This window comes from Toxotes jaculatrix, chromosome 13, assembly GCF_017976425.1.
Source record: "Toxotes jaculatrix isolate fToxJac2 chromosome 13, fToxJac2.pri, whole genome shotgun sequence".
Taxonomy (NCBI): Eukaryota; Metazoa; Chordata; class Actinopteri; family Toxotidae; genus Toxotes; species Toxotes jaculatrix.
Genome location: NC_054406.1, coordinates 18,720,878 through 18,978,522, shown reverse-complemented (window position 1 = coordinate 18,978,522; position 257,645 = coordinate 18,720,878). Strand labels below are relative to the sequence as shown.

Here is a 257,645-nt window from a genome sequence, read left to right as displayed (position 1 = left end):
TATTTATTTCTTTTCTTTCCCCCCCTCCCCCCCGCCAACTTCTCGGGGATTCCCTGTCGGTGCTGTGTGATTGGCTGTGAGAGCCATTAATCTGGCTAAGGTAGAAATAAACTGATCCCCTTTCTCTTTCTCCTCCTCCTCCTCGTCTTCCCCCTGCACCTCTGTGAGGCACATATAACACTGTGTGCAGATTAGACCCTGCTAACTGACAGTAATAACCCTGACAGCCTGAGTCAAAACAGCTGAATTGACTCCTACAGGTGTGATGAATAGAGATCTGTTTTACCTGGAAATGGAGCTATTTTGATATCCAGGCTTACATGGCACAAACTCTGCCACAGATTTTTTTTTAAAAATGCAGGGAAATGTCTGATACACTGAAATGCTGCTATTTACGAAATTTATAAAAAATATATTGTTAAGATGTTGTTTCACGGCTGTGAAAGCTAAATAGAGTGTTTCATTAGGCGTAACTGGGCTGGCTTATCAAGACCCAAAACCTTTGTGTTACTGACTGGAATGTGTCCTTCGCACAGGGTTTCAGAAACTGTCATGTGTAAAAAGATGGCGTTGAATGCTTGGCTGCTTTCTTACCCCAAATTCACAAATGGTGTGAGACTTTAGCAGCGTTAAAAACGCTCCTGAGCCATCCTTTCCGTTTAATATACACTGACTCTGATTTCTGTTATAAACATCACTGTCTTTGGAACTAACTTTGCTGTCAGCAGTACAGCTCCTGAATAAAGGCAGAAAGACAAGCTGTCTTTTTCAGGGTAAACAATGTCAGAATTTCAATGAATAAAAATAGTTTGAGTATGCAGGACCAAAACAACATTTTTGCGGAATTTAGTGATTCATTTATTTCATTTCCCCTGCCCTCTGTAGCTTTAAGGCGCAGGTATACTTCATCAGAACTGCTTGTCAGATGGTTGAAGAGCTTTAGAAAAACCCCCTTGCCCGCACCTTTCCAAGGTCAGCACCGTGGAGGCTGCACCTGACAATTTAGGCAACTTCCTGAAACCGCACGTGACGTCCTAAATTTGCAAGTCATGTGCACGTCTCTCTGAATCAATGTGGAATGTTATATGTATTAAGGTGGAATCATTTCTGTCCATGAGAGAGGTCAGTAACGCTCCATAAAGGCTTATAATATGTGGCTGATGTGGACTGCCCTTTAGCCTCCATAGTTTCCCTACTCTTCAATATAAATCAATCCAAATTTTAGACCATTTTATTAGTTCTTGTGTGTCTGTCTTTTTTTTTTTTTTTTTTTTTTTTTTAAACAAAATTAAACACTAATGCATTTGAGAGGTTTGGCTTGTTTTTTGTTTTTTTTAATAGGAAAATGGCTTTGGAGAAAAAAGATTTTATATAATTAAAAGTGGGTTGTGAAGAAAGAATCATATTAGTTTTGCTTCTAAAAATATGAGTATTGTATCTGCACTGATATCAAAAAAATTCAAATGATATCCAGGCCTGATTAGGGGTTTTTGAGGTCATCAGCAAGCTCATTATTTCAGATATGCAGGTTTAATTTGACAGAAAATAGGTGATTATTTTTGTAAGGACCTGCAGTGATTTGTATAGACACATTTGTTTTCATCTGCCTCGAAACATGTTTGAATACAGATCCAACAGCAGCTGAGGGGTAAGCACCATTTAGCTACTTTAGTTGCATTCGCGCAGAGCCAGCCAGACATCACCTCATCCAGAGTACAGATGGGTCTGTTTGAGCCAGGTGCTAAAAACCCAGCGTCTGTTAGGCTGCCGTTGAGGTGGGAATAAAGGAGTACAGGAGGCTCAGCGCCTGCTGGAAGGCGCAGGTAGGAAAGCAACAGTCAGCTTGAGAAAAGGGCTGTGGATCAGAGGTGGAGGAGGAGGGGAAAAAAAAGAAAAGAAAAGAAAAGAAACACAGGCAGCAATAGTGGAACTAGCTGAGCAGGTCGAGCTTGTTCCTGGTTTGTTTTCACCCTGGCTGCTGGATAGACATGCACAGTTTAACTGCTGAGTATTTACCACACTGTCAGTTCCCCAGAACTGTTGTCGTCCTCTCTGAAATCTCTTTGCATGTTTAAAGTTTAGGTATGTATTGTATGCTAATCTAGAGCAACTAACAATGAACGCAACACAATAAGTACTACAACTGGGAAGTGCACGTTTTTTTTGGTCTTTAGCTCTGTGACCTAATAATGTACAAGCCATTTCTAGGAAAGGAAATTAACTAAGGAGCAGGAGAGGAAGAAGGACGCTTTTTGCGCTGTTCTTTGTCAAATGCGTCACATTATTGACCTACCCTATAATGAATAACCACCTTAAAGGGGCACTCCGCCGATTTTACACATGTACTACTTGTTGTGAGAAGTACAGCCCAGCCTGTAGAAACAGTTGTATAATGTCCTCTGTGGCTCTGCATGGAACTTTCCAAAGTCTGAAAAAAATAAATCAACCTGATGATGTCCTCAAGGTTATCTCAGCTTCAGTTTGACACTTACATTTATTTTTTTTAAACTAAAGGTCTGTGTTACAGGTTTAAGGTCTGAAAGAAGTAGGCCTTTAGGAGGCACAGAAGGTGTATGAGGACAAATCATGTCTTATTGGAGTTTGTGTGTTTTGAAGATTTTTTTTTTTTTTTTAATCGGCCTCTCACAAGTCACATATCTTTATGGAAGTGCAGTACTAGATTGCTGGAGTGCTCCTTTAATGACCAAACTAGCTATTCACACTCCATGCTGCTCAGGTTTTTCAGTCTGATAATCTCAAGTCACAGTTGAGTGAAGAAACATTCTTCAAGGGAGCTTCATGTTAGCAGCACTGATGCCATTCTGTTCAGGCTAGAAATTGTTGTAGTGAGTCCAATGCCCATATCTTGGACAAAGAATTATGATAGTCTTTTGGCGTCAAAGTGGGCACAGCCACAACGGCCCACCTCCTCCACTGTGGCTCCAGAAGAAGTGAAGCAGGCGAGAGTCTTTGCTGTCACCGTCAGGCTTTCATGCTCCCTGGAAGTGACACTTCCTCTTCATGTCAACCCAAGGGAATGGGAATAACTACCAGACCACCACCAACCTCCTACCCTCCCTCCCATCATGCCCCTTCTCGCTCTCGCTCTCTCTCTCTCTCTTTTTTTTTTTTTTTTTTTTTTTTTAAATCTCCTTGTCCTCTCCCAGGTCTTTTGTACACCCTTTCTCCACTGTGGAGCTAATCCCACTCAGGACCGCCCACTGGTTGTGGTGCTCCTCTTTTCTGTTGTGTCTGAATGTGCTCCAGACTTGAGAGGAAGGTCACATGTTGGTCACACACTCGCGCTTGAGTTTGTTTTTCTGTCCTCCATCCTCCTATTCCTCTCGTTCCTCTTGCCGTCCCGAATAAGAGGCTTCATCTTGAGTGGTTTTGTCTTGGAAGAAGAGCCAAGGATTTAAGCTGTGTACTTTATATGTATCAGGGTTGTATATTTTCCTATTAACAATGGTGTAATGCAGTTGACACAGCATTTGTATTTATTCCTTCTGTAATTTCACAATCGCTCACAAGGCCTCTGGCAGGAGTATTTTTAATGTTGAAGGGTATATGTTCTAGCTTTTCTGTCATCTGTCTTTTGATTTGTTGGTGGTTTTACTTTGACGATCATCAACTGGAGGTCCTTAGTTTGGTACCAGTATTCCCACCTTGTAGTTTTTCACTAGATCACTGCCTGTTAGGACCCCACCCTTGCAAGAATTCAGTCTTACCCAGTGCATTTGCAAAGCTCAGAGACCACCCACTTCACAACAACAGAACCCCCCCTCCTTAATGACCTTTAATATTATGTGCCAAGCCTCCTGATCTAGAACCGAGGGATCTTCCAGTCTTGATCAACTCTGAGCCCCCCCCCCTCCTCCTGCAACCCCCGTTCCCTGCTCAGCCCAGCCCAGCTCTGCTCTCCTGCGGCAGCTAAGCTTGTTTTTGCGACATAGCTCTGGAGCAATCAGCCTGACAAGGCCGGCCCCTTTTTTTCCTCTCCTACCCAGCCCAACCCCCCTCCCTGCCTTTTTCAATATTACACTCTGTTTTTTGCTGCATTTTTCTCTTTCTGTTTTTATGGAGATATATAAATATATTTTACTCTCTCTGCCTCTCTCTCGTTCCTCTTTCTGTCTAAATTCTCGTTTTCTCTTTCCCTCGCCTGCGCCCTCCTCCTCTTCCCTTCCTCGTTCTCTCTCTTCTCTCAGTAAATCAGCTTTCATAAGGCTGTGCAGCGCAGCCTTGTTTTGCGAAGCTCTGACGCTGACAGTATTCAGAGTCCGGGGCCAGTTTCCTGTTGCTATTCTGGGGCCCTTGCTTCCTGTGTAGGCATGTCTTATTCAGATTCCAGGGTGCCTCTCACTCGATCTCACCCCCTCCCTCCTCCCAGCTTGTCTGTTTCTCTCCCCTGCTCCCTCTCTATCTCACCCCTTTCTTTCCTCTATGTGATTTTTAATTAATGTACTTGAGAAAATTCAATCTGCTGACAAAGTGTGTTGTTTTGCATTTGCTTCAGTGAATTGTTTCTCAGCCTGCAAAAAAAAAAAAAAAAAATCCCAAGCCCTGTTTTGCTCTTGTGAGCTCACACACACACACAGACACACACACACAGAAAGAACACTCTCCCTCTCCCTTTTGCTCTCCGCTCACTCACACACTCTCACACTCTCCCATGCCCCTCCCCTCTGCCTCCATTTCTGCTGGGCTGAGCTAGTTTTGCAGCACAAAGACTGTGGCTGACTGCAGCACTGTCTGTCCTCTGCTTTCTCCTGCTCTCGCTGGAACAAGCTGCTGAGCCTGGATGGATGAAACTGACCTCACAATGAAATTAACTCTCACTCCATGAAATAACCTCTATATTATGTTTTTCCCCCCCTCTCCCCAGTTAATTCACTGGTGCTATCAGTTGCTTTGGTAGCGCCCTCTAGACACGCTATGTGTGTGACAGTAGGAGGGGAGGGGCGTTGCTGCTCTGGAAAGCAGGCAGACTGGCTGTAGGGGTCTGGAGCCTCCCCACCCAACCAGCCCCTCCAGCCCCCTTGGCCCGCCGTATCCCAGCACCCCTCATCTCAGGCTGGGCAGCTGCCTGCCTCACTTGGGCATCTGTGCGCTGCCCTGGGACACCCTGCAACTATTGTGATCTCTACAAAAGGCCCCCCACGCACACACCATCTCCCCATTATTCACAGCAATCAGACCCCCCCCCCCCCCCCACCACCACAACCACCACCACCCCCTACCCTCCTCCCACCTCCCTGCATCTACTCTGTGTTAGCTACACACAGGCTGCTGCAGTGTTTGTGTGCCTTGCACACCCCCTTTTTTGTTACCCCCACAGAGAAGCTCAATTAGGCAAATGTGGAGCGTTTAAATAAGAACTCCCCACTTATTGATTAAGATTCATAGTTGGCCTTTATTTTCTTTTTGACTGCAAGGCTGTAACACACAGGAACGTTAAAGCTGAACAGTATTGATCAGTGTCAAATGAATTGTGTTTTTTTATTCCTTGGCAGTACGAGACTCTTTTTCTAAATTTTCACCCTTTCATCTTGTACTTTTCAGTCCATGTTGTTATCGGTGGCACGTGGCTGCTGGTGATAAAGTAGCAGTGTAATGGTGATCTCTGGGGAGCCGAAGCTAGCTCGTCTGTGGAGGTAGTAGACATTGTGTCTGTGGCACTGATAGTCCAGACAAGATATCTAATCCCAGCAGGGTGCTCCCAGGCTCCTGAGCATTGAGTCACCCTACTGGTGCTGTCGCATCCACCTCAGTCGTTTGCCCACATTTTGGAGAAATGATAGAACTGTGACGTGTTAATTTCAAACACTGGCCATCTGCTGAGTAGCTCATATCTATACTATGATGTGGACTAACTATAGCTTGCATGGTGCACCTTTAGGGCGTCCTAACTGTGCATGGAGAGTTTCTCGTCAGCCTGTGCTGTATTTGAAACCCTGTAATGGCTGCTGCTGCTGTATGAGGCAGGGGCCTGCCTTGCTTCTCCTCCTTTCTCCAGTTCTTCCCTCATAGTGGGATGGGAGTGCCCCCTTATGGTTGAGCTCAGCCCTGCAAACCTCGAGCTGGGGCTGGAACTGCCTCTCTCCAAGCCTTAGATGGACATCCCAGAAGCCCCCTGTAGCTCGGCACGGCCCCTGGATGTAGGTGGGACCCATGGGCAGGTGGCTGAGGTGTGAACAACACCCACCTGTCAGTCTTCATATTCACCATCTGTACGTTTCCTGCTGTAACCCCACGGTAATGCAGCATGGAGTCAGTACAGGTGCTTTCATAGAACACACGGGCTTAATTTTATTTTGTCTGAGCGCCTACAATCTATCCGTCATCTGTCTGTGACAGATAGAAGCGCTCAGATCGCGGCGTGGAGATAATGTGCTTCTGGGCTCAGTTAAGTCAAGTCAGCATGTTCACAGACTGAGCTGAGAGAAAGAGAAGAGAAACCTCTCTATAAAACGTGCAGAGAAAATTTCACTTGATCTTATGCTTTAAAGGGAAGAGATGACTTTTCCCATGACCCCATTCGGATATCAAAAGCCCACTTTTGCCCTGAATGAGTGGTAGACACGCCGCGCTGAAGTGTTCTCGCCGACAAGCTCGTCAACTTATAAACATAAACATTAGGGACTCAGCAAAGACAGCAATGAAGTTCAAGGTTTTACTGCCTTGTGTTTGTCCACTCCACATGTATATGTGTGTGCGTGTCTCCCTGGCCTCCTCGGCGCGAAAGGCCCGGAGGCCGAGTGTGTAATTAAAGCGGTGGCGGTGGTGGAGCAGGAGCGGGGGGTGGGGGGCGGCACAGCTTTGGGGCGTCTGCGTTTCCTGTAACAATGACGGGCTTCTTCTTTTGTAGTAGCTGACTGCACTGTGACCCTGCCAGGCACGCAGGGAGGCCGCAGAGAGAGGGAGAGAGAGACAGAGAGACAGACCGAGGGATGGCAGCAACAGGGGGGAGGGACTGTGTCGACTCTAATGTGTCAACCACGTGGATCACAGTAACCATGGCAGCCCTTGAGATGCAGCCAGTGTTTTTTTTCCCCTCCCCTCCTATTTCTGCAACCCCCCCCCCCCCCCCCCCCCCCCCCCTCTTACTCTCTCTTCCTCAGATATCACCTCACCACAGAGAATGTGTGAGCATGCAAGTCTGGAGTGAGTGAGCTTTTTTCTTTTTCTTTTTCTGTTCTGTTTTTTTTCCGGTATATTGTGTTCTGTTTCATCATCTGGAGGCCTGAGAACAAGGAACCCTGGCAGCCAGGCGGCTGGTGAAACCCTGAGGTCTGAGAACGCCAGAGAAGAGTGGGTCAGGCAGAGTGTGTGACTGAGGGATGAACTCTGGCCCCCTCCCCTCCTCTCCCTCCTTACCACCACCACCACCAGATCTAGTTACACTACTGGCCAGGGTCACACATTCCAGATACGTTTCATTATCTCAGGGCCGCTACGCAACCTCTTTCCTCCCACTTTCTGTTTCTCATAACCTACAAAAAAAAAAAAAAGGAAAATCGGCTGGCATGGCAGACTAATGGCTCTGGTCGGGCTTGATTGATTCAGTGAAGTAATCTGCAAATGGAATACATTAGGACGGCAGAGAGGAGAGCAGAGCAGATGACTCAGAAACAGCACAGGCACACTCAGAAGAGCAGTGGAGAATATGGGAATTGTGGAAAGAGTAAAGACTGTCTGCCATTTTCCACATTTGCGAACAATAATTGGATCAGAGGACATGTGATTGAATTGTTTTAGTATTTTTTAAAATAAATTTTCACCGTATAAATCTGTCCTTCTGCCTCTCTTCAACCCTCAAACATGATGAAGACTGTTCTGCAGTGCTCAGCTCTGAAGTTCCATGTTAGGCAGTGCTGGGAAAAACACAAAATGGCTGCCATAGAGAGAAGCTTCCACAGAAAGAGCTGCAGCTCTCTCCTTCACTCCACAACACAGCTTTTTCCACTCCCTTCATGTGTGTGTCGGGGGGTGGGAAGCATCTTGTGCATTTTTGTGTACACTCATGTTATCAACTGTTACATTTGTCATAAATAATACTGTCGTAACCTTCTTCCTCCGGCTCATAATCCCCCACACTCCCAAGTTAGCCACTCCACCGTCCCTCAACTCTTCTCCAAGCCTGATCCATGTCCTCTTCATCATTTGCCTTCTCATAATGAGCAGGTTGAATAGCAGAGCTTCAGCAGCATCAGTATCACCAGCCGCCCCCCTCCTCCTCTCCTCTCCTCTCCTCCTCCTCCTCCCCCTCCTTCCTCTGCTCTCGCTGTCCGGCTTGTGCAGTCAGCAGAACAGGCTGGTGCTGTGCAGTATTGAGCTGGGAAAAATCAATGACTGCAGAGTGGGAGTAGGTAGGAGCTTGTGTGTGTGTGTGTGTGTGTGTGTGTTTGTGTGTTTGTGTGTGTGTTTGTGTGTTTGTGTGCGTGTGTACACAATGCTTCTGCCTATCCAGGCTGAGGGATGAGAGCTGTCAGTTGTTAGATATTTACAGAATGTTAAAGAGCTCGCCCTCCATGCTGCATATGTGCCTGTATAGCAGGTGAACATGTGAATATTTAGTTTTATCACTTTACTTTTTTTTTTTTTGAGCATTAGGGGCTGTAAACCGTTTGATGTAGTGATAAGGAATATATTTCTTACTGTTGGTTTAAGGATGAACTGTTGAACTGTGTGGTGGAGCTGCAGAAGTAGAAACAACACAGTAGAAATAATATAAATTCTACTTTCAATCATTCAACAAATATCCGCTAAACACATGATCCCTTTTTCTGCTTGCATGATGCACTGAGCGTTGCCTGAAAGTGAAATGGTTGTTGCACCACTACAGGTCACAGAATCTGACCGGTCGCACAATGCACTGCAACATCAGCAGCAGGCCGAGGCCAAGTGCTCGTCTCACGACGTCAGAGTTCCTACTTTAGCATGATGGATAGTAGATAAATGAGTCTGTAATATATAATCTGATTATTTAGTGTCTGGTGGTGAAATTGAATTCATAGAGCCATCCGTTCGAGTTTTTCTCAGAGAAGTTGGTTGTTCTTGGCACTTGTCAGTTGACCTCAGTAACGTACTGATATAGACTGTAGCTGGTAATAGTGAGTGGAGTCTCATTGCTTCTCTGATTTGCTCATTTCTTGTAGATTTTTACTTAACTCATCCTCATTCTGCATAAAGGCCCCTGAGGGCCCCCTGGAGTACCCCAAATCCCACTTTTAAAAGGCATTTTTGTTTGTTTGGTTTTTTTTTTATCAGGATGCATTCTCCTTTTTTATGATTTTTTTTTGGGCTCCTGTTTCTGTCTCATGACTGAAGCGTGTATGTCCTGTGCAGCCGTCCACAGTGACCCCTTGCTGAGATGTGACTTTTGGGCGTAGCTCCAGGAATTGACCCCTGACCTTTTTGCTCTGTGGTCTGGGTCAAAGAGGGGTTGCTGTAGGAGGGTGTTCATTGTGGCCTGGGACACCACTTTGTGTGCTGTGACTCCAAAGCTTTGGGGCAGCTGCCGAGATGGTCATCATAGCAGCGGGCCCAGGGCCTTCAGACCGAGCCCTCTGTCAGATGACCGGTCTTGTGATGTCTGAGTGGAGGTGGGGTGGTGCTGGTTGGGAAGAGGGGGAGATGTAGGTCAGCTGACAATGCTGGCTGCTGGAAAAAGGATCCCGCCATGGTTGTTTAAGCAAGGAATGTCATGCTGTTTGATCTCTGCTCTCCACTCCAGAGCGTTAAGATCTCACCTCTCTGTCTCGTTCACGCAGCATGGCTTTGCCTCGTTCTGACCTGTTTTTATATTTGTGAGCATTAATCAGCCAATGAAACATGTTAAAGTGTGACACTGGTATACAAAAGCCCTCCTGCTGGGTTTTGCATGGTTTCATAGCTGCCACATCTCCTGTGTCAGTCAGACACAAGACCTGGGTTTGTGCAGTCACTGAAGTGAGAGAAAGAGGAAGAGATGTAGGGAGGGCAGAGGGAAACAGGGTGGGGGTGTGTGTGTGTGTTTTGGGGGGGGGATTCTGAATCAGCGTTCTCCTCCTGTCACTCCCTCTGGGGTTCCTCCATCAGGTCACGTCCCAAAAATAGCAACGGGCGCTGTTTCAAGTGCAAAACCGCCAGCTTCGGGGCTGCAGCCAGCCTGCGAGTGTGAGATTTCTATGGGAATAGTTGGCCACCTTCCAATGAGTGCTTTTTTTTTTCCCTCCTCCTCCCTCCCTCCCATTTTTTTTCCCTCCTCCGATGTGACTGGCAGATGAGCTTGCATTTCTGAGCAAGCACATGGGCTCCACGTGAGTGGCCAGTGTGTAAACATTCACCTTCCCACAAACATAATCATCGCCGGCTGCCTTCCTACCTTCCTGCCTGCCTGGCTGTCTTTGTGTCACAGCCAGCGAGCCTCAATAACAACACCACATGGCACCAGAGCCTGTGCCCAGCACCAATTATTTCAACTGCCTCCCAGGATGACTCGCTTCAAATATTTTTTTTTTTTCTCCCTCCCCTCTTTCTCTTTGCAAGCCACACAAACAGAGTTCTCCTTGCCAAGATGGATCATTATCAGCATTATGGGAGTGATGTGGAGTATTTTTAAAAAGGTGGAAGAAGAAGTCATTGTGCCTGAATATGTGCTTGCACTATAATAGGGTGGCAGGCTTGTATATGAGAGAATAACAGACACACCCCGGCGAAGGCAAAGATTGCTGTAACGCATCAGTGACCATTTGGATTTCCACTCAATTGATTTGACTTCACTTGACTTTGATATGATTCTGAAATAAAATGCTCTCACCCTCCTCTTACAAGTATGTGCAGGAAAAAGCCTGAATATGATACTTATTTCTCCTGAATGTGATTCACATTTCTCCAAATGCAGCGGCTGTCTTCTCCAGCTTTTCACATTTTAGAGCCTGAGCCAAACTGGGCTTTATTTACATCCCCGCTTACACACACCGACACACTGACGCACACAGGGAGACTGATTTGCCTTTGATATCGTGTATCGGTTTTTCCAATTATTTTCCCACTCTCCATCATAGTTGCAGCTTCTCCAAAGGGTTGCAGTGGATTAGTTGGTTTGATTGATGGTTTTTTTGTCTTATAAACGTTGATTCTTATAAACCTGTTCCCATCACATTGTCAAACTGTATTACAAACTCTTGAAATGGTGAGTTAGTGTTGCCATAAGTTGATTTGAAGTGTGAATGAATTCCGTGTTAAAATAACACATAAGCCATAAAAAAAGAGAAGTTGTACATCATGCCGTATTTCATGGTTTAACCAAAGAAGAAAAAGAAATGGACTTTTAATATTCAGAGCTCAAACCTCAGTTTTTATGTTTTTATAGTTATCAGAATGTTTGAATATCCAATCTGTTGTTCAGTGAACTTTTTCAGATACATAGAAAATCAAACAATGCCCCTGACATTTTCTTTTTTTTTGAAACGGATGCATCACTATTTAGAAGCAGAGTCCACAGATGGACACCCAAAATGAGTCAAAAAAATTTGATTAACTTCATTTCCCTTACAAAAAAAACCCCCCAATCTTTAACCCATCTTGCTCTCCTTATTCCAGGATCTGTCGGGCTCCATCGACGACCTACCCACCGGTACAGAGGGGGCCCTGAGTCCGGGCGTCAGCACATCGGGGGTCTCAAGCAGTCAGGGCGAGCAAAGCAACCCTGCCCAGTCGCCCTTCTCTCCGCACACCTCGCCCCACTTGCCAGGCATACGCGGGCCCTCGCCATCACCTGTGGGCTCCCCCGCCAGCGTCACCCCCTCCCGCACCGGCCCTCTGTCCCCTGCTGCTGTGCCAGGTAAAGCACTAAGTAAAATAGTAAGAACACAGTTCTGTTGTTGGTCTTCCTTCTGCTCACGTAATGACACATCTAAACCACTTTTTCTTCTGCCAAATCTAATATTATACTTTTACATTTTTATGTGTTATGTTCACTCACAAAAAAACAGTTGAGAATTTTGCTTCATAGTTGTTTATTTATTTAAGGCCTTAAATCTCTGGAAGGCAATATAACCTACATGAGGGAACAACACTCTTATATATTCATGCAAACACAAAATGTATTTTTTTTTGCTGTAATTAGACAAGTTAAAACTGTAACCCTCATGAACATACACAAGAACTAAGAGCAATGGGTCTGGAAACACCCTGTAGCGTTACTCGGGTGTGCCAAATGACAGGACGCAAACCTGCTGACAAAGAACAAATGCTAAATATTTACAGGACAATAACCAAAAGCCACTAATATTATGCAGTATGAAATAACTGAAGGCAGTCATTTTGACTCACCTGCCAAAGGCTGCCGGAGCGTTAAAAAAATATATACTTCCTAAAAATACCTAACCCGGCCACAATAATTTAAATACATTTTTCATAGAAGTGTCACCTTCAGTATATGGAGTCGGATGCTGCGTGAAACATCCAGTAAACAAAACAAGAGACAGATTTAGAGTTTTAATTCAGAAACTGCTCACTCACGAATACAGTGGATCATATTTGTAATTCATGAAGCGGCTTGCCAGATGGGAACATTAAGTTTCTCCTTACATGATGCTTGTAAACCATCCAGATGGCAGAGAAACAGAAGTTACAATGGCACCAACCACTCATGGAGACTGACTGTGGAGAGCATTGTAACTGTGACACTGTCATAGTGTTGATTCGCTTTAGTTTGTTGTCATCTCATGGTCAGCAATTCAAAGTTTAAGACCTTGGCAATGAGATTTCCAACGTTCCCTTAGTAAATTCAAAGTATTTTCATGTTCCTGAGTCCCTGTGTTGTTGCTGTCCTGCAGGTAACCAGATGCCTCCCCGGCCACCCAGCGTCCAGTCAGACAGCATCATGCACTCTTCCATGAACCAGTCAGCCATGGGCCAGGACAGGGGTGAGTGTGGAGACATGCCTCAAGAGGTTCAAATACTCAAATCGGGGAAAAAAAAACCTTTCTAGAGGAACCTCTCATCTGCTCAGTGGCAAATAGTATAAGAATGTGAGCCACATCCTCAGCAGCTTATAGGTGTGATCGTTTGAGTTTGTTCGCGTTCCCCCCCTCCTGCAAACACTCCCGCCGGCTAAATCTTCAAATAAGAATGTGCTTGTAGTCTGCTTACCAGGTCAAATGAGGGTAACAGCAGACAGACACACTGTACTGCTGTGTGTGTGTGTGTGTGTGTGTGTGTGTGTGAGGAAGTAAAGAGCTAGGTTCTTCACACAGTGTGAATCATGTGTTTATATAACAGTACATTTAAGCAGAAGCTGAGTTTTTCTTTTTTTTTTTTTTTTTTACATGAGGTCTGTTACAAATGATGAAGTATCTAATGATGTTCCCTCTCAATCCTCTCCAGTGTACATGCGTAACCCTCAGATGCCTCCATACGGGTCCCCTGGACAACCTGGCTCCGCCTTATCTCCACGCCAGTCTTCAGGAGGCCAGATACATGGTGGGATGGGACCCTATCCTCAGAACAACTCCATGGGAAACTACGGGCCTCAGGGGGGCCAGTATGGCCCACAAGGTGAGAGGCCTGAGGGCAGAAGTGTGGGAGGTGTTGCTTTAAAAGGCTCTCACTGGTTTACAAAGTGTTAGAGGAGCAGGGAGAGTACAGTGTTGAGTGGTGCACTCTACTTGGTCATATCATGCAGAGTTTTGCCCTTTTTTTTTTTCTCCAAATCCTAAAAATATTATGAATGAGTTTACAGTTGTCATCCTGCGACCATCACAGTTTCATACATAGCCCAGATTTTAAAAAAAGGCTTTGAAGTTTCCTCTCACTTCATATATTTATGAAATTATATCACTCCACTTTGAAGTCTCAGCTGGTTTCTGTGGGCTTTGAAAAAGTTCTGCTATGAGTCATGGCAACGAACAGCGAGGGCCAGATAAAGCCTGCTTCATCAGGCTGCTTGTCAGAACAGGCAGCAGCACAGAGGTAAATTTAGAGCTGGACTGCTGAAAGTCTTTATCTCATCAGTGAGAAATGAACCAAAGTTCCTTCACAGATTTCTCTGTTTCAGTTTAAAAAACACAACAGGATGCCGTGAGACAATGTCAACCTGAAATCTAAATTTTCTGTCCATCTGTGACCCTTCCAGGTTACCCCAGGCAACCCGGCTACACAGGGATGCCCAACGCCAACTACCCCAGCGGCCCCGGTATGGGTGGCTCCATGAACCCCATGCCTGGTCAGGGCAGCGGGGCTCCTTACGGAAGCATGCCACCTGGTAGACTAGGCCCGGGCCAGATGGGTGCTCGGCCCTACGGTCCTGGGATGGGCTCTAACATGGGCGGCATGCCTCCTCAGGTGGGGTCGGGGATGTGTCCCCCTCCTGGCATGAACCGGAAGGACGGCGGCCCCACCATGCACCATGGACCCACTAACTCCATACACAACAGGTGGGTGTTTTGCAGCTACTGGCTGCAAAAGGAGCACTTGACTGTCAAGGGTCAGTAAGACTCATTGTATTAAGACTCTTGAGCCTGGAAAGTTTTTTTTTTTTCATCTTTTAGCTGTGTGTGTGTGTGTGTGTGTGTGTGTGTGTGTGTTTTTGCATGCATTTGCTGCTTGTGTGACCATGAAAGATGATTGGTTCTTCCCACGTGCAAGCCGGTGTGCTGTGTGTTTTGGTGCCTGAGTGTGCTGCAGAGTAGATGGCAGCAGACCAAACTTATCTATGAGAGAAAAAAGAAAAAAACATGGAGAGAATGAGAGCAGGAGATGGTCTCTGAGATCACTGAATCACATCCTTCCCCAGCGAGTACGCCAGCTCAGCCTACGGAGACACACCCATGTGGCAGTTGCTAGAATCATATGAAGGAAATTGACGTTTCTTATAGAATAAGTTGAACCCAGTGAACATAAGACAGGGATAAAGCATGTTACAGCATGCTGCATGTTGCTACAGCATCAGAGATCAAGGCATGAAAAGCATGACACTCGTAAATCTTTATTTCTTTGTGTTAATGATTCAGTTTTATCTGATAGTTATGTCTCAGTTTTCTCAGTGTTTCATCTAAACAATCGTTCTCCTCTCTAGGCCACCTGGCTACCCTAACATGTCCCAGGGCATGATGGGAACAGGCTCTCCATATGGCCCTGGCATGAACAGCATGCACGGTATGATGAACCAGGGAGGGCCAGGGCCAGGGCCATACCCAATGGGAGCAAACATGGCCAACAACACCCCTGGTGAGTAAAAGCTACACTGAAACCTTGATCAGGTGGTCATAGCACTTCTGTTGGCTTAGATCTTTTGACCATAAAATAGTTTTATAGACAAAACTCTTATTTTTATGCACTCTTCTTATTACCTCTGAACACCTAGGAATGGCTCCCAGTTCAGAGTTTGGCATGGACAAAATGAACCCTGCCCAGAAGATGAACAACAAAGTGGACGGGACTCCCAAACCTGAATCCAAAAAGGTAAAAGTTCTGAGTCCACATGATGAAATTCTTGTTTCTCATGAGATCTGCTTTTTCCCATCTCATGATTTCTTTCCATCATCTGTTCTGCAGAAGTCGAGCTCTTCCACCATCACCAATGAGAAGATTACTCGTCTGTACGAGCTTGGCCCGGAGCCAGAGAGGAAGATGTGGGTGGACCGATACTTGGCCTTTGCTGAGGAGAAGGCCATGGGCATGAACAACCTGCCCGCTGTGGGCCGCAAGCCTCTCGATCTCTTCAGACTCTATGTGTCCGTCAAAGAGATTGGCGGCCTCACCCAGGTATGCCAGGATTCCACCTAAATTTGATGTGAATATTACAGATCTCACAACAGGCAGCTTTGTAATTCTTATGAGGCTATTTTTTGTGCAGCTTTCTAAGCCTCCTCCTTCCTCTGTCGCCCACCAGGTGAACAAGAACAAGAAGTGGAGGGAGCTGGCCACCAACCTGAACGTAGGCACGTCGAGCAGCGCAGCCAGTTCGCTCAAGAAACAGTACATCCAGTGTTTGTACGCCTTCGAGTGCAAGATCGAGCGAGGCGAGGACCCGCCCCCAGACTTCTTCAACACGGACACCAAAAAGAACCAGCCGAAGATCCAGCCTCCCAGCCCAGGTGAGCGTCTCCATCCTCCTGCGCTTCACCTCCATTTGTTTCATCCTTTAAATAAATTGCACTCATTTTGAATGAATGAAAGCTTATTTCATTTTTCCCTTTCTCCCTTGGGTGCTGCATGGTGTCCATGCAGTTCATCACATTCTCCTTGTTCTGTTTGCCCCCTATCATCTGTCTATAAACTAGCTTATTTTATGGTATTCTATTAATTGCAGTGTTAACAGCCGATCATAGACCATCGTTTGTCATCTCGTGTATGGGGCTGCCATCCTCCATAAATCACTGCTGTTTTGGCGTGCATCGGAGGAGTTGTAAATGACGGCAGTGTGGCAGTATGTCAGAGAAGCGCACTGCATCCTCTGGACACTTCCACCAACACATGTCTTGGGGGAACACTCCCTGGCATTTGCACAGGACGTGATGAAAGACTTGTCCTTTCAGACCCTCCCACCACCACCACGTTGGTTTTTGTGCGAGCAGCGACACAACCAGCATGTCGAATCTTTCAATGAACTCTGGATTTTGAGTATAAGTCAGTGTGTAAACTGGCAGTCAGTCATACCAGAGGTTGTTGGGGCGGGGGTCTCGGGACCATGCTGTCGCCTGGAAGCTGTTTGTATTGGAAGGACTTCTGTGATAGCTGCCAGGAGCAACCGCACCAGGATCGACCACGTGCTGCTTCAGTCTGGCCGAGACCCAGGCTGTCAGACACAGGGCACTGAGTCAGCGCCGGGGTGTTGTTACAGGAGACATCAGGGTGCTTGTCAGCTGGCATCAGCCCTCTAGTTAGTACGAAGGAAGAGCTGGGGTGGGGGTGCAGGGGGGTTGCGAGCGGCAGCATAGGGCGGGAGGTGATTTGGCGATAGCGATGCCCCGTCAGTGGCGTGTCCTCGCTGCCTAGTGCCTGGCCCAGGGCTACAGAGGCAAGGCAACACTCCCTGGAGATTAGTACTGAGCCAGAAATGATGAATGGGGGGAAGAGGCTTGTGTGTGTGTGTGTGTGTGTAAAAGTCACACAATTCCCTCTCTCACTCTGACTCTGTTTCTACCATGCTATGTTTTTTTTCCCATCCTCACGAGACCTCCCCCTCCCCCCCCTTCATCTTTAGTAGAGGGAAATCCTTGCCCAGAGGGAGGAGGGGGGAGAGGAAGAGGAGGGTGAGGCAGTTAATGTGTGTGTACGTGTGAGAGCTACACAGGCGAGGGGGTGATGTGAGAAAATGTGAATAAATGTGACCTGCCAATGACCCCAGTGTTGTGTGTGTATGTGTGTGTGTGTGGCAGTTTAATGAATGGGAACCTGTGAGTCATCAGACTGGCGTGCTAATAGTGAGAAGTCCTGAGCTGAAGTTAAGGATGAGCGCTACTATGTCTATCACACACACACACAACACAAACAAACTATCACTCACTCTCATGCACACACACACAACTTTGCCGTCTCCTGTCTCTACAGGCCAGGCAGTAATCTGTCAGAGTCAGGGTTTAGATCATTGTTTCCTGGTGACTCCGAGAGCCCAGCAGTGGTTGAGAGAGGGGGTGATGGGAAGTGGGGGTGAAGGGGGTTGGCATGCTGTGATGAGCTGGAGGATTCAACATTTTTCGCTGGCTGTGCACTCAAAAGCCAGTCAGCTCGACACAAACTGTGTTTCTCTGTGCAGCACTCAGGAATTTCTTAATGGGATTTAGGATTGCCAAAAGCAGCATGTGTTCCTGAAAGCCCCCAGCAGTTCTTAGCCTATCCACAAGACTATCCCTCCTGACTATCAACTATCAACTCTCGCCTTTATTCCTGGAGTGAGGAGAGGAGGGGAAGGGGAGGGGGCGTTCTGTGAATTCTTTGCGATCTTTGAATTTTACAAACCGGAGGACTTGATAGTTGTTGCCGAGTACTCATTGTGTATATCCTTGTCTTGCAGCTGGATCTGGATCCCTGCAAGGACCCCAAACTCCACAGTCCACCAGTAGTTCAATGGCAGAGGGGGGAGACCTGAAGCCCCCCACCCCAGCATCCACCCCACACACACAAATGCCTCCAATGCCTGGTGTCAGGTATGAATCAGAGGCCGCAATGTTGATGTTAACAAAATCACATGACCAATGAATTTGTGAATAAGTGAGAAAAAGGAATATAATAATGAAAGTAAAATGGTTGGATAAATATTGTGTAGATTATTTATTTGGGGTTTGGTAAAACACTCAGGAATGAAACTGATAAAATATAAAGAACAATAATCTGAATGTCTATGACAGTAGATTTGTTATTGTACATGGACCCCATGATTTTGAGTGTCTTGGAATGTAAGGAGGGAAAAAAATGTTTGGTAATGTTTGGAAAATAAAAAAGGATCTATATGAACCAAATAATTCAACATCAACATTTTACTAACAAGCTTCCTCACCTCCTGTAGGAGTAGCGTGAATCTGCAGGACCCTTTTGCCGATGGCGGAGACCCAGCATTTTCCAGAAGGAACGCCATGACTCCCAACTCTCAAGGCTACCAACCTGGGATGGGTGGCCCAGAGATGATGGGTCGGATGGGTCCCTACGAGACCAACAAGGACCCCTTCGGCGGCATGAGGAAAGGTGAGCGCCAGCCAAACCAGCAAAGCAGATGATGTAGGAGTTCTGTTAGAGCTGAAACCAACAGGATTCTGGGCTTCTCTTTTTTTAAAGCTGGAGAGCAGTTCATGCCACCAGGCCCCAACAGTGGGATGGGAGAACAGTTTAATAGAGGCCCACCAGGCCCCATGGGCAACATGCAGATGGGCCAGAGACAACAGTACCCATACGGATACGACCGAAGGTAAACATACTACATTATTCTCCAAATGGTCAGCATGATTTTAGAATCATATTCATCTGTAAAGCATACATAAACGGGTTACAAAGTCCTTGATGAGCCTGCAATCAGGTCTGTACTATTCCAGTGTCTTTTTTTTATGTCAAGTTAAATCAGCTGATGAGTTTGTTTGTTGGGTTTACAGACAGGAGCCAGGCATGGGCCCTGATGGCAGTATGGGACCAGGAGCTCCTCAGCCCAACATGATGCCTTCTGGAGCCGACACAGGGATGTACTCACCCAGCCGCCCTCCACCACAGCAACGGTCAGTAGCATTCTGTACGAAGACTGGTCTGTATTAGGAGACAGATTGTTCTTTTGAGGCATTTACCAGTGTGATCATGTTAAAAGACAGCAGGATTATCAGCATTTGACTTTTATAAAAAAAACTGTCTGTTCACTCACCGAGAAGAAGAAAAATGGTGTGAACTTTTTTTGTTACTGTTCTCAGGCATGAGTCCTATTCCAATCAGTACCCTGGTCAAGGAGCTCCACCTGGTGGCCCATACCCAAATCAGCAGCCAGGAATGTATCCACAGCAGCAACCGGTGAGAACATTTTGTTCAGTGTTTGCGAAACTCGTATTTCAACTTGATTCCTTCTTGTTTTTTTTTTAGTTATTTCCCTTTTTATGATATTTTTGCTCAATATGGTACAAAGGGTAGACATTCCGATCTGTGCTGGCATTCTGTTGAACAGATTCATATTTTTTTCTTAAAAATCATTGTGTAGAGATACTCAGTTGTTAAGTATAATGCTGAATGTTGTCTGCTGACAGAACTACAAGCGTCCTGTTGACGGAGGGTATGGTCCTCCCGCCAAGCGCCATGAGGGAGAAATGTACAATGTCCCCTACAGTGGTCAGCAGCAGCCGGGACCACAGTCCACAGGGCCCCAGGGTCAACAGGACATGTATAACCAGTATAATGCATATCCTGGAGGGGACCGCAGACCACCAGGCCCACAGAACCAGTTCCCCTTCCCCTTTGGTCGGGACCGAGGACCGTCATCTGCAGGCCCCAACTCCCAGTCTCCAATGCCTCCCCAGATGATGGCAAGCCCCATGCCCTCAGGTCCTGATGGCCCCCAAGGCCCATTGTGGCAGGGCCGCACGGAGATGGGCTACCCTAACTATTCCAACCGACAGGGACCTCCTGTACCAGGCCAGGGCCCTGGCTACCATGGCATGAACCGCTCAGAGGAGATGATGCCGTCAGACCAACGCATGAACCACGAGGGCCAGTGGCCTGGCCATGTCAACCAGCGACAGCCACCATTTGGCCCTGGTGGCTCTGGACCTCCCATGACCAGACCCCTGCCATCCACATACCAGACTTCCCAGAACCACATTCCTCAGGTGTCGAGCCCAGCGCCCATGCCCCGGCCCATGGAAAGCAGGACATCACCCAGCAAGTCCCCCTACATGCATCCGGGCATTAAGGTGCAGAAAGCTGGACCTCCGGTACCTGCCTCCCACATTGGCCAGGCCCCTGTGCAGCAACCCATGATCAGGCGAGATGTGGCCTTCCCTCCAGGCTCTGTTGAGGCCTCCCAACCCCACCTTAAGCCCCGCAGGCGACTCACCATGAAAGACATTGGTACAGAACTTTTATTTCGTGTCTCACTCAGTATTTTGAATAAATATGCATTTGCACTAAACCAAGTACAAACAGTAAATACTGACAAATATTACCACATGCTTGTGGACTGGAAAACATAGTCTTACTGTAACCATAAAATGTTACTGACTCAAAAACTGCTTTTGAGAACAGTTTGACAGGTAAACCAGAGTCTAAAGTTTCTTTAAATGATTGCCCACAGCTTTAATTGCTACTAAAGGTATGTCAGATGATCGTCTGCCTAACCTGAGTTTCCCATTTGATAACTCTTGCTGTTCTTGGGGGAAGTTGTCGGTGACCGATCCTGATCACGTTGGCTCACATGCATTTTGTTTCTGTCTGTTCACAGGCACTCCTGAGGCTTGGAGAGTGATGATGTCTCTAAAGTCAGGCTTACTAGCGGAAAGCACCTGGGCCTTAGACACCATCAACATTCTGCTGTATGATGACAACAGCATTTCTACTTTTAACTTATGCCAGGTAAGTTACACAAAGCCACACCTGTTAAATCTGCTTTAACATAAAAAATGACTTTGCTCGTCATGCTGTCTGTGAGTTCGGATTGTTTTGGTGACTGTCCTCTTTGGTTTCTCAGCTGCCTGGATTCCTGGAGCTGGTGGTAGAGTACTTCAGACGCTGCCTCATTGAGATCTTTGGCATCTTAAAGGAGTACGAAGTAGGGGACCCTGGCCAGCGCACCCTCATAGACCCCAACGCTGCAGAGGACTCTGATGATGAAATTCCAATGCCCGAGGCAGAGGACATGGACACGGACGAAGAGGACGAGGAAGATGAGGAGGTAGAGGAATCAAAGGCTAGTCCCGACACCTCATCACCTGTCCAGGTGAAACAGGAGGAGGAGAGCTCCCAGAAAGACAAGTCTTCAGAAGATGAGGAAGAGGAGAAGGATAGGGAGTCTTCTATCAAGGAACCCAGTACCTCTACCTCAGGGTCCTCCCTGGACCCCAACCTCCACTCGGAAAGGCCCAGGCAGGCTAGCAAGTTCGATAAACTTCCCATCAAGGTGGTGCGGAAGAAGAATCCCTTCCTGGTGAATCACTCATCCAAGCTTGGGCAGCGGCAGAGCTTTGACAGCGGCTTGATACACTGGAGCATTGGTGGGGGTGACACTACCGAACACATCCAGACCCACTTTGAGAGTCGGATGGATCTGCTCAAGCACCGGAAACACACACCAACAGCCACTGAGAGCCGCAAGAAGGTCCAGGTGCTTGACGTGGCAGCAGAAAACCCTGAGAAATCAAAGTCCAATGGGGAGGATAAGCCTCGGCAGCAGCCGTCCCAGTCTTCTGAACCTCAGAAGTCTCCAGTGGAGAAGACCTCTCCTCCTCTTCCCATCGGCGCACCAGTCACTGCCACCATTGATGATGTACTATCTGCCCGCCCAGGGTCGGTCACAGAGGAAGTAGTTCGTGGAGGTGCAGAGGAGCAGAAGGAAAATGGCAAGTATCTGTTCAGCATCAATCCTGACCTCCAGAGCCGCCGCAACGTCAAGATCCTGGAGGACGAGCCACACAGCAAGGATGAAACGCCGCTCAGCACCGTCTCTGACTGGCAGGACTCGCTAGCTCGGCGCTGTATTTGCATTTCCAACATAGTACGCAGCCTCTCCTTCATCCCAGGTAACGACCTGGAGATGTCGAAACACTCAGGCCTCCTGCTGCTGCTGGGCCGCCTGGTGCTGCTCCACCACAGGCACCCCGAACGCAAACAAGCGCCGGTCACCTATGAGAAGGAGGAGGAGGAAGATGAAGGTGTGAGCTGCGAGAGAGACGAGTGGTGGTGGGACTGCCTCGAAGTGTTAAGGGAGAACTGCTTGGTCACTCTGGCAAACATCTCAGGCCAGCTGGACCTTTCCATCTACCCAGAGAGTATATGCCTACCGCTGCTGGATGGCCTGCTCCACTGGGCTGTCTGCCCCTCAGCAGAGGCTCTGGACCCCTTCCCCACGCTTGGACCCCATGGCTCACTTTCCCCCCAGAGACTGGTTCTTGAGACCCTCAGCAAGCTCAGCATCCAGGACAACAACGTCGACCTCATTCTAGCAACGCCACCATTCAGCCGTTTGGAGAAGCTCTACGGCTCGTTGGTGCGCCTGGTCGGTGAGCGCAAGGTGGCCGTCTGCCGGGAGATGGCAGTCGTCCTGTTGGCTAACCTAGCACAGGGCGACAGCCTAGCGGCGCGGGCTATTGCTGTGCAGAAAAGCAGCGTGGGTAACCTGCTAGGCTTTCTGGAGGACAGCCTAGCTGCCACACAGTACCAGCAGAGCCAGAGCTCCCTGCTACAAATGCAGGGCGCACCCCAGTTCGAGCCCACCAGTGTGGACATGATGCGGCGGGCGGCTCGGGCCCTGCATGCCCTGGCTAAGGTAGAGGAAAACCACTCGGAGTTCACTTTGTACGAGTCGCGGCTACTGGACATCTCAGTGTCCCCACTTATGAACTCTCTGGTGTCCCAAGTGATCTGTGACGTACTTTTTCTGATTGGCCAGTCATGACAGCCGTGGGGCGGTTTCAGCTCTGCGTCTTTCCGTTCCCCTCACCCCCTCGTTTTTTTTTTTTGTTTGTTTTTTTTGTGTGCGTGTGTGTGAATGTGTGTACGTCTGTGGTGTGTGAGTGAAGAGAGCAAAACTGACTGTCCTTTTTTTTTTTTTTTTTTTAATTTATGCAAACCCACCTCGGATTCCACTGTCTTTCTACCCCTGCTTCTCACTAAAGGAAGGAATATCATGAAGTAGCTGTGGATTTTAAACGTCTGAAATGGAAAGATACTGGCAAAGAAGAGCAGATTGGGACCCAGGTATAGGACAGAGTGCGCTGCCCTGCGGATCGGACTTGTTTTTTTTTTTTTTTTAATGAAAAGAAAAATCTCCAGAAAAAAGAAAAAAAACTGTAACCAAAGTTGCTGTCTCGTTTACAGTGAGTTTGGGGGATACATGTGCTCGTTTTCTCCCTCTGGGGGTCGGCAGGGAGAAGAGGGCACAGACTAAACAATATTATGGTTCATGTTTGGAGGCTACATAGACTTCACGGACTGTGGTGTGGTATAATTGCTGTAATTTTGGATGCTATATACTCAGCCCCACAGGAACCACATTATTGGCTGTGAACAGACATCTGTCATGGGAGGCCTGTGCAGTAGATTGTAGGACTTTTTCTGTACTGTACACCTTAAAAACTGTAAACATACTGTAATAATACTGTTTCACACTGAGATACGCTGGCTTGGCAGCAAACTGTAGTTTTTAAAAACAGTTTTAGTTAATGTCGAGAGAGAAAACGGCTTTCCCCCCAAAGTATGGTGAACCTACAACACCCCGACCTCTTCTCTTTGTCCCTTGATTGTATGACTTGACCCTTATATTAAAAAGTCACCTCTTTAGGACTGGTCCTCAACTTTAGATGCAGTCCAAGCTGCAGTGTATATATGATGTTGTACATTACACTTCTCTCTCTCTCTTTCTCAACTTCTGTTGCTCTTCACCATTTTTAATCTTTGACGATTACAACTTTCCCTGCATCAAGTACGCCATGCGATTACTTGACACCCACCCTCTCCGTTACTTCAGCGCCTCACCCTGCTCGTATCGCGCTCCAGGGGGTGTTTAGCTGCTGTCCAACGCCACCCCCAACAAACACACGACTTAAAGTTTCAGTTTGTCTCCAGTCTGGGTGTAGAGAATATAACGAAAATCATGTCCGCGGTTCCATTTGAGCTCCTTCATAAATGACAAACTAGACCTTGATGAAGAAACCATTTGAATTTTGTTTATTTTGTTTTTTTTTTTTTTGTTTTTTTTTTCCAGTGATGCGGATTCTGCATATTTGTATTTCAGATGATGTAGCTAAAAACTTGATGTAAATTCCTCTTTTTTCCTTTTTTTGGCTTAATGAATATCATTTATTCAGTATGAAATCTTTATACTATATGTTCCACGTGTTAAGAATAAATGTACATTAAATCTTCGTAAGACGTTTGCTGTGGATTTATTTATTATTCCCCTCGTACGTGGTTGAGGCAGCAGTAAATAAGGTCCTGAATTTTTCATTTGGCTTGCACTGCACTTGCACAGAGACGATTTGATACGTATGAAGCGGCGCGCGGTGTGTTTTGCTGACGAGTCTGATATTTACACATGGATGCAGAGACGCTCAGACCCAGCTCTCTGCAGTACGCTGCTTATCAAATGCACAGCCATGTTTTCCATCCCTGCACCGACTGACTTCTCACCCCGACGCTGTCCTTGTCCCTGGCTCACACGTGCTGATATTTACATATATATTTACATTAGTGGGGAAACATGCAGAGGCCAGGTCTGCGTGATACATGCGGACAAGTTAGGTTTTTTTTTTTTTTTCTGTCCTAGATTATCATCTCAGATCAAATCAAAAACATGCTCATGGAGAGCAATGTTTAATCTGTAAAGCAAAAAAAAAAAAATTACAAGAAGAAACAAATAATCCTTCCCCCAGTAGACAGCATAAAAAAAAGTTTTTAAATATTTATTTCTATTGTTGTCCTCAATGGAGAGATAAATAGCATCCATAAAAAAAACAGCATGAGCTAAATGCGACAGCAACTAATTTTTCAAAGACTCCTGCCACCTCTTGATGTGGTTTTACTTAGTTAAGCTTTATTTAATCAGGAAGTCTCACGGAGATCAAGATCTCTTTTGCGAGAGAGACATGAAAACAGAGTAATCCAAAGTAAAGTCCTCGCTTCCTCTTCACAACATTGACTCTAGGAGGTTCTGACTCGGTGAAGTGCATTAAGGCACATGGATCCTGTGGATGGATCAGACTTCATCTGTGTTCACTGTCAGCCTGTTTATCAACTGTAAGTAAGTTTGAGATGTGCGTTTATTTAGCAGCCTTCACACAGGAAGTTTTTTTGCTATTGCTACATCACCAGCATCAGCATTTACACCTTTTTACTTACAAAGAGCTTCAGCCACTGTAAAGCTTACCAGGTGAGACATTAGGAAACGTCCTCTGGGCAGAGCCACAGAAAGAGTTTAGGTCCAAACCCTCAGAAGGCAGCTCCACTGTAAGTTTTCATAAACTGAACACATAATGGTGTATAATAATTATTATGAACCAAACACTGGCTTTAACTCGTCTCAGTTCACATCTGTCAGTGTTTTCACTGTCTATGCCACTGCGCCCTCTAGAGGTCAGTAGGTGGTAGTGGCCCAGTGACTGAACTGCCGTAACTGTATGTGAATACATGTTTATAGTGCAACAGCTCAGTAGTGACTAATGAGTGAAGCAGCTGAGTGCTGTTAGGTGCAGTTCTTCTCCTTCATTTGATGCATTGTCAGAAACAAAAGTGTAAAATTTAGATTACACCAGTAACAAAACTGTGTTTGTGTTTGCTAAACAGCAGGTGCATGAAGACAATACCATGATGGAAAAACTCCTCGGTCAAGATAGCAAAAAAAGAAAAAGAAAAAAGGATTTTTCAGCACATAAGAAATCGTAAGTTGCAGTTTTTAACAAGGCCACAGTGCTGCTCGTTATTTCTAAGTATTTGTGGGTGCAAACATCCAAATACTTGGACTTTTTTTTTCTAATCTACATTTTGAAATTTCAGCAGAAATGGCAGTGAGTCTTGTGGTCTTTTCTTTTTCTACAGATACATTTTTCATACTTGTGTCCCGCTCATTCTTTGAATCTGAGACATTTTAACTGTCTTCCTGTGTATTTTCCTCTACAGGTCCAAGACGGCAGAGACACAGTCAGATACTGTGAGATGCATGAGAGGAGGACATGCCTCAGAGGAAACCGTCAATTTGGTTGAAAAGTGAAAGGTTCTGTTTCCTTGTTTTCCTTTGCATCTTTTCTTTCACTTATCATACAGTGAGCACTGGTTTTGGTCAGATGGTGACCCAGGCTGTGATGCTTATGTCTCTGAGCCTGCAGAGGTAGAGTTCATTGTCTCTGGTGAAATCATCACATCGTCTCCAGTAACCAGAGGAAACCCTGCAAGATGGAGTCACGTCAGTGAGCCCATGGCTTTGTCTGCGGTAACCACCGAGCAGTTTCAGAGGTGACAGGATCAGATACAGCCTGTCAATCAAACGAGTTCCCTCAGAGCCTGAAACAGATTTGGTCCTAAACCACAGCTTCTGTGAAATGACCCAGGCTTTTTCTGTGTCTGAGATTATGGATGAAAAACATTGGAAGTGAGACGTCTACTTCCTGACAAGTCAGTAAAGAAGGGTAGTGGGTCTGGTGTAGTCCCAGATGTCTACAGCAGCGTCTGTGGACATAGATTTATAAACGTTGAACCTTGGAAGAACTTTGCAAGTGTCTTTTACGTGGAAAGCAGTTTGGAGAAATCTTCTGGAGGGATTTCAAGATTGTACCTGCCAATCAAGCTCCTGCCTCCTTTTCCAGAGGAATTGCTTTTTGGGGCAGTACACAGTGACCTGAAGACAGGCTTCCTTCAGGTTTACGAGCTGCCAAGCTGTCCTCAGACGGGCTTCAGATGATTTTTTTTTTCCTCTGTTGGTGCTGATGACCTTCCAGAAGTGCTGAGCAGCAATGAATGCAGGGAGAGGGTCACTGCTGCTACTCTGCCAGACATCTTGGATGAAATATCTCACAAAGTACTTCTGCAAAAACCCATGTTTGTCATCGACTGCTAGAGGGAGATCACACAGCCACAGATGCATCTCAACTCTGGGGGACAATGACTTCAAACCAGCACCAAAGAAAGTGGTGGAGATATGAAACTTTCCTACAGGGATGATGTGTCAGAGAAATGAATTAAGAAAAGCCTCGAATATTTTTAAAGCATTTTCATGGATGATTTTGAGGAAACTGAACTCTACCAGGGTTTTGTCCAGGAAGTCACTTGTAAAATGTCCATTATCTCCGAGGGTTTGAAAACTTGTTGTTGTTTGCTGTATGCAGTGTATCAGTTAATCTGATATGAGTGAAACTGACTGAGTTCAGTCGGCTCAGCTCAACACATAATGACTTCTTAACATTTATGTAACATTATCTAAAACACTTAAATTATTATTATTATTATTGATTTCATGACTTTTATTGCACATTATTGTTAAGTTTGCCCAAATAAATGTACTTAGGTCTTAAAAACCCGTGGCAATGGAACAAATAATCTTTTTTATTTTTTTTTCGCTCACACATACACAAACATAACCCTTTCCAAGCTTAACATTAAAAATGTGACAGTTTTTATAATTAGTGGTTGGGTTTCAGGCTCTAATTGAGCAATATTTAGTAGAAAACACACAGTTTGTAACAATGTGCTAACGTGTGTCTTTTACAGCTTAATAATGTTTTAAGAGGAAGCTGTTCCACTTGCTCAGCACGTGGTGAAAGACCATCCAGCCCATCTGCAGCTGCGTCCAGAAATCATTAGTGGAATCTTCCTGCCACATCTGTCCTCTTCTCCTGGATCGCGTTGAGTGGAGCGTCTGAGCTACAGGTAACATTAAACCCACCTCAGTCGTCCTTTCATTGCCAAACAAAACAAAAAAATCAGATTCTGTGCATTAAATTTCACGCATTGCAGCACCTGAAGCCTGCTGAGGCCTAAAGACATCTGTCATGGATTTTTGGAAGAGCCATGACAAACAATCCCGGCCAACCAGCAGTAAACACACACTGCCAAAGATCTGCCGCGTCTCTAAAGCGATTCTCAAGCCGTTATAATCACATCAACAAAGCAGCTAACAAATCTAAGAAAGACCCTCCCTCCCTCCATCCCTCCATCCCTCCATCCTTCCATCTCCTCCCATGTGGAAGTGCCTCCAGCATACTGAGGTAGTGGCAGCACTGATGGCAGAGAATGATGTGTAAACATTTCACTGGATCATTGTTAATCTGTGTGCTTGAATATTGATTAAGTCTCAGTTATTAGTGATGGCCAAGGTTTACCTTAATGTGCTGTAACATCAGAGGACAGTGGATTTAAAGCAGCAAACCAAATGCACCATAAAGAATCTACTATTAGATCAAAGTGGGGGTGTTTTCAGAGGGTTTTCTGTGTGTGTGCGTGCGTGTGCTCAGCACAGCAGCTAATTTTCTTCATTATTTACACACATTCAGTCTTTAATCTGTATAGATCATCTTCTTTATCATCAGGCTCCTCCTCACTCTACTCTGAAGGTATGACGCCCTCATCTGGTCAGAGCAGCAAAGTACAGAACATTATCATACTACCTGACTGTAGGTGTCGCAGACTCTCTACAGTCGGTGGTGTGGCTGATTGTTACCTATAGAAAAAAAAAACAGACTCTGGAAGCAGTCTGACCAAAATGTCCGACTCTTCTGGTTATTGTTATGAGGCTGTGTCATCTGAGGAAGACGATGATAAAGATGACAGGGATGGTGGTGATGTAGCTGATGATGAGGATGGGGATGAGTTTGATGATGATGGCTTCAGACCTCCTCGCTCTGAAGACCTACCACCACCACTACCACAACTTTGGCCTGGCTGGGAATAAAGTCCAGTTTGTACCATAGGTTTTTCCAGCCACTGAACGTCAGGGCCCCGCTGGAACCTGGTCGGCAGCATCTGCCACAAATTCCTCCTTCTATTTCTGGCCCTAGCTCCTTCATGAAGAGGAGCAGGAAGGAGAGTGATGAGGAGCAGGATCCTGTTAAGTGGCCAAATTTGTCTGTCAAAAATTTTTAAAAAAGTGAGGAAACCCTTAGAGAGAAGGAAAGCTTTGAAGAGGCGACTCCCCCAACCTCTGGCCTCAGCTCCTCTACACAGAGTGTGGAGTTTAAAAAACGTTTAAAAACAGACAGAGTCATAGAGAGAGAGAGAGAGCAGGGACTCGGGGGGTAGAGGTCGTCCACCAATCACAGGCCTGGTGGTTCGAGTGTGCAGAGTTATCACTGTACAGCAGGTGATGCAAGAGCAGTCAGAGGCAGCACTGTCTGGGACGAGTTGAACTCATCCTTCATAGGCTGCAGCAGAAGATGAAACTCAGTATGTTTAGTGTTGTGTTAGTAGCTGGTAAAACTGCAAAGTTTGGTGTTAGTGAATTCCCAAAGATCTAACAAGAAGTCATCTCTCTACCACCACTACCTTCTCTGCTGTGGCTCACTGGTGTGTTTTTAATAGTTTTCGAAAACAACGGTCTATGCACCATGACAATTACAGGCACCCCTGTTGTGCAGTAGTCAGCCTCTTTTCAATTTCCTTTTTATTGTGTGACATTTGCATGCAGATTTGGCTGAGATTTACTGGACTCCATTCTTCCCTCTATCTGCACAAAGCAGAGTATTTCCATTCCCCATGTTTAACATTTGGCAAGTTGTTATTTTCATCAAATGCTGCTCCTCTTTTCCCAAAACACACCTTTGGTGATTGCGTCCAAAGAGCTCAGTTTCAACTTCTTCCACAGCACTTGTTTCCAAAATGACTCTGGCTTATCCAGATGGTCTCCTCTCGACTTCTGCAGTTCACCTTAACTGCAATTTTTAATGATATTTTGGACAGTGGACGTTCCAGTCTGGAAGTGTTTTGATATGTTTTTATATTCTCCCCTGCTTCATAGGAATCAATCAGCTTGATTTCAGATCCTCAGTCAGTCGCTTAGAAGAGCCCATGGTTGTTGAGTGTTAACCCAAGTTTTGAAGAGTCAGAGAATTTACCAGCTGTGGAAACGTCATCAGCTCACTCTTACTAACGTGAAGTTCAGAGTGTTTTACAAGTAGTAAATCTTCAGGCACCCTACTATAATTGCTGTTACAATTTTCTTCTATTTTTTAAGTTCATGAAAAGTAACTGTGCAACGTTTGCTCGTTTTTAATGTCTGTTTGCTGCAGGGGTTTATTTGCCCAGGGGTGCCCGAACTGTACTTTGGTAGAACCGAAACGTTTCTACAGGAAAATCAGGCCCTCCACGCTTGATAAATCATGAGTAGAGACTTTGAAGTGACATTCAATGGCTTATGATAAATTCGGCATGCTGATAATACATCTACTGTAGAGATTCTCTTAACTTTATCATCGCTTACATTGGTAGTTGCCGCCCTCTGTGGCGCATTTGTGTGAGACACTGCTGAGGCAGTATTTCCAACTCCTCAGTAAGGAAGGTTGGCTGTCCTAAATGTTGCTACATGACGCCATCGCCTAATTTGCATAACTGGCCGTTTGCATATAATGTGGGAGAGACAAAAAGTATGTTAAAAAAAACACCGTTTATGACTGCAAATTAACCTTCTTCTGCTGATTCTTGATTTGTTTTTTGTTTTTTTTGTTTGTTTTTTTAATTTTGGTATTGAAATAGGCCGTCACTTCTCACACTAACTTCATGACTTTAATGCTTTGTCTAGACTCACATTACATAAATCAATTTTGTCCTGTATTGTTAAATGTAAGAATATCAAATTTAATCAAAAGACTGTTTTGTGGGGTGGAATCACTTGCTCTACGCCCAACTAACCCTTTCTTTGTTTTGTTTTTGTTTATTTTTCTTAAGAAAACTTATGGTTGGTTTTCTAAGGTGTGGAGCCGAGGCTCTACCTCCTTAAGCCTTGCCTCCAGTGCTATGAAAATTCTACATTTATTACACATACCATTGTGGCTAAAGGAGGCAGAGGAGTAACTAAACATCATACACACCGAGCAGCAAAGAGGAGAGGCTGCGGGAGAGAGAGAAGCCATTGCTAACAGCTAAGCTAATGGACCAGAAATAGAGCGATACATAATACGTTACCGCCACGTAGACCCAAGATGCTAATGCAATTTCATTAGGCCTCTTTCTGAGCACTGTCCGTGTAGAATATCACTTCTTGTATTTTAGATACTTTCAAAGAAAAACACTCACTAAAAATGTCTTTCTTTGTCCCTGTCTAATTTTCAATGTTAGCAATATCTAGCCATGACACTGATTTGTGTGTTTAACTGTGTGTGCATATATACACTAAACCCAAAAATATGCAGGTTAGACTCAGAAGAGTTCAGTTTCACTTTTCATTGTATACAGACAGCACATGTACATTTCTTTGGAGAGAGAAATTAGAATCAAAATGGAAACAAAACAAGGGTAGGGGGGTTAGGGAAGGGGGGTTAGGGTAAGAGGGATAGGGTTGGGGGGTTAGGGTAAGGAGGATAGGTTAGGGGGGTTAGGGAAGGGGGTTAGGGTAAGGTGAATAGGGAAGGGGGGGTTAGGATAAGGGGAATAGGGAAGGGGGGGTTAGGGTAAGGGGAGGGGGGTTTGGGAAGGGGGAGTTAGGGTAAGGGGGATAGGGTAGGGAGGTTAGGGTAAGGGGAATAGGGTAGGGGGTTAGGGTAAGGGGAATAGGGAAGGGGGGTTAGGGATGGGGGGTTAGTGTAAGGGGAATAGGGTAGGGGGGTTAGGGATGGGGGTTAGTGTAAGGGGAATAGGGTAGGGGGTTAGGGAAGGGGGGGTTAGGGTAAGGTGAATAGGGAAGGGGGGGTTAGGATAAGGGGAATAGGGAAGGGGGGTTAGGGTAAGGGTCTGTGGGTTAGGGAAGGAGATGTTAGGGTAAGGGGGATAGGGTAGGGGGTTAGGGGGTTAGGGTACGGGGGTTAGGGTAAGGGGAATAGGGAAGGGGGGTTAGGGAAGGGGAGGTTAGGGTAAGGGGAATAGGGTAGGGGGTTAGGGAAGGGGGGGTTAGGGTAAGGTGAATAGGGAAGGGGGGGTTAGGATAAGGGGAATAGGGAAGGGGGGGTTAGGGTAAAGGGAAGGGGGTTTGAGATGGGGGGTTAGGGTAAAGGGGATAGGGTAGGGAGGTTAGGGTAAGGGGAATAGGGATGGGGGGTTGGGGTAAGGGGAATAGGGTAGGGGGTTAGGGTAAGGGGGATAGGGTAAGGGGTTAGGGTAAGGGGAATAGGGAAGGGGGGGTTAGGATAAGGGGAATAGGGAAGGGGGGTTAGGGTAAGGGTCTGGGGGTTAGGGAAGGAGATGTTAGGGTAAGGGGGATAGGGTAGGGGGTTAGGGGGTTAGGGTACGGGGGTTAGGGTAAGGGGAATAGGGAAGGGGGGTTAGGGAAGGGGAGGTTAGGGTAAGGGGAATAGGGTAGGGGGTTAGGGAAGGGGGGTTAGGGTAAGGTGAATAGGGAAGGGGGGGTTAGGATAAGGGGAATAGGGAAGGGGGGGTTAGGGTAAAGGGAAGGGGGTTTGAGATGGGGGGTTAGGGTAAAGGGGATAGGGTAGGGAGGTTAGGGTAAGTACCCTAACCCGGGGGTTAGGGTAAGGGGAATAGGGAAGGGGGGTTAGGGAAGGGGAGGTTAGGGTAAGGGGAATAGGGTAAGGGGAATAGGGTAGGGGGTTAGGGAAGGGGGGTTAGGGTAAGGTGAATAGGGAAGGGGGGGTTAGGATAAGGGGAATAGGGAAGGGGGGGTTAGGGTAAAGGGAAGGGGGTTTGAGATGGGGGGTTAGGGTAAAGGGGATAGGGTAGGGAGGTTAGGGTAAGGGGAATAGGGTAGGGGGAATAGGGATGGGGGGTTGGGGTAAGGGGAATAGGGTAGGGGGTTAGGGTAAGGGGGATAGGGTAAGGGGTTAGGGTAAGGGGAATAGGTTAGGGGGTTAGGGTCGGGAGGTTAGGGTAAGGGGAATAGGAAGGGGGGTTAGGGAAGGAGGGGTTAGGGTTAGGGTGATAGGGTAGGGGGGTTAGGGTAAGGGGAATAGGGTAGGGTGGGTTAGGGGGTTAGGGTAGGGGGGTTGGGAGGAGGTGGCTAGGAGCGGGTGTAGACCCTGCTCTTTTTACCCAACATTTCCCCCCAAGAGCAAGCACTTGGCAACGGCGGCAAGGAAAAACTCCCTTTCAAAGGAAGAAACCTTGAACAGAACCTGGCTCATGGTGGGCGGCCGTCTGTCTCGACCGGTTGGGTGTAATATATTCTAATTTCTCTCTTTACATTTTTTCCACACACACAACATAGCAGCTACTGTACACGTGGACTCTTGTCCTTTCTGCTTCTGAACTCATCTCCATCACCGTCTGACCAGTCATCGGATTTTCTTTTTCTATGCTGCATGTGTTCATCATCAGCAGCTTTTCTTTCCGGTCCTGGCTGAGGCTGACGTTTGGTCCAGGTCCAGCCCGAAGTTCGTGAACAGTAACTGTGGTTTTCAACATGACTGCTCCTCTGGTCTTGCTGAACATGGTGTGTGTGGCTTGTAGCATCGCTGCTGCTGTGAGCTGATGTACTTGCATTACATTTTCTGTCCTCCTTCCTCTCTTGAGCTGAGTCTTCACCTTCATCAGCCCTCTTCCTCTTAGCCCTTGGTGTGACACAGATCTGGTTCTGGCTCCTGCAGCTTGATGTGGATGGACCTGCAGGGCTTTGCTTGAACCTCTTTGTGTGTTCATCTGGTCTTTGAAGTGGGCGATACGTAGCCTCTTCATGTCTCTCATCTTCACCATCGGCCCTCTTCCTCTTAGCGCTTGGTGAGACACAGATCTGGTTCTGGCTCCTGCAGCTTGATGTGGATGGACCTGCAGGGCTTTGCTTGAACCTCTTTGTGTATTCATCTAGTCTTTGAAGTGGGCGATACGTAGCCTCTTCATGTCTCTCATCTTCACCATCGGCCCTCTTCCTCTTAGTGCTTGGTGAGACACAGATCTGGTTCTGGCTCCTGCAGCTTGATGTGGATGGACCTGCAGGGCTTTGCTTGAACCTCTTTGTGTATTCATCTGGTCTTTGAAGTGGGAGATACGTAGCCTCTTCATGTCTCTCATCTTCACCATCGGCCCTCTTCCTCTTAGTGCTTGGTGAGACACAGAACTGGTTCTGGCTCCTGCAGCTTGATGTGGATGGACCTGCAGGGCTTTGCTTGAACCTCTTTGTGTGTCCATCTGGTCTTTCATACGGGCGATACGTAGCCTCTTCACGTCTTGCATCTTCACCATCAGCCCTCTTACTCTTAGCGCTTGGTGAGACACAGATCTGGTTCTGGCTCCTGCAGCTTGATGTGGATGGACCTGCAGGGCTTTGCTTGAACCTCTTTGTGTGTTCATCTGGTCTTTGATGCGGGCAATACGTAGCCTCTTCACGTCTCTCATCTTCACCATCGGCCCTCCTCCTCTTAGTGCTTGGTGAGACACAGTTCTGGTTCTGGCTCCTGCAGCTTGATGTGGATGGACCTGCAGGGCTTCGCCGGAACCTCTTTCTATCATCACCTGATCTTTTATAGCTGTCATGCATACCCGGCTGGCTCGTTAAAGCAGTGCCAGCCTGGCTGCTGCTGCTGCTGCAGTGGGCTGGAGCTGCATGGCTTATATAATTTGACAAACAGGTGGTTTAATGATAAATGGTCACAGCCTCTAAATTCCTAAAATCTCATGTCTAAACTGACGTATGTAGATGAGCCTACCTATCAACAACTTTAGACTTCTCGGGAGGAGTCTGCTGCAGAGTTACTTTTTGACAGACTTTCATCCTGTCAAAGCACTCCCTGACACTGCAAGACAATGAATCATTTCAACATTAAATATGTATATATATGTTATATGTACATATTTAATCAAATCATAGTATTGACTTACTTTTTGCTGAGATGGTACATGCTAGCAAGGTGGCTCATGCTGATGAATTGATGCTGCAGCACCTGACGGGGTGTAACACGCTTGGCAGCATCCAGCACAAGCATTCCTTTGAGCATGTCCACAAACATGGCCACATCGTTCTTCTGTGCAGCGTTATCAACTGAATTTTGGCCAGTGATACGCCGCATCTAAAACACGAAGAAACAACAACAAAGGTCAGGAGCATCTTCAGTTACCTCCAGGAGTGAATGAAAACCTTTATCTATGCTTCAGTTCATGTTTAAAATCTTGAATCTTATCTTATCTTATCTTATCTTATCTTATCTTATCTTATCTTACATGCAACAAGCTATCCAGAGAGTTGAACTTAAACCTCCTGGTGTCCACTGGCTGAATCCCTGTCTCTTTGTGGATCTGTTCTGGTGACTAAACAGACAGTGCACGTGTTTGCAATGATATTCTGACCATATCAAACTTGTAAAAGCAGAAATGCAGAACCTAATAGTTTATGGTGTGGCAGAAATGTCAGAAAGAAAGTTAATAAATGGGATAATGCATTTGAATTACAGACATAAAGAATTAACCAGACAGAAATTTTCCATTAGGTAAGTGTCATCACAGCAGTGAGGAAGAGGAAGGTACCTTGAGTTTCCAGAGACTGGTGGTGGAGTCGTTGTCTCTTTGGAAGAAAAGATGTGTGTTGCGTCCAGCGTTAAGCATGTGGTCGGGGGGCTGACCCTGGGTCCCCACTATGAATCTCATCTGAAAATACAACATAGCTTAAAGTCACACCAGGAGTCTAAATCTTAAGATGGTAATTATTTCAATAAAACATCAAACCAGATTCTTCAGAGTAAAGTAGTACTTACCATGTCATATTGAGAATAGCCAGGGTAGAGCAGAGTGCCGAGGTACATGAAGGCAGCCATGCAGCCCAGAGACCACATATCTATGGCCTCTGTGTAGGGACATCCCAAAATAACTTCTGGAGAGCTGAGAGAGGACAAAAAACCATCATCACATCAGCCATGAAAATAATTTGCAATATTCTGACAGGCATCCTATGACTGTGACTACTACTACTGCAACTGTAGAAACTGGACCTATCCTGCTCCTCAATCTTTTTTAAAGCCCCTGTGATTATTTATTACTATTTATTACTATTTATTATCCATAGTACCTCTGCAATAACATATAAATATATAATCCCTGTAATTCCAGTTTACATTTACCCTATCTGCACTTTATCCACCCGTTTTTTGTTTGTTTTTTAGATATGTTGTGTATATTGTGTTTTTCTCTTTTTTTGGTCTTGTTTTGAAGTGTCTTGTTTTTCATGCTGCTCAATGTGCCCTAAATTGTCCTCCGGAGACAAATACAGTTCTTTGAATCTGATTTGTGTGAATGAAAGAGATAAGATCAATCATGGTTGAAGTTACTCACCGGAACGGACGGGTCTGAATATAGGAGCCCACCCTGGCATGTGACACTTTACGGGCCAGGCCGAAGTCAATGACTTTGACTTTGAAGGGCTCCTCCAGCTGGTTGACCAACATCACGTTTTCTAACTTGAGGTCTGCATGAATTATTCCAACAGTCCTCAAGTGATCCAGTGCGTTGGTAACCTGAATTGTCATTAAAGTCATTTGTTTAATAATAATGTCAACAACATTCCACCAGTATTTAACTGTTCATTAATGTAGAGAGGAAAACAGTGGGACATACCTGCTGGATAATAGGCCTGATCTCACGAAGAGAAAGAGGGCGGAACATCTTTTCCTTCATGTAATCAAACAGGCTTTTGTCCAAGTGTTCGAACTCCAGGCAAGTGTGTCCCCTGTCTTTAAAGACTTGGCACCATTGAACAAGGTTGCACTTGTCTGAGTCGAGCACTTTGAGCGCCGTCAGGGCAGCAACCTGGGGATATATGACAGACCACAGACAGATCTTATGTTAGCTTCACAGACATAAACCTAGACAAGTCAATCCGTGTTTGTAGATATATCTCCAACTACAGTCATTCCAGCTGATGGAATGAAAAAAGTAAAAAGCATTATCACAAAAATAGTACAACTCAAACTTTCATAAGCACGCCCAGTTTCTTTTCCTACCTCTATCTTTGCTGCCATGGCATGAGAATCTTCATTCTTCATTATTTTGATGGCCACGGTCTTCATGTCGCACATCCTTTTGCATTTGGCAACTTTTCCAAAAGTTCCTTCACCCAAGAAAGACTCCACCAGGTACTGGGAGTTGGTGGAGGTGAGATAGTCTCCTGCAGCTACCTGGTTGTCTTGGTTAGGTGGAGTGCTACTTGCTGAAGCCATCGTAAGAGGGATAGATGATGCTGGGAGTTCAAATTTGAGAGGAAAGAAACAGAAGATGGATGTGGACACAATATTTAGTCACAGTGTAACACAATAACATCTCTATCACAAAGTCACTGGCTTCAACAACCAGCATGAAAATTGTGGGACTCTTTGTTCAATCAAATTCAGAAGGTACACACACAGTAAATGAAAAAAAAATATTGAAAAGTGTTGCAATGTTGTGCTTCTGTGAAGAGAAATATGTTTGTTGTAAGAACAGAGATCAGTCAGCAAACAGGTGATACTCACCAAGTGTAGCAGATGATGGGAGCTGGGAGTTTCTCCTCAAAACTGTTCGGTTGCGAAAACAGTAAATGGTAACTTCACAAGACGCCTGTTGTAGTTTCAAAACTGGAAGTCCAAACGTTGTGAAAATGTGCTTCGATGCGTCTTCACTCTCTGAAGGTTGTCGTCACACTGGTCCTCACAGTCTCTGTCCCTCAAAGTTCTACACTCTGCTCTGTGACATCATTCGGAACTTTGGCTTTACTCTCTCTACTCACACGGAACACACAGACTTTAATGTGCAATGATGTTTAATTTCATGTTTTGATTTAAACAGTGACACGAATGTGTGTAAAGCACTTACAGCTCATGTTTATCAGGTTATTTATCAATACACAAGACAATAAATATTTCTAATGTATTTCAAGGTCTCCAAGTTTCCACAATTATTCATTTACAGGCTTCCAGTTTAACATGATTATGGTTCCTTAACCTGAAATTTAATCATAACTGTACTGAGAACAGTTAAAATGTCAGGCTCAAAATGAGAAACAAAGTTAGAGACACCCCATTAAAAAAAGAGGACATGTTGTGGATACTATAGTAAAGTGAAATAGCAGATCAAAGTAAATATAGGGGCGTGCTGCTTCCTTAGCCTGTCTGCCTGCTGTTTGGTGCTGGGCAGGTAGCATCAAGTGTATCAGAACGATTTGTATTTTTTGCTAAAAATAGCTGCTAGTTGTTTTTGAAAGAGGCGAGACTTAACTAAAGATGGCAACTGTTTAATTAATATTATAAAAGTTGCTAATGAGTTAACTTTGACATGCAATGTGCAATAAAGTTGGAGGAAATATACTGTTTCTGGCCACCTGATGAATATAAGTCCAATCTTTTCTCTCATTTAGCTGTTTTGGGGAAATGTTTATGGGAAATATCTGACTGTGTAGCTGCTCAAAGCTTTAACTGTGTGAGTCTTCAGTTTAGTGCTGATCAGGTAGTGTACAGTGGAGCCTTTTAGAGATTTTTCACTGAAAACAGCTGCACTGTGTGGCTGAAAATGAAGCTTTGAAAGCAGTGAGGGTGAACCAAAGCAGTAAAGTTGTTTCCCATCATCTCTTGTTACTCCTGATGGTTTTCAAGAAAAACTGAAAGTTTGAAACAGGACTAACGTGTCAGATGTTTTTTGGGGGTAACTTAAACTAAAGACTTTTTTTAAACCTCATGGAATGAGCTTTCTGTTTGTGCGACTGTTCAGGTTTGTCACAACAACTTTCACTGTAGCTGGTCTGACGCTAATGACCCTGGTAATTAATGCAAAAGTGCTAATGAATCTATTTGATAATCACACATGGGAAAAGTGCTTGTTTCAAGTTGACAGAGAATTGGGAGATTGTAGCTTGGTATTTCTTTGGCAATGTGTAAGCGTCACAGAAGGTTTTTTCCCCTAATAGCAAAAGGGAAAGACTGTGTCCAGTAGAAGACAGCATTTGAAGGGCAACTGTTAACAGACAAGCTCAGCTCTCTTCATTTAAGAGACTAATTTGAATAATATATGTTTCTGACCATTTTGTAAAGGCCATGTATTGATTGTGGGTGACTGAGGTTCATGGTGAAATTCCTCTCACTTCCTTAAATAATGTATATTGACGGAGTAAAGTATAAGTATTTTGGATCAGATTATATACCACATGGGATTATGTTTTGTTTGTTTCCTTGCTAATAATAAAATTATAAAATTAGAGTATAATGTCGTATTCACCACTCTAATCTTATTTATCTGACTGAATTCTTACAGACCAGGTTTCTGAAATACCCCCTTACATAAATGTTTTAAAATAAATGTTATCTTTTGACGTTTCTCCCAGGCCTGGTTTGAGGCTTCATCACACCTTTACTGCTGCTTCTTTGCACTGATAGGAGCCAGATTAGGTATTTGACTGAAATAGCTCAGCTGGATCCTTCACCCTGGACTACGGTTCAGTGGGCTTCATGTGGATAGAAAGAGCATGGGATTAAAAAAAAGGAACGACCCTGAAATGAATGGAGGATCTGTTCTTCCACCTGAGCTCTTTCCAGTCACAGAATATGGAAAAAATATGAAGTACAAGTTCCAATTATATAAATGAAATACTATAAAGATACAGAAAGTAACATTCTGGCTTACATATGAAATCCTGTTTATTCTTTCAACATGATTTATTTAATAAACTTAAGATTAAATGACTTTACAAGACTCAGGTATGGAAATCAAGAACATTATCAAGAGTAGTGCATGTCTTATTATTCAGGGATAAATAATCATTGAATCAGCATTCAAAGATGATTGATCTCACTTCTTCTGTTGTTCACACAGGTGCAGATGGCTGTAGCAGATAAACTCCTGCAATGTTTATTGTCCCTTTGATTTCATAATTCACTCCCTTGTATCCCTTGTAGAGGTGGACAGAGGAGCTGAGTGTCTTCCTGCTGGTGTGACACCGTTAGGCCCCGACAGCTCCTCCCTGTGGTTACACCTGCCAACTTTATCTTGGAGCAGCATTGAGCTAAGTTTATTTCCCATAACAAATGAAGCTTTTCCATTGTGTAACATGTTTAATGTGTTCTGTGAATCAGGAGATGTCTGTTTTCTGGTGTTTGTGTTTTGAAAACTGTAGGCTTTGGGTAACATTTGCCAAGTGACCTGTGGGTTTCAGGTAAGTATTTCAAGCATAAGCTGTTGTAAAGACCTAATCTTTGTGTTTACAGAGGCTTGCACAGCAGGGCAGGGTTTGAAGACCGCCTGGTTCAGATAGACCTTTTTTGTATTACATCTCTCTCACACACTAGGTGGCAGCAATTCTACATTCATGGTGCATCCAACCATTTTACCAGCTCCACTTGAATCAAGACACAAGCCAAGATTTAAATTAATTTATTTATTTCAAAACACTAATTCAGTCCAGGATTATTCAGCCCACTGCACCTATAAGAAAAACAAACATTAGAAACCAGACTTGAATGTATAGAACAGTGAGAAATAATCAAATACTCACCTGCTAATATCCCTGATGCAGCTTGATCCTTGTCCATTTGCTTTTCTGATGAACACCCTGACCCTGTGACTGGTGAGATGCAGCCTGCCGTGGGGGAGACGTGTAAGCCTCCTGTGGCTTCTGGACACCAACCTCCTTCTGGTCCACAGGCTCTTTCAGCCGTCTGATAGCATAGCCGCCGAAGCTTTGAGGGATGTTGTGGATTCTGGATGGGGCAAAGCGCTGAGGAGAGGTTCCCACTCCGCTGCTGCTCCTGCTGCTGCTGCTCCTGGAGGTAGGGAGGTTACGTGCTCCCTGGGCTGGATTTCTGCTGTCCCAGGGTGCTTGGACAGAGCTCGCGCTGCTGGGGGCCTGCTCAGCGGAGGTGTGTTTGTTGTTAAACCTCTGGCTTGTGGCCATTTTTAGACTACGTGGCTCAAAACTAACAGGAGCATTTTGTTTGTAGGGTGCTGGAAGAGACTGGGTATGAGTCGCATGTCTTGAGGCCATGTGGGAAGTGGGTCTGTAGCTTCCTTCGGCAGATCCTCCAGTCACAGGAAACAGCTTGCTCCGGTAAACTTTTCCAGCCTCAGTCTTGGGGGGGTCATTTCTAGTTCTGTCATTTTGAGTAAATGAGACAAGGGAAGGTTTAGATGCTGCAGTGCCACGATGGGAAGACACTCGTCTTGCTGGGACACTGACAGAGGTTTGCATTTGTGCTTGACTTTCACCTGCACTGAACAGGCTGGAAGATTTCTTAGACTGAGAGAAGCCTCTTTGTCCATAGTAGGCTCGTGGCTTGGCAGCAGCACTGGGATGTTTCTGCGCTGCAGCCTGGTGGGAGGCTGATGAGAAAGAGTCTCTCTCCGTAGAAGGCCTCTGAACAGATGCAGGAGTGCCGGACAGATACTGGCCAGTACTCTGTGTACCCTGCTGAACTGGCCAAGTTCTCCTCTTGCCGATATCAGAAACGTCATTCTGGTTTTGACTGTGCCTACTCACAGAACTTCCACTGGCAATAGAAGTAGAAAGGCCTAAGAACTGCTTTTTTGGCACCTTTTGAACATTCACCTCTTCCGTGTTTTTCACTCTCCAGTTAGGTTTTGACACTGAGCTGCTCTGCACCAACCTGACTGAAGAGTAGCCGCTCTGAGCTGGCTGTGAAACACCATGCGTGTAGCTGCTACTGGAAAGTCCCTGGTTATAACCACTGCTAACTGCAGTCCGTGGATTGAGGCTACTTCTCCAGTCTGAACCTAGAGAAATGGAGGCCTGTCTGAATTGATTCTGGGAATCGCTGCCACCAAGTCTTCTCAAGCCACCGTCCTGTTGCGAGAAGCCAACATATCTGTTGCCGTTTTGTCTCTGGGAGCTCTGAGCTGTAAGAGAAATAAGAGCTCAAACCCACAGCCGGTAAATCAGCGTTAAATGGTAATGACACAACTTGTGTTCTGCTCACCTTGTGTAGCCCATAAACAGCGTACATGCTCTGCTTGAACTAAACAAATCAGCAAAATCCTGCTCAGAAAGCAAGAGATGGAGGTCAGAAAAAAATGGGACAACAGCAGCTCAACACACACAGAAAACTTACCCCAAATGAACTCCACAAGCCATCTCCGTGTGCCAAAGCAACAGTAGCCTGAACTGCTCTGAAGCTACTTGCTGTGCATGTGTGTGCAGTAGAGACATAGCATTTTATTGCAGCCTGTTTCAAATCACTGCTTAATGAACTGATTGCCTACAGGTGCTCGCTGCTGTGGTGTCAGACTGTCTTTGGGCCTGTGCCTGCTTCATTTGCTGAGGCCTCTCCTGTCCGCATCAAGGATGATGGCCTTGTTAACATTATTAATGATGCCTCCTGTACCTCCCGATGCTGAACAGGACCCAGGCGGCACACTGCAGTAATGATGCAGTCAGCTCTAACCGTGACAAACAACTCATCACGATCAGCACGCTTCCGCCTTCTGTTTGCAGGGTATAAACCGCGCACCGTTAGCATGAGTGTGAAATCATCAGCTTCCTGTGCCCGTCTGACTGATCTATGACCATGTGGGACGCTCCACATGAAAATGACCCTTTACACTGTGAGTGTAGGTGACACACACACACTGAGGCAGGATACAGGACACACTCCCTGGTAGTCTGGCAGGTGTGAATCTTCGTGCCAGACTGTGCTTGGTCAGTTGTGTTCATCGATGACAATCCCCCTGCTGTCAGAGGAAGCATGATGCAAGTGTACGACAGCTGAATCTGTCTCCCTGTCCTACTTTCTCAGGTGTACGCCTTCATCAGATACACTTCTTAAACCCAGATTTAGTAAAACTGACAAACTTATTCTTCTTCTTTTTTTTTTAAGCGTGCAAGTGTTTGACATTCACACGGGCATCCCGTGTGAGCCAGAGCGGCGATAGCAGATTTCCCCCCTCTACACTGTAGGAAAGAGTGACACCTCGCATGCGATGACCAGATGAGTGTGGTGGCTTAGATCAAAGACACAATTTCCTGTCAAAGGAAATAGCGCAGAGGAATTTCTTTTTTTTCTTTTTCAGGAACAGTTTCCTCCATTCTGAATTCTTTCCATTACGCCTATCAACATTTATATGAGCAAGAAAGCAAGTGAAAGTCCTCCGCTGAAATCAACAAAAAGACACAAACCATGGAAGAGTGAAGTAAATAAAACTGTAAATGAGATCAGGCAACAGACCGCTGACCTGTGGACAAGTGGAAGACACACTGATTTGACAAACCTGTGTTTGTGTGTAAAAGTTCCTGCATGCTGAAAGAGATGTGTGTCTGTGTGTGTGCAGGACCTCAAATGAGGTGTGATGGCAGAGGAAGCAAACACATCATCATCATCTAATTTCTGTGCAGAGCTTTGAGGGACGCGGAGACATTTGTGAGAAGGGTGAGTAACAGCTGGCTGAGACCACACCATGTCCAGTCTGTTGTTTTCAGCTCACAGCCCATTTGTTCAAAGAGAAGATGTAAACCTAATAATAATATAAAAATTGGTCATTTGTTTTTGATTTCGATTTAAAGTTTGAATAATTTTCTAGAGCAGCTGGGAGCTGTCATTTTTAGCTAACGTTACTCTACTGTGCTTTTGTTGGGGACTATTTTCAGTTGCGGATCAATACAGGCCAGTGTATGTGAGACGGACTCAAACTACAGCATGTGTCATGGAAATGAAGGAACATGTCACCCAGAGCAAGGGTGGAGTTTGATGATGTGTTTTTATAAATCAATTTTTTTTTGGACTGTGGCACTGGTAAAGATATATTAGGCTTTGGCTTGCAGATAGGATCAGTTCATGGTTGGTTTTGTCTTTTCATGAAATTTGTTGACATATAGTCATTTGATTTATTGTTAATATAAAAACACTGATTACAACAGCTTTAAAGGATAATTCTGGTTTATTTCAACATAGCATAAGTGTCCCATAAATATGGCCATTGTGGTTAACTGTCACCTCTGATTTAGGAAAACAAGGACTCAGGGGGCCACATTCCAGCTGACCTAACCACCCTGTGTATTCATCTGTGCACGCTTGTTTGTTTACATGTGTGAGGCTGACTTTGACTGCAGATATACTGTCTTAAAGGAAACTCAGAAAGCTAAATGCAATGGCCGACTACCCTGTGGACCATCATGAGGGCAAGTCACTCTGATTTCTTATGGTTTTTATCTGAGCTGGAGTAAACAGACGAGGAGCTAAAAGGAAAACAAGACACAAAGGATGGATGCAGAGACAGAGAGGCAACAGGACTGTCCCAAACCCAATGAGCCTCAGTAAACTGGTGGTGTTCCTGTGGTCACTCTGCTCCACAGAGTGGGGACCTGCAGACTCCAGACCTGGTGTAACACCTAGCTCTCCATTTAGTAAGAAAAGTGATCACAACACATAAGACGATCTGTGAAGGGTAACAATATGGGTGTTACCCAGCCATAAACCCCAGCATCTGGTTGTGTTCCTTGACCCACAGCGAGCTGAAATTACAAATGTATCTGAGAGATAAAGTTACAGATGTGTTGCATAATTAGCCCCAGGTGAAAATATCCAAAAATAAAAACAGTGTGACATCTGTCACAACACATTCATTAGATCAACCAGCAGGTTGCTTTGGATGTAGATCAAGTTAGAATAATGGCCACTACTTCCTGTGTTTACTATTAGTCTGACTCAGAGACAAGTGTCAAATCTTTGTTTTAAATGAAACAACTTATTTACAAAAGACACAAACAAAAAGTCTAATTGTCAAAACTGGTGCTATATGATCTTGTTAGGAGGGACCTACATTATATCTGATACTACAAAGAATTCTTTTTTTTTTTTGTCATGCAGCGCTGTGTCATAAAGTCCTTGTCCAATGTGAGCAGCATCGTCTCCTCAAAGTCCTTAATGCAGCAAGATGATGTAAAGCCAGAGGGAGACAGTCAGCAGATGGTGTCTCCTCTCCGGAAGAATCTACCCTTTGGCCTCCGGACCGTTCTTCTCCTCCTGACCAATCAGGTGCCTCAGATCCCTGTTGGGTGCGCTGGGCCCCCTCCCGCTCCGGCATCTGGTCCTGCATTTGAAATAATGAAGGTAATAATAATGAGCTTAAGTCTCCTCCCATCAGGAAGGCAAGAGGTCAAACTACCTATGGAGAGTTCACACTCAACACATTCCACGAGCTGCTCAAGGATTCATCATCATCATCATCAGAGAGGCTGCACTCTCTCTGCTGCTGTGTACTGCTCGCACTGTGGAGTCTGGAGTTGAAGTTACAGGACAATTCCAGTTTATTGCAACTTTGCAATAAAGTGTAATGAATTGATAATACTGTTTACACCCACAAGTAAGTGCTGAGACCTGGGAGATTTGTATCATCATTACAGCAATTTATCCACATTATCTAAACTATTTTATCTGGAGGTAAAACTAAGTGCGAGTGCAGCTTAATGTAGGTAGTAATCCCTCACTGAATGGGAAAACTGTTACCACAATTGCAGTAGGTCAAAGTTAAACCAGGAAGTTTGTCTGTGAAGTGTTAAAAACACCACAAACATCTCTTCCAAATACTCTCTTCCAATAGTCTGGTGATGTATTTAAAAACCTAATCAACTTTTTTTTTCTTTCTCCTTTTGACTCATTTTTGCGATGTTACCATTCCCAAACCTCAATAATTAACTTAGTTTTGTTATTGCTGACAGAAGTGACGGCCAGTTTATGTAGCTAACTATTCCCTGTTTACAGATCCTGTGGACACAGAGCAACATAAGTATGTATGTTTAGCCATGTTACCAGATATTACTTACTATCCTTTTAGCTATGTTTTGTTCTCCACCATCTCCTGAGAAAAATAGCTGCTACACTACATTCAAAAGCTGGTCTCTAGCTAGCTGTCTGGCATTTGGTGCTTTACAAGTAGTGTAACATCAGTTTATTTATCTTTTTTGCTAAAACCTTTGTCTTTGTCTTGTTAAATAGATTTAGTACTTAGTACTTACTTCACAGTCTCCTACTGCACTGATGCTTTAAAGTTGTCCCTCACTTGTTAGTTGCTTTGGATAAAAGCATCTGCCAAATGAGTAAATGTAAAAACAGATGCCTGCTGTGACCTGATGCAATGTTGATGAGAGCACTGAGACTGGACCAAAACAGCAAATGTGTGGACCAGAAAACCAAAACAATAAGCTGAAAGGTGATGAAATGTTATGTAAAATTGAGAACTGCAGAGTTGGGTGTGGCTTCTTCCCTATTAGAAACTAGAACATTACACACACTCATTTGACTCATTGCTCATCTAAAAGTATTAATAAGCTTTAATGTTCTTCTAAAGTTCCTTTTACCGTAACTACACAAAAGACTGGAAGAACACCAAAGCCAACAATTAATTAAATCGTATATAAAGCATTGTGGGTCTACTGACGGAGGATTTCATCCCAAGTGTCTTCAAATGTCTGATTCCAGCTGGACTATTATATTTGTCTCTGCTCATTTCCAGCCCGGCTCACTGATGCATGAAGCTGATGATGAAGTGGTGCAGGAGTTGTGAGGATCCTGTCCTTTCTTTAAAACGGGTCAAGGCCATTTATAATGAACCAGCAGCACAGGCCTTCCTTTCCTCTGCGAGGGCCAGAGGAGAAACCCTTTAATGAATCATAGGGGGTTATTCCTCTGGTATGACTAATCAATCGAAGGGCTTGATCGCGTTTGTTCGCCACTGGAACAATTCATCTTTATACCATGTTGTTCTCCCTTGAGAATCTTTGCAAGAATATAAATCAGAGAAGAAATGTGTTGACTTTTCTTTGAATCTCAGCTTCAGCTGTGGGGGCTCATTCGGAGCTTGAGAGAACGAGTCGGGATGGGACACAGAGGGAAATATGTCTCTCTAACTGAAAACTCCCAAACCTCATCCTCCTATAAACAACCACAGCAACAACAAAACAAAACTTCTCACAAGCCACATGGATCGAGAGACTGATTCGCGGCCAGCTGGAGGACAGCACAGCCCACAACAAGGCTTCAGGACTCTCTCTGCTCAGAGCATAGAGGCCCAGAGGAGGGGAAGTTGCTGGGGTGGGGAGGGGGGGGCATAGGGCCTGGCAGAGCCGTGCTGTTGCTCCGTTTACAGTTGTAGTCAATTCAGAGATCAATGGAAACGAAGTCATGAAGGCTTCAGAGGGAAGTTGCTTTGTTGCAGTGGAGTGTTTTACATGAGCCTGCCTTTCATACGAGACAGGACTTTGTTGAGAGCATTTGTTTCTCATTTTCTGCGGGTCCTGGGGATCCATTGCGGTTATGCACCAAGGGGTTTTTGTTTAAATTTCAAGAGCATAAAGTATTCCATTATGACATGTGGACACATACATGTTGTACAAACTCTGTGGTGAGCATACCCAAGTGGGACTAATGGATTATACAATTAAATGCAAATTAAATCCATTTGTAATGAGTTTTGCTGAAGTTTAACTGAAATTTGAATTCTCCCTGCTTTTTCTGTGAAGAAGTGTGAACGGCAGATAGCGACACAGCTATTGTGCAAAATTTTTCCATTTTTCAAAAGAGGAAGCAATCATTTTTGGACATGGAAACAACCCTTTTGGTGGGAGTTTCCCATGGCAGCAATGGACTGGTATTACAGACATCTGCTGCTAAATTTCTGTCAACTTCTGTGGTGTGCTAAAGAGGCGGAAATTGCAAAGCACTTTGGTGATTTGAGTCATTTTTGTTCGGGTCAGTTTAAAGATATGTAGTCACTGTTCACCATTATGAATATTAGTGCAAAGATAACTTGATGACCGTCTTCAGTTATAAACTCATTTAACAGGTCAAACTGTGACATTTCTGTGGATTTTGTTGTCTGAGCTCCACAGTTAAACTCTACTGATTCATTCAGTGTATTCAGTTTAATTTTTTTATTCATGTTGTTGCAGTCTCTCATGAATCATGAGCATCTCCTGCACACTGTTGTGTTAACTACCGTTAGCCATCTCTTTTTTATTGTGACCAGACTGGCAAAACTCCTACCTAACCACTCCTAACCACCAGTGGTCCTTGTCCAACCTAAGTACGCCAAATACTGAATTAGACTGAATCCACAATCTGAATACAGTTCAAGTATTAAGATTCATGCATGTGTGTTTGCACACACTGTATGTTACATGTGTGTTTATGTGTGTTGTTAGCTCCAGCCCTTATGAGAGTGATAAATGGGAGGCCCATTGGCTTTAATGGGTAGTTGGGCCAGCTGTACCAACTCCTCCTTACTTGCATCATTTGGCAAACACAGTTAGTCACATTGATCAAGTGAACAGCAGAACAATGGGTAACACCCCACTGGAACCACTTCTGAGCTTTAGTTGTCACCTTCACTGACCAGACTGGTTGGACATGATGGATCGGTGGCACGAAGGAAGCTGGGTGAACAAATTCATTGATCTTACAAATAAGTTCATTGTTAAAAGAAGGAGAGAGACAACTGAACTAGACTTTGTTTCACTGCTCTGTGCTTGGATTGGTTGTGAAAGTGTTTAAAAGTGTATAAGGTGACTCTGTAGTATTTACTGATGGTAAATGTAAATTATGACATGTGTCCTTGGCTGAGAGAGAAAGAGGAAGAGAGAGACAGCTGCATTTGTCACACTGTGCCAGTGAAGGGGGGGGGTTGTAGATGCCACTTTGTCTCTGTCGTCATGCTGCTGACTGTTGTGGTCTCTTTTTAACATGTTCAATTCCTCACAGATGTGGTGTTCACTTTTAAGGCATATTCCCTATCATGGCCATTAAACCCATGTAATGGCGCCAAGATGTTCCCAGAGACAGGAGGCGTATAAAATAAAGAGGAACGTACTCTAGAGGAACATATTAAAACTGAAAAAAAACACACAAAAAAAAAACCTTGAAATATGTATTTTGCAAAAACCAGATGCTGCACAGAATTCAGCAACATAGAGCTGTTAAAGTTTTTAAAACTGCTTCCTCAAAAGAAACCTCAGTGGTGTAACAAATAACTTGTGGGAATACAAGACAGGGCGAGCAGAGTTGAAATAAAGATGTGATCTTTTAATCAGATATGTGCAACACACAGTTTGAAAGAACATAGTAATTGGAGCAATTTTTTTCTGTTCTTAACAAGCCTCTCTTTTGCACGGTTAGTAATGGAGAACGTCTGGATGTATTTGTAGGGGTCCTCTCTTTTCATTGCATTCCTGCTGAGACGGTATTGCACAGCCTATAGCAAACAGACCATATATTTTTCAAACAGACAGGCTCATAAAAAGACAAAAAAAAAAAAAGGCACAGCTCCTAATCCACACTTTAATGAGGGAAAACGGAAGTAATGACATGCAGGGAGTAATCTTTCTTCTTTCTGCTCCGCCAATTGACACCAATAACCCGTGGCTGGCTTAATGCCCTGGTTGTGACACTTTGTGTAATAGCAAATGAAAACTTCTCCTGGGACTTTCTCCCACAGGCAAATATTAAGAATGATGACACTTTAACAATAGCTGGATCAGAGCACTCAACTTTGTCATCATGAGTGAATCCTATTATGCGGCGGCATAATGGCCGTCTGTGAAAACAGAAAGTGAATGGGTATCACAAGGCATCTTTTCGCGCTGGAAAACAAAGCTTATTTGAGGCGTCTCGCCATGCGAGCTGCCCTTTGTGTCAGCGTACGAGCCTCAATTGTTTTCTCCTCGGCGAGTAAATGCCCGGCTTAATGTGGTACTGCCGCTCGCAGAAATGATACCTTGAGTTTAGTCCAAACCGTTATGATTACATTCATTTCAACTGTTTTCACGACACACGAGATTATATTTGTTCTAAACGAGCATACAGAGATCATGACTTTCTTAACTTTCAGTTTGTCATTCCACATGCAGTAAAAGGGCTCCATGTCGCAAACATTTCTGGATCGCTATCAGACGAGCTTGAAGAACGACTTGATGGGATGAAGATGCTACTTTGGCTCTGAACAATGGGAGGCTGTTTCAGTTATCCCCAGGGCTCCTCTCCCCCCCCCCCCCCCCCCCTCCCCATTCCAAATACCTAGATAGCTAACAATTTGGGCTATAAACACTTTGAGGAGTGGCAGCTAGCCATCCCCTCCCCTGTCTGTGTTTGTCTCACTTTGTAGCATCAAAAGGCCACAGAGAATTGCTTTTGTCATGTAGCCATGTAGAAAAACAGGCACGACAAATATGACATTTGAGAAGAGAGAAGCATCCTGTTTTGTTTAGGATTCATTTCACTCTAAGGTTATATTTTAAACATGCGTGTAAAGCGTAAGGCTTAGGATCTGACTAAGAAATTCTTTTTTGGCATATATATCTGCATTTCAGATCGTTATTTTAAGCAGCTGGTCTTAGAAAGCAACTTCCACTAAACAGTTCCCGATTGTAAAGGCATACAAGGCAGAGAAAAAAGCAAAACATTAAGAACATATTCCTGTTTCTTTTCTCGTGGAGCACGACTTAACTGGTCAGAGCAAACTGCAGAATGAAACAATGTGGCTGGTGTTTGAGAATCATCTGTGTCTTATCATTGGAAAAAATCCCCTAAACAGAAAAACGTGGAGAGCCAGACTTTTCCTTCAAAGAGCCTCCAGAGTGGCTGTTGTCTTTAAGGAGGGAGGGAGATTGCTTTCAGCAGCCTTAGCCTGCGACTGGTTCTCATCATTTTGACAATAAAACTCAAGGAGTTAAAACAAAGCAACGTTTCATGAAAAAAATGAGGGGGCTAGGAGATTTCCGCTGGTCTGTGCTGAATTGCCCCCCCCCCCCCCCCCCAATCTTTTCCAATCCAACAGCCAAAGAAAAGCAGAGTGGTGATTTTTTAAGGAGAGCTTTAGAAAATCTTTTGGAGGCTTAATTCCTCTCTGGCACCCTGGGGCTGAAGGACGAAGGGACCAAAGGGCTTGAAATGGTTCAAAGATGAATGAGTGATTGTGCTTTAAATTCGCAGAGGTTTGTTTTTGTAGTGCCAGGATTTTATTGCAGGGTTTTGTTGCTTTTTTTTTTTTTTTTTTTTTTTACGAGCTAAACGCGAAGACGAGGTCTGACCCAGAATACTGAATGAAAGTGTGCCGTGTAGAAAGTGGGTTCAGCTCAGATCACTAAACTGATCAGTAAACAACACCGAGCTGACTTTAGGCACTTACTGTTGCTTTTGAGTGAACATAGAGAGCAGGCATGGATATGAGAAACGTCTACCAATGACACGTTTGTGTCTGTTAGAACAAAGAAATCTAAGATATTCTGCATTAAAGATGAGTATTAGTTGTGCAGTGAGGAAAGATGGGCAGTGCATGCTTTAATCAACAAGGCTGAAAGATTATTAACAGTATTGTATTTATATATTTACAGGCAAATCTGTACAATTTTTACATGTTTCTACTGATAAATGCATTAGAAAAGAGTCATAAGAAAATGCACCAGGGGTGATTGTCCTCTCACACATCAGCGCTGGAGGAAACCTGTGATAACCTGGGGTCAGAATCGATCTCGAAGCGGTAGTGGTAGCCTTCCCACACTTCCCTGCAGGCGTCCCGCATGTCATAGATCCGCTTCTTGATGCCCTTGCGGTTGAGATAAAGTACAAATAGGAAGATGAGGCCTATGAAGCCCAGGACGACGCCCAAGAAGACATAAGAGGTCTGCAAAGCAAGGTCTGCCCCTGCATCCCTCTGGTGGCACCCTAGAGTCAACGTGCCCACGGCAAGCATGGATGTGTTTCTCATGTTGGCTGGGAAGGAGCACACGAGGCCGTCAGCATTTCTAATGCGTCCCTGTGATCTGTTGAGCCACAAAGCAAAAGGTTCAATTCCACATGTGCATGTGTACGGGTTTTCCCCCAGAAGAAGAGTAGCTCTGGGCAGGGAGTCCAGCTCTAGCAGGCCCTCCTCAGGAAATGTCTTGAGGGCGTTGAGCGTGAGGTCTAGCTCCTCCAGGTGCTCCAAACCAGAGAAGCTGGAGTTGTGGATGGCCACCAGGGAGTTGTTGGAAAGCTGCAGACGTCGCAGGCTGGTCAGGTGGGAGAAGATACGCGAGGGTAAATAGATGAGGCCGTTGTCAGACAGGTCCAGTCCCTGCAGGGTCCCCAGGGAGCTCCAGCGGAAAGACGTGGCCAGGTCCATCACTGACGAGTGGTTGTAGAGGGCTCGGCTCAGGTTAAGCTCCCGCAGGGACTGGTTCAGGACAGTGAAGGCCTCAGGGTGAATGACAGCCAGCTGGTTGTTACTCAGATCCAGCGAGCGAAGGCTGCGGAGTCCGGAGAACGTGTGGGATTCCACCTTGGAAATTCTGGATTTGAGGACATCCAAGAGATGTCAGTTACACTTTAAAGACCAAGAAAGTGGGGGGAAAAAACCCAGACCCTTCCAGACTGCTACAACTACTTAAAATACCACTATGGATCACTTTAGCCCGCAAAGGGACAGTGAGGATCAACCAAGGACTGAAAAATAATGCCTTGTCATTGAGACAAACTATTAAGACAATGTCCTAAAGCAATCTTTTTCCTCAGGATATGTTTCCTTTGCGTTACCATAATGACAAAAAAGACACAGGAGTGTCCAGGAGAGTCTTACCTGTTATTACTCAGAGACAGGTTGGTCACATTATCCAGTCCTCTGAAGGACTCCGGACCAATGCGACTGATCTGATTCCCAGTTATGAACAGATTCCGGGTGTATCCGGGGATTCCAGTCGGGACACTCCGCAGGTCTTTGGAGACGCACTTGACGGTGTGAGCCGCCTCGGAGCACTCGCAGCGCGGAGGACACGACGCGTGAACGGAGAAGAGGAGCGCGCAAAATACAATGCAGTGCGCCAGATCCAGCATGTTGGAAAGTACAGAGCGCGATCCGAAAGAGCAGCTGCAAACTATAACGAGAACGAAACACACAGAGGAAGGGGGAGGAAAAAAAAAAACAGGAGAAATGAAACGATCAGCTCCTCCAAGACATCATTATCAGCTGCTGTCCCGGCTGGGAATGCGCTTCAGCTTTGCATCTCTGCAGAAAGTGTGGCCGGGAGGCAGGGTCTGATTTCCATGAGAACAGAAGCTGGGGTCGTGCTGATCAGAGGGGGGTGCTTGATCCTTTGCCGTGGCAAAGCGGGGCGTCGCTACTTCTCCAACAATGAAGTTAAAAGGACCATCGACGAGTGCGATGATCCGCGGGGAGGGGCTTCTCTCCAGCCCGCACCCCCGTCCGGATCCACGAGATCCTCCTCTCAGCTTCGAGTAGAGACTGTAGGAGACTGTAGAGGCATGAAGGACGCACGAGGAGGAGAAAGTGATTAGGTTTTCAGCTCTTATTCTCCTCAGTATATTTCAGAGTTGTCTCACACATCCCTCAAACATACATAGACCTTCACCTGAGCCTAAATTCAGATCCAGGAAATCTGGATTTTATTATTACATAACAAATTAAAATAAAAACTAGATGAATGTTGCAACAAGTCTATGTTTTCTATAATGAAAGTGACAAAAATATATAACTGGATAGTTTACCTCCCATTTCTTTATGAGTAATGTCTAATCAGACATAAGTCACATATTATTGTTTTATTACTAAAACTCTGATTTCTAGAGGTTTCTATGTTAATTGTAATTGAATGCATTGACTGTCTGTTTCACTGCTAGTGTTTGGTGAGTCTGATGTCCCGGGTCATTCCCACCTACCCAGGTGGTATGGTAAAGATGGGGGGAGGGGTGCTGAGGGGCCCGACTGCAGAGCCTTTGATCCCCCCCTCTTTTTTTTTTTTTCCTGAATACCGTGATGCTCTTCAGGAGAATGGCCACTGAGTGAGTCTTTAAACCACTCCAGCAGTAGAGTATCAAAGCTGTGACGGCTTTCCTTCCTTAATGTTTATTCTGACAGCTTCTAATGATTATTACAGGAATCACTTCTGAGCGTATTTATAGAAACTTGCAGAGGAGGAGGGGACTCTGCCTTTCATGGCTCAGAGAGCCTTGAAACCCTAACATCATCCCTCCTGCTGACAGAGTTGATGAAACACAGTTGTCATAATTCAATGATGGAAAGCCAAGTTTAAAAAAAAAGAGAAAGAGAAAGAGAAAGAGAAAGAAAGAAAGAACGAACACCCACAAATTTCTACAATAATAGACGTCTTTATTGGTATTATAGCTGTAAGTCATAAACACATTCAGAGTTCACACAGTCACTTGCAGGAGTCTTAAAATTCCCATTGGGCTATATGATCTGCAGCATAAAAGATATTTTAGGGATTAGAGAAACAAAGGAGGCTTTTGGAAATTGCAGACTGGTATAAGTATATATGGATAGTGGCACTAATAATAGCATCCCAACTGTCTTTTGTCAACGGTCTGAATCGCTGGGACCACAGGTCTCCACATTCCTGGACCTGGCTCTTGGATACAACAAGGCACCGAAGCAGGCGACATCTAAAAACCATTCAAATGATCTCCACTGAATATCGCATTCTTGCACATGCGCTCCAATAAAGGGCCGGTTGGCTATTTATCTGCACAGTTTCTATCCCTCTTCCTAAAATATACGTTTATATTTATACGCCCGAAGCAGTAAAATGACAACGTTGTGAGTTTCATCAGCTGATCTCAAAGGTCTATTCATACATTACCTTTCATAGCTCAAAATGTAATGAATGAGCTGTTTCACTAAAGAACAAGTGACATATTCAGGGACACGGTTTGGCTCCCATTTTCTGACATTTAGCTCAATTACAGAGAAGCAAAGAGATTTTTCACTGTTCTCTGTTTCTACAGGTATGTTCCACAGATGTAAAACATGACTGTAGTTTAGGCATAATGATATTTCCAGACTTCTTTCTTTCTTTTTTTAAACACATGCTACTTTTAGTAACATCACTCTGAACGTAAAGCTACCAGTCACCTCAAGTCCCAAATTTTAACTTTCCAGCAATTTAAAATATGAATATCGGAGGCCTCAGGGCATCAAGTCATATTTACAATAAAAGGTAGTTACTTCTTAACACTAGTTACCAGTGACTCAGCTTTAAAAAGAGCTAAAACAGCAGTGAGATGTCACAGTAAAATGGTTTAAAATACTCCCCAAACAATCTGTTTTTATTCAGACAGATTTCCACTTTTCAAACCGAGGCCAGATTCCCCATTTCTCTCTTTGTTTCCTTGTTTTAATGCTCAGAGAAAATGACTCTCATCTACACCATCTGGAGCTACATACGGCGCGGGCTATTGCATCGAATCAACGTTAACTTAAGCAGGCCTGTTACGGTCTAATTTATTATTTATTCTTGCTAAGGTTTACCAGCAATCACATAAAAATTTGAAAGAGATTAAGAGAAAGATGTGGAGTGATAAATATAGAAATCAATCACGAGGCAGTTGGCTGCAATGAAATGCAGCGGATTATTAATCAGGAAGCCACAGTATGAGTCGAACATGAACTTCTTTCTCTGACACTCGTTTTCTTGCATGCATGCAATACACACATGCTGGCATGCAATCACATGCTCTCTCCAGTCGTATGCATGACTAAGACACACACACACACACACACACACACACTTTTACTTCTCTCTTTGTGATTGACAAAACCTGAACCCTAAATCTTAACCCTCAAACAGCCCTTTGAAGGTGTGTCAGCAAGTGAGGACCAGTCAAAATGTCCAGAAGGACTGTAACTTTAACCGGTCCTCACAAAGATAGAAGTACAGGTACACACACACACACAGGCACGACTCTGCTTCACTGCAGAGATGATATGCAGAAGTAAAGAGAATAGAAATGACACTGAATTATTCAAAGGATAAATCTGTGTGAGTGAGCAATCGAGTTTGCAAAGTATACAAAGAGCACCTGGTGTACAGTATAATGTGTGTTCAAATATTTACAGGCAACATGGGTGAAATACACACATGAGGCCAAAGAATATCTGCTTTCAACAGAAGCTCGGTGAGAAGAGTGTAGAAAACTGGCACCGTGTTAGCCCTGCCCGGAAAACACAACTGATTTTAACTTAGGAGCTCACACTGAAATGACATCTACTTTGGATTATTGCAGGATGGTTTGGCCGGTGTATGTCAAAGCTTTGTGAAACACCACTGACATTTCACAATGACCTTCGAATCTGATCTGCAGAGGTGGAAAACAGCAGGAGCGACGCTGGTCAGGAGCTGGTGGGGGAGTGTGGGGATATTCAGCAGGGGTTGGTGAGCGTGAAAAACCTGAGGATCCTGGCTACCTGCTGCTTCTGGCAGCACCGCGGACAAAGAGAGGGCTCAACATTTTTTTCTGTTTGATTGCAAACAATGAGGGGATTTGAATCTACTCACGAAAGCCATGGCAACCGATTTCGAGTGCCAACCATCATGTGGAATTAACGTTTTTTTTTTTTTTGTTGTTTAAACGCATCAAAAACAACTGGGAAATTATATATAAGAGATCAGAGAGAGAGAGAGAGAGAGAGAGAGAGGTCATTTTTAGGCACTGGCACTTGCTTCTTCTCATAAAGTCAAAATTAGAGATGAAAAACAAACCAAAAAAAAAAAAAAAAAAAAAAACAGCTCTCAGGCTGAACAAAACGATTACACCAGGTTTTATAACTCTGACATCAGCGGGCTTTTGGAGTCATCGAAGAGCTGTTCCACTCAGGAACGAGCTACATGTCCAAGGACACAGTTTGAGTTGGTCTCCCATTCTTCTACATTTGGCACAAGTATAGAAAACCAAAAAAGGAGCTCTAATATTCTGTTGGTGTCTCTCGGTATTTTCCACAGCCACATTCACTGAGGTTGCTACAATCGCTGCACTGATGATCTGTAGATAAAGGCATGAAAACGTTTCCCGTAAACCTGTGGAAGTAGTACCATGAGGTGATGGATGCGATGCATGTACAACACGTCTCTGAGAAAATATTTCTTTTTAGAAGATGCAGACTTTGTGATGTCCTTCGGAGTTAGTCTGAATAGAAGTAAGAAAATGCACAAAAATACAAACTGCTCTGGCATGTGTAAGTTGCAGTAACTGTAGAAGAGCTACATTAGATCAAGCATGAAATGCAGTAAATTCCCTAGAAAGGCATCTAATTGATTTAACATGTTTGTGCTCCCTGGTAGGATATAAAAATGGCATTCTGGAAGCACTGAATCATGGGATTACACTCCCAATCCATTACAATGTAAGATCATCCAAATCTGAAAGCAAGGCATGGATGTGTTTCCCTCAGAGGATTCGACAATCTAACATACCACTATTCAACTATAAATACAGCTACATATCTTCTCCACTTTGCAGGCGGCGATGGCTTAAACCTGCTGTTAAACGTGTGTTTGTGTGGTCCTGGTAGTTGTGGTGGTGGTGGTGGTGGCGGTGGTGGTGGGGTGTTCAGTCCCTTCTCTCAAAATAACTGAATATAAATGAATTTCGGTCCCTGGGGCCTTCCAGCTTCACCACTGGAGTAATGCCAGTGAACAGGCTGCCTGCTTTCCACAAACCACAGACGTGTTGGATGCTCCTGTTCAACATCATTCTCCTGGAGGTGAGTAGTCTTTATGTCCTCAGTTACTTTCATCTCGACGCCGTGTGATGCTGCCCTGTCCCCGCTCCACCCCCCCACCCCCCTCCCCCGTGTTGTTTAAAAGGTCAGCCCCACATCCGACCTGCAGGGGTTCCACTGTGTCCTTTAACCCGCCGCCCAGGTCACCGGAGGTTGAGGGCCAGGGCCACTGTAAGGATGATGCCCATCAGCATCAGGAAAGGCAGCCAGGTCTTCAGAAAGCCTGCACAGCTGGATCAGTGAAGGAACAGCGACAGAGAGACGAAAACAGACAGAGGAGCACCAAGGTGAGGAAACATGAGAACCAGTACGGAGGTGGTAACACTGGTAAAAGCAGGAACAGAAGGCTAATCTGATTTTTGTATAACTCTTCCTAGGGGATGGGAATCGGCGACGGAACTCCAACAAAAGAAAGAGTCACAGAGGAAATGAAGAAAGATGACGACAGGTAGATAAAATCACTCACTTTCAACCTTCTTTCACTTCAAACTCACACTAACTCATTTTCGGTGAAAACCTGTGCAGGTCTACTTTTTTACACGCACAAATTTCATGAGGAATCATTAACGGAATCGATAAAGAATCAGACGGATAATCTTATCAGCTCCCATCCCTAACTCCTCCACCACCGTCCTGATAGTGTACAACTCACTGATAACTGTGAGCTTAATGTAATCACATTACAGTCCCATTCGTCCCCCTGCTCAGAGGCTGGTGTGAATACTACAGTGAAAGCAAACAGTCTTAAAGCAAGATTTTTCCACCACAAACTAAATCATGTTTCCTAACTATGCATGTTTGATTCGTTACTTAGTTTCACTTCCGTCTGAATTCTTACTAAACCCGTTTGTGCGTCTGATTTCATAACTGCTGTTTACAGAGCCATTTAACAGCATCTGGATGTGTGATGCTGCTTTTTATCCTGTACAATCAGCTCCATGCGTTTTCAACAATCGAGGCTCTGGGATGTTTAGTCCATTCCTTTGACTGTAAAGGGCCTTTCTGGAGGAACGTCCTATATACTCTCTTAATACTCCTCAGGAATCAGGGCTCTCTCTCTCTTATTCTCATGTCCTGAGACACAGCAGGTTCAAGACCTATCAGTGAAATCGTGCCCAAACCCCTGGGATCCCCAGCGAGAAACCTCATTCACAGGCTTCAGCCCCATTTCTTTAATCTTCACACTGAGGAGAGCAGCTGTAGAGTATAGGACTGGAACTAAATCAGCTTTAAGGCAGACAACAGTCAGACATTTTTGGACTGAAGGTGACAATGATTGCAAAATTAGAAATCCATCTTGTGCTTGATTCTTTCCCTGTATGTCAGTCTAACTCCAGCAGATCGGACATGCTGCCCCTTCTTACCTGACATGTTTTCCATGGATCAGAGCCAGAAGGCAGAGGTTGACCATGTTCCATGAGGTACTGTTTTCATATCGCATCAGATTCAGAGCCATGGCAACATGTGAGTGACAGTTGTCACAGCACAGGTTGTGCTTTAGGAGAAAACAAGAGCTCAAATTATTACTGGTCTATTCTGATTTATAAAGTAAACAAAGGACAAGTCCACAAAACTACTTATTACCATCCTGTGCTTATACTCCTCCGAAGCATCATGCACCGCTGTGTCCCAGGCATTGGAGCCACTGGCATAGACTTTGCTGACGTCAAGCATCCAGTATCTGCAGTCAAAGAGAAAAATAAACCGTATAAACTCTTGTATAGTGCAGATGTAAGAAAACAGGCCTGGTTCTTCATATTTCTCTGTAGCAATATGTTGACTGAAAAATCAGTGTAACCGTGCAACCACAGCACCCCAAAGATGCTGAAAGATAACTTACTTTGTTGGTCTTCCAAAAGCCATGTTGTCTTCCTGCAGAGAGAACAAATGTTTATGGCTGTCTGTCACATCAAAGCAGTTCAAACGGTGTACTTTTTATCTGCACAAATATATATACAGATACAAGCATTAGGTCCACATTTGTGCTCTGTTAAAAAACGCAGCCCCATCACTCATGTGAATGGGCTCAGTGCTGTTTATCTTGTGATCGCCATGACGAAGGATAAAACGACTGCCGCCATGATAACTTCCCAGAGTTGGAAAGTACTTCCTCACAGTCCGCTGTGCAGTGTTTCGCTGTCTGTGTAGCTTTCAGTCTCATCGCTCTGTTACTCAGGCTGGACTGTCTGGATCAGATTTCAATGCATCTCCACCTAAAGACAGTGTACTGACGCTGTTTGCTGTGAAACGGAGCTACCACTGGAATCCATTGTTAGTGACTCTGACTGCCGTCCCCTACAAAGAAGCAAGTTACAAACTTTTCAGAGTCTGTCTTCAAGCTTAAGTGGTGAGTGTCTCATACTGAAAACACGACACTAAGTTCATACTCACTGTTTTACTTCACATCCATTGTACCAGTGGAGCCACTGTACTGGGCTTAATTTCACAAGCAGGCAAAGACATCTTCTTATAATCAGCCTATGTAAACCATACCATCATTACTCACTGAGACAAAGTAAGGTCCAGCAAAGTCCCGGATGACTCCAGTGGACGTGCAGATTCCCATGTGACCAATGAATGGAAACAGCCATCTGAATATAAATAAATAAACAAACAAACACACAGCTGACATTACAATGTAAAACAAGCATTTCTGACAAACCACAGAAAGATAAACACACCTGAAAAGTTGTGGTTTTACAGTGTCTTCCACACAAACACACACACACGTTAGGAACCACTGTTATAAGCTAATTTCACAGAAAAATAAAAGCATGATTTTGGCACTTATGTTAAAACTGTTCTAAAACACATGAATAACCTGATATAAACGGTATAACTGACATATCATTTTGGTATTACTATAGTATTACTATGGTAGCTCTGTAACATGGTAATAATGGGTTCTTTCAGGCTGACTTTGAGCCTACAATGCTTAGCCTATAACTTTGAAGTGTGTAAAGCCATTTCTCGTTTATTTGGTGCGATCTGCATAGTTATTTATGCATCTATGACAAATTAAATAACATTTTAAACACTCCCAGTCCATATTCGTGACGCTCTTATTCACAGCAGGGATATTTTAATATAACATGAGGAAATCAGCAACAGGATGTTATTGTACGTCTGCTAGCTAGCTAAGCTAGTAAAGCTGTCACTTCGTCCCGTGCCCCGGGGTTGTGGTCTAAAGCCGACTTGTAACCTGGCGGCGATAACTCACGACAACACGGGGATAGGTGTCCAGACAATACAGTAAGGATAGCGACTGGTCTCTGGGTTAATTTTCTCAGATGCTAAGTGGTAATTCTTCATGGTGTCTTTTTCAACAACATCCGCCATCATCAGCTGTGGAAAATGAACTTCATTTGTCCCACTCACAGCTGCGTCAAGTCAGCCGAACTCACGGAAGATGCGTGATGTTAGCTTCAAAATAAGTCACGTTAATGTATTCTTTTTGTTCAGTGATTAAATAAAAAAAAGACGCCACGCATGCACATTATCAACAGTGTTAATATTCGGAGTTTTATGTACATCGGAGTAAAATCATGACAAAAATTACGTTAGGGAGTTTTGTGTGAATGTCAATGAAAAATGTAATAATTGAATGTAGCTTTTACTTTGAAAGGTACAACGGGAAGATTTCTCTCTGATTCAATCTAACTTGACGCTATTGTGTCGCTTGGCAGCGGCAGCAGCTTCCGGGATTTCTGCGAGCCAAATATGGATCAATTGCGCAATTTTTTCATAGATTAACATGAACTGTTTGAAAATGAAGAGACCTTTGGTGCAAATTTACACTCAAGGCTTCTAATTATAGCCTCTGTACTATAGAGACTATAAGATGCTGTACTATGTACTACAGCACTACATGAAGGGGGAAAAAATCCAGTAACAAACTGAATTTATGAATTTATAAGTGTTATAATTGAGTGTCAGATATGGTGGGCTTCTACATAACAGCAGGCTAATTCAGCACATCAGAGAAATCTCTGGGTGGCTTTTGTTACAAGTTAAGACAACATTAATAACCAATAAATAAAATGTGGACAACAATCCTTTATACAGATTTTTTATTGCAAATTAAATATCTATTGGTTTTGGGCTGATGTTGGACAAAATAAGACAATGGAAGTGCCACTTTGACCTTTAGGGATGCCCATGTATCACTATGTTCTAGCATTTTATAAATCAAAATTGACTAATCAAGAAAATAATTAGTAAAGAAAATACTCATTAGTTGCAGCCCTAGTCTGAATATTTCTGACCTCACAAGTGACAGGGGTCAACAGCTAGAGTATGTGACTCTTAAGACGATGAGAGAAAAGTCTTTTGTTACACAAAGTATGTTTTAAGTATAATTTGAGTAAAAAACGTCACATTTTGACTGAACTGTTCACAACTCATGTCCTCACCATAGACTGTACAGGTCCTCACCAAGGCTGTGGTGAGGAGTCACAAGTAGAGATTGATTCACTAAAAAAGTTATGAGCCAAACAGGTTGGGAACCACTGGTATAGGCAACAGTTTAACAGGACAATAGTGCAGCCCTTCACTGCCTCTGCCCCCACTACAGGAGAGAAAACAATCCAATAGATGAAGGAATGATGATGTGATTCATATTGTAGCAACAACCATAAAATAATAATAACTCAGCAAAAACAAAAATGATTATTAGTAAGTGATTTTACTATTGTAAATGTCTATTAAGTAACTTTCAAACAGCCAGATTCATTTAGTCCAAATCTTGAATAGCTCATCAAAAATAAAAAGCAAGTTTTGAGTTTGAACTGTATTTCACATCTCTGTTGTTATTGTCCAGATTCAATCCTATCACAAGTGCTTTAATGGCACTTCTATGCAGTTTATTACAAAAAGCCTGTGTTTGTTTTCATGCCAGCACAGAGAGAGCTCTCCAGCACGGTGGAGGTGGAAAGCTGCAGCTATCGAAAGACTTATCTGTGGCAATGGTGGAAATGGAAACAAAGACGAGCCCAAGGGATCTGCTGGGACCCTGTGTACTCCATACTGGGTCCCATTAGATGTGACAGGTGATATATTGTGCGAAGGGCAAAAACAAACTACTCAGCAAAAGCAGGCAGACATTGATAAACGAAGGCACGCTGGGCTCATCATCGGGGAGCCGAGGGAATTCTCCGGCAAAATGCCACCTCGATATCTGGCTGAGCCATCCAACCCAATTAGGCCAGGAGATGTGCTGCTTTAGGGACTGTAACTTGGTGACATGTTATCCTTTTCAGTCAAAGGTTTGAAAAGTAAAATGTCAAATGTCTGCTGGTTTCCACTTCCAGCTCCCTAGACTGAGATTACCCAGCTAAGAAATGGAATGAGGGTCTAATTTTACACTTTTAGAAACACATTTGAAAACGTGAATTTATCAGAAAGGTTGTGTAAAAGAGTAAAGAAGTTGAAAAGTTGTTTTTTTTTTTAATTTCCCTCCTGGTTAAATAAGGCCCTGATTAAAGAGAGAAAAATCACTCCCTAAGCATTTTTAAACTACACACCACTTTCCCAGCATGTCACTTAAAAAAGCTCCCAAGGGTGAAGTGCTTTTCATTAAAGGCAAATGAAACCTTGTGAAATGTCACTTACATGAAAAAACACACACCAGTGCACCTCCCATAATGAATCAGTCCATTGATTCAGTGTAATTTGTTGAATTGTGATATTGATCTGCTGTTCTGTTCTGTACAGTACACCGAGCTTCATATCTGGCATCACTGAGGACAAGAGGGAGGTCACTGCAGCTTAACCCACAGTTTATGTTGCGCATGGCCAGAGTCCTAAGTGGACAAAGTTGGAAATTGCCCACGAGGCCCTAAACCCAAAGGCCCTGGGGTCAGTGTGTGCATCATTTCATTAACTGAAAACGTGTTAAAGAATCTGCACCACTACAGCAAAGGCACGTTTACCTTTAGCAAGTTTGCCCCTAATTATTTCAGTTCATATTCTGCTTATATGGTGAATAAATGAATGTACATTTCAATCAAATGATCGCAAAGTAATTTATACATATCAAACCTGTATTATTACAGAGCAGGAAACCAACAGGCTTGGTTTCTGTGGCTCTGAGCCCTCAAACTCTCTATAAATCTATAAATAGCAAAAAAAAAAGTCTTCAGAGTGAATGAACTGTGAAATGTGTTCACAAAACATCCACCTGTCGATTTTATAAACTGCTTCTCCTGTTCATGAAGCGTGAACAATCAAATGACATTGTTGTTTTCTGAATGAAGAGCTGCCTGCAGTGACCCGCACGGTCACAAAAATGAAACACTGCCACTCTGTGGATATATTGGAGAGTTACTTGGCATTTTACATGAGCCTGCTGCTAATGATCAGTCTTTAAGTGGAGTACAAACAAGCAAGAGTGAGAAACAGGTTGAGCAAGTCAAAGGAGTCTAGAGGAGACCTGTTAGGTGAGGGGAAAACAAAACACCTGTACTGTCCTGATCCAACCAGAGGTGTGACTGGATTACTGTGTCAGGGGCTCCAGAGCAAACTGACCCCTCCTCCTCCTCCTCCTCCTCCTTCCCCCTGTGAATTCTGTGTGAACCCTGTCACCTCCAAGTTCCCATTAAGTACAGTGCAGACAGCAGAATATACACTGCAGTTTCATTTTACACCCAGAGTCAAAAGCAGCACTCCTGTGCTAGAATGATAATAGCTGCCACTAGTTTTCTGCAAGTCCGCTGGTTTGTATAATTTACTTATTTCACAACTTTCTTTTCTCCTCACTTATTTGAAGCTGTTTTTATTTTTTTGTCTCAATCCGTTTTCTAGTTACTAGTTCTGTTGGTGTTTATAGTTTCTGGTACCTTCTTTCTGCTCATTATGTCTACAATGTTCTGGTTTTTTACATCTATGCATCTGTTCTTGTACGTCTGGAAATTGGTTTACACACAAGTACAACTGAAAAACAGTAACAAAGGGCAGAGAGTGATGTGTCCACATCTCATCCCAAAGAAGAAAGGAAATAAATCAAAAGACAGCAAAAGACTGAATGACAACGATGGCAATAAAAAAAAATAATAAACAGGCCTGCAGTAGGAAATGAAGTGGCAGAGCAAGTGAGTGTTGCTAGCAACAGGAAACGTGTTTTTGTTAAGAGCGATAAGGGGGCAGAGATAGAGAGAATGACGGAGTGAAAACTTCAAGCTCAGGAGACCAGCGTGTGTTTATCAGAGGCCACATGTCTTTAATTAAAACGGTGAAGAGAAGTTACAGAGAATTACTTAGACTTAGATATTTGTATTCCAGACCTAACCTGACTCTAATCTTAATAACAGAAATATCTGACTTATTTAAATGACCACTGAGGCTTTTCAAATGAGTCTCATCTATTCATTCAGATGCAACAGTAGCTTTAATTTGTCCAGTGTGTCAGTGACTTACCAGTTTAACATTATGCCGTTGCATCAGCACCTTACATATTTTAAAATGGGTCCAGTTTTTCAGATGTGGTGTAAAATTAACCTTGTGAGGTTCCTTTGTTAAAATCCCACCTGTAAAGTAAAACTGCTGGAGCCAAATTTAGTCAGTGTCATTGTAAGTGGACCACAGTTTCTGGTGTCTAGTACACTGTGAACTAATTTCCTCCAGGACAGTAGAGAGCTGTTGATTGTTAATGCAAACACTTTGTAAGTGGCAGGGAAAACAGCTAGAACTGCTTGATGCTCTGATGCTATTTCAGTGAAATGTGCCGTCAGAGAGGAAAGCTATGTTTGTATCTGTGGTGGTTGCTTGTCCCACCCCACTTCCTGTCATCCTGCATACACACACTCAGAAACGTGCAAACAGCTGAGACCATCATTCTGTCTCTTTTATACAAACTACTTCTGTACTGGTGAGCACATTCTTTGACATAAATCACCCCCGACACCTAAACTTAACCAATCCTCAGCCTTAAGTTAACCAATATAATTCTTACCTTGACCCTAAAACCACATCTCAACCACTAAACAGCCCTTTGGAGGAGTGAGGACAGGCCAAAATGTCCACTTTCTATAAATGTCCAAAAGGGTCTGTAAAATTGTCCCTCACAAAGATAGAAGTAGACACAGACGTAAAGTTCATCATTAAATGATCTAACTCCTGTGGTCATGTTTTCCTGATAACAGATTCAATAAAATACTGTATAATGTTATTTTTTCCAGACCTCAGTATTGTAAATGTCTGACCCTGTACAGTTGGAGACTGTTACCGTAAAACTGAGTCTCAGGAAAAGACGTGAGCAGACTGGACAGTTTACTTTCAGCAAAGCTCAAACCCCAGGGCCAATTCTGACTAGTGGTTCAGACTAAATGATTATGTAACAGGAAGCTCTGCTGTCTTGGATCCAAACAACAAAGGAGATCTTTTGCTGAAAACTGGATTTGATTAAAAAAAAAAAAGATGCTGGGATGCAGAAAGCTTTGGCAGTGTGCTGGGGCCATTTTTAGTTTTCTACACAGGCTGAATTTGATTCAGAACAATTTCCTGAAGTATCACAAAACACTGCAAACTAGACACGCAACGACACACAGCTCCTTTAAAACAAAAGCAATATGTATATATCTATGTATGTACAGTACATTAATCACCCTGTCAACTGTGCAACATACCTTAACACAATTGTTTGACATTTTGGGAAATGCTTCTTTGCTTTCTTGCCTGGAGCTGAGATGAGAAGACTGATAACACCCTCATACTTGTATGATGAATAAGAAGCGACAGCGAGGACACAGTCATCTTAGCTGAGAAGAAAGACTGGAATATTATTGTGTTACAAACTCGGGTCCCTGAAATATCCCATAGCCTATTTATCCTTCAACTGGAAACCAATATGTTTTCAGTGCAGTCGAGACAGAATTATCCACATATGAGATTTTGTTTTAGTTTAACACCAAATTCACTTGTTCACTTAGTTATTCTGTCCACATTTTACCTGAAACCTCATTTTTATGTATTTTAGGTGAGAATAGAAAAATCCTAAAATATTTTCATAGAAGCCTTTAACTAATCCCAACATGTCTTCTGGGTTCATACTTCGACACACCTGAATGAATATGTTCAAATCTGATAAACTGTGTTTAAGTCATGTGATCATACTCTGTTGCTGCCTGTATGATATGTATATCTGTATATGTGTATACTGTATAGTCTGTACAGCCTGTCACCGACAAAGAATGTTCCAGCACTTCACACCCACGCAGGATAAAATGTATATTTACATAAGAGTTGAACACACCAGAAAACCACTGACTTCACTACCTAAGACTGGCCACTCCTCTCTGGTGCACACTGATCTGTCGAGATTATGGCAGCTCACTTTTTTTTTTTTTTTTTTCAAACCTTCTTCCTTCGGATCCACCCTGTGTTTCAACTTACAAGAGCACAACAGGTTTTTTTTTCCGGTGTCCGTTTTCAAAGTAAAACACAGCATAAGAAGCAAAATGTACTTCAGACCTCAATGTTCTTTTTATGCAGAATGATCCATTTCAGAGTAATGTATACAACTGGATTATAGGCCTGTAATTATTGATGGATCAGTGTGTAAGCATCACTTTAATGTGGCAGCTTTACCCAAATGCTGGGTCAGATCTATAATAATACAAAATAACTTGTATTTGAGACTATTAACGTAATTTTGCAAAGTAACGAGTTAATAAAACTGTAGTGGGGTTAAAAGTACAAAAGTTTCCTCTGAAGAAGTGTGAAGTAGCGTAAACATACTTCAGGTTCAATTCTGTGCTTCAGAACTGAACCTAAAGTACAGTACTTGAGTAAATGTATTCAGATACTTCCCACTACAGTCTGCGCGCCTGCAAATGCAAAGTTTGTGTGTAGACTTGCGATCTACAATGTTTAATTGTTTGTTTGTTTGTTTATGTAGGAATATGTGTTTATTTATTTTTTTTATTTTCACAAATTGAATTTTGGTCGGTAAATTTTACCAGTTCCAGTCTGCATGTTATATCCTCATTCTCCATTTTTGTCTATCAGTTTCACTGAGGTTAACTGTACGCCATCACATTGCCATAATACAACATATGTTGCAGATATTTAAAACTTTTAACTTGTGTTATATATTCTCGTTTTCTTCCTCGTTTTCTATTTTCCATTCTTACAGTCAAAGAACGACGCATTTATTTTTACAGCAAAACCACCCCACTTCCGGCGTCAGTTAAAGGCGTTAACTTGACTGAACTGTGTTACTTCAGAACAACGATTGAATCTGTTAAATGCTCTCTCGGCGGGCGGCGGAGGAGGAAGAGACCGTTTGAGCTGCGGACACTGAAGGAAACAGGAGGAAACAGACAGTCACTCCGAGGTGAGGCAGCGCTAAGGTGTCGGTTTATGCTCAGAGGTCCAGTAAACACTCTGCGGAGGTGATGGGAACTGGGTTGAAGAAGTTGCGCCTTGGTTTCAGGCTGCGGCAGAACTTTTCTGAACTAACTCGGGTGTAGTCCCAGACCTTCAGAGCAGCCAGGTGATCCCAGCTGATCCTGGACACTGATGGCTGGAGGCGCAGGAAAACAAAGAGTTTGGAAATTAGATTGGAAATGTTCAACTAAAAAAAAAAACAAACAAAAAAAAAAACAAACCTTCCATCGCTCTGTCATACTGCTGCAGCTGTAAAGATCCAGAGGTTTGTTCAGTTTCACTGTTTGATCATCACATATTTTCAGCCTCCATCTCAGCTCAGTATGATTAAAGTCTGCAATATACGAGCTTCAGTTTCAACCTGCAGTAACAAACAGTTACCAAGCTCACATTAACTAAAGAAAAATAAAATCTCACACTTACTAACTGCAGAGCTTCACAGAGAGTAAATATAAAATGCATACAAATACATTGACATAGCTGCTATTGCACTGTGGTGGTGCACTGTGGTCATACCCACAGCCAGCCACAGCATTAGGCCTGCTGCATGCTTCAAGCAGCTGGGGGGGGGGGGGGGCGCTGAGCTTACCTCAGGGTTCCTTTTTGGTGATTGGCTCATGGGTCGATGGGACCCAGACTCAACCACTTCCTTTTTTTTCCCTGCCACATTACAAAAACACACCAAAAATCAGGTAACCAACATATATTGAAGGGCTTACAGCTGCTTTTTTAAAAAAAGAAAAAGCTTTCCTGTGTGCTTTCTGTCGGTGTGTCAACAGTGGCCACTGTAGTGTTAGCCAGCGATGACAACTGCCACACAAAGGAGAGTGGGGGTATGAGGGGTGATTGATACGTTTGCGATCAAAGGTAGAAGGAGTCAGTTTTTAGAAACCGTAGCACATTTGTTTTTCACCGTAGTTCCCTCCTGCATTTACACACAGTCCAGTAGTCTAGGAGCATACTGAAGAATTTAGAAACATTTCCAAATACATGCAGGAGGAGACACTTATTCTGATGATCCACATCACAGTATTTTGTTATTTTCATTGATAGTGATAATTTTAGAAAGAGATATTTTAAACTGACTTAAAATTGTTGAGAGTGCTGCTCAATAAAAACACAGAGTTTTTGTAGATGTAAACTGGTAAAACCTTTTCTGCAGGAACCCTCCAGCGTGCCTTAGTCACCCACTGACAGTTATGGCGACCATAGTGATGGAGAGAATCGGGCGAGTGTTCATCAGCCTGCAGCAGATCAGGCAGGTCCCCCGGATGCTGACGGAGGCTGCCCCCTCCATGCCCGGCACCGTACGAGACACCGAGGTTCCCTGCTACTTCAGGGAGCGCTATGTCTGCACCGGCTACCGACCACTCGACCAAAACTGGCGCTACTACCTCCTGTCCTTGTTCCAGCGCCACAACGAGACCATCAACGTCTGGACTCATCTGCTGGCGTTTTTGGTTTTCCTGGTCAAATTGCGTCAGCTCGCTGAGACTGTGGACTTTGTCAGTGATCCTCATTCGTGGCCTCTGCTGATCCTCATCTTGTCCTCTTTGACTTACACGGCGTTCAGCGTAGCAGCTCACCTACTGGGTGGCAAGTCTGAGCTGTGCCACTATACCTTCTTCTTCCTGGATTACATTGGGGTGGCACAGTATCAGTACGGCAGTGCTGTCGTTCACTTTTACTACGCCGTGGATGAGAGCTTACACACACACGTGCATGGGATCTTCATGCCCGCTGCTACTGTCCTCAGCTGTCTGTCATGCCTGGGGTGCTGCTATGGGAAATACTGCAACCACAGCCTGCCGAGCTGGGTGCGCAAGGTGTGCCAGGTGGTGCCCTCGGCCCTTGCCTATCTCTGGGACAGCAGCCCCGTTGCTAAAAGACTCTTGTCCTGGTCCACAGCCGGCAATGACCCAGCCATTGTCTATCACTTTGGCCAGGTGGCGTTCTTTCTCAGCTGTGCCTTCTTCTTCACCTACCCCCTGCTGGAGCGCTTCTTCCCTGGACGGTGTGATTTTGTGGGACAGAGTCATCAGATTTTCCACGTTTTTCTGTCTCTCTGCACCCTGTGTCAGATTCATGCGTCCCACCTCGACTACCTGGGCCGCAGGGAGCTGTACTCGCGTCTGCACGGGAGTGGTGAGGTTGCTCTTTTCGTGGGACTGTATGTGGTCACTTTGGTTGCATGTGTGCTAATTGGTGCCTTTATGCTGAGGAAAGTCAAACGAGTGCTTGACTTCAAAACCAAGTCCAAATAACTGATGGGATGTTGAAGGAACGATGCGCGAAAGCATTTATGTGCCTTTCCTTCCAGACTCAACTGCTTTGATAGAAAGGGAACTCATTATATTTGCTGCAGGTTTGTAAATGTAAATGTAAACGTCTGCTGAAATCTGAACACTTCATAACAGTAAGCAGCAGGTCACAGGAGGGATTTGTAATGATATTTGGAGGTAGTATTTTGATACTCGTCTGTATTAGAATGTTTGGAATAATTCACAGGATTAGCATTTTTCATGTATTAGCAAAGGCTGGTGCTGGTTACTTTTTAAAAAAGTAAACATAATTTCCAAGGACTAACAAAATGTGGATACGACTACTACTAACTGTCTACATTATCTGGCCTTTCATAAGCAGTGGAGTAACTTCAAACTGTGATTGAATTACAGTTAATATTACAGTTACTTGAGCACTGCTTTTGATTGGTCCTCACGTTTGAATTTGCACTGCCTCTCGTCTGCCAGTCAGTTACCGGTCTGCCAGTTACCCTAAGCAGCCTGTCGGCCATGCCGTCGGCCATGCCTGCGACCAGCCGACCACACCGCAGCGGGAGAGCCGTGAGTTTTATCAGTGTTGGTTACCTTTGTGAGGTTTACACTGCCTGGCTTCAATTTATCGTTTCAGATTTAGTGCCCAGTTTAGAACATTAGATAGAAACAAATTGAATGTAATTACAATAAGTAAATAAAATTCAGCTAATTAAAATAGGTACATTACTACATGTAAATTTGTTAAATTATGAATTTGTTGGGATTTTATTTTTTATTATCCTACATCACTGTGATGACATATGAAGTAACATCTGGGAATATTTCTTTGCAAATATCTTGAAACTGACCGACTCTATGAGTTGTTATTTGTATTTTGGGCGCGTTTCCCCAAAATACGAATTTTATTTTATTAAAAAAATTACTTATTGAAAAGAGTCAAAGGTGATAGACTAATCGCAACCTGTAGAAGAGTGGCATCATTTCTCCTGCACAAAAATCTAAATCATAATTGAAGTACAGATAGTAACAGGAGAAATTTTCCATATTTACAGTGTAATAACAGCATTATAACAAGCAGGAGCCTTTGTCGTTGTGCCTTAAGAGCCCATTGTTTACACACATTATGTCAACTTTAGCATAAAGTTGGTGCTGATTGAGTATTGTTAAAAATGTGCTGTGATGTTCTCAACCCCCTAAATGCCGTCATATATTGGCACAGTGTGTAAAATCTGCAGAAGCTGAAGCTTTAGGATTGAAGCTGCCATCATGTGATGAGATGTTTTTCATTGCCCGTCTGAGATTTAAACTTTTTTTTTTTCGTTATTGTTGTGCTAATACAAGTTTGATTCCATAGCACTTTCAGATATAATTTAAGGTACTGTCTGTAGACTGTGTTCAAGAAAGCTGAATGTTTTATGAGCGATTTAATATATAACGAAAGCCTTAACTTTCTGGATATATCTTATTTTAGACATGCAGTAGATATATGTGGACTGTTTGTGGTTATGCACTGTATATTAGTAGCTGTCAGCAATCACTGTATTTTGTCCTGTTGTAAATCTTGTTTGTGGCTTTCCGAGTCGTTAGGAAAAAGTGCCTATGGGTGCTACGTGAGTGTACTGCTTAGAGATGAAGGTACCGTGATGCTGTTTGTCTTTGGGAGATAATAGTGACCAAAATGTAAAAAAAACGGTGGGATAGAGTTAAATAAACGTTTCTTGGAGGCAGATCTAATCGAAACGTTTCTGTTAAACTACAGTTTCTGTCATAACTTTCTGAAGAGTTTCATGTGTGCAGCACTGACTAATGATGTGACAACACCTCCTGACGTCTTGCCAGTCACCGTGTCCAATCCCCTCATTACTCCGACATACTGCACTGTGCAGGGTAACAGCACGCTTGTTACCTTCATTGTTATCTTTAAAATATAACCAGCTTGTAGCCTACCTCCAGGCCAGTGGGAAATAGTGTAGTTTACCAAACTGTATTTTTACTGACAGCAACAGTCGTAAGTAAAAGTTAAACCTCACTTACATGTATATTGTCTGGTCTAATATTAATCTCTGCCTCTGAATAATGTCTGATTAACTGAAACTCCATTTGGGAATTGATTTCTACTTGATTGTGCCTCTTTTTGTGCAGTTGCAGGTTTCCCTCTCTTGATGCTCCTTTATTCTCTTGACATTGTGTTAAATCTGCAGGATTTTGTCAGTTTTTGTTTTTACTGTCAAGTGAAATTAATGTCAACCAGTGCCCTCCTGATCTTCGATGTCTCTCCCTCTGTGCTGTCAGCAAAGCACCAGCAGCAGCAGCTCCTGTTTCCTTGGACGTCATGTTGTCGCCCGGACTAAAGACCAAGCGCTACAGATTGACATGAAATGGTATGGCTTGCAGTGGTTAATAGCACAAAAACATATGGTGTTACTGCAACCACTATAATTTCTGCATTTAAAAAAAAAGCTTTCATATCGTGATAAAATCTGTAATATTGTTTTTGGAGGATGTATGTGTTATGCAAATGCATAAAAAAAGAAGGGTTGAATGATGGAAGCATAACATGACAAGCTTTTGATGCTAAACATAGCATGCCTAACATGATGCCTGTTTCTCAATGGATGTGCCTCAGTGGTTAATTGGTCTCCATGGCAACCTGTTAAACAGTGTTCCTACTAGCAGGGCCTCAGCTGTTATTTACATACTGTAAGGACACTCTCAACGCCGTGATGCTGTGCATGTGTGTTGGTAATTTGTAAGCTCAGATGAGACACGAGCACAGAGGGAATCTGCCTTATTGTACTGGGACAGTGTATAGAAACCTGGGCCCGTACAGGTTTATATTTAAGGAAAGCATGGATGAGTAAATGAGGTGACCCGCCACCTTGAAAATGTCCCTCCCTATCTGTATCAACAAGTCATTAAACAGAAACGAGTGAAAGAACGAAATGACGTGGGAGCAGCTGTTAAATCAGAGACTGTAGGAAACAGATGTTCCATTTCATGTTCCATTTGATCCCTCCAGTAAACAAACAAATGACGTGTGGGCTACTGGCCCGGCTGACTACCCATTCGTTTGTTTGTCTGCATTTCTGAAAACAGGTCTGCTGGATGTTCTGGTACATGTCCTGTGGTCCTTTCACAGTTCTAGCTCAGATTTTGTAGCCTGAATTGACAGAGCTGCTTCGGACGTGTGCCCTTTGTAGAGCCCCTGAACTGCAGATGAAGCTCTGAGTTAGGCTGCATGATGAAAGCAGCAGCCCCAGGACCCAAGAAGCAAAGTCCCTCTCAACCTTAAAGTGTTAGTGTGGTGTGGGCTCAGCCCCTCTCCCTCGTCCATCAGGTAGATGTCTGAGCCTTGGGTGAGAATGGGGTTGAAACTCTGTTTCAAGTCTGTAAACATGCATTTAGTCCTTTGCGATGATCTGTCTCCAGAACTGCTGTGTCAGGAATGTGAGCCTGCAAGTGTGTGAGGTTAAGGATGCCTCTGGGACCCCACGGAGGTGGGGGAGAGGGTCTATATTCTGGGGCTTAGAGAGGTGCTGGTCTTCTCAATACATCTCTTATTGTGCTTACTTTTTAGACATTTTCTTTCTTTCTTTTGTGTTAGTGCCAAATTAATCACTGCCTCCTTCCCTGTCCTTTAAATAAAGACATTTTAGACATTAACACACTCCACCATCAAAGCAACAGCAGTTCCTGTCTGTGCATCTGCGTTTGTCGTTTGTTGTACATTTCTGCTGCCCCCAAGTGTTGATGAAGGTGCATTTATTTCAGGTAAGAACATTAACAGGCAGGCCTGGTTTATTTTCTCGTGTTGTGGTTTTCTGCTTCCTGCAGTACAAACGCCAGAGATGATATTGTTCACCTCACTTGCGAATGTCAGATATATTGACCCTCCCGGCTGGCTCTGCGGCGTGGCTCCAGTCTTACTGTGTACTGGTGCATGCTGGTCCTGGCTGCACGGCTCAGTTACTCACTTGAAACCCTGAATCAGCTGAATTATGGCACTGTTGGACTCTCTCCCACATTCCTCCTGTCTGACTCACAATAGAAGAGGCCAGCCTGGTTCCCTTCTGATAAGCTCCAAATTAAATTTCATCGTTGCTCATTAGACTTAACGGGCCTCAAAATACATTTTAACAAGCCACAGCCCACAGCTGATTTGTCACTCTCTGGAGTATGATGTACTCCAGAACAAAAATGTCAAAGATGCTTATGATTTAAAGAATCTAGATCATTTCAAGTGAATTACTTGTGGCTTGGGGGTCTAATGGTCAGACTAGTGACCCCCACAACCCCAGACTGAATCCCCCTTGGCAGCCATGTGTCACATCAAAGTTTCCTTGAGCAACACTACCTCCTCCTACCTTCTTATTTGTTGTCTTTCATTTGTTGTATGTGTGTATGTTTTTCACAGCGAAGGGTCCTTTTGAAGGAGCGGTGGTAACATGTTTTTGCTTTATTTAAAGGAGTATGTAGTAAGAGGATTCATTTTTTAAAGTGTGCCATTAACAAAACTAAAGTTCTTATCCATGCCAGTGGCTTGGCTCTAGGATTGGTAATACCAAACTGCTGCTATGTCGGTCCATATTGGTACAGACTGAAATATGTAATGATAAATTTTGTCCCCCTGACTCTTCCTTTGGCAGCACCAGGGGGGTTGACATTTTAGTTATGGAACTTGGAATATGGTACTTAGAGAATGAATCCCAATGACTTTCATGATCCCTAATCCTGTGAAACATCTCAGCATGAAGGATGAACTGGCACAAATTGGTGTTCTTGGATGGATTGAGATAAAATCTGGCACACACTTTCATGTTCCCCTCAGGATGAATTGTAATAACTTTATTGTTTTCAGAATTATTCTGTTTTGTCTGTAGAATTTCAGGTGTGTTGCGTTGAAGAATGCTCCTTCACTGCTGTGGTCACACGCACACTACACAGCTCCCTGTGTGTGGTGCTGCTGAGTGATGTTGGTATGTTGGTGCAGACCTGGAGCACTAAATCTTAGAGGAGGAATGAGGGCTTCCTCTGTGCAGCTGGATCCATTCTCCAGAGGTGTTTGCCTGCAGACAGCATGCTCAGGGTGGAGTCTCAGGGTTACAACAGTAGTCATCGCTTTTTGTCACAATAAGCCGTGAACAGTTATTAACTTGAAATGATTAGAATAAATCCTGAATTAACCACTTCAGTCGAGGAAATGTGACATGCTGAGATGTTATAGTCTGCTCATGTAATGCCCACATGCATTTGTACACATACAAGCAATGCATCAATTGAGATGCAGTTAACTATAAGCAACCCAAACACTGCTTCTTTTGTGGGGACCGGTGTGGATCTGTGAATATATGTGTGAAAAATGAATGAAGCTGAACAGAGAAAATGAGGTAGAAGGGGAAGGGAAAAGGGGGCTCGGGTTTCAGGAGGAGAAAATGTAGAGAAAGGAAGGAAAAGCATGAAAGGAAGGAAGAAAGGATGAGGGGCAAGAGACATGAAAAAGCAAGTGAAAGGGAAAGAAAGTTGTAGCCCTGATTACTATGAATAATAGTATGAAAAAAAATATATGAAAAATCTTAGCATTTCATCCAGGGTTACGTAGAAGTGGATAAATAAATGTCACATTTAAACATGAATAAATCCCTGCACTGCCTCTTTAAACTGCACAGCACATAGTGGTCCTGAGTATGGAGACAGAGTACAGTCAAGTTGTACAGAGAAGAACAGATCATTTCCTGTTGTTTCCAGTATTAAACATTCATTAGCATGTCACAGGAGGATGTCCACAGGTAAAGCTGATTATCAGATGTAACTAATGATCATTTTTATTATGCAATAACCTGCCCAGTATTTTCTCAGTCAGTCATTTGATCTTGAAAATTGTGAAAAATGTCAGTCACTGTTTCCAGAGTGATGTCTTGTAGTTGCATATTTTGTAAATCTTCGTTAAAACCCAAAGATATTTCTGTCACATAAGACAAGAAACATCAACTGTTTCAGCTTTAGATCTCTGTACTGCTTTATTTTTCTGCCAGAGATGTTTTGAACATAAAAAACTCACCCAGTTTGATGTGTTCAAAGCAAGGGTGGTCTATAAAACGGGCAAAGTGGGCAACTGCCCTTGGTTCTCAGACACCTGGGAGTCCCCAAAAGCCCCATTTTCACCGTGTGGTAATTTATTTGTGGTAGTTTGATTAATTGTAGCCTAACTTTGTTTGGGAATATGGGGATATGCAGTAATAAAGCACAATGTAGACAGACGAGGGTGCTCACACAGTGGACGTTCCTAAGATAAATAGTTTTTTATTAAACGACCACACAGCAAATTCCATGATGGGGAACAAAATCCACTGTCAAATTAATATGAAGCTTTGGCAGGTCAAGTTATTTATATCTAGTGGATATGGTCAAAAGGTTTTTTTTTTTTTGGAAAGTCTCTCTTTGTGTTGCTATGCCTCCACTGTGGCTCAGAAAGAGAACACTATCAGGGAAACAAAAAGAGGAAGTTTTGCATTTAAAAAGACAGAAACTTTGGACAATTTGCACTTTATTTAACTGATTCAGACATCGGCTTTGGCCAAAGATGCAAAATGCACCTTTTGACAGAGCAAAGACTGTGGACTCAATCCTTCTGTGCCTGACCTGTATGGACTGGAGGAATGATTACAATGACCAACAAAACTTACTTACATACACCAAAAATTCGTCCAATATACGTACTGTGCAGGCATGTGACTGTAAAATATTTTTGGTCAAGGGCCCTCAAAGAGTTAAATCACCCACACAGCAACTTTTTGCACACAAGCAGACACTTTTAACAACAGCTGTGCTTGGTGATTATTAATTTCCTCTGGGTTTTCAAAAAAGCCTGCTCTGCTCATCATAATATACGATCATTTATGTAACACGGACATTATTAGTCACATCCGACTTAATGGGAATACGGTGAGTGTCTTTTATTTTGAAAGCATCGTCGCCAAACTTCCTTCCCCTTTTAAACAGTAACTTCAGCTTGACACGAGCTAGAGAGACAGCTACTCGCGAGCAGATACACAAAGGGAGCGGAAGAACCTGCGGCAATGGGAATCAAACTGTACTACACCACCGTTACTGCCTCACGGACGGTGAGTCGAACGGCTGTAATCTAATAAGTTTAATTCCCTGTGTGGGTTTTCAGCTCCGGTGGCTGCAGCTAGCAGCGCTCAGCCCAACAGACACACCTAGCGCCCTATCAGTAATAGCTTCCTCCTGACTAACAGTGCAGTGGGCCTATGCAACTCAGTGCCCACTTATTTCATTATCGTAGCGTCAGCATTACCAGGTTGTAGGCTGTTAAGGATGATTAAAGTTATCATTGAGAAATTTAGCGGAACATGTAGGACGTGCAAAGGAGAGTGAGGGTGCATTATTCCACCTCGTTCCTTTATCTTGGAAGAGGGAAGGTGTTTTTTTTTTAATCGAGCATGTCAGGCTAGCTGTTTTTGCTGCTATTTTTCCTCAAAATCTGGACGGTGTTACTTATTCTAAACAGTGCCACTGTCACAGTGTCATTCTGGTTCCTGAGGCTGGCCGGAATAGCTGGCCTTATCGACCTTGTGTCTGTTTCCTGTACGGAAAACTGCACGCCAAACTTCATGTAAAAATATGGCAGTTTAAGGCCTTCCTGCATATGGTATATGAAGTGTAATGTAAAGGCCTTTCTTTTTTTTTTTTTTTTTACAAACATGGTGTTTGTAGAAAGGTTCATCAGTTGCACATACATCACATACACCGAACAGCCCTGTTTTAAAAAAGAAATTGAAAGTGACACACCTTCCACTCAATCCACCAGCAGTTACTGTAGGTCGGTGGGAAGACACTGTTCAAACCAGCAATAATTTCTATAATGTTTCTGAAAGACAAACTGCCTGGTATATTGTCTGTAAGCAGGATTGACCAGCAGCAGAACTTTGGAAAAGTCAGACATTTATATTCTTTAATGTATGTGCTACTTTTGTAAGCAACATACTTTGATAATGTTTGATTTTGTAATGGAGTGTTGCTCTCATTTCCCACACAATACATTATTCGGATGCATTTAGTAGAACAGGTTGACATCAGGACTGCGTGAAGACATCAGCACACTGACGTTGTACAGCACAATACGCCTGGTTGAAATAATTTTTGCAGGACTTTATTAAAACGTCGTATGTCGATGCGCTGGACCAAACATCTGGTATCTATTAGGAGAGAGGAATTCATGTGGTGGGAAAGTTTTGTGACTGCATTAGTTTTTAACCCTCTCATGCGCAGCAGCACGGCCGTCCTTCCTGTTCCTCAGTGAAAGTGTGCACAAGAAACGCATGTGCATGTAAAAATGAATCTTACTTAAATATAAATACATTTTTTATACACTTTTATTATGGGTTTAGTTTTTAAGATTTCTTTTCTCTTTATGCTCTTAACACTGCTTTCTTAATCCATCTAATTCTTCTGCAGTGGTATTACTACACACAGTGTTTCTAGAAGATCCTCCTCTCTAAACCACGTAATGTGCTCAGACCTACATATATAACCTGGAAGTCCCTTTTAAAAATATTCTGTTTGGCTTTAGTTGCTTTAGTTGCTTAGTTGCATGAAGCCTCACGTGATTAAACTGATGAGTCGGTTTCATGAAACGGGCAAAACTAATTCCCCTTTTCAGTTTAAGGACGTGAAACTGGCCTTTCAATGGTGTGTGTGTGTGTGTGGCCAGTTAAATGCCAGCTTTGTGTGTTTCCAGCTTGTGTTGTGCTTAGGTGTGGTCACATTTATGAACATCCCCCTCCCAACTTCCTCAGTTGCCCAGAAAGATAGTAGAGTGTTCACCAGGTCTATTAATCATCACCCACGAGCCAGAAAAAGCCAGATAGAGCTTTTTAAAGGGGCAGCCTCAAGAGGTTCTTAAATCATAGTTTATTTTTTCTGTCTCAGCACTGTGCTGTGAAAAATGCCCCTGCCCTTGAGGAGAAATGACAGTCCCTCAGTTTGTTGGTGGCCTTCGTCTGCTTAACAGCCTGATGGCCATCAGCCGTTTGCTCCGCTTAGTAAAGAAATGTAGTCAATAAAAGAAGGATTTGAAGTTGTTGTGGCAAATGTCTTTATATGCAGATAATATGGTCCTAGTGGTTATGTTGGGATTAAATAAATTTCAAATGGCCGCTTTTTTTTTTTCCCTCTCAGGTGAAGTCTCAACAGGCAGAAGTGATACGAGTCCTCGAAAGTAAAAGCATTCAGTACGAGCTCATCGACATTTCTGTGGGCGGGGAGCTTCGTGATGAAATGAGAAGCAAAGCAGGGGACCCAACAGCTGTCCCTCCCCAGCTTTTCAATGAAGACCACTACTGTGGGGTGAGGAAAGCACACATACACACACACACACAAGCACTCAACTCGAATCAGATCCGAAATATTTAAGCATCTATGGCTAACATACTTCTATGAGATTTTTCTTTTTTAACTCTCAAATATCAAATTGAATCCAGTTTCTTACCATTAACCTATGTTTTCAGTGTCACACTGTACAGGCCTGAAAGGAAAGGAATAAGCATCAGAGTGTTCATAGAAACACGTCAAACACATAAATTTACTTCTCTTATGTCACTTTGTATGCTTGGTATGTTCCAAACACTCATATTTTCAGTGATATATCATTAAATAAACAGAGCCCATTTGCTGCTATGTTCCCCCGGCTCCTCTAATGTTAGTCCCTACCATTTTTCTTGCTGTTATCATAGTAGATGAGGACTTTACGGCTTTTCTGGGAAGCTGTAAGAATTTTATCTCAGGTCTAAGTTATAACTAACCTGTATTGTGTAACCCATTTTTGTAGCATGACGTCAACACTGCGTTCAAACTAAGCTACTGTATGTGTGACCTAACACATAGCTGGTGCATCAGGAGTCCAGTCCTTTACGTATCTCATCAGTGATTATTCAGACCCAGTGTTCATATTTCACCCATGTGTAATAATTAAAATCCTGATCATCAGTCATTGTGCTCTAATGGCAGTCGAGATTGTAAGTTGAATTTAAAGTGACGTTACAGCCGCCCTGTGAGGACTGCTTTGTTTACTGATTGACACTGTTCCTCTCCACAGAACTACGAGATGTTTTCTGAAGCGGTGGAAGCTGATACAGTGGAACAGTTTCTGAAACTGGCGTGAGGAGGGTGAGGTGTAGTTCTCCATCTTAACCCCCCCCCCAGCCACCTGCCCACCCACCCACCCACCCTGTGCCCTAATGGAGGTCCTTTATCCAGTCTCTCTGCACCACTGGCAGTGTACACCCACTTTCAATGCCATAATGAAGAATGCCAAATATCTTGTATTCAGCTAATCAGAAGACACACATTCCCCCTACTGCACCATTAGACTCTAAATCAGTCTTAATCTGTTCTATTATCATGTGTTTGTTTCCTGTTCTTTCCTATGATTCCTTTCAGACCCTCTTCCTGTCTGACAGACCAGTGTTACTAAGCGCTCCTAGTCCTCTAGGAATCAATGGGGTGTCTAAATGTGCTGTAATTAGGTCGACTAATCTTGGCCGCGGCCACATGATCGCTGGAGATTAAACTAATCCACTGGATGACAACATTCAACCCCAGAATCTTCCTGATCCTCTGCAGACCAAACACACACCATCACTCAGTCTTAAGTACTTTGTCATCTTTTTCTGTAGCCTTCAAGTTCCCATGTTGTACATGACGGCACAATATTTGTACTTCATATGGATGCAAACGTGCACGGAAGTAGCAAGGACTGTGATGTCCTTAAACCCAACCAATCATGAATTATAGCAGCTAAAAGTTGCCTCTTTGGCTTGGACAGTTTTTTTTATTTTGGGATGTTGTTTTTGGTCCATTGGTTACCTTATGCATTATGTAATGAGAGGTTTGGTTCAGAAATGGGAGTCCGTTGTAGCCCCCACTGAGGTCCTTGGCTGATCTGACCTGTTTTTGGACAGATATTAAAAATAAAAGTTACTTTTATGAAGCATGAAACCACCAGTTGTGTGTCTGTGACACATTAAAGGTGCCCTGTGGAGTTTTTTTTCCCCTAAAACATCGACGTTTACATTTAGCGTTTCTCGTCGTATTGTGTTGTCTAAAAAATGTGTTGTGCATTTCCTTCCTGACATTTACATTTCCTGACACGACTGATGGTTAAAATATTTTAAAACTTGCATTGTTTACATCTGTGTTTGCTAGCTTGCAGGCTTTTCTCCCTGTCTGTCTTTCTAAACTTCTTGTTAGCACGTTACTGCCACCAGGTGTTGATCTGAGTAGTGTGAAACTGGTGGCAGGAGTGTGTATGTCCTGTTTGCATGATACACACACAAAACAGGGACCCACCTACTCTTAGAGGTCAAAAACTCCACAGGGTGCCTTTAAGATAGGTTGTAGATGGATGTGGCTGTTTTTAGTGGCCTTAGGGGGGAATTAACATACTACAAATGAAACCTACACATTGCTGGGAGTTGTACGTATTAAAATTTTACTAACTAGGCTTACCAAAAAGAATTCAGTATCTTTCCAAAAAAATTGTGTTAATGATGGAGAAATGGTTAGATCTTCATATGAGGAATTCAAATTTACAGGACTTTACAGGGAGTGGGGTGGAGGGAGGGAGTTGGACTCATGACCTCAGTATTTCTACGATCACAGTTTATTCCCTGTTTGTATTAATAAACATTGGATTTGGGGACCAAACACTCTCCTTAGATATGTTATAATGGTCTCCAGTGAGCCAAACTTACTCAAAAGTTGGATTACTCTTAGAAAAAAGAAAAAAGCCTGTGATCAAATGTTTCAGTAGCTAGCTGCTTATTTTAAGCATCCAGCTGAGCAGGATGAACAAGCTTCATAACATCACATTTGGTGCCAATATAAATCTGTAAAGCGCTTTTGGAGGTGGTTACTCACTGTAGGCTTAGCACTTACCTGACATCTTCTATGTTTTCCATAATTTTTACTGTATAACTTGAAAGCTCTGTTTGATCAGTGGGTGCTCTGTCATGTTGACTGACGGAGCAAAAAGACGCCAAACATTTAGAAGGGAGCCTTTCATCGGGAGCGTAAATGATTGGACTGAAAAGACGTGAATGTTCTCGCTTTCAACCACGTAGCTTTTCCTTCCTCTGTTGATTTTTATGTTACAGTTTCACTGATTGTACTGGGCATGAAGATGCAGTAATGTGACTATGCACTGAAACCCTGCCTCATTCTGAACAGACACGAAGGTCAAAGCAGCTGCTGTGTTTAGATTGACCTGACTCAGTCTTACTGGCCTTAGGGAACACTCACCACATGGGAAAAATGAAGGCTTCACGTATTTGTGCTTTTTATGTATTTGCATTCATTACCTTGATTAATCTCATTTGAAATATTATGTTCATGTATTTTTTTTTTAATTGAGAACAACATGGTTTCCATCTTTACTCTTAACATCTGTCAAACCACCATGCTTTCATAATTGTGTTGTTACGGTTTGGTATCCCCAGTAATGACAGCCTTCACACACAATGTTTGTGCAGTGTTTTGTAAGTCGATGGTTGTAGGTGTTTGCCTGTTTATTGGTGTGTATTCACTATGAACCATGTTTTAGACATTCCATGTCTCTCTCTGAGCTCCTGCTTTGCTTTTGGACCAATTCCCCTTGGCCAAAAAAAAGAAGAAATTAGGGAATAAAATGCTGTTGTCTTCCAAGAAGATTGTGAAAAGTGATTTAAGGGTTAAAAAAAAAAAAATAAAATGGAGTTGAATCTACCTGCCTGGGTATTTTTTAAATTCATATGTAGAACCTAACTAAAACTTTAAATGAGTCATTTTCTACACAGAGTCCCGATTTGAATGAGGAATTTTACACAATAGTGTGGCGACGTCTGTTCACCCACAGGGGGGTCATTTCTAATTTGCAAGTCAGTGGAATATTACGATGATATATGACCAGGTCTGTAGCATCAGTACATTTGTAGCAGTGAACTACATAGGACATTATCAAGTTATTTAATATGACTAGTAGTGATGGTAATGATGAAGACCATTAAAATATTACTATGAAAAACAAACAATTACATTCAAATACACAACTTACAGTACAGTTACTCTCGGTTTTTCTCAGTTGCAGTACCTCATTTCTCCTTTAAGTGGAGCAGTTGTAGCATGTTGAACCTACCTTTGCAGCATAAGAAGGAAACGACGAAGAAGAGAGGCGACGAGCTGACGAGAGGAAGTAAGAAATGATCTAATTTCAAAATATAAGCCTAAAGAAAAGTTGCACATTGTCGTCTATACTTAGGTAGTGGAAAAAAAAACTTATCTGAGCAAATATGCTGCTGTTTTAGAGTATTGTTTTCGTAGTATATTAATCCGTCTAATCCTCTGTCCTCTAGAATGACCACAATTGAATGGAATTACATGTTGGTATCTTCCTTTCAGCTTCGTGTGCCTATTTCACAGGGCTAATTTGCCAAAATCAAAATTTTAACCTATATTTGCAATGTTTTTGTTGTGAACATTGCTGTTTTGATGCATTCATTTCATATAAAAGGAAAGTTTGTTTCCGAAATAAGGCTTGTGGATGTGGCCAGAAGGAAAAATGCGATGCTGCCATTTAATTTATTTTGTGACGATTTTATTTTGAAAATGGCCACAGGAAGTCTTAGTGTTGATTCAGTGTCTCTAAAGGCTGGTCCAAAGAAGGAAGCTGAGAAATTTGACAGGACACTGCTAAGGTAACGTGGTTTGACATTACATATTAAATACTTTGGTGTGTAAGACAGTTAATTTGACGAGTCTGAGGTGTGCTTTAGAAACCTGTTTATTGCGGTCAGCGTTGTTACTGTGTGACTGTTAATAGCAGTAAACTCACAGGTTAGTTAGCTGACCTGCGTTAGCTAACACACATGTTTTGAGACAGTATATAGCTTAAAATTATCCATTTCCCTTAATATAAAAGAAACTTAATACATGGTAATGAATCGGGGGCCTCCTTTTTTTCTGCACACATGGGTTTCATCACATCTGACCTCTGTAATAATCTGTCAAGTCAACACTTTTAGCTGCCACTGTTTGGTGTTTCTGTTTAGCAAAGACAGCAGCGTGTGCTGCTTTGCTTTCTGGCAAAGGTAACTTTACACTGTGTGAAAATAAAACCGCTTTGGACTGTCCAGGACACAGTTTTGAGTTGTGTGCCTCCACCCCAAGACAATGGAACTGCTGAATTTTGTCTCTGGTGCTCACAGCATTGAAAATTTGCATTTATAGAACAGAAGCGTCTCCTTCTAGGAACAATATCCTGGTTATTATTTGTCATTTCTGCTGTTGTAGTTGCAGCTATTTTCTACTGAAGACATCTAAAAAGTTGCAGATGCACGGAGGTTAGTGCATCGCAACTGATGAAACAAAAAGTTGATCGTTTTTGTTAAATGTTTGTTTTTCTGTCCTGTGAAGCCACATGTGAAGATGAGCGTCCCAGACTACATGCAATGCGCCGAGGACCACCAGACAGTGCTTGTGGTGGTCCAGCCAGTCGGCATAGTCCCCGAGGACCAGTTCTTCAAGATCTACAAACGCATTGCCAGCGTGAGCCAGGTGAGCATCAGAGATTCGCAGCGCCTCCTCTACATCCGCTACCGCCACCACTACCTGCCTGAGAACAACGAATGGGGTGACTTCCAGACGCACCGCAAGGTGGTGGGCCTCATCGCCATCACCACCTGCGGCTCAGCTAAGGAGTGGCCTCAGACCGCCGAGCGCTTCCACGGCCAGAAGGAAGTGTACAGCTCCACGCTGTATGATTCGCGGTTGCTAGTGTTTGGGCTACAGGGAGAGATTGCAGAGCAGCAGCGCACAGATGTGGCCTTCTACCCGAGCTTTGAAGACTGCTCTGATGTGGAGAAGAGAGTGGAAGACTTTGTGGAGTCCATATTTATTGTTCTGGAGTCCAAGCGGCTCGACCGGGCCACAGACAAGTCTGGGGACAAGATCCCTCTGCTGTGTGTGCCCTTTGAGAAGAAGGACTTTGTGGGTTTGGACACAGATAGCAGGTGAGTTGTTCTCTTCTCTGCAACACCCTTTTAAAAGCACTTTAGCATGTAGAGTCTGGTCCAGGAGTGCTTGAATGTTCATTGCACTTAGTAAATGTGATATACTGCGTTATTTGCAAGTTTTTAAAATGTGTTTGTTACGTGTTACATGTCGGCCTCGCCAGCTCAAAAATTCTCCTCTCAAAAATCTGTCTTTTGATTTTTGCTGCACTCATTTTCGTTTGTTTACCTTGGTTTATTTGTCTTTCTTCTTTTTTTTTTTCTTTCATACTGTCCTGTGAGTTTATTGTTGGGTGTGAAAAGGTGAGATGTTAGATTCATAAGTTTAGTTAACCCATACCAACCCCATCAGCTTTAGCTCTGCCCTGAAAGAAACAGCCGTACCTCTGTGCTGTGTTGCGTTTGCTCATGGTTCCAAGCCAAACTCATCGCTCCTCCTGAAGGTTTCAGCTTATACACAAAGTGATTTGAAAAAGCTTGATTGGAGGTAAAGGCCGAAATATCCCCATAGCTGTTAAAATACAGTGGAAATAGACACAGACAGCAAAAAAAACTAGGACACAGCAGTAACACTAGCTACTAAAATAGAAAGGACAATATTACATATCAGTTAATCTTGGCTCAGCACAACCCAGATTGTTTTAGCGGTGTAGATGAGGCCTGATTTGCAGAACTACATTACAGTGCACAGGTTGCTCACAGATGTTCTGGGCAATGTGTGTTTTGACACTTTTACACACACACACAAAAAAGTTACCACTTTTTTCAGTCTTGTCTTGTAATTTCCATTCATACACTACTTGTATGGTGAAGGCAGAGGGGAGTTAAAGGACCATACCAGTGTTTTTCTGTGCTTTTTCTCATTTACAACAAATTGCGTAAACTCTCAGTTATTAGTCTTTGTACCCTCCAGACAGCCACTGGTCCCAGTATCTATCTGGGTGTCTGTTGAGCTTCATGTATCTGTCTCTCTGTCTCTCTGTTTGCCTGGTTAATCATCCATTTATCATTTGTTTTCAGTTACTCTACCTCTGTAATGGAGCTGACAGCACACATTGTTTTGTATTTGTAGTCTGTCCCTTTCGTGGGACAGATGGACGCCTCAGTATTTGAAACTTACGAGCTTGCAGCTGATCAGCTGCCTTTTTAAAGTAAGAAGGGGCCAAGTTCACATTACTGTTTACGTGGTGGCAATGATTCCTTCTTCTTTTGTCCGATTTTCTTAACCCAAACATTAATTAAAATGTCAAATATGGTGAACTGTGTACTTGCCCATAGACAGATTTTACATCTGTGTGTGTTCTGCTGACCTGCTGTGCGTTGACAAACAGGCTCTTGGGGTTATGCTAGCAATTGATTAGACTTAATTGATAGTGTACTAATTGAATGCTGTTTTTTGCCCTATAATTAGAACCAAATTACATGGCTCTTTGCAGGAAACTTATAGGGAATTGAAGCTCTGAACTACATACAACTTATAGACAAAATAATGGATTCTTCGTTTCTGTTATTTCATTTTTGAACCATAAGCCTCTGAAAATGCTTAACCTTATTGTTAAACACTGTATTTGTGATGAAAAAGTCATATATTTATACACTGAAACACTCAAAAACACTGGTGTGGTCTTTTAAAGGAGGAGCTGATAGTTTGGACTCATTGAACTCTGTTTGGCACAGTACATGCTGCTGAGGTTTTTTTCCCCTGCTTCAGGAGAGTTGTTTTGGGAAGGTGCAGTGTGGGATTTTATTTTTCTGACTGACTGTAGAAGCCGGAGTGACACGGGGATCTCACATCTTTATTCACGACACTGTGTCATTCATACATTGTGTTATATCTGGGCACAGCACTGCACCTACTCATAAAAACCTGAATCTGATAATGACACCCGTGTTCAAAGATCCAGTTAAATTCCTCTGATTAATTTTTCACGACTCCCTTAAGAGCAGCCTTTTCATTTTAGTTTTATTCTACCAGAACTATTTTATTGATGTAAAATGTAGCCGACTGAGCATTAATATGAATTTTTAATCTGTCAGATGTTTGATATAGATTTACCTAGAATAGATATTTATATAGATTTTATGTCCCTGCCCCTAGATCATATAGCTGGTAGAAAATTTTATCCATTGCTCAGTTGTAGTCTGTGATCACCAACTGTAATTTTCCTCCCATAACCTTCCCAGTCTTTTGGAACGTTCACATCTTGCACTTTGGGATCATATTTTTCCTAAAAGCAGTTAAAGTTCCCTGTATCCCGGTGAAGCTGCTCCTTCCTGAGTCCTTGTTTTGTTGGACTAAAGCAATGGTGTCCAAACTGTTCCACAAAGGACCATGTGGCTGCACGGTTGGTTTTGTTTCAACCAATGAAGAGCACACAGTTTGACGAATCAACTGTCTGAAGACTGAGATCAGTTGATTAAATGAGTCAAGTCTGGTGTGCTGCTGCTTGGTTGGAACAAAAACCTGCAGCCACACGAGCCTTTGTGGAACAGTTTGGACACGTCTGGACTAAAGGGTCGTGGATCAGCTCATACTCTGTCCTTGTTTTGTCGCTCTCCTTTGCTTGTGCTTTCCAACCTCATACATCCCCTCTGTACTTGACTGATAAGATTCATTTGAGTCTCCTCTCCTGGCACCCTGCTGACATTAGAAATGATAACAGCTAGAAATTCAGAGCTGTTTTTATGAGAAGGAAATCTCCACTATATGAAAAAAGAGACATATAGTGAGCAAAAATCAATTTAACAGCCAAAATCAGGTTTGTCATTCAAGAACTCGAGCTGCTTTATTCAACCTGCTGTGGTCTGAACAAGTTTTTCTCTCTTCTCCTGCTGCTTTTTCTCAGGCATTACAAGAAGCGTTGCCAGGGACGGATGAGGAAGCACGTCGGGGACTTGTGTCTCCAGGCAGGCATGCTGCAGGACGCCCTGGTCCACTATCACATGGCTGTGGAACTGCTCAGAGGGGTTAATGACTTCCTGTGGCTGGGTGGTAAGTCTGAAGGATGGCGTCTTGGTACTACAAGGCCAGGATCTGTTTATCTGTTGTTGTTGACCTTTAATATTGTAATATGTTTTTTTGGGCCACGTGGGTGCTTTGTATCAGCACTGGGTTACTGAGACCGGTGCCAGTATTGAGTTCATTCTTTTAACATAAACACAACACAAAATGATCCTTACACTTGTTCAAAGATGTCTGCTGAGCAGGAGGAAGTGCTGTTGAAGCATGAACTTTTTCTTAGTCGTTATCTGACTTAAACGCTCATACCGATGTTTCTGTGATAAAATAATGATGGTCGAAAAATACCAGTCATGCTGTGTCAGCTGTTGTTTCTTGATTTATCAGTTTCCTGGGATTGAGTCTGCACTTTCCATGTTGTAGTCAGTTTTTTTTGTTTGCTCTTACTGACTGTACTGACATGTAGTGAGTGCAACAGCAGAAAGTGTTTCAATTCTTTAGATCACAGAAAGTTGCAGCAAACATTCGACAGTGTAAACATCAGGATCGTAGCCGGACCTTCACAGGCTCTTGTAAGAGTAAGAGCTAGAAAAAAAAAAACAGGATATGAAAGAACTAAGAAGAGACAGAAAGTATGTCTTTTATTATTGCTGTGTTTCTGTGTGCAGCTGCGTTGGAGGGTTTGTGCTCGGCGTCTGTTATATTCCACTACCCTGGAGGCACAGCAGGGAAGACGGTCGGACGCAAGCCAAGCATCTCCCAGCCAGCAGATGCAGGGAAACGCCACAGACCAGGTGAGCACATCACTGTGTACGCGGAGTGACAGAAAGGTGCGGCTGGGAGGTGCGGCTGGGAGAACAGCTGAACGGCTGCTGTCTGAATGAGTTGTGACGGAGTCAGAGTGTCACTGCTGACCGTCAGCTCCAACATCGCTAAACCTGGCTCAGCTAAGCTGCTTCCTTTGTGTGCTGAGTGCAAGACGTCAGCTTCCTAAACTGCGGACACTCCTCTTGTTTATCCTGAGGACTGCTAATTTAATTAAAATTAACTGTGTTTAATCTGTCTACTCTGTTATTAACATGCTTTTAACATGGTCTTATATTAACACTGCCTTGTGTGTATCAACTCAATCAGAAGAGCATCATCCTACGCCTGTTTTAATATTAATAACGGTGATGGCTGGATGATATCTGAGGCCTGACTGATTCAGGGGTGCAGCTAATGAGATTTTTTTAATCAGTTATACATTTTAGAATCAGTTTTTTAAGGCTATGAAAAAAGCAAAAAGCAAATGATTCAATTTTAGAAACGTAAACCACCATACATTTGGTGTTTTACTTTATAAATGACTTAAATGATAAATATATGTCAGTAATGTCAAAATTCTCATTGAGTCATTTTACATTTAATTTAGTAATAAATTATTTGAATTAATAAATTAATGACTAACAAATATTGAGTAATTTTTTTCTAAAGTAATTAATTTGTTAATGACTTTAATTTGGCTTTTGGGAAAAAAAATCCTCTCATCTAACAGTTTAAATAACAAATGTACATTTTAAAATATTTTCTTTCTTTCTTTTTTTTTTATCGAAATTTTTTTCAGTATTTTCCAACTGTTTCAGTTTGTTTAGCTGAACTAAATTGCATGCCAAAAAGCGTATCATTGCTCAGTGTATCTGACTAATGTCAATGTTGAGCAGCAGCTATTGCGCAGACTAACACTGCTAACACTGCGCCTTGCGTCATGGAGTGAATCTGCATTCTTTTTCTCTGTCTGTAGGGGCTCAGGAGGTTCTCATTGACCCAGGTATGGTATGTCTAACCAACATAGCTCCTGTAGACAACAGCCTGCCTGTTAGCTTGTGGTCGCATTAGCCCTGTGTTTGATGCCATTTTCCATCCCGCGTCATCAGAATCTTTATTTCTATGGTTTAATCTGAGTCTTTTTTTCCCCCCCTCCTCTGACAGGTAATGTTCCTCTGTGTTGATTTATAATCACCCTTTTTTTTTCCTTATGTACCTGCCACGTTTTTGTTGATCACATGACCGCACAGTTTAAAGCCAAGCCTTTTTAATGGCCTCTCTCAGTTGCTTCCACTCTTTATTTTTTTAAGCTGCCGTTATTCTAACAGATCTTATCTTACTTTTGATTATCACACAAAAATCACTTCAGAAATAGTTTGAATAAGTTTCTAGAAGATTTAGTTTCCCTGTACAGGTACCAGCAGGGGGCAGTCCATTACAATGGTACATACTGATTTCCCGCTTGATGAATGCTCACTGTTGCTTGGCCTCTCACTATCATAGCTTAGAGAAAAAATGAATCACATACTGTGTTTATATTCCTCTGTTACTTCATTGTCTGAAAAACTGTGCATTATTTAGCTCTGAGCAAGTGTTGCTTGATGTGTTGACTTCTTGTCTTGTTGTATGTAAAATTAAGCCAAGGAACAGTAGAATACAGTAGAATACAGCACCTCAGGATTCACACGTTAGTCATAGCGACAGCATCACAGTGTTGCTGGGCACAGCCCCGTTGCTAGGCGACGCACCCTCAATTGGAATCCGTCCCAAGCAGTCTAACTCTGCCTGGGACACAGCTGTAAATATCGTTTTGATCACATCTTGAGGCTCCAAAAGCCTCCGAATACTCATGATATCAGTTATTACAGGTGTAAAGGGGGAGTGGGGCAAGTTTTTATAAACTCATTTACATTTAGTTTTTAAATGGTACGAACAGGAAGCATCACAGCTAGGCATAAACAGACATTCTACATAGTTTAATTCAGCGTTAGCTGTTGTTTCTGCTCAGATATTGTCCTGTTTTCTATGTTTATCTTATTTAATATGTGTGTCAGTATGCATGTGGCAGTGGTTGCCAGGGAGATGTCTTTGCAGTATTAAAGGTTCCCCTTCTTCCTGTTGTCACTCCTGTCACTTCCTTTCCTTTTTATGGTGGAACAGACTGATGGATGGTCGTCCCAGTGTCTGTCCTAAACTAATCATGTTCCCTCCTCTTTTGAGTGTAGGTGCCCTCACAGCCAACGGCATTAGTGCAGACACCAGCACGGAGATTGGACGAGCAAAGAACTGCCTGAGTCCCGAGGACATTATCGAGAAATACAAAGAGGCCATCTCCTACTACGGAAAGGTACTGACCACAAACTGCAGAAGCACCAAACCAATATTTGAACCAATATTTATTATTAGATCAAAGATACTGATATGTAATATCCTGTGTGATGTCATTAAACTGGGTGAGTTTAACATTAAATCTGATTCTCCAGGTTTTAAATGCAAAAGGAATTTCTTGAAACAGTGTTCAGCACATGAAACAATGAAACTCATGAAAATTTACATTATAAAAAGAATCAAAATTTCTTTTTAAATAAGGGTTTTCGTGTTTATTGATAACCAGAGTACTGATCAACTCTACAATAATAAACCGCAGCATATTCATCTGATTCAACACTAACAGCTAATGGATTTTTGAATCAAAGGCCAGTATTGATCAGTACATTAGTCAAATCTCAGTCTTGTTCTCTTTTAATATTTGAAGGAGTGTTTTTAATAATGCTTTTAATAAATTAGCTAAATCTATTGTAAGTAAAATTATATAGTATATTTCAAAGGCCAGACATCACAAAGTGTCAGCTTGGGTGTTTCAAAAATTCAAAGAACTAAAATGAAACAGCTATTTTTAATTGGTTAATCTGTCCTTTTTATTCCACATACTCAGGTCCTGGTCCCATCAATATAATTATAGAATTAGGAATTATTGTTTTATGTGGCTGGGAAAATGATTTAATAACAAATAATTCATGTCATCCCTCCTGAGTTTATGTCATACTCTTATACTTTGGTCGGTATGAATATGAAACGGGTATTAAATTACATTCTGTGTGCTAATAACAAGGTGTTATAAATTTAATTTGCTAACCTCTCCAGAATAGCTGATAATAAAAAATTACTGAACCTTTTTTAAAAATTAATGTTTATATTCATGGATCGTTTTTAAAGATTTCCATCTTCAGTAGACTGGTTTTGGCCTTTTGAGGGATCTGTAACAAAAATATAGAATATTACCAGCCTTATCCTTAAACTCCAGAAAAAAGTTCTGCAGTTTAGCAGCCACAACCTCAAAGGGACATATTCTCCTTCAGTTTTCAGACCAGAGTAAAAAGCAAAGAGCTCTTGATTAGCAGACATCAGCGATGTACTGGTGATGTAGGGCTGCAGTAGCTCTCTCTCTCTCTCTCTCTCTCTCTCTCTCTCTCTCTCTCTCTCTCTCTCTATCTATCAGTCTGCCACTTGCAGACAGAAATGTAGCTACATGTCCGTCTTGTAATATTTATCCCTCTCACCAGGGGGCAGTATTTGATTTGGTTTGTTGCAGTTTGAAGTCAGTGATAACACTCTGTTTGAGCTGTAGCAGACCAGTACATGCTGACAGCAGCTGTTTATTATTGAACACTACACGGGGTTGGAGGGGGGAGGTGGGGGGGGGGGGGTTTGCAAACAAGCATGAGAGAATGTGTAATCTCTGGAAATGAAGCCATATCGGTCAGTGATGATAACCTGGTGAAAAGCAGACAAATCAGCCAGCATTATGTCTGTTCATAGCATAATATGTTCCTAGTGTGACAGCACTCTTTTTTAACTACTGTGCTTGTACAAAGTCACAGAGAATAGCATTAAAGTATCCCTATTGCTTAGGGAAAGCTGAATAGGCTCATTATGCTTGCAGACTATTCAGAAGCAATCCTGTGCTTTATCTTCATTATTATAATTGCCTTTTTGCACTGACCTCCCTCAGCCCTTTTACCTGTAACTCGTTCATTCAGAATTAAATTACATCTCAACACATAGCCATTCAGATATTAATTGAATTTTAATAAGGAGACAATGAGAGTGAAAGTGGAAGGAAGTTGAGAGACAGCAAGATTTAAAAAAAAAAAAAAAAAAAAAAAAAAAAAAGATGCACACACTCTCACACGACGTGAAGCCTCAGCAGAAGCGATTCAGGTTTTCAGCTGTAGCACAAACCGAGTAGTGGCCAGGAATCCCTGAAAAAACCAGCGATGGGGATCCGAGTTATCGCACTCATCTGTCGTCCCAAAGTGTGCAGTGACTGATGAGGGTGGTCATATGTTAATGAAAAAACACTCCCTCTTTATTATAAGGTGGCTTGTAGAAGTCACAGCAACCACCATTAACTGTTCATTTCATCCCCCCCCTTTGTCTCTCCTCGTTTTCTGCCCACAGTATAAGAATGCAGGTGTGATCGAGCTGGAGGCCTGTGTGAAGGCAGTCAGGGTGCTTGCCATTCAGAAGAGGGCCAGGGAGGCCTCTGAGTTCCTGCAGAATGCTGTCTACATCAACCTGGGACAGGTATGCTGTCTGACTGGGAAATCAAGGCTTTTCCAGCTACACGGGGTGATTCATACATCGACAGGTAGTATGCTGTGCAGTTAAATCAGGGTGGCTGCAGGATACCTTATTATTAGCAGAAAGGGGACACTAAAACACAACTTACCTGGTTTCTTATTTAGCACAAGAGTTTTGCCCTGAAATGCTTAAAGCTTTGTTTCTTTATATGACAACTTTATATATTTAGTACAATCATTTGTGTATGAAATTTTTATCACGTGAAGAAGTTTAATTATCTATTTTAAAATTCTTGTAGTTACATTTACTGCTTCTCCCTCATCGAAAAATCCAGAATCTATTAATATGCAAACATTTTTTTATTTCAAAAATGTAACTGCTGGGCACAAGATGTCTCCTGCTTCACTGAAAAATCCATTCTCATTGATGTGCACTGAGGCTTTCTAGTTTCCACAGCACGCTTGTGAACCAGGATTAGTGTCCAAACTCGAGATATCACAAAATCACCTCGTACAAACACATCTTAAACTCAGAGGACAGAGACACTTTCCTGCTTCGGCAGCTGACTGTGAAAACAGACCTCTAATGTCAAGCACTGCTCAAGAGTCATTGTGCACAGTGACCATCAAACATCCATGTCACGTAACAATTAGAAAAATACACTTTTTAGTGGAGGGGGACTTTAATATTGTCTCCCTGACTACAGCTATCAGAGGAGGAGAAGATCCAGCGTTACAGTATCCTGTCTGAGCTCTACGAACTGATTGGCTTCCATCGCAAGTCTGCGTTTTTCAAGCGCGTTGCAGCTATGCAGTGTGTGGCTCCCACCATCCCTGAGCCCGGCTGGAGGGCCTGCTACAAGTTGCTACTGGAGACATTGCCCGGATACAGCCTGTCACTTGATCCCAAGGATTTCAACAAAGGTACGCTTGTCCACTAGCAGGTAGAAGGTTTTATTTCTTTCTTTTTTTTTTTTTTTTTTTTTTTGGATTATGTGAAAATCTAGAGAAATAAAAAATCCATTTCAAAGTTCACACTTTCACATGGGAATGTTTGGGTTTTGTATGATGTTCAAAAGTGAACATGAGCATAAAACATTTACATAATGTGTGTTACTCATATAGTGAGTTTTTGTTGAATCCAAAGCTTCTGGTTTGGCTGTACTATGAGTTACTTCTCTATGTTTCAGTGACCAAGGATTTTGGTGAAACTGTGGAATTGCTGTCCTTTGTATGATGTAAATCAATACCATAATCAGATTTTAGAGGAGAGGTTCTTCTGTTAGCTGAACGTACAGCAACAAACATCTTGTACAGTTGATAGAGGCAATAAAGAAGAAGAACAGAGTCAGTCTGAAGTGAAAACTTACTGAGGGGTTGCTCTCACCCTCATAGTTGGATTTATTTATCTATTTATTTATTACATTAAGGGTCGCAAGTCAAGTAGTGCGGATTTTCTGTAAGTGAAAAGAAGTAAATTTACTGAATTTCTCTTTTTCAAACACTGAAAGCAGTGAGTGGCAGCAGTGTAAACACATATTTAACAGATAAACCAGATGAATAGCGTCGCTTCATTCCACCTCAAGCATTGCTGTCTTTTCAAGAGGGCTCCTTCAGGGTGTTCTGCATTCAAGCCTCCACTCGAAAGGAGGCACAGCTGAGACCTGACCCGTGCTTTTGTAGACTCTTTGGTAAGGGCCACGTGATAAGCCTCTCGGTTCTACAGACTCTTGACCCTCGCTCATTGCAGCCGCTCAATGGCAAGCATCAGCGGGCACAAAAGACGGCGCTCACAGTGAACAGGAAAGCTCAGGGACACGCATATTTTCTCTCATGAACGTTATTCAGGGGACACCGTGAGACCATTTTTCCTGGCCGTGGTGTTAATCTTTAGCCTTGTGTCCGAGGTGATATTTGAGGTATATCACACCAATACCACTTACATGCATCTCAGTGTCTGCTTGAGATTTTAAATTCATAACAGAATGCCTGTGTTACAAACTGGGGGTGTGGAGTTTGAAAGGTATGTGTGTTAATCAGGCAGGGAAGGTCTTATGAAAGACACTATCAAGTTGTATTATGGGTAGTGAAACATCCAGGCTTTTTGGGAAGTGATGCATAGTCGGGACTAAGTAAGGATTCTGTATCTCAGCTTCTGCTGCTACAGTTATGACTGTTATTTTTTTTTTTTTAAGTTTTCTGAGTTTCTCATAAGCCCTCCAACTTTATGTTAGTGCAATACTAAATTGTTGGATTGCCCCTTTTAGCATTATATTTTATTCTAAGTACCCAAAAAGAGCTCAGTCTTTAAGCTTGAATAACAGACTTTCAGAGTCTTTATTAGGGTAGAGTAAGGCTAATATATGAATCATCATTTAGTTGTTAAACATTACAGAAATATGTAAATATGAGTTCCATGAATAACACATGTGCCCTCTGGTCCAGAAATCCTTCACGTTGTACATTATGCGTCTGTAAGTTCCCACTTCGTTATTATAACACAGAGGGAAAATGGGTGTGAGACACAGTTGGAACTGGAAACGTTCCCTGTGACTCATATAAAACCTATGAATAAATACAGAGTTGATCATTTTGTGACTAAATGATTGAGGTAAGATATCAGTATTTTCCAGTGCTCTTATCCTGTTAATAGATTTTTGCCAGTTCTTAAAGTCCTTGGTCATAAACACTGGGGTACACTTTACCTCATCTATTCTTATTGGATATAAAGATATTATACAATTAGACACACGAGTGGATGAATATGGAGACCTTTCCATGGAACTTGTAATCTTGAACAACAGACTTAGAGCTATAGATAGAAAAGAGCAGTGCTTTTGAGTGCAGCTTTCCCAGCTGAGGCCCAGGTATCCGCTCCCTAGTCCCTACACGGCTGATCGGAAAGCAGGGAATGATGGCTGTAAGTCTGGTTGGAAGGGATCAGGTGAGTTTATCAAGCAATAAGCTGGAGATGCAAGTTCAAGCGAGAAAGACAATGGGGATCATCGGTGCATTCCAATAAGGCTGCTTTGCCCCGAGATACAGTGAAACAAATGGCTTTTTAAGTGGCTCACAGGCCCTTTTTCACTCCTCTCCTCTCTCACTAGAAATGGGGATGCACTCGTTTTCTGTCTTCTTTCTTCCCCTTACATAGACCCCCGTTCTCACACCATCACAGAAAGCTGGGGGGTTACAGTGTTTAATCTCTGGGAGAATAATGGCAGTGTGTTACAATCATCACCCAGCACAGCAGAAAATTCCCCCAGCTTCATCAGAGGCGGTCCGAAGGTACAGTGCCTTTTTGAGTCAGGTTTTGTGTGACAGTGCGGCTGTTAGGCCGCGGCACCACACTCATTATCTTGGTGGTGTGTTAATTGGATTGCCAGACACCTCCAGTTCAGGTCTGAAAATACCACAAATGAAGTCATTTTTCGTGTTCGAGTGAGAGCGACATCCTCAGAAAATCCAAAGTGTCCTTTGGATTACTGTCCTCCAGATAAGCGCTGGTTTTGGCAGACAGGTGGAAGTCAGCTATTTTTAGACTGCTTAGTGGGTGCAGTTTCACGACAGAAAAAAAAAAAAAAGCTTATGAAGGAATTGCATTTACAGTTTGTTCAGATGGCAGAGGAAGTCAGGGTGAATAATCACCGTGGTAGAAAAATGCTGATAGCTGAAAAGCATCGCGGGCATGATTTGACGTTATTGGAAGTGGTATTTAAGCTGAGGAAACATCCGAGTGTTTACCAAATATCATCCCTCCCTCTGGCCCCGAAGGCCGCCCCAGCACATCTTTCCTCTGGTTTTCTTTCCCACTCAGTGAGTCAACAGTCGACAGCTGGGAGTGGAGCAAGGGATCTGGTAGGGGGGCTGAGGGTCTTATGTAACAGTTGGTGTCAGGCTAGAATGCTATTAAGATGTCTTGTGGAGCTCTGCAGAGCAAACAACACTGGCTAAGTTAGCACCACGCCGGAGCACATGTGTTAGTCTGCAGTGGGGATACTTCAGTTTTAAGAGATGGCTCCAGTGAAAACACTCGAGTTTGATCTAATTACATGTGGCCTTTTGTGTGTGAAGCGTTTCCGGCATGCCAAACACAGACTGATGAAGGTTTGTCACACACTTGTTGCACACTTGTTATATTTGAGAGTAATCAGAGTGTAGGTGTACTCATGGAAGGTTTGTGTTGAATTTAGAGCTTCAGAGCTAAAATAAATATTACAGTATGAGCAGCAGGGTTTTCCTAATATCACACTATGCAAATGTAGTCACCATCCCAAACTGTTTTTTTTAATAATTAATTTATTATTAAATTAATTTTTTATTTAATTTTAATTAAATATTATTATATTTATTTATTATAGCAGAAAAGATTGTTCATGTGTAGAACAGGCCCTTCTGTAATTTCATGAAATGTTATTTGCTCAGAATCATCAATTCAAATAGCACAGTTACAGGAGACTTCATGCATAGTTACATTTGAAGTTATTCAGTTTAGGTGTTGAAACAATGACAGAATCTGAAAACAGTCATTTCAACTCAGGGTCCATTTACTGACCTTCTCCTGAGCTTTTAACTGCTTCTGCCCCATGTATATGACCATGTATATTTAAGCCGAGTGAACTCCATCTGCTAGTGAAGACCATGAGATGCAGTTGAAAACTCCTGGTCACAGCTGTTTAATCTCTCATCCTGAAAATGTTTAATATGTGGACACGATGTCTTGACTTTATCAGAGTGTGGTTCTACAGATTCTGTTGATGCCTCTGCACTAATTTTGCTTCGATAGCTGTGTAACATTAGATGTCAGCAATGAGCTTCGTCAGTGCTGTGAGTGTGAGCCTCTCTGTCGTCTCTCCCCCAGGTACTCACAGAGGCTGGGCTGCTGTACAGATGCGCCTCCTGCATGAACTGGTGTACGCCTCGCGTCGCATGGGCAACCCTGGTCTGTCTGTACGCCACCTGTCCTTCCTGCTGCAGACCATGCTGGACTTCCTGTCTGATCAAGGTCAGCAACACAAAGACACAAACACTCAGAAGGAAGCTTGAAAAGAAGCCATGTTACACTTAGATTTTTTATTATAGAATTTAAACCCTGTAAGGTGCCTCCAGCTTCATGCCCAGACGTAAAAAAAAAAAAAATAAATAAAAAATCCAGAAACAGCCACCCTGTGCTTTGGTGATTGGGGCATTATACCTTGTGCTTAATAGTATGTGATGCACAACAAAGCCAGCTTTTTCTTGGCGTTAGTGCAATACTGTGGTCTGACCAGAAATCCCGTGCAGCCAGGAGATAGGCTTTTTAACTAAAGCAGTGTGAGCCAGACGGTCCACTGGCCGCACAATAGAGGCCAGTGTAATCCTTGGTTGGCTGCAGAGCATGAGAATGGAGGAGGGGAGGGTGAGGAAGGAGAAGAGGTACAGAAGAACAACACGAAGCTAGCCTACTGTATAAAATATTAAACCTCAGCAAAGGGACTTCTGCAGCTGTTCAGGGTGCTGCTAGCACACAAGCCCTCTTAGGAACAGTCCTGCTGGAATAATATTACTATTTACTGACCTTACAGACATCAAGTGATGGAAAAGCAGTACTGAATGAAGCCATTACTACTGCAACTGCTGAGTATTTTCTCACTGGAGAAACTGATCTTTGTAAGCTGACTTATTGAGCAGTGCTTTTGCTACAATAAAAATAAAACAGCACTTTGTATTTACTTTGTGTAAAGTTTTTGGGCTCAGAGCTCTGCCTGCTGCAGTTTGGGTGCCTCCTTTGATTGCCTTTACTCGTGTCTGCAGTGTGATATTAAAAATGTCAGAGAGGTTATTGTGCGTTGCTCTGGTGGAATAAGTCCCCTTTGATGTGTGTTTGAGTTCGGTTTGTGTATATGTCAAGCAGAGAATAGAGTTGGGCAGGAAAGAAGTTTTATGGCTCGGCTACAGATGATGACAGCCTCTGTTCTAAGCGGGATTCCTGTGCAAATGTGGGAAGTCTGGAGAGGATATTTTATACACTTTTCTGTTCAGTTTGACTTTGGATAGAATCATTTTAAATCAGCGTTCACCTTTAATCCAACCTCTGACTCAGATACAGTTCCAGTCGAGAGCTGGTTCCAAATTGTCTGAACTGTTGGAATCAAATGCCTGTGTCAGGATGTTTTTCTGACTCATTGCAAAACAACAACTTCAAACTCCTGCGTCTTCACGCTGCACCATCCGCCACCACAAGTAAATTGCACTCAGCCTGTGGGAAGCGCTATAATGTCTGTAAAATGGTAATTTCAGGTAAGGATGGAAACACTAGGAATATGTTGAAACATTCAGACAGGTGACAAATTAAAAGGAAAATCAGCATCAACACCATTCTTTCTAAAGATATTCCTCCATATGGAGTTCTTATGATGGTGGTGGAGAGTGCTGCCTGACACATCGGCCCAAAATCTCCCACAGGTTTTCAGCTGGGGTTGAGATCTGGTGACGGTGAAGGCTTGAGCACATGATTCACATCATTTCCATACACATCAAACCATTCAGTGACCCCTCGTGTCCTATGGATGAGACACAGGCCTCATTTTTCTGTCTGAATCTCTGCACAGCAGGGGCGTAAATTTCAGCAGTGTCATGTATTTGACACACAGCTACACACAAGTGTCACTACATGCAGAACATTGATCAGGAATTGTTAAGATAATTGCACTGGCATTGGTATCAATAAAATCTCATCCCTAGTGACACGTGGTCAAGTTATAGAAAGGGAAAACACACAGAAGTGTTAGTGGAACATAACAGTATTTGGAATCACAGTGTAACTACGAGACTTTATCAGACTGTCGCTGGTTCTAATAACACGTAGTTAAAGAGGAAACAGATACAAGAATTAAACTCAGCAGGTTGCTCAGGGAGAAATCGTGGCTCGATTCTTCACAGCTAATCTGTCGTAGTGTAGAATGACTGATATCAGCGACAGATGGAGGATTTCTTACATCCAGTCTACCCACTTATTTTGTTTTGCGTAGCTGACACGGTGGAGAAATGCTTCACAAAGGGTCACGTGTGGTCAGGAAGGGTGGTAAGGGTTTCGCTGGTATGTTTTGTTTCTGCCCTTGTGCTTATTGCGTTCGCTGGCAGGAGGCTGTCAGCTAAGACTGGAGATTAACAACAAATCAACTTATTCATATGGCTGTTTTTGTCTGATTTTGAGTTCGCTATCATAGAAAACATGGAAAACATTTGCTGTTGTTGTTTTTTAAGTATTAAAAAAGGATTAATCAAATATCCACATTGTTATCAATTAATTACCTGTCAATCATCTATTTGATTAATGAACTAATTATTTCATCTTTTGGGTGCTGGTTGGTTTCTGGGTGTACAGTGGGGGCCAGTAGGGGCCCAGCAACAAATTTTTTACCCCCTGAGGTTGTTAATCCAACTTACTTTTTCTCTGATAATGAATATGTGTCTTTGATCACTCCGGTAATACCGAGGGTGGTATTCAGAGCATATGCCTGTAATTGTGTGCAGGAGTTTTTTTTTAATTTGTTGGAGCTGCTATAAGACACAGTTTAATTGAAAGGGAACTAAAAATAGACCGAGATGATTAGAAGAGCTCTAGATATTCTCCCTCTGATAACATCACGTATTAGTGTTGGTTGCTTAAGTCTTGCTCATTTCTTTGCAAATATTGATTACACTGTCTGCGGCTGCAGTGAGAAAACACATTTTCTTTAAGCTGGATGCCATTCTTTGCTGTTTTAATGGCACCACATCCCTCACAGGGGCTGCATCTCTGAGTTGGTTTGGGTCTTCTCAGCAGCCTCTCTGAGGTCGGTTGTACGTTTTCAAGTCTTTGCTGCTATCATTAGAAACGTAACGTGAATGTTTTATGAAAGCCTTCACCTTTTTTAGCAGCATTAGAATTTAAGATAACTCCCAACGGCTCTTCGTATGGCTCATGACCAGAGGTGACCAGGGAGGGCTAATTATACCTGATTCTACACAGCACTGTCTCAGAGAATGGCATCAGCGTGGGACATTTGATCAAACCAAAAACATTAAGGTGGATATTATATTTTTTTAACAAAATAGACTCATCAGCCTTTAATAAATATCCTCAGACATACACTGCTTGTAGAAAATTTTTCATTGATTTTGTGAAATGTTTAGACAATTAGAAGTGCAGGTTAAATGGAAATAAATAAAAATCAGACCAAAAACAAAATCAAGTGACACTTAACTAAGATCTGTTTAAAACTGGATGACTACAACAGATGGTATGTAATCATATTTATACAAATACTACTCTGAAACCTGAATATTGTTTTTTTTTTGCAGTGTTGGAAAAACATGTTAGATGCATGTTTAAAATATTCAGCACAATATTAAAAAAAAAACCTTTAGTGGTAATTCATCATCATTGTTATGCATTTGTTGCTGTGTATCTCCCACACATTTTTTTCAGCCTACTCTTTGTACTACCACCACATAACTCCCAATCCATATGTTCAGAGTGATTGTTTTCTTTAACGTGTAAGCGTTCATACCTGATGTTGCATTAAAAACAAAGATGTTATCCCACATGCTTTTTACAATAGGGTGTTTGTTGTTGTTGTCTCTCAAGAGGTGTAGGTTATTGTACACTGCAATTTTCCCCACTGATTTGCAGCCTCAGTGCAATTTACAGCAAAGGCCCCCCCGGCTCTGAGTCATGGCTTCACATGCCTCCGTAATGTCGGGCACAGTGTTGCATTTAAAGTCACAAGCTTCTCTAGGATTATTGACAACATTGTGGAGCATGTGTACTGTCCTCCTGTCCCCGCTCGACAAGTTTAAATTTAAACATGCACTGACCTTGATGTGCTTTACTTGACCTGTTTTACTCATCTGGCTGCCGGATTAACAACAGCGTGGTATAATGGTGTTGTGACTGTTGGGTGTCTCATGTGATTGGTGTCGCTGCTGTTTGCCGTGTTTCTAAACTCTGTAAAACCACCACTTCGTGATCTTCAGAGGACGTGATGTTTTCATTGTATCATTTCAGTTACCAGTGAGATTGTTGCATCATTTGACAAAAACTGGCTCATTTCACTTTTCCAGCTAGTAAATTGATATTGTTGTCTAGGGGTTGCAGACCTGCAATTGTAATGCCAAGGGCAGAGGATGGCTCTTTTTTTAAAAGATGAATTCACATCCTAGAGATATGAAAGCCTAATCACTGTGTTTTCTCAGAGTAACAATAGACATTGATGTACAGTGGCTCCAGAAAGTATTCAGCTCTCATTTTTTTACACACTTTTTTTTGTGCTGTGGATTTAATTGGAAATTGGTTTCAAATTTAGAATAGAGTAGAAGCCCCTTTTACAGCTTGGAGTCTTCTTGGGTGAGTCTCTACAAGCTTTGCACACCTGGATTTGGGCTGGTTTATCCCATTGTTCCTAACAGATCCTCTCAGGCTCAGTCAGATTGGATGGGGAGCGCCTGTGAACTGCCATCTTCAGGTCTCTCCACAGAAGGTCTTGGGGATTTAAGCCTGAGCTTTGTCTGGACCACTCAAGGACGGTCAGAGACTTGCCCCAAAACAACTCCAGCATTTTCTTGGCTCTTTGTTTCAGGACCTCTCTGTGTTTGGCTGCATGAACAGTGCCTGTTTTTTTTAGTGAGGCATAGTGTTTGGAGTTCTACTGAAGGAGTTCAATTTTTGTCTCATCAGAGTAGAGGATCTTTTTCCTCGTGTTTTCAGAGTCCTTGAAATGCAGTTTGGCAAACTTCAATCAGGCTGTCATATTCTTTATACACAAAGAGGCCTCTATCCACTCTGCCACAAAACCCTGATTGATGGAGTGCTGCTGAGATGGTCTTCCTTCCTGCAGGTTCTCCCATCTCTGCAGAGGACTTCTGAAGCTCTGTTAGAGTGACCTTTGGGTTCTTGGTCAGTATGGTATGATCAGTAAGTTTACCTCTTACTGCTGAATAAACTACTGAGTGTCTCTTATGTAGGGAGTAGTGTATGAGTGAACAAGGGAGTGCTTTTGGACATAGCCTAAAACTCCAGATATCTTGGCATCTGCTGCTTTAATCTCCTGAGTCCCCCAGTTTTAGGACCAAATTTCTAAAATACCTCTAAAAGAAATTGCCTCACTGTCATTGTTGCCATAATCAGATCAATCTTTTTTTTTTTCCACAGTAAATAGTGTAAACTTACAGCACATATATCATTGCAGTAGTTGACCCAATGCCACATCCTTGGTCAGGAAAAGGAAAAGGTCTACATGTTGCAGCAGTGCATGCATCCGTTTTTATAAACTCACAATAATAGAGCTATTGCTTATTGCTTTTATTTGGTGAATTTCATACCAGAAAGATTAATGCTACCATTTCAGTTGCTCAGTTTCTAGTCTACATGGACATTTTTTTTTTCCCAACTGTTGTGTTTATTGTTTTGATGATTTATGTTCCACATCAGGTTTTTTTTGCTGCTGGCTTCTTGCTGGAAATATCATCCAGAAAAATCTAAATTATTCATAAAACTGTTGACATATTTGCTTGTGGTCTGTCAGTACTTTTCATTTCACAATATAATTATATACATAAACAAATATGAGATAATAGATTTATTAATGAGTAAATCCCCCTTTGAAAATGTTTCCACTGTGCGTTGACATTAGAGGTGCTTGAAGCTCTTATCATGTCAATAAAATAGTGTCTAAGAATGATAAGTCTTAAAGTACAATGTAGATAGAAATATCATGGTGGGTCCTTTCCTGTACTGCTGAGTGTTCTTACTTCAGCAAAAAAAAATTATAGAGGTGTCACTTTAGGACTGTTTCAAAGTTTGCGGCCATGAACTTAAAAAAAAAAAGTTTTCCAAAAAATTGAAAACCTATAGTTTACATCAGTTATTCTTTCTTTAATTGTTACCAGCCACTATTTAGTCTGACATCAGCTTCTTCCATGAAAAATAAAATGGCCAATTACTATGCCAGATTTATCGTTCTGTTTGATGTACTTGCCGTCTATCATACTGATTAAAGGAACATGTCATTTGCAGCAAGTCAACCAATCTTCAACCATCTACTCTCCACTTCCATTTCATTGTCACTGTGTACCAAGCTGTCAGTCCACGTCTCAGGGGTCCTGGGCTCCATTCACACAGAGACACATGGCATTCTTGGTTTTTGTTATTGGTTCGTGGTTTTCTTTATTTTTAGTATTTCTATGCACTCAAAATGGTTACTGATGCTTTATTACACCTGATCCACAAATAGGAGAAATATATTATTAGCTCCCTTACATTTGTTCTGTGAGTTCAGCCACAAATTATTCCTGTACATGCCTCTTATGTTTTACCCTAGAACTGCTGTTTTAGTGTCTGTCTTCGTCATCCGTGATGTGAAAGCATCACATTTCCACACGGTCGGAGAAAGTAGACTTGTAGTAGTCTTGATCATAGCACAGTTATGAAATCCTATCACACAGTGGAGCGTCCCTCCTGCCGGGCTGCTGACAGCGCTGTCAGCTGAACATCATAGCAGAAGGCAGTTGCTGTGCTCTGCCTTGTTCCATCTGGTGTTACGTTGCCCTCCGTTTTCCCTAAATGGACTTACATAGCGCTTTTCTAGTCTCGCCGACCACTCAGAGCACTTTACACTACATGCCACATTGACCCATTCACACGCTGATGGCACGGACAATTTGGGGTTCAGTATCTTTCCCAAGCACACTTCATCACTGGAGACGCTGGGATCAAACCACCGACCTTATCGACTAATGGACAGCTCCCCCTCAGCCCTCTCTGCTTCCATCCCAGTTTGCTTTGTTGTAATGTTAAGACAAAACTCGGTGTGTAAAGTCCACTTGAAGTCTTCGCGACTGATGCATTGACTCAGTGACTCTTAGGGGACAGCCCTACTAATTCCTCACTTTGAGGAAACAGCAGTTAGAAGACATATCGAGGAAGAAGGAAGGCAAGGAGGGGAGGACAGCAGAACTTTTTGTTCATCACAGAGTGCCTGAAAGACTGTGGTTATGGCACATCGTGTACCTCCCCTCACACCGGCCCACCTCATATTATATTCCTTTTCATGGAGCTAAAGCTTACAAAACAATTTCAAAACAAGCTCAATTGACACCTGCTGCTTTACGAATTATGTTAGATCTATCCTGACAAATTGGGAGGCATTAATATGTCTAAGTACAAAAGATGCTGTCAGAGTACCTGAGCCCTCTCATTACTGTCACGCTAATTTGTATGGTGTGAGCGCTATTTCACTGTTTATTCAGAAATGAATGTTCGGTCACGTCAGGCTCTTGAAAGTGCAGCCTTAATGAAGCGGCTGCCGGGAAAGGAGAACTACAAACAAATCTGTTAGACGGAGGCAGATTTAACAGGTGCAGATTCAAAAAGTGCCTCGCTCCTACTCTTCAGTTATACAACAAGGTGATGTAAGCTCAGCTCTCAGAGAGGAGGACTCAGAGCAAACTTTTACCCATGCTGCCTTTCATCCCGCCTTCAGTTGTTATTCTTCCTCCTGACGAATGACACTTGGAGATGAGATCCTTTGGACAGCTATGTGAATTGTAAGAGCTGCACCTTTTCTCCTCCCTTTTCATTAAGTGTAAAAATGTGTCTTTGCTTATCTGGAGAGTGTGTTCCAGCTGTCAGGCCTATAATGTGCTTTGTTGTGTTTGTCTGGGCAGGAAGCTGGGCAAAAAGCAGGGGAGAAACAAGTCCACAAAGTAGTTTTTCCTTCCAGTTAAACCCATGGGCTTGATTATCTGAGGGCCCTGACACACCGATCTGACCTCGTGGAAACTTCATCGACAAAGGAACGGCTTAACAAACGCTGTGCTTTTGGTGAAAAGTGTAATTGTAACAGCTTAGCACTGACATGCATATAAGTCAAACGCGAGGGGAAATATCTGGTCAGTGGTCAGGATTTATAACCCTCAAATCACTGCCAAAAAAAAACAAACAAAACAAGCTGCTGTACCATCTTTCATACTGAAGTGAATCTATTCAAATGGTGGTTGTTGTGCTCAGTATAATACTGTTTTTGTTTGGCTGTTTGCTGTCCCAACTCTGCAGCTGCTTTCAGCTCTGCGGAGCATTTTCACCCGTTTCACCTGTTAAATACTGATCATTGTTTAGTTTGAGAGGAGATGCTGTATCGTCAGGTTACATCGATACTGTGATCTTTGTTTAGCAGACATCTAGAGGACGATTTCGATGGACTGGGCATAATTTGTATCAGGTGTTGCCGCTCAGTGTCTCAGTCTGAGTAGATTGTGGATGAATTTATTTCACAAATCAGTTTCTCCCAAGATCAGGTAACATCAGGTAACATTACTGACAGAGGCACACAACAGGTCAAGCGGCTAAATCATCTTCTGAAATGGACGCTGCATTTAAAACATGTTTGTTTAACCAGCTTTCACATTAGAGTGTAATACATTTTGTCGTAGATACTGTTGTGGGGGACGATGTAAAAATTTAATGTGAGGTAGTTATTATATTCTTAGCAAAATACTTTGTGGGCACCAAATCAACATTCAAACAGAAATGAGTTTTTTCTTTGAGCACACAACCGTTGCTCAGCTTTCTGTCCTGGATTGGCCCCTGAACACAAGAAAAAAAAAAAAAAAAAATTGGAACAAATATGTCATCAATCACGAAAACTGTGAGCCAGGAGGACAACTGAGCTATCACTCCATTCATCTCATGCCATTTTATTCCCTTCTATGCTTCTTCCTCCTCCCTCTGGTTCCTTCCTCCGTCCATCTCTATCTCACTTTATTCCCTCCCTTTCCCATTTGTCCTCCTCCCATACCATCACTCTAACATTTCCTCTGTCATTTCCTTCCCTTACTGTCTTCCCTCTGACCTGCCAGTGGTGCATTTCTAGCTCCCAGTATGTTTGTACACACATTAACATATTTATATGGACAGTTTAGTTGGACAGTTTTTACTGTCGCTAGAGGACATAAAATCTTTAGACTCATACTTTTGGCTGTTAGGACAAGCATCTCAGTAAATACCTGATCATCTTTTGGATCATGTGATAAGAATGTAGTCTGTTTTCCAGTATTTTTAGAGAACAGCTTACAGAACAGTTTTTAGATGAATGTGCAATATAGTGGAGAAATTCACCTCCTAATATACTCCTATGAAGGGTTATAGATCTGTGTGAGATCTATGTAGGTAAATGTCCTTCTCCTCTTTATGGACACACTTGAAACTTGCACAGCCAAAGCAAATTCTACAGCTGGATGAGCAGTAATGTTCCCACAAATGGTATTGATGGTACAATAAAACTTACAGTTTCACTTGAAGGCAGGGGCTCATATTGCTGAGTGAGAGACACCTTACAGGTCATTAATGTCTGGTTAATTTATGTCGCACACGGAGATGGAACCTCGATGGCAGAGATCGCTCTCTAATGATCTGGGTGTGGGGAACTTTAAAGGGAGGGGTGTTATGTCATAATTGTTACTGTCTAATCTGTGGATAATTGTATCTATAGGTTTCTTTATGACCATGAGCTCAATGAATTTCCTACTGTTATATGCTTCTTCATTTATAGAGAAGAAAGAAGTGACCCAGAGTCTGGAGAACTACACCTCCAAGTGTCCGGGAGGAATGGAGGTCATCACCCTGCCCGATGGCCTGAAGCTTTCTCCGGTGCCCTTTACGAAGCTTCCCATTGTCCGGTAGGAGAGGAGCGTGACTGAATGTTACTCTCTCTGTGTCTCATCACACGTTGGCTTGATTTTTTTTAATTTTTTTTTAACTTGGTGAAATATCAGCCAAATTAGAAATCGGGAGTAATTGTACCATTGATACATCAGCACGTGGCGGTTACTAATCCATTACTGCTGAACGACTGCGTGAAGGATGAGAAATCTTTAAATATATAATTGGTAATTTTAATGTGAATTGCTTTGAAATTAGGCTTTCCATTTATCTTTTGGGGTTAATTTAAAAACCATTTCTCATACTGGGTACATTTGGTTTTGTTCTCTTTTAAGATTGTTGGAAATCATGATACGATTGTTTGAAGAATTTATATGAAATAGAATTTCATATTCTCAACAAATTCCATTTAAAGGCCAAAACCAGAAACGGTAGTTTGTCTCTCAGTACTATCCAAATTCCTAAGCCTGCCTTTGGCACTCAGACACCAAATCTTAAAAAGTGGGTTATAATTATACACTTTTATTAAAAATATATATATTCATAAAACAGCTCAGCACTGAAGTTTTTAGAAAACTGTATTTAAACTGGAGTAAATAGCACATGTAGAGTACTATTTTTAGCGATAGATTTGTTGCTTTATTGAGTATTTACAGCAGCAGAACTGTGTATGTGTGATCTATTCAAAAGAGTGTGTTCATGGTCAGTGTGTTCATTAGCATAGCATCATTATTTCTGAGCCAGCGCTGTGATTGGCTGGCGGCAGTGCTTACCTGAAGAGAAACAATGGCTGCTGAGAAAGGAGACAAAACAAACCAGATTCAGAAATATAGCCAATGCCAAATCCTTAATTGTTTCCAGTCTGACGTCACATCAATGAGCAGCTGTGATTGGCTTGTTCAGACTTGGTGCCATTTAATAAAACATGACTGGTCTGCCTCAAGGCAAGACAAATAAGACCCCACAGGACTAACTCCATGCTGGAGTCAGTAGTAGGCTGCTGTGGAAGCAGGAGTGCTGGAGAACTGGAAACAAACCAAGAGAAACAATACACTGCCAATGAAGTAGCTAAAAAAAAAAAATAGTTATAACTTTCTCTCAGTCTCATCTTGTCTTTGACCTTCTGATCATAGAAGTCATCAGCCCCTGACCATAAAATAAAAATCCTTTTATTAGAATGTGTAATGTTTGACATATTAATGAGTCTTTATCTGCGAGATTACACTGACACTGTCCTGTGTCTGAGAATGGATTAATAGGCTGAAAGAAAGTGTGGAGTACACACTTTGTTCAAGTGTCTCTATGTCTGATTTTATTGGTTTGCTGACCTTGTAACCTTTAACAAGAAGTGGAATTATGAATCTCTGGCAGGGCTCTGTAATAATCATCAGTTAAACGTGCACCAGCGCTTTTCGTAAAATGCCTGTGAGCTGATCATTTTTGGGGTGAGCTGGTCTTTCACTGCTTGTAGAAAAGGACAGTAGCTCATTTCATTGTTGTGCCTGCTCCTGTGATGCCCAAACTAGATCAGTGAAGCTCCTCAATCTGCCTGTGAGTCTGCGCCCCCACAAAGTGAAAGGCCTGCTGGGACAGAACATGTCCACTGCCAGTCCCTTCATCTACTCGCCAATCATCATGCACAACAGAGGAGAGGAGCGCTGTAAGAAGATAGGTAAGTCCATTCCGATTTCTGCTGTGTCCAGTGACCATGCATCATTTTGTTCGTCACAGCCTGCTCATACACTGCACATACATGTACAAGCACACAGCTATTGCCATTTAAGATGAAGGACTATCATGACAGGAAGTTGATTTATTTATTTATTGCATTCCCATTCAATTCCCATTGTTATTCTTCAGCAATTTCTTTAAAATAGTTAATAAAATAAAATAAAATAGTTAATATTAATCTTGTAAACAATATTTGTTAGTTAGTCCTGAAATCTCTTTTGTTGACTGAAGTGGTAGATTCAAAAGCCACAGCTTATCTCCAGTTGTTTTCACTTTTTTAATAATCACTGTGAAACTACCATTTTGACCTTCTCTTTCCTGGTAAGTCTGGATGCACTGGAACACATCATCCGTGATGCGACCTGTGACCTTACTATGAAAAATTTGCCGGAAGTGTTGAGTTTGAGAGGAAATTTCCACTTGCGTCCAAGAAAATAGTAAATGAAGCTGCTGTCTCTGTTGAGTATGACATGAATCGAGTGTTGTGTAGGGACAGACCGTGCTGGGTACTACTTAGGACTTGTAGGCTGTAAATTGAGTACAGGTTTTGATATGAAAAATGTAGTGCTTGGTGGCAGTTTTCACCCAGAATTCCTGTCTTGGAAAAGTTGCTGATAGAATTGAAACCATGGTGGAGCTGAATATCTGCCTTGATATTTTTGTTGCTGTTCTGATTAAATATAATCAGTCAATATGTGCAAAATCATTCAAATTACAGGTGGGTGACATTGAATCGACTACAAGTGATTTTTAATAATTTGCCTGTGTCAGTCTGTTATTAAGTGTACCTTACAGTCCCTCTGGCTTCTCTTTTCTTTGATCAGGATTTAGATGTTGAAAGTCAGATTGTTATTCTTCAGCAATTTCTTTAAACTTACTCAACATAGAAGCACAAGAGTCTCTCAGATAATGTGCTAGTGCCATAGATGTATGTTATGGTCACCAGTTTGAATTGTTTCAGCTCTGTTTCTGAGAGTCTGGGTCAGTGTTGCTGTGGAGAAGAATCCTATCAGAAGCATAAATCAAAGTTGCAGCACATTTTAAAATGCTTTATTGTTGTAATTGTGGACAAAACACGGGCCTGCAAGTGTCCAGTTCATCCAAAATGGGCTCAGAATCTCAAAGTAAAAATATGCAAGTTAAAGATTGTGTTATTGGTTTTCTCAGCACCATAATCTTCCATCTGCTGTTGGTGGTGCATGTGTTTTTTATGTGACAATTTTAACCTCTGCGATTCCACATGTCTCACCAAAATGCACCTTGGGAGTTGGTTCAGTTGTCATGTTTTTATGTGCACAAGTTTGTATATCTATTGTACTGTACATATTCAGTTTGGAAGATGTAGTGACCATCCAGTTGCTCCAGCTGGAGTAAATGAATGGACTTTTATTTCCATAACCAACGGCTCCAGAAAGATCTTTTCCAACTTCACAACTCTGTGTACTTATCATATTTATTTCAGTTGTTCTTTACATTAGCTCTGGTCCAAAACAGTTCATAATATCCCTCTCTCTTTTTCCTTTAATGATTATGCATGCTGTAGTTTATCTGTAGTTTCTCAGGACACAGATTTATCCACTGAGTGTGATTCCTTTGTCAACAGACAAATAAGTCAGTGGCATAAAAAGCAAAAGGTGAATTCTTTAATTGGGAGAGTGCTGCACTCAAGTGTAATATTATTCATTATTTTTATTCAGCTGCATTCCTGCCATGCTGTCCTTGTAAACAAAGCCTATCATCTTAACTGGTCCAGGGTTGAATTAATGACCGTCTCTCATGAATGCCCTAACCGCCTAAGCAACATACAGCATATTCATCACTTGGTATGTAAGCAGCAGCAACAGGCTCAAGGCTATGCTGGAAACAACAGTGCTGTCCTGACTGGTCTGATCTGCTGCATGGAAAAGAAAACACAGCTTGTTTGCGTCGTGTCTGGAGTAAATCCATTTTATTTTTATGCAATCCCAGACGCAGAGTCATCAAACAGAGTCCAATATAACACTGTATTTGAGCAGCAGTGAGACAGTGAGTGTGGCTGCTCCGATGCTTGTGTCTGTGTGTGTGTGTGTGTGTCTTCAGGTTGTAGACATCAACAGCAACATGTTGCCAGTGCTGAGTCAGGGACATCAAGCAGGGCCCTCTTCATCTCTTAGCTCTTTGAAACCCTTTGAGGTCCATCCCTGGGCCTTTGAAGCAGAAGTTTACATCCTTTGTGTCAGAGTAAATTTTTATCCAAGTATTACCTGTGAAACAAACGCCCAGTCTAGGTCATACACCAATTAATGCAGAGGTACATTAGTACAAGTTGTACAAAGACATGACAACTGATACTGTTAGTTGGTTTTGAGACTAACACTGATGTCACTCGTAAAATAGTCACTCAGGTTTAAAGTGTAATAATGTGCCATTTTCACTGCAGTTTTCTTTTTTGTCATTTGTCAAAAGTTTTTATTCTTCTTTCACTGGTTGTTGTCTGTCTTGTTGGTTTTTTTTAACTAGTAGCATGAGGAGAAATACTTGGTTTGAGTGTCTTCAATAGCCAAAGTACATACATTGTGCAAAAGAACACAATTTTAAATGTAACTTTATCATAAGAAGAATTTAATCTGAGTCAGGATATACAGAAAAAACATTTAATATTAATCTCGTAAACAATATTTGTTAGTTAGTCCTGAAATCTCTGTTGTTGACTGAAGTGGTAGATTCAAAAGCCACAGCTTATCTCCAGTTGTTTTCACTTTTTTAATAATCACTGTCACCATTTTGACCTTCTCTTTCCTGGTAAGTCTGGATGCACTGGAACACATCATCCGTGATGCGACCTGTGACCTTACTATGAAAAATTTGCCGGAAGTGTTGAGTTTGAGAGGAAATTTCCACTTGCGTCCAAGAAAATAGTAAATGAAGCTGCTGTCTCTGTTGAGTATGACATGAATCGAGTGTTGTGTAGGGACAGACCGTGCTGGGTACTACTTAGGACTTGTAGGCTGTAAATTGAGTACAGGTTTTGATATGAAAAATGTAGTGCTTGGTGGCAGTTTTCACCCAGAATTCCTGTCTTGGAAAAGTTGCTGATAGAATTGAAACCATGGTGGAGCTGAATATCTGCCTTGATATTTTTGTTGCTGTTCTGATTAAATATAATCAGTCAATATGTGCAAAATCATTCATATTACAGGTGGGTGACATTGAATCGACTACAAGTGATTTTTAATAAATTGCCAGTGTCAGTCTGTTATTAAGTGTACCTTACAGTCCCTCTGGCTTCTCTTTTCTTTGATCAGGATTTAGATGTTGAAAGTCAGATATTCCTCTGGCACACTAGGGTGTTGCGAGGTCTTGGAGATTAATTCAAACACGCCTTTCTCACTTAGTCTCTCTGCCTCTGGAGAGTTAGCTGCCAGAACTTACGATTCTTTCTTAACCCGTTCGAGGCATCTCCCAGCAGGCATCTCAACAGCAGAAATCAAGTCTTCTGACGATGTGTAAACATGCATCCATTTAACAGAGAATACATGAGGGCGTGTCTCATACACATCTCAAACAGGGTTGCAACATGTGCAACTATATGAAATTAGCTGTAACCAGCTTGGAGTTTTGAACCAGGAGAAAGAGTTGTTCGGACGTGCCCTTGTCATCAGTCAACTGTGGACAATAGGGATATTCTTGAGGACTTCATTATGCTCTGTCTCTGATATGTGCCACAGCTATAAACCTTTACAGCCTTAGACTAGAGTAAACGACACTTCCCACTCATTCATTTTTCTGATGGGGATCAGGGTCTTTAGTATTCTGGGCAAGGCTCAGACAATCGAGGTGTGTGGACACTGTGAATATATATATATATATATATGTGTGTGTGTGTGTATTTTCTTTCTCTTTAAGTCACATGCTGTGAATCAGATTGATGTTCGGCCATAAAACAAGGGGTCCTCTAATGGGAGATTGTTCTCCCTATAATTGCTGTGAGACTCAGTTTTAGGAACTGTCTAGCCTACAGGTATCCATTCACTTTGATGTGGGTGATAGGCTATCTGTTACAGTAGTATATGGGCATACAGGGAGGGGAATTTTATTTCATCTAGTCCTCACTGGGGAAACTGAGACCCAGTGCAGTCTGCAAGTGTTTGGACAGTAACACATTTTCTATTGTTTTGGCTCTGCACTCCAGCACATTGGATCTGAAATAAAACCGTAACTACGAGGTTAAAGTGCTGACTTCCAGCTTTAAGTGTGCTTGGGGATGTTCACACATAGTGTGTTAGCAGTGCAGGACTTTTTTGTACATTGTCTCAGTGCAGCAGGACAGTGATTCTAAACATACAGAGTTTTAAAGTAAGCAGTGTAATCAACTTGATTGGCCACGTCACCTGACTGTAGATATCTATACAACAGAGCATGTTTCACTTGCTGGAAACCAGAGCAACAGCAGTGTCTTCTTCTGGAGACCAGTCTGGGTCGCACTAATATCTGGTTTTCCACTTGTGATCTATTCCCACATGGTCTTTGGGCTAACTGGGCCTGTAGTACAAGCAGATCAATGCTTCCGTTGGCCAAAGATCCCAATCATACTTTGCCTTTTTGTCAATTTTCCCCAGTGGTCAGTCATGGTATTGCAATAAGAAATCATTTTACCCATAGACCAACAGACGTCTGTGAGTGTTGATAGTTCACCTTCAGCTGAAAACAAGTTGAATTATTACTCCAAAACCGTGATGGTTTTTAATTATCAAACCTTACCAGAGCCTATTAAAGCTATTTTGACATGCATGACATCACCCCAGTGTAAATTTTATGTGCCAATGGAAGGTCAAGTGGGCAAGGCCAGGGGGAGAAAAACTAATGGGTATATCCAGTGGGCTGTGCAGCTTGTGAGCAAACCAGGAAGCGAGAAAATGTTTTTGGTTAATGTGCTGGACAAGCAATTTTAAACCTTAATTTAAATCCAGAGTCTGGTGTCCAGTTCTTATAATACGTCCATGGTCAGCGTGAAGGTCAGAGAAAAAGCAGCCGGCCGCTTTAGGTTGCCAAAAACAGTCCCCATCTTGAATGCAGATCTGCATTAAAAACTCAGCCTTCTCATTCGTTCTTTTTATCGGAGAGCTCTGATAAAATGCAATGTCTTTTGTCTGGCAAAAATATTTGGACCTGGTTCAGCGCAGCTTCACCTGGAAAGGCCCGTGTGTTTCATTGGTTACTTTGTACTGTGAATTTCTTTTTTTCTTTTTTTTTAATTGGTCGGTGGGAGACAGTAGTGAGGGTAGAGACGGGTTAAAATAATGCCACAAATGTCCCCAGTCAGCCTCAGTCCATGGATATGTACATGGTCAGCATCTCAAACCTCTGGGCCACTGGTACACCCCATCCAAGCTTGGTCTCGACCACCTGTGTTGTATATATTTGTTGCATGTGTCCCCAGTGCCTACTGTCTTAGTTGTCTTCTTGCACTGGGTGAAATCTCTCACTCCTTGGATAAAAGAATCTTGACTCGGGTTTTTCTTGGTGCTTTTATTATTTTTATTTTTGGCATCTCACAGTTTCAAGATTGTTTTGTCGAACTTCTATTTCTAAGGTCAAGAGTATACTTTCACGATCAATGTCTTGCTGCTCTGTAGCGTCTTGGCATCTCTTGCTTGTCAAACAGACGAATCATTTTTGGGTTTGTTGTGTATTTTTCATTTGGGCGGTTTAAATTCTCCCGTTCACAGTATTAACTACGTTTCCTCCAGAAATGTGTTTCCATCTGAGGCGTTAATGACTCGTAATTCCAAACGAGCTCAAAGGCTCAGCGTTGGTTATGTTCTCCTGCTCTGGGGTTGCTTCATTTCACATGCATGATTTTTGCTCCAATGCCCAGGCATAGTGTGCATGTATTATTCAGTACGAAGGACTGCTGATAGGTTTACAGAATATTTCTCAGTAGGATGCAGTAACACCAGTAAACAGTTCTGTCTCTGGTCAATAAAAAATGATTTTGGCAGGACACGAGAGACAGTTTGACAAAATAATTTGCCCTTTAAGGAACGAAACACAAACACAGGCAATGTTTAACTAACCATGCAGCCATGCATTGACTCAAAACATTCATTATTGCTGTGTACGATGAGGTTTCAAAAAGCTGAAGCCTTTGGAGATCTGTGCTGAATCTCAATGGCCACTCAAGGAGTTAGTACTGAGGCAACACAAATAAGATGGCAGCAGTCCAATTTGTTTTTCTATTTTCTGAGGTGTGTTTCACACTTAATTGGCTGGCTATGAGAGCATGCCTGTGAGCCAGACCCGAGGTTGTGTGGGGTTTCCAGACATTCGTTATTATAGATATCTTTCTTTTGACTGACTTAATTCCCTGAGGTGCATGGCTGCAGTTTGCCTTCCATAAATCCCTTTTCCTGCCAGGGACTGAGCTAGGATTTTCAGACCCTCTATTGCAAGTCTCTTTACAGCAATGGACTTTCTAAATGAATATGTTACATTTCAAAATGGAGACGGGCATGGCTACAGTGGGACTAAAGTAGCTTCTCAGTCTAACAAAACCTTTCAACGTCTCATTCAGGAATGATGGATACTGCAGTGCAGAGCTGTAATCTCCTGATATGTTTTTTTGAAAAGTAACACTGGGCTGTAAGTAAGTCTAGGCTAATATCCAACTTTTTCCTCTCAGGAATCAAAGGCTGTAGCTTTTCTCCGAATATTTCCTAAATGTTAGGACCTTAAAAATCTGCTTGAGTACAGCACCCATAATGCATTGCTAACCTGTCTTTTATAGTTCAGTCCATTTAATTAGGTTCCTATTGGTAGCTCGTCACAACAGCACCACTGTCGACTAACAATAACCCATTGAAAGTCCCGTCATGCCTTTAACATCTCCTGCATCAATACAGATTAATGTGGATGTGTAGTGTGTATATGAACTAGTTGGCCCAAAGTGTGTGTACACCTCATTACAGCTCTATATGATTGTTGAACATCTCATTCCAAAACCCATGGGCCTTAATATGCTGCTGTAACAGCCTCCACTCTTTTGAACGGACTTTCCACAAGGTCTTGGAACATGGCAGCATGTGATGTATTCTCATTCAGCCACGAGAGCATTAGCTTTAGCATTGATTTGAATGCAGCCACTCCATTGATGCAGTGGGGATCCTGACATATAACCCTATAAAAAAAAACACATCATCCTCATTCGGCAAAAAGTTGACTGTAATACAAGGTCATCTGGCAACACACTGCAGCAACACACAAAAGTTTTTTTTTAAATATTTTAAACAAATAAGATATAACATGTTATTAAGAGTAAGAGGATTTTGTTATGTGGTAGAGTCAGACTGGCAGTTTCCAGCCTTTCTGCGAAGCGAAACTAAGCTGTAGCTTTATATTGAATGGAAAGATATGTGATTGATATCAGTCTTGACATTTAACTCTCGGCAGGAAAGCAGAAGCACATATTCCCCAAGATGTTGAACTATCCCTTTAAAGAAGCTTTTGCAGTTTAACTGAAGCTTAACATAAACTGGATAACTTTATTCAGCGATTATTTTGTGTTTGGTTCTAAACTAATTCAAAATTAAACAGGAAGGTTTTATTTATTTTGTAAGCTTTTTTTTCTGTTGACATCATCATCTATCACTGACTGATGATGCTGCTCTTTCATAGTAGGTACAATGGTGTATTTCCCTCAGCTCATTAATTACAAATGGCTTTTAATACCAGTGACGTCTTATTCTAATGTATTCATGTCTTTATTTTTTCTTCTTTTCCCAGACTTCCAGTGGGTTCAGGGAGATGTTTGTGAAGTGCAGCTCATGGTCTACAACCCAATGCCTTATGAACTTCGAGTAGAGAACATGGTAGGTGAAATTTATTATACTTCAGATTCAAATTTACTGTAATAGCGTACCTTAAAGTAGAACTAAATTTAATAAATCAGACTCATCTGATTCATTTCCACAGCTTTGTGAAAACAAGAGGTTTCTAATATGGTTTTCTTACAGCAGTGATACGAATCGTCCCTCTGCACCCACCCAAGAATTGTAAGAGGGCAAGTGAGACTCCTTTGTAGTCATCCTTGATCCCTTAAAAGCTTTTTTTTGACAGTTTAATACTGTAATGATTGTATGAGATGGTGAGAACAAACACTTCTCCTCCTGACAGTAAGAAAGCATCACTAGGGAGAGCACGCACCCCGCCACAACCTCCCCACCCCCCGTAGTGCCATTACTTTTATGGTTTCACACACCATCCTGTCAGACCAGATAGGTTCGTTATTGAGGTAAGCGCAAGACAATTTGCTTTTTTTTTTTCTGTGCAAAATAAAGTTTGAAAAGAGCCATCAGACTTCAGGGAGTCCGATTTAATTGTATTGTCTCATAGCTGCTTGGTGTCTGCAGCTTTTTAAGTTCAGAACATTTCCTTATTATAAGACCTCCAGCTGTAGCATAAACCTACACTTCTGCAACTATTTCTAATTTCTAATTTATGTACTTTGTCGCTCCCTTACCACTGCTTTCCAAACACAACAGTTGAGCCACTTTATCAGGTTCAAGGGTGTGTAAAAGCTTACCAAATAAATCTTTTCTTCCTGCTCACTGCTGTGTCTGTTTATGAATGCAGTAATGTGGGACAACCTTGAAATGCAAAGCAGTCATCAGGCTCAATAAAAGGCCGGCAGAGAGAGGCCTACTTTGAGCTCTTAGATTGCAGCTGCACACACACACAGCATCGCACGCGATGTACTACCTGTCAAAAGTGACAGTGCCTTTAATTATTTGGAAAGTCGAGAACAAATTGCCATGAGCGGTTGGTGGCAGAGTGTGAATGAAAACAGTGGCCTCTTAATTGTGGCGGCTGTCTCAGGGCCTATGTCAGATAGACTTGGACAGGTCTTGCTGGTTGATTTAGCCGTTCTGCGTCGTCTGATTATAGCACATGCTGCTACAGACACAGGAAATGCGGGCGACCTCCTGTTTTGGAACATCTGGAAAGTGTTTAAACTGGAGGAGTAATCACTAGCCCGTCTTATCTGAGATAAAGTTCCAGTGAGTCAAATTTGTGTCTGATAAATATCATCTCTGTAGATCACGAGCTTCGGCTGCAATAGAGAAAAGTGTGTTTGGTCCCTCTGAAACACTGAAGTAATGATTTAGAACTCAAAAAGCAAAGTACAAACGTGTCCCAAAAAAGTAGGAAATGGTGTCTCTGTAAGCTGGAGATTACCAACATTAAGTTTTTTTGCTGCTTCAGTCACTTTGATATTGTCTTGGATTGTAAACATAAGCATGCTGTGTGTAGTTTACTCACGTAAATTTATGCAAAAAGGATTCGCTGATCAGAATTGCAGGCCTTGTTATGAGCTCAGACCCAAAAAGACTTTTCCCTGTGCTGTCATTACAAAAGAAACAACTGTAAAGCTTTGCAAAGCAGAAATAGCTTTTTCTATCAACATTATTTGAGCCATTAGTTCCAATAAAATTTAAGAAACGTTAAAATGTCACATCAGTGTATGATTTTTGTGTCTTTTGTGTGTGCACAAGAGAGCTAGCTGACTCGGCCAGGGAAGGACTGTGTTCTGCACGCCCAAACATTTTGAAGCTTGAAGAACTTTTTAGGTGCTTCAACTGGAATTGGTTCAGAAGAGTGTAGTATCTCGAGCTGGCAGTCTGCAAAGTAGTTGCGAGATGAAATAAGCAAGCAGACAAGGTCAAACAGAGATAAGGATGTCATTAAATCCTCCCCACCTACAGGTGAATTGATCAGGTCACAGATGGAGGCTGAAGCCCTTCATAGCTCCACGGCAGCTGGGAACCTCAGGTGGTGTTGTAGAGTCACGCAGGTAGAGACAGACAGGGTGACGCAAGCTGCCAAGAGCTCCTCTGTACTCCAGACAAAGTGACTGCTCAGACCGGAGCAACCATCTATCCACAGTACATAAAGCAGCTCTCAGGAAAAAAAAAGAAAAAAAAAAAAGACAAGACCGTGAAACAAACACACTCACAAGGTCACTTTTCCATCTTCCGTCACCAAGGTGACCCTGCAGTTTGGCAAGACAGGCGCTCCTTCTTAGTCACCACATGACTTCAGTGCTAATACCCAGCTTTTCTTTGTGCTTTATTGATTTTCTTTTAAACTGCTGCTTTTTACCACAAGCCCCCACCTTTCATTTTCAGAGGGATCACCGTCAGATGCCTCTGTCATTCTCTCCACAAAAACAAGTAAAACGGCAAACAATTCTTTTCGGTTTGTCTTTCATTTACTGAACACAGGTTAGCTTGCTTATTTGCAGTAAAGGTGAATTAATTATTTACTTCAATACTGAAACAAAAAACAAAAAAAAAAACTAAATGTTAAGCTCAAGCAATACTAAGAGAAATATCTGTCCTGGGAATCTGTGTTTCTCATACTGTCTGGCTTTCTCTGCATCACTGTTTGTTGCTATCAGGTGTACAGTTATGTCTCAGAGCAAAGAAATAATCATAAATGATAATTAAACTATCATCATAGCATTAGTTAAAGCAAAACAAAAGGTTAACTGCGTACTGTCTCTGTTGTCCAATGAAGTCGATGCACACAAGCTAAAACAATACAATTCACTTTGCACATGCTCTAATCGTTATTGTTAATGAAACGGGCTAATTAACCTTTTCAAAGCTGAATGCAAATGAACTATTTCCAATAGGTTAACACTGATACTTCTGCCATCCAATAAAGGAGTATAATGTCCTGAAGTGAAAGCAAGGAGAGTTTAAATCACGGCCGAGGCACCTCAGAGGCTCAGCTCTTCGGCAGCCTTCCCTCCAGTGAGGTAGTGTCTGCTGTTAGGGATTGATGCAGTCATTACGTCACCTCAGTCTGCCTCGTGCAACCAGGCAGTGTGTACTTGGAATGTAAATACAGTTATTCTGCGGAGGCATGATTACACATTAAACGAAAACTTGAAAGGCACGCAGGGGGCTTATCAGACTGCAGATGAAGCTTCACTCATCTGGCCTGTTTTTTGGTCATTGTAGCTAATGTGAAAACCACACACTGTGAATTTCAGGTATATTCACTGGTAAAGCATTAATTATCATAAAATACTGAGAGTCTGCAGGTCATAAGTTTTGAAGTGAGAAATTAGGCCCCTCTTAAAGGAGAATTTCAAAAGTTTAAGTTTTTGCTTTACTTCTTTACTGGCAATTTAACTGGTTACCAATTTAATTATTAAGATCTGTGGTGACATGTCTGAGAGGTCAAGAAAACAACCTGTCTTATTGTCTGGCTGTAGACCCAGATCTTAGCAATCACTTTGGTGAGTACAGTGTTATCATAACCAATAAAAATGATGGCCAAAACTGCAGAAACCCAAACTGTAATAAACCCAAATCACACTTGTAGCAATTCTTTTTTGATAAAAGTTATTTCTGAGTTGAGATAAATCCAGAACAAAAACTTTAATTAAAGGGCTCAGAATTACCCTTTAGATTGCCAGTGCAAGATTTTCTAATGCATAAAAAAACATTGGCATGGGATATTCTGGTCTCTGTATTGCCCGGTGGGAATTTGAACTGCTGAGTTTGAAACCCATCTGATCCTCGGTCCTTCTGTGTTGTGATCTGTAGGACTTATTTTCAATCACTTCTCAGGCATACATGGCTCAAGTGGCCATTTCCCATGTAGAACAATTTTCCTCAGTGGAAGTGGCTATCTCATGCTGACAGAGGTTCAATCTTCAGGACATCATGGGTGGATTAAGATGATGGATCACACAAAACAGCTGGAGAGATACTTCACACTTAATTGGTACTGGAGAATCAGACAGCTGCACATCACTCCTTTTTCAGTGGTGGCCCTGTTATTGTGGATTGCACTAAGTGTCAAATAAAAGCTGTGAGAACAATTTTTTCTGTTGACGTTTTATAGTCAGTTTTGATTGTTTGGACACAGTTTTGATGGTTTAAAAAAAAAAAAAAAAAAAAAAAAATCTGATCTCTGTACACTCATTTTATTCACATTCCCCAGTAAGGTGTTCTTTGTGATGGATGAATTTCCCAGAAAGAAAGGAGAGGTTTTATGCCTCCATGCCAGCAGGCATCCCTTTGTCCTCCTGTTTTGGTACAGGAGGGACTGGGTTAAGAATCACACTTGTCTGTCCTTTATGGTTTGGTGTAAGAAGTTTTTGCCTGTTGTATATTGATCACTCCCCGTCATGTTTTTTCGTTGTATTCAGGGTTTGCTGACCTCTGGAGTGGAGTTTGAATCCCTGCCTGCTGCACTGTCCCTGCCCGCAGAGTCCGGCCTGTACCCCGTCACCCTGGTCGGCGTCCCACGTACAGCTGGCAACATCACTGTCAACGGTGAATGCACCTCAAAGCCTATGCCATCATTCAGATGCTGCACATAATAATGCGCTGGTTAAATTAGATGTGATCTCTGTTACATCCACTGTTTGTATCTGAAACAAATGTGTCTCAAAATATCCTCCTCCTCTGAACTTGAACCCAGGTTACCACACGTCGGTGTTTGGTGTGACCAGCGATTGCCTTCTGGAGGGCCTGCCTGGTGTGAAGACTAGTGGCTGTTTGGTGGAGGTCGTTCCCTCCCTCCCTCGCCTCCAGCTCAGCACCTCACTACCACGGTCAGAAACTCTCTGCTCTTGTGACATCTCACATCTGCTGTCTAATACCAAAGGCTTTTTCTTTATTGACTGTTATTACATAAGCCATGGATATGGTTAAACAAAACATCGGTGCATTTGCTGTCACTGGATGAACTGAGCTACAGATCATAACATTCCACATGTTACAGATGTTATGCAACATTTGGGATGGCTGCTGGTAAATCAGCTCATCCCGCAGGTTTACCCTACAGTCTATAACCTGGGCAGATTTTGCATTGTGCTTTCTCTTTACTTAAGTATTTTGAAATGAGACAATCAGCACAAGTTTAAAGTAATGACACATTCATTTGAGATAATTTACATCCACACAAGATAAAAACTGTGGGAGTTATAGCCCTTTTATACATGCCCTGCAGTTTTAGGGTAGTAAAATTTATGAAAGACATTCAGATAAACTTGAATAAATATGTCATATTTAATATGCGGTTGCAGATCTTTAGCAGTTGTTCACTTGTGTCAGACCTTTTGGCTTCATTCTGGTCCTCAGTAAGTGACAACACATGCTGAATTTACTGAGGTCAGGTGACTGACTGTACAGACGAGAACATTGCTGTTTGGCCATAAAAATATATAAAAAGGGCGACGAGTCCTACTCTGTTCACCCACGATTGATGCGAACACCCTCAAACACCCTTAAAGCTGAAAGTCAGCACTTTAACCTCATAGTCATTGTTTCATTTCACACCCATTGTGCTGGAGTGCAGAGCCAAAACAATGAAAAATGTGTCATTGTCCCACTACTCGCAGACTGCACTGCACTGTACTTGGACAGTGCTGATACTCAATTTCCAAACAAGTAACCAAAGGTAACCGGTTAGCTTATGAAATGTTTATGTGTTGATTCATCGTTAAGTAGCTTTCTGAATAAAATGCAAAGGGTTTATGGCAGAGTGGGTTAAAAGTCACAACTAATACAAGCTATAGTTATTCTGTTGTAATCTTACAGTGAGTATAAAAGGCAGTGTCATACTTGAAACCCAGGTCAGGACCAGGTTTGTCGACCCAGACGTTTTATTCATAAACCAGATTCTAACCCTACTTTCTCTTTAAAAACAAAAATAGATTTGGTAAGATTATGAGTTTATGAAACTTTTAAGGTTCGATAAAACACTTTTAAAATGAAATGAAAGTGCATGTGTTTTGTGAATCAGAAAACTGCCACAGGCGGAAAGTAATAACACTTTCAGGATGAATATGAATAAAGACTTTTGATGTTTGAAAGTGGCTTTGACTTAAACTGGTAATTAATGCTGATAGTGACAGTGAGCATTACTCTTCTAAACTGATGTTCAATTTACAGCTCAAATTATTGTTTACCAAGCAAGTATCGCGAATTTAACACTGGCCAGGGTAGTGGTAGTTAAAGTGCTCAACAGAAACAGTGCAAATCTGAATAACTTATAAGAAAAGTGATAATGATAATAGATATAGATAATATCAGTGGAGCATTTTTTTTTTCCTATGTCAGAAATAGCTGCAGTGACAACTTAAGAATCAGAGCAGCAGGTGATGTTTGTTTCTCGTGACTCCTGTAAGGTGAAATGAAATTTCCAATGCAGTAAAAATAGGAAACATGAGAGGAGAAATCACAGGTTATTACAGGTGGATATTACTTCTAGAAAATAGCACCCTGTTGGAGTGTTGTAAATCATTGTGACAGAGGAGCTACTGCAAAATCCACTGTTCAGGTCATGCCTGTAAGTACGGCACTTGAGCAGCTTTTGACGTGGAAAATCTTTTTAATCTGTAGTAGTGAAAGAGTACCATGGCAGACATGTGAAGCAAACAGAATGAAAATGTAATATGTGGTCTCCTGGGGGCTCTCACTGGGTCCACAGGTAGACCCTGTGCTTTGAATTCAGCCTAAGAAGTGCTTCGCTGACTGTTTAGGTACCTTCAGAAAAACACTACAGTGCCTATAGCTTCTTGTTTTCACATTACTAACACCAGTGTTAAACATTAACTTTAATTATTGATAGCATTTTAAAAGCCTCAGAACATAGAGCTGTGCATTTTTCCATGTTTTATAAATCTGTTTTACTGTCAGGGTCTAAAGGAGAGACATGTCTGTTAAAATGCTAACGTCTGTTGCTGCTATGTTTGTAAAATCATTTTGATTTTTCAGGATTTTCTTTTTTTTTTTTGTGGTTAAAAAGTTTTCCATCATAGCTCCGCTGTGACTTTGAAAATACATCCACAATACAAACATAACTGGCAGCAACATTTCAAAGATTTATTTTTGCATTGACCTGCTGTCAAGCTCGGATGAAAAGTATAGGCAGTTGGCGATGACTGGCATTATAATTCTATCCTCAGGCGCAGTGTTTGTTGCATTTTAAAGTGATGATACTGAACATGTGCATGTATAATGAGATATGATGAAGTTGCAGAGAGCACCCACATTGATCTTTCATAATCTTGTACATTCCGTTTTGCTTTCGTATTTGCATTACTTTCCAAAAACAGATTCCAGCAGCTCTTTAAAACTCTGTGAGCATCAGCTGCAGGTGTTTAGCTTTTGACAGCTTATGCAAATACGTTAATACTTTACTCTTTAAATGACTATTACATACAATGTGACGGGGTGTGTGTATATATATACATGTATATATATGGAATTAGGATATTATTAGGATATATTAGGAATTGAGTGTCATTATGAGTAAAACAGACATTTTATCATTACTCAGTGAATGCAGAGTGAGTCCGTTATCAATACTGTGCATTGTCCACTGTTCTCAATAACATTTGGTATAAGGCTTGAAATCAGGTTTGTGGAGTGTGTTAAGTGGCTTTTTTTATTTTTTTTTTATATATAATTAGGCATTTTTAACTGGTGTAAACAGTTTAAAAGTGGATTTGGTTACACCTACCTAAAATATATTTTATCTTAAACGTGTGAAATGCTTCAATGACAATACAAATCAGGTTTGATGGCAAAACTCGCAAGTAATTGAAAGCAGAGCTAAACTCTGAGCAGTGCTCCCCACTGTGGGTAAAGAGGCATCAATAAATAACGTTCCAGATAATAAGATTCCAAAATACATTTATCATCTTCATCAAAATGGGAGGGAGAGCATTTTAAACTTTATCTGTTTTTGCACATTTCTGGTGGATCAATGCCTGAAGGATTGTTCCTCAACTTATGATAAAAGTATAATAGAACTATTAGCATCATATCAAACCACGTCCACCGTCACAACGGTGTTTACCTTTTGAATTATTGTCTTAAAAACCTTTATATCTAACCTTAATGCAATTAAGGTAACAAAAACAAAAGAAAAAAAAAATAGAAAATTCTACTTTCTGTAATGACTGAAAAGTTCTTCCCTCTCTACAAACCTAAACAGGTCAGCGCACACGCCTCATCCCATGTCCAAAGAAGAGCTGTCGAGCACCGTGTCTGTCCAGCTCTTCAACGGAGAGACCCAGCAGCTCACCATCACCTTGGAGAACATTGGATCTGAGGACATCGAGACTCTGGAACTTACCTCCAAGATTGTCAACACCAAAGGTTAGCACCTGATCACTAAAGCCATAAGTATCGATTCTGCTTTTTGAGGTTTTGAATCATTGTGGTTTCAGATGTTAATGGCTAATGAAACAGGAAGCTGTGTCAGTACAATACAACAAAGAGGAGAGGCCTGACAATATATGGATTAATAGCCTGTATGTAACAAACAGGGATACACTGAGTTTATTGCTGTGCAGTATTCTTTATCAGTACTGTTTTAGTCTGGACAACCTTTGATGTACTTCATCACCCACAGAGTTTGTGCTTCACTCTCTTGCAGTCCCCTTGTCCGCAGTGCCACAGAGGTCACTACCCATTGTCTTTGGTTCTACATCTTTCATGCCCCTGTAGCTTTTCACTCTGTGTTCCATCTCTTTGTACAACACCTGCTCAGGTCCTCAGATCTCTGCAGTCCCCCTCACCCTGACTGGCTGTCGCTGTGTCTCTGTCTCTTTCCTTTTTTTTTTTTTTGCCTTTGTCTCACTGTCTGTGGGGAAAAAAATCAGCTATATTTTTGGACACAGCACACAAAGTTATGGTGGTGGCACAAGTTTGAGAAATGTAGAAGCTTTAACTTTCCTGTAGATGGGACACGTCTTTTAGTAACCAGATAGTGGAACTAAACACCTATGGCACAAGTGTTTACTGTTTTAGATTAATGTGCCAATATTGAACTGTAGGTAAGGGCAGCTGAGCCACAGCTGAAGAGCTTGGAGGTAGAGTTATTTGCGTAACCACCACCAACATCTGAAAAAAAAAAAAAAGGATACATAGCTCATAGCTCAGTGAGACCCACGCAAATGGAATTTTAAATGATCATATTTGTCTGAGGTTTAAATCAATGGCTGGAAGAGGAAAGAGGAGCTAAATGATGTTAGCCATGTTAACCAAGCTGGTAGCCAAGAGGACCAAGGAAAGAGAGAGAGGGACAGCCTGTGTGTATGTGACAGACCTCCACTTCACAGCAGGTGGTTCTTAGACCTCGTGTTGTCCATTATAGTGTGTTCGGTGCTGTTGAAGTAAAATGGGAAGCAAAATTTCCACACATTGCCCTCTGTTACATCTGCTACATTTCACAAAATGAGAACTCACTGGGGCTTTTTATAGAGTGCTTTGACAGCGCACGTCAGTTCATCAGCACATGTTGCTGTGACTCCCAACCAGTGGTGCCTGTATCCCAGGCGATACCTCTGCAGTCATCTGAGGGTAAATGGAAAGACTGCAAAGGGGCTTAGCTCGTCTGGAAAAAAAAAAATCTCTTTTATGTAACAAATACTGTTAAATAATAACACTGATAGTGCTGCAGGGGTATGTTGGACAAGAAATTGTTGGGAACCATTGACTTATCAGGTGCCATGCACACCAGTAGCAATCTGTGATAAACTAAAATCAGCTGATGATATCGGCCATGTCACTGTATTGATGATGCTCTTATTGAGAGTAACATTATTTTATACTTAAGACAATTAAGAATAAAAAGTTATGTTATCTCAGTGAGCAGCAATGATTTTGCACATTCCACCACAGTTGGCCACTTAGGAGTCCAGTGTTTCTTATTGCACATTATTACAGAATATTCTGCACAACACAGTTATGTATACAGTGTCACACTGATTTTATATAGGAGCCTTCTCTTTATCATTTTGTCCCCTGTCTTTATGTAAGTGAAGCCTGTAGATGCAGAGGCCTTTCTTTACATCACCATACCCACTTTGTCACCGAGTCAGAAACACTTTTAACAAAGGATGTTGACCTGGTAATCTCAAAACACACATACTTATGCACTACATACCTGGCTGTACTGAGAAGATAGTACTATATCCTGTATATTCTCTGATTTGAAAGATCTGCTCTTGTTAATCACTTCCCATCACTGTTCTCTCAGCTGGAGTTCAGTCACACAGTGATGAGCAGAGGAGGAGGAGGAGGAGGAGGAGGAGCAGGGAACTAATATATATGGATTGATCTGACATTTCCAAAATGGCCTTAGGGTGCTGGGCTTAATTGAAGACAGACCACACTAATGTATCCTCCGTCCAAGGGTTAACGCTCATAGATCTTGTCCCACCAGGCAGCTTCTGTCAGTGTCACTTTTCATGCACTTCTCTCTCAAGATTCTCTACGGATCGCAAAAGCCTTTGGTGACCAGCCCTGATGTAGATTTTATGGCTCAGTGACAGTGTGGTGAGAGAATTGCTGTGTATTTCTGTTGTTGCCTGGGAACTTTTGTACAGAAGCCCAGTGCAGCTCTTGCTCTAAGGTGGATAAGAATTAGCCTGTCAGTGGTAAATAGTACGGGACTCTAATTGAACTAGTCTAGGATTTGAAGACAGTTAAGCCAGCTAACCTCTCAGAGCCTCCCTGCTCCCTGCTGGCCGGACTCCAAGGTACAATGTAGTTTCTCTGGTTAAGAAGAATTCTCTTTGAAATGAAAGTGTGGTTGTGGTTATTGAAATGATTTAGGCTGCAAACAGAGTTTTGCCTCCTAGGGAAGCAAAGAGCACCGACTTCTCTGGACCTGAGAAAACGCCGGCTGTATTTTCACTCAAAGGCTTTCAACAAACACTTCAACTTAAATAAATTAACCATTTACTTTAGAGAATATCACCAGTCACATTACTCTAACTTAAACCATAAACTTTAATTAATAGAAAACAGTCAAGCCTGAAGCCAAGTCAAGCTGAATGAAAAAAAACGAATGGAACAGATGTTTATTAAACGCTCCAACTCAGCGGATCAGTGATTTCATAAATGTGGATAAAATGTTAATACAGTACACAAGGATTAGATAATTATGTTAAAATTCAACAACTGATCAGTGTTTAACATTTAATTAGAACTGAATGTATAAAACATAAAACAAAGTAATAGTTCTTAAAGTGCTTAAAGTGTTAAAAAACTGTGATAAACAGATGAAACTACATTTCTTTCCTGCTCTTTTACCCGTAGCTTTTGCTACTCAAGGTCTGTAACAGCTGGAAGGCTGTAGTCAAGGGCCAAAGATTAAAATGTCAAATATTTAGCAAAAGTGGAAAATGGTCCTTTTAGTGTAGCAGATATAACTGGCCCAAAGAGTATCCACCAACAAAGCTCTTCTTTGTCTCTATTGTTCAAACGTCTTGTGAACGAATCATTATCGTCTTCGTCCTTGTTTTCAAGTTTCTTTTCTTTGTTTTCAGCTTTATCTTTCATTACTCCTTCCAAGCTGTCTTGTTCACTCTTTCAAATCCTTATCTCCTTCAGTCCCTATTGGGGGATAGCTCCTTCAGTTCTTTATATTCCTCTGTTTGTCCTTTTTTCATTTTGCTCCTTATATCTTTCTCTGTTGAGAAGAGGGATTCCTATGCAGAGCAACCAGTAGCACTCGGTCTTTGATCTCTGAAAATTCAGTTTCTTATATACTTGGTTCAAGCCCTTTTAGCTCATAATATGACAATATTTTTAGTTCTCATAGCTAAAGGCAAAAAGAAATTTGGAAGAAGGATTTTTGTCTTTAGTTACTTACATTTCACGCCTTTATATGTTATGGTCCTTTTCTTTGGCTTCTTTAAAGCTCAGCAAGTACTCCTAAATAGTATCAATTCAGATGTGGGGCAGATTTTAACTAAATTTCCATAGAATTGATAAAATAAAATGTGAATTCATATGTGTGATTATGTCCAAACTAAGAATTGTTGTGTTTTTGTTAGCTTAGAATGAGCCCTGCATAACTATATAGGAAGTGGGTCCTCCTCCACAGTGCCTGCCGTGTTGCAGCGCCATGTTCCTACCGAAGCCCAGAACAGACAAACCAAAGGGGCCTTTTGCATTTTTACAGTATCAGGCTGCTGAAGTTACACTGCATGTGTTCAGTCTTCTACAGCATACATATCTGCTGTGTAGACCTTATACTGCAACTGCCACTTTGGCTCATTTAGATATTGCTGAATTCCTCACATTTCAGTAGCACTGCTAACAACACGTTGTCTACCCATGGCCTGCAAGCTACAGCACGAGCTTGTTTACTTTGTTTCTCATTCCCCTGCTGGAGCTCAGCCTGCAAGCTGCAGTCGACATGCCCCCCCCCCCGCCTCCAGCAGCTGAGAGTAAAGGGAATATGCATTCTGGTATTTCCCCAAAGGCCCTTATTTCTTCTTTTTAATGATTGCAAAAACGATGAACAAAATGACGAACAAAAATAAACAAACAAAAAAACTGATAACAATAAATTAAACATGTTGACATAATTTTAACTGCAAAAATGGATGTCTAGAAGTGTTTTCAGTTGGACTAACTGGAGTAAAGTGGAAGTAATGTTTGTATGCTACTCTTAAGGCTGTTTAAAAGTCCACTATGTTCCACCTCAAGGGTAAGACACCATTGGTGAGGGTGTGTGTGAGGTCTTGCAAGGAGTCTCATTCCCCTATGTAAAGTAGTTAAGCCTTTATCAAGTTGTCATCTTAGTTGTAAAGTCTTTCAGAGTCAGAGTGTCACTGCAGCTAGTCTGATTAGGGATTCAGGTGTGACACAGAGCTACTCTTTAATACCGTGTTCTTACCTAGATCTGTTGTAGCCAACAGTCCTGAATCAAGATGCTCATCATATACTAACTGTCCCTTATTGATTTGTTTATTTATTAAATGCAGTATGGAAGCACTGTTTACAGCAGAGCCTCTGCTTGTTTTATACTAAGCACAGTGACCCCCTGTATAGCTGCTAGTAGAGGAGCTGCATTTGAAATAACCTGTATTTGCAGGGTGTTGTTCCCAGTTTGTTTTGTTGGCTGGTAATTAGCACAGACTGGAGTGTGTGTCTTTCTGCACTGCAGCAACTCTGCAGCTTGTGTGTGTTTCTTGTCTCTGTTAGGTCGTGCAAAAGGTTTGTGTGTTCTAAGTTTTCATCATATTGAATAACAAGGTCTTAAAGTTTCCTCCCTGTTAGTTGATGGAGTCTTTGTAAACACTTTCAAGCATTCGAAAATGACAGTTCAGCCAAAGTGCACACACACAAACACACACACACACACTGCCTCAGTGGAAGAACAGCCTGGTGGGTGCATGATACAACGTGACCTGCTAATTGCATTGCAGTGCAATTGATCATCCAGTTCTTTTCTCTATGTAACTTCATCTTTTTTTTGTTGCTGTAATTTCTGAAACCACTGCAGTTTCAGCTAAAGTGGTTTAAATGAGACCAGTTAGTGAAGAAAGTACCACGTCTTAATGAATATGTATTTTTAATCTGGTCAGTCTGATTTTACTGGTGTTTAACCGTCTCATTCCATTAACAATGAGGAATCATCCACTTCAGCTTTTTTCTTTCTTTCTTTCTTTTTTTTTTTTTTAATTTAAAAGAGGTTTTGAGATGAATACATCTCAGACTCTAAATCTAGACATCTGGAACTCAGTTAACTTCAATTATCTTTTCCAAGATATTAAGAGTTATGAAGAGAAACTTTTTGTCACCAGTCCCACTTTGACCTTATTCCTTAAACCGCTGGAGAGAGTCAGACGCGTTAAACTCTGTGTTGGTTTACAAATAAAGCTTAACTAAAATAAAAAATAAACATAGATTTGCCCTTCATCAATATGTGCACATCGATACCTGTGCTTGCTCTAAACCTGAAAGTGAAAAAAGAAAAAAACAAAAACAAAACAAACCCTGTAAACCATCATTATCAGTGGATTTCATCGAACCTCAGAAAAACTATCAATGATTTTTATCCCTCATATCAAAGCAGGCTTAACAAAGTGCTTCACAGGTGACACAGCACATCAGAAAGGATAAAAATTAAAGGTAATGAACACAGGGACATAAAATGTTCCCTCCAATGTAAATAAAAAGGAAGATAAAATTGATCACACCAAAGTAATAACTTTGATGAGCGTTTCGCAGATGGTCGTGTAGACTGCAAAGAAATCACACCATCACGGAAACTGGCTAACAGCCTAAATGAACAATGTTTTATTATTGAATTTCCATCTCTCGCCTCATCATGTTACTTCTGTCTCTCTACAAAAACCAAATACTCTCCTAATCTGAAGTACTGTTAGTTTAGTATATTTGACACTGTAGACAGGAACAGACCAAAGCACACAAAACTAGAAAAACGTCAAAGATGACTTAAAGTCAGTGGATTATTTCCATTGTGCTCTTTAATATAAAGATAGCAAAGATGCAATATTCCAGGTGCCCAGGCAACATCACGCTACCATCAAAACCAACACTACGAAGACCCACTGTACACTCAGAGTCCACTTTATTATGTTTACCTGGGCATTTTAATGCAATCCAGGTCACCTGTGCTGCCATAAAGTCTACTTTTATGATGCCTATAATATTCAGTTTTTGGTGACACTGTCACAGAGGTGTTAATTCAATTGTATATTTTAGTATTGAGGTTGTAGTGGTAAAGATGTACTGCATGATATAAACACTGGTTTCTAAGGCTGCGTTCACACTGCAAGCCTTTGTGCTCAATTCAGACTTATAGCTCAGATCAGATTTTTTTGTTTAACTGTTTTTATTATTTTTTAAATGTGATATCTGATATCAGATTCCAGTGTGAACTGGTCACAGACATGAAATGACCCTCATGCGCAAATGTTACATGCAGAATACGGTGAACATGCTGTGAACAGGCAGTAAACATGGAGGCCACAGACGTGAGTGTTTACGTTATCATCGATAAGTTGATGAGCAGCGAGAGGACGAGGGTGAGATGAAAGACAACATTACTTTTAACCACGACCTCAGTAAGAAACACGTAACTGAATTACAGGTCCAACAGTGTCACCGGAAAACATCATGAGCTTTGTAACGATCAGAGTGTACAGGTGTCCCACATACAGTGACCGCTGAGTGTAAATCATCAGCAATGAAATCTCTCTCGAACATAAAAAAAACAGAAACCTGTGTTCGATTTACATATAATATTTTAAAAAATGACAGGAATTTTAACAAGGATGACAAGCTTATGGTCCCACACATTTATGTGTGGGAACTATTGTATGCATAACTTTAGAGCACACGCATCGTGCACATCTGACCCCTGGTGAGTCAGTCAGTGGCAGTACTCGCGTGTAGGTTTCAGTACTGTATCATTTTCTTACAGCCATTGTGAATAATACCTTGGTTTTTCCCTCTAAAGATTGTTTCCACATAATACATTTATACTCTGGGTCATACATATACTGTACATTGTGATGCTATGCTTTGTTTGCATGCCCGCTCGCTAAGCAGGAGATCATTGATGCAGTAGCTGTAGCGGCTGTGGTGTCCCCCACTGCAGCTCTGCGATGATAGGACTTACCATTCCTGGTCATTACCCTGTCTCCACCTGCCTGTGCCTCCTTAGTCATAACCTGGTAGTGGCTTTAGACAGGCCACAGTTGAGAGGGCCTTTCTGAAGCCCTCTGCATCCTCTGTGGGAGCTGAATGAATAAAAGATGAAGAGTCACAATAGGAGGACATCTGTGGCAAAACAAACAAAACATTACTCTTCTCTGCCACAGCACAGCCATCTTGACATATGAGATATGAGCTCAGTTTCTCAAAAATAAATATTTATTCATAATAAGCTCTCAACATAATAATCTCTTGTATCGCATTTAAATAAGAGTAAAAATAAACAGAGTTGTTTTTGAATAGCGGGAAAGTAACCGTCCATCAGACCTTTTGTTCATCACTGCTACCTTACAGCTCTTTTGTGGATATAAACATCAGCATGGCTTAACTGTCCTCTAAAATACTTTTATGCACATTCATATCAAATGTCTCATAAGGACAAAACACCTTTGACTGTGCAACTAATAAAAAAAGGAAAAGAGGGGATTATTATTGCTTCAGTGGTTTTGTTAGAGCAGAGCTGCCTCTCAGCTGCCTGTGCAGTCCTTCTTTCTCATTTGACTACATCAGTTTCCTTATGTTTATTTGTAGTATTAGGGTTGCTGGTATGGAGTATCTCATTTGTGTTTTTGTACCAGAGATTTCTCATTCTTTTCTCCAATATGGTTATTTTCATAACTTACAAAGACACCAAAATGCTCCTATACTGTTGAATAGTTTGCTTTTTATTTTTATCATTATTATTATTTTTTTTTTAGCTTCTGTCTTTCCTGTCTCAAAATGTGCTCTGACAGTTCCACTTGTTAGTGTTAGCATCTTTCTGGTGTGTTTCTGTCCTGATGCATATGTCTGTTATCATGTAAGCACTGCAGTGCATGAATACATCACCTCCTAGTTGTTGTGTATATTGAATGGCAAGTCCATTCACCAGCAATGGAAAATAGTTGCCAAGGGTAATAAACTGGCAGCTAACTGTCTGTCTGCGGCCTGCTTTGGATATTCCTGTTTTTGTGAACATAATTTGTGCAGTTTAGAGTATGACAGTGCAGAGTACGTCGTTTCTCTTTAGTTTGGAGTCCACCTTTGTGCTAATTCCTGCCTGCTGGTGACACTGCATTGATTGATTGAGGTGGCTACACCCAGCACCCTTTGTTCATTAGTTATTTCTAGACTCGATTTTATGGAATATAGTATTTATTTATTTATTGAAATGTGTTGATTAAACGTTCTCTGATTGATCCTGATTGATCCTGATTGGTACCTTACAGCTCCACTGCAGTGCCCCCACACTTCATTTTTCCTGCCGGTGCATTACTGGGGGAGAAAGATAAGGTGGGGCAGTCACAGGCAGAGAGGATGAAAATCTCAAAGCCAAGCCTAAGCCTTTTGAAGTAGCAATGACGTGCTCTCCATATTGTATTTTCATAAAGAGGAATGTCTCTGTTTAATACTTTAAGTAAGGTATGAAAGATTTCCTGACAGGCAATGTGGCTGCCATTTCTTGTGAGTCATAGTTAAGTAGCCTCATGATAGTAACGCCATCCACAATCCACCTGTTGATTTACAAAACCTGGTGCTGCATAGTCAAGAGAGCTCCACGTTTTTTTTTTTCTTCCTCAGCCCATTTCTTTGAAATCATTTCCCCATTGCCCCATTCTCTGTCCCCGTTCACTTTTTCCTCCCCTCTTTTTTAATTCAGTGCAAGGAGTTCTGAGTTTATGAATTTTTAAAGTGCAGTGTTATTCATAAAATCTTTATTTAATGCTGCCTACATTCACATCCTCTGAGAGGACTTTAAAGGCTGTGCTTATGAATCAAACGGGGGACGCGTAAACTGTTGTTCTTATATTGACCTTGTGTCTGCCCCTCTGCTGTGTGTCTGTTAAACTCAGCCTGCCCGCTGTTCTGCCAATCCCTCAGAGCGGGAGCAGCTCACCTGCATAGACAGGACACATGCTTTATTCAGGTGATGTATCTTTCATTTGATGCTCCTGGCTGAAGTGGATGCAGCTGAGTCATTCATCTCAGGTAGAAGGGATTGGAAACATAAAGTAGAGCGTCAGGTCTAGTGACGGGTACCAAAAGTACTTGCAGGTAGGAGGCCAATCAGCAGCTTTGTTGCACCAGAAATGCAAAATGTAAAATTGCAAAAGAAGTTCTCTTTGTGTAAAGTGCAGTCTGCTGCAGGTATAATCAGGTGTGTCTGTCTCTTTTTTTCTTCCCACTTCTTTTTGCACAAACTACAGAGACAGTAACCAGAAACTCAATGTGAATCTTCCTGCTAAATGCTTATGTGTGCAGCCTGCCTTTGGGTGGCTACATGCACAACAGTGTCACTCTTTTTTGCTTATCCAAAAATATTTGCATCCCAAAGTGTTGAAACAGTTCGTTTAACAAGTCTTGCCATCTTTTATCCCAGAAGGTGTTATTATGCTCAGAAATAACTCTATATTTATTTTGTCATCCTTTTTTTTTGTTTCATTGTTTGTTTGCTTTTATTTTTAAATTTTCCTTCTTCACTCCTTTGTGTCTGTGCAGAGAAAGTATTTGGAGAGTTTCTGAGTTGGGAGCTGGAGGAGCCCTTGTCTCACCTGCCTCTAAAGTCTGGCCAGGCTGTCACACTGACTGTCAATATCAAAGTCAAGCTGGACTTCTCTGGTCAGGAGAACCTGCTGCAGGACCTCAATGATGGTGAGTGGACACAGAAATGCACATGCGAACAACAGTGAAAAGTCGGTACCGGCAGCATCTGTCAGAGGAATGTCCTCATACAGGTTCACAGGTTATGATATCATTAATCAGTATTACCACAGTTATTGGCATATGCAGTGTACAAGTACAGTTTTACATCACACACTCCTCGAGCAGCTACTGTGTCAGAAATATAAAAGAAGATCAGCTGGTGTATTTGTTTATATGCAGCCAAACAAACACGTTTTTTTTTTTTTTCTGAGTGTGAGTAGTTTTTTCACACAACAGCTGGACACAAAATAAAAAAATGATCTGCTGGTAAAATAGATAAATAAATAAATAAAATTGATGAACGTTTGCAATCATTGTTAGCCATGGTGATGAACACACCTTTCCTGTTTCACAATAATCACCACGCCACATTTAGCCGGTTGAATGCTTTTAATGTGAAGCAGCAGGATAAGGATGTTCAGTTTGCATTAACTATAACTTAATACAGCCCTGATGTACTACGTTATTTTTAGTGGTGTATAGAGAGTGAACAGTAAACTATGAGTATGAGGCTGTGAATCAGACTGTGATGGACATTTTTCTCTATGTCCCAACATTTTATTGACCAAAACTTAATGGATGATTAAAAAAAAAAAGTCATTGAAAGAATAATCAATAATGAAGCTAATTAGTTTAAACCCTGTGGCGCAGTATATTCTCGAATCGTCCCGTCTTTTTGTTACGTGCATGTCAGATGCAGAGACGAGTGTGAATGTTCCCCTGCACTTCCTTCTTACAGGGATTCTTGCCGCCTTATTCAAGATTCAGCAGTAATAGGAGAGAGGTCCCGAGGTCTCTACACCTCCATTTCTCTCCTAGCTTCTCGTTTCCTCACTTCAATTGTCGGATTTCCTCTCTTGTAATTCTTATTCCTCGTTTAAAAAAAAAAAAAAAAAAAAGAGAATAAAAAGACTGACCTTCTCCCCTACCTCGAGGCTCATTCATCGCGCTCCTCCTCCAGCCTTTCTTATAGTTCTCCCTCAGCCTCCTTTCTTTCCTGTCGTGCTCCTGACCTCTCTACCTCCTTCTTCAGACTCCCGAAACCTCTTCACCGCAGGCTCTATGGGCTGATGAATATTAGCGAGCGATCAATATGGAGCTGCCTCTGCACCGCAGAGACTTCACTTTGCCAGATGTAAACACATACAATGCCGCATGTTTATCTCAGCCCCAGTTCCACTCTTCTCGTGAGGTCATTTCGGCGATACTGTTTCAGTGTTTTAATTAGCTGAGCAATAATTGGGGCCCTGAATTAAGGAGATAAGACACGGTTCCATCTAAACAGCAGCTCTGAATACAGTTATTATGGTGGCATTATGGGATGCAGTTTTTGCTAAACACATTTGATGCTATCTACCACTCTAATACATTAATGTAATCACGTTAATAATGTAGTGTTAATATACTGATGAACTTATTTGCATAAAGCCAACGGTTTTGCTTTGTCGTTGGTCTGTGCTCCTGTGTGCTGGAAGATTTCTGCCATCTTTGCTAATTAAACTGTGAAATCTTGATTATTTTAGGCACAACTAGTGCATCATCAACAGCTCTTCAGTTGTGCATATGGTCACAAATAAATTTTAATACTGGCACATTGTACAATTAGGAAATTATTACTATATTAGAGGGAATAGCATAATAGACTTTACCCATAGAGCCACTTTTTGTTTCCATAACTGTTCAAGTTTTATTTTGTGATGAATATATCTGGTTTTACCTTTACAGTTGCTTTTATTCACTTTCTTGCCAAGAACTGGATTGGAAGATCTGAAAGAAGTAACTAATAATAAGAAGTATTTAGAAACGATTAATCAAGAATTTGCAATAGTGCAGAAAAAAAAAAACTGTTCTGTCTTCTTGGTAAACTTCTGTGGATGAGTTTGTACTGTAGTGAAATCACAGGGGCAGTATTGATTGTCTCAGGTCTGTTTATGTTTTTGAATGCCACTGCTAATCTTTTTATGAGACTTTGTGGAAAGACGTACCCTGCTGCTCTGCTGTGGCATTTTCAAAATGACACTAATTAGTTGTCTTCATGTAAGGCAAAACACACACACACACACACACACACACACACAAAAAAAAATCACTGCTCTTAAATGCACAAAAGCAAACTTGGAAGAATGATGCATGTCATTGTTCAGTTTTGCCATTTCATACAAAGCACTGAATAGTCTAAGAAAAAGATTCATTGCAGCGTTTTTACATGGCACACAATGGGCCTCATGCAGCAACATTCTTCAGTTTTTAACCACCCAAATCTGCTCTCACCCACGTGTGCTGACTGATGAATTCCTAATGATCATAAATTGGAGTTGTGCTGCTGATTGTTTGTTTGTAGCATAGGTAATATCCCCAAAACACTGCATAAAGGCAGGTGTTTTGCCATATGCCTGTAAGAAGAACTTTAACAGTGGTAAAATCGATGCTCAGGAACTGAAATTATAAGAAAATGGTTTGACATGAAAATGGAAGCAAAAAAAAAAAACAAACAAACAAACAAAACAAAAAAACAAAGAGAGGTGGCACCGACAGGTGTCAGATGCTCAACTTGATAGCTTCTGTGTTTCTGTAGCCCACAAAAGAAACATTATGTGCTATTGAATTACAATGTAATCCAATTATTATAATTATAATCACTCTAAAACATATAGAATAGAATAGCCTTTATTGTCATTGAACAATGTCCAATGAAATTACAGTGGCAATTCCCTCTAAGGTGCTTGTGTGTCATAAATACAAAAAGAAAAAGAAAAGAAAAAAAAATATATATATAAAGATAAAAATATTAAGTAGAAAAATCAGAGAAGGTGTCTCTGAGTATATATATATGTACAGAAGGATGGCAGCATGACCTTTGTATCAGGCAAAAATGAAGAAAATATTGCACATTTTATAATAATCTAAATTTGATAGTTTATATGATTTTCATGAGTGTTTTTTGGTCTTGGACAAACACTTTGTCGTCTAGGTAAAGGAGATGTTTTTTCTTACCTTGGTCAGAGAGCTCTGGACAATTTGTAAAATTGCCTAAAACCTCCTGCATGGGACCCATTGTGTTTGAATGGCAGTCATCTTGTTTTGACACAACGTGATGCATTGATGTGTTCTTTTAATGTGTCCCCCCACCTTCTGGATACGGTTACTAAATTAAAACTTAGCCAACAAATTGGCAGTGTTTGCCTAAACTTTGTGCTGTGCTGCTGGGCTCCACTTGTGTGAATTTGCGTAGATTTCTTTACAGCAGCAAGAAGGTAGGAGGTGGATATTAAATGGACTGCATTCATATAGCAGTGTCCTTGAGCAGGACACTGCGACACTGGTTGGACAACTTGCTCTATCTCTTGAGCCACAGCCACCGGTAGGAAGTTTGCTTTTATTATAAAACAAGAGGTCTGAGGCTGTTGGAAGCTGTTAAAGGACAATGAAAAATAACTACTTTATCTCAAGGGAAGAGCAGCCAGAGAAGGGGATAGATAGTCTTTTTGTTAAAAAAAAAAAAAAAAAAGAAAAGTGTGTTCTTTAAGGAACAGTTGCCAAAAGTTAAATGACAGAATCTGTCAATCAATCAGGACTGATTGAAAATATAGTTAAAAAAAGCAATAATAACATGACTTCAGCTGTTCTCTGAAGACAACTGTGAACATATAGATGAATATGAATGGTCTTTCATTTACTTTACTCTGGTAGAAAAAGTCCTCGTATGTAGTCTTTTTCTGTGTCTCTGTGACTTTTTTCACATCCTCTCTTCTTCTTCCAGCTCCACAGCCTGAGGATCAGTGGCAGCTCACAGCTTGGACAGTGTGTGACAGAGTCTGTCTGATGTGTATGCTGCTGGTACATTGTGTTAACATCAGCACTTCTCTATATTAAATATAACAGGAGCCGTCATATGTCCAAGGCTTAGCTTTTACTGTTTGTCGTGCTGCGCTGTAGGTGGGAATTAGCTTGTACCAGATTCACACCTGTCAGGATGCTGACAGTGATAAAACGTATCATCAGTGGCATTTAAACTGCACGAATATATGTCATGTATTAATCGTTCCGTATTCATATGCACCTTATGTTGAAAGTCAGTCCCTCAGCCTTAACTGTGATGTTGCCTGGCAGTACTGCACTCGATGTCCTCTGTGTCTCAGCTGAGGCAGAAGGGGGCCAATGAGACAAGGCCACAGATAACAGTGCAGGGGGGACATTCAAAACAAGCCGAGCCTCACTGATTTATCCTCCGACGAGTTTATCCCTCACTTTGAGTCCGGCTCGAGACCACGACACCATAACTCAGGACTGGATGCGAGTGATGTCATCACTCAGGACTAATGGGCCCTGACTTACAGCGAGCTTTATCGTGTTAAATGGTGTGAGTGTCGTACCTAATGGCCGTGCTACCGCCTACGTTAATGTTGTGGTTGTCTTTGAAGACTGCATCTTGTACCACAATAAACGCCTGCGTCTGAAAACTGAGTCAAGAGATGCAAGAACCGCGTTACACTACACGACTAACAACACGATGTAAAGGACTCAAGCACAGAGGAGGGTGCATTCAGCTTGAGACAGGGAGGTGCTGTCTCACTGTTTTCTAGTTTGTCCTCAGTTGACATCAGTGAGAGAATGCACTGCCGCTCCTACTTGTGTAGTTAGTTTTCAATTACTTAACTTTCAGCGTGCACCAGCAGACTTAACCCCTAAGAGTACTGTTCAGAGTAATAACCTATGACATGTTCATGTTAGATTTCCATTTTGCTACTCTCTGTTGTCAAGTGATACAACACAGCTGCTGTTCAACCTTCAACCTGTTCTTAAAAGCTTTTACATTTGCTGCTCCAAACATCTCTCTGGTTAGGTCAGAGCAGCTGGGTAGCAAACCTCAATACATCTTTTGTTTTTGTTTTTTTTGTTTTTTTTAATGGTTATTACGTGTTTCCTACTCTCTTAGGGTTCACGTCAACTTGCAAGTCATAATTAGTCATTAATTTGGAAACTCATTTTTTTTTTAAAAGCTCTAGCATATCTGACTTGGCACTTAGTAATGTGGAAACAAAAAATAAATATGGGTGCCTCATATCACCCAGACTGTCATTCAGTGTAATTAAAACCAACTTTACTGAAATGTTTTACAGAAAACCAACTCCTTAATCGGTGCAATCATTTTGATAAAGTGAATGCTTGCAAGTTTTCCACATGGGAATCCTTTCCATCTTCACCATTCACCCCATATGACATGAACAGGTTAAGGCATCACCTTACTTATACTATAAATTTTACCCACCCTTTTCCAGTTTGTTGGAAATAAACTAGCAGCGATCATGAACAGCTGCAGCCACCGTGGCTGAACAGACAAAGATATGAGTACAACCTACAGAAACCTCAGTAAACCTAATTACCAGACAATTAAAGGCAAACGACCACAGAACCAGACAGACTCAGCAAAAAAACTTTGCAGTGGTTGCTTATCACGATTTGGTTGGTGGAAATGGTCTCAGACTATGTGTGGAAGTACTGAGGCCTGTATTTTACTGATGTCAGGGGGGAACTATACATTGGTGGCTGTAAAATAAAAAAAAATAAAATAAAAAAAAAGCCTGCACCAGAAAATGAATAGCTGTTGTTTAGCTGACCCAAGTTAAACGCTGTGATAATCTCCTCATGTCATGCATTTGTTACTGCTTGTAAAAACAAAGCAGCTGTTTGCGGGTGATTTCCCTCTGACTTAAATGGAGCGTCCACACCGACTGGAACGGCTCTCAGTAATGATGGTAATCATATGTTCAGATCTTTGTATATCACCTAACAGATTTCTGCTCATCACGTAGCCCCATTCCTCTCCCTCTCTTTCTCGCTGTAGGCCTGATAGAAGCGTAACGATGTTCTTACAGTTTCAGTGTTGCGTATCAGCTCAGAATAACAGTGTGGGTTTTAAATGAGATGCAGTGAGATTGTTCTGTAATATCTTTTTTTTTTAGTTTTTGTCATTGTTTGACTTGGATTAATGGTGTATTTGATGTCCAGAAATAACATGAATGTAGTGCTGTAGTGTCTGTCAGAGCAGTTTTAATCACAGTCATGAACATGGGTTGTTCATGTTTAATTGCTACAGTACTTGTCAGATGAAGCTCCGGTAAATCAGTGGCTGGTATTTGATTCTCTCCCTTAACAGGATATTGAAGGGGGTTTTTAATGTTTACACTGTTACAGGCCATAATTTCCATATTTATTAGATTTATATCTCCTCCAGGAGAACGGCTTGTACATGTGAGAGCAATTGACATTGCAGAGATCAGCGGTATCTTACGAATCTTCAGATCTGTGCTAATAATTTTACAATTATTTCAGAAGTGACACTCCCAATCTCTGCTGTTGCAGCTTGGTGGCCATTGATAGAAATGCTGAATTCATCCGATCCTCCTCGAGGCCGTTCGAACCAGACAGATACAGATTGGAAGGAGGGTGTAAAGGAGGGGACGATTGTGAGCAGTGCCATTGTTAATCGTGCCACCCATTACTCACACTCACGTCTCTGTGCCACAGGACTCCGCGAGTCATGTGTACCACCTGAAACAGAGGATGGAGGCCGTAAAGTCTAAAAGTGTTGGCTGTATTTTAGGGTCTTTGCTTCCACTCTGAGTCTATGTCTGGTTGCATATCTAGAGCAGGATGTAGAGAATGAGGGAGTAGCAAGAGGAGACTTTTCTATCGCCAACGACAAGTTTCACACAGTTGAGGCCTTTTAACACTTTTGGACGGTCCCAGGTGAAAGTTGACAGTCGTGGGAAACGTGGTGAAATTTTTTGTTATTAGTCAGAAATTTAGGTCTCGGAGTGTGATTGCTGCGTACCAGGAATAAAATGACAGACAGTACAATGGCTGATGAAAAACTAAATGCTGCTTTTGAATAGTTAAGTTAAAAAAAATTTTGGCGTTGTGCATTTTTAAAGCATGATAACATTGCAGATGGGTGACAGTAGATGATGACGGACGTCCGTTTGCAGTTCTTTTGCATTTGCATCAGCTTCGATTCACCAAACATTCATCGGCCAATCTGACATTTGCTCAGTCATAGTGTTGGTCCTGAAATCAAAAATCCATACTTACTAGTTTTAGTCGTGTTTAGTCAACCTTATCTTATCATCCATGCCAAAGTGTCCTTAAGCAAAACCCTGAATTCCAAATGACTTGGTTTTCCATCTCAAAAATTCTCAAAAAGTGTCTGCCCCTTTGTAACCTCCACTAAAGAGCAGCCTTTATCTGAGATAGATTATAATTAGAAACAGGAAGAGCCTTAAACATCTATGTTTTCAGACTGCTGTCATTTATTTGATAAAATAAAAGTGCAAGGAATAAATCCATGAGTGTTCGCTCTACTTACTTATGAATTTCTGGAGCTTTGTTCCTGATCTGTAACTTCCTAAAGAAACTGGGATTTAATATAAGGGAATGAGCAGAGTCTGTGCTTTTCTTGAGTTTGGCTTTTATTGGACACACACCTTTATTTTTAAAATCTCTGATTTTATGACTTATTATTTTACTGAGAAGTCTCCCTGTTGTCTGATGCACTCCGGTTTGCTGTGTTTATCTGTTGTTCCTACTGTTTTCTTGCAAATACAAACTCAACCCTCCTCTTTGTTTACCTGTTGACATGCTGAGATTTAACATAGTCCACATTTTCACAGCTTTAATTCCATCAGTACAACATAGTGATTCCATACACATCAGTCTGTTTCTCTGACATTTTTTACTTCTGTATTTGGTTCTGTTTTACCAATCTTGCATGTGGTTGTTAAACAGCCTGTGAATATATCTCTCTGTCTATCATGAGCCCAGATGCCCGAGCCGCTGCAAAGGCCGGTAATTTCCCCCCTCTTAGGGGAAATTGCAGAGGCTTTGCGTTCCACTGACGTCAGAGAGCGATATGATTCCTTTGACGTCAGAGCGTGGGCTCTGGGCGTCATTTTTTGAGGATCGTCTGAGTGGGTCGAAAGCAGCAACCCCTGTGGTGGAGCCTAACACAGCTGCTGATAGTGCAGCTGCTCCTGTGTCCACACTGCTTCTCTCAAGGTCATGAATAGAAAATCATTCATTTATTCTGCACGTGCTTGTAGCAGAGCCATGGACCCTATCTCAGAGTTTTTTTTTTTATATCATTTTAAAAATTAAAAACTAGATTGCCTCTAAGGCAACTACTGTAACATAAGCTGGCAACAAATGTAATATTTGCTGTCTGACAAGCCAAAGTGACCACAGTATATTGAGATACAGTACACTGATAATTATCAGATAGGCCTATGTTGCTATGTTTTTATATCAGTGAAGGTGAAAGTAGGGTTTATTGCAGATCAGGAGAACATTTGTTTTGGCTTTGTGTGCCTGATAAACTTTGAATGACTGTTTGCCCCGACCCCCTATATTATTGCCTGTCAGGCTTCATATTCTCACACAGCATGCGTGCAGTGTCAGTAAAGTGATAATGGTGGACAGTATTTTTTAAAGAGTGTGTCTTTGGTTTTACAGAGAAGCTCATTTTGATTGTCTTCTGAAGTGATTACTGTTGTTAATAGATTTTATCAGCTTTAGCTAGTCACTGTCAGCTAATGTTAAAACTTGAAAAATTGATCACTAGCAGACCTGATGCTGAGAGGGTTCCAGTCCTGAGCAGGTGTTTTTCTAACGCAGTCTGTACCTCCACATAATAATGTAGTTCACCAAGGACTTGCCTCTTGACTTTGGAAGTAAGCCTTTACAGCTCACTACTGACTTAACTATTGAGTGTCCATTACTATGCATACTTTTACTCTTGTGTTTTTGGTTTTGTAAAGGCAGTAAACAAACAAACAAACAGACAAACTATACAAGACACATTCTTCAAACTCTGCACTCAGGTTTGGGCTTGTGGAGAAATCCAGAGCTTTACAGGCCTGTTGTGTGGATTTACGGTTGCTAAGCAATGACTGGGCAGTCGTTTTTTCCAGTGATGGTGTCGAGCAAATGGTCAGTTGTAGGTATCACATCCGCACATCTGCATATTCTTCCCACCTTTGCTAAAAAGCAAGTCTGGGCCTGTTTACTTGTTTTGTGAGGATCATTAGGTAATTGTGAGGAACATGGTTCTTCTGGGAAACGTTGGAAATCACTAACTAAACAAGAGATAGATGAGGGAACGTGAGTGCATTAAAAAGTTATTAAAACAATTAATCACAAAATAGCTCCGGTAAAACTCTGTAATGCGTCACAGGCTGTTGATATCTGTTTGCTGTGATGCCCTGCCAGCCACTGTTTAAGGATAGCCATGTCTCTGTCCTTTGTTGTTTATTTTTTTATTTTTTGCTGACTGTGTGATGCCACGATGTCTTTTCAGATGGGATCAGTGTGACAGGCCTGCCAATCTCCAGTCCGCTGCGCCAAGTCCTCAAACCCAGGCCCGAGACCAAGCCTGTCAGCAGTGAGTCTGGTAAAGCGGAGTACAGCCATATTAAGGTGAGCAAACAGAAGCCTCTGTAAAATGCATAAAAACAAAGCCCTGTTGTTTTGCTAAGTCCTGGATCAAGATGCAAGGAGGAGTTTTTTTTTTCTTTTTTGTGTTTCTTGGCTTTGTAGCATAAGTTGAGGGAAAATGCATTTTCAGCCTGGTGCAGTCTCACGGCACCTTTCCTGCAGATAATGAATATCTCAGGTTGGGATATTTAACCCTCTCGGTCTGGCGATATATCTTTCACACTAAGAATGTGTACAGTGTGCCCAAGTCTCTGCAAAGTTGAGGTAAAACTATAGCATTATTTACCACCAAACTACAGCTTTTGGTATACTCTTATAGAAGGAACACTGAGTTTATTTGGCTGGTGTTTCTCCTTTGCCGCAGATGCACTCTGCTCCTTGAATCAGGACTCAGAGCTCCAACATAGGCATAGAAATAAGAGGAAACTGTTCACAGGGTTTTTGTGTGAAGCTGCAAAGAGTGAAAAGGGGAAAAATAAATAGTGTGGCAAAGAATGAAAAGAGACGAGACAGAGACAGGCAACCTGAGAATGCACCAGACTGAGCTGGTCAGCAGGGGAGAAGGTTTTGTTGAGGATGACTGAGAGGTATAGATGGGCGGGCTGGCTGAGACTACCTGCTGAGGGTCATCTGTAGCACAAGTCTTACCTTTAAAAACCAGAGGAACCCCTTTCTCTTCCCTGTGAATCATCAGGAGAGAAAACAACACTGATGTCTAAGGTTCAAATGTGCTCCCAAACAAAGTCAACTTTCCTGACTTCCTTTAGAAAAGGTTGACATGCTGATGACTAATGGTAGAGAGAGCACAGGAGGATGGTGCTTGTTCAGTGTCAAAGGCCACTTAGTCACTGATACTGTGTGGAAAACATTTTGCCGAAAGAGTAAAAATGTATCAGACTTATTATATGTTACAGAAGGAATAACAAGATAGTTGTTGATGTCTGAGGCTGTATGTTTGTGATCGCAAAATGAATCTGGGACTGGTCAGATGACTCTCTGATGGTTTTGTGTGATGGATAAGATCTAAACAACTGAAGTTCCTTAAACAATAGTAAATAGTATAACTAAATAATTTAATTTGAACCATACTTTCAAGAAAACAAAAGAAAATCTGAACTAAATTAATGTGAATTATAGCTGTGTTTCGGGTGTAAATAAATAGTGGAGTGATGCTTAGACTTTAAAGTTTTAACGGTAGGAGAATGCATTGGGTCTTCGCCATATTGCATGAATTTGAAACACTGAGGGTTGTGTACGTCATGAGAGGAGGTCCAGATAGAAATGAAGCTTCTTTTTTTTTTAAGTGTCTGTGGAAAAAAAAACGAGTTGACAAAAGTCTGAAAACTCTCTTGGCCTGTTGGCAATCTGTCAAGTCATTTAGTTCTGTCAAGCTGTGCAGGCTGGATATTGGATTGAAAGTGGGATTATGATGTAAAATAACACCTGTGAAATATTAGTCCAGCTTTATCCTGCATTTAGCAACAAATACAATGAAGTTACAGATAATGAACATCTCCAAAATTTAGTATAGTGGTTTATTGATGTAATATCTAAACAGATTTAAAAGTGTTTGTCCAGATATGCTTATCCAGACTACTGTAGAGGAGAGTAAGAGGGTTATGTGTATCAGTGTGTATGGAGTAATGTATTCATTTACATTCCTACTGTACTGACTGCAAATCCTCGCTGTGCAGCACAGCAACACTGGAGGTAAGATGCACAATTCGTTTCTCTCTGGATTGATTTCACAGCCTGTTAGATATCCAGTTCATATGCAGGAAGGGGAAAAAGAACCAGCCATTGTTAAAAGCAGGCTGGGTGTTTTAATCAGTGGATGGGCTTATTAGAGACAGACAAAGTTTGACTGACAGCTCAGAGTTTCATCACAGAGTATGGTGTTGGAACCACGGTCAAAGTAAAACCAATTACATAAGGACTCTTGTCTCGCTAGAAGCCAGCCTTCGAGCAGGTTGTAAGGACGTGAGCTCTTTCTCTTTTCGTTTTGTAGAAGTACTGTTGGACATACAGTAGACATCAGGGTGATTCATTTCACCGTGTGCTCAACAAGATCTGGTGCACTGATTTTTCTGTGTACCGTAGTAAATTTATTCTTTCCAGCTGCATGACTCATCGTTGTTACGGGCTGTATTGTTTTCAGCAGTTTGACTCAAACCCACAGTGCCCAGCGAGCACTTGTTGACGCATGTCGATGAAGAAGGGGTGGACGGGTGCAACTTTGTTCGACATAAATCCAACAATAAATTGAATAAGTCCAAGTTCTGCAGTACATTAAGTTAGATGTTGTTTGTCTGTGGGGGGGGGGAAACACAACTTGAAAAAGTTTTACCTGATACGAGGAAGGTTCTTTGGTCCCTTTCCAGAAAATGACAGAGGTAACATCTTTGGACAATGTCTCATCTTCAGTTTGTCCATGTAACACTGGACATTCACCAAAACTGACCAATCAGGGACTGAGCTGTCAGTCAATACGACTTCACTGCTTCGCTCTTCTTTGTTTGTAAGAATTCAGTGTGAACATGAAACATGAAAGCACTGTAAGGGTGTGGAGGTCAGTGTGGGAGCTGGGCGTGTAGCATGTCAGATTTTCATGCAGAAGACCCGAATTTGCGTCCAGTCACAAGCTTGCAGTTTATATTGATCTTTATATTAACCGTAACCATTGTCTTTCCTTGACCTTAACCATACTGTAGATATCATCCACATATATTGTTCACAGCAAGAATTCTACAAACTTTGGCCTTTGACATAGTCTGTGTTTTTACAGAATCGTCCCGTACTGACGTTCTTGTCTTCGGTGACATGGTCGTTTCTGGAAGGCTGCTTGGCCTTTCTTCTTTCCGTGATGGTCGACAGAGCAGTGGCAAAGCCATTGAAGAAAAAGTTTTTCACGATATGGAGCCTTCATCCAAGCTGCCTTCATCCTCAGACAGCGCTCTGACCTTCCTGATTCAATTCTGAACAGGAAGCGCTGATGTGTTGCTTGCAGACGTCTCGGTGAACTCTTCTGCTCCACTTATTGCCACGTTTTTGAGCTATGTCTCCGCATATGTTAGAGCACTTTTTGAACGGGCATACTGCTGCTGTTATGTGGATCTTGATTTGTCTGTGTGTGTGTGTGTTTGCATAATAGAATGAGAGAGAATTTGTATTAGCTGCTAATAACAGTTTTTGGCCTGGAGGATGGATGGACAGATGCACAGGAAATTGAAAACCTTCAGGCCAAACTGGCTGGCAGTAACGCAGGGTGTTCCCTGCCTGTTTCTGACCACCTAAATCAAATTGGGCCAGTTTTTACTATTTATTTATTTTTTTGTTTGGAGTTTCCACCTGTTTTCCTCTATAAATCTTCTTTCCCTCACGTTGTATATGTTGTCTATGAGCATCTATGTGCTGCCCTGGCTGTGAGTCTTGGCATGTATACTTGAGCTCGCAGACTATGAGTAAGTGTAATCAATCATGACTGATCTGTAATCAGCGCAGAAGGAGTCAACATGTTTATCTCACTGACCTTTCATCGCTCAATCTTAGCGCCCGTTTTTCAATCCTCCCACCAAATTGCGAACGCCTGTGGGCTTGAGAAATGTGTATGCTGTCAGGGTGGGATGGATCCACCGCAGGTGAAGGAGGCCTGGCTGCTTAGACGTGTTGGTTTTGCCGATTATTTACACATTTTCAATGACTCAACCCTCCCCCCCAGGAGAGTGAGGGCACTTCCACAACTTGGTTTCTTTTAACACTTGTCAGTTACTCCTCTTACCTCATCACTGCAGCCGTATGTCTCGTTCCACCTGCCTGTCCTCAGAGGGGACCCACATCGTCTCTTCTGATTTGATTGTGTTTGCATGTAGTGCTGTGTCTTTCTTACAGCTACGGTTCCCCTGTGATAGTCCCCATTGGAGTATATGTGCATGTGACTGAAGCAGCAGCAGCAGCAGCTGTAGAGTCTTATTTGGATTTGGAACCCCAACTCCATCTGCTGGGGATTTGTGTGATGGGTGACTTGAGTGACATACTGGGAGTAAGAGAAAAGAAGGGGCTACAGTAATCCCACCTTTGTGATTGCCTATGAGTTGCTGTAAAGCTGGGCCGGTGTGCAGTCCTGCTCATTCACTTAGCCCTCCTGCGAAACTATCTTCGCTGGACAGATGTCATCGAGGGCATTTCAAGCGAAGCTATGATACCGAAATGGGCAGGCCTCTCAGACACATCCAGCGATTATCTTCAAAACACCAAATGTCTAGGGTGCCGCGAAGCTGCATCCAGCGCAATTTTACTTTCCTGTTCATAATGCCATGTTATTGCAATACAGAGATTGCTGTTTGAATGTAGATGCATGTGCTCGTCTGCGGCAGAGAGTCTGAGAGAGAGGAGGCTGTTACTGTGCTTCCTCCTGCCAACGTCAGGAGTCTTAGAGTGCGCAATTTTCTAGATGAGGCGCACCTCTTAACTCAGCCAAATACGAAATGAAATAGTCCCCATTTCAGGTGGTCATTTGAAAGATATTACTGCAGTGGACACTGTAATATTATCTCAAACAGTGGCTCTTAAGTGGGTTTCAGAGACGCTCAGAGTTCTGTCTTGTCATAGTGTGTCCCTGAGAAAACTGAGGAATAGGTACAATTTCTAGAAACTAGCAAAAGTACTAATTTTCATTGAAATCTCATTGTCATTAATGAACTGAAAAGTCATTTTACAAATAATTTGGAAAAGCAGTTAATTGTCATTTATCAAGCAAATAATTATCCGGTTTCAGTTCAGTATTAGATGTAAAGATCTGCTGCTTTTCTTTGTTTTATACAGTATCATGGCAAATTGAATTTCTTTGGATTTTAGGTTGTTTTACTAAAAACTGCTGCCTGCTGTTATAGGACACAGCTGAAGAGATTAGTAGTTAATAATTAGTAACTAACAGTTACCTGAAAGAGGCTAAAAGAATCAGAAGAGCTGACAGAAACTATATTTTGACAATAACTCTTATCTCATCTTGATGTTCTTGTTATCTTTGGTGCTGGATAACACAACACAAAGTTGCTGCGTCATAATTCGAACAAGGTTTTGTTTGTTTTTAGATTGCTGGTGAACACAAAACACTGTATATATGCCAAGATATTAACCTTAAACACTCCGGCGAAAAGGAGAATAGGATCACACCTCAGAAAAGCCGATGTAAGCATTTTCAGCAGTGAAGAGTGTGGCTGTGTGCAGTGAGAAAGAACCAGGCCTCCAGACAAGGCAAGCTGACACACACACACACACACACACAGTGTAGTTGGGGGGTTGTTGGGGTGGGCAGAGCTTCTTCAGGGCTAATCAAATCCAGTGGAGACAGAGGCAGAGTCGGCTGCCTGCCTGCCAGCCTGCCTGCTATTTTTAGAAGCCCAGCCCTGCCGATGGCAGTTCAGCTCTCTTCACAGATACAGATCCCGGCTCGTGATACAGATATTTATAACTGCCACAGCTGTCTGCTCGAGTGTGAAACTCCAGCTGAACAAGCAAATGATTTTCTTTTCTCTTGGCTCAGTATTAACGCTGTTCCTTCTTTTCTCCCTCTCTTGTCTTGTTCAACTTTATGTGCAGTTTGAGCTCTGAATGAGTATCGGCTTTGAAGGCCGATCTTTATCGATTGAGCTGCTGATACGGCGCCTATAGAGGAAGTCGCAGAGATTGTTTTCAACTGCACAGGATTTTTGGAAGTATTTATGCTCCCGTTCATTTTTTCTTATTGTCTTGATTTTGATCATAATTGACATATTATGTTTTGAAGTGAAACATAGGTTTACTTGGTTATTCATATTCCTCCATAAGTGAGTCCAGCATAATCCAGGTTTCTGATTGTATGTTTCTGTATCACTGAAAACGGCGTCTCTGATCTGTACTGACTGATTTACCTCAGCAGTTGAGGTTAAACCCTCTTTTGTTTGTTTTTGGTGGCTTGAATGATAATTTGATATAATAATATAGTTGGTTAATACTTTAGTTGTGGACTCTCTGATTTTACTTACCTGAAACTAACTAATAAAGCACTGAAACAAGTGTGGGAACACACTTTTTTTTTTTACCGGCAGATGAATCTTAACATCTGCACAGATAAAAACTGGCAGCAGCTTCAATCAATCGCGAAAGGAGCATTGATCTTCAGTCAAATTAAGACCCCAAGAATCAAATCATAAGAGGGTGTTGAATCTTCCCAAAGACTTCCCCGAAAATTTGCTATTTCAAGCTGTTTCATGAGTCGTCTTCAAAAACACAGCTGCTACTGAGCACTTTAGCTGTGTTTATATATATTTACATATGTTTTAAAACGAAGTAGCCATCTTTTCCACCTGGAGGAAAGAACTCCAGCATGTTAGAATTTACAATTACATCCCTCTCAATTAGTCTTTTATTTCCACCACAGATCAGACATGAGGTGGAAATATGGATAACCCCCCACTTTGTTGGCGCTTGTGTTGTGGGCGTTGCTTATTAGGTCTGCTTTTGATGCCCAAAGCTTTGGCTGTAAACAAGTCAATAGTGTTTTATTGGTGTCAAAGCTGAATAAACACCAATAAGCACCAATAGTGTTTTATTGGTGTTTATTCAGCTTTGACTTGAGGGAGAGAAATAAGAGAGAGAGAGACAGAGACAGGTGTGGATAAAAGCAATAATTCAGTCAACCTCTGATTTAGGCTTAAAGTGCCCCCAAACATCTTGCTTTTGACTGGTGTGTCTGATAGTATCAGTCCACAGAGACTGAAGTACTCTTCACCGCAACAGAGACATTCCAGAAAAAAATAATCCATTGAGCAGAAAACACTTCACAGGGCTCTGTGAACAGGCTCCTGCTCCACCATGCTGAAGAATCCAGCAGTGTGGTATGACTCTCTGCCACCTGCCAGGCGTGTATCCAGACCTTACTAAAAGGAATGAAGCCCTGCCAGAAGTTTCAAAGCCTCACCAGGGTCATCTCAGTCCAGTTCTCTATCACAGAGCTGCTGCTCCTCTGTGCCATTTGAAACCTCCTCCTTTCGGGGATTTTGACAGCCAGCTCCCTCTGTGAAAGATTTGGCCTTATTTAACATAACTGTCTCCACTGACGCCACAGGGAGGACAACAAATGGACTAAATATCCCATCCATCCTCTCGGGGTGGTGAGCTCTGTGTAGCATGCAACTATCTGTCAATCCCTATGTCTATTTTTAGATTTTGGGTATTAAGTCTTGGAAAGTGTCTTCGCCTGGAGGTTGGCTGTGAAGAGGAGAGATGGGGGAATGTGAGATAATTGCGACTAATCAAAAGGCATAATCATCATCAGGAGGGCCCCTCCTCGCACACACAGAAAACCAACACACCCTGTACGGCCACAGTCGCTGGCTGTTTGCCGACATTTTTATTCCTACAAGCCGTTTAAGATCTCAGCGCTTCATTTACCTGTATTCTGTACACAGTCCTCACTGATTGGGGTTTCAGGCATCAGCTGCAAACCACAGCTGTGCCCCTCCCACCTTCACTTTTCACTTTTCTCTCTCTCTCTCTTTTTTTTTTTTTTTTTTTATAATCTGTATATGGCTGCCTGTTGTCCTCAGGCTACAACAACATGAAGCACATCTCCCCCGTGCCTCTGTGATAGATGACAGGAGGAAACATTAGGAGAAATAGGAAGATGGATGGGGTCTGGGCTGGGGGATGTGTCACTGTGAGGCTGATTCTGGTATGGAAACCCACAGGGATTGGCAGACGTCTTTTGTTTGTTTTTTGTTTTTTTTCTTTTTGTTCGTTGCCTCTGTGGCTACTGCATCTGCTTCCACCTCTATCGCTGTTTTCTTCCCGTCGACAGAGATGCAGAAAGGCCTGCCGCTGGCTCTTTCATGCCCCAGGTAGTAGTTCGATAAGCCCAAATGTAATTATGTGCTTCATTCTTTCTCAAGCAGAGCTGTCATTACACTCATGATAATAGAGTGTATAATGCACTCCATTCCTTTCTGCAGAGCTCCCGCAAATTTTAAGTGATATGATTTGCATGTGAGACTTTTATTTTGCTTTGGATTACGTGCCTTGTGATTAGCATTTCCTGTAGGAGTTGGCTGCTGGGTATCCGAAACTCATCAAATTAAACCTTTAAGACTTGCTCATATGAGGAATGTTAATATTTGAGTCAATTGTGAAAAGGCGTGCTTGATTTCCTGTGAGAGTCAGGAAACCAACCTGCCCCGCGTTGCAGTTATAGCTTCGGCAGAAAGTCAGCGCAGAGCTTTATAGCACGTTTTTAGACTGTAACAGCAACAAGTGCAACTGGCCCGGGCGCACCTCATCCTGCCGGGCAACACCAGCTCTTAATTAGCACTTATCTCCTGCACCCTGCATGGTGCTCATACGTAAGACACAGAAAAGACAAGTCAGTGCCGTACATCTTGTCCTGATGACCTGTCGCTGCTCTGTCAGCGTTAACACTGTGATGTGGCACCGCAGGCATCCTGTGTCTAACTGATGGCCAAATGATCTGGTCCATTAAGACCCTAGACCCCGGGGATAACTGAGTTTTGTATTCCTCTTCCTAATTACCATTCATGTAAAATGCACAACTCTGTCTGAGCTCCCAGGCAGCTTTTTATGAGCTGCAGCAAGACGGGGCGACTGGGAGAGCAACAGTTGGTTTGCCTCGTGGCTCTTTAGACTTCAGCGAGATCTCTTCAGAGAGCCGTGCCTGTTCAAAGAAAGTATTGGAATATAAACTTTGCCTTTTGAATTATTGTGTATATATTATATAATGTAATAACTGTGCATATTTTATGTTTTCATTCTGAAAATGAAAGGTGAGGCTGAACTTCTCAAAGAAAGGAAGTTATTCTGGTTTCGAGGAGGGGGGAAAAATGTCATTATATTTGATATTTGTGGAAATCAAAGTAGCTGCTGGCATGTTTCAACAAACTAGGTACATGCATTTAATGCCCAGACTTTAAACTCACATCTATCTTATCAAAGTATTATGTTTACAGTTGACAGACAGTCTTAAGGTCAAAACTTTACTACAGTTGAAAATGCAGTTGACATGGTTTCTCAGGAAAACTCCCACATTGGGCTTTGATTGCTGCGCTGAGCACAGACTCCCCTCTGCTGCAGATATAGATTCAGAAAGAGCATGAGCGCTTGTTTTCAAGAGACTGTCCTCTCATAAAAAAAATGACCCCATAGGTCGTTCGTGCAAGTGGCCTATTACGACCCACAGTTATGTTTTATTCTTAAGTGGCATCCAGCAGTCGTGTCAGACGTGTCCTTCCAGTAAATGCTCCACAGTGACATGTTTATGAGGGACATAATTACCAGAAGCTGGAGTAATCATGACGGGAGCAAAGGAGGAAGTCAGGTGACATTCTATAGCAACAGAGGAGACCACTGTTTGTTTCCAGTTTCAAACCAACAGTTAAAATCATTTCAGTTTCAATCATTTTTAACAGTTTGAACTTGTTGTTTCAGGATCCTGTTGCTGTAGAGGCTCTATTTTCAGAAAAGGCTGGTTGTATCAGAACGCAGAGACAAACGACCTACATGGTTGTTTAGGTTATCGAAGTTGTTGTTTCAGGAGACTATACTGGTAATTAGAGTTGAAAGAATTAATCCTCTATTTCACTAGTTGAGGGACAGAAAATTTATCTATTTTGATGATCAGTTAAATCACTTACCAAGCAAAATGCCAAACATTGTCCGCTTCTGACTTGTCAAATATGAGCTTTGGTGTTTTTCTATAGACTGTATCGTTTTAGACTGTTGTCTACTTTGTCACCTTTTGCTCTTTTGGACATTTTTACTGTTAATTGAAGTTTTATAGACTAATCAATTGATCATAGGAATAAGAAATAGACTAATCGATAATGAAAACAATCCTTAGTTGCAACCATACTGGAAATACATTGATGTGCTGTACAAATTTATTTTTGACCACTTGAATCTCCTGAATGTAATTTATTGTTGGAGACACAAGCATGTTAATAATACTGAAAATAGTTTTTCATCAAATGTAGCAGATCATAAAAGGGCTTGATAACTACACTATCATCATTTATGTCTAAATTTGTATCAAACTTAATGTTAAAGTTTGGGATATAATTCTTTCTCTTCCAAATTAATGCTTTAGATTATGTTGTCAAACCTGTTGAAGACCTGCTGGATCTCTTGCAGCTGACACATCGACTTTATTGTAAAGTTAAATTTGGCAGATCTCATTATTAAGGTTGGTATTAAAGCTTGGACAATGTCTTAGGCTTGTCACTTTTTATTTGAAGTTAAACTGTTGTTTGAATGTGTGAAAAAAAAAAGATTCAATCTGCAATGATCTGCCCAAATGTTATAATTTACTGTGTGAAGCACAAAAAGCCTTGTCTTGTACTCCACTGGGAGGTGTTAAAAAAAATGCACTCTGACCCACCTCATGCCTTGTTGCCCTCTGTTAATTGGGCAATTGTTGTTCATCTCATTAATGCAAAATGGAGGAAACTAGTGGATAATCATGACACTAAAGCACTGGAGAAAAGGGTGGAAGAATCTTGGATATAAAACTATACTGGAGCTTCTCTATAGCAACAAATCTCATACACCTGTTACAAATCTACAGCAGAATCTGGGATTAGGCTTATGCTTGATTTTCTAGTATTTTGAATTGTCATTTTACTTGATTTAAAAAAAAAAAAGACAGCCTTACAATGGATGGAAAAATGTATGTATTTGTGGGTTTATGTAAATGTTTTAGCAGTAAACAGATGAGAGATTAAAAGTGGACCCTGATGATCAGAGTTAGTTTGCACACTGCACAAAGACTAAATGGTTTCCATCCAGGCCAAAAATATCAACAAGCAACAAGACCCACTGTGATCGAGTAAATGAGCCTTAGTGTAAAATCCTGTTCCGCCCCCAGAAGGTCACGGTAAAGTTTGTTGACTTCTGTGTGTTTGTGTCTATGTGTGTGTGTGTGTGTGTGTGTGTGTGTGTGTCTGGAACCGCTGGTGTATGCAAGCCCGGTGAGTGAAATTAGTAGAGAATCAAGCATTTCATCATGCTTACTGGACTTGAATCCATGTGTGAAATCCAGTGAGCCAGGCCAAGCGTGGCTCCATATGCTGTCGCGCTCGATGACTGAACCGGTGTCGATCAGATCACCTTCAACAGCGCCACAGCCGCCCTCAACAGGATGTTTATATCCCACCATGCTTCACCCACTGTACCTGCTTTTTTTTTTTTTTTCATTTGACAGGTCATTGTCGATGATTCTTATGTATGTGTGTGTATGTGGTTGTGTGTGTGTTTGCATAAATGTCTGCTCATGCATCGCCATGCAATTTATCATATTTTCAGGCTGTGGAGCTCCTGGCTTTCAGCTCTGCTTATCCCAGCTTTGATGCTAACTTCACATCTCCATGGTTGACTGCTTGTTGATATACTATAAGAACAGCAGCGGTGGTCAGGGGTGATGAGGCTTCTCCCTGTAGTCCATCCAGCTGGTAAGTGGTGTGACACCTGCACGGGACCACTGGGTTACATAAAAGAGCAGCCGGCACCCGTGGGTCCTCTGTTTACCTCTGATCACACGTGAACGGAGGAAACCACTGTGTGTGTGTGTGTGTGTGAGAGAGATGCAGTCTTCATCTTGAGCAGATGCCACTCTCCCTTGACAAAATTTAGTGCTGCTGTTCATCCTCTTTCCTTCCCCTTCGTGAGTCACAGCCTATAATCAGATTGAACCACTTGTAAGTGAATTAGTCAACACTCAGAAAAGAAATCAAATTACTCTGGATGAAATGCTTCTTTTATTGTGACAATTCACAGGAAGTACTTATATGCATGAAGCAGACACACCTGGGTTTCCTCTGCCCACTTATCAGCCACCAAATGCTATTATTATTAGCTATGTGCTTAGCAAATCAGCGAGATTAAATGATAATAGTGAAATTTGAAAATTTCAAAGAACTTTTTTTCTGACCTCAGTCCCAAGTCACAGCATAATAAATATTTCCATATTATGTGTTTGCACAGTGGGCCAACATTTAAATTGGTATCCATTGTGTTGGCACAGCTGATTAGCTCATTATTAAAATAGGGTACAGCCCTGATACAAGCTCTTTATGCTAAACTAAGCTAACCTGCCTCTGAGACCCCCCAAACACACATACACAGGTGGACTGCTCATGCCCTCTCTCAGCCCATAGAGATCACTTACACAATAGTACAGGGCCAAGAAACAGCGTGAATTACTTTGAGATTATATTTATTTTGATATGATCTTACATTTTAGTGTCTGTTTTGTTCTACACATACCATGTAAAGCATGGCATAAATTAGGATTCATCTTTAGGAGTTAAAACAACAAAACACCCACTTGAATAGTGTAAATAAAACAACCCACTACTAACTCCCGGACGTGTTCGGATTCGGTGGCTTCAAGTCACAGCATGTTCCGGCGTCTGCGTGTCATCTTTGTCCTTAGTTTGTTTTTAATCCTTGACATTTGCAGAAAGGTGTGTTCTCCTTCGCCCTTCCTTTCTCTTCCACGGGCGATGAGAAAGGGCTCAACCAACCTCCGTCTGAGCCCTGAGCTGGTCGTGCTAGCATTAGTATCCACTGTTTTCTCCGCAGGAGGCAGTGCTGCTCCACCAATACCAAACTCCTCATTGCTGCTTCCCTGTTGTCAGCAGTGCAAATATCAGCTTCCACCAGATAATCCACAGGAGGCAGTGCAGTAGTGCTGCTGCTAATATTCTTTGTTAAGCTTCGACTTTGCTGACTTTGTCAATTTACCTCAAAACGACAAACAAGCAAAGCTAACACTAACAATTTTGTGTGACCTTGTGTTGAGTTTTGTGTAATATTATTAGACAGAGGATGATGTATTAGGGGAGGAACATTTTGTCTTTTCATCTACAGCATGAAAAAAACATGTTGTCCCCTTTTTGAACTAAGAGCAGCACCAACCAACAGCAGGACGTGATATAGCCTGCAGAATGTCACAGTTTCATTTTCATTTTTTAATCCAAAATTGCTCTATTCACTTTGCTCGTTGGCGTTGGCTGTTACTGTGGGTATATTAATTTAGATAAATTGTTTAACACCACACAAGTTCACACACATGCAACACTGTGCAATAAGGCACTGAAAGGCCACCATTTTTACTTCAGTTTTGTCACAGAGAACACTACTCATCTTAGAAAAGCAGTAGTTTAATGCCATCTGTGACTCTGCAGGATCTGTCTGAAGTTTAGCAGAATCTTTTGCTGTTTGACAGATGTGTGGAATTATAACAAAACATGCTTAAATACAGGATCCAGTATTTTTTGGGGCTTGACTTACACTTTGGATGTCTCAGCCTCTGCTGCCTTGGTTTTGACCACTCCTTTTTAGTCATACTGGTTTTAGTGAAGAGGATCTTTACATCATGAGCTGTAACTTTTTGTCTATAAAAAAAAAAAAATGCTTATGTGTTTTGCCAATGGTAAAATAAGCAGAACAGCAGAACTAAGTCCCAGTGCAAGCACCTACATGGAAAGAACAGATGTGTGGAGATACACTAACAATGTCAGCTTTGCATAATTGTTGGTTAAGATGCTCTTAATTATTCAAATTTTTAATGGCAATTAAGTGACGGAGGATTCATTATTGCTATCCATAGTTTGAAGTGTATGCAAAGGTTGCTCATCAGTATTCAAATAGGATTCCATGTTGAGGTTGAGCAAAGTCCATGATACGGAAGAGCTTTGATGACCCTGCTGCAGCCAACCAGAGCGCCGTGGTTTTAAATATTTGCATAAATGGCGTTCTGCCGTTTGCCCGGTAACCTGGTGTTGTTGGACACAGAGAGAGAGGATTTGTGGAAACAGGCAATCCTGCAGGGTTTGATTGAGCTAAAGGGGAGAGAGAAGGGTTAGGATTTTTATGATTTTTATTTTATTTTTTATTTTTTTGTAAAACTGTGTGAACTGTGTGAAGCGTCCCAAGGATGTCACCCTGTCCCCAGCACTTCTGTTGAGTCACACTGCAGAAACTAAGAAAGTGTGTAAAATATTGTGTCGTGCGCAAGAGCCCAGAAGTTACTGTGGTTATTTTGCAACAGCTTGGTCCTTGGTTTGGTGGTGGATCTGGTGTATGTAGGTATGGTTTTAGAAAAACCTGCCACTTTCAAGTATAAAGGGAGTTAATTAACTGAAAGAAAAAACAAAAAAACTTCATAAAGCAGGAAAGTTGTTGAGAATGGTAAGAATTAATAAAAGGCATAAATATTTATTCTGCCTTGTAGACATTTTTTTTTCTGTTGAGATACTTCTGCTGGCTCGGAAATGTAAAATGAAACTAAAACAGGCCAGCACAACATGAATAAAAAAGTGTTTTTTTGTTTTTTTTTCTTTGATTTTCCTGAGATGTTGGGGAGGTTTATGTATTTTAATCAGTAGGTGTCCTCTATTAATTAAAGTGTAGAAAATATCACATGCACATTGTGTTGTGCTTTATTGATCTGGTCCAAACAGATTTGCAGCCGACCGTGCAAACTGCAGTCGAGCTTGACGCCAAAATCTTAAGTGAGGGAAAAACAGACCCTACTGTCTATAGCTCTTACAATACATGTACAGCATATGACCAAGCCACTGAAGCCCGGGGTGTGTGTGTGTGTGTGTATGTCTGTGTGTGGTTAGGGTAGTGTCTGCACAGTGTATTTTTTTTATTGAATGTGTTAGTTTTCATTGGAAATCGTATGGATTTGTTGATGCTCATGTTTTAATGTTAGAACCATAACCAGTACTTCCAGTTTTGATTCAACGACTGACTTTAAAGAACATGCGCTTGCTTCAGTTTCAGATCTGCCTCAACAATAATTGGACAAAAAAGAGCCAATTATTTGTTCCAGTGCTGTGGTTCATTAGGGTTGTTTTTTTAAGGAATAATGTCTCACGTCCTCCACTAATTGCTCTTTACATAGCACTTATCAAATCTACAATTACAAAAGGCTTTACTAAAACTAAACATAAAACATTAAAAAACACATAGAAAAATCAAAGGAAACATTGATTTAAAAAAAAAAAAAAAAAGGACTAATAAAAGCCTGCGATAGAAAATATATCGGAACTCAAAAGTCCAGTCGTGTTGGGTTTGTCTTTTAATCATAGTTGCGGCGGATGTGGCCAGGAGTGCGACATGTTTGAAGGTTTCTGTCATCGGGAATTATTCCCCACAGAGACTCCCTCCTATCTAGTAGTCAAATGAAATTTAGATATCCCGTCACACATGAAAACAGGAACAAGAGATAAAATGTTTCATGTCTGAAAAATGTGAAACTGCAGCAGATGGCACGCTGCAATTCAGACACTCGGTGCACTTTTAATCATAAGTAATGAGACGTTTTAATTTAAAAACAAATGTGCCTGCAGGTGGCGAGACCTCTGACTATCACTTTCTCTTCTATCACTAATTTCCACTTCTTTGGATGTAACGTGGTGATAGCAGAGACTTTGTGTCGTTTTGTCGTCTCATTTTAATTCCAAAAAATGCCAAAAACTCCAAGTTATAACTCTCGTTGTTGGCCTACATCTGAAGTAACATTTCAAACACGAGACACTGAAAACACTCTTGTGAAACCGTGGATATTAATAACAATACAGACTGTACACATGGTTAATGCCTTATTGTAATCAAACTGTGTAGCGCTGACATTGCTGACTTTAAGATATTTCAATTAAAGCTCAGTATCCACTAAAGGGTATTTGAGGCTCAAAGGACAATTAGTAATATCACTGCTGCCTCAGGTTGCTGTCCTCCTCCCTGCACATTTCCCACTGACATCAGATTACCTGTCTGATGCGGCTAAGTACAGCTTGTGGTGGGAATTCATGTCATATTTCCCTCTTCACATTTTGTGGCAATATTTTTACCACCCTCCACCTCCAATAATAACTTGAGCTTGACATCCCGTAACCCCCTTCGTCACAGAGTCTTCATAGTTGGGCAGGTTGCTCACCCACTCTTTAAAATGTCTCCCGTCCTAATTGCCACATCAGAGGCAATCCCTAACTGTGAGGGGGTGCAGAGCATGACATTATAAACGCTGTGGGCAGAAATGTCAGGACCATCATTAAATGGACCGGCTTGGGGCTGTTGCGGATAGGCTTTTGGTTTTGGGGTGGTTTTGGGTGCTGGTGAAGAGATTATACCAAGCTATGCAAACTTCTGTGCTTTACTAGGTCCTCTCCGTTCTGAAAAAAAACAAAAAAAACTTCCCTTTCCCTGTCAGCGGTGTCAGCTATTTTGGTTCGCATGCAGCCTGGTTGTTGCTGAGCAGTTTTAGATGCTCTAACCCCCATCAGCTGTCAGATCAACACAGACTTGTTCACTGCACCCTCGCTCCTCATCATCCAGCGATTATTGCAAAGTCATTACACCGTGGGACCGATTGAGAACATTCGCTCTTATCAGCCCTCCGGCCCTCTACTCTCATGAATCATCAATTGCCAACAAGCACAGCAGAAACATGATAATGTCAAACTGTCTCAAGGACACAAATACCATGAAAGTGCCTCTTAGAAGCAAAAACACAGACAGACAGATGGTTTATCGTATACATTGATAAGCTTTGTGTAAAAGGCAGTAGAGTGATCTCATGTGCTCATATTGTTGCAAGCATATTGCATCAAGCCTGAACCTTTCAGAGGCCATCAGAATGAGGCAACAAGTAATGAACTGGAGTACTGGGGAAAATGCTGGACTGCCGTTCCTCCCACACATCTGTGGAGACAGCAGACAATATAGTCCGGATCAATACTTGGTTTTTATTTCATTACCTCTGCTAGATATCTTCAGGATGCTGTTTAACTTCTCACCGCCTCTCCTAATGTTGGAACACCGGGGTGTTCGACCAATTGGCTCGATGATTGACAGCCAGGTGCCCATAGGAGAAGCAGTCCTAGCAGTGCTCCAAATGGACATACTGCATGCGAATGCCCTCAAGGCATTCTCACTTTTCTGCAGGAGCGGGGGCCACCGGGAGACTAAATAGCTCTCCTGGCTGACGGCTTACTTCCCTGCCACTAGCAGCAGATGCAGCCTAAGCAGGGGTCAACCCTCATTTTAAGGACAATTAGGCACACACACTTCCATTTTGTCACATCGTCAAAATACACCGTGACCCTCTGTCTACCTGCCATTCAACCACCTGTCCCAGTTATGAGGGAAAATCTCCTGACAGTAAAAGCACCATGGATTCATGGATAGATAATAAAAAACATAGAACGTGTGTAGCAAGTGGAACAAGTTATTCACCATGTTTTTTTTTCAAATTAAGGTTGAAAAAATAAATGTTTTTGAAAGAGACAGAGAAATTGATGTTGTAAGTGTATCTCCCATAAACGGAGGCTTTATGCCGTTTCCAATTTGGCCGTCTGGCGGAAGATAATGATGTTTCACACCAGTGGCTTTTACTTTGGCTTTTGCTGAGACTGTGGAAATGTGTCGTGGTGAAATTCTATTTTTCGTGTTTGCAATTATTACCATTATCTGTGTGTTAGTTTTCCCACTACGCAGTTGTCAGGAAGGAAAGACCGTGGGAGAGGATCACTGCTTAAGTGCAAAAAGTTATTTTATTTTGAAGTACTTGTTGTCTCTCTGTATTTAAAGCTGTATTAACCACTAAATATCCAAGTGTCCAATAATGTTAAATCACAGAATGGGGCTGCCAGATGTAGCATTTCGGAAAAGTCTAGTATAAACTTGAAGTACAATCTGGCCCAGAAAGCAATGACTGAATACACACCTTGGCGAGTCAGTTCTTCCGAGTCACTCCTCCAAAGAGTGTTTACTAAACCACGCAAGCTTGTGCAATTTTGAGAGCCCCCTGTCCCATCCTGCTTGTCACTGTGATGCTTTATCTTAGTATTCCTGTCAGGAGACATGTGGCTGTGCCTTAATCTCCTCAGCAAGATGTGTCAGGATCTTTATCTCAGTGCCCAGATTCAAAAAGTCCACAGCTCTCCTCTTCTTTCTCTTTATTGTTCACCCGTCATGTGCGGGAGTGACAATTCTGTCTGTGACGCTAAGCATTCAGCTCTACTGTCAAACAAATGCTGCGTTTGTGTAGATAGATGCAAAGGATAGCCTTCTGAGGCTTTGCTGTGACACGGCAAAAAAAAAAAAAAAAAAAATGTGGAGTGATGGCATTCAAGGTAAAAGCAAGAGTCTGCCATCCATGTCAGGTCTGTGATGCTCCCAATCTACATAAAGTGAAGATCTTTGTGTTAAACTTCAAGTAGGTAATGAATTTCCTAACTGGAATTCCAGTGGCTACTGTGTTTTGTCACACCTCTGCACTCTTATCTCAAGGCTGAAGGCCTCAAAAAGGAAAGAGATTGGCCGTTATTTTTCTGATAGTAACATGAAAGGCCGTCATTCTCTGAGTGTGTCAGGGTGAGCTTGTCTTTGAGAAATCTGTACCCTTTATAGTCTTGGGACAAGTTGTAAGAATGTCGGAGACAAATTTGAGATTTAGGGCTTCTTATAAATACATAGAATTTGTTTCAGCAAGCCCAAACAATTGATGTGTTTACATGCACCATAGTAACAAAAAAAGAGTTTAAGAGAGAATTTCAGTCCCTGCCTACTTTTACTCCTCCACACACTTGGGCCAGTTCCTCAGTGAAATGATTGTATGTTTGGGAAAGTTACAAAAATGGTTGGGTACAGTCCCCCTCAATTTCCAAAGGTGAGGATGTTTCAGATTCAGTCGGACGATCTGACAAACACTTTGTCTGAAGCATGCTGAAGCCTTGAGCGTAAGCGGATCAGCAGAGCTGTGTTATTTATCAAACATATTACACCCAACATGCTCATGCACCTTGCACACCCAGCGGCTAAAATTGAACTTAAAGTGCGACTATGAAGCATTTTAGAGGAGAAATAACATTCTTTTCTTGGCTCTTCTGGGTCTGGTATGACCACTAACTTAGTTCATGCTTCACATGTTCCATTCTTACAGAACTTGTAGCTAAAAAGTCCCATAGTCTCTCTTTAAAGGATACCAGTTACCATGTTTCCTGTTCCATGTTTCCTGTTCACTTGTTGGCTACAAGCTACAAGACATCAGCCTGAACATAAAACAGATCTGCAGTCTCTGGTTATGGGTGATGGTGAAGGCCTTGATCGAGCTGTTACCTTAGTCTGGACATTCTCTTTAATCACGTTGTTTGTATGCGTGTGAAGGTAATGCTTGTGTGTGCGCTCAGGCTGTTTGTCTAGGCTGTGTGTTGCTACTGGCCTCCTCCTAACACAGTCAGCTCATTACAGCAAAGCTTATTTTTAGCCCAGTGTGATTGAAATAGGGTCCTGAGGGGGGCCGAGAGCAGAGAGAGAAAGAGAGAGAGAGAGGATTGAATGGAGGAGGAGGAGGAGGAGGTCATGGCCGGCCCCCGGTCTGAAAAGGGAATCGGGGTGCACAGCCACTGTTTGCCAGTGTCGCTGAGACAATCACTGTTTCTCAAGAGGATCATGTTGAGGCCATAAGTACCACACAGGCAGACACAGGATCACACAGCTGCGTGTAACACAGCACTCGACTGCTCAAAAGACAAAGGGCTTTTTTATTTTTATGTCTGCTCTCCCTGTTAGAAATCTACATTAAGAAGAGTATATCAGAATATATAAATATACTACATTGCTTGTATGTTTATTTTTATGAAGCCATGTCACTCACTGAAATTGTATGGCTCTTTCATGCACCTCTAATAGTTTTTGGACAACAGTGTAGCTCTGTGGCAATATCAGGCTATAGACACTATTGTTAGAAGGATGAGCTCATTGTTGGTTTTTGGTTTTTCATCTGATTTGTTGATGATAATCCGAAGAAGAAATAACCTATTGTGCAGCCCTAACCTTTAACAAACAGGAAGAAAACAACAAGTGTAGTAAGCATTGTTATAGAGAAGACAGACTTTAATGGAACTGGCTTCCAACCAGCGTCTCTGCTCAAGGAATCTGAGCGATTTCAGTCAATCAATTCAAATGAGATTCATGTCAGCGTGCTGTTCCTTTCGTTCTGTTGCCAGCGCAGCATGAGTCTGTCTCTTGCCTGCATTGTGAGGCTGCTGCACTTCCTCCATATCCAAGACAGACTGGTCCCACTGTCTCCCTTCCAAGGAGGACAAATAGGGGAGAAAATAGGATTCAGAGAGGATATCAGGATCTTGATTTGCAGCCTTTGCATCAAGCATGCTTTATTTAGTATTTCCATCATGACGACAATCTTATTCTTTTGACAGTGAGTATGCTAGTGATATTAAGGTCAGTGTTTTTACAGTATCATATGACTTTAGCTTTGTTGTAGAATAAATTTCATTATTACCACATAGTAATATATATTGTATGTGATGTATACATACATCTCCATATTGTTTAATAAGCTGTGATACAATAAGGTAAACCCTCAGCTAAAAAATATGTTTTGCTAATTATTACTTCACATGAATGTTTTAGCTTTGCTGCATAAAATGATGAATTTTGTAAAGGTGACACTTGAAGATATACACATTTAAGATGTATATATTCTGTACAATCATGATTTGATGACAGTAACTTGTTAGGAAGCCACTCACTGTCTTAAATGCAACTTGCACAAGGGGGATGTGGAAACCTGAAGCCTCCAGTACATGTATGGGCCAACTTATTGTGTATAACCTATGGTAGTACGACTCATCCCCCAGCAACCGTGAACGTCTGTCACCATATTTGAGATATTTTACTGGATCAGTGAAACTCAGTGGCCTGCTGTGGGTACTAGATGAAAAGTTAGAGGATCACCAAAGTTGTTAGGATTCATCCTCTGGGCCTCTAGACATCTGTACAAATTTTCATTGCGAAAAACATAACATAAAAACAAGAACATAAATATCAACCTCATGTTGGTGCTAGAGGAAGAGTCAGGAGATCACCAAACTCTCAGTAAAGGAAGGGAAAAAAATATAAGAGTATATGTCCGACATGAAAATATAAAAACCAATAATGTGAAATAAAGCCCACACAGTTCCACGTAAGAGAACGTGAGAATTGAGGTGGTTTGTCTGTACCAGTACTGCTACTACTACTATTACTACTACTGATACTACTACTACTACAACTAATAATAATCCCCTCTAATGTTTTCATCATTCTTTGCTCAGTCTGCTTAGCTTCTGTCATTAGGTTGTAATAGGCCAGACGTCTAGCCAGCAGGCTCCGAATCATTCCACTTTGGCTCTGTGCCCCACATGAGCAGATAAAGGGTGAAAATAATCAAGGAATCAGTGAAATTTGTTCTGGAAAGGCACAGCCAGTGGCTCCATCAGCAGTATGTGGAGAGATGATATATGCTGCATAGGAGGAAAAGCGGGACCTTGGATGCTCCCTTTACCCCTGCTCCAGCCCATTGCCTGAGTCAGCTAGTGCTCCCTCACCATAAACTGCCACTTTTAATTTCCCCATCCTTCGCCCACTTGGCTGCTTGTCCTGTGCCTCCACAAAATACCTCTGAGTAGCTCTGAGTAATTCTGTGTGTCCGCTGTTCCCCCTGTTGCTGTGGAACACGACCGGCGAATCCCACCCACTGCACCCACTCACCCACTACCCTCTCCTCTCATGCTGTTGTAGGACGTGACGCGTAGATTCTGAAATATCTGTTTTTGAGCCACCAGTCATACCCGCCAGAGTCCTCAAGCTTTCTCATCACTATGCTTCCATTTCATTAACCGGCACAGTAGCTGTGCTGCGGTGCTGTTTATGATTTTTCATCATAAAGATTTTTGATCCGTTGATCTAAAAAAAAAAAAAAACACACATCAGTTTTGCTGATGGAATGTCAGGACACAGCATGCTGACTGTGACCTCTGACCCCACATGCTTTGCTTTGAAACACTGATGGTTGATCTGGATTTATGTCCTTCTGCAGACTTTGGAAGCAGTGCTGAACTTCAAGTACTCTGGAGGAGCAGGCAAAGTGGAGGGCTACTACAGGGAACTGTCTCTGGGAGTCCATGTTGATGTGGAGCCTTCGGTGTTCTTCACCCGAGTCAGCACCCTCCCTGCCACCAGGTAACACACGAAGCTCTCTGTCCTCTGTTTGCTCATTAAAGCCGCTCGTTACAGAAAAAGAATCATTCAAGAAAACAGACTAAAATATATAAAGATGGAAACACTACACACGACACACCGTCACCGTATAAAGTTACTAAAGAGTAACTTAACATCAGGCTGAAAAGTAGTTCTGCTGCCCTCTCTGTAGAAAAGCCTGTTTCACCTCCACCTTCAAGTAGGTGTAGGTTGACCTTAAACAGTGTCACAGGGTTGTGGAGTACACCTGTACATCACTACAGCGAGGTGAGGAGTTAAAATACTGGAGACCAGCAAAAACCAAAAGTTATTTGTGAGGTGAACTTGTCAGCAAACAGTTGTCTGTTTACACATCCAACATATTTGTGTATAGCAGAGTTTTTTATTTTTATTTATTTTTTTGGCTGAACACAGCTGCCTGCTGAAAACAAGCTTGTGTGGTGTGGTGCTGCCTGCCGGCAAATCAAAACAGTGATCAAAAACACGCTAGAGCTGGGAAGAGCTGCGGAGTTGGTGGTAATTCTCTGTGGGCTTGTCACTGTGAGTGACCCCTTTCAAATACAATAATCGTTTGATCCATTGCTAACACAAAAATATTAGTGCACTAGTGCAGCTTTATGTACACAAATATGCACAGACATACTGCTGACCTGAGTTGTAGAATTGAAATTATTGTGAATATGGGCACTCCTCTTGTTCCCTCTAGTTTAGTTACATTATTTTACTGCGTCAGTGTCAGTGTACAACTGAAGCCTTTGCATACAGAGCAGGTCGCTAGGAACTGCTGTAACTGAATCACTGGGATAAGCCTGTGGAAGGAGACTTGTTATTCTTATGCTACTAGGTTTGTTCTTTAGGGCCCAATTCAGTCACTCAGTCAAACAGTGATGCCTCATTCATATTTAATCATTCTTGCTCACCAGTGCTAGGTGAACCATTGCTCCTTCAGAATGGGTTAGTAAAGCAATGTTGAGAAGGAGAACTGAACAGAACTTTCTTAGTATGTGTAATCTGATGAGCCTTTAGCCCTGCATGGCATTTTGCATGTATTTGATAATTTAAACCCATTCACTGTCAGATAAAATAACATATACTAATCAAGCTTCACTGAAGCTAAGGAACATCCACCTTAAAGCTGCTGTTGTCACAGTAATCTGTGGTAAATCTCAGTGCTTATCTCACGTATGACACATATGCAGCTATCTGTTCTGTCTTGATTTGGTGAATAGATATTGACCTTCCACTGCAGCAGCACTCCTGCCGTGCCATTATTGCTATCAAAACCAGACTTGTGATGATATGTCACTGACAGGTCAGATAGTGGCAAATGTGAGTGGATATTAAATGGATATTCACTCTTTTCTCATCCTCTTACATTCTCTCTCTCACGCACATTTACATACATTACCGCGGACACATCCTCGCACACACACATCCCCCCCGTGTCTCGCCTCACACCACTTTTCAGCTCCCCCAACTCCCATGGAAGGAAAAAAAAAAAAGCCAAGCGAGGGAGACAGATCGTAGTCGAGTAATGGCCACTTGAGGTGAATCATTAGCTGTAATAATATCTGCAGTTGAAGCCATCCATCTTGGCTCAGCGCTGATAGATATGCTGAACTGGCTGCTATACCATCACCCTGTCATCGCAGCCCCTCCCCCCCTTCCTTACCTCCACCGCACCCTTAGCACTTTCTGCCTCATCACGCTGACATACAGTATCTACTGACTCTCGACCATATCTCAAAACATTTCAAATGTGATGAAACAGAAAACTTTGGAAAGGTTTATTTGTATAGCTCAATATCACATTTAGTGACTCAGTGGGCTTCACAGGCACACCCCAGTTGTTCTTGATCCTGCCAAAGCTCCCTAGAAACACTAAGAACGACCCAAAAAACCTAAGAACATAAGTAAAATGGAAGATACCTCATTAGAGATCTATTCTCTGGACGGTCAACGGTGCAATATGAGCTGTACGTGGGAATGAAAAGAAAATAATTTTTTACGGTGTTTTTATTTTTCCTGTATCAAAAGTCAAGGATAGAGAGTGTGGGACTTTGGACTTTATGAATAAAATTGACTTGACAACTGTATTCTGTACAGTGCTAAGTAATATATTTATATTATGTCCAATACAACAAATCATGTAGCTGCTGAAACGGATTACCAACATTAAGGCTCCAAAGTCCTTGAATACTTTAAAGACCTACAACAAAGTTTAGGTTTAAAAAACTACTTGGTTAGGTTTAAGGGAAAGATTGTGGTCTGAGTTCAGATAAGTACTTCCTTAAGGTTAGAAGACGTTCATCGTCATGGATACAGTAATAAACACGGTTAAGGTTATGGAATGGTCACAGTTAAAGGAAACAAGGACTATTGGATTCAGTGCGCTTTGAACATGGCCATTGTTGCTTTGAAAACCTTTTAAAGCATGCTTTGGGCCATAATGAGGTGTGTGCGTATATATCTAAGCCTAAGTATTGAGATTTTCTCTGCGGGCTCCTATATGACATGTTGGAATGACTCAGAGTAAGTGCTCACTCAGACATTAGGTACTTTTAACAGTTTAATAACATTCATTCAGAAATTTAATGTTGATATTCTTACGCTTTGTACGCACCCAGTCATACATTATTTGTTAGAATTTCCTTTGATTTTCCCCTCTGGAGGGGTAGACATTAAAGTCCTCCAACACACTTTACTGGTTGAGATAAGTACTATTGAATTTCTTGGCTGCGAGTTAAAAGAGAATTTGGAAGTGGTTGTATGAAATTGCTCAATAATACAGCAACTTATCCTTTCGATCTGTTTTTGTGTTTGCCTGCCTCTCTTACACCCCCTCCCCTCCCCCCTCTGCTTATCTAAATCCATCATTACTCACTCCGCCACCCCCCCCAAAAAAAAGCTACATACATACAAAGTTCCTTGTTCCTTGTAACATGTGATTTGTCTGTGCTGTCCTCAGGTACTTTTGTCTCCCTCATCATCTCCTTATCCTTTGTGTTTCTTTTCATTGTTTCACTGTCTTGTTCCACGTTGCATTTTCTCTGCCTTCCTCGCTCCTTCACTTTCTTTCTGCACTGGCTCTTTTTCTTTATGCCGGTTCTCTTCTTTTCATCTTCACCTCTCTTTCTCTGTATCCTCCATCCTTCCATTTTTCTTCACGTGTCTCTGCAGCACCATTCCCCCTTTCTTTCTGCCTGTCTCCATCTACTGTTACGTTCTATAATTATATAATTTATAATAATGAGAATAGGTTAATTCAATGGAAAAATCATTCTCCGGTTTCCTAACCCATATAGGTCCAAGCTGAAATGATTAGTTGATTAAATTGATGTGCAGATCAAAAGACCAATCATAAACAAATTATTTTGATAATCTCCAGTTTCTCAGCAGGATTTGCTGCTGTTCTTTGTCCTTCATGATAAACATAATACAGTTTTTGAGTTTTGGACTATTGGCCAGACAAAGCAACCATTGGATGGCCTGTAGAGAAATTATTTTTCTGATGTGTTATAAACTAAACAATTAATCAGTTAATCAAACAAAAAAATCGACAGAATAATTGATCATGAAAACAATCATAATAACAAATTATATATTATATTTAGGAAACATTTGAAATTTAGGCATCATAATAAAACTGTGCCAGAAAAAAAACGTTTTTTGCAAAAAATAAAAAAAAATAAAAAAATTAATTCAAAGTGAATAAGACAGTAACAACAGTGCACCACTAATGCAATGTGACAACAACTGGCTTTGGGGTATAAGTTGGAAATATTATAATGAGAAGAGGTTCTTAATCAGGTCATGTAATGTAACATGGAACAGGGCATACAAATAAAACAGCATCACGACATCTTAACTGAAACAGTCTCCTGTTCAGATTTGGACTGCTGCAATTCACAACCATCATTTTCTACTTCATCAACACTGATGACATGAGAATGGTTATAAATATATAAATATGTCCAGAAACGAGGGGAAAAAAATAGGGGGCGGGCTCATTTATTTATTTATTTTTCCCCCACACTGGCTCCTCTCATTCCCTTTAAAAGCACTGCTCTCCCACCCGTGACACACTGCTGCTCTGCTAATGGAGTGTGGATGTACGGAGAAGCTTCTCCCAAGAGGAAGCTTATATTCTCATAAGGAGGTGCAGAGTCACAAGTGCAAATACACAGTACATATGGTCTCTTTTTAATTTATCCTTTTACAGGTCTCGTAAACTGATCATCCTCATCATGATCCACTTTATGATCCACAAATTGTGGATTTTATTGTTAGGAGACTGTAAAATTTCCCCAATACAGTTATACAAACAGCAGTTATTCTGCTGTCTGATCATGTGGTTCATCATATTGCAGGTTAACATCTGCTACAGCTGGAAATGGTTTTTCTGGTAACTCGGTTTCTGACTGTAAATATTGATATAAATGTGGGAACAGGTGGTTTTAAGGAATGAGTAATGTAAAGAACAGACAGTTTTAATTGTGTGTGTGTGTGTTTGTTTGTTTTTTAATGAAACCGTGTGTCTCATGTCTTGAAGGATGCACAGTTTCCAACATTCCTGATTTTTCCCCTCATAAAGTGCTCTGCTGTGCAGAATACCAAAATATAATCAGCCAGTCTCAACAGCACAGAAATTTGTATTGCCATTTATCAGCAGGCTGGTGGTGGTTATGTAAGATTTAATCAAGGTAGCCAGTGGTTCTGATGTGTATAATCAGGCTTTGACAATACCCATCACTCCAATTAGTGACTGTAGAAGGAACGCATACCTACCACCTTCAGAGGGGTGTATGAGATGTTAATCAGCTGAAGGGGGAGGCCTTCATACAGGCCAGCTGCTGTGCAAGATAGATGGAGGTAGAATCCAGTATGAATCTTTATTTTGCCAATGTGGCATCACTGCTAAAATTAGAATGAATCAGTTTTTGTCTTCGTCTGCTGGTTGAATAATGTTTGATGAAATCGAAGCCGTCAAGCAAAAAATGAATAAAAAGCCTTTTGTGATTTAGGTGAAGGTTCGTGTGTTCGTGCCTTCACTAATTAAGCACAGAACGTGTGTGTGTGTGTGTGTGTGTGTGTGTGTGTGTGTGTGTTTGTGTGTAGTTGCCATAAAATGCAGTTCAGCTTTGCACCAGCGTTGCAGTGCACTGCTGGATTGTCGGCGACACTTCTCTTACTGTGGCAGGTCAATAAAGGATCCAACAGGTGCAGGCGAAGAAAAAGCCACTGCACATCAGGAAAATGCAGTTTCAGAAAGATGGAGCTGCCTCCCTCTGTTACACTGTGATACTTCTTTCTGTCTCAGTCTTGCTCTTCCTTTTAAAACTCCTTTTACACCACTTTCTCTTAAACTCTCTTTCAGTCGGCCTTCTCGTGTCCAGTCAGATAAGAAAGTGACACAGTGAAAGTCCTTCTTGCGTCCTTGTGAAATAGGTGGTTCTGACAGCTTGGTGGTTTGTTGATGAGCTCCGTTGCCTGGCGCGTTGACTGCTAGCATGCTAGCAAGCTGGAAACATACGTCAGCCAGCTGTAATAGCTGCCAGTAGCTGGCTTGCTCACTGAAAGTCGGCAGGCTCGCTTATTAATTGGACAGTATGTTAACACAGTTTATTCAGTGTTTTTCCAGGACTCGTCTTCCAGCTGATAGCAGACCATGTAACATTGTAGCTCATCAGTGCAGGATTAAATGACACTGGATGGTGTGACACAGTTAACACGATGCCTTCCACCACTTTGGATGGTCAGAGTTCACCAAAATTCTGCACAGATTTACTTCCTCTTCCCCAGAAAAGAAGAACTCGGTTGCTTCTACTGAAGTGAATTGATTTTTGTTCAAATTTGTGGTCCGACTAAGCCCTAACACTTTCCTCTCTCTCATTACTTCTGCCTCCACTTTGCTCTCCAGGTCTCTTTCTTTGCTTCTACCTGCTTTTCATTTTTTGTTTCACTGCTTCTCCCACTCTTTCTCATGTTCTCGTCGGCCTCTCTCCACATCCGTCTTATTGTCTCTTCCCTCACATTTACCTCTTACCTCCTGGCTCCTTTGAACTTACTTACTTTTTACTTCTACTTCTCAGGTTCCCTCACCACCTTCTATGTATAGTATAGTAAGACAAAACATTAGATGCATCTTATAGTGTAATGCTGCAGCACGATCCATTGTCCTTTCTCTGTCTCGCTGTTTCTCGGTTCCTCTGTCCTTTCCTTTTCATCTCGGTCTGTTTCATCCCTTCTGTCTCCCTTCTATTGTGTCTCTCATTGCTTCTTTCATTACTTCACTGCACATCTCCCTTTGCCTCTTCCTTACCACCTCTGTTGCTGCCTTTGCCTCAGGTTATATTTTCCTACCTTTTTTGTTGCTTACAGCATCTCTTTCCTGCTCTATGCCAGACCTTACTTTTTCCCTCATACTCTCTTTCTCACATGCACTATCCATTAGGGAATCAGTTCATCTAAAGGGTTTGCTGGGATCCTAATACATAAAAACATACCTACAGTATTTATCATTTCCACCATATAAGTTGAATACCAGTTAAAGTCCCTTTCCAAGGAGGATATGTGTTTCCCAGCTCTGCTGTTAGCATCCTCTTTTACCTTTTCTTGTGATGTTTATGGCACAATTCAGTGTCCATCTTCCTTTGGCACGCAGAGGACCCTCTGCAGGGGTTAGGCTATATGTAAGGTGACAGATCTGTTAAAGAAAGTGACAGGGAGCCTGGATGTGTGAAATACCCAGTGATCCATACTTTACAGGGACCTGTTAAAATCCCATTTGCTCAACATTGTGTTGCCTGGATAAATGCATTGCTCTACTGGGGGAAATGAACAAATCCTCTGATGTATTTTTTTGAAAGTGCTCCCTGTGTATCATCTATAGCTTAGTAGGTTGCTCTAACACTTAGCAGCTTCTATATGAAGGAAACCTTCTGCCGCTCTGCTGCCTACAACTGATGGATGTCACTGTAAACAATTTTTATCGGAACAACTTTCCACCAGAGAAATGGCCCCCATAAAAACCTTTGACCTCACACCCTGTTGACTGTCTAGAGTTCCTGGACAGATGTGTTGCTTTTGAATTTTTAATGTTTTAATGCTTTAAGCGCTACATATATACTTTTAATTCCATTCACTTCCATAGTTTCAGAGTACAGGCAGAAATCTTGGAGACGTTTCTTAAAACCTGGACTGAAAAAAAAAAAATTGGGTGAACTGGCCCTTTAGAGATTGACTATTTATGATTTGGCTGTAATTCATTACTTGACATGGTGCACATACTGACAAGCCAGCAATTTGTTTTTAGCTAATTTTCACTTGGTATTAAATCTGTATATGTGGACATAAAAGTCAACCGTCCCTTATTGGCTCCTGTAGCTAAAAATAGCCCATCATTGGCAGTCCTCTAAATCCAGCCAGGCTAATTAAGGCCATTACATTTCGTGTGCATGGAATATGTCACGTTTTTGTGCCAGAGCAGGGCTTCAAAATCATCACTTATTGATCACAGATTTGCAGTATTGACCGAGGTGTGCGCCCAGCTCTATTGATCTTGGCGTTTTTGCCTCCTCCTGTGGTGTGCGCCATTTTTACCGCCCACTGCCTCACAATAACCGCATCCAAAGTCCAAACTAATGTCCAGTCAGTGTCACACCACACCACCAGCCAGTGTTTGTGTAGGAGCAAAGATGATCAGGCTGTGGCCCTTCATAGCTGTGGTGCTTGTTTTGTGTTGATGTCTTTTTGTGGTCCTGGATTAGAAAATATGTGGCGCCAGGTTTAGAGAGTTACTCTACTGCAACAGAGTCCTCTTCAAATCAATACTATCAAAATGCTGACCTCATGGTTCATTTGTTAGTGTGGTAGAGCTCTCAGAAATAGACAGTGGCATTCATTAACTTGCCCCCCCCACCCCCCCTTTGGCACACCACCAGCTGTACCTGAAATGATGAAATGTAGTGAAGGTCTTCTTCTGTGCTCATGACTGTCTCCTTTAGAAATTAATTTTCACTTCATGCATTGCAGGAAGACGTGGTGGTAAGAGGATATATATGTTCATACAAAAGCAGCAGACACTGCCAAAGTCATTCTGAGCTTCATTAAATGTACGTAAGGAAGAAGTATTGATATTTCATTGATGGTTGATATTCTTTGTACACTATGAGCAAAGCAGCAGGTTCGATATGTGTTCCCTTTGATACACTGGGGATAGCTTTGTTCCCTCTCCGCCTCACTCTGCTCTTAGAGAGAAATTCAAAACTTCACAGACTGAAATGGAGACAAATAGTTTGAAGCCCTATTGGCAGTTGTGAATTATTTATTTAGCTTAGATCTCGGTGCCGTGTGTAGTAACTCAGCAGAATACTTATCAAAATGGTTCAAAAGCATAATTTTCAGCTCTCGTCTGCAGACATTCTGCCGCAGTTCTTGAACGTGAAGTTGTCCATTCAGCGTTCAGCGTCATGTGATGATTTAACTCTAAACTCTTCAAATCAAAAGGTGCAGGTTCACGCTGTCTGATCCCTGGCTCTGTTCCCTCAGTTTATCTTTTGTACTTAGTGCATGAACAATGAGTCTGTGTTTCTTAAATGGCTAGTCTGATTGAACACCTCAGCTAAATGCAGTGGCCTACAAATCAGTACCTCGCCCCACTCAGCCCGTTAATCACGTCCGCCAACAAAGACAACGACACAATTAAAGAAACATCGGTAGGCCTTGAAAAATATTCTCCTGTAATTGCCACAGCAGTTTATTAGGCACTTGGGCAAGCTCAACTTAAGCCTCCATTAACCCTGAGATTTAAGAGGCAAGAAACTAGCCGGGAGGGGGGCTTAGTGTGATCTGGAGGGTAGATGGGGTGATGGGCAGCATTTAATTTGCACAAAGGATAAGTGTTTACATCCGTTTTCTGTTTGTGCTGTTTGAGACTTGTTATGATAGCTTTGGAGTGTGTTGTATAACCTCCCTTTTTAAACCTGAGAGCTGGCGAATTTCAGAGAATATAGAAAAAAAAGACAAAAAGAAAAAATATCATAGGATTAGTTGGAAGAATGTTCATAAATTTAGTGACTTAACAAATTCAAAATATGGAATATACCTTTGTGGTGCTAATGCTTTTTTATGTTATGGTTCTTTAAACTGTACCTCAGTTCCATTCCCTTATTTCATACATCTGTGCTGTACATTATGTTTATAATGCATTTTTTTCCAGATGTTTTCACTCAGTTCCCTTGACTTCATTTGCTTTCATTCATGCACCTGTTAATGTGTTTGTAATGTGTCTCTTACTGTTTTGATTTCACTCACTTCATTGTCATTGTATTTATGTACTATGTATGATTTATAATGAATGTTTCTTCAAATAGGTTTATATTACTCGCTTAATTTCACCTCTTTGTCTCACTTACTTACTCACTTGCTTTTTTACTCACTTTGCTTACTTTCACTTAAGTTTCATCTGTCTATATGTTTTCAATTCATTTTGTTTGTCTTTATATTCAGTTGTGCACGTATTTGTGCTTTATAATGTATTTTTCTTCATATGTTTTCACCACTTCACTTTACTTATCACCTCCTTGTCTCACTACAAGTTGGGTAAGTGTTGGGTATAATGTCTTTTTAAAATCACTTTGACTTTTTTTTTCTTACCTTCACCTTTCTTTTCTTCACCCAACTTCATTTCAGTTTATTTATGCACCTGTCTCTGTATTTAATTAAAAATAGTCTTTTTAATCCATATTTATTCCTGAGCAACATAATGAACACCAGTATCATACAGTCCAGTATCATACAGTCCAGTATCATAGCAACAACAACGAACACAAACGATACCCTCAAAATTAACAAAAAGTTTTGTTGACATGAAATGCAACAAACATTTTAAGCTTCATAAGGTTAATAATGTAGTATGTATGTAGTAATGGGTTATGTTACATTTTATCAGTGTGCATGGATTTATATTCAACCCTCGTAAGCTCCTGAAAATTGTTTATTTAATTACACAACTATTTATCCAGTAACTGGCTTTAAATATACACCGATCAGCCTCGGCATTAAATCCAGAAACTGATTTTAATGTTGAGGCTGATCGGTGTATATTTAGAGTTGTGTGGCATTCTTTCTGCACACCTCCAGAAACTATTAATGTAACAGCACACTGGCTGCAGTGGACAGTCTGTTCTGTTTCTGTTTTGAGAGATCCATTCCTTTCATCCATCATGACCAGGAAAAAGAAAAAAAAGGAAAAAAAAAAACACCTACTTGGGGGGTTAAAATTAACTCTTTGAAAATCCACCATCATCTCTCCTGTCTTGATCTAAATCACAAATTGGCCCTCTTATGATCTGCATGAGAAAAGCAGGCCTGGGATGATGTGGAGATGGCCTGCTCCAGCCAGGCCTGTGGGTCTGATGAAAGCACCGCCACCTTTGATGTTATGACAGGGACTGATGAGTACTTCACACCGCGTCTTCTCTTGATCTCATGCATTTGCTGGGTGCGTGTATGTGGCTGTGTATTTTTAGAAAGTAACCGTAAGCTCATGCATAAAGTATAAACTCCCGTACGCATAAGCAAGTTGTTATGTGCAGCTTATATTGGCAGACAGATAAGAGAGGCAGAGTCACCCTATAGGACACGAGTAGCTGTAAGCTTTTTGTTATTTGTCTGTGTACGATGTATAAAGAAATCTTTGCTTGAACCAGTGCACAGGGCTGCAGATCAGTATGAGCCTGTGCAAACAGAAACACCATCTTATATTCTCTGATTTAAGTTTTTCTGTGACGTGTTTTTGTTCTATAGTCTTTTATTGTGTCTGTGTCTGTCCACAGCACCCGCCAGTGTTACCTGCTGCTCGACATCTTCAACCCAACAGAGCATGAGCTCACCGTCAGCGCCAAGAACAACCAGGACCTGGTTCTCCATGCCAGCGAGTGCCAGAGGTGAGTGTGGTCATCATATGTCCCATATGAAGCAAAATGTCTCCCTAGGTCTCACGATTGTGTAGTTTAATGATTTCTCTGTATTGGTTTATCTTCAAGACATTAAAGCAACATACTGAGCTTAATTCATGTTTTCACCAATGATCTAAACATCAGATAGGCTTTCGCTGACTGATATCGCCCAAAGCAAAGCTTTTTTCGTTGATCTATCTACATCCTGCCTTCCAGGCATCCAGCATATGGACTTGTGCAGGGCAAATGTTAGCTCGGAGAGTTTCTTCTTCGTAGGTTTCTGTGTTCGGTCTGTGTTTATAGGCGTCACCTGTGGATGTTTTGTGGAAAAGGAGGGGTTTTGAACAACAGAGTCGATCAATAGAATCGTGATTAGGTCTGATCAAGAATATTTTTAATGGATTTTAAGTACCATTTATGATTCACAAATATTTCATCATTTCGTCAAATAATTTTATTTGTCTGCGTTTTAGTTTTGATTCTTTTCACAGTTTTCTTCTTTGCCACTAAGAAAAAAAAATGAGGAAAGCCTAAGTCAGGGTAAAGAACCCTAAAGTTTCTCTCCCGTTTTTCACCTTCTCCTGAGACGCAGTCATACCTGCACACGTGCACATACATAGCACTTTCTCTCCCCGTTTCTGTAGATTACCTCAGCCTCTCTTGCTCAACTTGCCATTTCACTGGAAAGTGGCAAATTATGATTCCTGTCAGCACTCGTCTCTCCGGTGCATCCTTAGCTACGAGCAGAGGTACACTGGTGGTGACTCATAGGCCTTTCTCCACAGGGGTGGAATGTTATTATTTGAAGGGAATTAGAGGGTGGAAAGGGATCTTTTCAAACACAGCCAAACAGCTCATCACTCAGCTCACTCCAAATCATCTTTCCAATGCAGAAATGAGCTGTTAAGAACAACAAGCTCACTGTCCCAGCATTTTCTAACTTTTATTGTCTACAAAAAAGCAAAGTCTTCAGAAGTTTCTAATGAAAGGCGCATTTAGAGATACTGTTTTATTTACCCCCGTGTTTTATGGATTAGCTGGATGCAGTGGTTTTTATCATTAGGAAGGTTTCCAGCCACCTGTTTTTCTGCATATTTTCACTGTGGGCATTAAAAACATGGAATGAGACCAGAAATTTGAAAACATCTCAAAATCTCTGGAGTTTCTGCTGTAACTTGTAGTTCAGTTTGCTATGTTCAACAAAGGTGTTTCTGTCAATAAACTATGTCCAATGTTGACTAGCTACAGTTTCAAATGAGCTCCCGAAACAACACTATGATTTTTCTCCAGCTGCACACGCTGCACAGCCAGGTCAGGCTTTGATATAGTACATGTGCTATCATACCCACAGTGGAATCAGTGCTTAATGACTGCTGGTTAAATCCACCGTGCTCCTATCTCTGCCCTGCCCTGCTCTGCTCTGCTCTGCTGTGCTTTTTAAATATATGGATACCAGAGAATGAAGAAATGCCTGCCAATGAAAAGCACAATTGTGCTGCCATTTCGCTGTTTTCAGGAGCATCTTAAAAGAGATTCAGATTTCAAGGTCTCATGCTGTTTATCCATTTACTACCCACCGCTCTGTCTGTGGAACACGAGCGCTGTGTACGCCTTTACCAGACTGAAAGTGCTATAAAAAAGTTGCTTGAATACGAACATGCAATTTATGTAGTGAAAGATCAGGCTCTGGTCCTTTCAGCGGTTGTAGCTATTTTTTTTTAAATAAATAAATAAAACTAAAAAAAAACAAACAAACAAACCCCTGAACAGTGGTGGAATGTAATTAAGTGCATTTACTCAAGTACTGCACTTAAGTACAGTTTTGAGGAATGTTTATGAAATAAAACTCAGTATTCAAGATTAAACCAGTGATTTCCAGCCTTTCAAATGTATATTTGAGTTGTTAGCAGCTCCACTAAAGAGATATTTCCCCTCTAAGTGGTTTCATTTCAATAAGTGTTTGAGCCTCAAAGAAATAAAATTCTCAGTTATTTCTCAAAAGCAAAGATTAGAGGAAAGTCTGAAAACTGAATATGAATTTAGTTATCATGCACCAAAAAAATAAAATATCAATCACAGGAGACAGTTTTTTTTGGAACAAGTTTTTTGTTTTTTCTTATACTTCTGCAGATTTACTTAAAGCCAACGTATTGAAACTAACATTCTTTAGTTGAAATATTCTCCAAAACGTATCTTAATGTGGAGAGGTGCTGTCAAAGGCCTCTGTGACCCACACTCATTAAACAGCCTGGCACCAGTGAAGAGATATTCCCCTCTAAAGTTTTTTAGTGAGCCCTTCTAACCAATCAGAGAAGGCCAAAGTCAGGGGTGGGAGCTCACGGCTGTCAATCAATATGTGAATGCGCTTCTGGTCTACTGCTCCTCTTGCACCGCAGCTTTCGTGCTATTATCTGCTGATTCCTGCATGAGCTGAGATGGTGAATGTGATGAGGATGTAGGTGAAGGACTGAGAGGAGCAGGAGGAGGAGGGAGGAGCAGAGTATTTGTTTTTCAAGTCTCCGACTTGTTCAGTCGTTCAGTTTCTTGAATTTGCACGTTGTAGCTCTGAGTAGTATTTTGCAGGACTTTTACAGTGTATTTTTAGAGTATTTTACAGTAATGTTTTGTTTCTAAAGTAAAGGATCTGGTTACTTTTTCCACCAGTGTCCAGGGACAATGCACAGGAGAATATACAACTCAAACTCAGTACAGGGGTTGAACAGAATCGCCTAAAACAAATACAACTATTCTCAGATAGAAGTTTTTATTATGACTCTTAGTTTTAGCGTATTTTCTTCAGCTCTTTTAAATCAGTCCCTCTGACACTGTTATATAACTCTACCCATTTCTCATTGATACAATCACAAAGTCAATGTTATACATAAGAACCTAAGTAGCAGTCAGAATGCATAATGCGCCAGTTCTATAATTGATTTTTTTTTTTTTTTTTTTTAAATGCTGCCTTTCTAGAAACTGATACAATATGACACGATGTGCCTCTGAGGCAAAAAATGTCAAGTCTGGTAACAACTGCAGATGTATATATATAGACCTACATGTCTTTTTTCCCCCCTTTGACTGACATTCCCTGTAGACACAGTCGTTGCCTTTGACTCCACCGATCAGCTCTCCTATCCTGTTGAGATTTCTTTTGAAGCCTGACAGACACATAAATTCATTATCAGAAGATTAACTCAGATCCAGCTTATTGATTCTTTTTACATCATACCATATTTCTGTAGACACCCCATACGAGGCAGAGAACAGTGGGTGCAGCTCTGCTCGTCCCCAGCTCAGTTTTTTTGGACAACATGCTGATCATTTCCTTTGACATGCACCCAGCGCACGCACGCATTATTCAGAGCTGGCTAGGATTTTGCATACAGAGAGAAACAGGGCCGGGGACTCGAAGATCTTTGTCTGCTGAACCATATTGTGCTTGTCTCTCCAACTCATCCTCTCTCAACATCAGAAGGCCCTGTCATTTCATATTTCTTTCCTGTTCAATGATGAATGAGGTGTCAGGCGCAAGATGTTTTCTGGAGTCTTCATCCAGGACTGGTGAAGCTAAGGCTCCGACCTGACAGCTGCAAAAATGACTCTGTCAATCATCCGCACTTTCCTTCTAAAACAAATGATTTTTAATTGTTTACATTGAGCCTGTTCATGGCTGTACAAATAGAAATGGGTGAAAAAGCCTCCAGGCATGGAGGGAAATGTAGCAGGAGTTTTAATAGGTTCTAGACCTGTGTTTGTGTGAGGGGAGCATGAGGACAGCAGCAGGCAGCTGTTTCCATCTTCTACAGTCACATTCAGAGAGTAACAGGAGATAACTTTTTACTGAATGAACAGAGATAACAGGACATGAAGAGAATGTGCGCTTTTTCTTTTCACTTTTTTTGCGCTTAGATCTTGCAGATTTTCGTATAGGTATGGTGTTCCTAATAAAGTGCTCAGTAAGTGTATATCACAGTGATTAATGGTCTGTGATGAAAATTCTGACTGTAAAAGTTTCAGCAGAGATTCTCTGAAACGTAGCATTCATTCATCAGTATGCTTCACCATGCGCAGTAAAGAATGGTTTCGGTGAAATGACTAATCCACCCTACAATTATTCCTCTGTGTCTGCTTTTTTAACCACCTTGAGCGGAGAAAAATGATCAGGCTCTAATGGTCACTGCTCTGCATAAACAGCATGTAAATCAGCACCTCTCTCTCTCTCTCTCTCTCCTCTCTCACTTTATATTCTTTCATTTGAGGTAACAAAAAAAGGAGTGATCCTGTGTACAGCCAGACAGCCCTGACCTTTCTGCGACTGAGTCTCTGATCTAATGAGAAAATTATGATGAGACGAGGCAAATTAAAAAATTTCTGTTATTAATATGAATTGAAAATAAGAAATGTTGTCCAAGATTGTCAGGCTGAAAAGTCATTTCCATAAAACAAGTTCTTAAGCATTGCAATTATGTGGGTTTGGCTGCAAGTCAGTCAAGTCATTTGGTGAGTGATTCTTTTGTGTAGGATGGGTTTGATGCAAGTGTTTGAACAGTATCTAATTATTATTAGATTAGACTGCCTTGAGGCACTTGTCTCTAGCTGTCAGCTATACAAATACAGCTGACAGTGGGAGAATATCCTCAGTCACCTCCTTGTGATGTGATCTCTCTCAGCCCGTCCTCAGCATATTCTTGATACAGTATATATAAATATATATGTATGGCAGACTTAGCTCTTTTGTACAAAGGTCAGAGTTCCTTGAGTTGTATCCCCTCCACTGAAGTGTGCGATCATTCGACACTCAGGTGGATTTGATCTACTCATCAGAGACTTGTTCAAGTAACTTGCATCTAGTGTTCACCTGTTACAAATAAGGCTGTGCCTCATGTTTCCAGCAGCCCATTGTTCACTAAGTATTATAGTGATAGTGGGAAAAATGTTTTCTAAGTAAAGAGGGACTTTCTCAGTGTCGAATCATCCTCAGATGATGGTCTCAGAGGACGAGTATCAGTTTCTAAACCACTTCTCAGGAGGGGAAATGAGGCCAAACGCTTGGAGCGGGCTGAGAAATACCAGCATTTTACAGTGGAGGAAAAACTCCTGTTTACTGATGGATTCATATTTGAGATTTTATGGCAGTAACAAAGTGTGTGTAAGGTCATTAAGGCAAAAGAGGTGGACAAACCAAATGGTGAGATATTCTGAAATTCATGTACATTATTTGTAATGAAAAAAATAGTATTACATCCAGCACAAATAGACATTATAAGCTGAAACTGCTGCTAGTCGGGGGCTATTTTTAAGCTTGGCATCATCTTTTAAAGCTGAATATTCTTCATTGTAATGAAGATAACACTGAACGCTGTGGATGTTCTCAGACTTGAAAATCATCCAGTGTCTTTTTCTTTTGCCAGCAGCAGGTTGCTCTCAGACCTTCTTGATCCCAACCCCCCCCACTCTGCATCAACACCACAGCTGTGTCTCCCAGGGGATTTAAACAGGCCTTTGGGGGTGTACATCTCATCACAGCAGCAACCCCCCCCCCCCCCCCCCCCCAGGCACTAACTAGTTCCCTCTGCCGTCCACCATTACCATTGCAGAGCCAGCTCATTAATACCCCCTGTAGTAGAGTGGTGGGTTAGCGCTCGCTGCAGCAGTTTCTCATTTTTAGTCCATGTCTCCTCTCCATTCGCCATGCCTTTTGGCTCTGCTGGATCGGTGCTCACAAGGGCAGACACGCCTCATTGCATGAGCTTTTCAAACAAAGCTTGTTTCCATGGTGACCACCTTTCCCCTTCTTGTGCTACTTTTTATGGCAGCAGAGCACATAATGCATCTGCAGTCAGTTATCCCATCTTCAGCAGTCCCAGCCTAGTGTGAATATTATCATGTGATAAAAAAAAAAAAAAAAATCACAACCTACATATCAAAGCAGCCTTTTTCTCACTCTGTGGAAATAGTTTAAGGCTCATTACATGAACAAAACCATCTCTAATCACAACAACGCATGCATCTGCTGAGAATAGGGCAAAGGATCTTCCCACAAAGATGAGAACTCTCTGCTGAGATGTACATCTGCTGCTGCTCGACCTCTCACTGAGATTCAGCCTCACACCGCTGTCGTGTTTTCTCTGCATCTTTCGTTTTTGTTTTTTTTTTTTTTTTACCCCCTTCACACATTTTCTTGAAATACTGTGTTCCCTAGGGGGCGTTTTAGCCCTGTTGGCTGACTGGAGGTGGGCTGCTTAAGGTGGTAGAACACTGAGGTCTCTCTGCACCCACATGTACTTTATACAATACTGTTTTGCTAAAATCACTCCAGCTGGCTGCCTCCTGCTAGTCATTTGGCACAGTCATGTTTTTATATTATTGGTATTCTGGAGATGTGAAATGTGCTCTCCACCCAATCCATATATTCATATAGAAGGATATTGCAGATTTATCTGTCTCACAGCCATTTCCTTCTCCAGTCACCTGTAAGTCTATCGACCTTCAAATTACTGTTAAGCCTTCCTGTGCTGTCAGTGGACTGTCCCCCTCACTTACATTAACTATAATGTAGTGTATTATTGTTATTTACAAACTGCAACATCCCTGGTTCAAACCCAGCTGAGGACTTTAGTTGCATGTCATTCCCTTCTATCTCCCCGTGCCCTGCCTCTCTCTCTACTGTAGTGTCTAATAATGGCAAAACGCCCCAAAAAAAGCTCCTAGGTTTCAGCAGCAGAGATAAAAATAGCTCACTCTGTCAACTCTAGTAATAGTCTACAAAGCCTCAGTTCTAATGGCAGCCAGCACGTCTGCACAAAGGCATTCTTCGATACCTATCTGCATATAGTAATTGGCTGTGAGCATTCGTCTTTTTTTTTTTTTTTTTTTTTTTTACAGCAGCTCATCATAATGAGCGAGACGGGGATGGATGGAGCGCCGCTGCCTCTGCAGCCGCTGCAAACAACGGGTTACAGAGTCAGCCGCAGTCTAAAAATAGACTGTTGCTCTCGCCTGCCTCTGCACGGGCCTCTATGGATCTCCGCCCTTAAGCTCTTGCACGTGAACTAAAAATAACCCTCTTTGTGAAAACATACACACAGACTCTGGGTACGTTCTTCGCTCTCAGCTTCTCCCCTGGTGACATAGCACAAACGCTGGCGGTTAAAAAAGATGTGAAAAGGCTCTGATGATATGTTGATTGCAAATAATTTGTTGTTCCGTAGCAGGCTGTGTAGGGTATAATTCAAGCGGTACACATCGCTCACAGCAGGCTCACAGTCACACACCTGGGAAAACCTACACAGATACTAGTAAAACCACAAGACGACTATAAAACATCTCATCATCAAAGTTAAATACTTCTACACTCAATTGCAGTGTAGTTGTAGCTGTGATACTACAGCAACAGTAGGTGACTGGAAGCAAGTTACAGCAACATGTATAAAGCATCAGCATCAGAATATTCTGTATAAATTATTTGTTTTTACAGAATCAAATTTCTCGCATCCTCCCAGCTCTGATGTGTTTGAACTGGCTGTTATTTTTGTGTCCACGGCGGAGTTTATAGACCTCGCAGTTGAAATGATTCACAGCCTCGCAGTGGCCAGATGAAAGCGACCCCATATGCTTTAATGTGATTATCATGTACTTTTGGTCTGATGCAACACAGCATTTAATTGGGGAGGGGTCATTTCACTGTGACCGGCTCATCCTAAGACAGCGTTATGACTGCCATTAAAAAAAAAAAAAAAAAAAAAAAGGCTTCACTGCCACAGCTTCCTGCAGGATGGTGGTAATTAGCAATTTAGTGTCAGAAGTCACACCCGGTGGACACGGTGATATTTAGCGATACGAGTTGCTTTTGGATGGTTTTTTTCTTTTTTGGCAGAAAAAAATGAAATGACAGCGATCTCAGCCGCCTCTGCTAGAACATCCTAATACCTACCCAAGTGCTGTGAAACTGCATTTCACTGTGTTCAGATAAGACAAGTGACAAAACTACTGCAGCTATTCTAAACTCCAAACAATTTTTTTTATGATTGGTTTAGTGGTGAGCAGCGTCAACTTACAAAATGAAGTTACTGGTGCACTTGGTTTTTGTCCAGGTGAATTGGACTCTAAACAGCCCATAGTTAGGAGTGTAGGTCTGAATGTGATGAACGAAACTACTGATAAACTAATTTCTGCTAATGTTCATGAATTATAGGTCCCACAGTATAAAGAGAATTCACATGTTGCACCAGCAGCTAAAATAAAAACATTATCTGGACATCCCCAGGTTAAACTGATTTGTATTTCTGTAAATTACTGCGATTTAAGTTTATTTTTGACGACTGTGCATAAGGACATGATTTGCCTCTTGTGAAAAGCTTGTATGCGCAGGAGTTCAGTGATATTAGTGGAATAGTCAAACAGGTGTTGCCGGTAAAATGCCGGGACATCCACTAACCGCTCACTGGGATACACACATGATCCCAGTGACAAGTGTCATCTACCTCCACCATACCCACCTTTTTAATGTGAACAGTTACTTTCATATATAACTCATTTACAACAGGAAATTCATGTGTGTTTTACAGGAAATGTAACACTGCCCAGATTTCATTTGTTTTTTTTTTAACATCATAATAATGAAACAAATGCTTGATTGTGATAGTTATTTGTTAGATAATTACAAAGAATCACAGCATCTGATCTTATTTCTCCTTGTTGATGGCTTTATTCAACCAAAATATAATTCACTGAGCAATAATCTTTAGGTGGAATCTGTTCCAACATGCATTGCTTGGCAGGAGCCATGAAAATAACACAGGACATGACTGTGCCTTATGCTATGTATCTCTGTCTGATACACCTCTGCTTTGCCTCTGCTCTCACTGAGAGTCAAGCTCATTGTGAGTCATCAAAATACCGAGTAGATGCAGGCTAGAAAACAAAAAAAACATTGTTTGCACCTGATGAAAATGCTACTTGGCCAGTACAAAGTGCCCCCCCCCCCCCCACCTCCTACCCCACCCCTCCGACTGACACATGCAGACAAGAAAATAGACCTCTGTATCTGTATGCATGCCATGAACACAGATAATGCTGCTTCTTTCTGCAGATCAAGCCTGCACCATCTGTGCATGTCTTTGTTGGGTTTATTCGAACGCTTTGAGCAGATAGAACTTTGGGGTGAAATTGTTGCTTCCATCCATCCTTTCATCCATTCATTCACCCATCCATCCATCCATCCATCCAATCTCTCATCTACCCTTGCCGCCTTTTTCAGTGGAGGAAATAAAGGCCAAACAGGCTGTTATCAGCGAGGGGCTGTAGGGAGGCAGGCAGGTGAAATGGACTGGGAATAAGGCCTAGAGATGTTCCACGGTGGCCCCAGCTCAGCACACAGGTTGTTATTAAAAGCCTTGTAATAGCTAGATTAGTCTCCAGATATGGCCTAATCCTTGAAAGACTCCACAATCAAATCAATGGAAAAGGAAGACGGTGGGAGTGGTGGTGGGAGAGGTCGGCCTGTTAATGCTCTCCTCCTTTAGTAAGAAGCTCTTTTAGAGGTGTTTGGGTCTTGGATGTGGTCTTTGTTGCAGTTAAAACCACTGTGGGCTTACATATGCTTTTTTTTTCCCTATTACATTGTTTTTATTTACACCGCTTTGCTTCTTCACCACAGTAGTTTTTATGGACCTTTTGAAGTGTTTCTCCTGTTTTTAAATTAGGTTTCATTGCAGCAGAAAGTGGTTTAAACTTTCCAGAAAACCACCAAGGATGGAAATATTGGTTCTAATAAGAAGTTCTCAACAGGTTTGACTTCCTAAATATATAGCCCTCAAAAATCAAAGGAACATTTATCAGCTTACAGAGTTTTTACAGTGACAGTTACAGTGCTGCCATTCCCAGTGTCATAAAACTGTTTGTAAGTCAGTTGCACTGTCCAGTGCACAGTGTAGGTAACTGGTATTTACCACGTAGTGAGCACATTTAAAATCCATTCAGAACATCATTTTTAAATACAAGAGCACAATTAGCCCGGTGTTAGTACTGTATATATTGCTGTGCCCAAGCTTTTGTTAGCCTCTATTTTATAGTGTAGCCATTGTTCTCCTTTTAGTCTATTTTTTGTGTGTAGCATAGAAGTCTCTAAAAGGATTACGAGTTAGCTCCTAATCAACAAATCAAATCCCACCAAATGAATTCTGTCATATGAGAAAATTCCTCATGCGGCCAGTTTAACATGAAGTCAGTGTTAGGGTGAATCAAGTTGATTGGAAATGTAAAATACTCCTTTCACTGCTGTAATGCTAAATGTTTGTTCTTATTCCTTGGAAAACATTCCTTTCCATATTACTTTCCATTTGTCAGTTTGGATGTCGGGTGTCTGGCTGTTCGTCATTATCTGCGCGAAGAAAACCAGTCCCAGGCTTTGCCAGACAGCACCTTCCCATTTAGGGTCCATTTGCATTGTTGGAACGTGGTATTTTTAGACTTAGTGTGTAATGTGTGCTTTTGAAGATGAACTGAATGAAAAGCAGCGCCCATTTGAAGATGGGACTTCAGTCAGTGACATAAGCCTTGTGTCCGTAATCTTCAAAGGTGGACGTATTTGAGTGTGGAGCAGCAAGACCAGGAGCTTTCCTTTCGTCTTTGTTTTGAAGTCTTAATTGTTATTTAATTTTGTGTTCTGCTTTGTTGGAAAGGCTGTGAAATGATAATTGCATTGCCTTCTCTCCTCCACCTCACTTTGATGAATGTGCGTCTCTGGACCCGTCAAGAGTTTTTTTTTTTTTTTTCCTTCCCATAGTGTAATTTCATTAATGATTTGCAATAGTATATGTAAGAAAGGTGAGGTAACAGATTACCTGCAATGAAGCACACAGACTTATCTAAGATACCGGAAACTATAATGATCAGACTTTCTGAATCAAATCACCTGCTATAAAAGGATGGCTTTTATGATTCGATACAGGGTTCATATAATCTCTGTTAATCTCTGGTAATTCATCATTTGAGAGCTGAATTGCGATACCTATAGAACAACGCACAACAAAGCCCCGGCCAGTGCAGCCAATTTCACTGTTCTCTGTCCGTGTTACTCGCAGTGAAAATGACTCCTCAGGGAGCCGCCGTGGCCTCTGAACCGAAATCCAGAGATGAACCTGCTGATCAATACATGGATCCACTGTGTTTTGCCTATTGAACAGCATGAGAAAAAAAAAAACGCCTAAGCACATGTGGCCTCAGCTCTTAAGTATGTTCACTATGAAATCATTTGCATCGGTCAGCGTGGTTCCTGTCAAAGCAGCGATTCATCACGGCTTAAAAACAGGAAGTGTCTGACTGAAACAGTGCTTTTAGAAGAACCTCTCATAGCGAGTTGGCTTCCCGTGGAGATGGATGTCCGGGTAATTTGCTGCCCACCTCAAAGTCACAGTGTCATTTCTCTAAGTAGGGAATGATAGGAGTGCTGAGGGCATGGAAAAATGGTCTGCAGGTTAGACTGTTTTTGTCCTGGTCTCTCTGTGTGAAGATGGTGTCTGTCTCCCAGTTAAACACTTGAAGTGAAGCCCTATCACTCACCATGACACCAGTAAGAGGTCTGAGACTTTTCTTCTGTTCCTGTGAAGTGCTTCTCTATTGTGCCTATGCTACACTGTTGAAGTCTGATACATATCTCCAAGTTTGGTGATGTTTAAGCTTTCAGATCGGTTGAACTACTGCTGCTGTTTTAGGCTAAGAAAATCTTCCTTCTTCCTATGATATAGAATCTTTTTCTTTCTTTTTTCTTAAACAACAAGCAGAAAAATAAAACAGGTCATAGTATTTCTCAGGACTTGTTTTCATATTTACTCATCCAGTAGATTTGGAACAACATTTAACATTCAATATGATAAACAGACCAGAGCTATGAGAGTGAATATGGGACTTACTTTGCCCAATAACAGTATTAACTCAATGTGAACCATATGTAGCTCCATATATTCTGGATGTGTAAATAGGCATCTGTTTGCTGACATGGTAATAGAAATGTGTCAGTGTTGTGTGCACTGTGTATTCTGCTGCAGTGTATACTTGCTGATATTTTATGGTGTTTTGGTATTTTACTGAGGCAGAGCAGCTTCTTCCAGGGGGGCCTCGACCAGCGGTCCACCTCATCCCTTATTCCTCTTCTCTTATCTCCCCTTTCCCCGTAGGATATCCCCATCCAATGTCTTTCTGGTCTTCTGAGATTTGTACACTCAGAGAAAGACTATGTCCAGTTGATATCTTCATATTCGAATGCAGGGCCTGAATGCTGTGGGGCTAATTAAAGGTGGGCTTTGGGGCCATTTTAATGAGCGCAGGTGTGGACTGAGCTTAGTTTGTTGCATCTACACTTTGAATCCTGGATGTGGCACTTGATGTAACCTCGGGCAACGAACACTGTGGCTCTTGTTAATAAATAACTTAGAAACACCCTCGGTGTGGAGGGGGAAGCTTGGGCCTAAGGGTGTTTGTTCAGACTAGATAAATAATTTATCACTTGCCAAACCACACAAATCAGTCTGCTTTGGTTGTCATCAGGCAGAAATGTAAGCAAGGTTTTCCTTGGAAATATTCTGTAGATGAAGATGAGCATAGACCTCTGTGATCTATTGAGGGTTCAGGTAGAAATGGGTAGTGTAAATGGATAAAGCCTGTTATTAAATATGTAGTTCACCTAAACATATTTTTAGTATAAAATATTCAACCTTCATCTGAACAGGGCATTAGAGGGGTTCGCCTGAAATGAGTACTACGCTAATAGGTTTTATTGACCTCTGAAATGGTTTTGCTGTTTTTCAATAGTCTCCCATTAGGTTTTGTTGTAGTGGATTTTGGGTTTGTTGACATCCTGTTTTTATTGTAACTCAGTTTACATTTGTTGGAGCTGGGGCCGAGTCCTGCCAGCTCTTCATCTCCTTCAGTGATTCTTTATTGAGTCCTGAGTAAAAATGTCAGGAGGAGTAAACAGCACAGTACAAAGAACAGAAGTAGTCACTACATCACCAAGCTTCTAGGACCACACACATCTGTCTATGTCTGCCACGTCCAGTATGTTCTATATTTTTGTGTTTGGCTTTTGGTTTCTATGAATTGTATGACTGTTATCAACAACTGAGCAAATTTAAAAATCCAAAATTTAAAATATTCTGGGCTCAGACTCTAAATTAGTATTGAAATTAGCTAATTAAACTTATATAAACTTACTTCCTTTTTTTTTTTTTTAATTGCTAATGGATCAATTGTTACTTTTCTGTATTTTTTGTGGTTGTGAATAGAACATTTTTAGGTTTTGGACTCTTCATTTGGCAAAGTAAACATTTGTCTGTCTTAGGCTCTAAGAAATTTTCATGAGGAATCGTCACTTTTTAAAATAGATAGATAGATAGATAGATGTGTTAACTGAGAAAAATAAGTAACTGTTTATTGAAAACCAAAATAATTGTTAAGTAGAATACTTGCATTAAAAGCTTTGACTTTATTGAAGAATATATATATATATATAGAATATATATATAGAATATATATAGAATATATTGAAAATCACCCAATCTGCATCTTAGCTCAGACATTCAGTTTTCAGCAGCTTCGAATTCATAAATGTGGGCCCTCAGATGTCTGTCATTTGAAGCATTATTAACTTATTTATGAAGTTTCAAATGACAGTTATGTAACTGTCATTCCCAGAGTCATAAGACAGACGCTGTGGAATTTCCTTCTGGCCAGTCAGAAATTATATAAGTATAAACCTATATGTCTGAGTGCTTTCCTCATCTCCTGTTGCAGAATGGCCATCCAGGTGGACAAATTTGACTTTGAGAGTCTGCCACAGCCGGACCAGGAGACAGCTCGCTTCACTAACCCCAAACAGCTGGAGGAGGAGCGACAGCACGCCCAGGGCTGCCAGATCAACAGCAAGCTGGGCATCCGTTGGAGCATCATATCCTTCCAGTGGCTACATGTGTGCTAGAGCTATATAAGAGAAAGCAGCCTGACCTGATTATTGCTAGATAGATGGCAGATATAGATGATAAAGGTTTACATTCATAGGTAAGTGTCCTTGGGATGTCCTGACCCAGCTACTGGTCAGAATCTCCAGTAGTTTAGAGTGGTTAAATAGAGTTAGTCAGTGTTGCATCTATTGAATGTTGTTTGTTGACATCAGCCAGATCAGAGATACAGGACATCTGGATCTTACATCTGGAAGCCCTCTGGCCAGCAGGGAACTTGTTCGCCTACACTGACAGATGGGAAAGCGTATGGTGGAGTACTTGCCACTCTGACACTGTGAAGTGATGTCTTTGTGTGTGTGAGTGTGAGTGTGAGTGTGAGTGTGAGTGTGTGTGTGTCTGTGTGGGTGTGTAATTGTGCCACATATTCACATTAGTATGATGTAACACTTTCCCATAGGTCCTAGTTTGTGGGCAAGCTTTGTGGTCCATCCGAGGTAATCTTTGACACCAGCATTGTCAGCGTGCTGCTCTCTGTGTTCTCCTTTCCCACCGGGACACAACCTCTCTACTCCTTCACACACAGTTGTCTCCTGGCCTTTTCATGTACAGTACATGTTCACCACCAACACACTTACTCCCAGAAATCAAAAATGTATAGGTTTAAAATTGTAGCAGAGATGTGAGCTGGGTTAGTATTTGTGGTCTGTGGGGTTGTTAACAGACACACTACACTGTGTTTTAATACCCTCCGTTTTTTTTTTTTTTTTGTCTGTCTCATACATTAGTGCGTGTGTTATGTGTGTTAAAACCTTGGCAGCCATGACACTGACAATAGAACTTTTATTGAAATGAGGGAACAAGGGAGTTAGGAACTAACCTGAGGACATAAATAAGGAGCTTAAACTTCCTTTAACACATGCTTGTTCCCACTGCACTTGAGGAACTGTAAATATCAGGCAAATTAAACCGCTGACATTAAAAAGCAGTAGCTTTGTTCAAGACATAAGAAACCTGATATATATTTTTCATGCAGTAGAACAACAAATCAAAAGACTAAATTCAGGAAAGGAGACATGCAGAGACGACAAAAGAGATTAAAAACGAGAGAAAGACAAGAGCCATTTTTACATTCTTTGAGAATTCAACCTTAATTTCCACCTCCAACATTAATGGCTACTCCTGCGAAACCATATTAGTGTTAGATTAGCCTGTTTTCTATATCTTGTTAATAAGCAAATAAACCTTGTAGGAGTTATACAACATTATAAATCACATCATGACAGGACCTTAAAATGTTATGTCTGAAAAAAATAAGATAATATGAAAACAACATAGACATCAAGATGACTACACTGGCAGTACAAGACTACTGCGCTTACAACAGTTGGCAGTTGGTTGAAAACTGTATTTCATCTTTATGTATGAAGTATATAGTATTTTGTTCATGCTGGAGGATTACACAAAATATAACAGGAGACATCTGGGAAACTCACGCTGCTCACAAAAAAATAAAAATAAAAACCAGAACAAGAACAAGAAAGAAATGCACATTTACCTTAGGCGGAGGTGCTGCACAAGGCAGTGGTGGGGGTCTTACTACCTGCAGATATATAAGAGAAGGATTGAATTCTCCAAACAAATCACGGCACCCTGCTTTGTTAGAGTCGAGAAGTTAAAAAGCCTTTATTACAGTGGCTTCGTGATTTAAAAAAAGACCAGCATACATTTACTGTTGCACACTAGGTGTATCAGGCTCAAAAGGCTCCCTTTGACCAGTGACCAGCGACTTTGAATATGGCAGGCTGAGCCCTAGGCCGTTAAAAGGTAGTAACTCATGAGCACGGACTGTTTGGGCAGTGAGAAAGTCAAAAGCCAGGTTCCTGCAGACAAGAGTCTGATTAAGTTCATGAGTTTCATAACACATTCCTGCTGAAAAGAGCTACTAGTCATCATGCACAATTGTGCCTTGTACCAGCCCATAACTCATCAGTTGGCAGTTACCGGGTGCACATATTTAGAGATTTAAGAACTGCCTGTCAGATTGTTGGTGAGCATGGTGTGCAATTAATGATGAATCCAAACTCTGAGCTACTGAAGTTGCCATTATATTTTTTCCTTTTTATGAAGGCGTAAACACTCCCATCATTATGAGCATTGTTTTATCTACAAGTAATTTGGCAGCGTGTAGGCAAGAGTGAGGAGAGAAAATGACATACAAATGTATTCCCAGCAGCAAGTCTCCTTCTACTGCAGCAGAAAACAGCCTGAAACTGCCTGTTTGATCATTTTCATCCAATTACAAACATATGTTATGGTAGTAATATGTGAATTTCAACAAGTTTCTTTTGAAGCAGGGCAGCGTATAGACAGACAGTGGACGCTGGGACACACCAAGCCGAAAAAAAAAAGAAAAAAACATTTAGAAACGAAGTAGCCCTAAATATACAGCGCTCTCTCAGGGCCAACGAGGAAAATCGAACCAAAAATGAAAAGTGAGCCATTTCACTCTTGCAACCTTCAACAGAGGAGCATTTCCTCATTCACAGCTGGAGGCCTTGAGTTCAAATAAAACTCATTCGGATGGAATAGAACTTCTATTGAGTCAGTTACTAATTCATTGTCAGTGGACCGACGCCAAAATTATCACACGATGTTATCAAGTTAAGCCTTGATGCTATCATGTCCTGCACAGAGAGACATTTCTCTGTGTGTACGTAGTGACTCAGCTGTCGGAAATCATTGGAATATCACTATGTAAATTCTGCTTCAGGCGGATTTTCCCTTTACAACGTGAAAAACTAGAGAAATAAAAGATTTGATTACAGTGCACGTCACACTCAGAGGCACTCGCTTGGCCTTCAGCAAAGTAACAGTCACTTTAATTTGTAATTTATGAGGTGCCCTCAATATTATTCCTGTTTTGTTGATGGTGTTAGTTATAGTGATTCACTCGTGGCAAAGGGCTTTGCTGTATACAGTGCTGACAGGAAGCGAAATGAAAGAAAGGCGGGAGGGGATGCTATATGCGTGTCTTCCCCTCGAGGAGGTCACTCTCCTCATGATTCATCCTTGAATGTACAGTGTGTAAGTTCATTTGTTTCTCTAAGCTGTCTTATCCAGCATTAATATCCAGCCTCACAGTTAGTTATGATTATAACTCCCTGTAAAGCTGTCGTAGCCGGCAGAGTACATCCACATTACAGTTTGTCTAATATATTGCAGCCAGCCAGAAGAAGCAGCATGTTGCCTCAAGTATAGATTTACTTCACTGGACACAAGTGTAGTTTAGGACTTATTTTATAATTATACATATCACCTTCATGGCATCAGGCTCAGCTGTAGTCCTTAAAAAAAAGTTTGTTTCAGTGACTTGTCCATGTTCCTTTGCCAGGAAGAGCTGTGATGCACGACATAAGATTATTATTCAGGACAACAGACAGAAAAGTGCTAAACTCTGAGTGATTGTTGACAGTAAGTTTAGTGGGTGGATGTTGATCATTCACACGCTGACAGAGTTTTCATGATTTCTCAGCTCTGTCGCAAATTCAGGGAATTAATGTTGAATAATATTTCTCAGTGGCCACAAATATATATATTTATGATACACTGCAGCTGAATGTGGATGTCACTCCTTATTGCAATGCTTAATTTTAGAATATAATCTTGTTTTACACAACCACCAGGATGCTAACCAAGTTTATTTTGCAGTCATTCCCATTAAACATCAGAGTTTTCTTGCAGTTTTGACAAGGTGACAAAACAATATTTACAATAAAAGCAACATTTTTACCCACAGAGGGGCTGAAAGACATGGCAGGGGAAAAAAACATCAGGGCTACCTAGCTTAGCCTGCTGTGACCCATACCTGAATAAGTGCCAGAAAATCAATGGATGGATCAATGAAAGAAACCTTTTAAATAGTGCACCATTTTTGCCCCCTTGTTTCCAGTATAGCCGTCACACCGTCACACTCCTTAGCAACATCTTAAGGCAGATGTTATGGTATAGTGAGACCAGTGCAGTGTTGTGTCACACCTTAAGATGATTAGGGTTGTTGACCTTGTATTTAATGGGAAATGCATTAGTTTTGCAGGTATTTGGTCATAAAACAAAGTCTCAGGTACATTTGAATATTGATCTGATGGTGGTGGTAGAAGACATGTCCTTGATATATCTGTAGCAGTCCATCAAACTGTCATTGAGACATTTCACAAGCCACAGTGCGTCCCTACTGTATGGTGCAGTTAATATTTTGTGTTAGTATCTGTTCAATAAGAAACACTCACACACTAGTGTTCATGTGTGGCTAATACTTTATGATGCAGTCAGATGTTAGGATGCAAATATCAGAACTTCTACAACAGTTTCCTCAGTGAAGTTTACTGTGCGTCCTCTGCTGGTGGAATCATCCAGTGTATCCAGGGTTACTCTACAATCAAGCAGGGGATCAGTAAATAAAATGAACATCCCCATATTTTGAAACGTGAGCTTCAAAGTGGATTTGGAGGGTTGCAGCAGAAAATCAGATACTCAGGCTAATGACCGTCATGCTCCTGTATCATCCAGGACACACCAGTGAGGACATACTGTTGTGGCTAAGTGCTCCTGTTACCCAACAGTTCTACTGAAACCTTGAAACAGACACTCTACGTGTTTGTGCTCCGAGCGATCAAAGCCGCAACTCTGCCATTGTTCGTTCGAATAAGATGCAGGTGCATGTTGTGACATGTGATTCATTATGAGTCAGACTTTGAGTTTGGAGATGATCCAGCAGGCACAGCCGAAGCTCTTTACAGCACAGTATGTTGTGTCTGTAAATGCCTTCTCTCCCTCTCTTCCTCTGGATGCACGCTGTACTCTCCCTCAAAGGTTAATAGACACAGGTTTGGCGCTCTGGGCGCTGCTCGTCTCACCCATTATTCCAAATGTCAGCTGTGTAAATGATCAGCGTTGTCCTTATCATCACATATTATCTGGGTAATTGCTCTCTGACAGTCGTATTTGTTTTGATGCAGTGTTCATACATCGATAGCCTTCCCTGCGATCGGCTTAATGCTGTCTTTATAGTCGGGTTATGGAGGCATGCTCTCCGTGCACCTTTGACATCTAAATGAATGTGTAACACAAAACTTACATGGTGCAGTCAATTTGTAGAGCTTTTATTATTAAAACAAATGCAGCTGTAAACTAATTTACACGTATTGTTATGGTTTTTTTGCATTACCTAGTTATATCTCTGGTCTGGTTCTAATGTCCATCTACAACTACTAATCCCAGTGTCCAATGCTTTTATGACTGATTTTGTGGTAGTTCTTGCTTAACTTTGCTGTTTTTGATATTCGTGTCAAACGAGAAGAACACATATGCTCAGATTCATCTAAGCTGCGGCTCTGCAAACCATTTTCAGAAAACTGAACCCCCTACATGACGTCCATGAGTGGATGTCTCAGAATTTCCCCTCCTCTAAATAGTGTTAAGACAGAGATCCTAATCAGAGGTCCATGCGGTGCAAATATCTTATCAAATATCAAATTTCCTGCTCCGTTCTTTTCTCTGGATAGCACTGTTTTTCATGGTTATTATTGTTTTAGCCTGTTATAATTATAGTATAATGCATTTTTTTCAAACTCCTAGTAATGTGTAAACAGCAGGGTTTCCTATGTTGATTATCTCTGGAAACTCGAAAAAGCCTCTCCATGCTGTTGTCCTTAACCACTACCACCCCTCCCTGCAGCGCTCTGGAGAGGCCAGCGTGGAGGGAGTCCTCAACCAGCTGGTCCTGGAGCACCTACAGCTTGCTCCTTTGCAGTGGGGTGAGTCCTTGTGTGTGTGTGCCTGCGTGTGTCTGCATGCGTGTGAGATGATGAGTTGTGATCACGCACTTTCCCCACAGTAATGACTGAAAGTTTGTGAACTCCGTTCCAAAGTTTTAAGAAATTTGTCAACATGAAATTGTCACTGCAACACAAAGCAATTGAAGTGAGAGAAAAAGTCTTAATCAAGCTGTCATGGCTCTTGATAAATATATTTTATTTTCATCTTCCATCTTTTTAAAATTAGACTTCCTGTTCCGTTTCCTATGAATATGTTTGACTGCCAATCACAGTTATCTATGTGGTTACATATCCATCTTCTTACCTGTCAGTTAGTGCATAAACCTCCAGAACTGGTCTCAAACCATGTTTTTTATTTGCATTCATAATGGGCTACACGCTATTTTAGAGAAGTGTAGACAGCAGCTTGGGAAACGTGTGAATCACCGGGGACACACAGAATTTGTAGGAGCACTCTTTGGTCTCACCATCTGTGATCATCTCTGAAATCACTTTTGATTTACTGCGGGTGTTTGTTTTCTGAGATTCCCGGCCTCTCGTTGGGCACTGCCAGCATTTTGATTAGTCAGCTGGGGCTGTCCTGCTTTTGCAAAAGAAGAGAAAGCAATCTGCAAAATGATGCGAGACAGCAGATCAAGCATAGAAAGGTAAAAATCTGGTGAGACAGAAATACCTGTTCTCCAGGTAGTTTGGCATTTGACGTGCACAGCCTTAAATGGGGAAATATTCCCAGGAGTAAAGCTGGTGTAACGATGTCTGAGATGAAGCCATCTTTGATCTGATATTCCACATTATGTGTACGATCTGAGTGCAAACGTTATCAGTGTTTGATTGTTTTGCTTTGTTTTTGTTTGTTTTTTTTTACCTTGTGTCTTCATCTCTGTAAAGGTAGTTTTCCCGTTGCAGCTCAGGCCTTTGCAGGCTGTGCTGATTATGAGCCAGATAATTTGCCTCAGCCCATTACAATGCCTTTATCAGGGTTGCCAAGACTATCCCAGGCTCAATTACAAGTATAGTTCAAGCATTTCCCCTGTGTCTAGTCCAACTGGATGCTTTTAATGCCATTGTTACTCTCTGCCTCACACTCACAGAGATACTGTAGATGAATAGAACTCGCTTGTCAAAAATTCTGATTGTAGTCGTGTTTAATTGCCGTGATGTTTATTGCCAAAGCTTTGTGTTCTGTTGTTTTGCCAGAAAATGAGACTGTACAACGGTAGTCTTCTTTATTTCCCTTCAGTAACATAATTAGAGATATTACTAATGCATTTACATTCAGTCAACCCTCATGGACTAGTTTTTCCACCTCTTGCAGCTCTAACAATCAGATGATTTGACCTTTTTTTATTTGAAAGTAGGAGCTGTTGCATTTCTCCCCCAAACTATTTATACTTCTCTGGGAGGTGAAAGATTCCACGTATGAAATTCTTCAATTAAACTCTCAGCTCTTAAGTAAAAATAAATCTTTTTTGCCCAAATCATGTAAGTGAGCAGGTGTGTGCCACATCTGTGTCGTTTCAGTTTTATCAATACAGGATCATTGCAAAATTTCAGTCTGTCTTTTATTTTCTAGGCTGAGATGCCGTAATGGCTGCTTCATTTACATCCTATGGAACATTGTAAAGCGCTTTTTACCTGTCGAGATCATAACTTTTCAAGTGTTTGCTGAAAGTGATCTCATTTCCTCGTGCGTACAGAATGTCAAACAAATGTGGACCGCATTACACAGTAGATTATTGCATTTCCTGATGTGTAAAGGCAGCATGAGTTTTGTGTTATGTTGTGGAGTCAGGTGTTTTGTACTTCAGAACAGTCTTGATGAGTACATTAAAATACACCTTTTATGCCAAGCGCTCCTCTGAAACATCAAGTACAAAGAACATTTTTAACAAGTTTAGGTTATCTGTTTCTGGATTTGCAGAAGTCAATCAGGGGGGTCATTACCTCCCAGTGCCTCCCATGGAGGCAGGACTAGTTGCACCATGGCAAGAGAACAATATACTTCTGTCGTAACATTTTGAACAGCGTCTGTATGTTAGCCTCAGGTACTTGACTATGAACTGGGTAGTGTGGCATGAACATGCGTACAGGAATCCACAGAGATAAAATATCTTATCCATGAGCAGTGCATGTTGTAAGTGTGTATTTGTTTGCAGAGCTGAGCTGTTCTGAGTGGTTTTGTATACTGTACGGTTTCCATGTGTGTGATTGGCTGTGTCGATGGTTCCTAAGCTCATCCAGGAAATCCTAAACTTATACTCCACAGTCAACATCCAGCTGCTGAGTCTGAAGCAAACATCTTTGAGGACCATCATTCTGTGGCTTTTCTTTCAGCTTTCCTGCTTTTCTACTCATTTAAAGAAAATCGTAATCGCTTCCAGTTCTGCTCTCAATCAGCGGAGAAGACGGAGACATTTGTCACTGTCAGGATCTTTGCAGTCACCATAACAACAGCAACTGCAGAAAGTGTTCCTTTTTACCCGGTTTTACTATTAGCGTCAATGGAAAACTTCTGGATTTCCTTCAAAATGAGACACGACCCATGAAAATACTGCGTAGACTCACTGAGGTTCAGGGAAAGTGGATCATCCCAGTTTTGAAACAAAAGACAATTAAAAGCTTAAGAGGAAAACATTATTCACAGAAGATAAAACTTGCATATGGAATCTGAGAAACACACATTTAAGACATTTTAATATCTTTGAAAGGGATTAAACCCTTCCTCTGTTCTTATTCTTATCACAAATGTATTTTTCCTAGATTTCCCTTTAAAACTTACTAAGCACATTTTCAAATACGGTCACTTAATAGAACCACAAAATATACAAAAGCTCAACAATGCGAGCGGTTATTTTTAGACACTGTGCCTCAGGCGGAGGTTGTAAGAAAGAGGCTCTGACATCTCTGCCTGAGCTCAGCCAATTGTGTGGCAAGAGAAACTTGATGCCTCTTCATGATTTGCTACCATAGAAACCTATGAATATTTGATCACACAGGTTCCAGTAAATGGAGAACATGGAAAGTGCCAGAATCTATTTTATGGCTTTGTGTTTGTTTACAAGCTCATTATTATTATTGAATGGGGAGCAAACAGAGGCCATTAGTAAATTATTCTACGTCTGGGCAGAGCCAGCCCCACAGTCACATCAGCAGTGCTGCAATAAAGTGAGATCATATATGATGAAATTCACTGCATGCATGCAAGTATTTGTTTTTTTTTTCTTAATTAGTGACACATCCTTTTGTTTCTGCTAATTTTCATTTTTTTTTTGAGGTTCAGCTGTAATTCTCTGAGTGGGCAAGAAATTAAAGCGGATTACTTTTATGTGCATGTGGTAAAGCCTGTTCGGAAAAAGCAATAAACAAAAAAACAATGGGACACGCATTTTACCAGAAACACAAACATAGATGAGAGGGCTGCATTTTCTTTATGCCCTGTTTTTTTTTTTGTAAAATATATGGACCGCTTGAACATTATTTTCTGCTTATATTGGATTCCACAGAAGCTACAATCCTTCAGTAAGCTTGCTGTTATGTTTTGTTTGGGAGAGGAAATTAGCATTATATCATCAGCTGTGACCGCACATTTACAGCTTACGGACAGGTTTTAAAAACCTTGTAAATAACATCAGTTATGCCTAAAACAGCTGCATCTGGTATGAATATAACTTTGGATTGATATGTGTCTCGCTCTCTGACACACTTCTAATTCTGAGAGATTCCTACTGAGCTTCTGTGCTTTTCATAGCCGTTTAATTTTCTGGTCCAGCAGTAAAAGTCTCTCTGGATGCTGTTCTTTCATTCTGTCACATATCCTGAGAAAGAAGTCCACCATGAAACTGTATACGTTGACCGTGGGTTTCATCTTGCTGTTGAAAAGGGTAGACAGTTTTACAAACAGTCCAAATGTCAGCAGAGCAGCCCCGGTGATTTTCAGCTATTGTTTTTCAGAAGGTTACCGGCTGGCTGGTTTAATTATCTGTGACAAAATTTTATTGCTCCTCCAAAAACTATAAGGGGTACTTGTCATCCCTAAAATTGGAGAAACCAGAGGGAAGGAAGGTTGACAGGAGGCTCTGGGATGGAACTAGAGTACGGCTCGGGCCACGTATTTGTCTGAACGCAAAGCGAGTCCGAGTGAGTAGTAACAGAGTCCGACCAGAAGCAGACAGGCATCCAGTTTGTGTTTGTTCGAACTCAGCCCGAGCCTGACATAGTTAGTGTAGGCTGAAGCACTGAGTTTGTGTCGCCCTGTCACACAGCTGTTTTTTTACCATGGTTACAACTTGCATGTTCGCCCTCATTACACATGTGGGCACCTGGTAGATGACCAAAAAGACAGTAATACAGCATAATACAGTATAAACAGCAGAGAGAGAGACGGTTTGAGTGATAAATTAAATGCTTAATTTAGGACTAACATTTTACAAGTAGAGTAATCAATGGCAATTAATGGAATTTTCTTGTAAACAAAGTTATATTTACATTCTGTCAATGTGACGTGACAAACATGTTTAATGTGGTTACTCAACATAAATTGTCTAAATTTAATGTTAAAAGTTTATTTTTTTTACATGTATTTAATCTTTATTTAACCTGCAAATCTCATGAGATACATGATTTTTTTGAGAAGAGACATCTGACATAATCATAAAAGACGTACATACACACAAAAGTAGGATACAGCACAATAACATATTGACTGAGATGCATGGAAGAGGGAGCTTGGCTGCTTACAACAGTGAAATTCTTCCTGAAACATGTTTTGAATGCAGCGTTTGAATGCCTGCTGTGAAGGCAGTGTTCCCAAATAAAAATTTGTCTTGTAAATTATTATAAAAATAAGATGTTTATTACTAAAATGTCATATTGCCAAGTTCAGAACAGGCTGTACAGACAGAAAATCCTTACTTCCTTTCTTAACCCCACAGTGGTTATAATGCCAGAACAGGTGGTATCGTTTGCGTTTTTTGCAGCCTGGCATTATGTAAATCACCCCATTGATTATAGCTCCTCAGCTGTCAATTTGATTACAGGCAAAGTGGTGCACCTCGTGATAGGAGTCGCTGTGTCAACTTAATGGAGTGTCGCTAAATAAACAGTCACCTGGCCGATCGAGATGGAGCTCTCATAGCAGGTTATGGTACTGTGCTAAAGGAGAACACGAGGTCTGTAGCAGACGGGAAGTGCTGTGACATTTTTAAAAGGTGAGATTAAACAGAGTCAAATTTTTAATGATCCCTGTGGGGCAAATTGGGTTCCTGTTACAGCAAACAGTCGTAGTTTACTGCAGATAAATTTAACTGTGAGTAAGAATGAAGCTATTGGCTCCGTACTTAAAGCCACCGCATAATATATTGCAACACATAAAGTAGTAACAGCCAGCAGTAGAATATATTAAGACAAATTCAATGATAATATTTACATAAAAAGTCAGAAATATATGGAATATTTAAATAAATGTTCAGCCTCTCTGACAAATGTTATGCTAATGGAGAATATTTTTAAATAATGATATTAGGTGATCAATAAAAAAGCAGCATCAAGTGCTCGTAATGAGCTACATTAATTAGAAGCCACATTTAAGCAACCGTGGACAGGCTTTGATTTTCGGTATTGTCTGCCTGTTGAGTGTTGTAACCAAGCAGTGAGATGGAAAACAGCGAGCCTTAATGCGGACTTTGCACCCATTCCCCACCAAACCCCCCCCCCCCCCCCCCCCACCCCCTCTCCAACCATCAGTCCGCCACCAGGAACCCATCTCAATGGAATACAAATTCACCCATGAATGGAAAGACAAATGTTTAGCCTAGGAGAGAGATAGAAAGAGAAGGGTGGGGGCCTTGCTGTAAAAGGCGGAGAGATAATTTAATAAGACAGCTCTTCTGAAACGGCTCACACCGTTGCTTTTTTTTCTTTTTCTTTTTTTTTTTCCTTCCTCCTAACCTGTGCGCACACACACACACACGCAGACAGACTTTTGGAGCAGTCACAGGCATTGGCTTTTCAACACACACAGGGGATGTCTCATGGAATAATGTGCCTTTAAGCTTTTGTCAGGTGCCCAATTGCCATGAGTGCTGCAGGTTTGACAAATGGTTCTGCCAAACAGCCCAGATCCACCGAACGCTCAAGTCCCGTTGTGGTGATGATGATGATTAGAACCGCTGACCTGAGAGAGAGAGGATGGGAATGAGCATTTGCATGGCTGAAATGAAAGAGAAGTGTTCTGACTGCACCTGTGACTGGTGATATGTCACATCTGTGAGTGTACATCAACTCCAGGCTCTCCTGCAGCACAGATAGCTCAGCAGTGATTGGGCCTGTGGGACATGGTACTAAGCCTTTATAAAGTCCAACTTACTGTAGGATGATCTCAGTCCAGTCTGCCACCAAGCTCCAAGGAAGACAAACTTATCCATGGGATGCTGTGTGCACCCATGTTTTATTTTAGATTTTTTTTTTTAACTGCTATATTTTGAGCCCTGTGATAGACTGGTAACCTGTGCAGGGTGTACCCCAGTTTTTGTCAGCTGGAATAAGCTCTAGAGAAGCAGCTCTGTTACTAATGGGGGAAATCTTTTTTAATACTCATATCTGTTGTTGTGTCAGGTTGTCAACCTAATGATAGTATTTTTATGCACCACTAAAGAAAGCAGAACCAGTTAGGTGCCAAGATTTCTTTTTTCCTTTCAAGTTACAAGTTTCATTTTACTTGCAACTAATTTAAAAAGACTTAATTTAAAGTCTTAATTTTAGTTTTCCTTCTAGTTTATTGGCCATACACATGCTTGTGAATCAAATTGCAGGAAATGCAGGCTCAGTATCTTAGGAATTATTTCCATTTTGGACAATTCTGCACATCAGGATTTACATTCAAAGCCAACACTCACTGTCAGTGCAGGAGGTAGTGTCTCTGATATGTGACAAAGAAAGTAAGGGCGTTCTTTTGGAGTAGTTGATGGGCACGGAGCAACTTTCACTTTCAGGCAGGAGACTGGTGTTTGCCTTTTTATTTAACATAACCACAATCTTTCCCTAACTCTAATCATGCATTACACCACAGTATTTGTCCAACCTTAACCTTATAGAAAGCACAGAGTTTAAAAACACACAAGTTCAGCGTGCAGATTCTTTTGGACAGACTTCAGTAAACTGGGACCAGAAAAACTGGGATTCAAGTTTTAATAGTAGCTTAGCTCAGGTTATTTAAACCTGCCTATTAACGCCATATTATATACTTAAAGAGTCTAAATGATTTTCTGATCTGATCTGAAATATCTCCTCAGGACAGATTCTAACAGGGTTTAGCATGTTGTTTAGTGTAGGCCCACTGAGGCCTCAGGGAGCAGGAAAACTATTGATCAAAATTCAGACCTAAAGGCCTGAATGTCTCCATTTCCTCCAGTCCATAAACACAAACACACACATTACCATCCCACACCCTATCTCACCACCCACCTACTGGAGTGCAGATAGGCCTAAATTTGCAGCGGGTGCTGTCCATTTAGCTGAGTGATGGGCGCTAGGAGGAGCACTGTGTAGGCTAGAAGCTGATTTATCTGCTTGTTTTTCAGCTCTGTTGCCCAGGCACTGCCAGTCAGCCATCCTAAAGGTCTCCTATTGAAGGCAGTAGAAAGCCAGAAGGAGATGGGAGGACGACACACACCTTTTCGTGAGGCTCGCTCTGTCTCCAGGGCCAGCGCGTGTGATTTACAGAGGCAGTGCTGACTCAGACGGGCTGAGATGGGTGTGTGATCGGAGACAAAGATACTCAAACGGGCGATAAGAGCGTAATGATGAGGTAGCATCGCCCGCAGAGTCTCAGAATGAGTCTTCCTCTCAGGTAGCTTAATGAGATTATCTGCAAGTAACTGTCTATTGTTTTTTAACCAGTTAATTATCCCATTATGAGTGTGAGTATTGGTTTCTGCACATTGTGCCATGCTGCATTATCATAACACAGGACTATTTAAAAGCATTGTTAACACATTTTTGACCACATCAGGAGAGCAAGCATGAAAGGATCATTTGTCCTACTTTGGCTGGAATCACCAGTCTTATCCTAGCACCCTGGTAGCTTTAATGTGGAAATGAGAGCAAAGAGAACAGCAGCCCACTCTATGATTGCCTGCCTAGCCTTTCTTTTTCCTCTCTGGCCCTGTGTGGATCTAGCGTTAGCACGTTTAACAGGCCTGGAGCGTCTGTTTATGGGGCATTTATCATGGCTACAGAACAATCCAGGCTGTCAGTGCATCAGTTTGGGTGAGCTGTGGAAATAAATCAAAACTCCTCCAGCCTGCCACACCGCAACACTCCCCCATTCATTTAGACTGTTAGGACAGGGAAAGGAAACTTGAGTTAAGGTGCAGTTAGAGTAAATACACAAAGTAAGGTTGAGATTAGATCAGACTTTTTTTTTTTTGCATCTGGCCTAGTTTTGCATACCAAGGTTGAGTATGTACTGAGTAATTTTACTGTATGCTTCTGTGTTCTGCATTACTGCCTAATACTGCATTTCGCATAATTCTTCTTCCTTTTTGCTTAATTTGCCAAGTTTTATTTAGTTCATTTAGTGCATTTTACTATTTGGCTTAAGCATCCGTGTAGTTAACTTGTTCATTCTAAGAACCAGTGGGTTTTCCACAATTTTCTAAATGTATTTTCAGCTTAAGCCTGTTTCACCTTCACTGTTTTCTATCAAATAAAACCACCTCCTTCATTGATTTCTTTAGAGGAAACAAGAGTATCCCCAACGGCTGCCTTTTCATCCTTGAAAGACAGATTACCTGACATTTCTAAATGCAACCAAGTCCAGCCTCTGGTTTCATTGTGAGAATGTCTCGAGCACCTTGGCACACTATTTCAAGTGCTACTAAAAGAGGGAATATTGTGACACAGCTGTTTCAGCTGCTGGAGTACAGAGAAATGAGCACTGCCGTGTTATTACATGTGGCTTTGCACCATCAATCCTAAGCTGTGGGAAACAAACAGATCAGTAGTGGACATATTGTTGAAGTTCCCTGAGGTCGACTAAGCTATGATTTGTCAAAAGAAAAACATTGTAATTTGAATTTGATTACTTTCTTATATTAAAGGAAAAAAGGGGAAAGGGAAAGGTTTGTTTAAAGTGATAATCAGAGGTTTCAACCCTACAATTTGATAAGCATCTGTAACAGACTACATGCAGTATAATTCGGCTCATAGTTTATCCTGACTTGGTCGACATTTGGACTAACAAGGAATCCCATTATTATGTGAGAGCTTGCAAATGACGTTAATTATATAGCAGTAATGCGGAACTTGATGGTTTTACCGTTAAACATTACTGGCAGCACAAACGGTTGTTTTGTCTCAACGGTAATGGACTGTAAAGATGGGGCAAACTAAAGTCAATCATTTAGTCCTTAAAATGTCAGAAAATCGTGAAAAATACATACCACAGTTTTACAAAAGCCTGAGGGGAGGGATCCAGATTGGATTGGATCCAATTGTTCAAAATTCAATTTTTACTTTACTGTTCTATTTTTGGCGTTACTACTTACAAAATGACTGACGAATCATTGATTAGCAGAAATTGTTGCTGATTACATTTCTGTCGATTAAATAATCAGCTAATAGCTTCAGCTCAAGTTGTCAGCTTTTCAGGCATATTGTTATTAATATCAAGAACCTTGTCTGTAAAAAAAAAAAACCTCACTTCATCCAACCACTTTACCTGTGCATTCAGCACAACATTTTAACCCTTTCCAGACTAACAGTTTGAGGAAGGTAAATTGATATAATCAATTTCTCAAACTGCAGGCGAAAAAGAACATTGCAATACTCCATTTATTCTGAAGGAAGGCCGTGATTCAGATACTACAATAAACTAAAATGTATTAAAATCCTAATATGGTAGGGATTGCCAGAAATTTCATGCCATCCCAACTATAAAGTCTAATCTCATCATGAGTACCACCTATGAGCTATTGTTAGTGCTAAAATATTTTTACATCATCAATAAAGAAAAACACCCTCTAACATAGAAATACATTCACTAAACACTAAACCTTGTGAAGTCATGACTTACCTCATCCTCCAGTGACTCAAAACTCAATATCTAAATCTGGCTAAAAAAAAATCACACACTTGATTTTTTGGAAAAATATGAAGTGCAAAAGCCAGTCTTCCAACATAACAACAGCAAAAGCTGAGCACTGATTTACAAGTCAACAAGCCATCTGCTGCCATTATGCCAACCATGACAAATCATCTCAAACTCTGACAGACTCGGGCTGTTTTTTCTTGGTTGGTTCATTTTTCATACACAGGTGGAAAAGGTAATTGACATGAGTGGGTTTGATGTACTCATCTCAAATCACTTCTTTTTATACAGTGGTAACACTTCTGAGCCTTTTACAAGTAATCGGGGGCAGGAATACACCGAGCCTTTGGCCTGATTCTTGGTGACATGGTTATCATGTTAAACCCAGGATTTACCACTTAGAGTGGGGGCCAGTTCACAAGCATTTGCTCCAGGTTTGAGTCATAATACTTGGACATCTGCAGAGACTGCCAGTCTTTTTGACGATGGTGGGACATGACGTAGCCCCTCAGAGGGAGAAGTCACTCCATTGTGCTCATCTGTCGCTATTGATCCTCCTCAACGATGCTCTGATGCCACAGACTCATAATCAGATCTTTTCCCACATGAGTGGAGCTGCGCTTGTGTAGTCGGTAGACTGTTTCTTACAGTTTGTAGATGCCATCAAAACTGTTTATGTCTCCCTCAATGAAATCGAGGAGGGGAAGTATAGAAAGTTTTTTTCATTTGGCCATCCTTCATGTGGAATAAATAAGACATAGCTGACTGGGTCATGGATAAAACTGGGTGAATGTGGCTTCTCAAGACTATATATGTTGTATACTGTGTGTTATGTTTGTTCATAATCATATATTCTTATATGGAATTGTTGCAGTATAACTTAGATTTGCCCTGCCTGTCATTGCTGAGCGCTTCTGAAGTCCCATCACTACACATCTGTACCCCTCTCTTGACATGCTATCTGTCTTTTTCCACCCGGCCACTAAGAAGATGTAGCAGGTGATCCATCATGTTTGACTGTGGTCCATCAGATGTTGGCCAGCAAGGGATTCACAGGAACAGCGTCCCACTGACAGGTCTGTGTCAACCCTGTGGGAAACTGACACTTTTTAAGTATTGAATGGACTGATCCTGCTCACACTACTGACAGGTTTCTGGCCCTGACACATACTGGCCATCTCTGCAGCAGGACACCTACTGAGTGTACACTGTTACCCTGTCGTTCCACGGTGCCCTGGAATACAAAGTGTACCTTCCAGAGCAAGAGGAGTGTGTGCGCAGGGCTTTCTGAAAAAAATGTGACAGCATATATGGGGAGACTTTGAGGGCCATGGAGCATCACTGCAGCATCGTGGTGTGCCTGAAAAGCAAAGGAAATGTATTTTGGGAAACGCTCGACGAGAATACATTGTCACATTGTCATATTATCTTTTTTCCCCCTTTTCCCTTTCTCTTTATTTTCACTCTCTTGCTTTTTCTCAATCTCCCACACACTCAAAGTAATTTGACACTGAATTTAAAAACTAGCATCAATGCCTCTTATGGCTGCAGTAATGACTGGGGTCAGATAGAGTATGCTTGCTATGACCGGCAATGTCATAAGATAAAAGCTTTGCAGCACAAGAGATCAACTGAAATGGTGCTGGTAGACAACATAATTAATCAATCTGGGCAATTAGCATGAACGTTGCCTTTCCACATAACTGGCTGCTATCATTAACTATTGGCGCAATTGTCACTCATTAGCAGCTTCCATAGCTGTCAGCAAGGGCGCATCACCGGATTCGCAATAGAGTATTAATAAAGTCTAAATGTCCCAGTAGGAAGCAGCTAAATTGATACAGTCAAACAGCTAAACAACTTAACGCTTCATTCAGATTGAACTGACCTCATTTAAAACAACTAACCGGCAGAACGTGCAGCTTGTCATATGACAGTGTGTTGGAATCGTTAGCCTTTAATAATACATTCATCCTGGAGAACATTAACTCACGAAAAACCTTGGTTTTGCAGCTTTTATGTTTTATTCGTTAACATAATGAGTTGACTCGTGGGAGTATTTTAACTTTCAAACGTAACCCGTGATATGGCCTCAACAAACCATCTCTCCTCCTCTGAATGGTATGTGACGCCTAACTCAAAACAGTGGCCACTGATCCATTACATTGCTTTACCCTGAATATGAAGAAGCACTGACTGGAAGGGGTCATTAAAATGGAGTTTCTGGACAGTCGCAGAGCTAGGACAAATAATTGGTTTGTAAGCCTGGGTGAATCAATCGGCTGGACTCATATCTACCGTTTGCTGTAGTCACACATGGGAGTATCTATCTCCCCTTTGCCCCATTATGCAGTTGCAGTTGAACTGAATGGCGCTGCATATTGACAGCTTGGTGCAGATTTTCTCCCAGTGCCAAAAACAGTACTGGGTCATGAAGATGCAGGAGGGAAAATGATGATGAAAGGAGGCTGCAAACACCTTTTACTCTGTCATTATTGTTAAGAAGGTTTGCAGAGTCAGAGACAAGTGATTTTAGCAACTCAACACCTAGTTATAGCTTGACTATACTTAAATATACACACACATATGGATCGTAATGTTGCATAATCATCTCTTCATATTAAACAGTGCGAATAAGGAGCATCAAGCAGATACATTGATGATTACTGTGGTAGTCTGAGGTTTGAGCACAACATAGAATGTCATTACTCTGTCAGTGACCTTTTAGGATAGTCTGACCACACAAACACATACACAACACACACCCATAACATGTTCTTAGTGGCGAATTCACTTTATGTCCTCCTTTTATCAAACAGGGATGGCCTTTTGTTCTCCTCTTTTGTCTGGACCTGCCATTGTTCTGCCCACCTGGTATTTAAAGACAATCATGGTGCGGCTAGTAATTAGCTCCAGGGATCCCACTTGCTGGTCTTTTTTCAATCCCAGCTTTGTCTGCAAACATAATACCACAGTCTTTTTTCTCAGATGCAGCGATCACAAGAGGAAGCAACAACTACTTGTAACAGGTGGCTGGTCTTTTAATGTTATGAAGATTAGGCAGGCGGGGAGGGCTTCTGCTGAATCACACAGCACCATTTTCACTTAGAAATTTTGGCGAAGTTTTTCCAGCAGCACTGCCAGTGTTGCTGCCAAATCCCTCAGGACCTTTTGGTTGCTTTCCCAGTTCAAAAAATATCTAACACAGTAACTCACACCCCAAAGAGTTCTGAGCTCTAACACTTGTGCCTCAGTGCCTGCCAACTGTAATACCTACATCAGCTGCAGTGGATTCTTCTGAGCTACCAACTCTGGCATGGAGCAAAGAGAATGATGGTCGGCTTTTGAGTTACACATGAATCTTACTAACACCCTCCAGTTGGTTTCCGTTCTTTTCAACATCAACTCGGCTTGTCCTCTGCAACTGTACTTGGCAATAGCAACATTAGTTCCTTCAAGTATTTGTATAGAAGGCAAATTAGAGACCCACATTGTGTATTGAGCTCACATTGTTCGCTTGGGACTTCAGCAGTGATAGAGGAACCAAGATTTTTTTATGTGAAAGAATAGATTTGATAACAGCTTTGATCACTTAAACATTTCAATATGGGGGCAACCAAAACTACAAATGGTGCTATAGAAAAAAAAAACTGTTGTGTCATCAAAGATATTAGGATTCATCCTCTAGAAACCATGGTAAAAACTTTACTTTGTGGTCTGAAATCTGAAATGTCAGATTAAAGTCTGTAGACTTTGTCCTCTGGAGAACATGAATGTCTTCATGGTGATTCATCCAATTTCAAACACACAAGGTGGTGGACTTGCATTGCCATCCCTAGACCCATTCTGCTAACACGATTAAAAAAAAATAAAAAAATAAGAACAACAAATTTGCGAGGAAGAAATATACATAGAAGTAACATTATTTGGTTTTTGCCAAATATGGTGTTATAAGATAATATCAGGACTGACAATTTATAGTTTGGGACATATTTAAAAATTCTTAACATTTACTAAACATGCGACTGAGGTAGGTTTACTCTAATCTCAGTCTGAACTACTTTGTAACTTTGAATGAATCAGGCCCCACTCGAGCAAAACTGAGTACCTGCGTTCAGTAGATAAGTGTGTAGTGTGTGCAGTCTGTGTGTGGGGAAGGTCTGCCTGCTGCAGCCCCATCCATTTATCCATTTCTCTCTCTCCCAGCGGGGCCAGTGTTGTACTAAATAATGGCGTATGTGCGCAAAGGTTAAGCGGTGAGTCAGAACCAGTGATGACAGGTTGACCAATGAGTCTCAACCAGGCTGCCACTGAAGCTCAGTGTGGCAGATGAGACAGTTTCTCTCACACGCACACACATATATACATGCACACACACACACACACACAGTGCCATTCTCACAGCTCTGTGGACATTACTGGATTTTTGTGCACGGTCTCTGTAAACTATAAATCTTTCCTCTGTGTTCCTTCTCTGGCACACACATATTAACTCTGAGGTATTAATAATGAATTTGCTCCTGTGTTATTTTGCTGACTGTGTGTTCATTTTAAATGTCTCTGATGCTGTTTTATTGTACCTTATAATCAAATAGACAGAGCAGCCCTTGGGCATATTCACTGAACATAAGGACTTTTGGTTTTATAGTTTTTTTCTGGAGGTAGGCAGACCTGCAGCTTGTTTGGATATGCACTTTTAATTAGCATTAAAATCCCTGAATTGCATTATTTCTCTTCCCATTCAGCAGAATTTGGTTGTTATTGCAAACAAAAATAATTTTTTTATAGTAGCCAGGACAATGTTTCTTTTAAAGGCCATGAAAACTAAGTTCTCTTAATTAACTTCTTAATATTAACAGTAAATCTGTACTCAAAATTTTCTGCAGGAGTTAGAAGAGTTTTGGTTCTTTCAGATTTCTGGATTTGTGTTTTTGCCCTTTGATTTCTTGCAAGTTTACGGTTGGTGGCGTTTTGTTGGAAGTTTGTGGTGTTTTTTTGGAAGACTTTTCTCCCATTTAACTTGATATTTGCTTATTAAGTCATGAGTATCTAATTTATAGAGAAATACTTGCATATTTAAAGGGGTTTAAACCAGTATGCGCAACTAAATATAGGCTTTTAGTGTAGCCTTTTTTTCTTGCTCTGCCCAAAATTGCCTGAAGAACTTCTTTGGTCTGTGGTTTCATTCTCAAGAGCACCTTAAAATTCCCTGGACTTATATGTGAAACCGATCTGCCTTTGTTTTATAGGAAAATATTCCTGTCCTAAATTTGATGTGTTTGAGAAATGGAGTCACATAGAGACTTACAAGGATCTTTGAGGGCCTTTTTAAGGAGTGAAACTGGGTCTATTGTTGTAATGTTAGAGTCTCAGAGCTGAGTCCCAGACTCAACTTTAACGGTCACAATGGGTGAAACTTGAAAAGGGACTGATTAGGAGGAAAAGTCTCCTCTGTCTGAGCCATGCAGCGCCTTGTTATTGGATCTTTGTGCTAATTGTGAATTAGCCGAGCCAATTTTCTGATCTTCAGAAAGTTTCTTTGAGATTTCAGGAGGCAGAGTCAGGACTGTGAAGCCCTCAGAACTCACAACACGACTACAGTACAGTGTACAATTGGACAAAATATTTTCAAGGTCAAGAAGGAGCTTTTACACTGAAGAATTACAGTTTTTAAGAATTCATCAGTCCTTCATCATTTAATTTGTAGGTCTTTCTATTAGTATTGGTTTGTAATGCTGATAAAAGTTTATTTCTTGTAAAATCACAGGCTCAGACCTTTCAGATACTGCAGCTGTTTACATTTGTTCAAAGTTGTGTATCATTAGATACTCAGACAATACAACTTATATTTTCACCGTATAAAGCCCAGTACATTCATAGCATAGTATAGTTGGTTAAGTATATCTATTATATACTTTTATATAAGGAGATTTAATATTGGTTATAGTGGCATCAGTCACAGGTTGAATGAAGATAGCAAAAGTGAAGCAGATTTATTGATTTTTCTCGCTGATAGATGCATGCAACCCTCAGAAGCCTTTTGAGAAGAAAAATCTCTCACTGCTTTCACACTGTATCTTTTTTTTTTTTTTTTTGGCTGATAAATTTCCTAACATGATACTCCTTTATTCCCTAAAGAGCTCTTACAAAAGAACACCTGAAACCTTGAATAGGTATGCACCCCCTTTTTCTGTCTCGAAAAAGCAATTCCCCAGAAACAGGAGATATGAAATTGTAATTCTGCAGGAGACAAATGGTATGTGGCGCTGGTCTGAATTATAAATGAAAGCAGAAGGGCCTTAGTTCTGCCTTCTTGCCCGAGCGTGATTCAGACAGTCTGGCGTGAGCAGGACACGGTCGCATAACAGGTGGAGATACACACACACACATACACACACACACACACACACACACACACACACACACACACACACACACACACACACACGTGTTTTCAATCTGTGAGTCCCACAGATTCCAGCATATAAGAATCAGTGGCTCTTTTACAGTTACGCTGATATATTGTGTTTTTCAAGATATATTGTGCCTGTACCAGACTTTAAGCTTCAATATAACTTTTCATGTGTCCTCTATGAATGAAATCGACTTGATACAGTTTTTGCTCAAGTTTTAATCAAGCTACATTGCCCGCATCAATATTTTTATCATACTTGTTTGTATTAGCTTGTGTTTCAAAAGGCAGTGTTAGTGTTCTGTTAAATAAATGTCCAATGCCAACAGTTTAAAAAAAAATGCTTTCTACAATATGTGTATGTGGCAGTATGGTTAAGGTTGGGGGAAATTGTGGTTATGGCAAATGTTACAGTGTAGTCAGGGCGATGCAACTACAACACTTGGTTGAAGATGAAGTTGGGAAAGTTGGTTGTAGATCACTGATGGGACAAAAAGTCCTCCTGGTCTCCTGAATGAAATTCAGAGGTGCTGTACACCTGTTCAAAACCAAACTTCTCTCCCCATATTTCTGTCTAGCTACCTAAAGGACACACTGGGTCTTCCTGCACTGGCTTTGAATGCTGCATTAGATATGAACTGTGAGCTGTGAAATCATTTGATATGGACATGGGTGCGGCGGAGACCCAGACTTCAGTTTGCAGTAGCAGTCACGTCAAAATGTTTGGTTTCCCCATTGTAAAGCATTTCATTTGATAAAAAGTTACTGAAAAGGGACAATAAAACTTTTAGCCTAGCACAGTTGCCAGGAAGGACAACACAGTTTATTCAAAAGACACATTGTCTCTTTGTTTCTCATAACTGTCTGCAAACCATTGCTCTTTTGTGGAGCAGTTAATACTCTAACAGAGGAGGCTGATAAAAGTGAAGAAAGTGGTGCGTTACAGCTAAGAAGCTACGATAGCTTCCTCCGCTTTGGTCTCTCTTGCTCTCAAATTTTACTTAGGAAAACCACAAAGGCTACAGCTGGATTTCTTATCTTGCTAATGGAGACATATTGAATATGTTGCTGATTGTATATGGAAGTGTATATGCGGGATTTGGTTTTTTATTCACATATTGGAAACTTAAATGACAAGTATAAACAAGGCCATAAGCCTTTTTTTTTTAATATTGTCACCCAAGGAGCATTTTTGGGTCTTAAGCAGTATTTCCATCCATGGGCAGTCAGCAGTGGCTGGTATCTTTCAGTATTATTACCAGCTTCACTCTTTAAAAAAAAAAAAACAAATCTGATAGGCTGTCCTCTCCCTGGGCAGTGTGTGCTGTGAATTTTGGGTGCTGCAATGAGAGAGGACCCCTCTCTCCGACAAACCGTGTCTGGGCGTCATGGCCAGTTGGCTGATCCGCGCTCAGCAGACTGCAGGATGTCCTGGTCTGCTGTGTTTCACTGGTCTGAGGTCAGTCTGAACGTGCCGCTCGCAGCATGCTGGACATCTTCAGCTCTGCCAACGGAACCTGTCACAGCCCTGACAGGACCGCTCGTGTGCATGTTTGTAACAGACTCTGCTCACAGCTCATACCAGCAAAGCTGTTAAAAATGTATTTGTTATAATAAGTAATTATTCAAAAGGAAGTGAAGAAAAAATGTTATTTGAATTATGTAAATGTTAAAAAAAAAAGTAAAAACAAGTGATGAAAAGACAAAAGTAAAAATAAACGCCTAAGAAGTACATCTTAGAAACTTTTCGGCTATGTGTGTGGGTGTGTGGGTTTTAAAGCCAGGAGGCACTGTACTGTGTTGTAGCTGTGACTCTGCTGCTTGTGCATGCATTAGGGCTCCCCTCTGTAGTGAGCTGGCCAGTGAAAGACATTTTAATGTCATCCAGACCTGTACGGCTGTTTACTGGATGCCCTCTACCCATCTGCCAGTCTGAGTTAGCCTCTGCTCTCTCAGCACACGGAGATGAGAGGCGCTCGTCCTTGTGGTACTTCGGCGATTGAAGCAGTGGAAACATGCCACGCCATGGTACATGCATGTTAGGTGACTCATTAATTCCATACTACACGCAAATCAGAACAATAAAATCAGGCTGAACATATTTCACCTGGCCTCGCTCAGATGTAGCACACTCGCAGCACCCTGCCGTGTGTGATAGCAGCTTCATTTGGCTGAGTTAAAACAATCCACAACATAAAACTTAGGCAAAGCCCGCTGTAACATCAGTGTTAGATTGATGCACGCACATTTATTCATGCGTTTCTCTCTTTCCCTGCATCACACTCGTAGGTTGGTTTAAATCATCCCGAGGTTGTGATTCAGCGGAGCCATTATTGCATTATACTCCTGCTTAATGCAACACTAAAATTTTAATGACGGGTTATATTTAGTTGGAACCATATTTTACCAATTTGCATATTTTAACAGCAACAGCTGTGGAATCTCCCGCCTTCCTTGGGGCTCGCCTACAGCATGTGTCTCATGTGAAGGTAAAAATGGAGTCATGAAATGATACTGCAACCCCAGTTACTCATACAAGAGTCCCTGGCATGCATAAAAATGAAGCAGTGGGAAGAGGTTTGTTGTTTCTTATTATTGTCTTCACTCATTTCATAAATATAGCCCCCGGTGAGGATGACGAGGAAATGCTGCCTCACCGTGAACCGGGTGTAGAAAGATGTTCAAGCGTATGGTGAGTCAGGGTTGCATCAGAGGTGCCGTTACATCTGCTGTCTGAAAGATGTTAATCTCTGAGATCAAAGCAGGATGTAATTCTACACTTAACACCCAAGCTACTGGCAGGCTAGAGATCTATACAACTGTTCCCGTCGCTTCCAGCGAGTGATGCATCCATCCCGCTGACACAACTTTCAGTCGACAAGGAAGCTACGGTAGCAGCTGCGAGGAGCAGTTAGCTTTTATTTTTAACAGAGATTGAAGATCAAAGTCATTATCGTTGTAGCCAGACAGCTAGCTGTGAAGGAGAATGATACCAATAGGAAACGCTGAACAATCAGGTGTGGACGGCACTTTTTATATGTCTGGGAGCAGAAAGACTCTCAGGTCTTATATATATATAGGCTAGCCTGTTGTTATGGTTAATCCGACAACAGTTGCCTATTTTACTCATCCAGCAGATCCAGAACGACATGAACATCCCATTTGAGCAATTTTTCTGGCCACCGTGGGTCAAACAAGAAAAAAGAAGAAATAGAAGTTTTTAAGATGCTCAACTTTTTTTTCTGCTGTAAACTTTTTGCTGTAACACGCAGATTTGCGTTGTTGGTGGACCAGTAGCAAGCTGTCCTGACAGTGCTGACCTTTAAGGGGACAGAGAGCCACAGAGTCCTAAAGAGAGGAAGTTATCATAGCTGATTGGCTGCTCTGCACCACTCACTTTTATAGTAGTAAGTAGTAATATGTCTTTTCAGTAAACTCTGGAAACTTTTTTTTCCCTCTGGTGCTTTACTTTGGCTTGCTGCTGTGTTTATATAGTTTGTCCATATATACGGACTTTCTGGCATCTTGTGTGGGGTATGTAGCGTACAGCCAGGTTATGTGTGGATTTGCTGTTTGGCTGAATGGCTGCCTGTTGTTTTGTATGCGCTGGTCTGACAGCCACAGCAGTGAGTGAAAAGCTGTGTGATAATAAATCATTTTAAGCAAAACAACTGCTTTACCAGCCCACTGTGCTGTAGTTGTAACTAAATTATTAATCAGCATGTTTCTTTTTTCTTATTGCCAAACATTGTGACACGAGGCAGATGTGCAAGCACACATCCTTACACTCTTACCTCGCATGCACACAAGGACAAGTTCGATAACATTTGACAGGTCCTCTAACATCAGCTGAAGAATTATGCAGATCTCTTTATCTGTCCCGATGGATATAATGAATGGCTCTGCAGGGAGTGCTAAGAACGCATACAGTGGATGAGCATGCCGTGCATAAATGAAAAGCCAGTGTTTGCAAGCCAGTGAGTCTCGCTGAAATATCCCGGGCCTGTGATGAGTCACGTGTGGTCTGAAACTGATGGTCTCTAAGTGATTTAAATATAACTCAATATGTCTAATGCTGCATTTCATCTTATTATTATCTTATCAAAGCGTATTTAATTATTCATAGAAATTATAAGTCCATGTGACTTAATGCTGCTTGAGTTAGTCATGGGCCACTTGTCGTGGATGAGTTTTCACGAGTTCCTGCGAGCGCAGCCACAGTATTGTTAGTGTGAAGGTATGCTTAGATGTAACCTAGCTGATTTTCTTGCTGTGCATTTTAAACATCAGATGAAATTATTCACCCATTTTTTGAGAGTGCTTGGGAAAAACACATGAATAATGCAACAGCACTCAGTGGCTGTGGTGGGCCTTAATGAGATTTTTTGGGAAGATTGTGCTTACTGAGTCATCCTGGGCGAGAGGAGAGACGTAGAAGGGAAGAGTGAAGGTGAGCAAGAGGGAGGGGTTTCAGCTATGTGCTCTAAGTCTTACTTCTAATTCAAGTCGTGGCAGGGGCTAAATGTAATTATGGTGCCACAGAAGCAGAGAACTGCGGCTGAAGCATGGGCCGTCTGGTATTATCCTCACTTATCCGGAGTGTCCTCTCAAAAACTGAAGGCTATGCTAGAGCCCTACTAATGCTACTGTAGAGATGCACAAAAAAAAAAAAATCCATCAGGGCTGATTTACATGCGTACAGAGGGGAATCTCAGTAAGGGGTGCAGCAATGTGCATCGCTGTAATGACAGAGACGCACGGTGAGCAGAGCTGCTGGTTCCAGGAGTATTTTAATTCCTTAATAGAAATATTATAGATTGATGTGATGGCCATCTGCCTTTGTTTCTCAGAAATCATGTTTGGCTGTTTGTCATGGCGAATGACTTTAGATACTACGATACCCATGAGTCTCAGCTGCTATTGCTGTGGAGAAGAAGTAGAACTAAGGGGTTTTCAAAACTCTTTGCCCTTACAGATGAGAACAGGCAGCCACAGTGCACTGGTGCACTTACTCTCATTGTTTCCTGCAGGTATGAAGGAGTTAAGTAGATTTTTTTGCACACTAATTGTTAAAAAAAAAAAAAAAGTACACCAAGACGATTAGCATACAGTATGCATTGTAAACAGTCTGTAGTCTGGATTTGGGACCAGCAGTAGAGTCCTTGTTGAAGTGAGTAGAGATCAGTTCAGATTGTGTTATCAGTTTAATAAAAAAAAAAGCATAACAGACTATCTATTTAAAGTAGTTTGTAAAATTAACTATCAGCTTGACCTATAGCATGCTCTTATTAATAAAAATGGACAGTATTGTGTGGAAGTATTTTGGGTTTTGCTCCATAAATAAACTTAGTGAAGAGCATTGTCTCACTTTACAGTAATAACAAATCTAAGAACTCACCTGGAGCAGCTGGTCGAGGTTCAGATATAGTATGTGGAATTCATTTGAAAACATTGCATACAGATTTTTTTTTTTTTAAATGCGAAAACTCACATATTTACTGACATAGTTGTCCGTCTTTTATACTGATGGTTCAGCAAGGAGAGTTTTATGCCCAAGTGCTGTGCTGTATCTCAATATCTGCTCATCTGAAAGGGCTGGAAAGAAAAACATACCTCTGCTTATTAAATGGGGCACTCAATTCCTAAGAGCAGAAAATTAGTACAGAACATCGCCACAGTTTCTAAAAATACAACAGGGCACTATAAATAATATATAATGTCATCGAAAATCCCCATAATTCTGTGCAAATTACGGTGAAGAACTGGGCATTTTCCACTGGAAAAAATAAGAAATACTAACAGTGCATATTTACAGTTTGACTTATATCTGGAGTCTAAGCTTCCAGTTCCGCCCCACATGTTATCAGACTGTGACCCCGGTGCTTCCTGCTGCTGGGTTGTTGAAAACCTTCTGCCCGTGGCTTCTAGCTTTTCTATAGGTTTGGAGGCAAAGACCTTTTCACCTGCCGACATTGCAGTGAGGTAATCAGGGAGTAATGAGTGCAGCAGGAGTGTTCAGCGCTGACAAAAGTGACTCACAGCTGCCTGCCAGAAATACAGTTTTCTTCTTCTCTTCACATCAAGAGGCAGCTTGCCAGCACTAGGTGGAGGCTCATATTGTTGCTAATTAAGCCCTCTTGCATTTATGCAGTAGCTCCATCAAGTAGGTAAACTGGCTGTAGCAGGGGAAGGAGTAGGTATATTCCAAAGCGAATGGTTGGGAGGGCTTGAATTTTTATTTGGCCCGTGCAGCGACTACACACTGAACTGTTGTACTATGCTGCTACAGGGCTGCCGAGAAGAAGTGCTAAATTTGTATTTGAGACCATGTCCATACTTCCTGGCAAAAAGCCTGTGGGGACATCTATTCTGGTGATTATCGAGTACAGCACTGTCAAACACTGTATGAGGATTTTTTTTTTTTTCCCTCGTGCTGTTTTTGGACAGTAAACTTAAAATGATCTGTATTGAAAAATGGAGGAATAGCAGGCATGTGATCTGTCAAGACACTGTGTTCTTCATTTTAACTAAGTAAATATAAGTAGTACCTTTTTATTTTATACAATTTTATGCTTCTAACTTACTGCATTTCAGTGAACTACTTCTTAGTCAGATATATTTATTTTTAGGCTTTTGTTGCTAGTTGCGTTGTGTATTCAGAATTTACATACGATCAACGATTGTATGTAAAACGATCAACTTAATATCAGTATATACATAAAACATGATGCATTTTAACATTGTTAAACTATCCAGCAGTTTATAACGTAGTTTAAAATGACTTCCAGCTCATCCAGCTACAACAATAAAATGCTACTCACGCATTAATATATCAGTAATAATGAGACAATGATACATGTGTGCATACTGAATACTTTTACTTTTGATACTTACATAAGTTAATAAAAATCTTACAAACAAAGTACATTTTGAAAGCAGACCTTTTACCTGTAATGGATGTTTTTACTTTGAGGTATTTCTTGTTTTATTTAATCACTGTACTGTACTGTACATTTTTGCCATGGAAAATTTGAGTATGAGAGCTAATTATAAAAATTTAGACGCAGGGTGCAAAGTGCAGTTAAGTGCATGGTGTGCAGAGGTAAGCAGTGCACTTGTGGTAATTTTGTGGCTGGAGAGGTGCAGCACACCTGGGGCTCACATGGCAACAGGGTGGGATTAGGCACAAATCCATTATTATATATTATCAGTGGGGATATGTTAGGTGATGGTGACAGTCAGGGGTGACCACATTTGCTCCTCTTGTGCTCTTCCAACCCCGTCTCTAAGAAACTACGTTCAGATGTTATGCTGTGGTGGTAGTAAAATCACAGGCTGGTTATGTGCGTGAATGCTGAATGAGTCTGTCACAACCGACACTGGGGGTCACATCTGGGAAGCCTCCGATCAAGGTGTAGATACATCTCAGAGATGATCAAGAGAAATGGGTGGAACATTACCTGAATTTCAAGCATCATAACAAAGGGTCTGAATATAAATTAATATATTTCATTTTTTCCTTTTTAATAAATTTACAAAAACTTCTAAGATATTGAGAGTAGATTGCTGATTGAGGAGGGTCACAGTGTCCTTTTCTGTATTAAACCAGGCCACAGTCTTTCCCTAACCTTAACCAGGTGCTGTGAGAGTCTAAACATAATCATAGTGTAATAACGCTGTAGTCACTAATAATGTATATTGTACTGCAGAATCAGATATTGTGTCAGAACACAAATACATTGTTTGTAAACATTTTAGGGACGTTCAGTATCAACATATTTGCACCTTGCCAAATACCTAAATTAACAGCATATCCTCATTACGTTAATAGAAAACATAATCCAATCTCAAATATATCTTTCAAAACCTATTAGCTGTTGCAAATTAGTTGTATTTAAACTCCACCATGATGTTCTGGTAGTTTGGAAATGAAATGGAGAGTCTGGAGCGGCTTCTCGCAAGAGGAGGCTAATATTCTCATTTCTGTTCACGCCACTGTGAAATTTAACCAACGCGGTCATACGACCAGTCATGATTCCACTCTCCCTCGCCGTGCTTTTCGTCACTGGTTGCAGGTTTGTGTGGCTGCTTCACAGCAGCATGGTGCTGGTTGTGAAGGATTTAATCAAGGGAACCTGATTAATCTGGTGTACAGTACATATTCCCACTCTGACAATGTGAGTTACTCAAATTAGAGACTGCAGATGGATCATGCACCTGCCAGCTGTAAAGAATTATAATCACTTGAAAGAGAAGGCCTTCAAATATGCAAGATGTTGGGCAGAGAGATTCTTTAAGGAATCAAACATTAAATCAGAAATTAGAGTATTTTATTTCTGTTCAGCTGGGTTGCCTCAAAGGGCAGAATCTAAGCACCCAACCCAACTTGCATCTGACTGGCCAGTGGGCCCTGCTCTTCAGTCATGGCTGCTTACATAGGCTGCTAATGTGGGTGACTTACAGTGGTTTTAAATGCACTGGCTCCAACGTATTAAAAGAAATGTATGCACTCGTATCAGCAGCATATATCTTGAGAGCTGTATACTGTATAAGTTAAGCTAAAGCTAAATGAAAACACTTGAATTTGGAATTGTTTTCTATTTTATTCTGGTGCCAGCGGCTGCCTCTGCAAGCATTTATCACTGCTACTGATGCCAAAAAAGGCCAGCTAAAAAAACGGCTAACTTAAACATGATAGTGTATTCAGATTTTTTTTTGCCACAGCTATTTTTTTTTTTAATACGTAAAATTTAAGTGATAAGTAATGCCACTGTATTGGCACAGTTTGTGACGTGTGCAGGCACAAAGTCCTCTGTTTTCAGTCTCAGTGATAAAATGATCACATGAATGTGAATTATGAATTGATCACTGGTAAATCTTAAAGACATAACTGTAAAACAAATAGACTCTGCAATGATCATTTTAAGAAGTTCAGTATCAGTTCAGTATCATTATCCGTCTTCAGAGAAGGATCTATTCCACAAATGCAGCACTGTTCTCTAGTCTTTGCTTTTCTTTATGTTTAGGTGTAATTAAAAAACCCTATCTCACCTATCACTCTCGGCTAATAGCATTGGGATTGCGGGACATTTCAATCATCAAAACACAAATGTTGGGTGGCATAGCATCAATGCTCCACATTTCATTGACTCAACTGTTCGAAAGTGAAAATCAGGCCTCGGCTGCTTTCTTCATTACGGCAATATTACCCAGACGCTCTTTCCTCAAATCCTCTTCGATCTTGTCAGGCTTTCCTTTTCCTGACATGTTCGTTCACTCATTCATTTATTAATTCATTTATTTTTACTGGCATCGTAGAAAATGTCAGTAAAGACTGTGTGTGTGTGTGTGTGTGTGTGTGTGTGTGTGTGTGTGTGTGTGTGTGTGGTTTTTTTTCTGCCTATCATTCATTCATTTTATCTCTTAAGCAAAAAAATCTAATCTTGGCTCTGCCTGTTCAGTTCCTGGATTCATTCCTGAATCTAAAGCCCTCAAAGGGTGATGCTGGAGAGTGTCTCAGCTCTACAGCCACAGCACGTTGAAACGAGGTGTCCTCGGTATCACTCAGTGTTGATGTAAATAAATCTTATTAAACTGAACTGTTGTTAAACATACTCAGAGAAACACATGATTTATTTTTTTTTTAACCACAGGTTTTAAATGATGAGTTTTACAGCAGCAGAGGCTCAAATGGGTCGTTGGGTAGATTCTTCTCATTTTGCCCTCTGTTGATTGGCCAGTGTCAGATAAAAGCGACGAACATTTTCTGCGGTGTTAGGCAGCTTTGTAAGCCTTGTGAGGTTCATGTGAATTTCCACTAGACATGTCATGATATGAAGCATCTCGTGTCACAGGATATTCATGAATATCACCTTTTTGCACTGTTTAATTGGGAGATGAGTATAAGAGAGTCACCAGCCGTGTTTCAGGCTCATTATGCTTTATGCTTTCATTATACCGTTGCTCTCCTGGTCCTGAATGGTTTGTCGTGTCTTTTCCATTAATCCACCCTCTTTGTGATAGTATTTATAAGCCAGAAACAGGTTCCAGGATTCAAATTTTTCTGAGAGCTGTACCACTTGAGATATTTTTGTGTACGTCTGCATATTTATTGCGTTAGCTTGCCTGTTTTTTTTTTTTTATATCCTGATTGTTTCGGGGGTAAGAGAGGTGAAGGTGATGCAGCACGACATCAGCCACCTCTGTTGCACTGTGAGGGCACTCAAGGGTCTGCAGGGAGGCGAGCCAGGGCACAGGGGCGAGAGCATGGCTGCAGGATTCATTTTAACCATGCAGAGAGCCTTGGAGTCCCCCGTGTGCAGGCTTATACACTAACTCACAGCAAGGCTGTTCCTGCCTCAGAATGAGGCACAGGTGCTACCGCCACCATGATCTACTCAACCTTTATTTATTAAAGCCTGCAATAAATGTATTTGTTTGTTTTTTGAATGTGCCACATGCCAGTAAAACAGCAGTGTCACATCAACATGAAACACCACTGAGAATTGTGTGTATTCCACCCAGCCAGTGTTGGGATGCCATCAGCCACTGTTCTCTCTCTGCATAAGTCACTGTCGGGTGTGACAAATCTACCACACCTTGTTAGCAATGTGAACTGTGCTTTTAATGGCCAGCACTAATTAGCTCATGAATCATCTTGCTGTACGCTGTCTTTTTACCTAACGCCACCCTGGATTGATTCCACTGTTGCAGTTATTGACGTAGTCTTGCCTTTAACCACCTTAGAATAGTCACTGCCAACATGTTTTTTTGGACAGTCAGCTCTGTATTTATGGCCTGGGAGCCGTCTTGAAATTCTGGATGCAGGAAGAACGGTTGTTCACACAGGATTCAGCGGACCTGCTTTGTGTAACGGGGAGTGTAAGGATACAGAGGGCTGAGGGGCAGAGAGCTGGCAGACTCTGAGGGTTTTTAAAATGAGAAATGAAAATGGTAACTGGCATAGTTTGAAGGCAGTGGCATTCTGGCATAAGCAGCCTTGCCTTTAGGGACCTTGCTGAGCAGTAAACATATTAGTCTTGTAAGACATCTTAAAGTAGCTTTTGTTAAGATACCAGCCACTGCAATGATAAAGTCCATGACATTTAGGAGGCTCAATGAAGGTGGATTATCACTGAGCAGAGGACGAATGCATTCCTTGACATTACTTATTATTACAACCAGCAAAGGTCATAATAATAAGAACACGGTGAAGAAACATAAATAAATGGTCAAACAAATATATGTCTGATATCTTTCTGCATTGTGTTTTATTGACTCACACAAAATCTGACCCACATTTCCAAGTGGTACTCTGGCCTCGCCAACTGCTAGTGCTGTGAGCAATGAATGCATGACAAGCTGTGGCCTGGGATCAGATGAATCACTGCATCACCACATCTCCTCTGCTGATGACACAGGAGGGGGTGGTGCTGAGATTCTTTATGGTTTGGCTGGATTATATCCACAATTTAATCTACAACCGACTGACTTGCAGGCACCTCTAGATTTTATTGTTGTCGCTAACCTGAATCTGTGATGGAATAGTCTAAGCTGAAGGCTTCACTTTTTTTTATGGAGTTGCTCTTTTTTGTGTGTGTTTAGTTTTCCGTTATATCCCATTCCCTTCTTCTTCTCTGGCCGCTCTCTGGTCGATGACTTTGCTCTCGTGTTCACAGGTGACTGATGTTTCCAACATTCATTCATTGCATTGCTTGTTCACAGATGTAGGGTTCACAGCACCTACATGCAGCAAATTCCCTCATTTAAATGAATAAGAAGGGCTTCAGTTTTTCATGCAGAGCTCATATGGGTGCTAATGCAGCCGTAGGATAGTGCTAACTTACACTAAGCTAAACTAATCATCTCCTGGCAGCACATCCTTAATGCACAGACATAAGAGTGGTATCAGTTTCTTATCAATGCAAATGAGTATATTTGTCAAAATGCTGCACTTTAATATCCTCATATCCACCAGTGGTTGAAAAAAAGTCTTTTTTTTTTTCAAGCGACTTGCACCAGCAGGACATTGTTCCAGAGTGTGTGAAGCCTCACACAGAAGCAATTGCGACTGCCTCTGAGCTGTTGCTACACTTAACCTTGTTAAGTCGTAGCCCAGGTTTTTGTCTTCACTCTGCTAGATTGCTGTCCAGAAACCTATGAAGTGCCACACACAAAGGGGGTACGTTTACTTGGTGGTCTCTGGGAGCGAGTGAAGCAGTAAAATACCACCGCAGGCATCTCAGAATCCTGTGAACAGGACAAGTTAGCAACATACTGTCATCTCCCACAGCCACACCGCAACTTGTGCCGTGTTGAGAATCACACTACAAGGGTGCTAATGATGATGGCGATCGCAGCCCGTAACCAGAGGCAAGTACAGCTATTCTTAGAAGCAGCACTTTTTATTTAGAAGGAGAGGAACTTGTCGTCGTTGGCAGCGTCGAGCCGTCTGTTCTTTTTTCTCACTTCATTAATCTGTTCATTTATTCAGTGGACTACTCCTAATCTCATTCCTGTCTCACTCATTCATCATACTGGGTGCGTTTTCTCCCTCAGTTTCTCTTTGTGTCTCTTCTGCGTCTCTCCCTGTGGTTGAGCAGCAGCCCCAGATATCAGTCTTCACAAATGATGGAAAGAATACCTCATACATCTGCAAGTATGTCCCTCAGTCCATCTGTTTATCTTGTCTCAGCCTCAAACTGTCCCTTTACTGACTGACTCACATGCCAGTTTTGGAAAATGCTGTGAGATTATTTATTTTGCCAACACACTTATTGCTTCTTTTGGCCTCACTTACCTTCAGCAACAGGAGCAGCATCCAAGCAAGTATTTATTTTGGTCTCTCATCTCTGCAGAGCGGTAAACTTGTGTTTTTGACCACGAGGTCAGCAGTTTAACCACAGAAATCTGAAAGAAAAGTCTTGGCAGAGAAAGTGAGTCATGTTGAAAGACCAAAATAGTTTTACACTGAAACACACAGAGTGAGAGTGCATAGTTAATATTGTGGTACTGGTGTAGTTATTGTAGTTATTTCTTGATTCGGTCATTGTTCTTACTTTGGGGTGGAGCCATATTAGAAGCCCACCAACCTGCCATCCTACTTATTTATTTATTTTTCCCATTGATTCTGGCAGACAACCGTCTCAAAGGCAAATTATATTACTTTCATCCCTAACTGTGTTTGAATTGACCAATAACAAATGGCTGATGCTGTAAAACAGTCGCAGCTACGTCCCTTGGTATACGAAGCAGCAGCAGTGGTTCCTGGAGAAGACCTGCCTGTCCTGCTGCTTGTCCTGTCTGCATTTTAAACACTGATGCACTTTGTAATCCAGGCACGTGAGACTTCTAGGGACAGTGCTGATGGGCTGCTCACAAGTGCAACTGTTATGACTAGTAGAAGGGGCCAGTTGTCTCAGCCCTGGCATCACATCTGCTTTCGACCGAACCCAAAACCTCCAGATGATTTGCCGAGCCGAGCCAAGGGGCACGAAGAGACAACGAACATCTTAAGCAGTCCTTAAGGCCACATTGACAAATGAGATCCGGGCTCTGCTGTCAGCCCTCAGTAGACTTAGCTGACATGCTGTCAGAGAGAGTTGTGTCTTCCTCCTGTGCCTGTCTGTCACACATGTCTGCATGCCTTGCTGTAATGCTGCATGGGCAGAAGATCCATGCAGACCTTAATATGCACTGCCAGTCAGGCTCCTCTCACACTTCACTGAAGTCAGAGCAGTGGATCGGATGATAGGAAAATATAAGGCAAGTCCAAACTGCAAAAGAGATATGTAGGAAGTGGGTCACTGCCCCCATTGTTTACTCCCACTCGCAGGTTATTTGACTGGCAGGCAGAAAGGCAGACCGGGCTGAACTGAACCGGCTGGTACTTGATTAGATTGGACGATTCTAGATTTAACTGATGTAATTTTTTTTTTTTTCTTTTTTACTACCAACTGTCCTCTGTTTTTTTTTCCCTCCCACATCATGTTATGGGTTAGTTACCTTTGTCCTGGTAATGGTTTTTAGATGTGAAGCACCTCTGAAGCACTGGTTGTAACGCACAAATTCACAACCTTGTTCACATTTAGCAGGCTCTGGATTCTCTAAAGTAGAAGCTATTAGCTGTCAAGTAGCTTTTCTATGCATTCATTATTAGTAAGGACATTGCTATGAAGCTGTAGCACAAATACAGGTATTTTTGCTGTAGCCAAATGCTGTGTGTCTACAAAAAGGGCAACTGTGCTTTTTTTTCATTTGTGGAGATAGACCATCAACCCCGAGAGGAGGAAAACATAAAGTGGGTGTTTGGAGGCTTCTTGTCTTCTCGCTCATCAGCTTTGTTTTTCCTTACTCTTGATGCTCTGAGTGTTTGCGTTTACAGCCACAAAACCAGCGCTTAAGGTGAAGCCCACCTGCCCGTTATCTATAGGCCTCGTTGATGAGTGTGTTAATTCTATGCATGAAGATACAACCAAAGTTCAGGAGAGGCAGACTCACTGACTGAGTAATAGAAAAGGAGCTAAGAATGTGTGTGACATAAGGAAGTCTGTGTGTCTGTAGTCACGTCTTGCAGCTTGTGTTTGTCCCAGCTGAGTTCAAAGGTTGTTCAGTGCTGCGGCGACTGTTAAGTTATGTTTTGTCTTTCCACTGTCTTCGGGAGATCCTCCGTCTGGGCCACTTATAGAGCCGTGTTTCTGTGTCTCCATCTAGACCCTCAAAATAAATCAGCCTCCGTTTATTATTACAGAAATCCATAAATCATTCAGCGGGTTTTGGTAAGTTGGTGCCCTCGTTGGCTGTTTTTAGAAGTCAGAGCTATTTCAGAGCCGGCACTTACACAGCTTGTATTAAAATTAAATAATTCAAAGGAAGGAGGGATGAGTGAAAGGAAAATGGATTGAGGAAATAACTTCTTTTTTTTATGCCCCACTTCCATGATATTGATGGGACTCACTTCATCTTAGTGTTTCATTTACTTTAGATTTTTAATTTCTAAAGTTTGCATATTGGTATTTTTACATTCTGCTTGGCTAGTATACAGTGTGTAGTATACAGTTCTGGTGTGTGTACTTAATATTTGTGAAAGATGGTAAGAGAGAAAACCAATGTTGCCAGGCAGTGACGACATCCGCTCACTGTCTGTAAACATTGTAATCCAATCTGCTTTAGACCTCCTCATTAGACAAGCCGACATGTGCATACACACTTAAATATTTAGAGAAATTATTCTCTGCATTAAATTACCAAAATAAAACGCTCAAGTGTTTTGGAGGATGGTACTTCATCAACAGGTTGTGCCTGATGCTCTGATCTTGATCCTCATCAGTGACACAGCCTCTCTTAATTATATCAAACACAGGCAAACCTGCTCTATGTAATTAGACCTTGGCTGAGAGGCACAGAGGTCTTTCTCATGCCTCCTGTATAATTGCATCTGACATTCACTCCTTAACAAGATTTTGCTAACCTTCTATTGACATTTAGACAATAAAGTTCTGATCGGAGGACAGGAGCAGCAGACCTCAGCCGGCCTGTTAAAACCTCCTCAAGCTCAAGCAGCTTGAAGAATTTGTCCGGTCTTCACTGCAACATCAATGAACCTTTTGCATTTATTCAACAGCTGTGTAATCAATGCTGGGAATTATTGAGAAGAGCAGTTCTTTGATTAATTCAGTGACATCATGCCATAGATAGATAGATTGTGGTAATATCTGCCTGGCACTTCTTTTGATCAGTTTGATAGAGAAGGAAATGAGAAGAGAGTAGTGTAATGGTTTTATTTTATTCATTCACGTCTTTTTGAAAAAAGAATGTCACAGCCACCTGCTTCACCGACCTTGTCTCTTAAAAATTACTGTCATAAAGGACTGTTTGCAACTAAAATGTGTTGAAAGCTATAACAACTGTAGAAAAACTAAAGTTTTGACAAAAAGCCTGTCTTCATAAGCTCTGACGAAGACAATGCTTAAATTGGAAATGTGAATTGCTGCACCTGATAGAAAGTTTTTTGTATTTCCATGTTACTCAAGATCTCATCTTTCCACATCCTTGAGAAAATCGTCGCAACCCAAGGTCCATTTAGTTCTGGAGCTTTCATTCGCGTGAAAAATGAAAGCCCAGGAAAAGCTACAAAATTATATTTCCTGACATCCCTTTATCACTGTAACTTATCAGGCTGAAATCTAAAATTCATCTGTCTTTTGGTTCTTCCTGCAAACTCACTATCAACAAAGCTTTATATCCATAAACAAATCTCTCTTGATAGGAATTATGCTTTTTAGGATTTTATTATTTCATTTCCCCTCTTACAGAAAAGTTCAAATCCAGCACATTCACCAGGAAGTACAGCTTCAGAAATTACCATAGGGCTTACCAACAAAAACTGAACTTAACAAGCTTTACAGATGTCACATTTATTGCAGGGCTGTTGCGCTGGATTGCATTACATTGTACAGGAGTTCAGCAGCAGCCGTAACAAGCTCCCATTTGCTGTAACACCAGTTTAGTCCATGCACAGATGGGAATAAAATAGCCAGATGTTTGTTGGTACTTGATACTGTGGGTTAAGATTTATTCAGCTTCTGTTTTTGTGTAAGCAGGAGATTTTGTGAGTGGTAAGACCATGTAGCCATAATGTTTTGCATTTATCCAAGACTGTGATCTGAAAGAGGGTTTCTGTGCGTTTTAACATCAAGGACGTGAAGGTCGGCTGCATTTATTACTGTATAATAAATGTTGAGATTAACCTTGGGATTTATTCATTTATCATCATTCTTTCATCACCCAGCCGAGGGCATCACATGGATTTTTGACCAGCTCCAGTTTGGCAGCTTTTCACTCCAATTAACTGAGTAACCGCACATAGCTGAAAATCGACCTTACTTAATACTTAGTGTTTTTATCACTAAAATTGCATTGCACTTACATTCATACTGTTAAATTTCTCCCAAGATTCTCTTCTCTTCTCCCAAGTGTTTAGTCTAAACAAACAGGGAAATGGTTGATTTTATATATATAAAATATATACAGCTCTGATATGACTGTAAGCAGTAATGCTGGATTACATACCACATTGTTTCCTGTGAGTATAGGAAGGCAATTTTAATTCATCACATGAATGGCAGACCCCGCCGCTAACATAAAAAATTGTTATATATGTAATTATAGAATGTCAATACATTGAATGTATATTGTTGGAAAAACACAGACGATGAATAATAAAGTATAAAAAACAGGGTTTGATTTCATGAAAATATGAACGATTACAACTGTCTTTCCAGGGTAAAAAGATTTTCCTCTTCTAATTACTGAAAGCTTGATGGTGAGGTCCCTGCTCGGTGCAAGGTTAACATTTTAATGGCTGCAGGGGTGAATCAAAGATGCAGTGAGATCTTATACTTCCCTGTTTTATTTCCAAACGCTTTGGTTTTCAAATTCCATCTTGTTTATGAAAGGACCAGTTTCTTTCATCAGGAAGAAAACTTTTTGCCTGTTCCAGAAATCTGTTATATCTATGATCTGGAAGTGTCTTGTAAAGCATGAGGCTGAACACTGCTGCTTGGCTTAGTCTGAAAGTCTTATTAACCCACAGATATTTATTGCACCCCTGGCTGTCTCTTGATGACCTGCTTGATGACCTGTAGAGCTGTTTTACTTCACTTATCTACTACGGAGAAAATTGGTAGCTCCCAGCATTCATTATTTTTTTTCAGTTTTAAATTCTCATTAAATTGTCAAACTGTATTAATCAGTTAATGTAAATAACCCAGTTTAATTTTATATCAATGACTGTTATTACATTCTTAAAACATTGGTATGCAATGGCAAAATCTGGCACAAATAAACAGTGTGTTTTAATTTTCCAGCATCCACAGCAGGTTATTTGGGATAAAGAGGAATAGACATGATAATCAAGGAAGTGCATTACAAACACACTGCCACAGTGAGCACTTGGCACCAAAGCACTTAGAGAAAAACTAGATTTTGCAGCTTACCACTCTTTACTTCAGTTGAGTGATCACCTCAACAAGATCATCTGCTCTTAAGGTCAGTGCACATTAACTTTTTAGATAAATGAAAAAAAAAAAACTCTCATAATAGCTTGTTAAAGAAATGGGCATGATCATCAACTGCAAAGTCTGGGAGAGATTTAGTGGAGAAGATATGACTAATGGAAAGTAAAATGAAAGATTGCAGTGATTGAGCCGGCAGTGCTAATGAAGGAACGCTGATAGGAAATACTGAGCTGGAGGATGATGGAGAAGAGGTTGCAGGGACAGGGGGATAAAAATGAATGAGAAAGAGTGGGAAGAAGGAATCAACTTTGACTTGTGAAGACAGATACAGCGAGTCTCACGATGCGTAATGAGTGGGGATGATAGAGCTGAGAAGTGACAGGGTGAGAGATAGAGATGGAGTGTAGCCGCTGGACAGGTATGGGGGATGCAAACAGTTTCATAGGGGCTGACTTAGTGGGAGGAGGAAGGGAAGAAGAGGAGATGCAGCTTAGACTGATGGAGTGAGTGCGTTTGGGTACCTGCTTTAGTTAGGTGATTGATGGTGGGCAGGTTAGAGATGTAATGCAGTTCAGGGTGGTTTAATTTAGAGGCTAGGAACCTCGAGTGCTTAGCATAGGCTAATTCTGTTTGACCTTCTTCAGGCTGTTTAATAGATTCCACATTATTTCTCCATTAATCATGTTGAATAAACTCGCATCAAGTGGACTGAGTTGAATCCACTGATTTGAGAGCTGTCATTCCATGCTGTGATAAAGATGATGTTGATAACGATCACAGCCAGTGGTTCCATTAATCTGAGCAAAGACGAAACCAAATATAGGCTGTGATGCTACCTTTCCACTTTAAGTGCATTTGGATGCCTGTACAGAAGGGTTTGACATAAAATGGATTGCCACTATCGCCTCCCAGTTTTCCCTATAAAACCAGGTGTAGGGTTAATTCTGTTAGCAAGTATGCCATTTTTATGAGCTGTAAAAATATTTACGGTGCAGCTATCAGCCAGTAAACAAACATCACAGGCCGGTCTGTAGGGAGTGCATCGTTTTCATATTTATAAAGTTATCAAGAATTTTTATCTTGACTTGAAGTAAAACACTAATAGATATTTGTCAATGACACAGTTAAGCCTGTATAAAAGAAGACACATTTTCCATCCTGTTTTTCATTCATGTAATTTAATTTTTTTTTATAAATTCATATTTCTTCTGTGTAATGGAGAACTAAATTAGCTGTATGGCTACCAGATTGAACATAAATTCACATATCATTTTCTTTCATAGCACACATTGCAGTGAGAAGAATACAATAGGTTTTTTTTTTTATCATTATTTTCAGATCTACATTGTCTCCAGCTTTAGTCACACATGATGCTAACTGCTATTGTCTGTTTTCTGGCTCACAGTCTCACATCTGAAATTAAGTGCATTCATCTCCACTGTGGTGAGAAGGGTGGTAATTAAAAGGCGCTCTACTGTGTCAAAGTCCAGGGTTTTGTGGACCCATCCATCCAGTCTCACCTCCTCCGGACACAGACTTTGTTGCATTATATACTATATAACGTTTCTTCCTCCTTGGCTCCCGTCATAATAACTACAGCTGCTGGAGGTCACCTGACAATAAAACGTAACTAAAAACTAAAACGTAAGCTACCGGCACAGACGACCTATGGGCTCGTCTTTTACAGGAGGACACTCTTGTTGGTATTGATACCTGCAGAGCGTCCCTCTCACGCTGGAGCACAACTAATAAAGCAGCGACACTTTAGCGTAGCCTAGATATGTCAATATAGGAGTAAATGGCAGCCAATAAGAAAGGAACTGCAGTTCAAAAAAGCCAAAGCTACAGTGGGTTTGTGATTATTTAAGAACCATGTTGCAGTTGCATAGTTTGTCTGCTAGAGAGCACTGACAACTGTGAAATATTCTGCTCTTTAAAACTTAAAATAATAATATACTATATTATATACACTATAAATATAACTATATTAACAATAGTATTATATACTTTCTTAACTTTAATCACTGTGTGCCTCAAGAATCCAGAATCCATTAGGATTAGGCTTAAAATGTCTATGTTTGTGTCACGATATCAGAAACTAGTATTTCAGTATAATGCTCAGTAAATCGGACGTTTCCTGCTGTCTCACTGTTCAGCTCCTCTTTCTTCCCCCGGCAATATAAAAAACCAATTTGTTGCATAAAGTTTTTGTGTTGTATGTTTTCCTTCTTAGGCAGTTTGGTAAAGTATAAATAGATAATTATAGACGTTATAAGTACCCCAGGGATAATTTGTCTTGGACATAATTGCCACATAAAAGTTCTGTACCCCACAGTGTGTCTGCGTGTCGTATTATCTACTCAAGAAACAAAAAAGTAGCAACAGGAACATTGTGCAGCAGCAGATTGTGTGTGGGTGATCAGGCAGGGCTTTGTTGTTTTGCTCCTTTTTCTTTTTTCTTTTTTTTTCCTTTTTTTTTTACATAAGAAAACAACATTCCCTTTAGCAGCATCCCTTTGGTTCATGCCTGGGAAATCCTCTTCTAGTCACTGCTGCATCTGCGTCATCAGGAGCAATTTTTACAGCTTTCAACCTCCCACATGATGGCAAGCTTGAAACACAAAGAGAAGGCGGAATGGGAGGCAGAGGTGCTTCCCCTGCCTTCTTTGAGACAGCTTCTAGTCAGAAAAATCTTGTCTGCCATAGTTTCATAGTTTGTCAGCATTTTATCTTTACTGTGAAATTTAAAAGGATTTTGATGTTTAGAGGCTTAAAGTTTGTTGCGTGAAACTTTTTGAAGTATCTTAAGGTAAAACCTCCCCTCAGATGCATACAGTCATTGAAGAACCATTATTTTTCACCCTTTTTTTTTTGAGGTAAAAGAGTATATGGAATGAGAATCGTACATAATAACAAGGAATGCGTCCTGCAAGAGATGAATCTTGTGAAAACTAATCACGTCAGTGGAGGTTTTGCCTCGTTAAACAAAGATCAGTGTGGATGTCAGCAAAACAACAGCAGCAGCATCTTCTCTCACTTTGTCTTCAGTTGGCTTTACGGTTAGGATTTGGACAGGAATTCCACCAGCATGCCTGAAGGTATCTACATGTGTTAGAGTTTGAGTGTTGAAGGTAAAGTGGATTTATTTGCATAATAAGGGTTGGAACATATTAAGAGAAGAGGCAGGGAGGCAGAGCCGAGTAATGAGGCAGGGGAATGGGAGTAAGTGTGCAGCGCAGCATATGACAGCAGCCATGTTTAGACCTCACTACAGTGACTCTCTCAGGGGACGCTTGCTAATGACTTAGATTTTTCTGGAGATGAGTCAAAACAGTCACCACTGCCCCCTCCCACTCCCCCCCACTCTGAATCTGTCCTCCTCAAACAAGCACCTCCACTCCTGTTGATGTTGTTGCAGTGTCGAGGGTGGAATTGACACGGCAGGCTATTGTGCAGTGGCTTTGTTTGGTTTTCCATTCTTGGACATTATGTCAGAGGAGGGAAAGGTAGATACCTTACAGCGCAGCGCGTCCCCCACACTATCGAGAGCCATACCACCCCAGTGAGCAAATATTTGACAGTGATAGAGGCTTTGTACTCCATTGAAACCATTCTTATGCAACACACTTCTTATGTGTACAGAATTTTAGCTTGTCGTGCTTCTCTTTGTTTGTTTCCAGACTGCAAAGCATTGTAGATATTATCCTTACATGGCCAAAGCACTCAACTGCCCATTATTGTCTAATGCTGCATACTGTATAATGTATGCTTGGGTTGGCTTTTTTTTTTAACCCAGTTTATCTGATTATTTCACACTTAAATAATTATCCAGGTTTGTAAATATTGAAAAATGTTTTCTTTCTTTTAATTAGCGCCAAGGCAGTTAAATGTTGTAAGGCTCCCTATGGGCCGCTTGTCATGCCGGTTGTAGTGTTGTAATATTTATCAAACCAAATAGGCCCCCATACAGCCAGGAATATCTTCAGTCTATTCCTACACCAATGAGCAAGATAGCACCCACGTAATTATAATGATACATTCCATAAATTGCTTTTGCCATTCAAGGATAAAAGAAAAAAAAAAAAATATTCGCATTTAATCAGATGTGATGTGCGCACAGTTGTAATCACAGATATGACTCAGAATCGCATTACTGTATGTCAAAGAGTTTGATGTTCAGAAGTGCTTTACAAAACGAGACGAAAGAAAAGAATCAAAGTGTTTGCAGCCCTCTGTGGAGAAATGTCTCTCCCAGTAGAGTTGGAGAAGATACCTCATTAACATAATGAAGGATAGGTTATCCCAGGGTAGATCATCATTAGCCTTATGTGACTGAGATGAATACGTATAGCTTTCATACACTGGGTGCATGCACTTATTCACTCTCTTGCCCAGAGTAAAACGAGAGGCTTGATACCATCCTCATGTCTTTCTTTGAAATTTAAAGAACCTAGAAACTTGTTTTTTTCTCATACTGCTTCTTTTGTGACTAATAGGGTCACACTTAAACACAATTTCCTGCGTATTTTTGTTTATTTCTGTCTGTGCTGCTCTGTCTGTGACCTTCACACTGGTTTGAAGAGGCTCCATTTCAAAAAGGTGATGCCACTGCCAGACCACTGTCAGTCAAATCTGACTAAACAACACCTACACAATGGGGAAATGGGGGTAACAGCTAATCTGGCTCTGCCCAAATGTAACAAAATCTCCCCATCAGCACAAAAACCTCTGTAAAAATGAGATGTTTGTGGTTTTATGGGGGCTGTGATAAGGGACTAGTTATTGGCTGGGTCTAGTGACTCCCAGTTGCCCTCCCCTTGTATCCCATAAAACCACAAACTGCTGACACTGAATGGAGGCAGATTATGTTACATTTAGGAGGGCCAGGCTAGCTAGTCTTTATGCTAAGCTAACCAGCTGCTAGCAGTATGAATCTTCTCATCTAACGCTCAGCGAGAGAGCAAATTACTTTATTTCCCAAAGTTTCAAACTATTCCTGTCAAAGCTTCTCTGTATATGAGCACTTTATTTCATTTCTATTTGTGAACAGTAACGACTGTCTCTCCAACTCTATACCAACAAATCAATTACCTAAGTCATCACTTTATCAGCAGACACTTTCTGGAGTCGCACTGTTGACAATACTCGGATGAGTGACTTTATGGAGTGTGGCAGTGGCCAGAGTCAATAAAAACACAACTTTGTAATTAAATTTTTGTTTGTGGCCCTACACCCAGTCTGGTTGATTTCATAGCAGAGCAAATAGTTTTAAAACGGATAACAAGCCCTTATTTGGTGAAAATCACCTTGGCTACAGTTTGTTTTTCTTCTTTACGTAGGTCAGATAAGGTGATCAGAGAGCAGGGACGCTGACCGTGAGAATAGCTGTTCTGGTTGTGTTCAAATCAGCGTGCTGGTTTATCTGATCAGATTTATTGCACTAGCTCTCTTTTCCTGCTTCAACACTCAACAGGCTATGGATGTCTGCCGGGGGAAGATAGCCCTAATTATTTTCCATCCATACGTGATTAACAGAGATTTGCCTTTAAATGCTCAGCACGGGGGCCTGTTGAACACTCATCTCCCGTCCAGCTCGGCTCAGACACGGACCACTAGCTTCAGACTCGCTCTGTGAACTCATGGTTGTCTGTGCTTCAAACGTCCGTGAGAATATGGGAGTATGAAATTACATAAAGTCTCTTTTACTAACTATGTTTTTGTTGTAACTTTTTCTCTGCACCGTTCCATTTGTAATAATATGCTTTGTGAGATTCAGCAGACATTTGGGAATGCATTGTAGGGAAATTCAAAAAAAGTCTTTATTCACTATTGTATCCAGAGCAAATGTAGATCTGCAAATTTGGCCATTGTTTTCTAATGTAGTGTTGTGTAACTTTGTCCCTCAAACAGGCCTTTGCATCCATGAACTGTGTACTTGATTAGCCATAATTAATTCTGAATTTTCTGCCTTTTGTTTTTTTTTCCTAATTGAGGCCAAGTGACAGTAAATTACATTTGGAAAACAGGAAAATTAGATTGCAGTTTTATTGCTGTTTACAGGTGAATGTGTGGGAGGGGAAACAGATAAGCAAGAATGCCAAAACCCATAGCTCATATTCTGATGATGTGTAATGATGTTTATTAGGAAGATATGCAGAGAGGGAATAAGAATTCAAAAAATAATTAGTGCTCCTGAAACAGTAAACCTACAGAATTAAAGCTGCACATGTAAAAATATGTTATCGTCATTGTCAGCATGACATTAGCATTAGCTCAAAGCAGCACTGGGCCCATGCGCAGCCATCAATGAGGAAAAACACTGTTCTGGTCATTTCTAATAGTGATTTTACCTGTTTCCAACTTTCATAATAGTCCCAAAAATTCTTGGCTACCTGATATCTGAATCCATTTTCATGTATAACACAGCAGAAGTGTTACATTTTTGACTTTTACACAATTTCTACTGTTCAGCTTCTCCAGTGTACTTGTATATGTAACACTACTTCTAGAATCACCAGTCATTGAACTCTTAAAGTTTTTTTCTTTTAGATCAAATGCCTATTTTTAGTCCATGACATAATGCTCTTGTACTGAAAGCAGGCTACATGTATTTTAAGTACTCCAAAGGCCCTGGAGTTGGCCATTTCCACACATAGGTAGATAGCTCTGAGTTCAGAGGAAATGATTTACAGTTCTGTCGAACCATGAAGCTCCTATACGAGCAGAAAAACTGATGTTCTTTCGTAAACTCAGTGATAATCCCAACATCATCTGGTAGCCTGGCTCTTTGGGATGTCATCTAAATGAGTATTGTGTTTTAAATCAAATTTGTTTCTTTTTAGATTGAGTAGACATTGATTTTATGTTGTAGAAACTCAGGTACCAGCGGAGTGGGCTGTGGTTTCCTTTATATCCAACCAATAATCTTGTATCATAAGATAATAATGAATCTTTAGTTCATCAGCATGTTGGAAAGAATACTGTGAATGTGTACAGCAGAGTAATTCTTTAACATTATCCATAATGTGTGATACTGTGGATTGTGGTTGTTTTGATGACATTTAAGTTGCTGCAGAAGTAGTTTTAAAAACAGCCTCAGTTGGCACTGCAGGAAAATAAACAGAAAAACACCTGCTCAGGTACAACAGGTCAAACATTCCTTTCACTAAAACAGCCAAAAATTCTTTTGGCTCCACAAACAATTTAGTCCACAACCAATTTAGACCATACACAAAACTGAGGTGGAAATATTATGTAAGCATCTGCACTGAAAACACAACACGTTACTTCCAAGAATCCACCCTTGCAGAATTAATGGAACAATTCAACCAGGCATTATAGAGAAGATTACAGGTTACTGAGTTGAAAAGTTGTTGCTCAAAGGCTGGTTCATCAGGAACAAAAACTGAGGTCTTAACCAGCACTAGACCAGCACATTTTATATCTGAGTTTTTCAGATATAAATATAAGTACGTTTGATTGTTTTTTAAAAAAGAGAACTCTGCTGATATTTACACATCAATGTAAAGTCAGTTTATGAGTGTTATTCTTAGGTAGCACTACTTATACTGCTTATGTGAAAAAATAATATGTAAATATGCTTAATCTTAGTCTCCAGTCTGTATGAATAAATGTCTCATCTCTGGCTGAGGCTAGCAGCTCAAGGCTACATTAGGTGCTACTAGCGTAACACACCTGAATCTGAACAGTTGAGTGAATCGGTTTGAGTTGCATTGTGGGTAATGTAGGCGCAAGGGTTTGACAAGGAATTGTCCATCGTTCACAGTGTGTAATGCTAAATCAGTGGAGTGCTCTTTCAAAATAAAATGCTGATTTCTTTACAGTTTCACCACATATATTGTATTGGCTCAGTTCACCTGTACAAATGTACGTGTATCTTGTTATAGAGTTATATGTTGATTAGCTGATGGTCAGCCTATGAGATGGTGACCTTTTGTTATATAACCGTAGTTTTGGGATGACACATTATTTGGGATTCGACTTGGCGCTCAATAAAATCTTTTCCTTAGGCTTTAGTGGCAACAGAATATTTACAAATGTTGAACCTCAATGTGCATATTGCATTAATGACAAAGCATGACTGTTGTTTAGAATAGCTATAAGGTACGCAGTACAAGGGGAACTGACTTAACTCTGTTGGCTTTTGCAACCGAGGTGCTTCTGTTACAGTTTTTATAACTGTCTTTGGTTGCCTCAAGGCTGCTGTGAAGTTCTCTGAGAGGATTCCCACTGCTATTCAGGTCTAATTTCTGCTCTTATTCCTACACGCTGGCAAACAGTGGCTGGAGGCGTTATGCTTTCAGGCTGTCCATCCATCCGTCGGTCTCATTCTTCTTCTACACTAATACAGTAAACATACAGCAGAACAAGCACAACAAAGCTTAACAAACTCAAGTCTAATCAATTTTATTTATATATTCCTGTATCAAAAATAAAAAAGCACACTTAATACCTTTTTTATTAAATACCCTCAAAGTCTTCAGTACATACTGTGCATTATAAGAGTCTGGACACTTTGTGTTTCAATGTGATGTGAAGGTCACAAAACAGAGTTATGGTTTGTTTCTACATTTTGCTTTAGTCTTAGTTAAATGTGGCGGCAAGTCAAGGACTTTGTGAGAGTTTACAAAAACCCAGAGGCGAGTGACAGTCAAACTGTAAAAGAACAAAGGATAATGCAGGGTCTAAGCTGATGTGAGCTCATCTTGTAAAAAGGAAGAAGCTGAGTGAGTGGACTGGAATTATAGTGCGACACCGTTCTTCCAATTCCAATCCAATTCAAATACACAGCACAGAATTATCTGCATTCAAGATCAAACCATCTGAGTGAGATTGAGTCCAAGTCAAGCTCCTCAGCTCATGCAAATTAGGTTCAAGTGAGGAGTTTGAGTCCTGAAATTATGCAACAGTCCGTCCACAGATTGATTTTTCACATATGGCTTTCGCAGCAGCACAATGACACAGTCACGGCGGAGATGATGATATGGATATAACAGTCACTTCTCAGCTCTGAACAGAATATTCAAAGTGTAGGTATAGTTCAGAAAAAGAGTCAGATTGAAAAATTATATGACTGCACAGCAGGAAACCCCAAGCCAACACTGCCATCTCAGTATGTGGCCATTAATGTGTAATGGCACGCAGCCACCACACTACTGCTCCCCCACACTATTGATTTGTTCTATTTTGGGAAGTTGGTATATAGCAAAGATACTAGACCTATGGTGTTATTTTTTTCCATGATCAGCCACACTCACAGTTCAGTGAAAACAAAATGCTTGAGGTGATGTCCTGGTGGCTAGGTTTCCCAAAGTGTAGACCATGTTCCTGCAACATGATGCATTGTATCTTTCTCTTCCTCTCTCCAAACATTTCCCGTGTTTCTTCGCTGTTATATGGAGGCAGATAGGAAATATTTTTGTTTGTCTCTATTTAGTAAAATCTAATCCACTTGACATTAAATTCCTCCAATTTAGAGGCAGAAAGTTAAATGGAAATATAGACTAATTGACCACTTTATCACACCCCACTGTTCATTAAACAGCATTGTGCACCGAGCTAGGTGACTGCATGTTTAAAGCATGTAGATGTGATTAAGAGGTTCATTTCGTGTTCGAATAAACACTAGATTGTGCAAGATGCATGGTCTAAATGTTGCTGAACATGGTTTGGTTATTGGTGCTTGCAGCAGCACTGCACTTTGCAGACTTTACAGACTGTGGAGTAATAAGCAAGAAACAGGTAGGGGCAGTTGTTGCTGAAAAGACTTTGTTAATGAGAGTGGTCATTGTAGCATACTCAAAACTCGCTTGGGTCCATGCTGAAATATCTCAACAACTGCTGGAGATATTGCTATGAAATTTGGAACTGACATTTGTGGTCCCAAGATGATGAGACCTATTAACTTTGGTGATGCTCCGACTCAGGGGTAGGCAACCTTTGCTGTCTGAAGAGCAATTTTTGGCCAGAAAGAAAATTATCTGTCTGAAGCTGCAAAAAAACATTAACAAACAAACAGCCTATTAGTCTAAATTAGCCTGTCAGCATCACTAATAGGTCTAAATGAGCATTCATTCATGTGTTTTACCACATGGTGGCTGCGGTAGGCTGTTTATGATCATCATCACTCCGATACCCACTGGGGGTGGGGCGGTTTTTGAGCACACAGTGTCTCATGATGCAAGATGCAATGAAACGTAAGGAGCTTTCCATCCAATGACTTCTGCAGTGAAGGAGCTAAAGAGCCTCAAGTGGCGCGGGAGCCTTAGATTTCCGATCCCTGTCCTGACTCTTTGGACTGTTGCTGGATAAAAAAAATGAACAAAGTAATCTTTTCTACTATGTATTTTTGTGAGTTCAACACGACTGGTATTTACTGCCTCCAGCAAACAGCTCCCATGCCCACACTCCAAGTCCGACACTGACAAAAGTTTTTATTTTCTCCTTTTATATGTTACCAAACTAACTGTCAGCCATATAAATGAAAGCATTACAACCTTAAATAGTGTTACAAACTCACTCAGTTGCTGTGTGATAAAGTTAGAGCAGTGCAGGTGTGATGACTGACTGATGCACGTTTTCCCTTTGGGGCTTACAGTAGCTGTACGGGCTCTCCGCTGAGACCGTTCAGCACTACAGACCTGTGCAAATCCATATTCTTGACTCACTTTGTCAAAGCTGTTTAAAGTAAAACGATACTGAACCGTGATTGGCTTCCAAACTATTTGTGATATCATACAATCTGCTCGTAGGTGCTGTACACGTGTTAAGCTGAGATTTACGATGAGCGAAGCCTTTTAGTGTTAAACGCTTTGAAGGTCAAACATCCAAGTAACGTAAAACACATTTTGTAAATATATGAAAGATAAACCTAAACAGATTGGATAAGGGATTCAGAACTGCTCTGAACTGATAAGCAAATGTGATGTTTATGTGATGATTACATTTACTTTCATTCATAAAGTGCTTTTAGCCCCGACCCTGGACAGAAAGAGAACATGCAGACTTATTCACGCAACAGTAACAGGACGCTCACAATGTATGAATATTTATTTAAATAGCTTATCTCACACTTAAAGAAGGACACACAACTCTACGGACTGTCGAACTTGATTTCTGCTGTGACAGGCTGGTGGTAGTGTTTGTATGTGGCCTTAACAGCATGAAACATGGGATGACTCCTGCTTTGTGTCAACAGCACAGGCTGGTTGTGGCTTGGCTCACAGTGGGCCCCTCCAGGCTCGGGTATGTTAGACACAAAGTAGTTTGCTGTTTGTAGTATGTACGACGTGTTGTCCAGATAATGACACACACTTTTCTAAACAGTCTCTCCATGTGGTGGTGGCACAGAGACGCCACCACCACCATGTCTTTTGTTACTGTTTGTGTATTATTTTTGTGTGCAATGTATTTCATGTTTTCACATGATCTCTACCAAACCTGCCAGGAAGACTTCCCCGTTAGGAGACAATAAACTAGACAAACTAAACATCTATTAGTATGGGCACAGAGCAGAAATCATCTGTTAGCAGCTTGCAGCACATCTCACAGATGAATGTTTATAGACCTCCTCCACAGTCATCATTAAAATGAAGTTTAGCATTAAAAATAAGAGCAATCTTGAAAGTGAGAACCAATCTTCACCCCCGATTCAGTCGCTGTGTCAGCTTATATTTGTATTCATTCATTATTTTTCGATTCTCACTTACACAAGAGTCTCTTCAGATCTATTGTGATTCTCTGTTGAAGCAGTACAGAGTGCACTCTTATTCCCACTTGTCGTAGCCTGACATGTAACAATAAGTTGCATTGTTAAATGTCTCAATAAGTGTGTGTAAGCATCTTAACCTCTGTATCCTCGCAGCATTCTGTCTGCTTTTGAAAGCCTGGTTCAGAGCGGCTGGAAGTGAAGGATAAGGAGGCTGAACGATCTCAACCTTAAGCGCTTACCATACAAACAGTGAGCCAGCAGAGAACACTCCTGCTCCTGAAGAGGAAAATAGAGAGTTCGAATGAAGGGTGAAAAAAAAGGAGAGAGAGCTATTATTTTTGTAAACATAAGTCACGTAGCCACCAGTGGGGGATGAAAGTGATGTTGAATGTTTTGGATGAGTAATGCTCTTGCTCCCTTGGTCTTGGTGCTCACAGAGCAGCGATGAGTGTGTACAGGCTGCAAGCAACTCAGATCACTTAGGTGTCCTGTGTGGACACGAGCCAATATTAGTCTGCCCAGCTTTATAAACTGTTGCTGCAGCATAACCCACGGTCCTCCTGCCACAGGCTGCTGAACAATGCTGACTGAAATGATAGCAGCTGAGCAGGTCTTCTTGTTTGAGGCGAAGCTTCTTAAATATGTCCCCTAATAATAATGGTGAAATAATTGCACACAGTCAGCGTTGGATTTCAAAGAGAGGCGCAGATGGGCAGCGATTACTCAGACCCCTTAGAAAGATGCTGCAAAGGGAGGAGTTAAATCTGTAAACTTATAGTTGATTTATATTGCCTTCACCAATTTGCCATCTATCAGGCTGCAAAAAGGCTGCCGGTAGACTTCAAGACGTCCACCTCAAGTGAGTGGGAGAACATCCAAACGTGCTCCTGGCTTCTTTTCGTCAGAACAGATGGAATCTTTAAACGTTGGTTGAAGGAAAAGACAACAGATATCAAGTGAGTGGTTGTTATGGGGATAATTATAAAAGGGGCAGATGGCTTAGGGGAATATCAGAAGCTGACGGGTTATTTTTAGACTTACTGCAGCACACCTCAACCTTTTAAAGCACATCCTCTGGCTCCATCAGAGCATTCATCAATGACCCTGCCTGGCTAGTGGCCACTGGCGGGGATGAGCTGTTAAACCCTGGTGACCTGGTCATCGGGGCTAGAGCACAACTCTTTGTTAATGTTCATCCTGGAGGAAAAGACACTGCCAGGGGAGTATGGTTAACCTGGAGTCCTGCTTTAATCATGGGTTTTTATTCTATCAATGGAAACAGTTTTATTTTTTAACGTATATATTTTTACTTTAGACACAAGAAGACAAGAAGCCTTTTTTTTTTTAAACCAGTTCTTGATTATCGTTATTTGTTGCATGAAAGTGCATCAGTCCAATATCTCCACATGCAGGACTCTGTTTATCATAATGCATTTAGATTTGTGACCAAATGAAAAGCACTCACTCATCATTGTGCTTTGAAAGCTGGCCATCTCTGTCCCATTGAGTCATTAGTATATTTTTATTTATAAAGCCAATCTGGGCAAACTAGCATCATCTATCTCTGCCAGTGTATTCCACTGAGTTCACCTTGTAATCATTATCTCGTATCACATGACATACTGTATATCTGCTCTCTGTCCCTAATGTTCAGACAGAAATGGGGGGAGAAAAAAAAAACACTTTGTGTTTTCTGTTCTAGACACTTGGAACAGTCTTGTTGTCATCTCTATGATAAACGCCTCCATTCTCAGTTTTGTCTGTTGTTAGCCTCCATTTTGCTCAATTTTAGCTATATTATTGGTTTATCTGCAGCTTTTTTGCAAGAGTTTTCCAAGCTCAGTGGGACTTACCAGGTTTCATAAAGGTGCAGTAAAAATGAATAAATAAAATTTCTTTTTTGCAGTTTAAGCTCATTATTGTAGCTTTTGAGCCTTAGGTTACAGATTATTAATATTACCTTTATTAAGGTAATAAGACAATTGGCATAAATTTCTTTTTCGTTTTAATACATTTGTATTGATGAATTGATCCCGTTTTCTTTTTTTCCCTATTTCTTTTTAACATTCACTTTAGGTGTGATTTTTTTCCTCACTACTTTCTTATAGGTTTTCTCGTTTGTTCTCTTTTGTTGATTTATTCTCTTTTCTATATTCAAAGACGTTACCCTTCTTTTCCCTTTTGTAGGAATTGTACTGAGGCGTGAACATTTTTTTTTTATTATTTAAATTTTATTTTTAGGACAGATCTCATTTTGGACTTTTGCAGAATAAATGTGCACGACTTTTTTTTATTTTTATACGTCCTTAAAATGTAATGGGTTTGAATAAATTGTATATATATATTTTAAAAATATATATATTTTATTATATAATGGCTTCATTCACCTTCTGATGCTCCTCAGTAAAGTTATGCAACAGTACTTTTTGGCACACTGATCTGGTAAAAACAACATGCCTTTTCCAGAACTTGCCAAAAAAAAAACCCCTATTCTCTTCTCCATACCGTTGCTTTTCCTTCACCACTTGCACACACAGACATACACACATGTACCACTACACTGTAGCACATGTATGATGTCATCAGCTTTGCAACAGAGTAACACCCCTTTTGTTTAATGAGCATTTCCTACACTCTTCAGAAATGTCATGTCGTGTGATGAAACATGACATCTATGTTTGTTTGCATCTGATTTGTCCGCTTCCTCCTCTCGTTGCACAATATTTGTGAGTGTATCATAATGAGCTGAATAGACACCCGGTGTGACGCATGGCACAATCTTGTAAACACTGGCAAATCTGCAAGTGTCGGTCGTCATCTTTATCTTCACCTGCACCCTCACTTCACGGGTGACAGCGAAACGGTGAGAAGCGGTGAGGCTTGTTTAATCTCTGTGTAGTAGTTTGATCTGTGGCTTTCATACTCATCCAGGAGGGAGGTGTCATACCCCCCCCCCCCTCTCTCTTTCTCTCCTGGTTGCTGTGGCGACGCCTGCCGCAGCGCTTTGCCTCTGCAGACTCCAGCAGCAGCATCTGGGCAGAGCTATGTGAGTGCTAACATAAAAGCCCATCCCAACTCATGTGTTACGTAACATATTGTAAGTAATGTAGCTGCCCATCAGCACGGGCAGGAAATTAACAAACAGATCAATTCCTCTCATTTCTCTGAATTTATTAATGAACCTGTCACAGCACAGCAAACCGGTGTATTAAAAATGAGCCTCCCAAGTCAGTTCTGAGCAAACACCATTTTGTTGAGACTACGACACACTCCTTTATACACACACACACACTCTCTCTCACACTGTGATGTACCTGTTGCACGTGCAGCACTTATTGGAGCAGTATTTTGTCGCAGTGATATTTCTCCCTCCAAATCCTAATCCTCCTTCCTGCTGACATTTACCTATGCTGCGTTTTGTGGTCTGTTTTATTAGGACAATTCCTGTAACGGGCCAAACTGCTCCTCTGCAGCGCACTTTCCTCTTTATTTTCTTTTCTCCTCTCCAGCTCGCCCTCCTTTTTCCTTCTCCCTCCAGCTAATATCATCATCAGGCTGGGAAGAAACTCCTGACTTTCATGTCTTTGTTAAAGCCTCTAAAAACAGTCTTCCTTTAAAAGAAATGTGCATCTTGACTATTTCTGGGGCTGAACAATGCTATTTTCAAATTGTGATAGAAATTGAGAGTTGCATAATTAACAGTGTTTTAATGAGTGTTACAAGTGTCTGTTCATTTGACGGCTTTAATGACAACTGTGAGCAGCAAATTTACTCAGCTGTGGTTAACTGACGCATTGATTGCATTTAGATTGTTTTTTTGTGTTAAAAGAAATACCACCATCATTTTTAGTGTTTGGAAAAAATAAAGACTGGGCTGTTTCTTTCTGCTGTTCCTAACAGACAAACAAAGCTGCCAGTCTATGTTTATGATATATCTTGTGTAGTATTTTGCAGACCACAAACACAGAGGCTGAGTTAAATTTAAATAATCACAATTTAAATCACAGTTTTGATCACAGTAAGATATTTTCCTCAAATTATTCAGCCCTGTTTCCCTCTATAAGCCTGAGGGATATAACCTATGCATATTCAGCCCATGGGGAAGCTGCATTCCTCGACATACCTACTTAACAGAAGGCTGAAGAGGTAAACTAAAGAGCATGAGTACATTGGCACTACAGCACTCAGCTCTGCACAACAGGAAACACACAGCAGATGCTTTTAAAAAGCAGTGTTTTGTCGTGACCTTTCGAGTCCTCTCCGGGGAGATGCAAAGATGTTTCCTGAGAGCCCCCTCGAGAACCACAGCCATAAACCTTTGTCTCTCCATTCTTGGCTGAGTTATTTGTTTTGAGGGTTAAGTAATGGATGAGTAGACTAAAATGTGGATATTAGCTATTGTCACCTCATCTCTTCAGTGCTAATTTTCCACAATTGTGATAAAATCTTTTTTTTTTTTTCATAATAAGTAATTTTTGAACACAATTGCAGGCACCTTCATTGAAGTGGGCCACCTTTTCTTCCCACTGCTTATTTTTCTGTGTACACGTTGCTTATCTAAATCAGTTGATTGCCTCGGTGCTGATACACAATCCAGGATATCAGAGTAGAGAAAGTCTTTAGCAAGTGTTCAGGCTGTGGGTGTGTGTGACTGAGCTGCATGTGTGTGGGAGTACAGACTAACCATCCTCTTTTGTTCACTTTTAATGTGAAAGAATTTATTTCCAGTTTTAGAGCCAATGTAGGCTACCTATAATTTGCACATCTCCTAGCAACAAGACTTTGAACAAACTAAATATAACTACTTGCTAAGGTGTCACTATAGGCTCAGTGCTACCGGCTATGAAAAGATCTTGTTAGATGTATGTGTGCACATATGCGTGTGTGTGCAATGGTGTCCAAATGCACCATCACCAGAGGCCTTTACGTAAGAGCAAAAATCCTCAAGTTTCCATATGCACTTGCAGTACTGCTGCAAGAGGTACTTGAGATGTAAAAGGTGTGTCTCAGAACAATGACCTTCAAGCTTCTGTTAAGTGATCCCAGGATAAGGAGAAGGAGAAGGGGCTATCCAACATGACTAACACCAGTATTATCCAAACACAATATTTATTTGAGCATGTGTCCGGGCAAGTTGATGGCAATATGAGACCACATTTACACTTTGCATTGCAGACAGAATGCTATCAGATTGGTCAGACCACCTGGAGGTGATCAGATGTACATAATGATTGGATCTCAGGCAGATGTGAATTCAGTATTACCTTTGCTAGCTTGAAAGCTTGAAACTTCTCAGGCCACTGATATCCACTCTCGTCTTTGACTAATTTTATCTCTCTCCACTTTGAATTCTTTGCTCCCTCATATAAGTGCTTATTAGTTTTTCCATCTGCAAAGCGTCAAAGCCGTTTATCTCAAGCAGCCACTGATAATGTTGAGAAGATTATTTACTCCTAATATTTTGCTGTTGATTTCAGTGCATGAAACTACAATGGAGTAAATCGCAAGTCAGAATAGTCCATCAAAAACGGAAAGATCTGCAATATTCTGCAGGTAGTGAAGGGCACAGAAAAAGTATATGGTAAAATATAGTGTGATATAGAAATACTTTGCTCAATGCCAATGCATCAATATGTACATACCCAGTAATGTGATATTTTCTTCACTTTACAGGGAGTATATTTATTGAAATGAAAAATATCAGCTGTGGAGAATTAAATGACTAAAAATGTTTAGAGTTTTCCTGCTGCTCGGGCTACAATATTAATACTGCACCATTAAATTATGCAATAAAAATAAAATAAACTACATGTTTGCAACTTAAACATTAAACAAAACAAGCCAAACCTCTCAAACACAGCTGTATTTTAGGGATGTTGAACCTCAGTCAGCCATATTTGGCTGTTGCCAATTTCATACTGTATTTTCAGAAGGTGAAATTAAATTGGAAAATTTTAGTCAGTATTCAAAAAGTAACAATTGATACCTGGTGCTACTCATGGATTGTAATCACAGTGATGATTCTTACTGCTAGTCCTGACCAAAAATAAGTGAAAACATCTCAGCAGAGCAATAGAATGTTCTCCCCTGGATATGTTGTATAATAAATAAAAGGAAAAAAAACAGACAAAAAAAACTTTTTAGAAATGGCCAGTATTAGTAAACTAATCTAAAAAAAAGAAAAAGAAAAAGAAAAGAAAGAAATCCTCTCCTGAACCCTGAGTGCTGCTGGTTGTCTGTGTTGAGTGAAGTTTGTTTTTAATACAGACGCGGAGCTGAAGGTCACCCTCCTGTGGCTCCAGCCTCCCCAGGGCTCTCTCACTGACTGTACGGCCTCAGCCACCCACACCCACCCTTGTCCCCCTTCCTCCCTCTCTCCCTCCCTCCTGCTGGATTGTCTGTCTGTCTTCCTACTCCCCCCTCGGCCCTCACCCCCTCACTGTACGCAACAGATCGGCACACCAGCGGTACCTAACGAAGCTCAGCTCTTTCATCAGGCTGTCATACAGGCTCAGCCGCTCTGACTCACAGTGTTTATCACAGCCGCGGGCATGACACTAGAAAGCGTATGACAACCGGTTTGTGCGCGCGTGTGTGTGTGTGCACATGTGTTTGTGTGAGCACGCCACCGTTATTCTCGGAGGAGTCATTACTCAGGTGACCTCTTCAGGTGCCCCTGAATCCCCCATGTTTGGAGTCAGTCTTCCCCTCGGCCTGCCAGGAGCGAACGGGGGCCCAGTTTACTGAGCTCGTTGTTCAAAACAAATCATCGTGTCTCCCTCTGCACCTTAGCCAAATAGGGGCCACATCAGGAGTGACTGGCCACACATTAGCGGAATTGAATTGAACTCACTCAGTGTTTCTTGGTTGGTTGTGACAGGAGAGAGAGAGAGGGAGAGAGAGAGAGGGAGGTATAGCTATGTGAGCAAAGTGTACTTCAGGATGATGTGTGTGTGTGTGTATATGTATGTGTGTGTGTGTGTGTGTGTTTGTGGCACAGTGGGATTGTTCCAACAATCTCATTCGTCCCTTCTTGACAGAAATTAGTCATGCATGAGATTAACAGGAGGGAATTCAGTTTAATACCCACAGATCCGGCACTCTCCACTGATGTCAATAAAATGTATTTTAGGACAAACAAAGCCTATTGATCCTCCACCAGAAACAGTATGATAGGCCATTAATGGTCGGGCCGGGTTTAGATGAATACAAATGAAGTGGAGATTGGATGGGACTCCTGTGAATGACTGTGCACCAGATTTGAATGCTGGTTTGAAAGGTCTTAATTCATGTTTCTGCCAGATTTTTCAGAGTTCCACTTTGTACTAGATGTTAGACAAAGCCCCCCACCCCCTCCACCCAGTCCTGCTAATCCCCTTCTTTTTTTTTTTTCAGATGTGTTGGTGAATGGGAAGCCGTGTGACTGCGATGTCATTGCCGACTGTAAAGTGGGTGACGCTGTAAGCCTGGAGGTGAAACTGACCAATATGAGCAAGAACTCGGTGGGACCCCTGGCTCTGACCGTGGTGCCCTATCAGGACTACCAGAACGGAGTCCAAAACTACGATCTTGAGGATGCTGTTACCTTCATCGGCTCCAACACCTTCTGCATCGATACGGTCAGTAGAGGCAATCTAAGTGGTTGAAAGAGTGCATGTATGTATGCATACTCTAAATACTATGTGTACTCAGTATTCCTGATGACCATGTTTTATTAAAAAGTATGTGTTCTAAAAGCATGAAAACTAAGCTAAAAAAGACATGTTGGTATGCATAAAGGCATTCAGAGATTTGAAATTTGCTTGAGTTACATAATCATGCCCACTTTTAGTTTTCTCAACATTATGTTAATGTTTGGTGGAATTGCTGTGCACACTGTAATATACACATTAACACACTGTACCTTTGGGAACAGTAGAGGCAGACATCACTTTTGCTTTGATGGATTACATAACTCAAGAGTGTTTCAACTCACTGAAAATGTGACTTGAAATGAAGAGAAACCACTTGCTGTCTGGCAAACTAGAAAAACATTTTAAAAATCCACCCCAGAGCGTGCTTAGCAAAGTAGTCTAGAACCACAAAAACATCGGTATGGTCCTTAAAACGTCATGGCAGAAGTCTTTAAATCCTCACCAGAATAAGCATCATAGACAGAAGCCTTTCTATGTTAAAAAAAAACAAAAAAACAAAACTTCTCACTCCTGATTGTTTAACAAGTTGGAGGCGATTAAAAAAGACTTGGGTGAAGCCAGAACAAAGAGCTGATTGTATAAAATGTACATGAAAGCATGAATGAATTCCTCTTTTTTCTGAACATTAAAACTGCATAATTTTGGGAATTGTTCTTCATTGAAGGAGGAAGCCCTGCAGCTGTCTGTACCTTTTCATCAAAGCTGGAGCCGGCTTCAAACTTAGTCCCCTGCTGGCTTCACGCTGGCTGACACTGTGCCAGCTTCATTATGAAACTATTGGAAGGTGGCTGCTAATGATTCTGTCTGCTGCGTCTCTTTTCCATCACCAGGTTAAACCCAGAGAAAGTGCTGTCTGTGTGGGTGCTCTGCTCTTCCTCTACACTGGAGATTTCTACCTTAATATCAAGTTCCAGGACGACAGCGCTGGACGAGAGCTTCCCTTGGCTTGGTTCACTCTGCCCAGTGTTCACATTAGAGCTCTGGACACTCCGCTACAGGCTGGGGCCTAGGTCCCAAAGGACCACAACATCATAGGTTTGAATGAAGGATGGAGGGGTTTGTTGTCTGTAAATACAAAAGCCTTAGGAACTGAATCACTTGTAAATATTGTTTTGTGAGGTTACAGTGTGCATACAGTAGCGTGTAAGGGGATTAAAAATATGATCTTTAGAACTTTTCAATTCTTTGTTTACAGGTTACACTCAGTTTACAGGTGTGGTCAGAAAGGCCCTAAAGCAAATTCTAGATAATGTGTGATTGCATACAAAGACAATAGGAAATGCACAACTTTCTCTAGGCTTTATTACTTCGTAAGTGTACAGAGATGAGAGAAAAAAGAAGAGAGACTGCAGGGAAATGACAGAAGTGGAATTCCTGGTGAATTCTGATATTTAAAATCTGAGCCAAATATGAATTCACAAAGACACGACATTGCATTATATTGCTTTTTAGCTAAAGCTACAACTAATATGAGTATATTTGGCTATTTGGGGGCAAATAAAAACAGACAACTCAAGTAATGCGAGGCAAAATTTGCTTTACTTTCCCATCTGGACGCACCTTAAGTGGTCTCAGTATCAGCAGCATTTGAAACAGGGAAACTTTGGGCGGAAAACAGTTCATTTCAGACGAATCTCCACAGTCAGTGGACTCACTTTGGGAGGCAGAGTCTCATTTTGACACACAAATTTGCACCTCTGACCAATAACAAACCACGCTGACAATGCTGATTTGTGAGGGAACGCAGCCAAGTGAGTCCATAATGGAGTAAGTTATCTGATCAGCTGCACTGCATCATTCAGTTTTCTATAAACCTGATCTGCCAGGTTATAAGTTGCTCCATAAAAAAACAAACTGATACAGTCAACTGTTAGACAGGGATGGGTTGTACCAAAGCTTTCCCTTGAATTAACCTTGATTACTTATTGTCCAGTTAGCAACAAAGCCAGTTAGCTCGTTAACTGGCAGTTTGCTGAAAGGTAGCAGGCAAGCTAGCTCTGTGCCACCACACTGGAATTCTTATGAATTTGACTGTCTTAGATTAGCCTAGCATTATGTGTGACATATAATTATTGTAAATAAATGTTCCAATAAGGCCACCTTTATCCATTATGACATTATTCCAGACCTTTGCATTTGTCTGTTCCAGCCGTAAAAGCTGTGTAATTATCTTTGTGTTCTGCCGGCTGAGATGGCCTTTATCGCCTCAGCATTTTGGGAACCTCAAGTCTGACATTCACCTACTTCAAAATCCGTTAACAGTGATCATCAGTGACAATCATTTTTATTTTATTTATACAGGGAACTGAACAACATGTTGCTCTCCGCTGATATCTTGCAGTTCGTTGTTGCAGCTGGAAATATCAACATCTGGATCATCATTAGTATATTTACAGTCTCTGATTGAATAGCATTGAGATGTATTAAACATCAAAATGTAGTAGTGTCACAGCAAATCTAAGTGGTGGACACTTTGACCCATACATTGTGTCCCAGACCTCTCTAGATTATAGATAGATCTGTTTTAGTACTTGTGGCTGCACTGGGAGTTCATCAGTGCACCCACAGCACTACGAATGTACTGTATGGAAAAGCGTTACTCATTTTGAGTCCATCTTTGAACCTGAATCAGTCATCTTCCATTAACAATCCCACTTCTCCAACCTCGTAGGTTACCACTGGCCCAGCCCAGCAGTAGCTAATACAGGATGTGTGATGTAAACCCTCACTGCAGGCCCTTCCTCCATCCCCTCACTGGTGAAGCAAATAGGAAGTGGACGATAAGGAGATACTGAAGGAAGATTAGCCTTACTGAACCTCTAAAATGTCTTGGGGGGGGCTTGGTGAAGTAGCCTGAGGGTTTCATGTGGATTTAAAAGGGTGTTTAACACTGAGAGAAGGCACACTCACCACGAGGCAGATCAGTGTCAGTAAGACCTGCCCCTCCTCCTGACCTGCCACAATGGTGCTGCTTTGTGTGAAATGAGAGCTCAAGTGTGTAATAATGACAGGATCAGAGGCCAATCGCTTCTTATTCACACTGCTTGACCATGAAACTGTACACCAAGAATGAGTTTGTATTTGTGTAAAGTAATAGCATATAGATAGTAGGGCATGAAGATTCAGTCTTTCAGTGTAACTGAAATGTCAGTAATTTGTGAAATGTGAAGGATCTTTCATTCCAGTGAAAGCGTAAGAAATGACAATCATCTTTTTCCCCATTCTAGTGGTGTTTCCTCATGAAGGTCACATTTGAGGCTCAACGACAAACAGCTTTTCCGCCTGTAGTAAATGTGGTAGTTTACATATGTGAATAATACATCAGTGAATCCACAGAGTTCATCAGTTATGCATACAACGCAAACAATACCAAAGTCATGCCCTCAACGCTTATCAGTTTATTTATCTATTTATTTATTTGATTAAGAATGGAGTGTCTGTGTGTGTCTGTGTGTGTCTGTGTGTGTGTGTGTGTGTGTGAGAGAGAGAGAGAGAGAGAGAGAGAGAGAGAGAGAGAGAGAGAGAGAGAGGATGTGTGCGTACGGGCTTTGAAAAGTCACGCAGTTCTTTAAAAATTACAATCAGCTCTAAGTGGGTAGACTCATGCGTGCAACAATTAAACAGGATTGTCTGAAGTGTTTCTGTGTTGATGTGAGAGTGTGGACTCTGTGCTGCTGTGAGCACAGACCAACAATGAGCACAGAACAGTCTGTGCAGCCTCACCTATCAAATGCAAATTCTGTCTTTTGCATATTGTTTTCTGAACCTTATAGCGACCTTTTTCAGTAAAGGTATCTCCCATCTTATCAGCCCAAATTACAAAGCGGGGCTGCAGTCGAGAGTGTCCCTTCCTCACTTATCAGAGCATAGATTCACCTTCTTCACTCTAATTAAAATCCTGGGGTCTGGCATGGACGCCTCTCCGTGCAGAGGAAGTAAAGAATCAAGACTTGCCAGCAAAAAAAGCACTGAATCTCCGTTCAGGGATTCATCAGCATTAGATGTTTTTCCTTTCTCATTATTTCAATTGATCTCAAGACTGACCTGGCTGACAACCTCAACAAACATTAGATTTTCTTTAATAGTTTAGTGTTTATAGTTCTCACTTTCCTCCCACTTCTAGTTCTGTCCGCTAACAGACTGGCTGAAGGGGAAAGTGCTGTACCTGTGCAAAATAGTACTTCAGTTGAGTTTGTCCATTTGGGAAAAACTGTCTCTGTTTAAGACGTTGATTCATAAGAAGACAGCATGACAGTAACAACGGTCAGCTGACCTCCCCAGAGCTGAGGATGTCCAGAACAGTTTAAATGAGGTTTCTTATCCAAAAAAAAGGACATTGCATTATTAGCTACCAACCTTCATTACCTCGCAGCATATTGTACCTGTACGTCTGATTGCAATCTGCCCAACAATCATCCATCAATCTGTGCTGATGCACTTCCTCCCTGCCTCAGATAGTTACACCAGCGAATAGTTGGAGGGGAAACAAGAGACTTTCATTTAGTGGCAAAGAAATCCCCCAGAGCTCTGCTGAAGACAGTGCAGTGTCACTCTGCATGAAAACATTCATGCAAATGAATCTCAGAGAAGCCAGAGTTCAATTATGTCCCTTTCTCCTCTCTTTCAGCATCGAGTGGTAAGTCACGTCCACTCCTATACATCTGCAACCTTGATATGTAAATGATCTGTGTGGTGGAGTGATGAGGGGTCTGTGGGGGGGGGGGGGGGGGGGGGGGGGGGGGGGGGGGATTAGGGTGTGTGCTGAAGAAAGACGAGCCTTTTGACACCTGCGCTGCTCTTTTGCTCTCACGCCTGCAGCACTGCGGAGAGAAAACCTGGCAGAGAAACGCACAGGAGTCCTCATCCACTGCATGTTTACTGATCCACTGTGACTGTCTGACTTAATTAATAAGCTATCTGCCGCGGCACACGAGCTGG

General features: G+C 41.5%; 7 protein-coding genes across 9 annotated transcripts in view; 4 read left to right on the top strand and 3 right to left on the bottom strand.

Annotated features, from left to right (window-relative positions):
• Positions 1–24,523, top strand: part of arid1ab (AT rich interactive domain 1Ab (SWI-like)) — a 51,625-nt gene extending 27,102 nt beyond the window's left edge. The window contains exons 5-20 of the mRNA XM_041052858.1: positions 11,587–11,827; positions 12,825–12,914; positions 13,375–13,545; positions 14,123–14,423; positions 15,065–15,216; positions 15,353–15,450; positions 15,544–15,753; positions 15,881–16,085; positions 18,005–18,137; positions 18,497–18,672; positions 18,763–18,892; positions 19,074–19,193; positions 19,380–19,476; positions 19,707–20,526; positions 20,897–21,027; positions 21,143–24,523. Of these exons, the coding sequence (XP_040908792.1) occupies positions 11,587–11,827; positions 12,825–12,914; positions 13,375–13,545; positions 14,123–14,423; positions 15,065–15,216; positions 15,353–15,450; positions 15,544–15,753; positions 15,881–16,085; positions 18,005–18,137; positions 18,497–18,672; positions 18,763–18,892; positions 19,074–19,193; positions 19,380–19,476; positions 19,707–20,526; positions 20,897–21,027; positions 21,143–23,065 (4,998 nt within the window). The 3' untranslated portion in view covers positions 23,066–24,523. The remainder of the gene's footprint in view (positions 1–11,586; positions 11,828–12,824; positions 12,915–13,374; positions 13,546–14,122; positions 14,424–15,064; positions 15,217–15,352; positions 15,451–15,543; positions 15,754–15,880; positions 16,086–18,004; positions 18,138–18,496; positions 18,673–18,762; positions 18,893–19,073; positions 19,194–19,379; positions 19,477–19,706; positions 20,527–20,896; positions 21,028–21,142) is intronic.
• Positions 24,524–40,559: 16,036 nt separating this feature from the next.
• LOC121191412 (serine-rich adhesin for platelets-like) lies at positions 40,560–42,332 on the bottom strand. The gene is made up of 4 exons (XM_041052548.1): positions 42,267–42,332; positions 42,135–42,193; positions 40,697–42,054; positions 40,560–40,626 (listed from the first exon to the last, which is right to left on the bottom strand). Exons 1-3 carry the CDS (start codon positions 42,287–42,289, stop codon positions 40,700–40,702), a joined length of 1,437 nt encoding a protein of 478 aa, XP_040908482.1. The 5' UTR covers positions 42,290–42,332; the 3' UTR covers positions 40,560–40,626; positions 40,697–40,699.
• A 6,894-nt stretch (positions 42,333–49,226) lies between these two features.
• Positions 49,227–53,252, bottom strand: tpbga (trophoblast glycoprotein a). Its single transcript, XM_041052549.1, has 2 exons — positions 52,756–53,252; positions 49,227–52,468 (listed from the first exon to the last, which is right to left on the bottom strand). The coding sequence occupies exons 1-2, from the start codon at positions 53,007–53,009 to the stop codon at positions 51,619–51,621; spliced, it is 1,104 nt and encodes a 367-aa protein (XP_040908483.1). The 5' UTR covers positions 53,010–53,252; the 3' UTR covers positions 49,227–51,618.
• A 1,452-nt stretch (positions 53,253–54,704) lies between these two features.
• tmem222b (transmembrane protein 222b) lies at positions 54,705–61,087 on the bottom strand. Its single transcript, XM_041052700.1, has 6 exons — positions 60,932–61,087; positions 60,218–60,302; positions 59,552–59,583; positions 59,296–59,392; positions 59,076–59,206; positions 54,705–57,942 (listed from the first exon to the last, which is right to left on the bottom strand). Exons 1-6 carry the CDS (start codon positions 61,051–61,053, stop codon positions 57,855–57,857), a joined length of 555 nt encoding a protein of 184 aa, XP_040908634.1. The 5' UTR covers positions 61,054–61,087; the 3' UTR covers positions 54,705–57,854.
• A 6,846-nt stretch (positions 61,088–67,933) lies between these two features.
• Positions 67,934–72,620, top strand: paqr7a (progestin and adipoQ receptor family member VII, a). 2 transcript variants are annotated; one of them, XM_041052698.1, is made up of 2 exons: positions 67,934–68,041; positions 69,257–72,620. In XM_041052698.1, the coding sequence occupies exon 2, from the start codon at positions 69,294–69,296 to the stop codon at positions 70,356–70,358; it is 1,065 nt and encodes a 354-aa protein (XP_040908632.1). In that variant the 5' UTR covers positions 67,934–68,041; positions 69,257–69,293; the 3' UTR covers positions 70,359–72,620. The 2 variants fall into 2 exon arrangements, with proteins under 2 accessions (XP_040908632.1, XP_040908633.1); XM_041052699.1 differs by lacking the exon at positions 67,934–68,041 and adding an exon at positions 68,071–68,359.
• Positions 72,621–77,366: 4,746 nt separating this feature from the next.
• On the top strand, positions 77,367–83,150 carry sh3bgrl3 (SH3 domain binding glutamate-rich protein like 3). Its single transcript, XM_041052701.1, has 3 exons — positions 77,367–77,491; positions 79,569–79,736; positions 80,485–83,150. Exons 1-3 carry the CDS (start codon positions 77,447–77,449, stop codon positions 80,548–80,550), a joined length of 279 nt encoding a protein of 92 aa, XP_040908635.1. The 5' UTR covers positions 77,367–77,446; the 3' UTR covers positions 80,551–83,150.
• Positions 83,151–84,059: 909 nt separating this feature from the next.
• trappc9 (trafficking protein particle complex subunit 9) lies at positions 84,060–256,274 on the top strand. Of its 2 annotated transcripts, XM_041053407.1 has the most exons (23): positions 84,060–84,118; positions 84,837–85,432; positions 88,279–88,424; positions 89,060–89,185; positions 90,175–90,201; positions 91,424–91,545; positions 93,660–93,785; positions 94,489–94,705; positions 98,643–98,786; positions 108,352–108,478; positions 109,988–110,133; positions 117,954–118,039; positions 122,395–122,521; positions 122,670–122,802; positions 126,195–126,358; positions 136,223–136,375; positions 145,779–145,897; positions 167,853–167,995; positions 178,852–178,962; positions 192,766–192,919; positions 198,655–198,745; positions 252,409–252,632; positions 253,538–256,274. In XM_041053407.1, the coding sequence occupies exons 2-23, from the start codon at positions 84,849–84,851 to the stop codon at positions 253,715–253,717; spliced, it is 3,450 nt and encodes a 1,149-aa protein (XP_040909341.1). In that variant the 5' UTR covers positions 84,060–84,118; positions 84,837–84,848; the 3' UTR covers positions 253,718–256,274. The 2 variants fall into 2 exon arrangements, with proteins under 2 accessions (XP_040909341.1, XP_040909342.1); XM_041053408.1 differs by lacking the exon at positions 90,175–90,201 and having other exon boundaries at positions 253,538–256,230.
• Positions 256,275–257,645: the final 1,371 nt, after the last annotated feature.

Excerpts from the sequence above, each read along its gene's own strand:
- LOC121191412 (XM_041052548.1), bottom strand. The coding sequence starts at position 42,289 with ATGGCTTGTGGAGTTCATTTGGG. Across the intron at positions 42,194-42,266 it reads GCTTGTGGAGTTCATTTGGG|GATTTTGCTGATTTGTTTAG; the intron begins GTAAGTTTTCTG and ends CTTTCTGAGCAG. Across the intron at positions 42,055-42,134 it reads CTGTTTATGGGCTACACAAG|CTCAGAGCTCCCAGAGACAA; the intron begins GTGAGCAGAACA and ends TTTCTCTTACAG.
- tpbga (XM_041052549.1), bottom strand. The coding sequence starts at position 53,009 with ATGCTGGATCTGGCGCACTGCATTGTATTTTGCGCGCTCCTCTTCTCC. Across the intron at positions 52,469-52,755 it reads CTGTCTCTGAGTAATAACAG|AATTTCCAAGGTGGAATCCC; the intron begins GTAAGACTCTCC and ends CCTCAAATCCAG.
- tmem222b (XM_041052700.1), bottom strand. The coding sequence starts at position 61,053 with ATGATGGCGGATGTTGTTGAAAAAGACACCATGAAGAATTACCACTTA. Across the intron at positions 59,584-60,217 it reads CTGGACCTTACTTTGTCTCA|GAAGACAACATGGCTTTTGG; the intron begins GTGAGTAATGAT and ends TTCTCTCTGCAG. Across the intron at positions 57,943-59,075 it reads ATCCATGGAAAACATGTCAG|CTGTGCAGGCTTTCTGAAGA; the intron begins GTAAGAAGGGGC and ends TCACTGATCCAG.
- paqr7a (XM_041052698.1), top strand. The coding sequence starts at position 69,294 with ATGGCGACCATAGTGATGGAGAGAATCGGGCGAGTGTTCATCAGCCTG.
- sh3bgrl3 (XM_041052701.1), top strand. The coding sequence starts at position 77,447 with ATGGGAATCAAACTGTACTACACCACCGTTACTGCCTCACGGACG. Across the intron at positions 77,492-79,568 it reads CCGTTACTGCCTCACGGACG|GTGAAGTCTCAACAGGCAGA; the intron begins GTGAGTCGAACG and ends TTTCCCTCTCAG. Across the intron at positions 79,737-80,484 it reads ATGAAGACCACTACTGTGGG|AACTACGAGATGTTTTCTGA; the intron begins GTGAGGAAAGCA and ends TCCTCTCCACAG.
- trappc9 (XM_041053407.1), top strand. The coding sequence starts at position 84,849 with ATGAGCGTCCCAGACTACATGCAATGCGCCGAGGACCACCAGACAGTG. Across the intron at positions 85,433-88,278 it reads GGTTTGGACACAGATAGCAG|GCATTACAAGAAGCGTTGCC; the intron begins GTGAGTTGTTCT and ends GCTTTTTCTCAG. Across the intron at positions 167,996-178,851 it reads AGCACCCTCCCTGCCACCAG|CACCCGCCAGTGTTACCTGC; the intron begins GTAACACACGAA and ends GTCTGTCCACAG.